Genomic DNA, 288358 nt, shown 5'->3' on the forward strand with positions numbered 1-288358 from the left:
ATATGACTGTGTCGAAAAACATAATGCAAAAAACTGGTTGTATCATGTTAAAAAATTTTTATGCAATCTGGGTATGTTTGAATTGTGGGAAAAACAAAAAATAACAGCTGCAGATCTCATTGTTGTTAAGCAACGTATTTTTGACCAAGCTACACAGTATATTTTTTCTCAACTAGATATTTCTAGTAAATGCTCTTTTTTCAAATACCTAATTGCAACCCATAATTTACAATTTTATTTTACAAATATCAAAAGTGTATTTCCAGATTCAGGTTGTCTTCACATCAATTGTCGATAGAAACAGGTCGATTTTATAATATTGAAAGACACAATAGAAACTGTTTTTTATGTTCAAATTCTATTGAAGATGAATTTCATTTTATTTTAATATGTCCCATATACGAAGGCTATCGCAAAAAATACATTAAGCCTTATTACTGGAAAAAACCTTCAATGTGTAAACTTCTGCAACTTTTTAATGTTGAAAATGTAAAGGAACTATGTAATCTGGGTAAATTTATTCACTTTGGTTTGAAATTAAGAAAAGATTTACTTAATGCAAATTAGATGTTGATATCATAGTATGTACACTTCTGCCACATTCTCCTGTTAACTTACCTGTACGTGTATATTGTTTATATTTATTGTACTGATGAGCTGTATAGCTTAAAGTTAATAAACAACTGAACTGAATTATTGTATAAACAAAAGTCCATGCCAAAGATGTATAAATTCTATTTATCATTATAAGACATCTTTTTTATATTTTAAACTTGGGAAAAAAGTAATTGATATGTAATTGAAAAGTATTTGAAAATACACAATATTTTTGGAATGTATTCAAATACATTCAATTACTTGTAATTGAAGACAGACTCAATTACAAATTACTTTGAAAAATGTAATTAATTACACCCAATTACAAATACTTTTTTAATTACCCCATCCCTGTACTACTGTTTATACATGTACACTCAACTTTATATCAAAGTTTGGGTGTAAAAAAAAAGAAGAAACTGGTTGTTTGACTTTGAAATGTGACCTACTGTCATTTTTTTCACAGCAGAAAAAAACGAAGAAAAAACTATTAAATTTTTTTCAACATTTTGCTTATGAACCTGACTACAGAAATTTAAATTTTCATAGATGAAACAATGGCTTCCAAAACACAGTGAATATTAAATGGAGATGAATAAAATAGTCTTTTATGTTTGTAGAAAACAATAAAGTTATGGAATTAAAGCATTGAGTATTTAAAAATAGGTGAAAATACATCAGAATAATTTGTAAATTGTAAAAAAAAAATATGAAAAAAGCTATATTTTATCTAAATGAGCTTTATACTAACAATAAATAAGTATATGTACAATTAATATTTCTGAAAAGATTGAAGATAATTAAAAAGAAAACCAGGAAAAGACTTTCAGTTTGTAAGTTTCTGAATTCTGACGTCCTTTTTGTTCTGATAGTGAACTACATCCTGGTCCCTGAGACTGCCCTACCACCCAAGGCCTTCGTCATTGAGCCGGAACACAACCACTACAAGTGTACGTATGAGAACTGTAACAAGGCCTTCCGTAAGGAGAGCCTGCTGGAATCCCACATCAAGTTCTACCACTCGGTGGAGGGCAAACATCCTCAAAACCCGCCTCGAAAACGACGCAAGACCTCCAGCATCTGTAAGTTGGGCTTATTTCCATTCAAATACTTTAAAAAGTATTCCCCTTCTGTCAGCATTACTATCTAATAGTATACTAACAGTATTTTTTGTAACTTATTAGTAAATATCTATATCCTTCAAGCATGAAAAGACAGATTTGTGCCATATGATTCTTATTTTGTCTTCACTGAGGCAAGATAGGAAACATGTATACATTTAGTTTTCCCTTTGCCGGAATATTACAAGAATATCAGTATTTAATCTTCATGACATTGTAGTAAAAAATAAATGATTTTTTGTAGAAACAACAAAGTTCTGTAACTTAATTTGATAACAGCTTAGTTTTGATTTCAAGTGAATATAATTTTTCAGCATGATTTAAATTTGTTCAAAACTGCAGCTTTTTAGTTTCTATTCCAGTTGTTGGGTTTAACAGACAAGCTATATCTGTTATTGTTTTTGTTATCATAATTATTTCTGACAGGTTCTACAGACTCTGACATCTCTGTCACCACCAGACAGCGGTACCCCTCCACCAGCTCCCTGGGTCGGCCGGCAACCACTGTAGAGGGCACCACTGAGGTTGCCATCACTGACCTGATAGAGCAGGAGGAACAGGGCCTGACCGATGGTAAGCACCGCCAACATAGGATGTCTGATCCTACACCCCCAACATAGGATGTCTGATCCTACACCCCCAACATAGGATGTCTGATCGTACACCCCCAACATAGGATGTCTGATCGTACACCCCCAACATAGGATGTCTGATCTTACACCCCCAACATAGGATGTCTGATCTTACACCCCTAACATAGGATGTCTGATCTTACACCCCTAACATAGGATGTCTGATCTTACACCCCCAACATAGGATGTCTGATCTTACACCCCTAACATAGGATGTCTGATCTTACACCCCTAACATAGGATGTCTGATCTTACACCCCCAACATAGGATGTCAGATCCTACACCCCCAACATAAGATGTCTGATCTTACACCCCTAACATACGATGTCTGATCTTACACCCCTAACATAGGATGGCTGATCTTACACTCCCAACATAGAATGTCTGATCTTACACCCCTAACATAGGATGTCTGATCTTACACCCCTAACATAGGATGTCTGATCTTACACCCCAACATAGGATGTCAGATCCTACACCCCCAACATAAGATGTCTGATCTTACACCCCCAACATACGATGTCTGATCTTACACCCCCAACATAGGATGTCTGATCTTACACCCCCAACATAGGATGTCTGATCTTACACCCCTAACATAGGATGTCTGATCTTACACCCCCAACATAGGATGTCTGATCTTACACCCCCAACATAGGATGTCTGATCTTACACCCCCAACATAGGATGTCAGATCCTACACCCCCAACATAAGATGTCTGATCTTACACCCTTAACATAGGATGTCTGATCTTACACCCCCAACATAGGATGTCTGATCTTACACCCCTAACATAGGATGTCTGATCGTACATCCCCAACATAAGATGTCTGATCGTACACCCCCAACATAAGATGTCTGATCTTACACACCCAACATAGGATGTCTGATCTTACACCCCCAACATAGGATGTCTGATCTTACATCCCCAACATAGGATGTCTGATCGTACACCCCCAACATAGGATGTCTGATCTTACACCCCTAACATAGGATGGCTGATTTTACACCCCCAACATAGGATGTCTGATCTTACACCCCCAACATAGGATGTCTGATCTTACACCCCTAACATAGGATGTCTGATCTTACACCCCTAACATAGGATGGCTGATCTTACACCCCCAACATAGGATGTCTGATCTTACACCCCCAACATAGGATGTCTGATCTTACACCCCCAATATAGGATGTCTGATCTTACACCCCAAAAATAGGATGTCTGATCTTACACCCCCAATATAGGATGTCTGATCTTACACCCCCAACATAGGCTGTCTGATCTTACACCCCCAACATATGATGTCTGATCTTACACCCCCAACATAGGATGTCTGATCTTACACCCCCAACTTTCAATGTCTGATCTTACACCCCTAACATAGGATGGCTGATCTTACACCCCCAACATAGGATGTCTGATCTTACACCCCCAACATAGGATGTCTAATTTAATACCCCCAACATAGGATGTCTGATCTTACACCCACAACATAGGATGTCTGATCTTACACCCCTAACATAGGATGTCTGATCTTACACCCCCAACATAGGATGTCTGATCTTACACCCCCAATATAGGATGTCTGATCTTACACCCCCAAAATAGGATGTCTGATCTTACACCCCCAACATAGGATGTCTGATCTTACACCCCCAACATAGGATGTCTGATCTTACACCCCCAAAATAGGATGTCTGATCTTACACCCCCAATATTTTTCTTTAAACAGCTGCTGCCTATAAATTGAGTGACAAGTCTCACACCTTTGGTCAGGAGGTCACGATTGCCGAGGAATCGATGGAGATGGAGTTTGAGGACACGCTCAGTAAGGACGAGGTCGTCAACTGTATCTGTCGATTTAATGAAGAAAATGGACTTATGATCCAGGTTAGCCACACATATCCTTACTGAGATATTCAGCCATTTCACCAACTCACTCACTCAGTTTTATGATGCACTTTATAACCGATCATAAAATTACAGATAGTCTTTTCTCATATTTATTTGAGGGGAAGAGAATTAAATAGTAAAACGATTCTTGTATATTTCTAATGTAATGTCTGCCTATGTTGGCAACATGCAACCTGTCAATATTTGCGGGATAAAGAATCATATACAGTACTATTTAAGAATTATAAAACAGTTCTTGTTTATTTCAGTGTGATGTCTGTCTGTGCTGGCAACATGCAGCCTGCTTTGAAATCACAGAGGACACGTTGCCCAAAAAGTACATCTGCTTTGTCTGTGAAAATCCCCCAGGTAACTAATGTTTTGTCTGTGAAAATCCCCCAGGTAACTAATGTTTTGTCTGTGAAAAACCCCCAGGTAACTAATGTTTTGTCTGTGAGAATCCCCCAGGTAACTAATGCTTTGTCTGTGAAAATCCCCCAGGTAACTAATGTTTTGTCTGTGAAAATCCCCCAGGTAACTAATGTTTTGTCTATAGTGTTAAAAAGAGTCCAGGAATACTAAATCATATGGTAATGATTCTTTATTATTTGACTTTTTACCGATCAAGTTTACCAACTTCACACCATATTAATTTTTCTGTAAACTGAGAAGAAAATATGGAGTTCACCTGTAATCAGAACTCTGTCTTTATCGACTTGTTTGACCACTCAGGTATCCGAGACAGCCGCCGGTTCATGCATGACCAGGATTGGCTGAAACTGGGTCACATGGCCCATTTTGGGTTTTTACCCAATCAGGAGGAGGACGAGGGTTGCTGCCGGACGGTCCAGGCCACACACGGTCTAGTCGGGGATGTCCACAATGTGTCAGCAGTGCTCCACGGCCTCAAACAACAGCTACAGACTGCCAGGTATTCCTGCTACTCATATAAGGCTCTCAAGCTGTCTGCTTGTGTAAACTAAGCAATTATGATTTTTTTTGTTCCCTTTCTTGAAGTACATGTATTTATGCCCTATACACATGTGAATATCTGATAAATATGTCAAAGGACACCCATTCTTCAGAACTGATTGCTTGATCATTTTTAAACTTAAGTGAACAGAAATTTTTTAGGCTTAAATGAACAAAATTTCTACACCTGGTTCATGTGGTGAAAAGGTCAGGTCATATATTCCCATGTCTATATTATACAACCAATATGTATATTTCACAACTTTGCCTGTTTATAAATGTTAATGTTTTAGAAAAAATGAACTTATATACCGGTAATTATGTGATCTGTTTGCTATTAAGCATATGTGTTTTATTTTTGACCAGGCGGAAGGACCAGAAAGACCCAATGCTTCAGATGTGGCTACAGGACTTGGATAATGTGAACTTTGACCCCATAGAGCATGAGGATGAGAGTGAAGGTGAAGAGATGGCCATTGATAGGTCCAATTCTGTTGAAAATTCCAAACAACAGGATAATTCTGACTCGGAGAAAAAACCTGAGATCGAAACAGAAACTGAAGAAAACAAAACTGAGATTGATGTGGGTGATAGTACAGATAACAACACTATAACAAAGTCAGAGGAGGAGCAGGGAACCAGCACAAAGATTGTGAAGGAAGGCGAACCAGAAAAGCAAGAGGCTGAAGTGGGGAATGTGAAAGAAATTACTGACAACTCTGAAAAATCGACTGATGTTCCAAATCAAGAAAATAAATCTGATCAAGAGCACTCAGATGAAAGTGTTAAGAATTCCGAACAGCTGACTGTTTCAAGAGATAATAATTTACCTAGTGAACAAACAGAACAAAATACTTCAAACACTGTGACCCCAAAGGAAGGTCCTGAGAATGATGGAGTGAACCGTGCTACGTCCAGTGGTGACAGTGGAGGACGGGCCAGATGTCCTGAGGATGATGGAGACCACACAGTGAACAATCAAACAGGAAAACCAGGTGACCAGAAAGACTCCATGGAAACAGAGGGACTGATTGGGCCAGACATAGATCTACCCCTGGAGGCAGCTCTGAGTTCAGAGGTCAGAGTGGAGGACATGTCTGACCTTCTGGACAGTGTAGAAGTCGTTAAGGAGGATCCATTCAAACACTGCGAGAGAAACTTACTGGAGCACATTCTACGCGTCCAAACAGAGATAGAGCAGCGACTGGACCACATCGAGGAGCAGGTCTCGGGTATGTACTGTAACTCTTTATAGTACATAACATACATATTGAGGAGCAGGTCTCAGGTATGTACTGTAACTCTTAATAGTATTAAACATACATATTGAGGGGCAGGTCCCAGGTATGTACTGTAACTCTTTATAGTATATAACATACATATTGAGGAGCAGGTCTCAGGTATGTACTGTAACTCTTTATAGTATATAACATACATATTGAGGGGCAGGTCCCAGGTATGTACTGTAACTCTTTATAGCATATTACATACATATTGAGGAGCAGGTCTCAGGTATGCACTGTAACTCTTTATAGTATATAACATACATATTGTGGAGCAGGTCTCAGGTATGTACTGTAACTCTTAATCGTATATAACATACATATTGAGGAGCAGGTCTCAGGTGTGTTACTCATCATTATAGAATATCACAAAGATAAAGGAGCAGGATTCAGGTGTATATTTCATTATTATACATGTAGTATATTCTCATTATTGTGGTATATTGCATACATATAGAAGAGAATGTCTCAGGTGTGTAACTCTTTATAGTATATTACATACACATAGAGGAGCAGGTCTATGCTGTGTAACTTATTACCAAAGTATAAGTCTCTTAAGATGTACTTACTGAAGTTAGATACTGACCTAATAAGATGTACTATTCAAGTCTCTGATAAAAAGAAAATTACATGTTTGGTAGACAATTATAGTTGATGTAAGCTATGATTGATAAAGGTGTTTGAAGTGACGATAATGAATTCAGAGAAGGTATTGCATCAAAGCTTGAAAATCCACAGTTAAATTTTAGTCCCTGTTTGCCAAAAATAAGTTTAAGTAGGTCCAGGAATTTTTAAAGGAACTAGACTTTGACCCGTGCATGCACGGGTTGACATTGCATATGATATCGGACATTTACGAAATAGATACATCAACACACCGTATTTATGACATTTACATAACCAAGCTTTAAGCATACAATAAAGCTATTAATTTCACTACACTCTGCTTAGTTTGAATAATCTAACCGTGTCTCGAGACGGGCCATCGCCACAGTTAAAATGCCTACCATATACCCGTAAATGGCCGTAATGTAGCAAAAAATTGCAGAATCGCTCTGAAATTGCATTGAAAATAACAGTTAAATTATATATAACAAACCATTTTGAGGCTAAATATCTTTCATCTTAAAATTTAATTCATATTAACGAAGAATTCAACACTTTTTCACCAAAGTTTTTACTCGCTTCGAATTTACACACCATGTTGACTTTCAAAACTGAGTTAAGAGTTATCTCCCGTATTTTCTTTGATGAACAGAATATATGACAAATTTTCAATGTAAATTTACATGTATTTGTAATATCATTTCTAAGTTTATCCATGCAAATCTGATATTGTGGAAACATAAATTAAAGAGCCTCCCGTGATTTAGCGTGAATGTAATGCGCATGCGCAAGATTGTAAAATCCAAAAAATCCAGATGATTTCCGGATTTTTTAAAGGAATTTTCATTGATTATTAATTAGCGAAGCTTGATTGAGAAAAAATAAAAACAAATTGGGACGATCTCTCGGTATTAAAGCCCAAAAATTCGAGTCTATTATTTTAATATAGTAGTATAGATGGTAAAACATGTATATAATTAATTGCCATCTCCCTCTTTCTGTTTACAATAAGAATAAATGTTCTAATTTTGTTTTATAGCTCTGGAGTCTGCCGATACCAACTTCTCCCCCTCGGGATCATCCGATCGGGATCTGTTGTCCGATGTCCCTAACCTGAAGAAGACGTTATATCTACTGCAGCACGACTTGGTCAGGGTCCAGAGAATGGCCGCCTACCACAGATAGTTGTACAGGCACTCCAGTGGTCATCCAACCGATTGTGAAAGAGCCACCAGAATGTTAATGTTAAAGTACAGAAACATAAAGTGATGGGGCCACCAGAATGTTTAAATTAAGATACAGACCACAGAGTGGGCCACTGTTAAAGCAAAGTAGAGTACTACTTGGAGAAATACCGGTACATCATTATTTAGTAATGGTATTCAAATATCAACAGTTTTTGTGCTAAATAAAGAAGTGATCAAATATTGGAGTTGGACTCCCACAGTAATGGTCAGTCACGGTCAATGGAGGGGTCACAGGATCCAGTCAGTGGAGGGGTCACAGGATCCCGTCACGGTCAGTGGAGGGGTTAGAGGATCAACTGTTGACCATTACCATAGCTCATTGCAATAGTCCTGCTAAAGGTCAAGATCCCACAAAAAGGTGCACAACAGTCGAAATCCATGTACTACCTGTACTAGTCAATAAAATGAGAAATGCCATGTATTCATTCACAAAACACTGAAGACAAATGATTTGCTGTACATGTATTAATAAGTGTATTTAATATGAAAACTCAACCAGGTTGTCAAAAAGCATTTCCTAATGAATAAACTAAGCAAATGAAGTATATCTTTTTTATTTTGATTACCTGTATATTTTTATGCCACAAAATGTCTCATTGGGAAATGTTGTGAATTTGAAATCAGCAAATGTATTCAGTATATGCCAGGTTTTCTCAGTTGATCTCAGATGCGTGGATCTTATCACAAATGTTGTTGTCATTGGACACAAGTGATGCATCCTTGATGCAGAATTAAAAAAGAAGACATTTGATCATGTTTCTTAAAAATTATTCTTGTTAATGGTAGGATACCATGACTTTAAAGGACGAACTAAAGAGTAGTCAAAGATATACAAGGGATATTTCACTCGCCTTTACTCGTGGGACTTTTGATTTCAGTTGCTTAAACTGATACACTGACCAAAGACTGCTGCAAATGTCCAGAGGAAAGTTACACTCTGTAAACGGGCCAAATTTGAGTTTGAAACACGTAATGATTTACATGTATTTTTATTCTTTATTGGATTTGTTTATAAAGAAAATTTATCAGTCCCTAATCGGGACAAACTTATTGAGTTGTAAGCAATAGGTGATTAGTGTATTCAATGGAAATTCTTGCACAAATCGACAAAAAATTGTTTTACATTTCTTTGGATAGTCTTGTAGTATTCAATCATTTATAAAATCATCAGTCCAAAAACTAGTACTATGAATGTGATATTCTTATTCCGGGGTGTGCAAACTATAACACACATCAAAAAGGAAACAAAACTTATATTGAAATAGTTTAATAAGAACCACATGACACGGTTCACTGATAGATGTTTTGGTCCGCCGGTCAGATGTTGGATTTCATCCGCCGGTTAGATGTTGGGGTAGGCGGTGGCCACTTGGAGCCCGGACTTGTGTGCTACATCATAGGTCTGGATGGTGAGGGAGGTTCCAGCCATAGTAAAGGAACAGCTGGAGTTGGGCCGGGTCAATGCGCATGCGGTGTAGATAGCGATGTCGAACTCTGGACTGACCCCAACAAAGAATGACCCCTTTGCCTTAGAGAGTCCATTCCAGGTAAATCTGGCAGCCACGATGTTTAAAGGCTGGAAGAGTAAAAGAAAATTTTGATTAAATGATGATGAAAGCTGCACTACTAGCTGCCCCTTTAAAGTACATGAGGCCTATACATATAATAATCGTACCTGGCTCCTCGAAACCCAGCCCTGATAGTTGATGGTCCCTTTCTTCTCCTCCAAGTAAAACTGAATCCAGTTGTGGAAGCCAGAGACCTTGGAAGAAGTTTCTCCGACTAGCACGTGCTCAAATCCGCTGCTGTTGATTGGTCCACTGCTGGAGCGTGCGTACAGGTTGAACCAGAGCTCCTTAATGACCTCTCTGTAGGAAGTGGCGTCAGTCACGTGACCTGAAGTCAATCGACTCATGATATTAAAAATTAAAAATTAATGAATATTTATAAATAATTTAATTCTGGTTGTTACGCGGCATTTGATTGGATAGAAAAATTTAGTTAAATTTGTATAACCAGAGGCGTGTTCAGCAGAGAGAGCGCCCGCGAGCGCTCGCCAAAATTTGTGTTGCAGGTATAGGGAATTTTGGCGAGCGCTCGCGAGCACCCGCTCTGTTGAACAGGCCTCTGGTTTGCACGTCACAAGACACGTCACAATGCACCAACGTACTAATTCACTTGACGTTACGTTTAAATTTTGAACAGATTTATATCATTTTTAAAAGTAAAACGGACTCAATTTGTACAGCAAATTCCAGAAAATTAAATTATAAGGAATGAACTCAATATCTACCCAAGTTATACTCGTATAACCTGGGTTGGAGCAATTTACGCTTTTTTATAATCCGCTTCGCGGATTATAAAGCGTAAATTGCCCCAACCCAGGTTATACGAGTATAACTTGGGTAGACATTGAGTTCATTTCTTAAATAATCCAGACTTTTTTTTTATTGCTGGCCTTGATACCACCGTTGTTAGAAAATCTATGTAAGTTACATAAGTTCGGTGTGTTACCTGCAGCATTTTCTAAAATTCACAAAATTGACAAATAAGACAAACACTTTCCAGCTCGTGGTGATAAGTGCCTGAAAGTGGTATATGTAGTAATCACCGTGTTCGACCAGGAAGTTGTACAGGTGGTTCATGACGTCAGTGGCTAAGATGGCGTCCAGGAAGGCGTCGATTTCTATCCACTCCGCGGCATCCTGGCTCTCGGTGACTGAGGTACTGGGCGTGTAGTTGTCAAGCAGGGCCAGGAACGTGCTGTAGGTCGGCTTCAGGAATACGTTTTCCTCCTGCAGGTACGTGAACAGGCTGAAAAACAGGTACGTGAACATACAAAAAAGAGTTCGTGAACAGGCTGAAAAACAGGTAAGTGAACATACAAAAAAAGGGTGTATGAACATGCTGAAAAAGAAATACGTGAACAGACTGAAAATAAGTACATGAACAGGCTGAAAGACAGGTAAACAGGTACATGTACGCGAACAGACTGAAGAATAGGAACGCAAACTGGCTGAAAATTAGGTACGTGAACAGCTAGGCTGATAATAAGTAAACAGGTACGTGAACAGGCTCAAAAACAGGGAGACATGGCCACGAACAGGCTGAAACAGAATCACCTGTAGAGGACATTCAATAAGCGAGTTTCTTTAAAGTTTTGAAAAAATGATTAAAACATTATAACACATATAAAGAAATTGTTACATAAATTAACAGATAGAATAAAATGATGAACTTTTTATCTTTGAGCGACCTGACTTTTTAACTTTGAGCGGCCTGACTGTACAATGTGCCTTTGAGCGACCTGATTTGTACCATTGAGCAGCCTGACTTTGTACGTTGTAGCGGTCTGAAGGTGTACATTTCATTGACCTGCAGCCTGACTTTGTTCCTTTGAGCACCTGATTTTTGATACATGTATTTACAATTGAGCAGCCTAATGTGTACTTTTGAGCGACCTGATTTGTACTATTGAGCAGGTTGACTTTGAAATTTTAGCGGCCTGAATGAGCGACCTTTACCACATGTAGGCTACTTACTAATGAGCAGTCTGAATGTGTACTTCTTGAGCGGTCTTTGTACATTTGAGCTGTCTGACTTTGTACATTTGAGCGGCCTGACTATGAACATTTGATCGACCTGACTATGAACATTTGAGCGGCCTGACTATGTGCCTTTGAGTGGCTTGTGTACCTTTGAGCGGCCTGGTCCGATGTACTGCTCGTGGTTGTCTGCCCCTGATGGTTGACCTCGTACTCCCAAACCTGAACTCTATTGATGTCATTGTCCCACAGCTGGTTGGCAAGGCAACTGATGTCACATGTGACGTCAGGTGTTCCACCGCCACCACCTTTAATTATTTTACTTTTATTAATCAATAAAATATGACTGTGTTCAAACACTTATATATATATATATATATATATATATATATATATATATATATATATATATATATATATATATATATATATATATATATATATATATATATATATATTTATATATATATATATATATATATATATATATATATATATAAAATATGAAGATCACGCTTTAATCTTTATTTATAGAATAGATTTATTGTCTCTTGAGATTGTTTTTCCATTGCCGGGCTTTGCACGTAATACACGTAGTTGAAACTACTCACCCACACAGAGACTTTGATAATCCGGGCAACAGTCGCCGAAATTGACGCATGCGCTATTACACTGACAAGGTTTGGTATTGTCTAGCGCAGCGTTGCACCTTCCACTGCAAGTCTCTGAAATCACAAAGGAGTGACTTTTCTATGGAGACGGGTTTACTGTCATGAATTTGATTTAAGCAATACTTACGTTGCGTACAGAGGGCGTAGTAGTCGCTGCAGCAGTCCCCGTAGGTGGCGCAATTGGTATTACACTGGCAAGTCATGCTGGAGTCCAACCCCGCCCCACACCGGCCCGCGCAGGAATCTGAGGGGACGGAGAAAAACCGGCAGGGGTAAGTATTCAAAATATCTAACAGCCCCAACCACCACAAAGCAACACACGAAACCACAGATTGCGCAAAAATAACATACCGTACTTACCTTTTTTACTCTTTATTGTCTATTTTCAGAATAGGTATATTGGTTATATATGGACTCAATTTAATGTATCAATTGGCAATAAGTAAGAAAATTCTTTGAATTAATATCCTTATTTTTTGAACTGAGTTAAGTGCGTATGGTCGAAAAATTGTTTTAACATTGACATGTTTATTTATCTTTATATTACTGAATGCGATTTATGCAGTTCACAGGAAGAAAGTTGGATAATTGCAAAACAGAAAAAAGCTTTCACCTAGATAGTATCCTTTCACCCTATTTTATTTTTTTCTAGTTTCTAAAAGAATTCCATGTGCTCTGAATTCTTTATCACACGTGGCGTGATTGTATGGTTGTGTTTTTGTTTTTGTTTTTTTTTTTTTTAGAAAAAGCGGCGTTAAATTAAATTAAAAAAAATTCATAAATGTAAACCTATGGGGTTTGATACAATTATTTTAATCTAATAATATTAAACATATTTATCATTTTTGCAATGTATTTACAATAGAATATATTGGCCTTTTACAATGTACTTACGATTATTATAAGTACATTGACCTTTAATCTGATCGGGATGTGAAAGAGGAAGACTTTTCCGAAGTAGTAAACAACCTGTTAATTGGGTTAAGGACAGTGTAAACAAAGCTAGGATGTTCATCTATTTAGGGGAGCCGATAAAGGAACAATAATTGAACATTGCTAAAGAAGATGGTGGGATAAGATAGCGCAAATACCCATTCGGTTCAGTCTTGAAATACACTTTCAATTAATTTTTTCCCAATTACATGTAAATCCATTTCAATATATTATAATACAAGTTTGCAAAATCACAATTTCTAACTATATTCAGTTTATAAAATATTTAACAAACGATAAGGAAAACAAAATATTGCCTCAAATGTTGGTGGTATCGAACCCATAACATAAAAACCATAGATATACAAGGTTAGTTTATGTCAGATGCTCTAACCACTGAGCCATATCAGACACATCGAAGTACGCTGTGTGTGACTTTGGCCACGAGTTTACGGACTTGAATTATTTTTTCAAAATGTTCAATTGTTGGGACACAAAATGATATTTTTAATGTATAGTGGGTCATCCCACATGTTTGCTTACTCAGGAAATCGGCTTGTTTTTCCTTAGACCTTATTTAGATTTTGAGAAAAATATGGAGCACAGACCCACTCCATGAAAGAAAATGCCTTGAAGTTCTAAGAAATGACACTTTTGCAGGTTTGATGCGTATATACATGTCTGTTTGAGTCAACATATTCCAAGTTTTGAACATATTTATAGGCTACAAATCAATGATATGTTAAATACATATTGTTTTAAATGTTTTTTTTAAAAAAAAATCAGATTTATTGATATTTTATTTTTTTCAGTAGCTTGTCCGACATCTTTTTATGTTGACATTATATTAACTTTTAAATAAGACTGTGACGTCAAATTAAAAACTGTAGAAATTTATATTATATTATAAATTATTTTGTGATTTTCCAGGATTTTATCACGATTTATTATAAAACTTATTATCACAATTTATTATGGAATTTGTTTACTTGAATATAAATTTGTTTGTTTTGTACGTAAATTAGTGTTATGTAATATGTTATCATATAAAATATACTCGGCAGCACTTTTGAGGGAGAGCCACTATACGATCCTTCATAAGATCTGTGGTCCTTTACCAAATAAACTTTTGGAAAAGACGTTTTATTTCTCTTATTGGCTTACAATAAAGCACAAGACAGGTCTGTCGGTTTTTTTTAAATTATCTTTCCCGATCTCTTTTCATTTGGTTGTAAAACAATATCTTCACTTGTAAAAGAAACTCCATTATTCTCTGAATTACGTAATAATCAAAATCAACTTTCAAGACATTTATTCTTGTGATATTTCTAAATTGATGATAGGCATGCCTAAAACATAATTGATATAAATCAAGACGCAGTATATATCGCATATCTTTCTTAAATTGTCATATAAATTATAAAGTTTTGAATTGATTATTCTAATAAATTAATTCAAGTTTACCTGCCCACGTGGTCCCGGTCGCTAGATACAGAAGGAAGGCTGTTGTCCACATGGTGAGAAGCAGAGAGACTAAGGATCGGGCACCGGCTCCCGAGCTATATGTAGGACCGATGGGAGATAACTCCAGAGGTGTACCGATAGGACACCTACTTATTTTTCGTAACACCAAAACAAAGCAATTAACAAAGAGAAGTTCAATTTTTTATTAATTTAAATTTTAAGGAAGTTTGGTTGCATGGAAAAAACTTTTGATTGATTTTTTAAAAATTTAAGTGTTGCCGATTTTTATTTTAGTAGAAGTGTGATGAAGCCATATGTTATGGTCTCAAATAGAAGGGCTCTCCAAATACCCTCGACTCTTTACCGTTCTCCTTATAAATCGCCACTTATTGTCAGATATGCGACATGTTTGAATAGGCGAGTTATTTCAAAACGTGAATACGGTTTAAAGTTAAGGTAGAGAGACTTTAATTGTCACTGCGTACATCGGTAACCTCTACCCCCACTCTCACCACAAATCATCAGGGCGTGGTTTGTTAATTGCTTCTTCGGTTGAAGTTTATTTCCATAAAGAACAAGATGTGTATACTTACCAAAATAATGATCTAAAGTGAGTGTTAATAACAGGGGCCTATTAATACAAACTGTTGTCGAATCTCTTTAGGGAATGGAAGTTAAAAAGGGCATTATAGTAACGACAGGTAAACAAATTGTTATTGAATACAGAAATCATATCATAGTTAGAAAATTATCGTATGTGATGAGGAAAATAAAAACTCAAAAACTCAAACTCTTGCATTTAATATTTTGAAGACATTGATTGAGTTTACTTTTGTAGTATGTACATATGGGGCATTATTCAACATTTCGTTAACTGGCTTTGAAGGTATATAAATTTAACAATAATTTCTGTGTATACAGTAAGTGTGACAAAGTAAGAATTACTTACTGTTGGTGTGTCAAGGTCAGAATGAGTTATTACTGTTGTCATGGCGACTAAATTAATGAAATGACAAGATTAAGTCATGATTGTTGTTACCATGACTAAAGCCAATTGTAACCCTGGGGATTGCAAGGTCATATATCACAGCCACTCTTCCAGGGTTAAGCTTGTTTGAATCCAGGGTAAAGAAAAAATCCACCCGAGGACTCTGAGGACTGCATGTTGATTAGGTATAGGCAGATAGGACCAGCAGAATGATACGTAACACAGGCCGGTGTGTGGTTAACTGGTACTGACATAGTTCCTGTAAATCTACTGTTGTATGTTGTTTGTTAGACATGGTTGTAGGGTTAGGGTTAGGGATGCCCGCTAGCCATGCACAGTCTAGTTGTGTTTACTTGTTTGTGTCAGTTGTGTTTACTCTAATAACTTCCTTAAACAAATGACCCTGTTATATAATAACTGACGGAAATGCATACGTGATAAAAGGCGAATGCAATGTTGAATCTACTAGTCTACTCTGTCCTAGGTTACCGTTTCTATCACTTTTCGTTGTTTTTCATAAGAAATGCACATACCTGTCAGGGGAAACAAGTGTGAAAATAAAATGCAACCGAGGCGTGATATTTATGTTATTTTTCGACTTGAGACATATATAATGGGCTGATAATGATAACAAATTTAAAAAATTAATCATAGGAAAAAAAAAGGAAAGGGATGATGGGTATAGTGCATAGTCCTTTGCTTTTTTCCATTCGGAAGTCACTCGAAACACCAACATTATCACTTGAGTACTTTTTATATCGTTTGCAGTGCAAAACGCCCGTATACTTTTTATTAAAACCTCTGGCGTTTGAGGGAGCGTTTCAAGCTTTTTTCATTCTAGTGTATGAATGTAGCTTGGGCCCAAAGGTACTAATAATGATTATCGAAATTTTAAGAAAACAGTGTTGGAAGCAAAATTTCGGGACACATTACAATATAACTATACATTAATAAGATATACGAGATGTACTTTGCCTGCATACATGAGATTTAAAGGGGTATATTACATGCACATTTCAGAGTTTCCTCGTACAGTTAATTTCTTAATATGAGAAAACGAACATATAATGACTTTGAACATTTGTCATTACAGATATAATCTTGTTTCTCTGCCATGTTTTACCGGTATTTTCTTTGTTGGGCGAGTGATCTCATTTTCTTTCTAAGAGTCCAAGTTATCACAGAAGACGATGGTTTAATGTTTCGGGTCTTTAGGACGGGACATGCCCCGTCAACGCGAACTTGTTCAGTTTGATAGCCTCCACAGAAGACATTCCAAATTCAGTCTTTAAATCCTGGCGGGACAATTCCTTCAGCAGAACTCCATCGATGCCCTGCTCGGCGAATACACTCACGTACTTATCTAGCTTTAGCTCCTTCATCCATTCCCCTAACTCGTGGATCTTCAGCTCCTCCACGTTTGGCACGCGTGATACTCTGTTGTCAAGACGGTTGACTTCCGGTGCGCTCCCAGCCTGCTCGGTGTCCGGAAACACCGCCGGCCTCTCGGGAATACACGGCGGGGGCGGAGTCATGGGTTTCACCGGTTGAGCTTTCTTGTCCTTTGCTGGTTTAGGCGCCTTAGGCGGAGGTTTTTTGCTCACAGCATCCATGGGGATGAATTCGTACGTATCCGCCGACTGGTCAATGTAGTGGAGGAGCTTGGAGGGTCGGTTGGCGATCTTGTGACGTAGTATGTCGTCCATGTTGTAGTACTCCGCGGGGGCGCGGTACGTGAAGTCTGAGTACTCGTTGTGTGTGGTAGATTCGTGGGAGTAAACAGCGACATCTACAGAAAATAGTCCATAGAATCAATTTACATATACAGAAAATAAACCATATAGACCACTAAATTGCTCAGTTTATTTCATTTCAGTGTAAAAGAATATATATGTCATGGAAATACCAATATTTTATACATATTTAATATATCGGTCAAAACGGTTTCATTGTTTACTAATCGTTTTGTATTTAATCTAATATCACTGAAAATTGGGAAAGTTCATAACCATAAAAAAGTAAGGTACTCAAAATTGATTTGACATGTTTCTCTACATCCTAAGAACGATGGAGGAACTTGCTGAGCTATAAACAGGTGTTATTTAATATCTTACTGGGGTTTCCAAAATCGGTGTTAAACTTGACATTCTGCATGACTTTGAGTTCCATGTTCTGGAGGCTGGTCGCCGACTGGGCCTCGGAGAAGCCCTCAATCCCCACGGCTATAGACAGCCTCAGGTCAGGCAGGTAGACGGGCACGGCGGTTACCTGGGCGTACAGCATACCTACAGGCATACGACATACCTTTATTATAATAATTCTGTATCTGCTTGTTACGCGTTGTTTCATTGGCTATATAAAACGTTAACTCGTATATAAACCTTCTTGCTGAGCTTTCGCCGAAATAAATGTATCAATCCACATCATGTTACGTCTACATTTTGTAACAGTTTCATTGATGGCGATTAATTAGGACTTGATGTCTGTATACTTGACAACAGAGAAATGAATTATATAAATTCAAATATCGACTCTGTGGTTGGCGAAAGCGGAACTACATAGAAGATTCTCGTTTGAGATACACTTCCAGAAAAGTGCTTCGTTTTTTTTTTAAATTGTTAAAGTCAATTACATTTAAATGAATGTGTCATTAATACTGAATGTACACTTTAGTGCCTATTCCTCCTATATCTAAGGAATAAGGAATAACAGATTTGATCACGCCTCGACCGTAATGATATCCTCATAATCTGTAAACTGTTAATATAAAACTTTGATAACAACAGCACGTGCTGTATATATATGTAAAGCAGAAACTCGTGGACACTGTGCAATATTAATGCCTTTGGCCAACAGAGCTCGCTACAACCAATATTACATTTAAATCTGGGACCAACTTTCATAAGATTCTTTACTTTCCAGTATATTGTGCATGAGCCATTTTAATAGTTGGGTACACAAGTACTGCTGTTAATCTTAACTGCTCATTTGTATTACGTTACGTTATAGTTATGGAGTTATATATTGTGAAGGTTGCATAATAATGTACGGATGCAAGTAAATAAAGTTTCCAGTTGACCATTCCACGTAAAGTACTTGCCGTCCGACACCGCGTTGCCAAGGAGATACCTGTCCTCGTATGAGTGGACCAGGTTGAGGTGACACGATTTCCCGGTCTCCCGGTCCTGACCCTGAATATTCATCAGCTGATGCGAGTCAGACGGGGTCACTTCTACCGGAAGTGAATGCTTCTCAAGGATTTCATGGAGAGAGGATTCTTTTCCTCCTGTTTGTCAAAGTAAATAAGATATAAACTTGAATTAATTGTTTTTCTATGTGACAAAATGTACAAATTGATTTTAATTTTTTTCCTTGTAACTTATCTTACAGGGATATGATTAAGTATTACATACAGTATAATATTGTTTGTCACTGTATATAAGACAAAAATTATAAAGATATTGATTTATTCAAATATTTTAAAAGTCAGACAAGACCTAGAAAAAGTAAATTAGAACAAAATGACTCAAAGATACAGAGCACAAGATCGTCAGATCCGCCAATTGTGCACTGTGCACAATAAATCATACTTGTACTCTTAAACACTCATCTTCTTAAATAGCTCAACACTCATCATCTCCTGAAACCGCCCAACACACATCATTTATTAAACTGCTCAATACTCATCTTCTTAAATAGCTCAACACTCATCATCCCCTGAAACCGCTCAACACTCACCTTCTTACACCGCTAATCACTCATCATCTCCTTCATCTGCTGAATATTCATCATCTCCCTAAACCGCCCAACACTCATCATTTTTTAAACTGCTCAACACCCATCTTCTTACATCGAACATCACTCATCATCTCCCTAAACCGCTGAACACTCATCATTTTCTAAAACCGCTCAACACTCATCTTCTTAAACCGCTCATCACTCATCATCTCCTTAAACCGCTCAACACTCATCATATTCTTAAACCGCACAACAATCATCATATTCTTAAACCGCTCAACACTCATTATTTTTTTAGACCGCTCAATGCTCATCTTCTGAAACCGCTCAACAATCGTCTTCTTAAACCGCCAAACACTTATCATATGCTTAAACCGCTCAACACTCATATTTTTATTCCACTCAACTCTTATCTTCTTAAACCCCCAAAATTATTTTCTTATTGCGCTCAACACTCAACCTTTGAAACCGCGAAAAACTCATCTTCCTAAAACGCGAAACACTTATTTTTATTGCAGCTCGACAATAATTTTTTTTTGCCTATCAACTCTCTTTCTTTCCGCTTAATAACATCCACTTCTTCGCTCTTAACACAATTAGCTTTTTTTTACTTTCAGCTCGAAACTCACCTTTCTTGTTTCTTTTACTCAATTGCCGCTCTACACCAATCATTTTTTCCAACTTCATACATATTCTCACTTGCCGCTCAGAATGCAGCAACTCAACACTCAACTTTCTCGCCGCCCAAGTCTCGCTTTTCTCACCGCCCAAGTTTAACCTTTCTCGCCGCCCGAATCTCACTTTTAACGCCGCCCGAGTCTCATCTTTCTCGCCGCTTGAGTCTCACCTTTCTTGCCACCCAAATCTCACTTTTCTCGCCGCCCGAATCTCACCTTTATTGCGACCGGCCGAGTCTCACCTTTTTCGCCGCCCGAATCTCACCTTTCTTGCCGTAAGAGCCTCACCTTTCTTGCCGCCCTTCAGGATAAAGAACTTCATGTCGTAGTCCACGGGGATGCTGATTTCGCGCCCCTCCAGCACGGACAGGCCTTTCTCCACCTTGGCCACCACCCGTCTCTGTGCGGACGATGTGTGAATCCGAATTACCTATTAAATATTATTAATAACATCAGATCAGGTCATAAGGTTTCAGTAGAATCTGTAATAAGAGATTTTAACGGAATGCTAGGGTATTTTCTATAAACACTTATTTTCTTTCCAAAGAGTTTGAATATCATTAAAAAACTTTCTTGGCAAAAAAATTCCCTTAACATGCTTACATTAATTTTTCTTTTTGTGCAATCTCTTTCAGACACACACGGCTCCCTCCATCCCACCCTACCCCATCCTGCAAAAACACCAACCTGGCCAATGCTGAACTCCTCCAGCCCGATGTCCCCGCAGTATCCCTGGGTGACCACGATGAGCTGGGGGAGGCTGGAGTGGTACTTGTCGTAAAACTCCTTCACCGTCAGGTTATCATTGTTGTGTTTGAAGGTCACCCCCGCCGCCAACATGTCTCTACAACATAGCAGAATGGTGCTTTGGGAGGAGTCAGACCTCTTCATTTTATTCACAGTATCACTGTATCATCTCAGGCCAGGTTAATACACGCTGCTGTCTAAGTCCAATGTTTGCATGAATACATAAGCGATGATGAATTAATCTTTTAAAAAGATATTTTATCACCTATGACAGGTATAAACGCAATACCTTTACCTGTAAGAATGTGGGGCTCAGGGTCGGTGCTCCTGATTTTTCTTGTTTTTATGTGTTTATAAAGCATGCGCAAATCCATAAAATTTATCGGGGGGGGGGATTAATGAGATAATTATGTTTGCCAGGGGAGGGGGCGAGCCTATGTTCGGTTATTATACTATGGAAATTTAATAAATTTGAATTTTCCAGGCGGATCCGACCCCTTTCCCTTTTCCTAGATCCGCGCATGTGAAGTGTAATCTTACATGCAGCACTCCCCAAGGAAAATATCATATTGGGGTCATATTAAGCCAGGAATTCAGTAACTATATAGAGGTCCCTCCTCTCTCTCTCTCCTCCTGTAAATCTGCTCCCCGCGGTAATGGTCAGACCCTGATTACGTTTATTTCGTTTCAATTCAGGCATTACCTCCATAACATAAACACAACATAAATGTCATGAATCTGGGACGCTTTTATTTTCACCTGAGTGAGCGTTAATTAATTATACAAGCTATGTTAATAATTAGAAGAATCCTCACCTGATTGTTACCTGAAGTAAATCCTTACATAAACCTGTGAATTAGCTGCCCAAAGTAAGAAAGCATAACCAGGAAGTGAATTCACTGTCCACAGGTAAAAACATACCTTGATTGCTCATTGTGCATTCCACTCCCTGTATTTAAATGTCTCGTTCAAAACTTGAAGATTGCAGAGTTTACGTCTTATGCAAATGGAGACTGTGGGAATACAGATCCATTCTCTCATTTTATCTCAGATCCATTCATTTTGCGATCAGATCTTGTTTTGTACACGTAAAAGCATTACAAAATTAGTAATGATGTAAGCACCGCCAATTGCTTACCACAATTTTATCCAATGTTAGTAATTAGAAATAGCAATGTCCGATCCATTTCTCTTTGTAGACAGGTTTTTAGAAGTTATTTTTATATTCCATTGATGAGAAGTCGATATCTTACAAAGACGAGCATACTTAGTTCTGAATCAGGGATGCCACTCCCAAGATTTCCAAGTCCAAGTTGTGCTTACGACCCACTCCCATATATTTCCCCAAGTCTCCTTGTGCTTACGAGCCAGGGATAACCCCGCTCTCAAAGTTTACGTGTACTTACGAACCTGCCGTACGTATACCCCTTTCTCTAAGTCTCCGTGTACCTACAAATCAGGAGCACTTCCTCTTTTCCAAGTCTTCGGGGACCTTCGAACAATAAACATTTCCCTTTCTTCAAGCCCTGTACTTACGAACCTGGGATATTTTCGGTCACCAATTCTTCTTTACTTACGACCAAGGACATTCTCCGGTATCCATGTCTTCGTATAACGGTCCGTCCATCGGTGGAATCAATGGCCGGAAATGCCGGGGAGGGTGGTGGAGGTTTACGCTTGGGGAGATTCAGAGATCTGTCACAGACTGGGTAGGCGCTGGTAGCTGTATATACAGTGAACGGTTGGGGAAATGTGTACAGACACAAGTCACATAATGGGTAGGGATCGCTAACAATAAAGAAAACGAGGTCTTTTGTCCTGACAACCGGGAAATCTTTTATTTTTATTTTTTGTGTACTTGTTACATTTAAAACATATGTTAATGTGTCGTACTGCTAAAAAAAGCTACACCCAGAAATAAGACTGCGGCCAATTTGACTACAGTATATAAATAGTGCCTGTTTGGGAGGGTAACAGTTGAAATTGACACCCCGAGAAAACCATTGTCAACCGACGCGAAGCGGAGGTTGACAATGGTTTTCGAGGGGTGTCAATTTCAACTGTTATCCTCCCAAACAGGCACTATTTATTTTGTTATACTGAATGTCTTTTTTTAAATTTTTAAGAAAATTTTACTGCCTTTATATAGGAATAACGTGAATTCTACAGCGAACCGTACGCGCATAACTTTCGCGCATGTAACATTTTTTAATGTTACCCATTGCCAAGTGCGTTGCTAACGCTGAGGGTAATAGTAAATATTATTAACTGCGTCTTAACCAATCAGATTTCAGTATTTAACATGAAAGTATAACAATAATATTTGGGACATACATAAACTGTGCAATCGGGTAAATATTACGTAATCAAAAACAAACACGTGTGTTTTTAATTTTTACACATAATTTATTTTTATGTTGTAAATCAGTCGGTCGTGATCCAAGTAATTACGTGGCGTTCCTGGCATGGAGCATGCCATCTCCAGTGTCTGTCATCATTGTCGGGAATTATCTAATTCTTACATTTCCACCATATTGATCTGTGTTTACGCCATGTTTTGTTTCAGGGTTATTTCCACTATTTCTATGTTTCCACTATGCTGATTTTCACACTAAGCCATAGTTTTACTTTATCCACAGTTTGTTCCAATGTGTCATGTATGGAAACATTGAATGTGCAAGCATTCGCTGCCATTCAGCTTTTCAAATGTTTCAAATACATGTAATAAATGATTTTTACAATATTATTTTCTATGTTGATGTATGAACAGTTTCTTTTATGCCAATGTTTCCACTATGTCACAGTTTCCACTACATCAATGTTTTCACTATACCATAGTTTTGACTACGTCTGTGCCAGCTGGATTTTTCTGTGATCTGTTTTTTCAAGGGTAACTAATCTGTTCATCACTAAGGAACATAAATATTTCTGTATCAACATCATCAATGTCACACAACTCATTAAAGCTTTAATTGCTCGCCATCATCTGGTCTGAAACACAGATAGGGTTATATTACATAAACATAAACTACACAGTGAAACACACAGACAATGGAATTGAGTCACCATGTACAAACACTGCATGTAATCCACCCAGCTTACACGCAGCCCCCGCCTCCAAACAAACACACACCAATGGGATCAATTGTACATTATTAATTATACATTATTCTTCCCAAAACTACTTGACTTTTGACTATTAAAAAGATCAGTTGTAAATTAAAAAAAAAATCTGGACAGTTTCCTGTTAACAACTTTAAAAACTTTTTTGCATATTTTGTACTTTTCCAACAATTTAGTGGCAAAATAACAACCCCATTCAGAATGCCAAGAAATGTTGTTGAATTCCACATGATTGTGCTTCTGAAACTCAATCAGCCTGTCCAAGGTCAACACCCACCAATAATGCAAAAGGCCTCCGGTTTCTTACAGATTTTAAAAACATTATCATTTTAAAATTTTACATGAAATCCTGTTGCAGCAAACCCTTTAAATTCAAAGGGATATTAAATTGCTTTCTTGAACTAAAACCATGTTTTAAAATTTCAGTGATAATACCCACAAAATACAGGGGCTTGTTTCTGTAATAAAAGTTCACCCTGTGGTATAATAATAACACTAGTAAAGGATGAACTCTTATTACAAATACAAACCTCTGTGCTACACAACCTGACATTTAATCCAACTCCACCCCCAAATACAAAATAAAAGTCTATCACAAGAGTTTTTTGTTTGAGGTCAGAGAAAAGGATACGGTTTGAGCTGCTCAGCAAAGTTCTTCATGTCATCTCCGACTGCTTCCTGTCCGGACGAGGTCACCACACTCAGCTCCACGAGGTACGACGGACACACTGTCTCTATCGTGTCATTGGTTGTGTTTCCTGGCTGATTCATCTACAGTCAAGGGGAGAAAACTCATTCATGTATATTGCAGCTCTTTTACTCTTATTAACAGCTTCAAAAAGCAAATTTATTTTACTGAACTCAAAAAAAAGTTTTGAAAGAAATTGACAACTTTAAGACACTGCCAATGCTTTCAAAGCTTTCTTTTTGTTAATGAGGTCTTATATTTGTTCCACGTAATTCTTTTTTCAATATCTTTAAAACTTTTCATACATGAACATATCCTGTATGAGAAAACAAGAGGCTTGTAACTCACTTGAGTAGCATATAACCCATACACAAACTTGTCGAGGAGTCTCAAATATGCATTTAATTAGGTTTCATTCTGGAGTAGAAAATTTATAAATTTGTAATGACGACCACCTCCCTGCCTGAAATCTTTCAATAAGAACTATGAAACCTATAATTTCGGCGAAAAACTTAAAGATCTGGTCTACAGATTCACAAATTTAGTTTTCCTTTCAGGTGTGGGAGTAAACAACTGAAAATAATTTTTAAACATCATATGCATTAACACCTATACATCCATTTTGGCCCTGCCCTAGAGTCAAAACCCATACTCCAGGGGATATGAAATTTAAAATTTTAGTAGAGGACTTCCTGGTAAACATAATTATGAAGTCAATTTCTCATAAAGATGTGTGAGATTAGAGAAGAAGATTTTTAATCATTACAGGTATATGCCTTAACACTATATCGCCCCCCCCCCCCCCCCCCCCCCCCCCGCCCCACCCCCCCAAGTCCTGAACCCCTGACCCAGGGGCCATGAATTTCAGAAGGAGTTAGTGGACATCATAACCATGTATTCAGTTTTTTGCCCACATGTGTGGGAGTAAAGAAAAGATTTTTTAAAGATTTAATACATTTTTACTATATGGCAATATTGGTCCCACCCTAATTTCTAGAGCCTGAACCCCTGACCCAGGGGTCATAAATTTCACAAGTTTGGTAGAGGGCTTCATGGACATCATAATCATGCATTTTGTTTTTAACAAATATGTATGGGAGTAGATGAGAAGATTTTCTAAGATTTAATACATTTTAACTATATGGCCATATTGGCCCCACCCTAGAGCCAGAACCCATGACCCAGGGGCCATGAATTTCACAATTTTGGGGTAGAAAGCTTCATGGACATCATAACCATGCAACCAGTTTTTTCCTCACATGTATGGGAGTAGAGAAGAAGATTTTTGAAAACTTGGCTTTTTTTTTTTGCATATTTGGCCTGTGGTGCCCCAGGGGTGGTAGAGCCATGAATTTCACAATTTAGATTCCTCTTACCATAGAGATGCCTCACACCAAAAATGGAAACAATTAGCCTTGTAGTTTTTAAGAAGTTTAAAATGTTAAATTGTTAACGCACGATGGACGACGCACGACGACAGACGAAAACGGATAGCAATAGGTCACCTGAGTTTACTCAGGTGACCTAAAAATGTAGGTCTACTGACCATGTCGACAGTAAGTAAGCAGTTTGTACGTGAATTTGGAGTAGTGCTGGCTGATGTTAAGTCACATTGTGGAAGAAATGAACTGAATTACTATCTAGTCAATAAGTTATGTGGAGAAGGTTGGAAACTATATAATGTAAGTATAATGTACATAATCTTTTAATTCTAATAATAAAACATTATACATGTAATAAATAATGTTTCCATATTTACCAAAGATAAACTCATTCATGCCGATTTTTTTCTTGTTTTGAAATAACTCCCATGCAGTTAATATTAGTTCAGAGCGAGAAATATTCGCACCGAAGAGGATCTCACGAATGGTGTGAATATTTCTCGCACGCAAATAAAAGTTGGTTTACACTTTTCCTTTTGACCAATGAACATTAGATTTTCATCACAGGCAGGATAATGCCTTCTATCTAACAGCTAGGTGTACCTTGTAGAACTTGGAAACAGTTATCTTCATTCTCCCTTTGTGGAAATAAAACCCCTTCACAACAAACTCGTGGTCCATTCTGATCAAATAAAACATCAAATATTGGTGTGAAAATAGACATGTACCACACTAGGGAAAGGTTTGGTTTTGTGGACAAACTCTATTACTATAACAAAACTATAAAAAGAATTCAAGAAGTTCTCCAGGACATTGAGAGAGTTCAGATGGACAAATAGACAATACTCAGGTAAAAAAAAAACCATATCTACTAAAATAATGTACAGGTATACAGCTTTGCATGAGAATTTCATGGTCTGTAATAACAAAACTGGATCAGAGACCTATTTGTTTGAATAATGTTATCATAATAACAATAAACTCATAAAACACTTGAATTGTGTACAGTGATATTGAGACAAAAAGGTGTTAAATCTCACAAAAGAGGACAAGACGCTGTTGAAGAAGAGAACAAGACTTTAATCACCTGAAGCCAAGCTCCCCAATAAACTGGGCAACGTTCTCTGAGGTAGGACAGTCAATATAACTCCTCACCAAAGTTGGTCGGTTCTTATCTCCAACTTCTGCATGACCTAAATATCTCAGGGACCTGTCATAAAACAACTGACAACATTTAATGACTTATTTTTGAACAAATTGTTTCCTGTAAGAATATCAAATACAAATGTTAAAGATTATCATATTTACCAAGGAGAGAGAGAGAAAGAGAGAGAAAGAAAAAGAGAGACTGAGAATAAATGATGGATGAAAAATATAATCAAAAAGAGAAAGAATACTAGCATGGGATAACTTACCAACATTCCGTCTGAACTAGAGAATGCCGAACTCTAAACACTAGAGGGGTCGGCACTGATGTGTTCTCTGTAGAAAATTCAAACAGTAGAGATATGCGTATATGAATGAAATGTTGGAGAAGCAGTACAAAGTCAAATAAGTTCTTGTGATTAAGTTGACATACTTATGTGAAAGACCATTTCATGATCCTGAAAGGATTCCTGCTGATAGTCGGCATTGTCACAAAGGCCTTTAAGGCGGTTCACCAGTGTTTCTAGAGAGTTCTCCATTACGCTGCCTTGTAGAAAGAACTCTGTCGTGAGAGGGGCTGCCTTGAAGGTTTGCTGCACAATTGAGGGATCCATTGAAAATACTTGTGAGTGGAGTTGATCGTTGATACTTTGAAAAAGGATCAGTTAAATGCTAAAAAAATCAGAAAGATTACATTCTGAGTTACATTCAAATATTCAGCTATCTTCATCAGTTCAATTACTTAAAGCATGTGCAGTTGTGCACCCTATATATACGCATGTACATGTATCAAACATATCAATATCGATATAAATATGAAATTATTCTGGCAGCTTTCTCTGCTATAAAGTTTAAACATTAAATATTTGATTTTTAAACCATGCTTAAAGGTTAACTTTGTGAATCAGCGGTTAATGTGCTAAATGCTAAGTTACCAATATTGATACAGAATAAAACCCAGTTATACGTCGTACACGCCCATTAAAACAACCGACACAACAAGCAAAATACTAGAACTATAAATCTTTATCAGCAAAAATAACTTAATTCGATCTGTACAGACTTTGCTTCATTTATTGTTTCTCCACAGGCACCTGATTTTTTATCAATCAGCATGATCAGTCGCTTATTAAGTCATAAATCGAAAATTTTACCCCTACTATATATAAATACACATAGTGTATTTATATATAGTACGCAGGGGTAGAATTTTTCGATACATGACTTATTAAGCAACTGATTAATAAAAATTCAGGTGCCTGTGGTTTCTCTTACCCGCTACAAACAGTTTTTGCCTAAACCGAAAGTAAACCATTGAACATCGAGCCCGAGTACAATTACAAGTAAATAAGGGAAGTACAGGAGATAATATCAATAATTCTTTATTCATCATTTATGGACCAAGTTAACATTAAAAAGTTAATTTTTATAATTTATTAAATGGTTTGAAATACAATTAGATATTCACAATCTTCAGTTAAATGTTGTTTAGCCGAAAAACAACAGAACATACCGTAGGCATAATGAAAATCTTAAAGTTACCTTACAGGCACGTAGCATCAGGGGGGGCCAGGGGGGGCCTGGCCCCCCCACTTTTTCTTGAAGCAACAAATTTTTTAAAATTTACATATAAAAAAATGATTTATAATGGAGTTGGCCCCCCCCCCCCACTTTTTTGGAAGCAAGTAAAAAATTGATATGAAAATAAGGAAATGAGGAGTCAAATTGAAGTTCCCCCCCCCCCCCCCCCCCCCCCCCACGGATTAGGTATTTCATGATTTGGAAGGAAAAAAATTTTGGAAGTATAGTTTAACACCCCCCCCCCCCCCCCCCCCCCACGGATTAGGATTTTGAAGATTTTTGGAAAGATTTTTTGGATGGGTCTGGCCCCCCCACTTTCAAAAACGATGCTACGTGCCTGCCTTATAATGCGTGGAAGACACCATAAAAAATATATGATATGGTAATAAAAGGAAAACATAGTTATGGACTAATGTACAATGTATAACAGAATCAGTAGTGGAGCTCCAGTAGAGTGGACCTCGTAATTGTTGGATGCAAATACCATAACATATAGGTAAGTGTCCGATTCATATGAACTCACCCTAATGCGTTTCCACTATATACATTTGAGGCAGTCTGTTTTATTATATGGTCGGATGTTATTAATCCGACTAATACGAACAGTATAGCAGTCTAATTAGTAAAAAGATAAACTCAAAGAAAATGTACCGTTGCATTATTTGCAATGACAACGAACAACTAATAAAAATTAATAATTTAATTTTTGCAACTTTCCAGTTATTGATCTCTCTAATACAATGTATCTTGTTCAATATGACTAAAGGCACTTTTTATTTTAGAGTTCTGTATATGGTTGTCAGTATGACAGTTTATCAACCATTATTTGTCTCGACAGGCAGCGTACTAACTGAAATCATGATCTATAAAAAAGTAATTCAAATTTTCAATAAATATTCCAAAAAGTACAATCAATCCAATCCGGTTCAAGACAAAGTGAATGTGTTTTACTCAGTGCTATGCATTTTCTGTCGTATATATATATATATATATATATATATATATATATATATATATATATATATATATATATATATATATATATATATATATATATATATATATATATATATATATATATATAAACTAGAACAATTATAGGTTTTTAATCAGTGTTGAGAGTTGTTTTTTTTTTACAAAATTTTCAGTCGTTTTATATTGGAGTTGATTTGAAAGTTTACTCACCAAAACCAAATGTAATAAATCTAATTGAGATCTTTGTTTAAGATAGCATTTTAATGTTTACGTACATGTATACCCAGACTACAAAAATCATAATAAGAAAAAGTCTAGCATGAATTAACATCTCACATCCTCCATCACTGTGATAACGTCAACCAGCATAATTTCCAATGGCTACTGTAACATATTTTGCAGTTGTACGGTATAACATTAAGCTCAATGCTTTGTTGCCTTAAATGGCAGGCCAGGCACGTAGCACCGTTCTCGTTTTTAAAAGTGGGGGGGGGGGGGGGGTGGTGGCAGACTCATCCAAAAAATCTTGACCAAAAAAATAAAGGTACTTTCCAAAATCCTGAAAATCCGGGAGAGAGAGAGAGAGAGAGAGAGAGAGAGAGAGAGAGAGAGAGAGAGAGAGAGAGAGAGAGAGAGAGAGAGAGAGAGAGAGAGAGAGAGAATTATACCTTTAACTTCAGTTTCACTGTTTATTTCCTTATTATCAATTCAATTTTTACATGGTCCCTTAAACGGGGGGGGGGGGGGGGGGAATTTAAGTTAAGAAAAATCTTTGTTGCACAAAAAGGGGGGGGGGGGGTAGGCCCACCTGCTTCCTCCTGATGCTACGTGCCTGAATGGTGCCATGTGGGAGTGTGTGTGTGTGTGTGTGTGGGGGGGGGGTTGTATTAGTGGTTATAGGAATAGAGCACACACCTGATGAGAGGGGACACATCTAAAAGTGACTTCATCAATACAGACTTTAAAATTTATTTGTAAATATAGAACAAGTCAACAATAGAAACATGATGTAGAAAGGAAAATAAAAAAAAATCGTATACAACGTCTTGGGTCACCGCTCTAGATATGGCTTTGTTTTATTTATCACAGACAACAGCTGAAAGTTCCTTAAACTTTTATCACGTCAGCCAAAGGTTAAACAGTAGCACAGCGACAGCAATGAACACAAAGGGGGAGCCGAACACACGGGGGGCGGAATCGGTGCAGGTGTCACAGCAATGGGGGCGAAAGTTCCTACACCATCGCTCTGTTACATTCACCTGTCTGGAACAAAACGTCGGGAGTCTGTCACCGTACGGGCAGTCTGAAAGTAAAAAACAAATCTTCGGCTTATTCAAAAGTAGATTAGTGAAATAATTAATTTAATGCCTACTGAAAAAGAAAATCAGCATAGACTATGCTTTGAACTATGCTTTGTTTCTGTAAAAGTAGAAAAAATAAGGCAAGTGGGAATTTTTCTATAAAACGAAATTCATTAATTTGATTTCAATTTATAGCTTATTAGAATTGTATAAACTGTTAATATTGACCTGGAATTTGGACACTGAGCACTGCCCTACATGACTGGCAGCAGTAGGCCGACAGCCTGGTATTGTAACACGAGTGACGTCCCTGCTCTGCGATGTATCGCTGACAGCTTTGGCCGTTAATATCGGCGGAATCCACACAGGTAGCCGGTCTGTGCCGTGTCGGTTCCTCCGTGGTAAAAGGGCGCACGGAGAAGTCGAGAGACGGCGTGGTCGGGATGAGGGTCCCGTAGGAACAGGTGTTACAGCAGTCGGTCAGGACGCTGGGATCGTTCACCATGTTACAGTGAAACTCCTTACAGCCCAGCACTCTGTCTCCGTACTCACAACCTACAACGTCACAAACAACAGTCGTCATAAACCACACGTAACGGCAAAGGAAGAGGACAATGTTAACAAACTATACACTGTACTTTGTACTCAAGTGATGACATTTCTTCCGTTTGCAAATTAATATAATGATTAAAAAATAAAAAGTTAACAAGATGAACAGAAAATTCAACCTACCCGCTACCCAAGAGTAGTGTTTGGAACAAGATGAACAGCAGCGGGCTCGAACCTTCTCCTTGTAGCAGTACTGTGGAAGTTCATTAATCAGCTCATCACAAGTTTTGTTAATGAACGCGATTCCTGGCTGATCACCTAACGCACATGATTCTGAAACAACAAAAATGTAGAAGCATATGATACTGAGTACATGGTTCGTCTTGTATTCAAGTTGCATACAATCTTTACAGAAATAAAATGCAGAATGGAAATAACTAAATTTTGTATCTTGCGAAAATATCGAAAGACAGACAAAAATCCTACCGTCAATTTCCGGTGCTTTTTCTGAAAATGTACATACTCCATCTTCACACCACTAAATTAAAAATTGCAAAGATTACTTATTTTCACAATAAAACATTTTTGTAATGTTACAAATATTGTAAAGTCATCAGTAAGATAATGTTTTGATCTGAAATGTTAATAGTACCTTTTTGTTTCCGCACGAAGTCCCCCTGGCGGCGGTGTGAAGAACACAGTCATTTCCACTACTTGGATCGCGGCAGTACATGGCGGTACAAATGGACCCGACATTTCCAAACTCACTTCCCTGGAGACCAAACACGATTAACTCGTTACTAACGTATTAAACACTAAGTTAATAATTTATCCAAGTTATCAAAGAAAGAATACCAGATGCATTTAAATGGTCTTACCCTACAGAGGTAGGACTTGGGGCCCCAGATGAGTTTACACTGGTCATCAGGCGAGTAAAGCTGGCCCGGGGGCACCAATGACTGCGAGGGGACCTGGAGACTGCTAGTTAGGCACGTCATACCGTTTCTGAAAAAAAATATCAAACATGAGAAACATTTTTATAAGAGCAGAGATACTGATGCAAAATTAGAGTGATACCAACTACATGTAATGTTAGACAGACCTGATGCTGTTTGTAAGGAATTCCCGGAAGTAGTTGATGGAGCACGTGGAGAAGTGCCACTGATTGGTCCGTTTTTCCGGCGCCATGTTGTTTGTATTTTCTGAGGAAGACATGATGAACCGATCGTTGGGGTTACACGCGTTGTTCTCTCCGTCGTGTAGTGAGCCCAGACTGTAAACAAACAGACAGACTGTAAACAAATACTGTAACCAAACATACCGACTGTAAACAAATACTGAAAACAACAGACAGACTGTAAACAAACAGACAGACAGTAAACACATACTGTAAACAAACAGTATGTAAACAAATATACAGACTCTAAACAAACAGATAGACAGTTAAAATACTGTAAACAAGGAGAGACAATACATGTAAATAAAAAGAACTGTAAACAGAGACTGGCTAATTATTAAAGTGACATTGTAAGGCTATTCTCAGACATGGTAACAAAAAATAAAGATATACTGTAAACTGAATTTATAACAAAGGACAAGTTTATTCAACTGAACAAAACTGTTGGTATATATTACTTACCTGTGACCTATTTCGTGAGCTGCCGTTGCGATGTTCTGGAACCCCCCGTGGTCCTCCACCACCGATACGCTGTCTCCCCCTCCCCTACACATGGAGCCAATGAACGCCAGACCTACAGAACAAACACACCCGGATAATGTATCCAATCTCATCACAACATTATCGGTAATAAAACCAAACGTGTGTGTCATAGACAGGTGATATAATTATGTTATTTAAAAACAAAGTCAAATATGATCTATTCTACGTATTGGATTGATATGTAATTCATTTCTTGTTCGTTTTATATTTAAACTCATGGTTAGAGAATTCATCGATCGATCAATATGATACTCAATGTTTTCGGTAGATGAAAAAAATCTTCTCGTGTTAATAAATGTATTATATAACAAAAAGGCAAACGCACCTGCTGTATGCAGCTTCTTTTGAAATCCGTCAGAGGTGTACAGATTATATCTTAAAAAAACAACCCCAAACACAATGAAAAAAAACACCCCACACCCATTTTCAAACTATCTTATTCATAAATGTATCGATTGACAACATAAATTCAATTCAAATTTAAAAACAAAATTTACCCAGTGAACAGTATGGCATGATCATGGGACGGCAAGTCGTTACTGTTATTAATCCAAGACCGGAAGTCCTTCAACGCCTCGTCAGCGTTGAGTAATTCCCGAGGTGTTCCGGGCTCCTTTTTTACCTCTGTCCATACGTACGAATCACTTCTCTGTTTATAAATAATACGTACACCTTTTTACATCCAGCGATGATTAATTCAATTGTATATGTTTATTTTTAAAGCAGAACATCCATTCAAATATCTAATATGAGACAAAGAGGTAATATTTAAAGTTAACAGTACTCGTAATTTAGATTTGATTTACTTACGTCCGCGAGCAATATGGCGGCCACATTCACGCGGAAATTCAGGTCCGTCGCTCTCATTCCTTGGTACCTTAGATCAACCTTAAATCAAAAGTAAAAAACGTAAAAAAGCAATTTCAATGCACAATTAGGCTTGTAAATTTCAATATTTTTTCTTGTGATGTCATTTATTCAGCGTTTATTCTTTCAAAATAGTCTTTATAATAAACAAAACGAATAAATTATTTTTAAAATGATAATTTGTTTTTATTCCTATAATTCATGATTATCTAAATTTTATGATTCCTTATCGAGAATCTAAGTGGTTGTAAAAATTAAAATGACACGAAAAATGAAAATGATGTTATTACACGTGACACATCTCTACAGGTTTATTTTTATGTTCTAAATCCTCTTTTCCGAGAAAAGGCATGCAAACACAAAATAACACAAAAATAACACATGTTTACTGACAGAAGACGTACCTCGTTAAGGAAGTGTGAGTAATACGTCTGAATGTTGGATTTCGCTGATTGTTCCCGGACAAACTGGGAGCTTCCGACGCTCCTATTATACCAACTGGTGTAATAAATCAAATAAAATATGTTACACATAATTCTGTTAATTTTCACTGTCATTGAAAACAAAATACTTGTTAATCAAGTTTGAAACATTGTCTATTTTTTTGACGTACAACTTACTCGGTATATATTCCGTGATCTATAACAACCAACATGTCTATGACGTGTGTTCCGGTAATTTGGCGCCGTGACCGGGATTTCATTTTTTGTAGATTGAAAGACTCTTTGATTCTTTTAATACTGTTATCACCGGCTGTAGAGTATACAAATTCACTGATTTAACCCTTATATTTTTCAAAACTTTTTGATCTCAAGATGGAATGATTTGGACTACTAAGAATTAAATTTGATTTTTTTGCAAAGACTACATTTAAGGAGTTTGCTATAAATGTACCTCAAAATAAAATCAATTCGTAAATAAATATGACTAGATAAAATTTACATAGCGAAAGTATATATTTTTAACTTTATATATTACTTGTAATCTCAACTTATGCTAGATTTAAACGTGAATACAAATTACAGAAGATACAATAGAGATAGATCTGTGATTAAATAAAATAAAGATAGGGTCGTCTTACGGAGCATCCTGTAGTCATGCTGACGACCCGGGGGTCGGGGAACCAGCGTCATGGTGTGTGAACCTCCTGACCCCAGAAGTAAGCTGTATCGTGTAGAATTCCGGGAAAACATCCCATTCTATCCATTAAAATTAGAAAATGATACAATTGGATCAGGCCGTGTTATCTGTTTAACAAGACATATTGCGAGTCATGTATTCATGACAATAAGCAAGTAAACAATATTTGATTATAATTTTTGAAATGTTATGAAAAGGTTTAGGATATATTAATTGAGATAATGTGATTTTTTTCTTTTAATAAAATTAATTAGAACTAATCAGCACATGTTTGCGACTTACAAACGAGTACAAGGCCTCTCCCCCTCCTTGTAGACAATGAACTTCTATCGGCAGCTCCGCTTCAAGGGAACTGGTGTACATTGCGGATTTCTAAAGATAACAAAATTTCATTTACTCTAAAAACGACTATTCATTGTATTCACTGTTATTTTAATTTGTTCCAAATAAAGTTAAAGTTAGCAGACTTTAAGGTTTTAGCTTATCTCCATTTACTTTTCGATTTATTTTGTGTTGATGTTGCTTTTTTTATTTGTAAAAAATAATTTTCATTTAGCTTTTCTTATTATTCTAGGATGTCTCCCTGCAGGGTATCATTATCAACTCGGAGGTTAAGTTGTGTCATGTCATTTATGCTAGATTTCATTTGTGAGATAAAGAACATTTCAGAGATAAAAAAGCTGGACAGCTAACTGATTAATCAGGTGGAAAACGGAAGAGCACAAAACTTTGACGTTTTATAAAATCAAGCCATGGATGTGATCACGTTTCCTGTGTAGAACACGCGGTAAATCGTGTAGGAGTACAACAGAGAGGTCAGCTATTCCCGGTGTTGTTCATATCTTAATGGATTCTGTCAGCTCATCATCATTCTACGGCAAACAGCTGATAAGGGGCTTGTGAACTATGACACAGACGTGAAGTCATTCTCCAAATTTTGACAAAGATGTTAAACTTAGACACAAGAGAGCTACACCTTGAACCGAATGTAAAGATAAACTGAAATAGCCTATTGTAGATCAAAGTCCCTGCTGTCTCTGTGCTTATTTACATGATGTACTGCGATCATAACAATAAAACACGATCTGATTTCGGTGTCTGGAACCAAATGTCTTGTTTGTTGCTGTATCGGTAATTTGAACCACACGTATATGATTGTGTACGCTGTATTTAGGACTCATTGCTCCCTTGTTTATATGCATGTTCGCCATGTTGTAGTAGAAACCCACTAAATATGGCATTAATCCGGCATAAAAAGTCCATTTTACGCTTGAGTGACCACGTCACTTAGCTTGTTACAACTGACAGCTTATCTAACGACGTAGCGTGTAGCGGTGTCAAACGTGTTTGTTTTCGTTAGTCACCTCCAAGAATCGAACAAACCAGGGCTCAGGACAATGAAAGATATTGGATTAGAGCAAGATTTTCTTTTATTTATCAAATACTTATTTTATTGTTAGAAATAGACGGCTATATGTCTATCAGTAAAGCTGTAAACAATCCTAAATTGCATTTTAAATTTTGAAGGTATGTTCTATCATGGAACTTGAATTCGTGCTATGAAAAATCACATACCTGATAAGCAATAGTCTCTCGTACAAGAAAGGGCCGCATTGCTGCCGATCTCCTGATGCTATACACCGATTTATTGCCCTCAGGCTCCTGGTCTCTTTTTTGTAGTTCGAGGTTGTAGAATATTGTTCCATTAGTGAGTACTACACTAACGGTTAATACTTTTGGCATACTGCAGGGAGGGTCTCTTTCTCCAACTGCGTTTATTGTTTTCATATACACACGAGTAGGTTCATCTGTTGAAAAAAATGGTTCTTTCTTCAAGATATAAAAATTAGCAATTCTTCATTGTTGACATTGTCTCATGAACACTAATCTAGATATTATGAATTCGTTTTCTAAAAAGAAAGAATGACTGCTTCTCTGATCAATAGCATGTTGGTTGTATTAGTCTTTGATAAAGGATTGAAAAGGGCTTTAATAAAAAAATATTTGTTATTGACCAAGGGGCAATGATAAACATAAGGTCAGTTTTGGTCTCTACCGCAAATTAACGCACGTGCATGGACCGATCCCCCTGCATTGTGTTTAACCACAAGTGTGGGCACCTGCAAAGTGAATCATAAGAGGGTCTCTTACAATCCCACAGAATCCATTACACACAAAGTCTGGTGTGACCAGAAAACACCTTTCTGATGAAAAAGGTCTATTTACGTACATTTTCGTGACCTAATGTGTTGATTCTGTACCAAATATTGTGTTGTTTTAATCATGTTACACGCAATGCACATCATCATGCAGAACCAAGGAACATTACGTTCAATGGTCAATGCGCATTAAAGTCGACCAGAGAAAGTTGGTTATATCTCAACAAAATTTTTGGAAAAAATTCACTAAACAGAATTGCAAGCTCAGTTAGTAACAACAATGTTTTGTATTGTATTATGATCTAAATAATGATTGTAGTACATAAGGAGAGGTTTTTACATGAGTTTTGACAAATACAGGTGTAAAATGTACAGAGGCTGAGACGCAGAGTTCCGTTAGATTTTGCCGGGTAGTTTGGGACCCGCCCGCGGACAGTCTCAATACATGAATCACTGATTGACTGTGTATCAAAACATGTTTTATAGCTGTACATACGATCGAGACTTTGTCAATGTGTAAACATGGGGTGAAATAAGAAAGTAAGCGAGACCTCAAAGAGAAAAAAAAACGTCTTGAGGAATTCAGGAGTATCTTTGGTTCAATATATATAACAAATGACCCAACCCCCAACCCCTCACATCCATCTTGTGTGAAACAACTTCATACATCTCTAAAAATTAAAAATTCATGTTTTCTTGATAATTATTGTTTTTCTTAAAATTTATGAAGTTTTCCAAATTTTCATATTAAGTTGTTCAATTCTTTTTTCCCAAGTTAAACTTTGTAGTTTTCATTGATGGTATTCCAACAATACGATCATCAATATCCTAGTACATCGCAATTATCTTTAAGTTTTTTTTTTACACATCGTTAAGCCATGTAATAAATCTAATGTACATCTTGTATTTGCACCGACTCTATAAGGAGTCCAAAGAACCTACCTTTTTGAGCTAACACATAAATAATATCCAACAAAACAGAGAGTTTTAGGATCAGGGCGAGAGTCGGCATTACGGGAGCGTGTCTTCTCCCTCACTGAAAAAATCTGGGCAGTCATTGAAGTGTGATCGTTCGTTCCTGGTTGTACAGAGGACACGGGGCGCAGTCAGGCGTGACATTTCTCAGGTAACTTAGATACCACAGATAAAAACAAAATATACATTGGATGATCCCGATCGAGAGATGGATTACAAAGCTTAGAGACCTCTTACACTGTAAAGTTATGTCACTCATCTTTGTGAGTATCCGTGTTGGGGGTTTTCTCCCTCTCAATATCTCTTTGATCAATAAACACCTGAGTCATTTTTATTTTTTAAAGATCACGATTGAAATGAAAGGAAACAAAAACAGGATGATCACGCTTATGTTACTCATAGATTTCTCCCATTTTAAATAATATTATTGAAGTCAGCATTACTAGTAGTTCAAATCGTATCTTAATTTTACCTAAATAGTATTTAAACCATGATGATGAGTATTACACGTATTAAAACGCATGTACACTAACTAGTCAGGTGGGAAATCAAAAGGCTGACGTATGATTAGAAAAAACAAATAAAGTTTCGTAGATGTTTCAGGGTCGAAAGGGGTACCAGGGGTCCTAAAAAAATTTTCACAGTATGTGACAATATTTTCTATTTAAATACATATTCTAACCAAAAATCACATAATTGGAAATCAATATATGTTGTTGATTTAACAAGAAATTGAAATGTATAAAAATAATTGATAATGGAATATGAATCAATATTCATCTTGTGATATTTTAAGAGAAACTTGTACATGCATGTGGAAATTCTTGAAAAAAGTAGATGAAAGCCCTTTATTTTCATAAAACCGAAATTCCCCCTCATTCAGTAATAATTGGAGTGTAACGTAACGAGAAACCCTTCTTCACACCCCATTTATATAAATCTTCCGGGTGTGTATAGCATTGATGCAGAACCTTGCAGTTTAGTTCACCTTACCAAAATACACTAGGTGCGGCAATCTGTGTCTGTAACATAAAAAACACATTCATGCAAATATTGGAGGAAAAAAATCTGATACCTCAACAAAAATATTATTGGCACCATTTTGGGAAAACTAGATCTAAATGATATATCCAGTATGTATATATATTGTCGCACAAGGAATCAGCTCGGAGTCCTACACAGTTGAAGATTTTCAAAAATGGGCTAAATACACATATCTATTAAAGCGGATTTAAAATGTACCACATACACGTACATAACAAACGAAAACAACGACAGTTAACAAATTATACTTTACAAGTAGGGAACAAATTCGATAGCTCTCGTAATTATGTGAATTAGGAACAAATAACGATTTTCATTACCCGTGTGAATATTCGTAACATCAGTAGGTATGGCACAAATAATTTATACCTTGAAGTTTTATTTAGCACAATATATAAATTCTGAAATTAAGACGAACTGTATTCTTAAATAAAGAAAATAAAGTATTCTTAAATAAGGAAAATAAAGAAAGAAGGAATAGACAAATCAATCTATGATTGTGACGAAAAGAAAGAATCAAACAGCTCAATCTTTCACGAAATATTTACATTCTACTGTGTTTTTCCATTAAATTCCGTGATGTTTAAATGCCTCTAAATGCAACACCTTTTCACTGCGTATTAATTTACAAATAATTTACATAAGTAGTTCTCAAACAGTGATTTCTATGTTATCGGTTAAAAAATGTATTTCATAAATGTTGTCAAAACATCATGTTTTATAATTATTTAACAAAACAGTTGACTTTATTGTTAAAAGCAACATTTTAATAGTTATTTTTCATGGATTATATTTTCATGCTCGTCGATCTCATCTTAACAGTCTCTGTGATAACCAGTTTAAACCGGTTTTACAAATCAGATGTTCTTGCTGTTACTAATTTACTCCCTCCGTGATCTGCACTTTATATCGATTTATTTAAGTAAACAATTGATTTCTTCAGTAAGGAACGTAAATATAAGCATTAAATGATTTATTTTTTACGTCGTGGTGTCAATAACTGCCGTCAGGTGAACAGACAAATTGAATAACGCGCTCACCTGACGGCAGTTATTGACACGACGACGTCAAAAATAAATCATTCAATGCTATAATGGGTTTCACGTTTTTTTTTCTTTCAAAACTGTTAATACCCTTTCGCAGAAGATATCAGAATTCTCCGTAGCGTTGACGTATTTGAATGCATGCCACAGTATAAAAATAAATCGGTTTATTCTTTACATGTTTTATAATATATCATGCACCATTTATTAAATAATTTATAATAATATAAAAGAAATGGTTAAATAAACAAAATATCACATTCCCGCATCATGTGTGTAACTGGGCCACGTGAGGCGTCTGGTCAGGGACAACAGTCGGGGTTTGATCTAGGTCACGTGACACAAACCCGGTGTCCTCCCGACCTAGCTCCGAGTTCGACCCCACACGACTCGAGTCCACAGATCTGTTTTCTGTATTACTCCGCTCAGAAATATTTCCGTTTTCGTCCTCCTTGGATGATGAAATATCTGCCGGTGTATCAGTTCCACTGTACACTTCGTTAATGAAGTCCTCCAGTTTTCCGTACATTTTATTCCTTTTTCCGTGAGACAAGTTAATTTTCCTCATTCTGCTCAGAGCAAACATCCGTCTCCTCGTAATGGCGTCCACCCAATTTTGAAACGTCTCCTTCCGCTGAACGATTTCTGCTCGTTTCTGTTCTAACATATAGTCAAAAGCCTTTTTTTCTTCCTCTGTAATGAACAGATCTGGGTCGTATTCATCAAGGTCATTTTCATCTATGGCTTTGGCCTCTTTTAAAACGTCACTAATTTGGTTTTCGTTTATATCCGCACTATTTCGAACATTGTCATTTTCTTTTGCGACATCAATTTCATTTTTGACTTCACTTCCGTCACCTACGCTACTTCCTGCTCGACTTGTAGACATACTTGATTTTTCTTTGTTGAGAGAAATTTTAGTATCAGTCAAGGTTCTCTCCTTTAGTCTGCTACTTTTCGTCGGTTTTAATAAGTCCGCCATGTTTGAGCTACAAATATCAAAGACAGCAAAACATTAATCTCTCCAAAAAGCATTTGATCTTATAGATACACATATGTCTACATCGATGGTTGATGAAATGTTGGGAACTCTGTATGGTGCCTTAATAAGTTATTTTCAGTTTATTAATGTGTGTGACAAACAAAATTGAAAAACAAAACTTCCTTCATGTTAAAAAACTTGACCCTGATTACAAAATACGAGTAGTGGTAGAACATGTTGTATGAGGTATCAGTGTAGGAAGAACAAATAGACAGACTGATGGCAACGTTAATAAATTATACAATTACACGTTAATGGATTATACAATTACACAGAAGACGGACATCTACCTACCTCCATGCTTCCGTTATTTCATTCGGATGGAATCTAAGATTTATAAATGATGTCGTGCATGCATTGACAAATTCTGATAAAGAATATTAAAGTCCCTTAGACCAGTTATTAAACTTGATTTTAATTGGTATTTAGGTTTCTATTGCCGTCTATCGCTATTCGTCGTCTTTCTACACAAAGAGGGCTGAAATCTAAAACTATTTAAAATCTTACGCTACACGGAATAGGTAAAAACATCCTACAAATATAGTCGATCGATAAACCATTTTTGCAAATTGAATATGAAAATTGAATTTAAATGACATTAGGACCCAGGAGAGAGAGAGAGAGAGAGAGAGAGAGAGAGAGAGAGAGAGAGAGAGAGAGAGAGAGAGAGAGAGAGAGAACATCATTAGAGATAGCTTATCTTGAGAATGTGTGGTATGCATTATTTCCCTCTCTGTTGAGTAATTGTATACTTATATATGCTAGTATTACACGAGATTATGGTTGGCCTATTTACAGATTAAACTTGCTATAACAATTCTAATTTTAATCGGATAATGCAGCTAAAATGGCGCTTTTTTCTACTAACCCAGATTGTCGATGGTCAATCAACTAATTAAAAGATTTAAGTGAACTTAATTAAAAGTGAAGGTTCATAAGTTAACGTTAGTGTTGTATGTTTCGTCCCAAGTGTGTTAATCTAGTAACATTTGAACGTTATAACACCTATTTTTGACTATTATTAGAAACAGACACACCAAGCAAGAAAAAACAAACCTAAGGCATTAAGACCTAAACCAAACAAAAAGTATAGGTGGATAATACACCAATTTTTATGGTTCGTTAAAGTACCATTTCTAAAACATGATGTCATCGTTCAAAGAAGGATATATGCTCTAAATTATTTAATTATTTTAATATGATTATTTGTGTTTTTTATAAAACGGTGGCAAAACTGTTTTGGTTGTAAGTAACAAACTGTAGAGCTCCAAATTTAGTGTGTATAAATGTAGTATCTAATAAATCATGTCAAGTTATGTCAACAGGCATTGTATATTTTTTATATCAAAACATTACTTCTAAAAATTTAAAAAAAATCTTTTGTTCATATATTTCAAACCTATGAATAAAATATTTTAAGGAGACGTGTCTTATATAGAAGAATGTAAGGCAGTTATTTTATGAAAAAAAGAATCAAAATGGCGAAATTTTAGATTTATAGTTACACGGTACAAAACAATGAAGAATTAGACAGAAAGATAAAAGCAACCACAGTTTCTTCAACGGAAGAAAGAGAAGACAACAGCTTACTAAACGACTTATATACTCAATACACAATACAACACAAAACAGCAACTGATAAAGTCAACACCGTAAAAAAATTTGTAATTTCATACGAAAGAGCAAAATTCTCGTTAAATACGGATAACCTAAAAGAAACTAACACCATCATTGTTATCGTCCCTGGGTTAACAGGAACCACACAAATGTTGTCCGACAAAACGATGAAGAAACTTACAAACACAGTTCCTGCATGTGTAACTATACGTTTAACACATTTAAACATTTTGTGTATAAATTTACACGAGCTCATATTGACTTCATTTTAAAGAAATTTATGATACAGAAAGGGCGGAACAAGTTTTAATGACACACTGAGTGTCGACTAACCTCTAACCTGTTTGACTGACAAAAGAAACGTCGTACAAATCTCAATTAGCTTCCTGTTTTAACAAACAAACAACGGAAACAAATAAGCAAACGAACATGTTGTAAACAAAACAAAATTAAAATATTGTCATACCTGTATATGGAGACTTCCGAGCTAGGTAAATTCTGTGTCACTGGTATTAACTCAAAAGTTTTTTTTAAGTGTGCCGCATTTTAAGTACCCTCGTACAAGTTTAAATCCCGTTATTATTGCTTTCCATTTTTACTTATAGAAATATGCCTACCTTTAATATTAGATTTATGAATTCCCCAAACAGCCGAGTAACAACACCCCAAAGCTGCACGGAGAGTGAGTAACTTTAATCTGACTAAGCTAAGAACACAAGGTGTGAATGCAAATGAGCAGGACACTTGCACACTCACGAACTCAGAGATACATAATTAGATACATCTATTGAATATTAAGGAACTTCAGAATGACGATAAAGTGGATTCTTTTTTGCTTTCACAACAAAATTACCAATGTAATAAACAAACAATTAAATAAACGAACAAAAAGGCATGTGCTAGACGTGTAAAATAAAGTTACCTGAAAGAAAAACAACTTTCGGGGAAAAAAATCTGGTAACCATTTATACAAGGTCACGTGGAGGGGAGGAAAGATTAAATTTCAAGAGATCGAAATAGTCTATAAAAAGTTTAAATATATATGTTTTGCTTTCAAGAATAAATTAAATCCTTGTGGTGATTGACTGAAGGCAAACTCTATCACTTTACAAAAAAACCCTGAGGTTTAAACGCACAAAATCTAACGTCGATCACTTTAATGACTAAGAAAATGCATTTTGCCATCAAGCAGCGGCCACTGTTAAAGTTTTTCTCCGAATATTTTTAAAGGAAGAAAAATGTTGGAGAATTTGATTGTTTTGCATTTCCATTTGATGTGGCATCTAGTTCTAATCTTTCATTGAAACCCCATCTGTCACGTATTCCCTTAAAAAAAGACATCTAGATTGGATTGTCAACATAATGTATCATAGAAATGGCCGATCTGATGTAAAATTACATTCGGTAGAATATGTCGTCTTGACAATCTTAATGTTGAGAGTTCACTTGTAGCTTTTTCAAAATAATGAAACAATATTAGAATTTTAAAAAGCACATCGGTTTAACTTTTGTTGTTAAACATTTCCCAACTAAAAGACAACTATTATATTTTCTCTTAGTCAGAAAATAAATAACTTACTTGTAAAAACCATAGTCCATTAAATGATAAAATGCGTAATGCTAGTGACAGAAGCTTTAAGCACATTATAATACAGATATTCCCGGCCATGATCAAGGTTTGAAGAAACCTTGCGGATTCCGTGAGCGGAGTCTGATTAATTACCCCATTCTTGATCTTCTGATTCAATCATCCGCCCACTGAGCATCAAGGTCCCGCCATTTGTTGACTTGATCCCTGAGACTCTTTGTTGACTTGATCACCCAGACTCTTTATTAGCCGTCCATTGTACTACAAGAACCAGACACACAGTCTCATCATGGCGAGCGCCTTTGGTTTCATCGCCTGCTCTCATTGTGGGTGTGAGCTTAAGATTCTCTGGGGAGATGTATTCATTAAGCAGTGTTGATTAGATACACAACAGTCAGAGGAGATAATTGAGGATCGATTTTGTTTTAATGCTGGGGTCATTTGCTCAAACACGCATTAGAGTATAGTATATGTATATATATTTGATACGACACGGAGAGGAGAATCATACTCATCAGGCCAGCAATACCGACAACAGTACTGACGACAGGAAAACCAAAAGCGCCTTAACCAAGACAGGAACAAACCAAGAAGAGGATCACAAAATAAAGCAACACCGACAGTGGGAACATAAAGAGGAGCAAATGACATCATAAGAGAAAAGACCTCGGAAGACATACATGTATCGTGGAGTCAAAGTTTAATAAACTTGATTTCAAAACATTTTTTATGAAACTTCAAAATTACATTTGTTCTATTTTGTATATTCCGCTTTCAGTTATGGATATGTATTCTAACAGATCCTACTGATGAGTTTAATACACTGGTCTCACTTAAAACTAAAGATTAACAATATGTACATGCCATCTGCCTTTGCTGCCAATAGTGTTAATTTCTATTGTTTACAATTACTATGTATATCGTTCGGTACATCACTGTCATCAGTCAGGTTATTAGACTTCGGACTACACGGTGTAAATAGATTTCCAGAATTTCTCCTACCGAAATCAAGTTTGATTAAGTTATTATCTGTTTGATTCCAATCTGAATGTCGTCGGATATCTACAGAACATTTTCCCCGCTGATAGTTACGTGTACCAAAGGAAGGAGTTGTGATTAGAAACAATGAAGTTAAAATGCAAATCGACTTTTTAAATCCTTTTTTAATTTCATAAATACCAACCATTTTAGTTTAAAAATTCAAAGTAAACATATCTGTTTTGGTATACAACTCGGTCTGACTTAGTGTTTCTATGAACAACATAAAATTCTTAATAAAATCATTATAAATTATATGATGTTACTAATTAACTTTATCCATTAATCGTTGTGTATTCGATTGATTTGGTTCCGATAAAAAGAGAGAAAATATGTAACTTACCTGGACTTGATGGACACAGGGCACTAAATATTATTCTGGAATTTTTATGACCATCAAGAACGAATTTATTCTGTTATCAGACTTTGCATCGATTGCAATATATATCATCAAGTCAGAGAGGTCGTTTTTAAGTAAAACTTCATTTATATCTATCTAATAATAAAATAATATAACCTTATAATATGTAGTTAGAAAAGAAAAATAAAGATAACGGGTATTTTTATTGTATGACCCAAACCCCTTCTAACGATGGCTACTGTCCTAAATGTTTGGTCTCCTAACTCTCGTTAATATGTTCCCGGGTTTGGTTACCTGTAAATTTGATATATTGTATCTACCTGTTGACAGTGAACGGAACTTCAATATGGACAAAGGAATTTAGTCTCATGACATAAAAAGGTGTTTGAGTTAGCTATTAGGTCCCAGTGTCTGTGGAGTGGCCCGGATTTATTAAGCTTCTGAAACGATTTAAATACCCAACATAAATTAATTCTGCAATAAAGTCCCCGGGTTGACAAGCACACGTGCCCACCTTAGCAGGTAAATATCACAGGTGTACATATCTATACCTGTATTACAGGTACATATTCATAAGCCTGAATTTTGAGCGAAATAATGTTAGACGAATTTTTTTTCCGATGTAGTCTATTGCAGTGCAATGAAAATAAATGATCCTGTAGTTACAACAAAAATGTAAGAGATAGATTCGATACATACAAGACACCAGCACAATTAATTGAAAATATATATATAAATTTTAGCAGTTTTAAAATGAAAGTCTTAACATATTAAAAATTTAATATACAGAGGCCGTTTTGATGAGTTTTAATTGATATCTGACTGATTAGATAGACCTTGTAGACAAATTACGGGCATGGATCAAAAGAGCCTGTTCCATCGGGACTCTTTGGTAAGATTAACGGGGACCAATAATCGATAATCAATCAGAGGCCGTTGTCCGCCTGATTGAATCTTCTTACCAATGGAAGGACCAGCACAATCACCGACAAAATAGCCTTGTGTTTTTTACCTACAGTGGGATTTAAATATACGTGTTTTTAACAGAACTAAATATCACAAGAGGAGACTTAAACCTGACGTTGTTGACATTTTCAGCCATTTGGTGGAATTTCAATGAACATTGTAACGAGAACAGAGGCAAGGGGATCTTGAAATGATCATAAAACAGGTGAGTTCCTACACAGAGAGAGAGAGAGAGAGAGAGAGAGAGAGAGAGAGAGAGAGAGAGAGAGAGAGAGAGAGAGAGAGAGAGAGGGTAATTTAGAAAAACCCAAAGGTGAAATATGGTTTCGTTGTTATAATATTTTATGAATTCATTCTATCTTGGACGGATATCCAGCTGTAGATCAGGCTCCGGGGTCATAATTATAGTTAGACGAGCTCACTTTAGATCTCAGTCTCACATTTACAATAGGAATATATAGTGGGAGTACGACCAAAGGTAAGCTCGTCTAACTTTTATAACAAGGAAGGAAGGGATAATCTATGTTTCCCTCCACCCGCAGATGTTACACACCAAATATGGTCGAAAACACTGGAGTAGTTTCTGAGAAACAATTGTTCAAATATTAACAGATGACGGTCACCAATTGACAATGACCACAGTAAGCTGACCGGAAGTGCATATTGATTAGTAACGAGTACAAAATGAATAGTGATCCATTGATTTATTTGCGCTGTATACATCTTTAATGAGTAATGAGCAGAAAGGTTAATCAGGACATACGGTACCCTAATGGATGTGATGACCAAGTGTTGAAAGTTGTCAAAGGCAGACACATAGCATCAGTGGGGGCCGGGGATGGGAGGGGGGGGGGGGGGGGGCTCAGCAACTTGTCGTTGCAAATAATGTTTCTTAAATCTACATATAAAAAAGTGAATTATCAAACAGTTGGGCCCTTTTTTGAGACCGAGAGAAAAATTAAAGTAAATACAAGAAAATGAACAGGAAAATCAAAGTTATAGGTGTAATACATCTCCCCTTCCGGATTAGGATTTCTATTATTTTTGGCAGTTCCCCTCCCCCTACCCCCCCCCCCCATTTGTTTTGTTCAAGATTTTTTTTATGAGTCTGCCTCCCCATCACCTCACACACATTTTTAAAAACGATGCAACGTGCCTGAAAGGGCATTTAAATTCGTGAACCATGGGTTGGCTGCATGACATTTACAATGAAAGAAATCCTGAAAGCATATACATGTAATTCATCGTTAGTTTATAAAGCTTGTTACAATATTGTATTGTCTCAAAACCCTAAACAGATAGGTCCGCATCAGCTTCGAGATCAAAGGGGAAAGAGTCAGGTCAGATGGATGTGTCACAGATGATACAGGATTATAAAAATGCTAGTTCTCGAAAAACCAGCGCAAAAAAGGCGCCAAACTCCGGATAGATCGATCATACTACCCCAAAGACTCACAGTAGCAATACCAATGATACCTCTTGTTTGTTTGCCTAATTATGTTTCTTTTATTACCATATATATGCAATATTATGTGAACTAATCAAAATGTGTGCACTAAAAATAATTTCGGTTAACGCTCGAGGTTTAAATTTAAAAGAAAAAAGAGAAAAACTTTATAGCTGGATATCAGACACAAATATAGACATATGTTTTTTACAAGAAACACACTACATTGAAAAAAACGAATTCCAGTACAATTGTAATTGGTCAGGAAAATCAATTCATGCATTTTCAGATTCCAATTTTAGCAGAGGAGTTTCAATTTTATTTAAAAAAAACACACATGTAGAAATTATAGATATTCATAGATCAGTAGATGGTAGAAAACTACTTGTCAATGTCAAGATTAATGAACAAAACATTACTTTGGTTAATGTTTATGCTCCAAACAAAGAATCGAGTAGAATAGATTTTTTTAAAAGATTGAAGACCTATATCAACATTCATAAATTATATGAGTCTCATGTTATCCTTTGTGGAGACTTTAACTGCAACATGAATAACATGAATGATAACAGTACTAAAATTCTCAAAGAATGTTTACAAATTTTAGACATTACCGATTTATGGTTTGACAAACACAAAGATTTAAATGGATTTACATGGTGCGATGCATCTGATACACCAAGAAGTAGAATAGATTTTGTTTTTGTAAATAATGACCTGCTAAATCAATTTAGAAACATCTTAATTAGAAAAATCCCTGGTACCCATAGCAACGGTACAAGGATGTCAGATCACAGAGCGCTTAAATTTGAACTTAATATTTATAATAACCAACGAGGAAAAGGATACTGGAAAATGAATGTTTCAATTTTAAATGAAGATGATTTTAAAAAGAATATTATTCAAATAATAAGAGATACAGAAAAATTACAAAAATCATGTGTTGAAAAATGGGAAACGCTTAAAGAAAGGGTCAAAGATTTTTCAATAAATTATTCGAAAAACCGTCAGAAAACACTGAAACAAAGTATTTTGAATATTGAAAAAGAAATATCAGAAATCGAACTTCTACCTCATCACCTAATAAATATGAATAGAAAACGAGAATTGGAAACTCAATTAAGTTACCTTATCGATAAAAAAGCAAACGGTGCAAAAATTCGATCTCGTGCTAAATGGATCCAAGAGGGTGAAAAAAACACCATTTTTTTTAGGACTAGAAAAAAAACATCAATCAAACAATGTGATAAATGAAATCGAAACAGAAAAAAAAGAAATTTGCTCTTTCACCAGTGATATTTTAGGAGAAATGTGCAGATTTTATGAAAAGTTATACAATTCTAACTCAATACCCGATAACGAAATAAATTCATATCTAGATGATTGTGAAATAAAACACTTAACAGAAAACGATAAAAAAAATTGTGATAGTTTTCCAACACTTGAAGAATGTAAAGATGCAGTGATGAATCTAAAATCAAATAAATCCCCGGGCCTAGACGGAATACCAAATGAATTTTATCAAAGTTTTTGGAAAGATTTATCTACCATATTCTATGGTATGATGAAAGAAACATACATAAATGACGTAATGAGCTACACACAAAAACTCTCAGTTATTTCACTTATACATAAAAAGGGAAGTAAACGTTTGTTAAAAAATTACAGGCCAATCAGCTTAACAAATATGGACTATAAGATAATCGCTTTTATCTTCGCTCGACGCTTAAAAAATATCATAGACAAATACATCAGCAATGAACAAACAGCGTATATTCAAGGTAGATTTATAGGTATAAATGCAAGATTGATTTTAGACATTTTTGAATATTGCGAAAATAACAATCAGGAAGGGATACTCTTATTTCTAGATTTTGAAAAAGCCTTTGATTCGGTTGAATGGAATTTTCTGTTTAAAACCCTAGAAAAATTCAATTTTGGGAAATGCTTCATAAACTGGATAAAAATATTGTATAAAAACCCACTCTTTCGATTAAAAAATAATGGTTGGATGTCAAAAACATGCCAGATGAAAAGAGGAATCAGGCAAGGGTGTCCAATATCCGCGATTCTATATCTTTTTGTAGCGGAAATCCTATCGGCAAAAATTAAGAATAATGTAAATATTCAGGGGTTTAAACACAGAAATTCAGATAAAGAAATTAAAAATATACAACATGCAGATGACATGACGCTAACACTTAAAAATATTGAATCTTTGGCACATGCAATTGATACAATCGAGGTCTTCGGTAAACATGCTGGGTCAAAAATTAATTTAAACAAAACGGAATGTATACTTTTGGGTACTTTAAAAGATCAATACGAAACCATAAGCGGAATTAATGTCTCAAAGCACGTAAAATGCCTAGACATATACCTAGGCCACGACAAAACAGAATGTTATACACAAAATTGAATGAAAGTCTATCATGACATAGAAAAACTATTTGAATCTTGGAAGAAAAGAAAATTAACACTTTTTGGTAAATGCTCTATAATAAATACTCTAGCAGTCCCGAAATTAATATATTTATCCACAATACTAGAATTACCGGAAGAAAACTATATAAAAAATATAAATAGATTAATTTTTAAATTTCTATGGAACAACCATGATAGAATAAAGAGAAATACTGTGATAGGGGATATAAAAGACGGAGGAATAGGTTTAATAGATATTGAATCAAAATTAAAAGCTTTAAAAGCTGCATGGGTACCAAGATTATTAGAAACTAAACATGCTATAAACGACTTTGTAAACAGCTTTTTCAAAGAACTAAACATAGACATTCGCTTTATCTCTATCACATCAGAAATATCAATTAAGAAATTCGATATTGTTCAAAAAATGCCCCAATTCTACAAAGAAATTTTTTCGTGTTTTAATATTTGCAAAACGAGACCTGAATTTAAAACTACAGAATCATTTTTGAAGCAACCTATTTGGTCTAATAGCTCTTTTACTTACAAGGGCAAAACTGTTTGTTTTAAAAATTGGATAAAAAGTGGAATTTTATTTACAAAACACCTTTTCAATACAAATGGAGAACTAAAATCCTTAGATGATTTTGCAACTGTTATACATAACAAAAGTAATTGGCTTTGTGAATATACCATACTACAAAAAGTATTTAGGAAATATGAAAAAAACTTTGATTTTTCAAAGAAAAATTACATTCATCTAGAGATTGATAAATTGATTCCAGAAAAACAGAACACCAATTTTTTTTATTCCATACTAAAAAATAAGAAATTTCAAATCTCATGTTCACAGCAAAAATTAAGTAACGAGTTCCAAATTAGCTCGAAGTCAGATTGGGAACGTATCTATTTCAATAAAATAAAATCAATGGAAGATAAAAAAATAGCAGAATTTAATTATAAACTTCTTAATAACATTTTATGTAATAACTTGTATTTAAGCAAATGGAATAGTCAAGTAAATAAAAAATGTAAAGTGTGTCAAAATGACACAGAGAATATAAGACATCTAATTTTTGATTGTAAAAATGTTCAGAAAATATGGAATGCAATCAGTGATTTTGTAACTTTTCAAGTTCAGTGGAAACATGTGATTATAGGTTTTTACTCATCACAAAACAACACAATCAAAGTGTACAACCTACTTTTCTCTTTTATTTCATATAAAATATATAAACATAAAATGTACTGTCGACTTGAGAACACTGAAGAAACAGAACAATCTTTGTTTTATGCGGTAAAAGATTCTGTTTTGATCTACTCAAATGTTTTAAAATATATGCGTAAGACCTGTGATGGAATCTTCTTTAAAAAATTATATTTAAAGCTATAATTGTACAAAACTCACTACATGGTAGATCAGCCACCATGTAGGTAATTCAGTCCGGGGGTAGCTTTATAGAGACTCTGGAGATGTGTTGGGATGCTACCTCCGGTTGAAAGAGAGTGGCTCATGTATTAATACATTATATTTTGCTACTTTGCACTTGCTTTGTTATACCTTACTATACTGCATATTTATATTTTGAACTATATAACATAATTATATATCAGAATATTTATATAACTACGCATACGTATGCTTAAAAAGGCATTATATGCATATATTTATAGACACGTACAGTGTATATTCTTATTTCTCAGTTTTATCTACTTTTGACTCAGATACCAATATAAGAATGTAAACTTTATCAATTTATGATTACATATAAAAAATGTTTTGTATATAACAAAATTCCGTTCCAGGGGGCCCCTGGCACCCCAGGTGAGGAATAGTTATAGGGCCTCTGTGGAGTTTTGCCTCAAAATCTCTTTTGTATGTTATGTCTCATATATCAATATAAGAATGTAAACTTTTTCAATTTATGATTATATTTAAAAATGTTTTGTATATAACAAACTTCCGATCCAGGGGGCCCCTGGCACCCCAGGTGAGGAATAGTTAGAGGGCCTCTGTGGAGGTTTTGCCTCAAAATCTCTTTTGCATGTTATGAAATAAATATATACATAAAAAAAAAAAAAAACAAAAAAAAAAAAAAAACAAAAAAAAAAACAGATAGTGCATACATGTGTGTAAACAAAATATTACAACTAATTTTGATATCTGCTATACTTAAAATATTACAGATCAAATAAAAGACACAAAAGTACACCACTACAGTCATAACATATTTATTGAGATTTGTCTTATAAATCACTCAGGAGACTGGATCGTCAACAAGCTACACATTAAATCTACATTATTTTTGAAATGTGATATATTAAGCTATAAACTATTTCTTTTCAATTTAAGTATTTTCATATATTTTTATACAGAGCTCTTCTTCCAAAGGAGACCAATACAGTCTAACAATGGCCATGACGAACCTAAAAATTAGATCATTTTAAAAGTTCTAACTCAAGATAGCACGTCTTAAACGCTGATATAATAAAATACTTTTACACAAACATTTAAAGCACAATTTAAAAAAAAAATTATAATTATATATTTGTTTGCTCGAAAATGAACTTTCATACTATTCATATTTAGACAATGTTTGAAAAATCTACGGGCTCCACCAATGCTTCTGAATTTATATCAACGACAATAATTACAACACAACGGATACAATAGAAATGACATGAATGGAGCCACATTGCTAACATTTTGTTCTAGTAATATGTATTTTAGACTTTAATAAAACACAATTCCAATAACAATTATATTAAAAAAAAATCTTTTAGCTCAGTAGTCATTCTAAAAGTCTGCAAATTTTACATGTAGTAAAATACCGTTTTAACAAACACAAATAAATATAAATCAAAGTACTGAAGTACTGACTGGAGTTGATTTTATCGATTATTATTTATCTTAAAATCAACGATATGTTATTTTGCTTGGCAAGTAGATTATAATCTTTATTTGAATTACGCACATTTTTATAATATGGATTCTCGGACTTTTCTGATAAGAATTTCGAGAAAACCTCTTATGAATCATGTTGTGTTATATATAAAAATTGAATTGATTTCATCAAACTATGTATCGGTATTCGAAATATTTCAAAAAGTGTATGGGATCCAACCAATAATGAACTCTAGTCTCGTTCAGCCAGATGCTCGGATGTCTCCGTTAAGAGATACCAGGTCACGTGGTAGCTTGATGATGCAACCTCTAAATATAGACTGACCTTCTGCTTGTCGGAGATGTACAGCCGATGGTTGAACGAGACTATATTGAACTCTGGCGTAGGAATACATAAGACTGCAAACAACTTCAAAATTGTTCGTACTATTTAAGATCTGACAATTTATTAGGTATTTATAAATAAGTTTCCTTTTTAAAAAATGTTTCAGCGTACATTACATCGAATTTATCGATTATTTTCAAGAACTAACTCTTGTCAGCGGTGATGACTTGTGCTTAGGTCCAAACACTGTTTCAGTTTCGGTTTGCCAGAGTAACTGCATAGGAGAGGACTCCCAAAAATCGAAACAATTTGCTCAAAATGTACTAATGAGATATGATTAACATGTCATATTTTTAAAATTAGTTTGTAAGAATTGCGATGAATGATTATGTTAGATAATATACAATAGGAAGTGGTTTAAAAGATTTAAATAATTTTTAATTATTAAGGTGGTATGTATATTGAATATATATCAACGGATTCCTAGTATATTTAGGTTTATCCAAAAAAATTCAAGGAAACATGCTTATCAATAATCTATTCTCCGTTTCAGCCATTCTGAAGGTATGGCCCGAGTTCCTAATATTCTTGTTGAAGATGAAGATCTCCTCTCTCCGAAGGAGCAACAAGAGGAGCAACTAGATACGATCTCGTTACGAGTAACGAGTAGGTCTTCCGTTCAATTTTTTAAACGATTCGATTAAAATATTAATGAAATTTCAGAATTCTCCCTCAACCACCTCCTTTTAGATAATGTATACGATTGTCTATATCCTTTAAAATGCTTAACAAAGAGTTTTGCTTTTTAACATACAGCACATTAAAGATTTAAGATTTTAGTCCCCTAAAATCTATAATTACGCCATCAATGGGTTTGGAAATGAGTTTTACAAACAGATATTGCTGCTATCAACAACTTTGCTTCTATAATGCATTACAAAATCTTGATCATTTTTAAGGTATGCGTAATAGAGTTTAGGAGTCTATTGGCCCCTAATTTAAGGGGCCAGCCCCTTTTTCTTGATTTATTACGAAAGGTCTCATGAATACTAACATTTTTTTTCTTACACCCATCTAAAATTGTTGATCACTTTTGAGATACAAATGATTGAATATTTTAGGGGCCAGCCCTCTAGATCCTTAATGGGGATAGAAATTCGGTTTTGATAAGTGGAATCAATTTAAATCATTTTTTCAAACATTTTCTCTTCTATGATGTCTAACAAAATATGTATACTTATCTAGTTATTTTTCGTCAAAGTTTAAGTACTTTGGCCCCTAAAAATCCCTAATTACGTAATAAATGGGCGTGGCAATGATTTTTTCAAATAGATATTGGTACGATCAACAACTTTGCTTCTATAAAGCATTACAAAATCTTTATCGTTTTTAAGTTATTTGTAATAGAGTTTAAGAGTGCCCTGGCCCCTGATTAAAGGGGCCAGCCCCTTTTTCTTGATTTCTTTGAAAAGGTCTTAAAAATACTAACAATTTTTGTTCTTACACGTATTTAAAATTGTTGATCATTTTTGAGATACAAATGTTTGAATATTTTAAGGGCCAGCCCTCTAGATCCTTAATGGGGACAGAAATTCGTGTTTTGATAAGTGGAATCAATTTAAATTATTAATTCAAACATTTTTTATTCTATGATGTCTAACAAAATATTTCTACTTCTCTAGTTATGTTGCGTCGAAGTTTAAGTATTTTGGCCCCTAAAAATCCCTAATTACGTAATAAATGGGCGTGGTAATAATTTTTCCTAATAGATATTGGTACGATCAACAACTTTGCTTCTATAATACATTACAAAATCTTTATCGTTTTTAAGTTATTTGTAATAGAGTTTACGAGTGTTTTGGCCCCTTAATAAAGGGGCCAGCCCCTTATTTTTGATTTTGTTGGAAAGAACTTTTGATTTTTTACCTCTTTTGTTATATATGTCTTAACATAATATCAACTGATAAAAAAATATAAATCAAAACGTGTGAAAATTTTGAATGAAAATTCGTACCCAATTTTCGTGCCCAGGCGAGCTCCAAGAAATGGCACCACAGGCATTAAACAACTACATGCTGCACAACTCCAAACTATCGTCTACCTATCCTGAAAATTTGATATTCATATCTCTTATGGTTTCCGAGTTTATAGCTGCACAAAATGGGTCGTCAAAAAATACAAAATGGCCGACAATTCGGTACCGGAAGTGACTACGCAAAAATTAAGAAAAATGTATTAAGGTTAGATCACGCCCTAACATCTGTGAAAAAATGGTTGAGATCGGTCGGATAGATTCCGAGAAATCGCGTGCACAAAATTTGGAAAAAAATAATAATAACTAGATACGATCTCGTTACGAGTAACGAGTAGGTCTTCCGTTCAATTTTTTAAACGATTTGATTAAAATATCAATGAAATTTCAGAATTCTCCCTCAACCACCTCCTTTTAGATAATGTATACGATTGTCAATATCCTTTAAAATGCTTAACAAAGAGGTTTGCTTCTTAACATACAGCACATTAAAGATTTAAGATTTTAGTCCCCTAAAATCTCTAATTACGTCATCAATGGGTTTGGAAATGAGTTTTACAAACAGATATTGCTGCTATCAACAACTTTGCTTCTATAATGCATTACAAAATCTTGATCATTTTTAAGGTATGAGTAATAGAGTTTAGGAGTCTATTAGCCCCTAATTTAAGGGGCCAGCCCCTTTTTCTTGATTTTATACGAAAGGTCTCATGAATACTAACATTTTTTGTTCTTACATCCATCAAAAATTGTTGATCACTTTTGAGATACAAATGATTGAATATTTTAGGGGCCAGCCCTCTAAATCCTTAACGGGGACAGAAATTCATGTTTCGATAAGTGGAATCAATTTAAATCATTTTTTCAAACAATTTCTCTTCTATGATGTTTAACAAAATATGTATACTTCTCTAGTTATTTTTCGTCAAAGTACTTTGGCCCCTAAAAATCCCTAATTACGTAATAAATGGGCGTGGCAATGATTTCTTCAAATACATATTGGTACGATCAACAACTTTGCTTCTATAATGCATTACAAAATCTTTATCGTTTTTAAGTTACTTGTAATAGAGTTTACGAGTGCCTTGGCCCCTAAATAAAGGGGCCAGCCCCTTTTTCTTGATTTGTTTGAAAAGGTCTTAAGAATACAAATATTTTTGGTTCTTACACCCATGTAAAATTGTTGATCATTTTTTAGATACAAATGATTGAATATTTTAGGGGCCAGCCCTCAAGATCCTTAATGGGGACAGAAATTCGTGTTTTGATAAATGGAGTTAATTTAAATCATTTATTCAAACATTTTCTCTTCTATGATGTCTAACAAAACATGTTTACTTCTCTAGTTATTTTTCGTCAAAGTTTAAGTACTTTGGCCCCTAAAAATCCCTAATTACGTAATAAATGGGCGTGGCAAGGATTTTTTCTAATAGATATTGGTACGATCAACAACTTTGCTTCTATAATGCATTACAAAATCTTTATCGTTTTTAGGTTATTTGTAATAGAGTTTATGAGTGTCTTGGCCCCTAATTTAAGGGGCCAGCCCCTATTTCATGATTTTGTTGGAAAGAACTTTTGATTCTCTACCACTTTTGTTATATATGTCTTAACAAAATATCAACTCATTAAAAGATACAGTTCAAAACATATGAAAAATTTGATTCGAAATTCGTACCCAATTTTCGAGCCTAGGCGAGCTCATAGAAATGGCGCCACTGGCGCCAAAAAACTACATTGTGCACAATTTCAACCTATGGTCTACCTATCCTGAAAATTTCATATTCCTATCTCTGATAGTCTCTGAGTTTATGTCTGCACAAAATTAGTCGTAAAATCCGACAAAATCGGCCGTAAATCGGAACCGAAAGTGCCGATTTCAAAATTTAAAAAAGCTTCTAGAATTATGACCACAAGCAATCATCTGAGAAAAAATGGTCGAAATCAGCCGAATAGTTCTCGAGAAATCGCGTGCACAAAATTCGTGGAAAAAAATAATAATAATAATAATAACTAGATACGATCTCGTTACGAGTAACGAGTAGGTCTTCCTACCGATTTCTGTTTTTAATCATACCATGAATAATCGATATAATTTTAGAATAACCCCCCCCCCACACACACACACACACACTTTCAGATAATGTATACAAATCCCTAATTACGTAATAAATGGGTGTTGCAATGAGTTTTCCAGATAGATATTGGTACAATTAACAACTTTGCTTTTATAATGCATTACGAAATCTTAATCGTTTTTATGTAATTTGTAATATACTTTACGAGTTTCTTGCCCCCCCCCCCAAAAAAAAGGGGGGCCAGCCCCTTTTTCTTGATTTCTTTGAAAAGGTCTTAAGAATACTAACAATTTTTGTTCTTACACCCATCTAAAATTGTTGATCATTTTTGAGATACAAATGTATGAATATTTTAGGGGCCAGCCCTCTAGATCCTTAATGGGGACAGGAATTCGTGTTTTGATAAGTGGAATCAATTTAAATCATAAATTTAAACATTTTCTCTTCTATCATGTCTAACAAAAAATGTCTACTTCTCTAGTTATATTGCGTCAAAGTTTAAGTACTTTGGCCCCTAAAAATCCCTAATTACGTAATAAATGGGCGTGGCAATAATTTTTTCTAATAGATATTGGTACGATCAACAACTTTGCTTCTATATTGCATTTCAAAATCTTTATCGTTTTTAAGTTATTTGTAATAGAGTTTAAGAGTGCCTTGGCCCCTGAATAAAGGGGCCAGCCCCTTTTTATTGATTTTGTTGGAAAGAACTTTTGATTCTCTACCACTTTTGTTATATATGTCTAAACAAAATATCAACTGATAAAAAGATATAAATCAAAACGTGTGAAAATTTTGAATGAAAATTCGTGCCCAATTTTCGTGCCCAGGCGAGCTCCAAGAAATGGCGCAACAGGCATTAAACAACTACATGCTGCACAACTTCAAACTATAGTCTACCTATCCTGAAAATTTCATATTCATATCTCTTATGGTTTCCGAGTTTATAGCTGCACAAAATGGGTCGTCAAAAATTACAAAATGGCCGACAATTCGGAACCGGAAGTGACTACGAAAAAATTAAGAAAAATGTATGAAGTTTAGATCACGCCCAACAATCTGTGAAAAAATGGTTGAGATCGGTCGAATAGATTTCGAGAACTCTCGTGCACAAAATTTGGAAAAAAAAAATAATAATAATAATAAGAAACAGTACGAAAACAATAAGGTCTTCCGCTGGAAACGGAAGACCTTAATAATAAGAAACAGTACGAAAACAATAAGGTCTTCCGTTGGAAACGGAAGACCTTAAAAATGGAGCGAATTTTTCCAGAAAAAGAAATCGGAAACACAGATACGGGAAGTGACGTCACGGGATCGGAGGTCAGACCACGATGTTGATATATTTATCATAAACATAAATAGCTGTGTTGTTCTCTCGTGTCAATACGGAATAACAGAAATACCAGGAATCATTGACTTATGAAACTGTGCATTAATCAATACAGCATATCTTGCTACCGATTATGAAGATGAATACAATTGAGCTCATAATGATTATGCCGATTATTAATTCATTTTATAAACCGTTCAATTGAGATATATTTTATACAATATTAATAGATCGTCGATGGTTTGAATTAAACCTGGCGACATTTAATAACATAATATCAATTATCTGTCAATAATGTAAAATTTAGCCTGATGGCATCTAATAACATAATCAATTATATCACTTGTACCAGATAGTAGTTGGAACTTTACCTGTAAATGAGATACATAATTTCTGAATTATTTAAACCCTCTTTTTCAGATTAAAGTCGGCCAAGAAAATGAGAGAGCTTAATCAAAGATGGCGAAATCTAGAAAGTCGAAGATTGGAGAGGAGTAGAACAGATCTGGAACGGTTATCATCGACTCTCTCCTCTACAGAACCGTCTAATGACGTCACACCAGAAGACGATGACGTGTAGAGTGCAGAGAGACTGTTGCTTTAGCCGGATGCGATATTATTGTGTTCCATTTGTGATACATCGAGGTTATCTATGAGATTTAACTTTAACAGTGGCTTAGCCAGCGTGCTTATGTATATTTTTAATGTGTGTGTGCTTTCAAAAGAAATTTTAGGGAGAGGTCGAAGAAGTTTTAAGAATTTGTGCTTCCTAATCCCATTGTATAAAAAATTTGCAATAAAAACGCTCAAATCAAAAACAAATATGAATAGCTGTGTTTATGACTGCTCAAATATTCTGTTATGTTATTTTTATCAATGACGAAATGTAATTCATGTAGCTGAAAAAATCGTACCAGAGATATACTCGTATATCATACATGTTTTAAAATGTAATAAATCAATTAAAGAATAATCTAACCAAAAAAAGATCATTTCACGTAATCAACAATACATATGTTGTTATAGAAAAAACAAATAAAAAAAACTTTAAAAAAAAATAAGCTTCAGTGCCTGTTCCACTTCGTAAGGTGTTCCACGGTACGCAAAGTCACGCTTTACGGGGCGCTCTTCTTCGTCTTCTTGCCCGGCACGTGAGAAGATCACTACAGACGATGGCGCCAATAACGAAGGTTATCACCCCTACCCCCAGAGTCATCCCTATTCCGGTAGAGGAGGCACGTCCGTCATAGCTTGATATCTTCTTCCTCTTATAGGCAGATAACTCAGATCTATTCACCGCCAGGAATTTTTTGATTTCCTCAATTCTCTGTTGAAGGACAATTGGATCTTTGATGAAATTCTGTGATGCTAATCTTTTACAAGAGCATTTGCATCCTAAATTAAATACAAATTATGTATTAAATATTACATATATAATATCTGACCCATGAAAATATCAAGATCAATTTTTAGTAAGTTGTAATCTTTTAGAATGGAAGTGTTTAGCTAATAAAACTATTTCCTGAATGGTTCATATGGATATGAAGCGAGTATTGCAGAAACAAGAGGCCCATGGGGCCACATCGCTCATCTTGGCAACAATGACTTTATATAGGCGTTCAAAGGATATTGTACCATATGGCCCCTCGGTAGAATAACAAGAAATGAATATTGTAAAGTATTCGAATTTTACACATATTTTTGCATACACTTAATATTTTACCTTTATGGAATACCATTTTTACCAAAAATAAGAAAATCCTATCCAAGATATAAAACTAAACTTTTAAAAGGGGTACACTGTTAACTTCCAATTCCCTATATTTTCATTCTTCTATTTATTTTAATATTTATTGTTCGATATAACACCAGTTAGTGGAATGATCTTTATGGGAAAAAGATTTATGCGCTCAATTCCTCAAATTAAAAAAATTAATTGGTCTTCCCCATTATAAACGACTGTTGTTTACCTGGCGTAAACTCCCGTGACTTTTTAACCTTACTCACTTGATTGATGAATACACTCGAATGAAAAATGTTGTCACGTGACATGTAAAAGAGTTATTATACTTAATGTATTGTAAGCATTTCATTATTTTACTAAGACCCACCAATTATTTTCATTTTTATTAAAAACAACAAATGGCTACAAACCAGGATGATTTTTCGCTGTAATATTTTCTTCGGAATAGCTATAATGCCTTTATCCCCGTAACAAAATGTGTCAGAACTATGGAAACTATTTTAACGGTGTCGGTTTTTATCTAATCGTGTCTGAAAAACTATCAAAACTAGAGGTACTGTGAGCAAGCTCACAATTGATACCTCCCGCTTAGAAAAAAATCATAACGCATGTATTTTTGCTATTATAGAAAATATTGGATTAATCTATTTCACTGTCCATTTTCTATAAATAATAACTGCTCTATCTTTTAAAACTGTTAATGCTAATAAGAGTAAACAAACCAATTTCTATCCTATAATTCCATTTTATTTTACTTAACAAGTTTACTGTTAATGCACGAGGACATTTGCATCCCTCCGCTAACAACCATGACTGGAATCAAACGAAATCCACATGTCAAGCAGCCATTTAATATTTAAACATTTTGAATTATTGGTATACTGAGCCCGATTTTTTCCGAATTTTTTTTCCAGACATTTTTTTTCTTAAAAAAATTTCATCGGGGCAGGCCATTTTCAGAGAGACGGGGAGGAGAATCTAAAAATTATTTTATGTGGCCTGAGACAAGCAAGCTTTGTGTCAAATTTAAGCTTCTTATATTTCCATAAATACAAGACATGACACAGACAGAATTAAGCATTTTTAAAATAATGACCTTGAACTTCCTCAATTGACCTTTGGTCAAGGTCATGACACACACTTAGGTTAAAAGCAATCTTTGTGTGAAGTAAGAACTTCAAATGTTTCTCTATAAGAAAGATAGGGACCGGACACGATTGCACAGACAGACGGACAGACGGACAGACGGAGTGATTCTTATTTACCCCCCCCCCCCCCCAACTTTGTTTGCGTGGGGTATAATTAATGTGGAATTCATATAATTCATCGTATGGGGTGGGCCCCAGAAAGTAGCAGCATATCATATTTCAAATTTTTTGTACAAGTATTTAAATTTTAGCGAGACATTTCTAATGATGAACCAAAATTTCAGCGTCAATCGTAAAATTATAAGCAAGATACAAAGCTCACAATTTTGCTAGATTTCTCACTTGGTATTTCCTATTCAGCATTAAAATGTAAACAAAAAATGGCCTCATATCTTTGTACACAGCTTTGTATATTGGTTATAATTTGAAGCTTAACACTCAAATGTGGTTTGTAAATAGAAATTGTAAACAATTAAACAGAAGAGACATGCACTAAAACAAAGAGCACAATTTATTTTTCAATAAGAATCATATATATATACCTAGTACGTATTTCCCTCAGCGATATCAAACTCTGTTTAAACTGAATAAACTCGAGAAAATGCTGAGCAACAAATTAAAACACATTGCATTACTACATTACGCAAAAGAGCATACGTACGAATGACCACTAGAATGAATTGTATTTTAGTACTTTGTTAATACACCAGATTTTGTTTAATTTGCACAGTCAACTGTCTGATTTAGCGAAGCTAATGTTTGATTTGATACGTAAAAATTACAAAATACAGGCGATAGTTCCCCAGGTAACAAAGCATTAATAATATAAAATGAACGAAACCGTCAAATGTGAAAACTGTCAATGCATTGAAATATTCAACCTCAATTTACTTCACAAAATCGGCACCACATTTAACCCTGTGAGTATGATAAGAAGTATCAATTTAAACTGGCAATTCAATAATTAGTATGTTCCTATTTTCTATCTTTAGCAACACTTAAAAATATTAAATGATTACTTTTGCAATACGGTTCTTCTCCTGTCCATGAACCGTTTTCCTGGCAAAATCTGGTGAGATTTCCAGCAGCAAGTCTATGGCCTCTTTTGCAGGTGTATGTGACATTACCTCCAACGTTCAGTGTGTCGTTTGGTTGAAAATAATGTGCGTCTGTAGTGCTAGCATTGAATGTGGCCACCGTACAAGCTTGAATATAACCAAATTGCCAAAATAAATGATTTGATGATTAATAGTTATTAATGAAAGTACATACATAGTTTCCTATCTCTTCCCCACAAAACTACAACCAGCTAAATGATTCTATATTAAATAATTATAAATATTACGAGCACAGTAAATATTATATTCCATATCACGAAAAAATATTTACAAAAATACATTGATATTTCAGTAGATCATAATCAATAATTACGTTTGCAAACCGGTTCTTCTCCACTCCATGAACCGTTTTCCTGACAAATTCTGGTGAGATTTCCAGCGGCAAGTCTATAGCCTGTTTTACAGGTGTATGTGACGTTATCTCCAACGTTCAATGTGTCGTTTGGTTGAAAATACTCTGCGTGTGTAGTGTTAGCATTAAACGTGGCCACTGTACAAGCTTAAAAATAACCAAATTAGCATAAAGAATAATTTGATGATTAATACTTCATAAATAAAAGTACAAAGTTTCGTATCATTTTCCCCACAAGACTAGAACACGCTCAATCATCCTTATTTTTTTATTTTGCAAATAATATTAATTATTACGTTTACAGTAAATATAATATTCCAAATCATAAAACAAGAGGCCCATGGGGCCACATCGCTCACCTGAACAACAATGGCTTTTTATGGGTGTTCAAAGGATATTGTGCCATATGACCCCTCGGTAGAAAAACAAAAAAAAAGAATACCATAAAATAAACTGTATTTTACACTTATTTTCCTACACTTAATCTATGACATTATACCCTTATGAAATACTATTTTTACCAAAAATAAGATCCTATGCAAGATAGAAAACAAAATTTTGGTAGGGATACACACTCAACTTCCAATTCTCTCTTTTTTTAGTTCTGCCCCCCCCCCCTCACTTTATAAAACGATCAAATTATATATGAGAATATGCACATAGGTACATATTCATCTTCAAATACATTGTACTAGCTAGTTATTGTATTTTATTAAAAAAGATTCCTATATGTGAAAGAGGACAAGTGAAAAGCTGTCAACGTGACAACAAACCGGGTTTTCTTTTATGTGAACTGTATCCATTATCCAGTGAAATGGAGTACCATATATGCAATATTTTGCCAAAAGATGACTAAGTTCAAAAGCTGGTACATGTATTTTTTTTCATAAATAATCAGAAATATAAATCCTAGCAATATGCACACCTCTGATATATGTACAATTAATCTGCAAAAGAACAACTTCCTATCTTGAAACCTGAAGGAGGAATTATCCGTACGTTGAGGGTACCCTATTTGCATTATTTTGCCAAAAAGTGATTAGTTTCAAAAGCTGGTATTTTTTCATAAATTATCGGAAATCTAAATTCAAGCAACATGCACACCTCTGATATATATACAATTAATCTGCAAAAGAACAACTTCCTATCTTGAAAACTGACGGAGGAATTATCCATACATTGAGGGTACCCTATTTGCATTATTTTGCCAAAAATGATTAGTTTCAAAAGCTGGTATTTTTTCATAAATTATCGGAAATCTAAATTCAAGCAATATGTACACTTCTGTTATATGTACAATTAATCTGCAAAAGAACAACTTTCTATCTTGAAAACTGTAGAAGGAGTTATCCGTACAATGAGGGTACCCTTTTGGCAGCCGCCCGCCCGCCCGCCCGCCCGCCATTTTCACCCTTTTAATAACCGGATTTTTCCGTTGGAAAACCCGGTTAAAAATTTTACTTCAAGGTGCTGGGATTATAGACATTCAAATATTTAATTGGTCTTCCACATTATAACCGATTGTTGTTTAATAGGCGGGAACTCGTGCTACGTTTTATAACCTTACTCATTTGACCGATGAATACACTCGAATGAAAAATGTTGTCATGTAATACGTTAAAGAGCTATTACATGTATAATCAATGCATAGGCGTCGGAACTGGGTGGAGGGGTAGGGGTCCCCCCCCCCCACTTTTATTTTTCAGAGTTAGACATAGCCATACTCAAAATCTTTTTTTTGCTTGTCAAGATTTCTGATAAGGTCTACCCCCCCCCTCCCCCCATGAGCCTCAAACTGTTCACAGGCATATCGCTCTATTTTAATAAGGCCCACACTTTATTTTCATCTTTATTCAAGATCAACGTTAAAAAATGGCTACAAATCAAGATGATTCTCCGCTGTATTTTTTTCTTAAGATGCGATAATAGATTTATCCCCGTAACAGTAATGTTTTAAACTGTTTTAAAGAGGTCGTTTTAATTTAATTGTGTCTGGAAAACCATCAAAGTTGGTGTAGATTCATCGTATAAGAAGGGGGCCCCAAAAAGTTGTTATAGCAAATCATCCTTTTAATTTTTCTGTACAAGTATTTAACGTTTAGTGAAACATTTCTAATGATAAATCAAAATTTCAGCGTCAATCGCAGAATTATAAGCAATATACAGAACTCACAATTTTTCTTGGTTTGAGTCAATATTTGTTCACAAGAGTAAATTACATTCAACTTAAGATTTTTAAACTTGGTATTTCCTATTCAGAATGAACAAAAGCATGGCCAGAGTTCTGGGAGCAAAGCTCTGTGTCTTGCTTATAATTCGAAACTTGACTCAGCTGAAAATGATTAGTAAAGAGAAAATTGGAAATAAACAATTAAAACAGAAGAAACATGCACTAAAACAAAGAAAGAGCACAATTTATTTTTCATTATATAAATATAACTATATATTTCTAGCAGCAAAAACAATCTCCGTTTAGGCTAAATATGCTGAGCATCTTAACAAAACACGTTGCATTATAATCAACCATAACGTAGAGATCGTACCGAATTACCAATAAAATGTATCATATAATAGTATTTATAATATGATATGCTGTTAGTGCATCACATTATGCTAATTTTTCGCAGGTAAAATATTAACTGTCTGATTTACCGAAGTCTATATTTGATTGGATCATTAAAAATCCCAAAATACAGGCAATATTTCCTCTCAAGTTAAAAAGCATAAACGAAATTCAAAACAACGTAAAACCACGATTATGAGTGAAAAGGTCAACGCATGGAAATATTGAATCTCAATTGACTTCACGAAATTGGCACACATATATTTAGCACGTTTCAAGTATCCCTTCGCATGTAAACTTTTGCACAACAAGCAAATACATCTTTGTCAGTTTGACCTGTTTGCCATGCGTCAACATTCAAACTTGGCTGCTTTACATAATGAACTTTCGTTTTCGATATGGAATACCGAACCCGAAGTTATTTTCTGATTGACAGCGATTATCTCTTTATTTTTATTTTCGTTAATTACTCAAAATTGAAACAGAGTTCGCCAATAATTTTTGCAATTTATGTTTTCCTTTCCATAAGGAATATTTTTGCAAAATTACGTTAAATTTGACTCAATAATTCTTGAGAAGAAGATTTTTTAGAATGCACCCCCCTTTTTCTACATTTTCGAGGTTTTCTCCGTTTTAAATAAAGATCGGTCTTTCAATTCTGCAATTTAAAATCACCTTTTTGTAGGGATGCTTTGTGCCAAATTTGGTTGAAATTGGCGAAGTGGTTTTAGAGAAGAAGTTTAAAATGTGAAAAGTTTACAGACGGACAGACAGACAGACGGACAGACGGACGACGGACAAAAGGTGATCAGAAAAGCTCACTTGAGCTTCCAGCTCAGGTGAGCTAAAAATATTTACAAAGATACACTGATATTTCATTAGATCATAACGAATGATTACGTTTGCAAATCGGTTCTTCTCCACTCCATGAACCGTTTTCCTGACAAATTCTGGTAAGATTTCCAGCTACAAGTCTATGTCCTGTTTTACAGGTGTATGTGACGTTATCTCCAACGTTCAGTGTGTAGAAAGGTCGGGGGTTTCGCTCATAAACCGTATCTCCGTTGTAAGCGACCTCTTTGCAAGCTTCGTAAAACCCCATTGTAAAATAAAAACATGTTTAAATCAAAAGCTTGTTTTTAAAGGATAAGAAAGTTTTTTTCTAGTGAGTTAACGAGTTATGAAATGATGTAACATTTATTTCAGGTTATCTTTCAATCAGGATAACCTGTCCAGTAATGTTATTCAAAGTACATAATGTGCAAAGTTTAATTAAGTATAGTCTAAACTATTTACTGAAATATTAATGTTGTTAAATCTACCATTTTCTTGAAATTGATGAAATATTCGATACCTGACATTTATCACATTCATAATAGAACATTTTTTATTCAATATTTTTGACAGAAAATGTAAATACTGGTATTTCTATGGTTAAAAAAAGAAAAAGAAAAAAAGGAAATAATCAGCTATTTGGATAATAATGACCTTGATATCCCATGTAATAAATTGCTTGAAAGGAAGAACATTGACGGTTGAATGGAGTCATTGATATCATTCTGTATTATTTTACAATCAGAGAATGGACTTAGATAGGTACTGTTAATTAAAAGCAGCGCTTGATATGATTTACGAATTTTCAATAAATGCAAATGATTCCAATATCGTTAAACGTATACTAGTACTCACCAGAACAAAAGAATAGGATGGATTGGTTCCGGTATTCTAAAACACACTTTGGCTTGAATTCACATTGGTCTTTATAATTTTGCAAAACTACATTACCCTTGTGACATTTCAAAGTTAAGTTATTGGGAAAGTGTGGCCAGGCAACTACCGATGTAAGCATTTCTAGAAAAAATTCAAATTCAAATAGTCATTATTTTTGGAAAAGAAATTCAACAAACAGTAGCTGTGAGACAGACTGACTTACAGATAATTGGATGATAAACAGCTAACTTAACTTAAGATAACCAGATAAAATTGTATTGAATTGATTAATCATTTCCAGTACAGTAACACAAACAATAATAATGAATGAACACACTAAATGTAAAAAAATATGCTCTTAACTCTATTGAGGCTTTATTGAGTTTTAACTTTCTTTAAACAATATTTATAGATATATATACTTTACATTTCTTTTTAGAATCACGTGACTAACCTTGTGGAACAAAGGTTTCATTTTCATCTTTAGAACATGTGCAGTTTTTCTCGTTGGAGTGATTTAAACAACCTTTTATAAAAACGAAAAATTTAAATTTGTTATGAACATTAACAAAATGTTAAAAGTAAACATCACAATAAAAGCTTAACTAAGATACATAATTCAGGAAATTTAACATGTTTCTTCTGTCCATTGTTAGAGTTATCTTTCTTTAATTATTGATTTTTCTTTTTAGAACTCTCTGTTTTTCGGTAAAATTGTCATACGAAACCTGCCATTTGTTTATGCGGTTGAACACCGCGCTCTGTATTTTTTGCTAAGTTTAGCCTACCACAGATTATGTAATGATTTAAAACTTGTTTATTATTCTGTTAAAAGATGATTTCAACATGTTTATAGCTTTTACAGTAGCCATAATCAGTTTTATGTGTAATAATTGAAGCTTATACGCTTCCTTATTGGAGTGCTGTCGTCTGCAACAAATGTAAACATAGGCTTGTTTTGATTTGAACAACTTTCTGTGAATTATTTGCAAAACTTTATATTAATAGTTTTACAAGTAATCTTGAATGTTTTCTGATAGATTTGAGCTAATATTTGTTGTTAACTATATTTTAAAGTGTTAAGCTGCAAAGTTTTATTTCTGTGGAAGCCCATAAGTGTCATAAGCTTTATGTATAGTGTTATTATTGATAACTATATATTGGCAACACTTAAAAACGGTGTGTAAATTTATTTTTTTATGAAATTCAAAGTGTTTCAATGTATCATTTGTTTATATTTCAGTCTTTTACAAAATTCACATACACATTGACAATCTTCCTGGGAGTTGTTGTTAATGTAAGAGGTTAAACATCTGTGCAAGACCGAACCAGGGCGTCTTTACGCGACAGAACAATGTTGTAGAGTAGATACACTTAAGAAAGACCATAAATTACAATTGTTTAATCATTAAAACAAACTTTTGCTCTGTCTGAAATTTCACGAAATTAATAGTGTCTGATCACAATTCCTCCAGAAACTTCTAATGCTATTCAAGTTTTGTTTATAAAAGAAATTAGCTATTTATTGGCATTACTTGATATGTTTTAATAGATATTACAATCATGTATCCATTGAAAGCAAATTTTGAACTCTTAAATACGTAACCTAATATAGATTTAAAAAAATTAATTTTCTTAAAATTCTAAAAATAAATAAATAAAAGCATATCTTTCTTTGAAGATACAACTTTGATCAAGAAATGAAACCTTAACGATCCACAAAGTTATCTTTTAATTCTAGAATTAGAGAATTCTAACAAAAAAGAAACAAACGGTAGGTGATCGTTTGGTGGACGTTTGCGTCACTTTCTAATTAGAATTCTTTAACCTTCTATTAATTTCTTTCTATTTCGTCCGAAGCTCGAACAGCCACAACGTTGAAAAAGCTACAATTTTCACTTGGCCACCATTCTTACCGTAAAAATGGTTGCAAACAGAACACCTCAGTTGTTATATCTGTCTAAAAATACACATTGAACAAAAGAAAAAAAGATGTTGGAAAAATAATAAATTCATATTCTACTGTTAATTACTTATTTCCCCCGTACTTAAAGAGTGCCTGGAGCCAAGCCCATGAGAAAAGTATGTCATAGAATTTGTTAACCAGAAGTTAATGTAAATAAAAACCGCATCAAAATCCGTATACATTTTGTTACAGTCAGATTTCTTTTTAAAGGATTTTAAAATATGATATTCTCTTCGCCTTTTTGCTTATGATTACAATATCTTTAAACACTTGTGTGGGCAGATTTAGGTTCATTATTCAGTTATTGATTATATAATATCACGTTTTACATGAAAAATAGGAGACAGCACCACAGGTGAACTAACGAGGCTACTGCCCTAGAACCTGTATAACATGTATATGTATATTCCTGTGGTACATTTCATGGACTTGTATATCCGATTACAACAAAACTTTTAAAGACGTGAAGACTTATGCTTTGCTTTTCATTAATTTATTTTAGATCTAATACCGGTAAGATATTACTCATTATATTCAGGATATCACGGTATATATATATATATATATATATATATATATATATATATATATATATATATATATATATATATATATATATATATATATTCCTCAAATACATACCCCATATCTCGACCTCACATATGTCCAAAATATTATCTTTCGTTTTAATGGCATCTCTTTTGTATATCATCATGTTTTTGCCTATAATACCAACAGGAAAGATCATTATAAACTGGGAACTCGGTTCCTGATCCTCATCGTGGTACACGGGGGTCATCCCTTTCTGATTCCTAATTGTTATATCCTTTATGTCGATGAAGACCTTGTATTTATTATGACGTGTTACTGCAAATAAATAAGTTTGAGTTATTCATATGCAGCTCATTTGTTAACTAGAATAAATGTACATTTATAACTTTTTATAATCTGATCAAAGTAAGTCAATATGTTTAAACTTACAATTCTCTCTGAACATCAGATTTATTTTATAAATGTTAGACAATTCCGGTAGAGAAATCGTCCACCACACTTCCTCAGTTTTTTTAATTTTTGTTCCTGCACATTCACCTAATGTATGATTAAGGAATCTTCCATCTACTGCTTTTTCTGCTGTCAAACGTACTTTAGGCTTAAAATGTTCGTATATGTACGTTGATGATTGACTTGAATTTGTTTTGAGCCAACTTAAATTACAGAAACCCAAACAAGAGGTAACGATTGTAACTGAAAAAAAGTATGTATCAGTAAATAAAGACACACGATAGATATTCACTTATGAAAATATTTTCTTTTAATTGTTTAAATACATGCACTTCGAATTAAAAAAGCACAATCATGATAATTAGTTTAAATGCTTATCACATAGTTAATATATTAGAGAACATCCTTCACTAAACCACATATTTTTGAAGTCAAACCATATCATTTTGCAATTGCATATTACATAGCACATAGATTAAAGAGCATGCTCCACTAAACCAAGTATTCTTGAAATCAAACCATATTATTTTGCATTTGCATACACTTGACTTACTTTTTTCCTAAATGAAAATATCTAACTTTTCCTTTAATTCTAAAATGGCAAATATTAGGATAACAATATCAGCATTAGGGAACATTATCTAACATTAAATATAAGATAAAAAATACTAATCATACCTGTATCTTGCTAAATTTTTAAAATCTGTATAAAATCATACAAACAATAAAAAAAAGACCAAAATAAAATTTCAGAAAAGCATTTCTCAAGTATTTCCAGACACGAACATGTAAAATAATCAAGTGCATTCACGAAATCAAGAAGATATACAGCGATAGTATCTAAACTGACGTCCGAGTGGAAAAGAACATATGGTTAGCATAAATATATTAATTATTAATTCTAGATAACAATTACAACATTCTTCTAAATGATGTTTCGATTTGTGATAAGGAACGATATTAACTGGAAATAAAAAAAAAATGGATGAAAATCCACCATAATATCGAAAACCTTTCTAAATCCTAAAAAAAAAACCAACAAATTACATAATGTTTATAGTAAAAGTCCTTATTACTTAATATCTAGATAAGTATCTTTATAAAAATCTGTTATGTTTGTATTTGTTTTTGTCTGACAATATTTACATAAGAACAGTCTAAGAAGTCAAAATTCTGAGAGGCTTTGCGAATCATTGCTTAAACTATGCCTATCATTGCTGATTCAGTGTCAGCTGTTACAGCTTATCTGAAGGGGAAGGTTCTGGAGAAGACTCATAAGAATTTACATTCTATTTTACCTGTTGCTCTTTAAGCAAATTTTTAAAACCCATAAAGAGCGTTTATTAAAAAAACACACACACAAACACAAACACAAATCCCACGAAAAACAAAAGCAAAACAAAACCAAAACCTATGAAATTGCAAAGATATTTAGTTATTAAATATGTAATCTGCTTGACTAAACTGTTGACATTCACACAGGTATATTGGCTTCATTAAGGTAAACCCTCTCAACCCCATCCCATCCCTGTTCCGAGACATGTATCTACATTGGTTAACTAAGCCTCTATGCAAACAATTATGTATGATGCATGTGTTATTACTCCTGTTGTGTCAATAGTTTTCAAGGTTTTTTTATTCTCAAAAACTGATGATCTTTGTTGTGAACTATAAAGGCAGTAAATACTTTCTTTTTAAAAATCTTACGTAGCATTTTTGATTTTAGCAACGTATTTGAATACATGCCAATACATAAGAGTAACAATCTTATATTTTTTTTTTAAAAATCGCTGTTGTGTTTCAATCCCACTAATCCCCATCCCAGCCAAATTCACACGTTCTTTGTATGTAGTTAATTCTATAAAGATGTAAACATGCACTGCAAAGATATGTGCACTTATACTACTACATATAATACTACATAACACATGACTGTACATGTATAGATTCAATCAGGGATAAAGCTACATGGATATAGTGGTGCAAATTATCACTTTGTCGCCATATACACAAATAACACAGAATAAAGTAACTCTATGTAATTTGGGGAACGATGGACGTTGGCCACAAATATTAACTTCAAACGTTTTGATTGTCAATTTGATCCCATTTTAACATTTAAGTTGTACCATTTTGTATTAAGTGTTTTGTTAACATGTGTTCATTATCTCACAATATTCATCGTTGATTTGCGCAACCTTGCCTAATTTTTACTAAAATCCCCTCCATCACCCCCGAAAATCAATAAACATATTTTAATTGTTTTTTTTCTTGTTAGACTACATTTTTGCAACTCTGCATGGTACAATCAATTAGCTTTTTTAAAGACACCTTTCTGTTTGTGTTTAGGTGTTATGGCATATGATTGCGTCGAACGATTTGGTAGCCCCGGGTTCGAGTCCGGTATGTCGCTTTCGCGGTTACATTGTAACATTAGGCAAGTTACTTTACTTGTGCAATATCTCCACCCTGGGGTTAGTACCTGAGTACCTGGCATATGAGACGAGCTATCTATATATGTGAATGAAAAAAGCATTAGCGCCGTAATTAAGCAGCTCTTGTATGCCCACCCGGGTGTTGAGAATGATATGAATTGTACGGGAATCGCCAGGGGGTAATGTTTAGAAGTCGTGCCAGGCAATTTATCTAATAAGACTATAAACCCCTACCTTTTTGTCTGTCCATCCAACCCCCCCCCTCTCTCTCTCTCTCTCTCTCTCTCTCTCTCTCTATCTATCTCTCTCTCTTAGAAAGGGCGTAGACACGTTTTATTTGAACTTGTAAAAATTATGTAAAAACATAACTTTCTTACGTCACTGTCCGACGCGTGTACAATTTAATTTGATTTGTTTTGACGTTATAACTTGGCTTCGGGAAATAAACATCCTATTGGGGAACCGGAACCTTTCTGACTCCCTTAATGGAATACTTTTTGAACACTAATGCCCAATGTATGAAAATTTAAGTCCAATCATTGCATTTAGGAAACCATGAGGGAAGAAATGAGCACATTTTGTATTTTTGATTAATTGTCAAACACTCTTTTGTTTAGATTTACATTTCACATACGAGAAACACTTCATTAAATAGTAAGAATTGGAAGAGTTTGTAGGTCTCGTTGGACTATTTCATTCTTTAACTAATCAAGAAAGGGTTGACGTCATCCATGTATTCCTGAACACACAACAAGAAGCAGATATACGCGAATAGTAATAATTTTATCTCTGCTGGTTTGATATCTGGAGCTAACCAAATTATTAATTATATTTTGATATCTTTAATTTATCAGGATTGATTGATTTTACATTTTTTTTCCTGCAAATCAAAAATTTTGAGCCGTGGTAAAAGAAGGGGTATATCAACTGTAAGTGCTTTGAGTCACGAGTAATTGGTTCAATGTTCCCGTTCATAGTATGTCCGAATCGCTGGGTCCTTTCATATCTTGAACACGCTTTAATAGGTTGTTGCTTATCATTTTTCGATGCTTATATGTTACACAGTTGAACGGAAACATTTAAAAAATCCAATCTCATGTGGGGTTTTTTGTGATTAAGATTCAAGTAATTAGCTTTGAGGTTTGGTCACTCAAAAAAGCTAAAAAAAGAAATATATCTGGCTCAAATGCAACTACGAGAATCAATATTTACTCAGCATATTTATCTTTACAAGCTTCAAACATATGTTTAACACATTGATACCAACACTGAATGACTCAAAGTATCAGTGGATTGAAACTTTACAGATACGTGAAAGGACATGTGGCATCAATTTTCATTATTTTCTACAAAAATAATGATTTTGATGCGAAGGCAAATCAATATGTTTTAAACTGTGTATATTAAGAGGAATAAACCTTTTAATTACAAGTATGTGCTAATTATGTTTACGGTTCTCTTTTTTTACTGATAAACCAGCTATACACTTATCGTAAAGAAACTTGTATGATAAGTGTCTAAATTATCAATAAAGATAATCAGTTTAATTTTACGTTATAAAGGTCAATTTTTATACGGATATACATGTTTGCTTTTAGACTTACCATTCCGAATGAATGCCTGCCTGTTTAAAACCGTGGTCTACATACCATTGGAAAAACGTCATCAATGCAAAAAAAGCAACAATTGTATTGGTATTTTTGACATCTTTTCATACCAACCACTAAATATTAAAAACAAATGTTTAAATATAACACGGGACAATTTAACATATTCGAGTCAGTTTTCACAATATCGATTCATTAAATGCCATATTTAACGCTTATAATGTTTTGTTCTTAAAATGCTTTTTTTCAAAAATTATATATCATTACAATTTGTGCTTTACCGTTTTTGTTTATTTTCTTTATATTCGATGACAATATTTAAATTAAACAAAATAAAATTAATTCTAGAAAAAAAACTTTGAACATTGGACATTTATGTTCAACCTTTTTGCTAAGAATCAAAATATACAGGTAACGAAACGAAGTGAATGCAAATCATATTATAGCAAAAGTTCCTTCTCTGAGAAAAATTGCTTCGTGACTATGCTTCAATAATTTTAATAGAGCAAGTTATCCTTCTCGATTAAAAAACAAAACATTTTAAACATTTTTATAGAATAAATTATTTTCATATGTGGCTGTTAATAAAATCCGCCAAAAAATGTTGGTGGGAGAGGAGTGTAAAAGCTCAGTTTATATTTTGCTTTACAAACACAGTTTAAAACTTACGCGGGTTTAACATGTTTGGACCCGCAATGTTGGTCCACATTGAAAATTTTAAGATATAAGACACTTCGTATATAATGCTCATTTGTAAAGAAAGCTTGTCGACTCAGGTGCAATATTCTTACCGTCTTTAGCAAACCGTATTACACGCTAGAAGCGAAATTATGTAGCACCCTACCCAGCCCTATCATAAAATTCTAAGCCATCGACTACGGCACAAGAACGAAATATCAATCAATACAAAACGTGTTTGTAAACCTTATTGGAATCTTCATAATCAAAAATCTGATTAAAGACGATGCAAATTTTATTTTATTTGCAAAATTTCAAGAAATGTTTTATATTCATATAAAGTTTTTTTTCATTTACAATGGTATCATATCATCACTTGAAACGAAAGCGTTGCATTAAAAGAACCCATAAAAGAAATTTGTGATAACAAATTTGTTTTTAAAAAGCCAAAGGTATCAACAAATTTTACACTTAATATTATTGTCGGTCGCCAATACCCAATGAATGTAAAACATATATTTATAGAAATTGATGAAAACGAATAGTATAAGATTTTAATAAATCTCATAATAAAAACAAACATTGTAAATTTTCAGTTCCAAATTTTGCGTAGATAACTGCGCGCAAGTGTTCGACTTTTTATATTAAACATATAAGATATAAACTACATTCATGTTGGCATGAAACTAAAGAGCCAAAAGGTCATCTATTATTCAAATGTCTGCATACACGAGACATATGAATCAAAAAACATCATGATGCACAATCTAAGACAAACATACCACAAATGCAATCGAAAACGATATTTAGACCATACTAAAACTTTGAATATTTACAGATATCAGACAAAAAACAGAAAGATTTTTTTTAGCCGGGAGGCCTCCAAAAGGGGTGACATTAACGGTCTAAAATAGTCATTGTCTGATCACTTATGAAAACTCAGTTGTCTATATGTTTATTTCTTTACAATAGAATGAATGGTTATTGGTATTGTTAATATTTATTCTTTCGTAAAGAAAAAAAAACAACAATTAATGTTATTCAAAGTCGAATTTTTTTTTCACTATTTGGTAAACAGACAACTTTCCTATATGTATTTTCCCTTAGGCTTTCTTCGTTGTTACTTTTCCTGCAAATATGCGCAGATATGCACAGACGTAAATCGTTTATAAATGTGCATTAAACATTTTCTCCATACATAAAATACCCACTGTATTACATTAATTTAAAGCGGCATGGTCACGATTTTGCTCAATTTTTTTTTCTGTTTTTATTATATGCAATGCTTTAGGAATGCATTTCTAATGATCAAATAAAATTTGGGTGCCAGTCGTTGAGTTTTAAGCAAGATACAGGGCTTACCATTCTTCGTTATGTAAACAAGGCTCGTGCCCTGTTTTTGTTTACACGTGTACATAGGGTTAATATACCAGTAAAAATTCTTTTTAAAGCTGGTTTGTCTATCTAATTATTCATTTTAAGCATAAATAGACAGTTCCTAAAGATTAACACATTCATTTTAGGTCTAAAACTGGAATTTTCACTTCAGCATTCAAAATGTAAACAAATGCTTTGTTTACATAGCGAAGAATTGTAAGTTCTGTAACTCGCTTATGACTCATCAAATGGCACTCAAATTTTGGTTGCCTATTAAACATGCCTTACAGAAGCATTGTAAACATCAAAATCGAAAATTAAAAAAAATGACCAAAATTGTGACCATGTCCCTTCAAATGAATAACCAATGTATTTGTCACGATGTTTTCTTTCTACAAATCAATGTCTGGTTTCCAACATAGAAAACACAACATTAAATACGGTATATATAACTTTATGTTTTTCCATTTTGATAATACTCATGTTGACAAAATAAGAGCGAGAAACATACCAAGGAGGATTGAAAGTTCCGGATCTCGCTAAAAACTTGATCACCCGCAATCAAAGTTTCGTTGACCATTTAAAACAGCTATGTAAAACAGAAATCACATCTAATTTTTTAATGTGAAAATGTCAAAGATATATGGTTGAAACTATCTACGATTATGCAATTAGATATTGTGTGGAAACGCATAACTATAGATTTAAATTATAAAAATAAATCTTCATAAATATTATATATTATGTTGCTTATAGAATTTACAAATTTTATAATTAGATGTTATGAAGATTTTAGAAGAAAATTAAGACCTCGCATAGTGTTAGACATTATGTAGAGAATTTTTTAATTAATAGATATGAATATATTACAATGCTCCTAAAATCATCGAAATGTACATCACAACTTAGACATCTAATAAATATATTGTGATTACTGACATATACTCTAAACATTCAAGGTATGCCTATGTGTATATAAGCTACACACGGGGACCATGTGATGGACTGGATTGTATGCATATGTGTTTGTCTCAATGGTTAGCCAGAGTATTTCACGTACATATACTAAATATATTTCTTTCTATTGCTTATATCGCTTAAGAAAAGAGTTAACATTTTAAAACAAAACTTTTCATGTATTTATTTCCAAGCGCCGCACACAAATAGAAAGTAAATAGTCTAAATAAAGTAAGAAAAAAGCAAACTTTGGAAGTACTTTAGGAAATTTTTAAAGATATAATTTAGTACATGAATAATACTTACAATAAAGAACTCCAAAAAATGCCACATTGGAAAACATCTCCTGAAAAATTCTTGGCATAATCACCAGTGAATCCTTAAACTGTGGAGATATTATTGGTTAGCATCTCATCAGATTGATTAAAAAGAACATATGGTTATATTGATATGGTTACATTCGTTTTTTAATAATTAATTCTGAATTGTTATTGCAGCATAAATATCGTGTTGAACTGTATTCAAATGCATATCGATTTTTGGTCTAATCAGTTTATGGATTCACAGCCAGTATCGTACGTTTTTCATTAATGTTTTAACTTTATAAAAAAAACAACAACAATGCCGTATATATATTAAACGTTTGAGCTTCAGAAATTGATTACATGCAGTATCATTCTGCAAAGTTCCCGTCTAAGAATATTAATAGAAGTGTAATCGTTTAGAGTTTATCTGCAAAAGTTATTTTTTTAACAAGCACTATGTTGGCAGAAGAGATAATAATCTGTACATTTACGCTGACGTGCTTTAATACACCCTTTGACGGCTTTAAAATCAGAAAATAAGGAAATGAAAATGAAAGAAGATTTTTTTTCCCTTTTTCACCGATATGTTCTGATTCTTTTTTTATTTATCACAATTATTCAACAAATAATTGCTTGCTTTTTATGATTTGAAAGTAAATATGATAATAAGATGTACTTGTAAACGTGATATTTTTTTCTAGAAGGAAGTTTGCCAAAAAATAAAATAAAATATGTATAAGTGCTGCTTTAGATTGTTTAAGAAGTCATGTTGCTAAATCATATTTTGTTTTTATACTCGCCTTCTCAGTTGAAAGCAACTGATAACACAAAATGACCAACATATTTCAAATACATAGTTTGGTTATTTTGATTGCGACATGATTCTGATAGGGATGAAAAATAATTTTGGATTTTTTTTCCGTTTTGTCAATAATGATAATGTTTGGTACTGACACCACAATAGTTTTAAATCCTTTGTACACTTATAGATAAACAAAATATCCCAATTGTAACATTTCATTTGACTCTCAGATTTTGGTCAAACAGTTGAGAAGCCCTTGTTAATTATTATAATCATCAAAATTTTAAACTTGAGCTAAAATCGTGTATAAGAACTTTAAACACAATTAGTGATTATTTTCATGCATGCAGAATAGATATGAAAAGTGCATTAAAAGGTATCGGACGTTATATTTAATTAATCAAAACAACGACTTAAACTGTTTCTTTTTGGTATATTTGTAAAATGCGGCGGTTGATCCAAAGGTAATGTCACAGATGCGATAAAATCGTGAAAAATCCGCGTAAATTGACAAAAACTCTTGCTTGAAGATTTCTACTTATTTTAATTCAGATCTGAAAACTTTAATGCATTTTTATAAAGATTTCTGAAAATTATATATTTGTAGAGCGTGAGGTGAGGATAGTCGCCGCACGCTAGCGACGTCATTTGTAGAATTTTGGCGTTCTGGTATTTTGTAATTTAATACTCTATATAAATTTTGCCACGATGCTCTATTTTACATTTTTAAATCATTTTTTCATTCAGTAACTCATAAATCTTTTTGTAATCGATGGATTATTTAATGCGTGATCAGTTTGTCGAGGTCTATTTGAGAAGTCATGAACGTAGCTTTATATTATACCCATAGACGTAAGGACCCAACTTTAACTTTCCTTCAGAACGTATGTCTTCTATTTACCTAAATTATATATCAACATGACATATGCTTTTAATAGGTATTGGAACCACGTTAAGGGTACCCTGCTCACTCGCTCTCAATTTTAGGCTGATATATATCAATTCCAGTACATTTTCTAGTGATTTCTATCTATCGAAGCAAAAGAATCATAGATTCATTATTCGCATGTCCAGCCTTTTTATACGATGATCTAAAGACAAAACGCATTGTGTAGATATCCGAAATGAACGTAACGGTCCCCAATTTTTCGAAACAGCTAGAAAAAGTTTATAATATATCTCTTTTAAAATATTGTGTTGTTTGGGACTTTTTTCAAATTTTGAAGCATGTGGATAATTCATAAATACAGACCTTAAAAACGCGATGATGTCACATTTATATCATGCTATAAACATCAATATCTTGTTAAGTGATCAACGAAATTTGATTAAAATTTTAATTCGAATTTGAGTTTTGATGAATCATTTTAATCGATACAGCACCAGTGTGAAACGCAGTGCATAGTGTGATATTACTTTCAATTCAACCCTTGTACGTGGATTGGAAATACTCAGTAGACAAGACTGAGCGGAATATTGTGAACTTCAAAATAACTCCAGTTGTAGATTGCTTCAAATGGAAAATATTAACATAAACATAAACAATGCGGTATGTGTCAATAATCCATTTAGAAAAGAATCAATTTTCTTCGGTTGTTCTTTTAACGCTTGCATCAAACAGTTTCGTTAAATACTTTTGTGTGATATCGTTAAAGTTTCTTTATTATGTAATAACAACCAGGAGTTCGACTATCTAAACCTTTGTTGTACAATCCACTACCACAAATACGATTTTCTATTAATGATTCCGAAACCATGCATCGTTTTTCTTCAAAAAAGAATTTCTTAGAAATATTTTGTTTAGTATCAAATAAATGAGACAATAATCCTGGTTATATACTGTTCTTTAAACAGGTCATTAGTGATCACCCTTGCTATTGCGTATGCTAATATTGATGAAATAAAACGACCAGCACAAAGTTGACACCAGCGCAAATTTCAAATCAGGAAATCGTTAAAGTTTGAGATGGTAACATTAAACAATTATTTTTTTTTTTATTATTTTTGTCCTCCTGATTACATTACGTACAAGTGGATGATCTGACTTTGCAAAAGATTCTTCTGAATATAAATACTTTTAATTACATATTATTTCAGCAGAAATTCTTCACTGTGTGTATTCGATTATTCGATTCGATTAAATCTTGACATAACTGAACGTAACGCTGACTATATTATATAAAATTAAAGAAACTACTGATGCCGTCTTTTGTCTTCAGTTTTGGGGCATGCTATTGTTTTTCTTTCCAATTAAAAGTACATTGTATTGACAAGTAGTTACCAGGAGAGTTAAAAATAAACCTTTTATAACAGGTCCATATATTGCTTAAGAATTTAGTTTAATGGAAAACTAATTAATATACATGACGTAATAGATAAGATATATAATTATGATAGGGGTATAAGAGAAGCTTTTTTAATAAAATAAACATTTCATTCGCTATTGTTGTCCGATGTGTGTGAGATTAAAACATACCAATAAACCGGAAAAAACTATTAAAAACATAATTATGTTAACAGAAAATATGGTCAAAGAGTTATTAGTTAGAAATCTTATCATTGAATCTCCTAAGCTTTATTTGGAGTGACAAATCTAGAATCAATACTCTTAAGTGCTAAAAGTTCATTTTGTTAATTAATTTTTTCTTGATGATTAACAATATGTAATTTCGCATTGCAAGTAGTTTCTAAGCTGTATTGTTTTAATGTGAATTCTCGGGCTTTACCTACAAGAAATTTGGGCTATAGAGGAAAACCCCATATAAATCATGTTGTGTAATAATTAATGATAATGATATAACCAGTGTCATTAAACTCAACGATATATTGTGTATCAGAAATCGCAATATTTCTGAAAACTTGTATCAGAAAGCAATTTTTAATGATTAGTTTAGTCTACTCCAGTACTGGTTCTGTATTTAAATTGGATAGTCTGCCCTTTATATGAAGCTTTGCAAATCAAACTATGGCGTAGGAATACACACGACAACAAAAATATCTAAATTTTTCGTTTAAAATCTGGCTATCAGCAAGGTGAAATGGTACAATAATGAAGTGTTCAAATAAATCAAAAGTCCAAAGGAAAAATTGCAAAACAAAACCAGAGCAACCATGGGCCTCTACAAAAATTAGAGGCAATATTAGGTGCCTTGGAAGAGTGACCTCTACTGACCAGGGACATATATAGCCTAACATTAAGTATGAAAAACGTCAGTCAGCATACGACCTAGCTTAAGATTGTACTTGCTGACAAGGTTGCTGTATCGACCATTGAACTCACAAATGATGACTTTAATCGATGCTGTGGATAATATTGTTTTATCAACCTGTTTTTTTTTCAGTAGCTTACTTAGTTTCAAAAAATGTTAATATACAGAGCATGCCCTTGCGTATCGAATCAACTGCTGAACAAACACAACAGGGGCAGGTGATGAAGATATATTTGCTACACCAGTAAGGATGTTGACAATAGAAAAAATGGATTTAAACAAATATATATTCATATGACTGGAATATTAAACGGAGGAAATAAATTGCCGAAGCGGGATGTGACCGATTTTCGATCAGTTTGGACGATTGCATTTATCTTGAAAAGGGTACATAACTCGCGTGTCTTTATAAATGTACATCACTAAATTAAACAATTACTAGTCAAGTGTGTGTGTTAGTTCAATAATTTCTTCCAAAACATTCGATCCAAAGTATTACATATGTATTTGTTACAAAACAAATGTCAACAAATTCATTTGACCCCCTCACCATGGATTTATACCAACGAATGAGTTTATTCAAATCATCGGATCGAGATCTCAGCCGTTGCGTGAAAAGTGAAGCAGGACTTTGCGCCATAAAACTCATTCATAGTTTTTCACGCGGATTTCGACAAGTCCAAAATGGGATCATGAGAATACTTCAGAGCACACTATGTGTACAGATTACGGGCACGCAGCATCAGTGTGGGGAAGGAGGCTGCCTCCACCAAATTGTTTTTGCAGAAGGCACTTTTCTGAACATATGTAACAAATGTACATTCCTTAAATAATTTGAATCAATAAAATAATTTAATTTCAAGTGATAGACATGTACATGTACTAGAAAAGATTGAAATTTTTTTTTCACGTTTCTTTTATAAATTTATGATCAGCAGTGAAAATAAAACTTAAAATATAAGCCTAACATGTAAAAAACATTACATACAGAAGCCGTGTAGATGGGTTTTAATTGATGGATTGGATAGACCATGTAGACAAAATACGGACATTAATCAAAGAAAAGTTTTATTGGGAGGAGAATTATAACCTGACTTTGTTGTATATTTTAGCTAGTTGTTGGAATTTCAAAGTACATTGTAACGAGCGAATAGACAAGAGGATCATGAAATGAGAGAATTAAACAGATTAGTATTACAGAGAGAGAGAGAGAGAGAGAGAGAGAGAGAGAGAGAGAGAGAGAGAGAGAGAGAGAAGGGGTCATTTGTTAGTTCAATATTGAAAAACTTTGCGTTCACAATAGTTTTTGTAATAGCATCGAAATCATATAAAACTGTTGCACGGCGATTGTGAAGTCTCTGTGTGATCAAGCCAAAACTATCACACATATGACGGTAATCAATGAAATCAAGGCGATGTAAATACCCTGTCAATTTTGTTGCCTTTTGTTACATTTGTAACTTTATGTATAAGACCCATTCACTTGCATTTGCAAGGTTTCTAAAAGGATTTTAAACATTTTAATTCTAAATAAACTATCTCACTGTTTGCCCTCCTCAGAACTGGAAAGTTATACATGACACTTATGTCTTGACAACATTTGTTTTTAATTATGGTATTCATAAAATCTTTAAACAAAATAAAAAGAATTTTCGAGGCGCTTTGTTTAATTTGACAGAAGGAAATGGGTTCAGTGAGTTCTAATAATTAATACCTCACTTGGTAAAAAAACCGGCTCAATTAAAAAAGTCTACTGACTTAAAAAACCCAGAGGTGAAATATGGTTTCGTTGTTTTAATATTTAATGAATTCATTCTATATTGGACGGATATCCAGCTGTAGATCAGGCTCTGGGGTCATAATAGTTAGACGAGCTCACTTTAGATTTCGGTCTCACATTTACAATAGGAATATATAGTGGGAGTACGACCCAAGGTAAGCTCGTCTAATTATAATGACAAGGAAGGGTTAATCTATGTTTCCCTCCACCTGCAGATGTTACACACCTAATATAGTAGAAAAAACATGAGTAGTTTCTGAGAAACAGTCGTTCAAATATAAACAGATGACGGTCACCAATTCACAATGATCGCAGCAAGCTGACCGGAAGTGCATATTGATTTGTAAAGAGTACAAAATAAACAGTGATGCATTGATTTATTTGCGCTGTATACATCTTTAATGAGCAATGTGCAGAAAGGTTAATCAGGACCACATACGGTACCCTAATGGATGTGATGACCAAGTGTTGAAAGTTGTCAAAGGCAGACACATAGCATCAGTGGGGGCCGGGGATGGGAGTGGGGGGGGGGGGGGCTCAGCAACTTGTCGTTGCAAATAATGTTTCTTAAATCTACATATTAAAAAGTGAATTATCAAACAGTTGGGCCCTTTTTTGAGACCGAGAGAAAAATTAAAGTAAATACAAGAAAAAGAACAGGAAAATCAAAGTTATAGGTGTAATACATCTCCCCTTCCGGATTAGGATTTCTATTATTTTTGGCAGTTCCCCTTCCCCCATTTATTTTGTTCAAGATTTTTTTTATGAGTCTGCCTCCCCACCACCTCACACACATTTTTAAAAACGATGCTACGTGCCTGAAAGGGCATTTAAATTCGTGAACCATGGGTTGGCTGCATGACATTTACAATGAAAGAAATCCTGAAAGCATATACATGTAATTCATCGCTAGTTTATAAAACTTGTAACAATATTGTATTGTCTCAAAACCCTAAACAGATAGTGCATACATGTGTGTAAACAAAATATTACAACTAATTTTGATATCTGCTATACTTAAAATATTACAGATCAAATAAAAGACACAAAAGTACACCACTACAGTCATAACATATTTATTGAGATTTGTCTTATAAATCACTCAGGAGACTGGATCGTCAACAAGCTACACATTCAATCTACATTATTTTTGAAATGTGATATATTAAGCTATAGACTATTTCTTTTCAATTTAAGTATTTTCATATATTTTTATACAGAGCTCTTCTTCCAAAGGAGACCAATACAGTCTAACAATGGCCATGACGAATCAGCCCTCGAGTACTTAAAGAGACAGTACAGCTGAAAACACATGTGTGAATAACTTCAGATTTACCTATTGTAAAGTTATGAAATAAGAAATAACTTATTATTGTAATAGTTGAAATACACGAAAATCCCTTTCACATACTTAATTACCGTAATTATGAGATTCCGGAAATTCAAGGGTCGTACAAACCTGAATAATCTTATATCGTTTATTTGTACAACGTGGACTTCGAATGACAGTAATTGACACATGCTGAAAACTATAAGATCTTCGCCCGACTACGGTCATCATGGAAAACGAGGTTTAAGCGATTCTCTAAATGAAACATATCCTTACTTACTCGATAATTCACAAATGGTTTACTAATTTAGGTTCATTTTAAAGTGAATAGACATAAATATGTCAAATAACCCCTCAAGGGGCCTCATTTATAAAAATAGATTTAGGTTGTAGCAACTCCTATGATAAACACGAAAAATACATGCTTACAAAATAATAATTGTGGTTATTTTAAAAACTTTGAACAGTTATTACCTATGAGAAGTAGAAAAGACATATTTTTATCAACAAACCTGTCCAGGAGATTCTTCGCGAGCCCTGCATGTGTTTTGTTTACATTAAATACGCATGCGTAATAGTATAGAAGGCTGAACTCCGAACACGTTGCGATGTATTTATGTGATAGGTTATACATAATTATTAATTTTAATGAAATAATTAGATTTATTGCATGGAGAACTTTGTAATTTTCTGAAAGTTTATACATTCATGAGTAGTACAAAAATACCGAACCCGATCGGAAAATTTTTTCAAGTCGGTTTTTTGATAAGATGCGCTGTACTGTCTCTTTAAGACCTAAAAATTAGATCATTTTAAAAGTTCTAACTCGAGATAGCACGTCTTAAAAGCTGATATAATAAAATACTTTTACATCAACATTTAAAGCACATTTAAAAAAAAAGAAGTATAAGTATATATTTGTTTGCTCGAAAATGAACTTTCATACTATTCATATTTAGACATTGTTTAAAAAATCTACGGGCTCCACCAATGCTTCTGAATTTATGTCAACTTCAATAATTCCAACACAACGGATACAATAGAAATGACATGAATGGGGCCAAATTGCTAATATTTTGTTCTAGTAATATGTATTTTAGACTATAATAAAAAAAATCACATACAAAATATATTTAAAAAAAGCTTTTAGCTCAGTAGTCATTCTAAAAGTGTGCATTTTACATGTAATAAAATACCGTTTTAACAAACACAAATAAATTAAAAAAAAATCGAAACAATTGGCTCAAAAATGTACTAATGAGATATGATTGACATGACATGTTCTTAAAATTAGTTTGTTAAAATTGCATTAAATGATAACGTTAGATAATACAGTGGTTTGAAAGATTAAAATAATTAAGGTGGTATGTATACTGAATATATGTCAACGGATTCCTAGTATATTAAGGTTTATCCAAAAAATTTTTTTCAAGGAAACATGCTTAATCTATTGTCTGTTTCAGCCATTCTGAAGGTATGGCCCGAGTTCCACATATTCTGGTTGAGGATGAAGATCTCCTCTCTCCGAAGGAGCAACAAGAGGAGCAAAAATGGAGCGAATTTTTCCAAAAAAAGAAGTCGGAAACAAAGATACGGGAAGTGACGTCACGGGATCGGAGGTCAGACCACGATGTTGAAATCTTTATCATAAACATAACTAGCTGTGTTGTTCTCTCGTGTCAATACGGAATAACAGAAATACCAGGAATCATTGACTTATGAAACAGTGCATTAATCAATAAAGCATATCTTGCTACCGATCATGAAGATGAATACAACTGAGCTCTTAATGATAATGCCGATTATTAATTCATTTTATAAACCGCTCAATTGAGATATTCTATACAATATTAATAGATCGTCGATGATTTGAATTAAACCCGACGACATCTTATAACACCATATCAATTATCTGTCAATAATGTAAAAATGAGCCTGATGGCATCTAATAACAGAATCAATTATATCACTTGTACCAGATAGTAGTTGGAACTTTACCTGTAAATGAGATACATAATTTCTGAATTATTTAAACCCTCTTTTTCAGATTAAAGTCGGCCAAGAAAATGAGAGAGCTTAATCAAAGATGGCGAAATCTAGAAAGTCGAAGATTAGAGAGGTGTAGAACAGATCTCGAACGGTTATCATCGACTCTTTCCTCTACACGACCGTCTAATGACGTCACATCAGCAGACGATGACGTGTAGAGTGCTTTAGCCGGATGCGATATTATTTTGTTCCATTTGTGATACATCGAGGTTATCTATGAGATTTAACTTTAGCAGTGGCTTAGCCAGAGTTCTTATGTTTATTTTTAATGTGTGTGCTTCCAAAAGAAATTTTAGAGAGAGGTCGAAGAAGTTTTAAGAATTTGTGCTTCCTAATCCCATTGTATAAAATATTTGCAATAAAAACGCTCAAATCAAAAATAAATATGAATAGCTGTGTTTATGACTGCTCAAATATTCTGTTATGTTATTTTTATCAATGACGAAATGTAATTCATGTAGCTGAAAATATCGTACCAGAGATATACTCGTATATCATACATGTTTTAAAATGTAAAAGATCAATTAAACAATAATCTAACCAAAGAAAGATTATTTCACGTAATCAACAATACATATTTTGATATAGAAAAAAAATTAAAAAAAACTTTGAAAAAATAAGCTTCAGTGCCTGTTCCACTTCGTAAGGTGTTCCACGGTACGCAAAGTCACGCTTTACGGGGCGCTCTTCTTCCTCTTCTTGCCCGGCACGTGAGAAGATCACTACATACAATGGCGCCAATAACAAAAGTTATCACCCCTACCCCCAGAGCCATCCCTATTCCTGTAGAGGAGGCACGTCCGTCATAGCTTGATATCTTCTTCCTCTTAAAGGCAGACAACTCCGATCTATTCACCGCCAGGAATTTTTTGATTTTCTCAATTCTCTGTTGGAGGACAATTGGATCTTTGATGAAATTCTGTGACGCTAATCTTTTACAAGAGCATTTGCACCCTAAAATAAATGTATTAAATATTACATATATCATATCTGACCCATGAAAATGTCAAGATCAATTTTTAGTAAGTTGTTATCTTTTAGAATGGAAGTGTGTAGCTAATAAGACTATTTCTTGAATGGTTCATACGGATACGAAGCGAGTATTGCAGAAACAAAAGGCCCATGGAGCCACATCGCTCACCTGGGCAACAATGACTTTATATGGGCGTTCAAAGGATATTGTACCATATGGCCCCTCGGTAGAATAACAAGAAATGAATATTGTAAAGTATTCGAATTTTAAACATATTTTTGCATACACTTAATATTTTACCTTTATGAAATACCATTTTTACCAAAAATAAGAAAATCCTATCCAAGACATAAAACTAAACTTTTAATAGGGGTACACTGTTAACTTCAAATTCCTTATATTTTCGTTCACTTCTATTTATTATAATATTTATTGTTTGATATTATACCAGTTAGTGGAATGAACTATATGGGAAAAAGATTTATACAATCAATTCCTCAAATTTAAAAAATTAATTGGTCTTCCCCATTATGAACGACTGTTGTTTACCTGGCGTAAACTCCCGTGACTTTTTAACCTTACTCGATTGCATGATGAATACACTCGAATGAAAAATATCCCGTGACATGCAAAAGAGTTATTATAGTTAATGTATTGTAAGCATTTCACTATTTTACTACGACCCACCCATTATTTTCATTTTTATTAAAAAACAACAAATGGCTACAAACCAGGATGATTTTACGCTGTAATATTTTCTTAGGAATAGCTATAATGCCTTTATCCCCGTAACAAAATGTGTCAGAACTATGGAAACTGTTTTAACGGTGTCGGTTTTATTTAATCGTGTCTGAAAAACTATCAAAATTAATGTGGAATTCATAAAATTCACCGTATAAAGAGGGGGCCCCAGAAAGTAACAGTATATCATCTTTTAAATTTTTTGTACAAGTATTTAAATTTTAGTGAGACATTTCTAATGATCAACCAAAATTTCAGCGTCAGTCGTAAAATTGTAAGCAAGATTCAGAGCTCACAATTTTGCTAGATTTTTCACTTGGTATTTCCTATTCAACATTAAAATGTAAACAAAAAATGGCTTCATATCTTTGTACACAGCTCTGTATCTTGCTTATAATTTGAAGCCTAACACTCAAATATGGTTTGTAAAAAGAAATTGTATACGATTAAACAGAAGAGACATGCACTTAAACAAAGAACACAATTTATTTTTCAAAAAGAATCATATATATATATATATATATATATATATATATATATATATATATATATATATATATATATATATATATATATATATATATATATCAGCGATATTAAACTCTGTTTAAACTGAATAAACTCGAGAAAATGCTGAGCATCTCAACAAATTAAAACCTATTGCATTAATCCATTACGCAAAAGGGCATACGTACGAATTACCAAGTGAATGAATTGTATTTTAGTACTTTGTTAATACACCAGATTTTGCTTACAGACCCTGAAACGTACTACTACACCAAAAAAGCGTGCGACTTTCGTGCGAGAAACGTTTCGTGTAAACCGTTTAGCGTTTCGTGTAAACCGTTTAGCGTTTCGTGTGAATCGTGAAGCGTTTCGTGTAAACCGTTTAGCGTTTCGGGCAAAGCGTGCAGCGTTTCGGGCAAAGCGTGTAAATCGTTTCGGGCAAAGCGTGCGAGAACCGTGTGAAACGTTCATCAGATTTCATTCGGAACTCTCTGAAAATTTAATTGTTTTAAAATAGCGCTCGTGTTAAACATTACTTTAAACTGATTGGCAAAACTCCTTTGAGATATTCTCGTGAAAAAAATCTATAAGAAATGATATACTTATCTTTTTACAAAATTGAAATAATTTTTAACAAACAAAAGAAAAGTACGCGTATTGAAAGAAGACTAGTCACTGAGACTATTCGGCTGTGTACAACCAGTACACATAACCTCGGACATCGGGTAAGACCTGCACCTGGCTGAACCTGTCAATCAAACTCTGTGTATTCGTTTTCATTGGATGGTCACGCGTCTCTTTTTTTTGTCAATAGCCAATAGAAATTTAATGACTTCAAGGTAGTCGGAATCAGTATTTGTTGATGCACACAATGTCAATGATCGATTATTTACATGTAACATTAATTTGAACAAAATTAAATGTAAACATAGAAAGAAAATATACCGTTCATTTCTATGAAATGCGGGAAGTAAATTCTTTTGAATCCCGATTAAAAATATTTCTACAAGTTATTATTTTAATTATTTAAACACTGATAACGGAAAACAACAAGTAATTAACACACTGAAATTTTCCTAAAATGTACACATGCAATTAATTATTATGGGAATCTATATGCATGGTACTAAATTCAAATAGATTATGATAGATATATTCTACGCCGTTATGCGGGGTGCCGGTTATGTATACGAATATTAAGACAAAAATCTAAATCATTTTTTATTTTTTGTTCTTTTCGAAATCCGAAATAGAAATGACAACTTTCTTTAGTGTTTAATCTATTGCTTTTTCTCTGTGATATTATTTACGGAACATTTATTTACGCGAATGATTCGACATAAAAAAAAATTAGTCGGTTGTTTTATAGCATTTTTCTAACTTATGTGACAAATTAGATTTTACACAACTTTCAAAATTATCAATGTAAATAATTACAGGTTTATTTACAGTAAGTATTTTTACATCGTATTCTCTGAAACCAATAAAAATATTAATGTGAGAAGAAAAAACAAATCCCGCCGAATACTGGAAAACCAAATTATCAATGTAAATAATCACAGGTTTATTTACAGTTAGTATTTTTACATTGTATTCTCTGAAACCAATAAAAATATTAATGCGAGAAGAAAAAACAAGTCCCGTTGAATACTGAAAAAACCGATATCAGTTTGTAATCATACAGATTTTATTTTTGGTATTGAATATTGTGTTACGGTAACGTTTTTCTCTGAAATATTTATTATTTACGGTACTAACAAGAATCATCGATATTTCTTTTGAGCAATAAATATATTTATAGAAGTAATAATTTTGGCTAATTCTGTGAATAAATAATTTTTTGCTTTAAATATAAGTACCAAATTAATTAAATCAATCAATTCAATACTTATGTACATATATGTTTCTAATATCAGTATTTCTATTATTTCGTGTTTTCTTAAAATTAATTCTTACTAACAGAGTCAGGGTAAAAATCCGAGAGGACCCGAATCGATCAGGATAAAAGCGTGTCCAAAGCGTGTGAAAAGCGAGCAAATCGTTTCGTGCGAGAATCGTTTCGTGTAAACCGTTCAGCGTTTCGTGTAAATCGTTTAGCGTTTCGGGCAAAGCGTGCAGCGTTTCGTGTAAACCGTTCAGCGTTTCGTGTGAACCGTTTAGCGAGCGTGTAGCGAGCGTGCAGCGAGCGTGTGGTGTAGTAGTACGTTTCAGGGTCTGTAATTTGCACAGTCAACTGTCTGATTTACCGAAGTTAATGTTTGAATTGATACGTAAAAATTATAAAATACAGGCGATAGTTTCCTAGGTAACAAAGCATAAATAATATAAAATGAACGAAACCGTCAAATGTGAAAACTGTCAACGTATTGAAATATTCAACCTCAATTTACTTCACAAAATCGGCACCAATGTATCTTGCATGTTTCAAAAATTTCCTTTGCACGCGAACTGTTGGACAACATTTGTGAGATCGACCCGTTGATTCAACATGGCTGCTTAAACAAAGAACCTACTTTTACACCGTCCCGTTTTCGAGGTATGGAATATCGAACCCGAAGTTATAATCTGATCGAAACTCGCATTTCCTTTATTATTATATTCGTAATAACTCAAATTTGAGTAAAAATTATCTCATGATTTTTCCTTTCCATAGGGATCATTTATGCTAAATTACGTTTAAAATGATTCCGCAGTTCTTGAGAAGAAGATTTTAAAAATGCATCCCCCTTTTTCTACATTTTCGAAGACTTTCTCCGCTTTGAATAAAGATTGGTCTTTCATTTCTGCAATTTATATCTACCTTTCTATAAGAAAGATTTGTGCCAAATTTAGTTGAAATTGTCCAGGCCGTTTAAGAGAAGAAGTTCAAAATGTAAAAAGTTTACAGACGGACACAGGATGAGCCGCTGTCATTCAGTCAACTAAAATGTGACTGAAATGAAACTGAAAGGCGACTTAATGGCCTTTCAGTCAACATTCAGTTAACTGAATGGTAGAGGTTCATCCTGTGGGACGGACAGACGGACGACGGACGACGGACAAAATGTGATCAGAATAACTCACTTGAGCTTTCAGCTCAGGTGAGCTAAAATATGACCCTCTCGTTTGTTTTTAATCTTTAATCTTTAATTATGCACAAATGCATATTCGTATTGCAAAAATGCTCTTGATAATGCACTTTATCTCAATCATTAGAACTGAGATAGGTATTCGTTTTATATTTTTTTTAGTATTTTTTGTCCTTTCCGCTGCTTACATATAATTAGGTTTATCAAATATGGATAAACCCTATTATTTCATGCAGTTAAGCATATTGTTTGGGGCAAGAACTATAACTCTAGTAATGTTAATTCAAGGGCAATAACTCCACACTTCCTGGTCTTGGAGCTTGCGTGTTAAGCTCTTCCTTTTATATTCAACTGTTCCCTGAGTCGGTCACAAAAAATCTGTATATACATCAGGGTAAATATCTGAATCATAATTGTCTGTTGTTTTGATATTGGTATTAGCTAGAAACATGAAAAGCATATTTATTTGGGCAAAGGTCATGAAATAACTCTGTGAGCATGATGACAAGTATTAATTTAAACTGGCAGTTCAATAATTAGTATGTTTCTATTTTCTAACTTTAGCATCACTTAAAAACTATCTAAAACAATATTAAATGATTACTTTTGCAATACGGTTCTTCTCCCGTCCATGAACCGTTTTCCTGGCAAATTCTGGTGAGATTTCCAGCAGCAAGTCTATGTCCTCTTTTACACGTGTATGTGACATTATCACCGACGTTCAATGTGTCGTTTGGTTGAAAATACTCTGCGTCTGTAGTGCTAGCATTGAATGTGGCCACCGTACAAGCTTAAAAAAAACCAAATTGACATAATAAATAATTTGATGGTCAATACTTCATTAGTAAAAGTACACAGTTTTCTTTCTTTTTCCAGAAATAAGAGCATCTTAAAAAGATGCTTTATTTTTATATTTGCAAATAGCAATAAGTATTACGTTTACAAATCGGTTCTTCACCACTCCATGAACCGTTTTCCTGGCAAATTCTGGTAAGATTTCCAGCGGCAAGTCTATGGCCTCTTTTACACGTGTATGTGACATTATCACCAACGTCCAATGTACCGTTTGGTTGAAAATACTGTGCATCTGTAGTTCTAGCATTAAACGTGGCCACTGTACAAGCTTAAAAATAACCAAATTGACATAATAAATAATTTGATGGTCAATACTTCATTAATAAAAGTACACAGTTTTCTTTCTTTTTCCAGAAATAAGAGCATCATAAAAAGATGCTTTATTTTTATATTTGCAAATAGTAATAAGTATTACGTTTACAAATCGGTTCTTCACCACTCCATGAACCGTTTTCCTGGCAAATTCTGGTGAGATTTCCAGCGGCAAGTCTATGTCCTCTTTTACACGTGTATGTGACATTATCACCAACGTCCAATGTACCGTTTGGTTGAAAATACTGTGCATCTGTAGTGCTAGCATTAAACGTGGCCACCGTACAAGCTTCAAAATTTGCATATTGTGTTCAAAATTGATGTTTAATTCTTTTTCCACAAAATTAGAGCATTGTAAAAGATTTTTTTTATATTTGCAAATAATAAAAATAATTACGTTTACAAATCGGTTCTACTCCACTCCATGAACCGTTTTCCTGACAAATTCTGGTAAGATTTCCCGCTACAAGTCTATGGCCTTTTTTACAGACGTAGGTAACATTATCACCAACACTCAGTGTATATATTGGTCGGGGTTGTTGCAGTTCAGTAGTTGTTGTATTGTGGATGGGCTCAGTGCAGTCTTTCAAAGAATTCTTAGTACATATACTAAACGTGTGACATAAATATTACTGTGGTTTCATCAATATTCGTTGAATACCAATTTTCGTGGAATTCGTTGTTAAGTTGATCCACGAAATTAAATGTTCATTGAAACGCAATTTCTATGAACATTTTGTATTGAAAGGGTCATTGGCCACGAATTTACGTATCCTTGAAATTGTGATTTTCACTTTATCCACGAAAATTGATACCCTTGAATATTAATGAAACCACAGTACCTTATTTTATACTGATATAGAATATCTTTTAGTTATAAATGCAAGCATAAAAAAATCCTAACGAATGATTTCACACGCAAACATATTCTCACGAATAATGATGCTTTAATATATTCAAATATATCTACAAGCTTTACAAAGCTTTATTCTTTAAAAAAGAGAAACAAGTACCATACTGAGTACATGTTTCTGTTAGAATGAATCCTTTGTATAAATCTACTTTTGTTATATTCCACAATACATAGGGAAGTATCGTGCATCTTTTATATTTCAAGATTGTCCTGTTAAAAAACAAGACGGTAGAATTTAGTATTTTTTTCATGTATGTGTAAGGTAGAATATGATACAACACATTACATATCAATATTCAAGAATATTACTATTTTAGCATTTTAATTATCTGCTTCAAAGTGAAGTTCGAAATTTGTTGCCGATTTTTTGTGTATTTCTCTAGTAAATGTATCTGCATATTCAGACGTCCCATGTGTAACATACACATGATTTAAAAAACCCAGTTTTTATAAATATGAATTTTAATATTTTATTAAAATTGTGTAAAATGCATCTACTCAAGATCTTGTGGACCTGCTAAGTTTCATGCAAGAAAAACCAAGTCAGCCTTCGAAAGTCAAAACGGAAAAAAAAATTCCTCGAAGAAGAAAAATAAGAGTAATACGAAAGTGTCATTCTTTAGGCTTGCTGAAACTCAATATATATAAACTGATATTCAATACATTTCTGTATACAAGAGGCCAATGAATCACATCGCTCACCTGAACAACAGTTCCTTGTATCATTCAATGTCGTATTTTTTTAAAATATGAAACTCTTTAAAATAATTGTAATATACATGTGATTACATTATAAAATTTGACGACAGATTAAGGGGACAAGGTCATGATTTTGGTAAATCCCCCCACCCCTTTTTTTACTTCTATGTTTAGCCTTAAACCAATCTTGGGCCCAAGTATTGGTTGGTTTGGGGGGGGGGTCACAGTTTTAACAATTAAAAATATACACTATCTTACAATTCTTGCATAGTAATCTCGCACATAATATTGTAACATTGTAGTTTAAAAAAAAAATCCTACACATGAATATTTGAATTTTGATTTTGAACCCCTCCAGGAGCACCAGAAAAGTCCGGGGGTCACGGTTTTGATTGTATAGAATCTTCAATATCTTAGAGTGGTTGCATAGTAATCTTACAAATTGTAGCATTTTATTTATTGAGAAGATTTTTATGCTAAACTTTGAATACCTTCTTGAGCCGAAGTTATGGTTTAACAAATTCGAATCTACACATCTTAGGATGCTTGGATATTAATTTTACAAATTGTAGCATTGTAATTCTTGAAAAAAAATATTTTAAAAACATTTTTCCTATATATTTCTTTACTTAACTTTAAAAAAAAGTTTACGCAATTTTGAATTCCATTCCCACAAGAATGCTTTGAACCAATTTTGATTAAATTTGGCCGAGAGGTTCTAGAGAAGAAGACAAAAATGTGAAAAATTACGGACGGACAGACGGACGGACGACGAACAACAGGTGATAAGAAAAGCTCACTTGAACCTTCGGTTCAGGTGTGCAAAAAGTAGGGACTTTTATTCATAACATTGAGATTGTCAGAGGCACAGGCAATAGGAAATGCATGTCTTTTAACAAACGAATTGTATCCGTATAAGTGCATGCTTGAAAAGTAAGTCACCTAATTAATGTATGGATATCTTAATGCATTGTTTTATTAACTTACTTGAGCAGAAAAACAGAACAGATTTGTTTGTGTATCTCAAAACACACTTTGGTTTAAAATCACATTGATGTTTAGACTGTTGCAAAATAACACTGCCTTGATCACACTTTAAAGTCAATGGATTATTGATGGATGTCCATGCAACGACAGATGTTAATGTTTCTGAAAAAGGAAAATAACCGTTAGTTTTTAAGTTAACAAGAAACACAAGTCATCTAAACACGAACAAAAACACAACAATTATTAATGTCTAGTATAATAATGTTTCGAAAAGTTGCAACAACAGTTTTAGCCTAGTATACAGAAAATAAACTTTCATTTGTGCTTTATTTCTTGATGTACAAATTAATTACTTACCTAAGTAATCTAGATATAGACTATGTAAACAACACCTATATTACACTGCAAAAAACTAGTTCAAGTGACTATAAAGACACATAACATACTGCTGAAAACTAACATGACCACGTGACAATCAAGACAACATTTGCTACGATATTGGACCTAATTGCCTAGCTACTGACTTTTCCGTTTTTTTTCCAATTACAACAAAGAGCACACAGCGGGTGTGACCGGTCAGTAGAGGATGCCCACTCCTCCTAGGCACCTGTTCCTACCTCTATCTATTTGGAGGTCCGCATTGCTCTGCTTTGAATTTGTATTTCGTTTTATCTATTTTTGAGATGGTTCGCCGTTTGTTATTGTCATTTTTTTCATTTTCACCCACCTTGCGGGAGGACGGTAAAATTTTCATTTTGAGAACATGAACAATTCATCTCATTACCATTTTGGTCCAAGCAACCTTCAAGAAAAAAAAACTACTTATTAAGAATTAGTTATCATATCATTTAGGTATGAACCAGGGAAACAATTTCTCGCCGTTTTAATTGTATTTTGTTATATGCGATATGTCTACGATACATTTTATCACTTGATAGAATCTATAATAAAAGTGATTAGCACATAAGCACTTGAAAAGGAATCACATAGTGTCAATCAGATGCATAAGTCATTGTTTGTTCAGGGCACGTTGACATATACAACAAGCATTCTGAGAGTATTGCATAAGCAATACACGTCCCCTACCGGTTTGTGGAAATTGTGAAAACAATGCACTGATATGCAGAATAGCGAACCCGAACATTAAAAAATTGGAATATAACAAATTAATTTTCTCAAGAATATGTCAACCAGACGCTACAAAAGTGAAGACTTGATCTGTAGTTTGACATTTTGAAGCTGTTCAGCAAATTTCATATTATTCCTCAAACGCATAAAGAAAAAAATTGTGGAAAAATGAAGTGGGACAGACAGACTGGCGGACAGACAGAAAGACAGACGGACAGACAGACAGGCGGACGGACGGACGGACGGACAGACGGACGGACGGAAGGACGGACGGACGGACGGACGGATAGACAAACGGACAGACTGACGGACGCAGAGGAAAGCTATAGTCACCTCCGGTGAAAACCGGTAGGGGACTAATAATTGAACTTTAAACTAATATTTGTTAACAGGACTTTGTTAGTCAACAGTTTTATTCAAAAATCGGTGCAGTAAAAGTTTGTGTTTTAAAACTAGAAAATTAACGTCCTTTTTAGCAAGTATATTTCAAAAATTAGGAACTGTTCTGGAAGAAAATGACGAAACTTTCATCCCTTGCGCATTTTAGGGCTATAGTTTATAGTTTAACAATATTTATAAAGAACTATATATGATATGAGCTGAAATTGGCCCCCATAATTTGCCATTTTTTAAAGTGTTTCTGGAACAAGAAAATGTTATGTTATTTTTTATAAGAGTTGATAAAAAATATACTTTTCACCTATTTATTTAATTTATTTGCACTCACTTACAGTATATGACGTCAGAAGTGACGCTATTTTTATATTTCAATCAAAATCAGTCAAAGATTGACATTTTTCTTATCTTTAAACGAATGGGAAAAATAGAGCGCATGCTTGAACAGGACAATTTTTTTGTCAGTTATTAGTCTTCGCAAGTTACATCTCTGATTAAAATATTTTGTTTGCTTAAGCATGCGCTTTATGTTTTCTGAGAGAAAAACTGCTTGAAAACAAGCTGTTTTATGCTAAAAATGCAAAAATGGCGGGAAAAGGTTGTCTTTATTATATCATATTTCTAAATAGTGGGCACTTGAATAAAAATGAACATAATGTAAAAACATTACATATATATCTGTACAAAGAAAACAAAGAATTACAATAAAATGATGATGTTCATTTTAGGGGGCTATTTTAGGCCCATATCATATAAAGTCCTTTTCATATATCATAATATTTCAAAGACAATCTCTCATTAATATTTCAAAGACAATCTCTCAAAGCTTAAAAAAAATGCCCGAGAAAAATCATTCAGGTTATGAATTTTGAAGTAAGTCTGTTAATTGTAAGTTGTTGATGTCACAATGACCTTCTAAATAAAAAAAAAAGATATCACATACAGGACAAGAAAAAGAATTTCAAAATTTGTGTTTCTAAGGAAAAATGGCTTGAACGATTCTAATATTTTAAAGATCAACTTGGTTTAAATAAATTAGCAATAAGAATTTGGGATATAAGTCTATAGTCATAGCGGTTGGCTTTAACATTTAAAAAAATCGAGAGTAGTTAATTAGAAATCAAAATACCCCATATTTCCACTTCACAGATATCTAACACGTTGTTTTTCAGATCGTGTATATCATTTATGGGGTTGGATTTGTTCTGATAGATGTACATTTGTTTCCCTTGGATACCACCAGGAAACATGATGATGTTCTGGACACCCGGATGCTCTTCATTCTCCTCATGGTACACGGGAGTCAGGGAGGTCAGACCTTCAATGTCAATCTCTTGGTTGTTGATGAAGACGTAGTAACCGTAATGGCGGGTAGCTTAAAAAAGTTCATAATATTGAAAAGTCAATTGACCGCTCAGAGACAAGAAAAAAAATATTCGATCAGCGGATAACTTTTATATTGGTTGGATCAGCTAATAAAGGGTGGTTTATGTTCTAAGTAAAGTATATATTTTTTCTTCGCTTCCACTGGCCTACTTAGTCGCTAGAATTTTTATCTTAAATTAATGATTTAGATAAATTCAAATTGCAAAAATATTTTAAACCAAAATGACATATCTAACGATTGCTATATTTTAAATCTTAAGATTGTATTAAATAATATGATTGAGTCTGTAAGGAAAGGATGCGTATGACTAATTATGCATATTTTGAGATTTTATACAGAGGTGAATTAAACCCATCTCAAAGTTGTCAAATGTTATTTTTTTGGCTATAAACCAATTCTAGGTTTATTTTTTCTCTATGTTTAGTGAAGCATTTTAACAGGAAAAAATGTGACTTCGTGTTATGCACATGCAACGTCAAAACAATGATAATGTAAAAGTGAACGTGACTTTATGGTCACGATTTTGGTCAAATTCTATTTTCTGTTTTTATTATTTACAATGCTTTAGGGATACATATGTAATGATTACCCAGCATTTAGAGTCAGTCGTACAGTTATAAGCAAGATGCAGTACCAACAAGTCTTTGTCATGTAAACAAGGATCGTGCCCTTTTTTTGTTTACATTGGCTCAATATACCCCTAAAAATCCTTTTCATCCTGATATATCTACCTTTTCATTCATTTTAAGCATAAATAAACAGATACTAATGTTGAAACGTTGATTTTAGGTCTAAAACTGGAATACTCACTTCAACGTTAAAAATGTAAACAAAAGCTTTGTTTACATAGCAAAGAATTGTAAGCTCTGTAACGTGCTTATGACTCAACAAATGACAGTCAAATTTTAGTTCCTTATTAAGAATGCCTTACTGAAGCATTGTTAACAATAAAATCGGAAAAATAATTTTTGACCAAAATCGTGACCATGCCCCTTTAAACCGTGATTTTTTGAAGACAGAAAGTGATATAGATTGAGCTTGCGACGTCGATATCACCTTTCTGTGTCTTCGGCCGATATCCCTATGGGTACAAATTGTGCGCCATTGTTAGTAGACCTATTTTTGTATTCTTATGAAGCAGAATGTATTCAAAAACTTGTACGTGAAAATATAATTCACTCGCCGGGCTTTCAACTCAACATTCACGTTTATCGCCAAAGTATCATCAATTAACAATTGTTATTTCCGTACTTACGTCAACTCGATATACCCCAGTGAACTTGAACTAAAAGATACCATAGAGCCTGCGTCATCTGTTTCATATTTGGATAATTTACTGGAAATGGACATTGATGGAAACCTAACAGCAAAACTTTACAATATTCGTGATTACTTCAATAATTTCCTTACTTATATGTATTTATTAAAGGTTCGAAAATTCGTGTTCGTGTTTATTTACACCTGTAATATATTGGTTAGTTGTTGGTCACCTTGTCAGATGACATTTAAATATTCATTGCACGGGTTTTAACTGACCGATGTTAGCGCGGAAAGTTATATAGCCATTCGAAGGCTCTTTTCAGTGCAGATAACTTAATTCCCACCCTCCCGCCCTTGCTTTTGATGTTTATCGGAATATTATGTTAAAATATTGTTTTATTTTGTAGAAATGAAGATAAAGAAGAAAACAATGCATTTAGATTTGTGTATTTTCATGAATAAGTAAAATGCACTTCAGAGCGCTTCGCATCCTAACAAAGGTGCTTGTGTTATATTTTATAAATTATTTATGTTCGTTTGAGTGGAACGAATAAGAACATAAGTAGCAGTATACATTCATCACCAGTATTTAGCGTTTTTGTCTTTTAGTTAAATCGATACGCAAGGACATGCTCTTTTAACGAACAGTTTTTAAGGCGAGGCAAGCAACTGACAAACAAGTTGATTAGGACTACCATCAGTCTCGATTAAAGTAACCTTTTCATAAGTTCTGTGGTCGATAAAACGACCTAGTCAGCAAGTACAATCATCCACTGGGTCGCATGCTGACTGGCGTGTTTCATTGTAGTTGTTAAACCATAATTTTTCCCGATTACGACAAAGAGCACACGGCGGGTATGACCGGTCAGCAGAGGATGCTCACTCCTCTTAGGCACCTGGGGCTCCTAACATAAAAGGTACTTAAGTCTAAGACAGTGCTTAAGTAGGACATATGTACATTCTTAGACTTAAGTCCGTAACTAGAAGAGTGCTTAGCTAGGAAAATTTACCCAAAACTTAGGTGGCCGATAGACGTGGCTTAAGTTTATCTTAATTTTGTTTTACACAAATTTTAAAGTTTATTTGATAATTATTTCAATTCAGCATGTAAATACAGTGTTTTTATAACATAATTAAACAAACAATATTATGATATTCACCAATATGAATGTTTTGGTTTAATTGATATAAACATTTATTTAGCAATGGTCGTAATGAGCTGTAACATTTTCCATATAGTATGCAAATGGGCTGCTGAATAGGTTAGGTTGGAAACACGTAATGGTAAGTTTACAAGAAGTACTTGTGACTATATATGTAAACTAGCAAAACCTGAGAAATTATAAAAAGGGCGTTTGAAGACAACAACAACAACAAATACTTGAGTGGTTATAAAGACAACGATTGCCTTAATCCAATATATTGACTTAATAAAGAAATTATATTCAGAGAAGTGAATTGCCTTATTGGTGAGGGAAGATGTTCAACAAACGACACAAAGAAATCCACTATATTATTCTTTCAACTTCCAACAGCATCGCAAAATTACGCCACAGGCAGTCTTCGAGAACAACTAGTTAATATTCATCAAAACAAAGAACTAACAAAAATAGACTGAATGCATTGCCTGAGATCCATTGCCTCGAGCTTTTTAAAAATTTTAGGAACATATATTTACACTCATGCCACTTAAACTTTTGTGTCTGTACATTTACATCGATCCCCATCTTATCAAAGATGTCATGCACGTGTACACTGTATCTATAAATAAAAAATAAATTAACCTTAAACTGATTTTATTACCAGTACATTTAAATTCGTCAAAAGAAATGAATAATACGTTTTTAACTTTTAAGAAAAGTAAGACTTAGCTAAGACGTTGCTAAGTTTGCTTTATGTTACGGTATAAGACATACATATAAGTAGGACTTATGTAGGTCTTAAGATTGCGCCTAAGTCCTACTTATGACCCTTCTTAGGTCAAAATCTTAGCATGCTTTATGTTACGAGCCCCTGATCCTACCTCTATCTTTTAGAGATCCGTGTTGCTCTGCTTTGAATTTGTTTTTCGTTTGATGTATTTTTGAGATGGTTGAAAGTTTGATATTGTCATTTTTCATAAATTGAAATTGGAAAATAATGAAGATCAGATTCATTACACCAAAATAAGGGATTGTTGTACTTAACATCTATTGTTTTTCTATTTTTATTGTTTAATAATGTATTTCTAATGATCAAGTTAATTTGAGTGTCAGTTGTAGAGATATAAGCAAGACACAGAACTTATAATTCTTTGTTATATATTTCCATTTGCAAATATGTTTCATTATGTGAATCTATAGAATAGCAAAAACGTTCAGCCTGTGTGAACTTTTTCTGATGTTACAATGATCATAGCACGCGCTTATCCCTTGTCGGTTTCATCAAAATAGACTGAAGCGTTTTTTGAGAAAACGTTACCGAATTAAAAAAAAAATTATAGTAAGGAAAAGAAATTAAGCAAAAAGAAAAAGGAAGACCTTAACAAAATGATTTAAAGAGTTAACTCAAATTAACGTGTTAAATTAATAAAATATCAGGTAAAAAACCTATGAAAATAGCGTACATTATGCCTTCCAGTTTTCGGACGACGATATGAAGTAACGTCATATGTCCTTGACGTTATTTCTCCGTTTTGTCAAAATGCCATAAAATCCCTCTTCTCATTGTCGCAATCATATCTAAGATATCAATTGCAGAAGATAAAAAACCCTCCTTTATTTGTTTTCTTGTCAAATGTAAACACATTAACCTTTCCTTAAACGCATATAGTATTTGATTAATTTTAGAGATAAAATATACATGTAATAAATTAACTTACTTTTTTCTCTGAACATAAGATTGATTTTATAAATGTTAGCCAGATCCGGTAGGGTAATCTTCCACCATGCTTCATTATATGTTTCATCGACTCCTGTTCCTGCGCAATTTCTCCAATGATTCTGGAATTTTCCGTCTATCGCTTGTCTTGATGTAAACGTTTTATTGCGTATTAATAAAATGTAGGATGATGATTGACTTGTTATTACATTTTCGAGACGGCATAAATTACATAGACCCAAACAGGCAGAAATGGTTGTAACTGTGAACAAGAATGCAAAATGGAATGTTATGCACAGTAAATTGGAAGCAATCAAGTAAAACATTTACATACAAGTATTTTAAGAATGATGAGGTTAAAAATCAAAATTATAAGAAAAATATTAACGATATGATTAGCAATCGTGACACCTAAATCGCAAAAAAGTAGACATGCTTTTGCATATTCACAGATTCGATAGTTGCAGATCCGCTTTCTTACCAAACTTGTAGATCCACGGAATAAGAGAATAGTATTGACCGCAAAGAAATAAGATATACTTTCCACAAAATTACAAAAATAGAAAATTATACATAGAAGTTTTCGAGATAAAACAGTCTATTATTTATTGCAAAATTAGGTTAATTGTTAATGAACCAAAACAATCCTAGAACCTCTTTGAAAGAAATATTTTCTGCCAAATACGATTAAAATTACATTTTAAATGGCTTTAAAATAAAACGCCTCAGTAATGGAATACACACAATTTCTTTTTACATCCACTCGTTTAATTATTTCATGCGCATTTCCTTATTAGATGAATTTGAGGACAATTTAATGTAAAACACATACTTTGCTATTTGTTTTCATTTTTACGTTTAGATGAATCTACAAATTTTCGCAAAAAGCTTCACAAAGAAGTAAACAATACAAAGTGCTATAAAATTCATCAAATTGAGTTCAATATCAATGCATCAGTAGTATATATGTCTAGAATGGAAGGTAGTGTTTTATCCTTCTTTTATCTCTTGCAATTGATTTTGCATTAAAACTATTTTAGAATAATATAAACTCTTAAGGTTTTAGTGCCTTAAACAGCAAATTGATCAAATAGAATTCCTCTTACATTGTAAACCTTATAAGTTTGCTAATTTGTCGTCTTAAAAGTGGGTGCTTGAATCAAATAAACATTTTGAATCAAAGTACCATTGGCAATTATTATTTTGAGGCGTTCTCTTAAAAGTTTCTAAATATTGAAAATTAAATTTTAAACTTTAAAACATATTTGTTGAAATTTTTTTTCCAAAATTAAATAATCATTATTTGCAACTACATAAGTGAATAAACTTACAGTAAATTACTCCCAAGAGTGAAACCCAGTAAAACATCATTCAAACAATTATTGAAGTGACTATATGCATAAAACAAATGCATTCGAGAAATTATTGATGCGTTACCCTGCAATCGGAGAGAAAAAGACCATATGGATGGCATATACGTTTTAATTATTTATCATGTGTTACAATAATAAATAACATATCAATATATTTTGCTGGTAGAATTTTAGAAAAGAAGAAAACACTACTTTGTAAATTATTCATAGTAAATGACAATGTTACATATGAATATAAACAACATTGTTGCTTAAAAAACAATATCAGCAATTTCATTTCAATAGCAAAACACTGCTTATATATCGTTCAAAACTGAGTATTCAAAGTTTATACCTCTTAATTATTATTTTTAGTTTGTTCAACGTGTATGTCAGGTTTCACTTTATACAAGTCCTGTTAAACAGGATAATTAATCTCATTAATTTCCAAACAATCATCGTATCACTCAAATATAGAGTTAGAAAGAGAGAGAAATATAGAGAGAAAGCAGGGCCCGGACGAGGATTTAACATCATTGTCCGTTATGATCTCAACATTTGACCCAGCATCTTGGTGAAAGGTCACTGCTTACCTTTTAAGCTGAATATGACTCGTAAAAGACATTTTTTGCCATTATTCTCATATATTACCAATATTTCTACAACCAATATATAATCGTTGATGCATAGGCCTCATCTGTGTTGACGTATATGTAATACCGCTATTATGACTAAGTCGCTAGAAAATTATGAAATGAATGCACTTATTTCAAGCCAGGAGAAAAGTGACATCAAACACATTCTCCCTTACTACTTCTACTTTTACTGCGAATGTTTTAAAGTTTTTGTTTTTAATTGCATCCGTTATTTTTCATTCCAGGTTTCAAGGTTGCATTGTATTCTTTGCTATTAGCCTTGAGTGAATCTTTCGTACATGTATCGCCAAGTTTATATTCATTGTGAATTTTCTTTGCCAGTTGGAATTTTCTTCTTGCCGTTTTAAAGGATTTATTGAACCACGGTTTATCTTTTCTATAATTTCTTAGGTGTGTTAATTTTTCTAGTTCCGAAAAATTTGTTTGCGGCGGTATGAAAAACATCACATATCTTTTTCATAACAAAATCAATGTCCTCTTATTTAACCTCGTGTAGAGCCTGGTTTATTGTTTTTAGCAGTTCACATTGTTCCATGTTCTTTTAAAATTCGTTGGCTTTGTTAGCTGACCACAAATTTACATATGACTGAGTTTCACTGGGAACATAAATATATATAGTACAATAGTTAAAGGACTAACACATCCATAGTGGGTTATGCACATCTAATAATTCAAAGTCAAAATTAAATCTAAAATAATATAATGATGCACTTCATAAGAAAAAATTCATTTTTACTCGTTAAACGACCTTAAGTTTGTCTCTACCCATTCGTCAAGTCACAATAAAAATATAATTGTTGGTACAAAATCAATTAAACAATACCAAAATTCATCGGTCGCTGTATCTGTAACTAACCTAAAAAAAGAATTTATAAGCTCTTAAAGGTAGGAATATTTTCTTTATTTAAAGGGGCATGGTCACAATTTTGGTCAAATTCTATTTTTCTGTTTTTACTATTAATAATGCTTTAGGAATGCATATTTAATGATATCATGATATTTGACAGTCAGTCGTAGAGTTATAAGCAAGATACAGAGCTAACAATTCTTTGTCGTGTAAACAAGGCGCAAGTCCTGTTTTTGTTTACATAAGTTCAATATACCAATTAAAATCTTTTCCAAGCTAATTTGTCTATCTTCTTATTCATTTTAAGCGCAAAAAACAGATCCTTACGTTTAACTCATCCAATGTAGGTTTAAACTGGAATTTTCATTTCAATATTCAAATTGTAAATAAAGGCGTTGTTTACATTGCAAAGATTTGCAAGCTCAATAACTCGCTTTTAACTCAACGAATGTCAGTTTTGAATATTAGCAATAAAATCGCCAGGAGTTTCATAATCACTTAAATTAACAGTTTCTGCATATAGTTTCCCATAAAAGATGAATTTTACAAATGTTTCAAACAGTTAAAAGATCTTGTTCAGTTTCTGAGAAAACAATCTGGTAAGGAGTATTTGCTTTTTTATGAGGGTTATATAAACAATACCAAAAAGAACATCATCTACCTTCTCATCAGGTATAATTTTAATTGGAACCACAATACATATACAAATTTACAGCCAGTGTTGACAAATGTCAGGGGCGTATCTTTAACAAACACGGTTATGCCTCCTGAGCGCACTTTTGATCGTTCATAGTTTTAATGACTGTGAAACCAGGCAAAAGAATGAGTCTGTCTTGATTTAGGTATTATATGATGTCATTCTTCCTGATAAATTCGGTGAATTCCGGATAATGTACGCGATTGTTGATCCCGCACACATTTATGGAGAGGCTTTTATAAGATTGTCATTGGTCTGCTCTCCAGCGAATCCTTATGCTGTATGGACAGAAGTCGCACTAGAGCTGCGGCGGATCCGCTTAAGTGATTGTTGGACTTTCATTGATCTATTTCCCCAGGCGAATCTAGAATTTGCCTGAGTGGTTGGCCTGCTGCGTCTGTGGCGGATGGTCCTCTGGTACATGTTCATCGATCAATGCATAGGGAGTCATGTGCCAGTAAAACTCATTGCTGGTTGGCTCTAGTCTGCTTCAGAATTGCGTACATTTTTTTGTGTCACTCTTATACTTCAGTTTGGAAACTGATCATTTACTTATATGCAAGACCCTTTCAGTGTGCGTGGGCCCCTAAGTCTAATTTTCTTTTTAAAACCCCCCCAGAATTTCACTATAATTTTTCGGGGTTTTCGCTGTGCTTTCGATAATATCCTATTATGTGCATGTTTTCAAAAAAATTAAATGTGAAGTTTTCCTCTCAAGATATCTCGTTTCATCTCATCACAATCCTTATGACTTTCCCCTGGTATCCCAGTAAAAGTAAAATTTTCTCGCATAGATCTGCTTTAAAAATCTGATAAAGAGTTTTCATTTGCTTTTTTTCCCTTTAGGATGTCAATTAAACTTAACGTGAGTTTGTAATCGAGTTGTATATTTTTCTTTTTAACGTTTTGCAGGTCTTGTTATACACCTCATGTAACACTACTGAACATATAGCTCATTGCAGTAAAAAAAAGTTTCTACATATTTTACCCTTTTTTTGGCTTATCTGTATCAAATGTATTTACTTTTGTATCTAGTTTTCATGAATATACAGTACGGATCCGACCCAACCTAACACCAGAGTAAACCCCAACTAAACCCTGGGTGTACTTTTTGGGTTTACTTGGGGTTTACTGTGGGTTTACTTTTTGAAAATGTGGGTCCACTCGGGGTTTACTTTGGGTTTACTTTGGGTTTAGTTTGGGTTTACTTTTAAATTGCTTTTGAGGTCAACTGTATGCACTGAAGTGTGCAGCAGACTAGTATTTTATCTTTCCATCCTACTGCCTGTAATTCCTACCCTTTGTATATGTATACACAGTTAGCGTCTGCTTTCAGGGGCATACGTCTGACTGGGTTTACTTTCTGTGTCCACTCTGGGTTCACTTTGGGTTTACTCTGGGTCCACTCTAGTTAACCCAAAGTAAACCCAGAGTAAACTCAGAAAGTAAACCCAGGGTTTAGTTGGGGTTTACTTTCTGTAAGGTTGGGTCTGATCGGTACTGTAGTTCACTTATTACTGGCTAAGTATTAATATAGAAAAAACATACAAAAATCAATGGTTCCCCTTTTTTTAAATTTCTTTATTCTATCAAGAATGTTTTGGCGACAGTTTAAAACATTGAAAAGATTTGGAAATATGAACTAACAGATAACTAAGCATATGTTAGCGGGACCATAAAACTAGGACGAGCTCACTTTTTATCTCAATTTCACTTTTGCACTGTAAATTCCTTTTGTAGAATAAAAAATTGTCAATAACAAACTGTTAACCATCTCAAAAATCCATAAAACGAAATACAAATTCAAAGCAGGGCAACACGGACGTCCAAAAAGATAAAGGTAGGATCAGGTGCCCAGGAGGAGTGAGCATCTTCTGCTCACCGGTCACATCCACCGTGTGCTCTTTGTCGTAATCGGGAAAAAAACTGGAAAAGTCCGTATATAATTAGGTGATTAGTTATGGTCTAACAATTAGTATGAAAAACGCAAGTCAGCATGCGACCCAGTGGAAGATTGTATTTGCTGACAAGGTCGTTGTATCGACCATAGAACTTACGAAAAGATGACTTCAAACGAGACTGTTGATAGTCCTGTTTTATCAACTTGTTTCTGAATAGCTTGCCTTGCCTTAGAAACTGTTCACAAGAAGAGCATGCCCTTGCACATCGTATTAAATGAGAGACAAAAAAACACCATATGTAGGTAATTAAGGTATATTGCCACATAAGTAAGAAAAGTTGACTTTAGAAAAATTGAAGTCATCGCGTTTATCACAAATTTTTGTTTTTAGGTTACCATCAATGTCCACTTCAAGTAAAATATACAAATATGAAACAGATGACGCATGCTCTGTGGTATCTTTTATTCAAGTTCACTGGGATATATCAAGTCGACGTAAGAATGGAAAAAACAATTGTTACTAGTAATTGATATTAGATCGTCGATACACCTAAATGTTGAGTTAAAGACCGCAGTGAGTGATTTTTTTTTTCACGTACACGTTTTATTCAATAAATTCTGCTTCATGAGAAAGCAAAAAAAATTGGGGCACAATTGGTACCCATGGGTATTCAAACAGATTGTTCGAAGACTTGATTTGAGACTTAGATCAAAATTAAGCGCCTCTAAGTTTTACGGACCCGGGGCTGATCTATGGCTGGACATTTAAACAGATAACTAAGCCAATGTTAGCAGACCTGGTCTTGCACACGCCCGTCCATTTCCCCTGACGTTACAATTACCCTCAGAATGCTTGTTTATAATCATCATGGCGCAGATGCAACAAAAGAAAATGTTTTTATTCTTAAACTTTTTCCTGTCTTTTGTACAAGCGCCAAACACAAATTCAAATTAAATAGTGTAGATAAAGTAAAAAAAAAACTAAACTAAAATTTGAAAAGCAATTTAAGATAAATATTTTAACATATAAATATATGATTTGGTAATATATAAAACTCACAATAAAGAAATCCAAAGAGGGCCACATTGAAAAGGATCTCCTAAATATTTCTGAGAATGCTCAACATGAATCGTCCAACTGGTTGAGATATAATGGTCTAGTATCTGATCAATTTGATTAACCATATGGTTACCATCGTTTCAGCACTTATTAACTCTGAATTGTAATATCAGAATAATTACTTGTTACATTGTATTCAAATATATCACAAATTTAAATCTAATCAATAAATGGATTTACGGCCTTAATTTCAATTTTGAAATGTTTCAACGTTATCTAAAAACAACAATATAGTGTAAACATTATAAACATTATAAAAATTCGATTACATATAGTCTCATCCTGTAAAGCCCCCGTCTTAGAACAGAACTCTAATTTTGTCAAGGTTTCGTCTGCAAAGGTAATTTCATTTTAACAAACACCATAATGGCAAACGATACACAATACGTACTATCACGCTTACGTACATTTATATACCCGCTTACTTCAAACATTGGATTAACTTGAAATCAGAAAAAAAAAACAAAAATGAAAATTAGAAGAGGGTTTATTTCCTTTTGTCATAGTTCTTTTTTTTTATCTATGTTTAACAGCCATTTAAAAAAAAAACATTATTTATATAATTTAATTGTAATTGTAAAATATATAACTATTAAGGTAAAACTTATTTCCCAGTTGAAAACTGTCAATATTTTGCAAACAAAAAACATAGAGAAGATAAGCTTAAGTGCAACTATTAACCAATTTTCATTATAATTATCATGATTCAAATTTCAATTTTCCTTCATCAGTTGCTTTCTCAGCTAAAAGCAACTGTTAACACAATTTCGAAAGTTAACATACAATTGTAATCAGAAACTATCGCTGTATAGAAAATGACCAATATTTTATTATGGAATACTGTTTTGGTAATTTTGATTGTAACATGATTCAGAGGAAGATTAGAAATTTTTTTGGGTTTCTTTTTTATCTTATTACGTCAATTTTGCATTTTTTTTTTAACTTTTCACATTTTGGAACACACAAGAGTTAAATTCATAGTTGACATATTTACAAAACTGTATTTACTGAAACTATCCTTAAATCTTTGGATAGAATATACATGTTAATCACCTAATTGTCTACGGACTTTTCCGTTTTTTCCCCGATTATGACAAAGAGCACACAACGTCGGGTGTGACCGGTCAGAAGAGGATGCTCACTCCTCCTAGGCACCTGATAATACCTCCAATATAAAGTACGCCCGTGTTGGCTCAAGGTTTGTATTTTGACCATTACAAACATACCAAAACATTAACGTTTCGTTTTTCCCTATTACTACATTTTCCCGATTTTGACATTAACTTCGATTATGACATGCCAAATTGTGACAAGGAGCACATGGCGGGTGCGACCGGTCAGCAGAGGATGCTCACTCCTCCATGGCACATGACCCTACCTCTATATTTTTAGAGGTCCGTGTTGCTCTGCTTTGAATTTGTATTTCGTTTTATGGATTTTTGAAAGTTGGTTGACAGTTTGTTATTGTCATTTTTTCAAATAAGTGTTTTTGTGACATAGGAAAAATGAATGAAATGAAAATTGCAATTTTTCTGAGGCACATATTTTTCTATTAACAGTGTTGTGGTTATTGCTGTCATACTGACATTTGCATCAAAGTTTTGATATTTTAGTTTTAATTAGTAAGATACATTGTTTAGTAAATAAAAGGAGTAAATTCTATGGACTGTAGAAACACCAAAATTTTTACTTTCCGGAATGACTGTATATTTATGAAAGGTTTAACTGTAAATCAAAAAACCTCTTTCATCCAAATTTTTTTTTACCGAATAGCAGTCAGCAAAAATATGGTCCTTTATCCCAGGGGTATGGCAGACGTTATATGTTGAATAATCTTTCTTGTCAATATTATAATATTTGGTAATAAAACCACAGTATTTTAAAATCCTGTCCACATAAAAATAACAATAGGTCTCAATTGATACATGTCATTTGACTTTTAAGTTTTGGTCAAACAATCGAGATGCCCAAGTTAATCACATTTACATGCAACATCAAAAATGTTCAAAAATGAAATTTTAAAATTTGAGCTAAGATCGTGTAAAAGAACATTTGACACATTAATGAAAAATTTTCATTTAAAGTTCAAATGATAAATACGCTAAAAGGTATCTTACTTAGTATTTAATTGATTTTAATTTCATCTCTTATGAACAAATTGACACATTGACACAGGAGTCAAAACAAAGGCCTAAACTATTACTTTCTAGTAATAGAAGCATTTCTAAAATATTGGATTTAAAATAACTCTAGTTGTACATTGCTTTAAATGGAAGATATTCACATAGACATAAACAATGCAATGTTACTCAATATTCTAGAATAAGAATAGAATTTAGATAAGTTTATCTAAGACAAATATACCACAAATGCAATCGAAAACGATATTTAGACCATTTTCAACTTTTGCATATTTAAAGATATCAGACAAAAAAAAAAATTATCCGGGAGGCCTCCGAAAGGGATGACATCCGTCTTAAACATTTATTGTCTGATCACTTATGAAAACTCGGTTGTCTATATGTTCACTGTTTATTTCTTTACGATTGAATGAATGGTTATTGAAAATGTTCTTAGTAATATTCATTCTCTCATAAAAAAAAAATAAAATACATGTAATAATCATTGTTATTCAAACCCAAACATTTATTTTCACTTTTTGGTAAAAAAAAAAACCCAACTTTTCTTTATGCCTTTTCTGTTATGCTTTTTTTTCTTTGTTACTTTTCCTGCAAATATGCGCAGATATGCACAGACGTAAATCGTTTATAAATGTGCATTAAAACATTTTCTCCATATATAAAATACCCATTGTATTAGATGAATTTAAATAAATAACCAAGGCTTTTGTCACGATATTTTCTTTTTACATATCAATGTCTGGTTTCCTACATCGAATATATAGCTTTAGGCTTTTCCATTTGGATAATTCTCATGTTGACGAAATATGAGCGCAAAACATGCCACGGAGAATTGAAAGTTGCGAATCTCGCTTAACTCACATTCAAATTTTCGTTGACCATTTAAAGCTTTGTAAAACATAAAACACATCAAATTTTTTGAATTAGACAATGTCAAAGAAATATGGTTGAAACTATCTACGATTATGCAATTAGATATTGTGTGGAAACGCATATTTTTATATTTATATTATAAAAATAAATCTAAAAAATAATTAATTTTAAGTTGCTTATAGAATTTACAAATTTCATAATTAGATGGTGTGAAGATCTTAGAAGAAAATTAAAACCTATCATAGTCTGAGACTTTATGTAGAGAGATTTTTAAATAATAGATATCAATTATATTACAATGTTCCTAAAATCATCGAAATGTAAAACAAAACTTAGAAATTTAATAAATATATTGAGAAAACTGTCATATACTCTAAACATTCAAGGTCTGGTTATATGTATATATCGCTTAAGAAAGAGTTAACATTTTAAAACAAAAACCTTTTATATAATTATTTCCAAGCAATGCACACAAATAGAGAGTAAATAGTCTAAATAAAGTTAGAAAAAAAACAAACTTTGGAAGTACTTTATGAGAAATTTTTAAAGATAAAATTTAGTACATGAATAATACTCACAATAAAGAACTCCAAAGAAGGCCAAATTGGAAAACATCTCCTGAAAAATTCTTGGCATGATCACCAGTGAATCCTTAAACTGGTTAATATACTATTCGTTAGTATCTCATCAGATTGATTAAAAAACACATGGTTACATTCGTTTCTTTAATAATTAATTTTGAATTGTAATTACAGCATATATATCGTGTTGCACTGTATTCAAATGTATAACGAATTTGGGTCTAATCAGTGTATGGATTCACGTTATCGTACTTTTTTTTTTTTACTAATGATTCAACTTTATCAAGAAAACAACAATACCGTATAGATATTAAATATTTGAGCTTCAGAAATTGATTACATACACTATCATCCTGCAAAGTTCCCGTCCAAGAACAGAACTGTAATCGTTTAGAGTTTTATCTGCAAATTATTTTTTTAACAAGCACAATATTGGCAGAAAAGATAGTAATCTGTAAATTCACACTGACGTACATTATAATCATAAAATAAAGAAATGATAGAAGGTTTATATTTTCCATTTTCATCGATATGTTCTGGGTTTTTTTTATTTCTGTATCACAATCATTTAACAAATAATTGCTTGCTTTTTATGAATTAAATGTAAATGTGAAAATAAGATGACCTGTAAACGTGATTCTTATTCCTAGAGGGAAACTGACAATATTTTACAAAATAATAACATGAAGAAAAATGTTTAAGTGCTGCTTTAGATTCTTTAAGAAGTCATGTTTATAAATTCATGTCTTATTCGATTACTCGCCTTCTCAGGTGAAAGCTACTGATAACACAAAATGACCAACATTTTTCAAATATTTAGCTTGGTTATTTTGATTGCGACTTGATTCTGAGACAGTTGAAAAACAATTTGGATTTTTTCCTTTTTGTCAATAATGATAATGTTTGGTACTGACACCACAGTAGTTTTAAATCACTTGTACACTTACAGATAAACAATAGATCCCAATTGTTACATGTCATTTGACTTTCAGATTTTGGTCGAACATTTGAGAAGCCCTTGTTAATTATTTCAAACATCAACAATTGAAAAATAAAATTTTAAACTTGAGCTAAAATCGTGTAAAAGAACTTTTAACACAATTAGTGATAATTTTCATACAGATTAGGGATAAACATTGCATTCAAAGTCATATTTCTTCATATTTGTTTGATCAAAACAATGACTTAAACTGTATCTTTTTGGTATATTTTTAAAATGCGAGGGTTGATCCAAAAGTAATGTCACAGATTCGATAAAATCGTTAAAAATCCGCGCAAAACGAAAAAAACTCTTGCTTTAAGATATCTACCTATTTCAGTTCAGATATGAAAATTTAAATGCATTGTTGTAAATATTTCTGAAGATTATAGATGTATATTTTGTAGAGCATGAGGTAAGGATAGTCGCTGCACGCTAGCGACGTCATTTTTAGAATTTTGGCGTTCTGGTATTTTGTAATTTAGTACTCTATATAAATTCGCCACGATGCTCTATTTTACATTTTTTAAAATCATTTATTTCATCAAGTAAAAAATTAATCTTTTTGTAATCGATGAAGTACTATATTGGATTATATAATGCGCGATCAGTTTGTCGAGGGCTCTTTAAGAAGTCATGAACGTATCTTTATATTATAGCCATTGACGTAAGAACCCAGCTTTAACTTTCCTTTAGAGCGTATGCCTTTTATTTACCTAAATTATATAACAACGTGACATATGCCTTTAATAGGTATTGGAACCACGTTAAGGGTACCCTGCTCACTCGCTCTCAATTTAAGGCTGATATATCAATTCCAGTACATTTTCTAGTGATTTCTATCTATCGAAGCAAAAAAATCATCGATTTATCATTCGCATGTCCAGCCTTTTTATACGATGATCTAAAGACAAAAGGCATTGTGTTGATATCCGAAATGGACGTAACGGTCCCCAATTTTTCGAAACAGCTAGAAAAAGTTTATAATATATCTCTTTTAAAATATCGTGTTGTTTGGGACTTTTTTCAAATTTTGAAGCATGTGGATAATTCATAAATACAAACCTTAAAAACGCGATGATGTCACATTTATATCATGCTATAAACATCAATATCTTGTTTAGTGATCAACAAAATTTGATTAAAAATTTTAATTCGAATTTGAGTTTTGATGAATCATTTTAATCAATACAGTGCCAGTGTAAAACGCAGTGCATAGTGTGATATTACTTTCAATTCAACCCTTGTACGTTGATTTGAAATATTCAGTAGACAAGACTGAGCGGAATATTGTGAACTTCAAAATAACTCCAGTTGTAGATTGCTTTTAATGGAAAAAAATTAACATAAACATAAGCAATGCGGTATGTGTCAATAATCCATTTAGAAAAGAATCAATTTTCTTCGGTTGTTCTTTTAACGCTTGCATCAAACAGTTTCGTTAAATACTTTTGTATGATATCGTTAAAGTTTCTTTATTATGTAATAACAACCAGGAGTTCGACTATCTAAACCTTTGTTGTACAATCCACTACCACAAATACGATTTTCTATTAATGATTCCTAAAGCATGCATCGTTTTTCTTCAAAAAAGAATTTCTTAGAAATATTTTGTTTAGTATCAAATAAATGAGACAATAATCCTGGTTATATACTGTTCTTTAACAGGTCATTAGTGATCACCTTTGCTATTGCGTATGCTAATATTGATGAAATAAAACGACCAGCACAAAGTTGACACCATCGCAAATTTCAAATCAGGAAATCGTTAAAGTTTGAGATGGTAACATTAAACAATTATTTTTTTTTTTATTATTTTTGTCCTCCTGATTACATTACGTACAAGTGGATGATCTGACTTTGCAAAAGATTCTTCTGAATATAAATGACTGCCGTCATGAGAAAAGGGACCTTAAGGTCAAAATATCACAAACTCACTTTTTTGTCAATTCTGATTAGTCAACTCCTTCTGAATACAAATTTACAAAGATATTCAAGATCTTGTGTGTTTTAAGCATTTTATGACAATTTTAGTAAGATATGTTAATACAACTTTGACGTAGCTCGTTGAAAACGTCACGACGTCACGAACGTCAAATTTTTTTTGGCATTAATTTTTTTCTTCAATACTTCCTTTCATATCGTCTTTAATTGTTTGAAGTAGAATTAATTAATAAATTTCTACAATTCTAGATTTCTTACAATTTTAACAAAAGAGAAAAAAACATTTTGAATATTCAGATATAGTTTAAGTTCTGCAAACTTCTGATGACTCCACATGCAATAACACCCCCCCCCCCCGAACATGCATGTAAGATGGATACATAAAGGATATCTAAAGAAAACAAATACTTCTCCCCAACCATTAAATACATCAAAATTTTTTAGTAAGCAAACATATAACAAACAAAAAGATGGTCAAATTCGATGCCTACATGTATGTTTCCACAACGTCGGGGCATAGTCAAATTGCATACACGAATTTATTTTCAAAAAGAGAAATATTTATTCTTTATAATTAACCTTTGGACGGAAAATTTATCGCATATTTACTGATATTGCTTTTTAAGTATCTTCATAGTTCTGAAGCAAGTTTAAAATCAATTATATCTGTTTTTGAAACTCGAGTGTTATTGTGTTAAATTATTGTCATGATTGCTCTTCTCTTTTATACGTTATCAACACTTAATTTTTATAAAATTACCAATGGAAAAAAATCGTCTTCGACTCTCTCACTGAAAAGTAATTACAACAACAAGAATGTGGACAGTTGATTTGAGAGAAAAGATTTTAACAAAAATGGCATCTTATATTTATAGATTAAAATTTAAATCCATTAAGTATGATTCCCTCTATTTCTTACGAAAATGTATTGTAATTCACAGCTGTAGAGAAACAGACAGGACTGAAATCAACTCGGTCCAATTCTAACCATGCAGTTTACCGATCGTTCGAAATCTTCAGCAACCTAAGAAAAATCAAGAATTGCACGAACTATTTAATCATGATGATGCCAAACTCAAATCCCATATAAGACGCTTTGGCTATAGCTTTCATCTATCGTTCCGGTGTACATTAACAATAATTTAATGACCTTCACTTACTTTTTACGATCAATTCAATTCTTTAATTTATTAAATGAAAGATGTAAATATAAACAATAAAATGCTTTCTTCGGTGATACATTGTACATGAGGGCTATAAAGATAGCGACATTACAGAACGCGGGTTACGTTAATGTTTTCGGTATTGATCGCTACCTTTTGTTTATGTATGTTTATTGTTTAAAAATACTCGTATACACCTTATTAAGTGTATCAAATACGACAGACCAACAATGTACAAAAGCCACCCCACGTGCTGAATATACACTTCTATTCCATCTCTTTGTAAGTTTACGCATACCGTTGTGTTTTTGTGATGCGATTTTTATAAACCATAATCGTTGAAATAATTAATTATATATAAGCATTATTCCCTGTTTTTTCAAAATGCAAGATTGCAGGTAAATTTCAATAAGACTTCTGCAATTGTTATGTTTATCTTTTGCACTAATTGGTAGTACAGTGCCGATAAACGTAGCTTATACTCAGTGAGAAGTAACATTTTTACTTGTTGGCTAAATTTAATTTTCTTATTATCGATGTTACACGATGAATCTCTCTCTCTCTCTCTCTCTCTCTCTCTCTCTCTCTCTCTCATTGAAAACAAATATCGGCCAAGTGATTATCACTTTTAAATAAAATGACAAATTAAATAATAAACGTTTATAGAGTGCATAAAGTTGCATACGGTATTCCGAAGTTTTAAGAAATATCGCGATTCTTGGATTTTTTTTATTGCTGTACATTGTTACAAACACACATAAACATTGACTTCAGTATCATCGAAAGTTGTTTCTTGTATAAAAAAGAAAAGATGAGAAACCATCATCTATGAAGCCGAATTGTATTGCTAGGCATGTGATTAATTGTAAATGTCGCACATGTAGTGTTTATACATGTATTTATCGATAAACATGAATTGATTTATAAAACGGCAATTTTATCGACTTGATATCAAACATATAGTAGTATAATGATTGCATTAACAAACCTGTTCAATTCAAGGAATTTTGAATCGATCATGTACGTAAATGATTGGAGATGAACATAATCATATAAAATGCTGTAAATCCATGTTATAACTGATTCTTTATGTAAGTTAGCTCAAAAAGTACACACACGTGGATTTGGGTTGTTAAACTGCACAAGAAAAAAAATATGTTGCGCTTAAATGATAAACAAGTTTTTTTTTCATTTGTACAGGTATAATTATTTACTTTTATGTTGTTTCATTTTAAAATGGCACTTTACATGAAAATGTCACTAAGAATCAGATTTTTCCATGAAATCAAATGCGACATATCAGAGTAGATTTTTATTCTGTCAAAATATTTCTCAAACTCTTCTATCCGTTAGTTATAGCTTTTTAATTCGTTAAATAATTTCAAAATTTGATCGCAAATTCTTAAATTGTAATACATGTAGAATATGCGTGAATTTATTTTGTATGTTGGTGGTAGCACTATAATTGAGACATAGCCGCTTCTCTCGTGTTCCTTCCGACTAATTTAAAAAGTGTAGAATCGTCTCCCGCGAGGGAACTTCCAAACGTATGATTTGAAATATTTGACTTTTATTGTTTCACAGTAATTACTGCACAGATAACTGTTAGATTTGAACTATACTGCTCTGCATCGATTCGGTAGGGCTCGGTAGGTCTCAGCCTTCAACCCCTCTTATCAACAAAGAGTGTGCAGTGTAGTTTTTTTGTTTGTTTTTTTACTTTATTAAATCATACATGTATTGCTCATGCAAACTAAAGTTGTATAATTTTACTCAGATTACTTTATAACTCATCATCAGAAATCCACGACCATTGAATTATGCGAGACGGGTCTTTGGTTTCTTACAATGATTTATGAAAAAGTGATTTCCCAATAAGAACATTTTTTCATCACACACTAGAATGTAAATTGTGGTGTTTAAGTTTCATAGCGGATGCAAAAGCAGCAATTTTATGACGTCTCAGCATCAACTTGTGTGCAATATTACACGTTCAAAATGTGTAGATATTGACGTTACATGTGTATATTTCATTTATCAAATGTTTATTTTTTTAATCAACATGTAATATTGGACTGAAAAAAATATCAATCGCGGTATTAAAACAAGGCCAGACTCTAATTATTCAGAAAACACAACACAGACGCAGAAAAAATAGAAACACAAAATTAAAAAAAAATTGCGTTTACAATGCCGCAACTTTGACGTCGTTTTCTGAGCATTGTGACGTCAAAAGATAAGGGCCCTTTTCTCATGACGGCAGTCAAATACTTTTAATTACATATTATTTCAGCAGAAATTCTTCACTGTGTGTATTCGATTATTCGATTCGATTAAATCTTGACATAACTGTACGTAACGCTGACTATATTATATAAAATTAAAGAAACTACTGATGCCGTCTTTTGTCTTCAGTTTTGGGGCATGCTATTGTTTTTCTTTCCAATTAAAAGTACATTGTGTTGACAAGTAGTTACCAGGAGAGTTAAAAATAAACCTTTCATAACAGGTCCATATATTGCTGAAGAATTCAGTTTATGAAAAAACTAATATACATGACGTAATATATATGATATACATGTGTAATTATGATAGGGGTTTTAGAGAATTTTTTAATCTAATAAACATTTCATTCACTATTGTTGTCCGATGCATGTGAGAATAAAACATACCAATAAAAAGGAAAAAAATATTAAAAACAGAATTATGTTAACCAAAAAATATGGTCAAAGAGTTATTAGTTAGAAATCTAGTGCACTTATCTTTGACTCTCTTAAGATTTATTCGGAGTGACAAATCTATAATCAATACTCTGAAGTACTAAAAGTTCATTTTGTTAATTACTATTTTCTTGATGATTAACGATATGTAATTTTGCATTGCAAGAAGTTTCTAAGCTGTATTGTTTTAATATGAATTCCCGGGCTTTACCTACAAGAAATTGGGGCTATAGAGGAAAACCACATATGAATCATGTTGTGTAATAATTAATGATATAACCAGTGCCATTAAACTCAACGATACATGGTGTATCAGAAATCGCAATATTTCTGAAAACTTGTTTCACAAAGCAATTTTTTATGATTAGTTTAGTTTACTCCAGTACTGGTTCTGTATTTAAATTGGATAGTCTGCCCTTTATATCAAGCTTTGGAAATCAAACTATGGCGTAGGAATACACACGACAACAAAAATATCATTCTAAATTTTTTGTTTAAAATCTGACTACTATCAAGGTGAAATGTGACAATAACGAACAGTGTTCAAATAAATCAAAAGTCAAAAGGAAAATTGCAAAACAAAAGCAGAGCAAACATGGGCCTCTACAAAAATTAGAGGCAATATTAGGTGCCTTGGAGGAGTGAGCATCCTCTACTGACCAGGGACATATATAGCCTAACATTAAGTATGAAAAACGTCAGTCAGCATACGACCTAGCTTAAGATTGTACTTGCTGACAAGGTTGCTGCATCGACCATAGACGTCACAAAATGATGACTTTAATCGATGCTGTTGATAATATTGTTTTATCAACCTGTTTTTTTTTTCAGTAGCTTACTTAGTTTAAAAAAAGTTTCATATACAAAGCATGCCCTTGCGTATCGAATCAACTGCTTAACAAAAACAACAGGGGCAGGTGATGAAGATATATTTGCTAAATCAGTAAGGATGTTGACAATAGAAAAATGGATTTAAACAAATATATATTCATATGGCTGGAATATTAAACGGAGGAAAAAAATTGCCGAAGCGGGATGTGACCGACTTTCGATCAATTTGGACGATTGCATTTATCTTAAAAAGGGTACATAACTCGCGTGTATTTATAAATGTACATTACTAAATTAAACAGTTCAATAATTTCTTCCACAACATTCGATCCAAAGTATTACATATGTATTTGTTACAAAACAAATGTCAAAAAATTCATTTGACCCCCTCCTCATAGATTTATACCAATGAATGGGTTCATTCAAATCATCGGATCGAGATCTCAGCCGGTGCATGAAAAGTAAGGCAGGGCTTTGTGCCATAAAACTCATTCATAGTTTTTCACGCGGATTTCGACAAGTCCAAATTGGAATCATAAGAATACTCCATACCACACCATGTGTATAGATCACAGGCACGCAGCATCGGGGTGGGGGTGGAGGCTGCCTCCACCAAATTGTTTTTGCAGAAGGCACTTTTCTTAACTTTACATATCTAATAAATGTACATTCCTTAAATAATTTGAATCAATGAAATAATTTAATTTCAAGTGATATACATGTACATGCACTAGAAAAGATTGAAATTGTTTTGCACGTTTCTTTTATAAATTTATGATCAGCAGTGAAAATAAAACTTAAAATATAAGCCCTAACATGTAGAAAAACATTACATACAGAAGCCGTTTAGATGTGTTTTAATTGATTGATTAGATAGACCATGTACACAAAATACGGACATTAATCAAAGACAAGTTCTATTGGGAGGAGAATTATAACCTGACTTTGTTGTCAATTTTCGCTATTTGTTGGCATTTCAGTACATTGAAACGAGAACATAGACAAGAGGACCATGAAATGACAGAATTAAACAGATTAGTATGAGAGAGAGAGAGAGAGAGAGAGAGAGAGAGAGAGAGAGAGAGAGAGAGAGAGAGAGGGGTCATTTGTTAGTTCAACATTGAAAAACTTTTGGGTTCACAATAGTTTTTGTAATAGTATCGAAATCATATAGAACTGTTGCACGGCGATTGTGAAGTCTCTGTGTGACCAAGACAAAACTATCACACATACGCCTCGAAAACCATTGTCAACATCCGCTTCGCGTCGGTTTACAATGGTTTTCTCGGGGTGTCAATTTCAACAGTTACCCTCCCAAAAAGGTACTTTTTATATGCTGTTGCACGGCGATTGTGAAGTCTCTGTGTGATCAAGCCAAAACTATTACACATAAGACGGTTATCAATGAAATCAAGGCGATTTAAATAACCTGTCAATTTTGTCGCTTTTTGTTACATTTGTAACTTTATGTATAAGAACCCATTCACTTGCATTTGCAAGGCTTCTAAAAGGATTTTATACATTTTAATTCTAAATAAACTATCTAACTGGTTGCCCTTCTCAGAACTGGAAAGTTATAAATGACGCTTATGTCTTGACACCATTTGTTTTAAAGAATTGCATCAAATTATCAAATCTAAACAAATATTAAGGATAGTTTTAATACGCTTTGTTTCATTGGACAGGAGAGGTTCAGTTAATTATAAAAACAAATACCTATTTTGTGGAATAAACCTTTGATAAAAAATGAAATATTTTTGACACAGAAAGACCAAAAGGTGAAATATGGTTTCGCCGTTTTAATATCTTAATGAGTTCATTCTATTATATACGGATGTCAAGCTGTGAATCAGGCCCAGGGGTCATGAATGTTTGATGAGCACACCTTTGATGTCAGTCTCACTTTTACAATAGGAATATATAGTGCAAAAGTGGGATTGAGACCAACAGTAAGCTCGTCTAACTTTTATGGCCTCTGGGCCTGGTTACAAGGAAGGAAGTGACAATGTATGTTCCCATCCACCTGCAGTTGTTACACACCTAATATGGTTGAAAACACTTGAGTAATTTTTGAGAAACAGTTGTTCATATATTAACAGATGACGGTCATCAATTGACAATGATCGCAGCAAGTCGCATGAGTGACTCAGCGGACTGGAAGTGCATATTGATTAGTAATGAGGACAAAATGAATAGGGACACATTGCTTTGTTTGCGCTGTATACATCTTTAATAATTCATAAGCATACACATTAATCAAAACATAGAATGTACGTAGTCTGATGGCTGCGATTTACAAAGTGTTAAAAGTCGTCAAAGGTTATTGAACCATGGATTAGCTGCATATAACTTACAACAAAACAAGCCCCGAAAAGCATATAATTATGCAGTATTTAAAAAAACTGTTAATGATATCGAAATATTAAAGAATCATTATCAGACACTTAAAATGTAACACATCAAGTAAATGACACAAAAGTATACCTTTGCAGTGATATCTATTTAAATTTTGCTAATAAATCAATTAAGGAGGCTGGATAGTCAACACATTACACAACACATCGACGTTAAGGTAGAATAACACATCATCACAAAATGGCTGACTGCTGATCGAAACGACATTTCGTTTTTTTTAGAAAGATTTTATGGACTGACATATGAAACTTACTCCATAGCCGTGTGTCGAACTTGTGATCCGTACATCCCGAGTTCGAATCCCGCAGTGGCTTTTGTTGTTACTTTCTGGAATAATTAATTTGGATATTCATTATTCATCCATAAACTGCAAATTTTTCGCTTATTTGACATTTGTGCAGTTTATTCATCATTATATCTTTCATTATCAAAACATTTCCTGTTAATTTGAGCGTCTTTTTCCAGTGTGTTATTCCACCAACAAAGTCTAGAAATGGCCATGACCTCCTAGCCCTCTTGAGTGTATTAAGACTAAAAATCAGAAAATTTTAAAAGTTTTAACTCGATATAGCACAGCCTAAACGCAGATTTGATAAAATACTTTTACAAAAACATTTAAAGCCTATTTAAAGGTATACACATTTGTACGGTCAATAATAAACTTGATATTTAGACAATGTGAAAAACAAATCTACAGGTACCACTAATGCGTCTGAGTTTATATCGACAATAATTACCACACAAGGAACACTTACAGAAATGACTTTGCTGCAACCAAAAAAAATCCTTTTTATTTGAAATATAATTATTAAAGAAAAAATCCCATAGAAAATGTATTTATACAAAAAAAAACCCCAACAATATGGCTAAGTAGTCATTCTTAAAGTGTGCAAAGAATGGTTTAAAAGCTGTATTAAAAATTAAAAACATAAATAGATATGAAAAATCAAGATAATTGGCTGAAAGGTTAATGAAATATGATACACACGGATTGATATGACATGATCTTTAAACTAGTTTAAAATTACATAACATGAAGATGATAAATATTATATACTAGGAAGCGATTTGAAAGATTTAGATAACTATAATTGGTTCTAAGGAAATAAGTATAATGAATGTAAACGGATCCCTAGTATGTTGTTATCCTAAAAGAATTCAAGGAAGCATGTTTAATCATTTTTATTTTTCAGCCATCCTAAAGGTATGACCCGAGTTCTATATTTTCCTTTTAAAAATAAAGATCTCATATCTCCAAAGGAGCAACAGCAAGAACAAAAATGGAGCGAATTTTTCCAGAAAAAAATCAGAAACACAGAAACAGGAAATGACGTCAAAGGATTGGAGATCAGACCACAATGTTGACTTCAATTTAATAAAAATAACTAGCTCTTTTGTTGTGTCAATACAGTGTAACAGAAATACCAGGAATCAATTGACCATTGAAACATATTAATAATGCATAAAGCGGTTCTAGATACCGATTATGAAGATGAATACAACTGAGCTTATAATTACAATGAATAATTTATTATACAAACCGTTCAATTGAGATATTATATACAATATTAATAGCTTCTCGAAAATTTAAAGTAAACCTGATCAATCGTAGCAGATAACATTTTTAACAACTTCAATGAGACATAATTTATAAATTATTGAAAACCCTCCATTTCAGATTAAAGTCGGCCAAAAAAATGAGAGAGCCTAATTAAAGATGGCAAAATCTAGAAAGTCGACGATGTCGTGTAGAGTATAGAGGGACTGTTGCGTTAGCCGGATGTGATATTCTTGTGTTCTATGTATGATACATCGAGGTTACCAATAAGATTTAACTTTAACAGTGACTTAGCCACTATTCTTATGTTTATTTTTATAGTGTGTGTACTTTCAAAGTAACGGTAATCCCATTGTATAAAACATTTGCAATAACAACACTTAATTCAAAGATAAATATGAATAGATGTGTTTATGACAGTTCAAAAGATCTGTTTAGCTATTTTTAACAATGACGAAATGTAATTAACGTCGCTGTAATAATCTAACAACAAATATGCTCGTATATCAAGCTTTTTTCAAAGATATTTCAAAGATATAGTAGGACAATAATCCCCAAAAAGTCCAACCATAATAATGTTCATTTCACGTGGTCAATGATCTTGTTACAAAAAATGAGAAAATACAAGCTACAGTGCGTGTTTAATTTTGTAAGGTTTTCCACCGCGTACGCAAAGTCACTCTCTTTGGAACATTCTTCTTCCTTTTCTTTGCCTTGCACGTGAGTAGATCACAACAGATGATTGTGCCAATAACAAAGGTTATCACCCCTACCCCCAGAGTCATCCCTATTCCTGTAGAGGAAGCACGTCCGTCATAGCTGGATATCTTCTTTCTCTTAAAGGCAGACAACTCCGATCTATTCACCGCGAGGAATTGTTTGGTTTCCTCAATTCTCTGTTGAAGGACAATTGGATCTTTGATGAAATTCTGTGACGCTAATCGTTCACAAGGGCATTTGCATCCTAAATGACAAATCAAATCATGTATCAAATAGTACATATCATACACTTCTTTAACGTTTGACTCCTGAAAAAATTCAGATCGATATATACTAAGGTGTATTCATTTTAAATGAAAGGGTTTTAGTTAATACATTATTATAGCTTATACGGGTATGAAGATTGCGAGTTTTGTCAATTGAAAAATTACCCGTGTGGTTTGTTTTGTTTTAATTTAATGAACTAATGCATTCTTGTATTAGAGAAATTGCTGTTGAGTATGCATTTTGTCTTCTTCCTTACATTTTAAATATGTACAGTACCGATCAGACCCAACCTAACAGAAAGTAAACCCCAACTAAACCCTGGGTTTACTTTCTGTGTTTACTCCTGGTTCACTTCTGATTTACTTGAGTGGACCCAGATTAAACCCAGAGTAAGCCCAAAGTAAACCCAGAGTGGACACAGAGAGTAAACCCAGTCAGAAGTGTACCCCTGAAAGCAGACGCTAACTGTGTATTCGGAATATACAAAGGGTAAGAATTACAGTCAGTAGGTTGGTAAAATAAATACTAGTCTGACTCACACTTAAGTTCATACAGTTGATCCAAAAGCAATTTCAAAGTAAACCCAAATTAAACCCCAAGTAAACCCAAAAAGTAAACCCGTGGTTTAGTTGGGGTTTACTCTGGTGTTAGGTTGGGTCTGATCGGTAATGTATTTGTTTCATTTTTTCGGTATTTTTTTACGGCGGCGTGGAAGGGCCAGATGAAAAAATAAAAAATTCTTATTTGTTCGGACAAATAAGTTATTTGTTCGGACGAATTACGATTTGTTCGGACGAATAAGTTATTTGTTCGGACGAATTACGATTTGTTTGGACGAATTACATATTTGTCGTACAATTAAGTTATTTGTTCGGACGAATAAGTTATTTGTTCGGACGAATTAGGATTTGTTCGGACGAATTACGATTTGTTCGGAGGAATAAGTTATTTGTTCGGACGAATTAGGATTTGCTCGGACGAATTAGGATTTGTTCGGACGAATTAGGATTTGTTCGGACGAATTAGGATTTGTTCGGACAAATAAGTTATTTGTTCGGACGAATTGATTTACTTGAGTGGACCCAGAGTAAACCCAGAGTAAGCCCAAAGTAAACCCAGAGTGGACACAGAGAGTAAACCCAGTCAGAAGTGTACCCCTGAAAGCAGACGCTAACTGTGAATTCGGAATATACAAAGGGTAGGAATTACAGTCAGTAGGATGGTAAAATAAAATACTAGTCTGACTCACCCTTAAGTTTATACAGTTGATCCAAAAGCAATTTCAAAGTAAACCCAAAGTAAACCCCAAGTAAACCCAAAAAGTAAACCCGTGGTTTAGTTGGGGTTTACTCTGGTGTTAGGTTGGGTCTGATCGGTAATGTATTTGTTTCATTTTTTCGGTATTTTTTTACGGCGGCGTGGAAGGGCCAGATGAAAAAATAAAAAATTCTTATTTGTTCGGACAAATAAGTTATTTGTTCGGACGAATTACGATTTGTTCGGACGAATAAGTTATTTGTTCGGACGAATTACGATTTGTTCGGACGAATTAGGATTTGTTCGGACGAATAAGTTATTTGTTCGGTCGAATTAGGATTTGTTTGGACGAATTACATATTTGTTCGGACAATTAAGTTATTTGTTCGGACGAATAAGTTATTTGTTCGGACGAATTAGGATTTGTTCGGACGAATTACGATTTGTTCGGAGGAATAAGTTATTTGTTCGGACGAATTAGGATTTGCTCGGACGAATTAGTATTTGTTCGGACGAATTAGGATTTGTTCGGACGAATTAGGATTTGTTCGGACAAATAAGTTATTTGTTCGGACGAATTAGGATTTGTTCGGACGAATTACGATTTGTTCAAACGAATAAGTTATTTGTTCGGACAAATTAGATATTTGTTCGGACGAATTAGGATTTGTTCGGACGAATTAGGATTTGTTCGGACAAATAAGTTATTTGTTCGGACCATTTATGATTTGTTCGGACGAATTAGATATTTGTTCGGACAAATAGCTTATTTGCTCGGACAAATAACGAAATGTAATTAACGTCGCTGTAATAATCTAACAACAAATATGCTCGTATATCAAGCGTTTTTCAAAGATATTTCAAAGATATAGTAGGACAATAATCCCCAAAAAGTCCAACCATAATAATGTTCATTTCACGTGGTCAATGATCTTGTTACAAAAAATGAGAAAATACAAGCTACAGTGCGTGTTTAATTTTGTAAGGTTTTCCACCGCGTACGCAAAGTCACTCTCTTTGGAACATTCTTCTTCCTTTTCTTTGCCTTGCACGTGAGTAGATCACAACAGATGATTGTGCCAATAACAAAGGTTATCACCCCTACCCCCAGAGTCATCCCTATTCCTGTAGAGGAAGCACGTCCGTCATAGCTGGATATCTTCTTTCTCTTAAAGGCAGACAACTCCGATCTATTCACCGCGAGGAATTGTTTGGTTTCCTCAATTCTCTGTTGAAGGACAATTGGATCTTTGATGAAATTCTGTGACGCTAATCGTTCACAAGGGCATTTGCATCCTAAATGACAAATCAAATCATGTATCAAATAGTACATATCATACACTTCTTTAACGTTTGACTCCTGAAAAAATTCAGATCGATATATACTAAGGTGTATTCATTTTAAATGAAAGGGTTTTAGTTAATACATTATTATAGCTTATACGGGTATGAAGATTGCGAGTTTTGTCAATTGAAAAATTACCCGTGTGGTTTGTTTTGTTTTAATTTAATGAACTAATGCATTCTTGTATTAGAGAAATTGCTGTTGAGTATGCATTTTGTCTTCTTCCTTACATTTTTCGGTATTTTTTTACGGCGGCGTGGAAGGGCCAGATGAAAAAATAAAAAATTCTTATTTGTTCGGACAAATAAGTTATTTGTTCGGACGAATTACGATTTGTTCGGACGAATAAGTTATTTGTTCGGACGAATTACGATTTGTTCGGACGAATAAGGATTTGTTCGGACGAATAAGTTATTTGTTCGGTCGAATTAGGATTTGTTTGGACGAATTACATATTTGTTCGGACAATTAAGTTATTTGTTCGGACGAATAAGTTATTTGTTCGGACGAATTAGGATTTGTTCGGACGAATTAGGATTTGTTCGGAGGAATAAGTTATTTGTTCGGACGAATTAGGATTTGCTCGGACGAATTAGTATTTGTTCGGACGAATTAGGATTTGTTCGGACGAATTAGGATTTGTTCGGACAAATAAGTTATTTGTTCGGACGAATTAGGATTTGTTCGGACGAATTACGATTTGTTCAAACGAATAAGTTATTTGTTCGGACGAATTAGATATTTGTTCGGACGAATTAGGATTTGTTCGGACGAATTAGGATTTGTTCGGACAAATAAGTTATTTGTTCGGACCATTTATGATTTGTTCGGACGAATTAGATATTTGTTCGGACAAATAGCTTATTTGCTCGGACAAATAACCTATTTGTTCGGACAATAAAATTAGGATTTGTTCGGACGAATAAGTTATTAAAAGTGGTACATGTATGAGAGAGAGAGAGAGAGAGAGAGAGAGATGTCATAATCATGGATACATAAATGTGAAAAGTCTAATCAGTTTACATGATCATGCGCGGATCCAGAAAAATTTACGTGGGGGGGGGGGGGTATGATAGATAGTTTTGTTTGCGGGGTGGGGGTGCAAGGCCCCCCAACCACCCCGGCTCTAGATCCGCGTATAGATGTATGCCAACTCTAGGCAGCGCAGGTTTTTTCTTTGCTAACTATAAGTTTTATTTCGCGCAATGCCAGAAGAAATGATTCCAATAGTCATTATTATATGATTCCGCAGGTGGATTTCGATTGTCGATGTTTATATTGAAAATGTAGTCATTCTCCTGTTTACTTGGGACACTGGACATACGAAATTATCTTTCGCCTTAACTTTATTCATATACATGTATGCGATCAAAGTTAACTGATATGCTTCGTGGAATTTTAATAATCGCACAATTACTTAAGTGACTTATAAAACAAACTAGTTTTCACTTATACTTTGTAATATAAAAACTACATGTATATTTAGACTACATGTATCTGCTCTGGTAATGATGTAGATGAAAGGGGGGGGGGGGTCAAGCCACCCCTTTCCTTCAAATGATAAATTGCTAATAATATATAGACATAGGTGTTACATGTATACTATCTGACATGTATGCAATATCTGACATATTGGAGTTATATTATCATGGTGCCATGGGTTTTCGATAGTCTAAAACTAATGTTAACCTTAATGGTTGTCTCATTAGTCAACTTTGAATCTATTTCATTTTTAAAATCAGACATAGCATCAAAAATCGTCGATACAAAATCAAAGTTAGTCGTCATCATATGCAGTTTTTATCTATAAATAACCTGGATGCCGCATTCGACCGATAAAAATAGGCGTCAGGGGCCAGTTTCTCAAAAAGGCGTAAATTTGGGCCTAGGTTAGTCCGACCAACAAAGTTACGCCAATATTAAGTCGGGTCTAAGTTGCGTTTCTGAAAGAGGCGTAAGTTAAGGTTTAAATGTCGAAGAACTAAGACATCTCCGCTGAGTACTAAGCATGCGCACATCGTATTTTGTTTTGCTTTGAGGCTATGATTTTATATGGTGGATCAATTTTCCGATTCATAGTACATTCACTCGAAAGTACACAAGCTATACTATACCACAGAATGTTCAAGTTAAAATTGCTCATAACATTTATGTTAATAAAAAAGAATAAACGCCTATACGCTTCTTGACATAATAATATTTTAGAGAAAATACAGGTGATATGAAAGGGGCAGACATAAGATGTTGCAGAAACCAAATATATGACAATTGAATTCATCGCAAACGATATTAAAGCACAATTGCACTTAATTGATCATGTACAAAACAATGCATAGAAATTAAGTCCAATATTCGTGTAAAATTGAAAATATTATTAGAATGCAGGGGCAGAGTACAGTGGAAATGCCTGCAAACGTCTGCAGAATGATCAGTCATGCTTCATATAGATAGTTAGACACTTTCGGCTGCTGGGATAAGGCTTTATACATGTTTTAATTAAATCACTGAATTGCCGGTATCTATAGACAATAATATCACTATGATTTAAACAGCAACCTACTGAAATAAAAAAAAAAACATGTACATGAACCTTGTCCATGTCAACAGAAAGAAAGAAAAATTCCATCCTCTGTTCCAATATCGTAGGAATTTAGACAGAATGTAGACGATGGCATAGAAACGATTCTTGATTTTCTGCGATTCAAGTGATAAAAGTATTGAAAGATATCTTTTACACTTAACAACACGATAAATAACAACATTTTAGACCAGAGTCTCCTGTACCCTCTTTCCTGTTTTTGTTTAACTAATTGCTTGTTTTGTTTTGGGGTTTTTTTTGGGGGGGGGAGGTGGGGGGGGGGTTGTTGAAGTACTATATACTGTATACAAGGAATTAATTGCCCCCCTTAATTTTAAACCATTTTACCCTCGTGTCAGCAGGCGATTTTAAGAATTGAAGAATTCCAATGCCAAAAACTATTATAAGTAACTTGAAACACAACTGTGACTCGGAGAATTCTTGACGGGGCGAAACTGTTTGCAGGTGTAGAATGGTGAAGATTATACAGGACGAAAGTACTCCAGTATACAGTATCTTTATTAAAATATAGATATAAAAGCAATAATCAAGAACCCCCTCCCTATTTAAAGAAAGTTTTATGAGCGAATGGTTTCTTAAAGTTTAATGGAAAACAGATCTTAAAAATCCCCTATCCCCCTCCCCCGGATAAGAGGCGGTTTTAGATCTAACAAGTACGTTTGACTCCTACTTTTTTTTCTTAACTGGTTTGAGTTATTGGGGGTATACATTTGTATATACATTGTATAATAAGTATAATTTGTAAATAATGCAAACGTGTTGTAAAATTTTTCGTAATATAGGCAAGAAACATACAAATACACACAAGCACAAATAACAACTGTAAACGTTTTGAGATGCTCCCATTAAAGAAGTATTCTCAACTTTTTGAAATCAGTTTCGTTTTATGGGTTCAAATTTTATTAGAAACACTAAAATGGTCTCAGACATTGCTTACTGAGTATTGATTTAAAAATCAATTATCTATCCCTGCTTGTATACATCTATACGATGCATGAACTCGGAGTTATTGTTGTAGAATACATGTATTATTAAGAATTATAACATCTTTTTAATTATTGTGTTTATATCAGTTATCGGGGTTTACCGAGTAGTAATGTATATTACATACGTTTAGTGAATTGAGCCCATTATTTATCAAATGTATTTAATCTTAATATATTTAGAAAAAAGTTATCGAACAAAATGTTTTTTTTATATATATAAAAAAGTTAGATGTACATGTGCAAATATCTCAATAAATGTGAATGTTTCCTTAATAACATGTAAAACAATACCAAAATTAAAAATCTCTGTTTATTTTGTCTTAGAAACAAAACGCTCCCCATTTTTGTGTACAGACTAAGGACTTACGCCTGCCCATTAGCAGGCGTAGATTTAAACCCAAATTTAGTTCTGACTAAGTTTCCGCCTTTTTGTGAAACGCAGCTTAGTCTAGTTTTGGGGTTTAGTCCCTGATTTAGTCCGGACTAAGCCTAGTCCTGGACGTAGGCCTTTTTGAGAAACGGGCCCCAGATGTTTACGATAGTATGATTCATAAACAATATTTTTCAATAACAGTTAAGAAAAATGAGATACAACCTTTTGAAAATATTGTATAAAATTGTCAATTGTTTTGTAAGCGTTTATTTCACCTTAAATCGTCCAATTATTTTAATTTTCCCCATAACTTGATTTAATCAGTTATGATTATTGATAACGTTTTTATTTGCGCTCCTAAGATTCCAAACATAGGAAAACTTTACAAAGCCATATGATACTTTTAACATGCAAATACGTCATCAGAGGTCTATTTGACGGACAATAAGTATTTTTATCATTAAATTCTATTTTTATTACTTTTTTGCATTATAGTTAGGATGTTGGGTTATTTTGTGACTTTATATTATAAAGTATAAGTAAAAATTAGTTTGTTTTATAAGTCACTTAAGTAACTGTGCGATTATTACAATTCCACGAAGTATATCAGTTAACTTTGATCGTATACATGTATAAAGTTAAGGCGAAAGATAATGTCGTATGTCCAGTGTCCCAAGTAAAGAGGAGAATGACTATATTTTCAATATAAACATCGACAATCGATATCCACCTGCGGAATCATATGATTATGACTATTGGAATCATTTCTTCTGGCATTGCGCGAAATAAAACTTATAGTTAGTTAAGAAAAAACCTGCGCTGCTTGGAGTTGGCATACATCTATACGCGGATCTAGAGCAGGGGTGGTCGGGGAGCCTTGCACCCCCACCCCGCAAACAAAACTATCTATCATACCCCCCCCAACCACCACCATCCCGGTAAATTTTTCTGGATCCGCGAATGATCATGTAAACTGATTAGACTTTTCACATTTATGTATCCATGATTATGACATCTCTCTCTCTCTCTCTCTCTCTCTCTCTCTCTCTCTCTCTCTCTCTCTCTCTCATACATGTACCACTATTAATAACTTATTCGTCCGAACAAATCCTAATTCGTCCGAACAAATCCTAATTCGTCCGAACAAAAAAGTTATTTGTCCGAACAAATAGCTAATTCGTCCGAACAAATCCTAATTCGTCCAAACAAATAAGTTATTTGTCCGAACAAATAGCTAATTCGTCCGAACAAATAACTTATTTGTCCGAACAAATCATAATTCGTCCGAACAAATAACTTATTTGTCCGAACAAATCCTAGTTCGTCCGAACAAATGCTAGTACGTCCGAACAAATAACTTATTTGTCCGAACAAATAACTTATTTGTCCGAACAAATAGCTAATTCGTCCGAACAAATCTTAATTCGTCCGAAAAACTAATTTATTTGTCCGAACGAATCCTAATTCGTCCGAACAAATCCTAATTCGTCCGAATAAATAACTTATTCGTCCGAACAAATAGCTAATTCGTCCGAACGAATAAGATTAATTTTTTTTCTCATCTGGCCCTTCCACGCCGCCGTAATTTTTTACTTTCTGACGTTAATATATTATTCTGTATGATAAGAAGTATCAATTTAAACGGGCAGTTAAATACTGTAAATGTTTCTATTCTCCAACTCAAAGGTTCTTTGGTATCTTTTTATCAAAAAGAAAATAACTTTTGCAATTTTAAATAATTTTTCCCCATTCCAAAACCGTTTTACTGGCAAATTCTGATTAGATTTCCAGCAGCATGTCTATGTCCATTTTTACAAGTGTTGTGACGTTATCTCCGATACTCTAAGTGATGATTGGTCGGTTTTAAAACCCGTTTGCAGTTCTACCATTGTAAGTTGGTTTTATACAAGATTAAACAAAGATTATTACACAATAGACTGTGAGGAGAAAATGTTTAATTTCAGTAAAATGATCGTACGGCAATATGTACCTTTTTGTCAGAAAGAAACGGAAAGTTATACATTATACATTATGCATCTAATTATTCTAAAATATAAGGGAATTGTTATTATTATTAAGAATTGCATTAAATCATTATTTGGTTGATATTTATACAAACATAATCAAATCCCAATTACGTTTACAAATAGGTTCTTCTCCACTCCAAGAACCATTTTCCTGGCAAATTCTGATGAGATTTCCCGACTCAAATCGGTGCCCGATTTTACAGGTATAATTGAAATAATCTTCAACACTCAACCTCATAAATTGCCCGGAGTTTTCCACGTCAGTAGTGATGGCGTTGTAAGCATCCTTATGGCAAGCTTAAAAATGAAATCATATTTTTGACAAAACGAAAATTAGCATTTTGTTCTCCATGAGAAGGCATATATTTTATGAAATGTTAAAATTTTGATTTTGTATGAAAATTACCAAAAAAAAAGAGAAAAAAATCTAAGAACTAATATCCATAATTTTTTTTTAAATGTTTACAATGCTTTAGAAATTCAATTAAAACTGGACAAATAAAAGAAAAAGTGAGCAAGCTATCCCATTTTTGTTAACATTGATAAACATTATAAATGGCAAGTTAAGGTAAGCATTAAATATACAAAAATATTTTAAACTTGGTGCATTAGTCGCATACTACTCTCAGCTAAAAGCTTCCTGCAAATCTGCACATCTATTTCATTGTCTTTAACAATAAAAAAAAAACGAAGTAATGAAGAGCAAAAAAAGGGAGGGAACAGAATCATAATTTCGTTGTAAAATACACATCTGCACATTGTGTCCTAAATGCTTACAAAGTTTTAGTTAATTCAGTGCAGCGTATAAAGAGGAGTAGCACTTACAACTGTTCATTACTTATTTCAAAATAGGACCAAAATACTCAGGAAAATACTTGAGTCAGAATCTTTTGGTAATGCGCATATCTTCACATTGTATCCTAAAAAACTACAAAGTTTTACAATACTCCACGCAGCAGTTTAAGAGGAGTTATGCTTAAAAACAAGCAGGACTGACTGACTGACAGTCTGAAGGACGGGCTGGTAAAAGACATAACAGCATTTGCAACTTTGTTGTGTGGGGTTCAAATGTTCCTTATAATGTGATAGATAAATTAAGTGCGATTGTTTTGCGTACGCAATATTTTAAAGCTTTAACTTTGTTTTTGTGTAAAAAGCGCGTCACTAACATCAAACAAAATAAACAGAACAATTCAAAAATCTATTCTGTTTAAAGATCGCACGAAAGCTTGAAATTGTATTAAGTAGGTAAGAAGAAGCAAAAATAATGTTTTTGTTTCTAACAACTGACTAAAGTTTGAAATTAAGAAAGTATTCAATACCTACCATCTAGACAAGTGAATGAAATATTTTGATAGTTGTGAGTTAAATCTAACTTCGGTTTGAATTTATCTTGGAATTTTACATTCCCCTGGTGACAAATCAAAGTCAGGTTATTATTAGGCCAGGCAACGATCGATGATAGCATTGCTGAAAAAAAAAATGTGATTTTATGTGTATGATAAAGATATAATAAATATCATACGAAAGGAACATCCATGAGATAACTGTCATTCTGATAAACAATTACAAATAAGAGTTTTTTTGCGCAACCCTTATTTAAGTTTCTGAAGAATAATAGTATGCATGAAACAAAATAAGGTAAGTGTTTAATTCATTACTCCATGCAGTGACCCACCTTTAGGGAGGAGGTTGTCACTTTCATTTCGTGAACATGTGCAATTAACGTTCTCAGTGTAGTTTAAGCAACCTTTGTAAAAAGAGAATTGAAAATTAAAAAAAAGAACATTATTCAAAATTTAAATTTCATCAATAGACATTAAATACAAAAAAAATAATAATATTATTCTTGTAATGTCATTGAATTGGAAACGTTTATGGATTTCGCTTTAAAAATCATCCCTAAAGTAGGAGAATATCTAATACTTATACCCCAGATTTCCACCTCACAGATGTCCAACACGTTTTTGTTATTCTCACCCTCACCAGATTTGTTATGATAAATGTACATTTGTTTCCCTTGGATACCACCAGGAAACATGATAATATTCTGGACACCGGGATGCTTTTCATTCTCCTCATGGTACACGGGAGTCAGGGAGGTCAAACCTTCAATGTTAATATCCTCTTTGTTGATAAAGACGTAGTAACCGTAATGGCGGATATCTGCGAGAAAAATTAATATAAACAAAAACAAACAAAAAACATGTTATATACATGTATTATACTCTTAGTAATGACAAAAAACTACAATGATTTTGTTTCAATTTGATTTGACGCGTCATTTCTTTGCACACTTTAAAGGTCAAAGTTAATTATTTTTCGAATGTTACTCTGGTTACAATAAAATGGGGAAAAATAAGAACAGAGTTAAACGATAACTTCTTTAATATCCTAAATTATGTGTGAAGCGCAAGCAAAACCAGACAGCTAAAAATTATTGATATGAACAATAACTTCAAAATTGATTTTATTTTACTTTTTCACTAATTAGTTTTTTATGCAATCCTGCATTCATGGAATTCTGGATTTACAAACTCACACTTTTCTCTGAACATTAAGTTGATTTTGTAAATGTTTGCCTGATCCGGTAGAGATATGTTCCACCATGCCTGTTTGTGTTTTCCATTAACGTTTGTACCTGCACAGTCGCCATTTGTAAAATTCTGAAACTTTCCATCTATTGCTCGATCTGCTGTCAATTTTATATCAGTTTTAGTAAATATGTACATTGATGACTGGTCCGTCGTTACATTTACTCGTCTGCATAAATTACACAGACTCCAACAAACATTGATGTTTGTAACTGAAAAACAAAAATGTACCTTGCAAATTTAGGAAACAAATTTCAAAAAAGGGACGTAGGGGGCAAATCGCTTACTTTAGCAATGCTAGCCGAATGACTTAATGAAATCAATTACAAGCAAGGGGTCCAATAGCCCAGTCAATTTATTAATAACATTTACAAAATTGCAACAGATTTAGTTGAACTGGATTCCAAAGCTTCACAAAAGTCCTTACAAACAGATATAGCTGGTTTCAGTAAATGTTCTACCAAATCTCTCTCTTTACTCCTCACTAAAATTCTTACTGTAGCAAAGGAAGAGTACTGTACAAAATTATACCCCAAAAGGGTTGTGAATCAGATGTGGATACTGAAAAACTCTAAAGAATTATTAGAAACTCTGAGGTCACAAAATCTTATCAAAATCAAAAGCATCAAAACGTACGATTTTTCAACGCTTTATAAAACTATACCCAACGAAATCAAAATCTAGGCTTTTTGATATCATCGACTGTTGTTCTTCAATGAAAATGGAAGTCGTAAATGCTTACCTTGTAATTGGAAATCAAAAAATACACTCACTACATATTACAATTACATTTTTTTAATTATTACACTTCGATGTTTCTTGGTTTCAGAAAAGCCGAAGGTGAAAAGATTTATTCATAGATAGTTATACTCTTTTACAGCTTCTAATGTTTCACCCTTATACATAAAAGTACTTTTGGGGACTGATCCAATTTTTCTTTTTTTCACCCATTTTCTACCGATCTTATGAAATTCATCAAGGGCTTGCTGTAAATTTGAAGCTGACTCAGATTACAAGTGTGGTCCACGTAGAATAAAATATAAAGTTTACAATAAAGAATCAGGTTGTCATTTGTTACATTTGTTATACTAGTTAACCTACTGACATTAATATCAATCATAAAACTTTCATTGTCATTAATATATTTGGGAAATAAGACAAGTGACAAGACTTTATTCCATTGAACATTTTTTAAAGTCAGGCATTTGTCAGATATATCACTTTTATAAAATTTATACTATAAAGCGTTGTGCCATACAGTACCAAGAGCTTGTTTAAAATCAATAAAGGCGCAGAACAATTTCTTTTTGGGATACATTTACATTCATGATTGTAGTAAACATTTTAACAACATTATGTTGTCGAATGTAAAATAGTCTTTTCTAAAACCGGGCCCGCCGTCATCAAATTTTCAAATCTCTCAACTCAGTCCTGAACTCAAATCCTTAAAAAAAGTGTATGTATTTGAAATCAAAATTAAGATTCGAGGATGAGTATTACCCTGAAGAAAGTTGATAAGGGTGGGACCGGACTGATATCCTTATTGAATTTTGGGTGGCTCGACACTCCAATGCATTATTTGATGGATCGACGAAGAAATGTTTTTGAGAAATAATGATACAAAAATGACACCAATATCGGCCTCTAATTTTTTACATGGTTTATTTTGTACTTTTGTTTATAGTAAACGGAAACATTGTTCTATTAGGTTATCTTAGTGTGAAAGTTGGTTTTCTTAAAAATAAACAAGTCCACTTAAGGGTTCTTTAGTCTTTAGTATCATTTAGTCAGATGATACAGGGATTAAGAGAATAAACCCTGTAATATAATATATAGATATCAGCATAAAAATGATCAATGTCTACAATGAGTTTCGGCATAAAAGATACAATCATATTCAAATATATACTCATGAAATACATTACTGCTCAGAGTTTAATAATCAAACCATTTGTAAAGAAGTATCACTCTGGTTATAATGCATTACACTTTGAGGGTCAATAAGAGTTACTGCCCTTGAACATAATTTACAAAAATATAGAAATGTGCCCTATGTCATTATCAATATCGATATTTAATTAAAGAGACAGTACAGCTGAAAACACAGTTATGTTTAACTTCGGATTTACCCAATGTATTGTACGAAAAAACGTTGAGTGTGACAGTTGAAGTACATACAAATCCCTTTCACGAACCTAATGGATATAATTAGGAGCCTTTTAAAATTTAAGGGTCGTACAAATCGGAATAATATATGTCGTTTATTTGTACCACGTGGATTTTGATTGACAGCAATTGACACGTTCTGAAAACTAAGATCTTCGCTTAATCATGGTCGGCAACGAATACGAGGGAAACGGACTCCCTAAACGGGAACACATCATCACTTTCTCGATAATTTATAAATGATTCACCAATTTCAGTTTATTTTAAAATGAACAGACATAAGTATGTCAAATAACCCCTGAATGGGGTCTTACTTACAATGTAAAATCAGCTTGTAGCAACTCCTCTGATAAACACGCAAAATGCATGCTCACAAAATAATATTTCTGGGTATTTCAAAAACTTTGAACATTATTACCTAGGAGAAGTAGAAAAGACATATTTCTGTTATCAAACTTGTCCAGGAGAATCTTTGCGAGGCATGCATGTGTTTTGTTTATAGTAAATACGCATGCGTAATAGTATAGAAGGCTGAACGCGGTAACACGTTGCAATGTAAATATGTATGGGTTATTAGCAATCATTAATTCTAATGAACTAATTAGATTAAGCTCATGTAGAAATTTGTAATTTTCTGAAAGTTTATTTATATATAAGTAGTACCAAAATACCGAACCCAATCGGAATTTTTTTCAAGTCGGTTTTTCGATAAGATGCACCGTACTGTCTCTTTAAATAAAACATAAACTTTCGATGAAGCTCCTTTATAGATCACATTATTTCAAGATACATATAATAAAAATAAAAATATAATTTTGCAACGATCACCTGTTCATGGAACAAGGTTTCACAATCACATGCTTAGCTGTTGAATAATCGAAACATGGTACTCTCTAACTACAAGTATCAAATATGGTAACAATAACTAACCTTTCGCATATAATGGAAATAAAATAATAAAACTTAGATATCAAAACTATGAATTACTAGGATCTTTATAAAATACATTATTTCATGAATAAGATATTTAAACCTCAAAACGTAGAACTGGCCAATTAGAACAATTAATAATTAATTGATAGCTGCATAAAAGAGAGGGAGTTATAGGCATAGTAGTATGTTCCTAAATATATACATGTAAAATATAGATAAAATGTAGGATGATGATGATTTTAAAGAAAGATGAACAATGTATGAATAAAATTATCATAAAAATGCATCTTGTTACATTAAAGCTAAATAATATATCAAATAATGCAAAAAACAATAATCTATACCTATCAAAGACGGCCATATAAACTTTATAATATTTTTATGAAAACGACAATTTATGAAAACGAAAAACAAGAAGTGTAGATATTTTCTAAAATCTTTTGATTAAAAACTGTAAATAAACTGTTACTCGTAATACGCATTTGTTGTAAAATCATATTTCAACATGTATCTATTCATCATTATATTACACATTGACACCATATCTTATGCTCTAAAATATCCCGTTTGTTCTCAAAACAAGTTTTCTCATTTCACTGAAAAAAAATAAAACTCATTTAAAGTAACTAAAAGCCGACATTGATCTCTGTTTTGTGGAATCATATTTCATTACAAATTCCCTATCGATTCATCAAATTATATTTTGGTGTGTCGAGAGTCTTTAAATTATCAGAAAAAAATTGAAAACTATTGCATAAAATGCCTGTGAAGAACTTGCAGAGGCAACTTAAGAAAGTAATTAGTCTGTAATTTTTGGGTTGTGTTTGGGTGACCTTTATTTTTATAAAAAAGGTTTTACTATGCCTATTAACCATTCATCTGGTACAACTCCTGTATCATATATATGCAATAAAACAATAAAACTGTAAAACTCGTTTGGTGCTAATACAGATAAAGCGTACATACGCAGATACGAATTTTGCTATAGCAGATACAATACGCTTATTCAAAACTTGATCACAATCGGAAGATACTATTCTTGATTATTATAATAGTAGAAAGGATTTCTAAGTCAGATATAGAAGATTCACAAAAACCAAAAGAGTCTTCTTCACACCTTAAACTTGGCTGCTTGACATCATCTTCTGTATGATCTTATTTATTCATTTTCCATAACAATCATATATATCATTTATACTTACAGCACATTTTATAAATTTATCCCATTGATTTAGAACTTTCCATTCGTCTATACTACTTCTACTGCAAATGTTTTAATTTTTTTTGTTTTTAATTGCATCTGTTATTTTTCATGCAACGGTCCAAGGTTGCATTGTATTCTTTGCTATTACCCTTGAGTGAATCTTTCGTACATGTATCGCCAAATTTATATTTATTGTGAATTTTCTTTGCCAAGCAGAATTTTTTTCTTGCTGTTTTAAAGGATTTATTGAACCACGGTTTATCTTTTTTTGTTTCTTAGGCGTGTTAATTTTTCTAGTACCGAAAGATTTTTTGCTGCGTTATGAAAAACATATTTTTTTCATAACAAAATCAATGTTCTCTTTTTTAACCTCGTCTAGAGCCTAGTTTATTGCATTTAGCAGTTCACTTTGTTCTATGTTCTTTTAAAAATCGTAGGCATTGTTAGCCGACAACAAATTTACATATGACTGAGTTTCATATGGAACATAAATATTTGTAGTACAATAGTTAAAGGACAAACACATCGAAAGTGGGCTATCCACATCTGATTACAAAAATCTATAAATTCTAATTCAAAATTCAATCTAAAATAATATAATGATGCACTTCATAAGAAATAATTCATTTTTACTCGTTAAACGACCTTAAGATTGTCTCAACCCATTCGTCAATTCACAATAAAATTACAAATGTTGGTACAAAAATCAATTGAATAATACCAAAATTCATTGGTTGCTGTATCTGTAACTAACCTAACAAAAAGAATTTATAAGCTCTTAAAGGTATCAATATTCTCTTAATTTAAAGGGTCATGGTCACAATTTTGGTCAAATTCTATTTTTCGGTTTTTACTATTAATAATGCTTTAAGAATTCATATTTAATGATATCATGATATTTGACTGTCAGTCGTAGATTATATGCAATATACAGAGCAAACAATTCTTTGTCGTGTAAACAAGGCTCGTGTCCTGTTTCTGTTTACATAGGTTCAATATACCAGTCAAAATCTTTTTCAAGCTGATCTGTCTATCTTATTCATTTTAAGCGCAAAAAACAGTTCCTAACGTTTAACCGATCCAATGAAGGTCTATAAATAAAGGCGTTGTTTACATAGAAAAGAATTGCAAGCTTAGTAACTCGCTTTTAACTCAGCAAATGACAATGTCACAGCTTTGAATATAAGCAATAAAATCGCCAGGAGTTTCATAATCACTTAAATTGACAGTTTCTGCAGAATAGTTTCCCATAGTAGATATATTTTACAAATGTCTCAAACAGTTAAAAGTTCCTGTTCAATGTTTGAAAAAACAATCTGGTAAGGAATGTTTGCTTTTTTAAAAGGGTTATATAAACTACGAAAAAGAACATCATCTACCTTCTCATCACGTACAATTTTCAATTGGAACCACAATATATATTAAAATTTACAGCCAGTGTTTACAAATGTCATGGGCGTATCTTTAACGAACAGCGCACTTTTGATAGTTCATAGTTTAATGACTGTGAAACCAGGCAAAAGAATGAGTCTGTCTTGATTTAGGTATGTCTATGATGTCATTCTTCCTGATAAATTTGGTGAATTCCTGATAATGTATTTTCCCATTATGTTTACTTTTTTAAAAAAAATTGTTTGAATCGAATATGAAGTTTTCGTCTCAAGATATCTCGTTTCATCTATTCACAATCCTAAAATCTTTCTTCTTGTATCCCTGTGAAATTAAATTGTCTCGCATAGATTTGCTTGTAATATCCGATAAAGAATTTTCATATTTTTTTCTTTAAGAAATCACTAATACCTAACTTGAGCTTGTTATCTATTTGAATATTTCTTTCTCTAACGTTTTGCAGGTCTTCATACAATTTCACTCATTGTGGTAAAACTGCTTTCTACATATTTAACAGGTTTTTTTTCATGGTCAGCATTTCTTTATCAAACGTTTACACTTTTGTATCTAGTTTTTATGAATAAAGCTCACTAATTACAGGGCAAGTTTTGATATAGAGAAACATACAAATAATCGATGGTTTAACACATTGGAAATATGAATAAACATATAACTAAGCAACTGTTAGTGGGACCATAAAAATTAGACGAACTCACTTTTGATCTCAGTCTAACTGTTTTACTAGAATTTTTTTTGTAAAAGTGAGACTTAGCTCAGGAGTCAGCTCACCTAAGTTTTATGGCCCCGGGGCTTGATTTGTGGCTAGACATCTTAACTGATAACTAAGCAAATGTTAGCAGTCCTGCTCTTGCACACGTCCGTTCGTTTCCCCTGAGGGTAATTATGACAATTACCCATATAATTCTTGTTTATAATTATCATGGTGCTGATACCATAGAAGAAATATATTTAGTCTAAAACTTTTCCTGTCTTTTGTCCAAGGGCCGAACACAAATTCAAATTAGATAGTCTTACTAAATTAAATACCTCTAAACTAAATATTTAAGATAAATATCTTAAAGGAGCATGGTCTTGAATTTGGTCAAAAATCATTGTTCCAATTTTTATATTTATAATGCTTTAGAAAGGCATTAAGCAACCGAAATTTGAGTGTTATTTTCTTAGTTATGAGCGAGTTACAGAGCTTTAATCTTTTGGCTAAGTAAAACAAATTGTTTACATTTTGAACGTTGAAGTAAAAATTTCAGTTTCAAACCTAATCAAATGTGTGAAACGTTAGGAACTGTTAATCTATGCTTAGAACAAATAAAAAGATAGACACCTTAGCTGGATTTTTTACTGGTATATTGAACCTTTGTAAACCAAAAACAGGGCACGAGCCTTGTTTACATGACAAAGAAGTGTAAGCCCTGTATATTGCTCCACGAATGACTCTCAAATTGTATTTGATCATTAGAAATGCATATCAGAAGCATTGTAAATAATAAAAAAAAATAGAATTTGATCAAAATTATGACCAGCCCCTTTAACAAATAGATTTATAATTTTGTAATAGATCAAACTCACAATAAAGAAATCCAAAGAGGGCCAGGTTGGAAAACATCTCCTAACAATTTCTGAGGATGCTCAACAATGAATCGTCCAACTGATTGAGATGTAATGGGTTAGTATCTGATCAATTTGATTAACAATATGGTTCCCATTGTTTCATCACTTATTAACTCTGAGTTTTAATTTCAGATAAAATATCGTGTTACATTGTATTCAAATGTATTACAAATTTAAATCTAATCAATGAATGGATTTAAGTACCGAATTTCGTTCTAAAAAACAATATCGGGTAGAGATAATAAGCTTGATCTTCGGAATTCGAATGCATACAGTCCTATCCTGCAAAGCTTCCGTCCTAGATCAGAACTCTAATTTTGTCAACGTTTCATCTGCAAACGTAATTTCATTTAAACGAGCACAAGATTGGCAAAAAAGACAAAACATGAACTTTCACACTGACGCACATTTATACACCCTCTGACTCCAAACATTGCATGATTTGAAATCAGAACTTATAAAAAATACAAAATAAAAAGAGGGTTTCTTCTTTTTATCATAGTTAGTTTTTTTTAATTATGTTTACAAACAATTTGTCAAATAATTACATGCTTTATATGAATTAAGTGTAAATTAAGAATGTATATTACAATAAATGTTAAAATTATTTCCTAGTGGGAAACTGCCAACATTTTGCCAACAAATAGCATAGATAAAATGAGTACGGGTTAGCTTTTCATTATTAATCATCAATTTTATCACTTTTCAAATTTTATGTTTCGTTTTATCATTTGCTTTCTCAGCTGTAAATAATTGTTAACACACTCTCGAAAGTTAACATAGAACCAGGCAATGTTAATCACAAGCTATCGCTGTATACAAAATGACCAATATTTTTTATAAAGGAATACTGTTTTGGTAATTTTGATTGCGATATGATTCAGAGAGGGATCAACATTTTTTTTAAATTTCTTTTTTATCGTAAAACGACAGTTTTGCACTTTTGTTGAACTTTTCACATATTGGAACAATGCACAAGTGTTAAATTTACAGTTGAAGCATTGACAGTATTGTGTTAAAACTATTCTTAAACTTTTAGATATTATATAGAACGCTTAAAGGTGTTGATATTGTTTTTGTGACATAGAGAAAATGTAAAACATGCCAGGAGGAGTTATTTCAGAAGAGACATTAATTGGTAAAGACTATAGCAACTAACTAACTAGTTGTTCAAAACATTGACTATCAACATTCAGTCTTTTACACGCATTAAATGATTAGGACTTGAGCATTCAGACTTTGTAAGCTTATAGCCCTATAGTTGTAAATGAAATTATAATTATTTTGCATTTAATTTATTTCATATTGAATTTAGGTATATGTTATAATCCTTACATATGTCATCTATTCGATGTTATATAAACCAAAAATTGTACTTCCGGTGAAATATATCAGTATAGTGAATTCATTTATTACATTAATTGCGCTCCATGCATGCGAGCTAGAATTATCTTCTTTTTTTGATGCACCACGTGCCAGCACACTGAACAAGAAACGTTCCATTTTTGAAGCTTATGGACCACTACAATATATATTTTTGTTGTTTTATATGTGCTACTCAGTTGTTTAAGCTCATGAAAACCTTACATGATAGTTTTTGTCTTTGTAAATTTTACTTATTAAGAAATTAACGGTCAGCAATGATGTCTATATATTATTTGGATATAGTCTTTCCTTGTGCAGTTTTGAGTATTGTTCCCATATATTTCATATTAGACTGTCAGAATGTTTAGAATTACAAATATGTCAAAGTTAATGTAGGATTTGTCAATTTTCCTAGTCCAAGTATTTTCCATTTTTTTTATGTATGGAACGCCATTCTTGTCATCAATAGTACATGTGTGAATTTATAAGACAACTGTTTAAATGTGATTTTTGTTATTTTGTAGCTTTTGATCTGCTTTATTCAATAAATCATGAAACTAATAAACTGGTTGAAAACTTTCTGTAACGGAGACAGAAGAGTAAAAAGATTGTAACGACTTGGACAAGGAGATTCACATTTTGGCGTCTACGACGAAACGGCGTTCATCGATAATTTGACCCGATGTCTTATACAAGTTTAACGCTGTACAAGGGTTGGAACTAAAGACCCTCAGTAACGAATAAGGACTCTGACCGAAAAGGGAGCAGAGGGATTCTCAAAGCGTAGCGAGGATTATACTACTCACCTAAACGCTCAATGGGCAGTTGTTGAGAACCTAATTTCAACATACAGCTCTACCATCACAAACTTAGAATATTTAGACAAATTTGAAGGTGACCTTTCAAACGCTTATGCAGGTTTTTGTTCAACATCTGCTGATTTTGCAGCATTCCTTACAAGGACAAGAACGGAAGATAGCATTGTGCCGTCTCGTAGCCGGAAATTTTTTATCCGATACGGCTTGGTTTTTTCTTTTATTGTTTACTTTCTATTTCCTAATTTGTATATTGCACGGGTTTTTTGGATCACTCGTCGTCCTACCTCAGGTCTGCACAGTCATGCACTGTTTTTCTAGTCTGCCAACAATGTAAGTATCTGAAAGTCATTATCTTTGAGTCTTTTTGTTGTTAGGTTATATTTTTTACTCTCGGCTATGTATTTGATAAATTACAGTAGTTTTTTCATACATATTTCTATGGTTTAGGTTAGGGGAGTTTGTTACATTTTCATATATACATTTAGACTAGGTATATGTGAACTTCTCAGTCATGTAATGTTAATATACTGATAAAATTTAAGTTTCATTATACGTATTTACACATTTTCATGACATTATCTATTTTTTGGCTCTGTACATCACATTTATTGTTTTTTCTTTTCTTGTAGTTTTTCACCATGTTTTTGAATAAATATAATCATCAAACGACATGCGTTAGCTAGCTGTATTCAGGAGACAGCATAGTGAAAAAATTGCAGAATACAGAAATCAACCATGGCTCAGAAGGGAGAAACTTCTACTCCAGAAAATACATCAAGAAGAGTAAGAACACTCACACCTAAAGCACAAGAAGTTTATCTGGATAAAGTGAACAGATATGAATTCATAATTTCACATTGCATTGATGAAATAAAGAATATTTTAATGGATATAGCATCCTGCAGTAAAGAAATAAAGGTCTTAACATCATCAAAAACCGACCTTGAAAATAGCCATAAACGCTATCAAGACATTTATCAAGAATTTAGTGAATTCCTGTCTAATACATACACTAAAGAAAGTATTGAAAAGTTGGCTTTTGTTGAGAGAGACTTTCAAAACATAGATAAGAAAGTTCAAAACGCCTTAGTGAAATTACAAGATGACATTGATTTTGTGCAATTGGAAACTTATTCGAGTACATCCCACAATACTTCCAAATCTACATCACTTAGCCGACGCTCAGTGCGTTCCCTACAAAAAGCAAAAGAAGCAGAAACTCGTCTGAAAATTGCTGAGCAATCTGCTCACCTTAAAAAACAGAAATCAAAAATCGCCGTAGAAGAGAAAATTCACTTAGCACAAAGTCAACAACAACGGGAAGATCTGGATACAGAATTAGATCTACTTCAAAAACAAGCAGAACTCGAACTGGCAAATATGCAGCTGGAATTCGAACTTGGACGGGATCTTCCAGAAGCCCATCACGTCATTGATCAGCGATTAGGACCATCACGATTTCCCTTTGCCCAACAATCTCCCTTAGGATGGACTATAATTGGAGACATTTGTTTGGCTGGAAAACACATTCCACCATTACAGGTCAACAGAACCTACGTAGACAGAAGTGGTCGACCTACAATGTTGGAACCATGTACACAGATGTTAAACATTAAAAACACTGTTATCACCTCGAATAAGACCGTAATTGAGAAAACAGACGTCTTCACGAAAACATCAGATGACAACAAAGTTGGTCTCTCGATTGAAGACCACACTTTTCTGAATATTATGGACAACAAGTTTCATCTTGATCCTACTGAGGGTAAATGGACTGCGCCATTGCCCTTCCGGCAAAATCGTGAACAACTTCCAGACAACTACTCACAAGCGTTATTCCGGGCCAAATGTCTTGATGCTTCTCTAAGAAAAAACAACACAAAAAAAGAACATTTCATTGCGTTCATGCAGAAAATATTCGATTGTGATCATGCAGAACTAGCTCCGATAATACCACCTGACAAAGAACATTGGTATCTTCCCCTGTTTGGAGTCTACCATCCTCGTAAACCAGATCAAATTCGCGGAGTTTTCGACTCCTCAGCTGAATTCAAGGGTGTGTCATTAAATGGACAATTGTTACAGGGACCTGACTTCATAAACAACCTCTTAGGAATTCTCATTCGATTTAGGAAGGAAAATGTAGCTGTAGTTGCCGACATCCAAAGCATGTTTCATTCATTCCTGGTTGATGAAGACCATCGGGATTATTTACGTTTTATGTGGCACAGAGATAATGACATTGAGAGACCACTTATTACTTATCGAATGAAAGTTCATGTATTTGGCAATCGTTCTTCCCCATCTGTTGCAATGTATGGATTACGTCGTATTGGTGATTTGGCTGCTGAAAGTCATGGACAGGAAGTGAAAGACTTTATCGTGAATGACTTCTACGTTGATGACGGATTGAAATCTTGTGCAACTACATGTACTCGTGAAGCGATTAACATTCTACAGAAGACTAAAGATGCCATGAAAGAGTATGGTGGATTGCGACTTCATAAATTCGCTTCAAATGAAAAAGAAGTAATGGAAGCTTTTGACTCGAATGATTTGTCAAAGAATAATGTGGACCTTAACTTTGAGAAGGATGTCTTAACTCAAAGCAGTCTTGGCCTTCTATGGGATTTACAAACAGATACCATACGATTCAAAATTTCTAGTGAAGACAAACCATCTACAAGGAGAGGTGTACTTTCAGTTGTGAATCGTCTCTATGATCCACTTGGATTCATTGCTCCTGTCATCATACAAGGCAAGATTATTCTGCGTAAAGTTGTGTCAAACACCTCCAGCTGGGATGAAGCCTTTGCTCAAAGAATGGGAAAAATGGAAAAATAACTTACCTGATTTGGAAAACTTACGTATTCCTCGTGTGATTGTTCCCAAATTGTGTGAAGCGTTTAGAAGGGAGTTGCTAGTTTACTGTGATGCGTCTGAACTAGCCATAGCTGCTGTTTGTTATTTAAAGGCAAAGTATTCAGATGGTTCTTCATCTCAAGGATTTGTTCTAGGAAAAGCAAAAGTGGTACCTGTTAGTGGACATACAATTCCTAGACTGGAACTATGTGCCGCAGTGCTTGCTACCGATATAGCACAAATAGCCAAGGAACAGTTAAAAGTGAAAATAGATGACATCAAGTTCTTCAGTGATAGTCGTATTGTATTAGGATATATTAACAACACGAAAAAACGTTTCCTTGTGTATGTGGCTAACCGCATTGCTCATATCCACAGTCTCAGCAGTCCGACCCAATGGTACTATATTCGCAGTGAAATGAATCCAGCAGATGTAAGCACAAGAGGAATTCTTCCAAATGAAATGGAAAAGTGTGCATGGCTTTCAAACATAGAAAACCTGGAGATTGTGCCCTCTATTGAACAATTTCCTTTAGTGAGCCCCGAAGAGGATAAAGAAATCCGCTGTAATAAAACTGACATTGAAACAAAAACAGCTGTGGGTCTGGACAATGAACTCCTTACAAAATTCTCAAAGTGGAACAAACTGGTTGCTGTAGTTGCTAAAGTTTATGGTTTCATTCAGAATTGTCGTAACCCAAAGAGCAAATTGAGTGATGTTCAACTTCTTCACAACGCTGAAACAGTTATAATTAGAGACATTCAGAAGAAATTCTATTTAGAGGAAATTGAAAATATTAGAGACTCTAAGCCTGTGTCGAGAAATAGTTCCATTCAGAAACTTGACCCCTACATCGACAGTGAAAGGATTTTGCGTGTTGGTGGTCGCTTGAAGAAATACAATGATGATCCTTTATTCAAGAATCCAATCATTTTGCCTGCAAAACATCATGTTACCACTCTTATTGTCAGAAAACTTCATGAAGATGTCAGACACCAAGGACGTCATATAACAGAGGGTCATATTCGTTCTTCTGGATTTTGGATTGTCGGAGGTAAAAGACTCATTTCATCTGTTCTTCATAAGTGCGTCACTTGCAGAAAACTTCGGAAAAAACCTGAACATCAGAAAATGTCCGACTTGCCCGAGGATCGTCTCATACCTGGACAACCACCATTCTCTTCTGTTGGAGTTGATATATTTGGACCATGGAACATCATTACACGACGTACCAGAGGTGGTGTAGCAAATAGTAAAAGATGGGCCGCTCTATTCACTTGCCTCACTACCAGGGCCGTGCATATTGAAGTTGTGGAAGAAATGACATCCTCCTCATTTATTAATGCGCTTCGTCGGTTTATCGCCATACGTGGACCTGTTCAAGTCCTTCGTTCAGACAGGGGAACAAATTTTATTGGTGCTGCGAAGGAGCTGAAAGTCAATGTCATCAATGTGGAAGAAGAACACCTTCATACCTTTCTCAACGAACAGAGAACGACCTGGATCTTCAATCCTCCCCACTCCTCTCACATGGGAGGAGTGTGGGAACGCATGATAGGGACAACAAGACGCATATTGGATGCGATCCTTTTTGATTATGGATCTAGGAGTTTAACTCATGAGGTTCTCACTACATTTTTAGCAGAAGCCTCTTCCATTATCAACTCAAGACCTCTAGTGCCAGTGTCTACAGATCCTGAAAATCCCCTTGTGTTATCCCCTTCAACTCTTCTTACTCAGAAAACAGGCAATAAGGATTTGATATTCGCTGATCATGAAAACAAAAACGAGCTATTACAGACGCAGTGGAGGAGAGTTCAACATCTTGCATCAATTTTCTGGAAACGGTGGAAGACTGAATATTTGAACACTCTACAGATGCGCCGTAAATGGAATTCACATCAAAGAAACCTATCGCCTGGTGATGTAGTTTTAATCTGCGACAAAGAACTTTCCCGCAATTCTTGGCCAATGGGTATAGTTACTAAGGCTTTACCAAGTGATGACGAACTTGTGCGTAAAGTGACGGTTCGTGTAATCGTGAATGGTGAACCTAAAAACTATGTGCGACCAATTACTGAACTTATCGTAATTCTTGAACAGTGATCGTTTAGTGAATCTTACTTATAATTGACTGAAAATGGACTGTGTTTCAATTTGAAAATGGACTGTGTTTCAGTTTATATTACATGTAACTTAACAATTTGTCATATGTTAGGGTACTTAAAAGTTTATTATAGAGTGATATTTTCTATATCAGGCGAGGAGTGTGCCGTCTCGTAGCCGGAAATTTTTTATCCGATACGGCTTGGTTTTTTCTTTTATTGTTTACTTTCTATTTCCTAATTTGTATATTGCACGGGTTTTTTGGATCACTCGTCGTCCTACCTCAGGTCTGCACAGTCATGCACTGTTTTTCTAGTCTGCCAACAATGTAAGTATCTGAAAGTCATTATCTTTGAGTCTTTTTGTTGTTAGGTTATATTTTTTACTCTCGGCTATGTATTTGATAAATTACAGTAGTTTTTTCATACATATTTCTATGGTTTAGGTTAGGGGAGTTTGTTACATTTTCATATATACATTTAGACTAGGTATATGTGAACTTCTCAGTCATGTAATGTTAATATACTGATAAAATTTAAGTTTCATTATACGTATTTACACATTTTCATGACATTATCTATTTTTTGGCTCTGTACATCACATTTATTGTTTTTTCTTTTCTTGTAGTTTTTCACCATGTTTTTGAATAAATATAATCATCAAACGACATGCGTTAGCTAGCTGTATTCAGGAGACAGCATAAGCATTCAAGAGATTAAAAAACATTCAGCATTTATGTAAAACTGCAAAGAACTTGTGAATTCAGTGATCAATGGAATATCTGTCTCCCCCTCACCCTTCTTTTGCTTTGTGGAGTTCATGCAAGACATCAGCAAAATGAAAAATTATCCGGGGCTCATGTACAACAGTGAAACTGCATATTCAAGCACAACAAAGGAGAAAGCTGGTCCAAGATCCAATCTGGGGAAGCAATGGATAGCAACAAAGAAAAATGAAGTAAGACAGAATTCAAAAAACATGATGTCCACTTACGTGTGTCCTCTCCACAAGGCCAATCATAGTCTGAATGATTGTCGTGGCTTCAAAGACAAATCATATTAGGAGCGGAAACGATTTCTCCGAGAGAACAAACTTTGCTTTAAATGTTGCAATTCTGATCAACACAACTCTCGGGAATGCACAGAGCTTATTCACTGCAATCAGTGCGGAAGCAGTTCGCATCCGTCAGCACTTCATATTGGAACACCTGTGAGCCGTCATGGTGGGGAGAAGACTGGCACAAATTCCGCAACATCCGCATGTATCCAGATATTTAAAGATGGATTCTCAGGGAAGTCATGTGCTAAAGTGATTTTGGTAAACCTACACCAAACCAGAAATCCAAGCAAGTCGCTGAAAGCATACGCAATCATAGACGACCAAAGCAATAGATCCTTGGTGAAGTCTGAAGTCTTTGATCGTCTCAATATGGATAGTGTAATGACAGACTACCAGTTAACTTCCTGTGCAGGAGTCACTGACATACTTGGCAGACAAGCTCAAGACCTTATCGTTTCATCGCTGGATGGATCAACATCTATTAATATACCCAATGTCATAGAATGTTACCAGATCCCCGATATCCGAAATGAGATACCTACACCAGATGTAGCGAGATCATACACTCATCTTTAAGACATCGCGGACAACATACCTGAAGTTGACGAAAACATTCCGATTCTCCTCTTGATTGGTCGTGATACACCAGAAGCACATCACGTAGAATAGCAGCGCACAGGTGCGAGGAACTCACCATTCGGACAGAAAATTACCTTATGTTGGGAGATCGACGGCGAATCCTGTCTGAACAAGGTACATAGTCCTAACTCTGTCGTGGTAAACAAAACTTACCTTTCACCAATGGGAGGTCATCAATATTCCAACCATGTCTAAACGACATACACATAGAAGTTCAGAATAAAGATATCAGTTTCTTGTCTCAGGATCTGGATACGTCTATATTCATGAGACAGAAGGATGACGACACAATCGGTCTCTCAGTTGATGACAAAGATTTCATCAGGACCATGGATGAAGACGTTCATCTCACCGCGGAAGGAAATCGGGAAGCTCCTTTGCCACTTAGAGAAAATCGACAACGACTTCCAAACAACAGATCGTATGCACTGAAGCGAGCGCACAATCTGGATAATAGTCTTCGAAAGGATCAAACGAAACAAGGCCATTTAGAGAAAATCGACGACTTCCAAACAACAGATCGTATGCACTGAAGCGAGCGCACAATCTGTATAATAGTCTTCGAAAGGATCAAACGAAACGAGAACATTTTATGACATTCATGAAAAATATATTTGACTGCAACCATGCGGATACTGCACCACCACTCATGAAAGAAGAAGAATGTTGGTACTTACCAATATTTGGGGTGTACCATCCTAAAAAGTCATCCCAAATAATAGCTGTGTACGACTCATCTGCCAAATATCAGAGTATTTCTCTGAGTGACGTTCTTCTTTCTGGTCCGGACCTGAAGAACAACCTGTTAGGTATACTGTTGCGCTTTCGAAAAGAACCAATAGCTGTTACAGCTGATATAGAATCTATGTTTTACTGTTTCCTAGTTGATAAGAAGGACAGGAATTTCCTTCGCTTCTTCTGGTACAAAGAGAACGACATTAACAATGAGTTGATAGTGTACTGCATGCTAGTAAATGTTTTTGGGAACTCACCTTCATCGGCTGTAGCTGTATGCTGTCTTCGCAAGGCCGCTTGTGCCAAGGAAGACCACTATAGATATGATGACGTAGATTTCGTCAGACGAAACTTCTACGTGGATGACGGATTAATTTCTCTATCGACTCCTGACGAAGCGATCAGTTTGCTCAAAAGAACTCAAGCTGCTCTTAGAGAGGGTGGTAATCTACGTTTGCATAAAGTTGCATCTAACGACAAACATGTGATGGATGCCTTTCCGTTTGAAGATAGAGCAAATGACTTCAAAGATATCGATCTGAGCGTTGACAAATTTCCTATGCAGAGAAGTGTAGGGTTGAACTGGGAGCTTGAGTCTGACTCATTCACATATCGTTTGTCAAAGGAAGAAAAACCTATCAGTAAGCGGGGACTATTGTCGACTATTAATGGCATCTTTGATCCCATTTGATTAGTTCCAGCAGTAGTGGTCTCCGGGAAAATCTTGATGAGAGAGACTTTGAGAGGTTCTTGCAACTGGGATGATCCCCTTCCTGTTCATCTCTTGGACATGTGGTCGAACTGGAAGAACTCTCTGAGATTCCTTGAAGTGTACATATACCAAGGACATACACACCCTCTTCCCTATCAAAGACCCTCTGCAAAGAGCTCCATATTTTCTCAGATGCTTCGGAGGCTGCCATTGCCTCATTAGCATACTTTCGCACAGTCGACGACACGAACAACATCCACGTGGGATTCATTTTAGGAAAATGTAAACTTGCGCCAACAAATGGCCATTCTGTACCGCGCTTGGAGCTCTGTGCAGCAGTACTGTCCGTCCAGTTATATGATCCTGTTTGAGGATTTCTGTCCGACCGAAAGGTAACTTGGATTTTCAACCCTCCACATTCTTCCCACATGGGTGGAGTGTGGGAGCGGATTATTGGCATTGCGAGGAATATACTCGACTCTATGAACTTACATTCAAGACATCTCACTCATGAGGTATTGACTATTCTACTGGCTGAAGTATGTGCCATCGTGAATTCTAGGCCATTGCACCTGTATGTTCTGACCCTGAATCTCCAGTGATCCTCAGCCCAAACATGTTACTTATACAAAAGTCGGGATAAATTTCAACAAACTTTGATTTGTACAAAGCACAATGGCGGCGCTTTCAACACTTGGCAAATATTTTCTGGGACCGTTGGAAGAAGGAATACTTACAAACGCTCCAATCGAGGACAGAATGGCAGTCTGTGGTTTCAGATCTATGTGTAAGTCAAGGAATCAAGAGATGGGAAACCAATTGTATACACGAGGCCCATATCAGACATTATTCTCTTAATGCATGACGAGTGACATTTTCATGTTGTACTGCAATCCACTGCGTTGCCAAATGTGTTCATTGTAATCGTTTGTTTGAATATGATATTATAATATATTTCAAGAAGAAATATGTCACTATACGGTTTAATGTTTTATCATTGTTTAAATGTATAAGATAAAAGTGATATTTATAATATCAGATGGGGAGTGTAGTGTAGTGGAATTCATTTATTACATTAATTGCGCTCCATACAAGCAAGCTAGAATTATCTCCCCCTTTTTTATGCACCACGTGGCAGCAAACTGAACAAGAAAGTTCCATTCCTTGTTCTCTGTTCGTTTTGAAGCCTGTGGACCACTACAATGTATGTTGTTGGTTATCTATATCTGCTACTCAGTTGTTTAAGCTTATAAATACCTTACATAATAGTTTTTGTCTTTGTAAAATATACTTATCAAGAAATTAACGGTTAGCAATGATGTCAAAATATTATTTAGATATAGTCTTTCCTTGTGCAGTTTTGAGTATTGTTCCCATATATTTTACCATATTAGACCGTCCGAATGTTTAGAATTACAAATATGTCAAAGTTAATTTAGGATTTGTCAGTTTTCCTAGTCCAAGTACTTTCCATTTTTTTTATGTATGGAACACCATTCTTGTCATCAACAGTACATGTGTGAATTTATAAGACAATTGTTTAAATGTGATTTTTGTTATTTTGTAGCTTTTGATCTGCTTTATTCAATAAATCTTGAAACAATTAAACTTGTTGAAAACTTTCTGTAACGGAGACAGAAGAATCAGATAGCCTTTTTTGATAAAAGAAAACTGTGATGTACACAAGACAAATGTACAAGATAAACCATCTTTTATTTTCATTAATCATTTTCGTTCGTCCATTTTCGGTCTTTAGACAAAAAACCTAGTTTCAACAGGATCTCAGATTTGGCAGAGAGTATCGATATTTCATTGTATCATATAAAACAGATCTGACGTAAAACTGAATTTTAGGTTTACTATATATTGTTTCGTAAATAAACGGAGTAAATTTATAGACTGTGAATACGCCAATGTTTTTACTTTCTGAAAGGACTGTATATCTATTAAAGGTTTCAATGTATACAAAAAAAATTTGGTCCAAATTTCTTTCGCTGAATAGCAATCAGCAAAAGTGTAGTCTTTTATCTCAGAGGTATGGAAAAATTTGTTTGTTGAATAATCTAGAATTCTTTCTTGTCAATAATGATAAAACCACAGTATTTTTAAATCCTGTGTCCACATAAAATTAAACCATGGATCTCAATTGTTGCATGTCATTTGTTAATGAACACCAAAAAGGTTGAAAAAAAAATAAAACTTTGAGTCAAGATCGTGTAAAAGAACGTTTAACACATCCGCAGCACAGTTAAGGATGTCAATTAACTCCGTTCAGACAAAAAGTACGGGAAATGTGCATTATGACATCACAGTATATTACAAACCTCGAAAGTACTTATTAATCTATTTATTTGTAAAATTAACTTATACTAATCTTTTAATTAAAAACAACAAATGCTATTACTTACAATTTTGATGTCCGTTATATCGTACACACTGAAAAATAAGCGAGATGTCGTTCTCGCTGTACTACAAAATATGACGTCATATGCTTCAAAATGACGCATTAAGTTAAATCATTGAAGGCTATCGTGCAGTTTTATAGAGAAGAAAAATAAATGTCATACATTAACGGAAAAGTATAAATGAATATTTTGTTTAAAATTATTATTAGTAGAATGCTACCTATATAGTCTTATTTTCATTTTGTTAAAAGTATGCATCGTATAAAGAAGCCACATCGGTTTTGTATAAAATATCGTATATCTAAAATATGAGTACCTAAATAAATCACTTCATTGCAAGGGCATACACTTACCTGATCCCGACAAACTTTTACATGTGAATTTGAAATATGCTATGTAACTTCAAAACTTCTACGATCCTTGTAAAATCTTACAAATTAATTATTTTTAATGAAATTAACCCTGTGACCTTCAAAATTATTCAACATATGCATTATAAATTACGGTTTCTACTAACAAATATTCTTATCTTAAAAGTTCGCACCGTTTTTCAAAATCTACGATATAACATCAAGTTATTTCATAATTCAGTTGTGAATTTTGACATGATTATGCCCTTGCAATATTGAATTTTTTAAATGACCTCAAAACCACAAATAAATCTACTTGTACCATGCGACTGCCATATCACGTGACCACTATGAACATAAAATATTGTACTGTTATATATATATTTTAGAAATAAATTGCATTTGAGTGACTGTGATTGATTTTAAAAAGGACATGCCAGTTTAACTAAAGTATACGTGTTTTCATCACAAAAAATTGCCCATATTTTCATTGACCGCCTTAACTGTACTGCGTCAGTGAATACTTTTTATATAAATTTCAAATGAGAAGTTAGATTAAGGGTATCTTACTCAGTATTTGATTGATTTAAATTTCATCTCTTATGAATGAATTGACACAGGAGTCAAAACAACGACCAAAACCATCACTTTCTAGTAACAGAGGTATTTCCAAAATAGTGGATTTGAAAAAAAGGGATAATGACATTAAAACAACGCGATATCAATCAATATTCAACGAAGAAAATGATTAATTGTCTGCGGCTGTTCTTTTAACGCTTGCATTAAACTATTTTTCGCATCATATAGTAAAACATCTGTATAATGAAGTAACAAACGTTATCGATTATGCAAACCTTTGCTAAGCAATCTACTGTCACAAATACGATTTTTAATTAATGATTCTGAAAACAAACAGCTTTATTTTTCATATAAAAGTTGAATGAATTCTCAGAAATCTTGGGTTGTGAATCAAATAAAGAGGACATTAAATAATGATAAATCACTGATCATTAAATCAGGTCATTAGTGATCACCCTTGCTATTGTGTATGAATATATTGTAGAAATACACAACTGTCACTGTAAGTCTTTTTAATCTCCTTGATGCATCCCAAACGTAGAAACCACTATGTCCAATAGTTGTTTCACAAGCAGTTTATTAAAAAGCATGATCGTATAGTTTTGCCGAAGTTGCAACATTAATAAGAAGCAGCAAATATTAAAGACCTCTAATTCAAAATCTAAATCAAAATCTCTAATATCACACCAAATAAAAATCCCGTTTAACATCATTTTACAGGGGATTATGTAACATGTTATTTAAGAATGACAGTTCCGACGAGGTCAGCACATCTACAATGATCATGAGTTAACATTTAGTGTTCAATTTATATTTTACTTATCTTTGTTGATAACATCCACCGAAAAATGACAATCATATACACGGAGGGGGGGGGGGTGTAAAATTTCTTCATATAGTCCTTTTTTGCAAAACTGTTTATTGCTTACGCAGGTTAAAAATGCTGCACCTACAATGTTGGTTCTCTTGGATATCTCTAATAAGATATAAGAATATTCACAAATAAGGCTAATTCGTTATGAAAAACTGGTCGACTGTTATGTAAAGTTTTAATCGACTTTGGCAAAGCATATTGCAATCAGAAATCCTACGCAAGCTACCACGGCACAATGACGTAACATCAATTAATTAAAAAACGTGTCTGTTAACCTTGTTGGATGTAAAAGGCAGTCTACTCTTGAATTGATTACATCAAAGGTGGATTTTTTTTTATTTGAAAACTTTCAAGAAAAGTTTGATAATCATACAAACGTTTTAATCAGCACATGGAAAACGTTGTATTAAAAGAACCCATTAAATAAACATGCAATAAAAATTTCGAATTAGAAAAAAAAACACCACAAAAGCTTTTTACACTTAAGTTTTTTGTCTGTCGCCACTACCCTATGAATGTAAAACATATGTTTATGGAAATCGATGAAAACGGATGTGTATCATTTTACGATTTCACATAATATCATGATGAAAACAAACATCCAAATTTGCAAAGATATCGTGCAAAACTTTTCGACTTTTTACTTTTTTTTTAAATATTAGATAATGAACTAAATACACGTTGCCATTAAACTAAAGAGTCAAAAGTCATCAATTATTTGAATGTCTGCATACACGAAACATATGAATTAAAATACATCCTGATGACAAAGTATATTAATAATTTATCTAATGAAAAAAGATAATAACAAAGAGTCAACCATCTCCAAAATCCATTAAACGAAATACAAATTCAAAGCAATGCAACACAGACCTCTAAAAAGATAGAGGTAGGATCAGGTGCTTTGGAGGAGTGAGCCGTGTGCTCTTTGTCGTAATCAGGGAAAAAAAACGGAAAAGTCCGTAGACAATTAGGTGATTTATTATGTTCTAACAATTTGTATGAAAAACGTCAGTCAGCATGCGACCCATTGGAAGATTGTATTTGCTGACAAGGTCGTTGTATCGACCATAGGACCTACAAAAAGATGACTTCGAACGAGACCGTTGATAGTCCTGTTTTATCAACTTGTTTTTCAGTAGCTTACCTCGCCTTAGAAACTGTTCATGCGAAGAGCATGCCCATGCGTATCGAATTAACTGAGAGACAAAATCACCATTGATGATGAAGGTATATTGCTACTTAAGTAAGAAAATTGACTATAGAAAAATTGAAGTCATCGCGTTTATCATAAAGTTTTGTTGTTAAATTACCATCATTGTCATTTCCAGTAAAGTATTCAAATTTGAAACAGATGACGCAGACTCAGTGGTATCTTTTGTTTCAAGTTCCCTTGGTTATATCGAGTCGACGGTAGTATGGGAATAACAATTGACTGCCGTCATGAGAAAAGGGCCCTTATCTTTTGATGTCACAATACTCAGAAAACGGCATCGTAAACACAGTATTTTTTTTATTTTATGTTTCTATTTTTTTCTGCGTCTGTTTTGTGTTTTTTGAATAACTAGAGTCTGGGCTTGTTTTCATACCGCGATTAATATTTTTTTAGTCAAATATTACTTGTTGATTTAAAAAATAAATATTATATAAATGAAACATACACATCAACGTCAATATTTCCACATTTTGAACGCGTAATTTTGCACACAAGTTAATGTTGAGTTATAATAAAATTGCTGCTTTTGTATCCGGTATGAAACTTAAACACCACATTTTCCATTCTATTGTGTGAGGAAATATGCTCTAATTGGGAAATCCCCCCTTTTTTAAATTATAAATCATCGTTAGAAACCAAAGACCCGTCTCGCATACGCTTACTTATTGCATTGCTTTTAACTGAATGCGAGACTCGTCGTAGATTTCCGATGATGATTTATAAAAAAATTCTGAGTAAAATTGTACAACTTTAGTTTGCATGAGCAATACATGTATAATTTATTATAGTAAAAAAAAACTACATTTCACACTCAATGTTGATGAGAGGGGTTGAAGGCTGAGACCTACCGAATCGATGCAAGCAGTATTTTTCAAATCTAACAGTTATCTGCGCAGTAACTACTGTGAAACAATACAAGTCAAATATTTCAGATCATTAGTTTGGAAGTTGACCTCACGGGATTTAATGACATTTTCATATAAAGTACCTTTTATGAAACAACAAAAAAGTATATACCTGTACGAATGAAAAACTTGTTTATTATTTGAGCGCAACATATTTTGTTTCCATGTGCAATTTAACAACCCAGAGAGAGAGAGAGAGAGAGAGAGAGAGAGAGAGAGAGATTCGTTCATCGTTTATCATCGATAATAAGACAATTAAATTTAGTCAACATGTAAACATGCTAGTTCTCGCTGAGTATAAGCTACGTCTGTCGGCACTGTAGTATCGATTAGTGCAAAAAATGAACGTAATGCAGAAGTCTTATTGACATTTACTTGCAATCTTGTATTTTGGAAAAAAAAAAAGCGATTGAATAGAAGAGTAGATTCAGCACGTGGGATGGCTTTTGTATTTAGTTGGTCTGTCGTATTTGATACACTTAATTAGGTATGTACGAGTATATTTAAACAATTAACATAAAAATGTAGCAATCAATACCAAAAAAAATTAACGTAACCCGTGTTCTGTAATGTGGCTATTTTTATAGCCCGCATGTTTCACCGAAGAAAGCATTTTATTGGACGGAGGCTCTATGAGCCTCCTTTATTGCTACCGGTCAGCTCACATGTGACGTCGATAGTGGATTTTACGGACACCACCTAGCGGCAAAATTTGCAATATTCGTTTGGGATTCATATTTCAATATATTATTGAAATAAATATCTTATTTGCAATTACATATTGCGATCAATAAACATAATTTCTCTCGAAAATTGTAGTCCATCTGTCAAATTCCAAGTAACTATGAATATGCACGAGTTTAAAAATAGCAATGGTGTGTAATTGTTTAGTGGCTATTTATACTTTTTATACAGCTTCCTGTCCGTGACGTCAAATAATGAGGATTCCTCAATAGCCATCTTGTGTTGACCGAAATATTGAATAATTAGGAGATTCAATGGATAAACACGGCGTGGTTCTTAGTCTGTATGGTATATTACTTGCGCATTATCAATTAATCTCCTACGGAGATATATCTTTCTATGTATAGCTACACTCCCGCCCCCAGCATCGATCCAATAAAATGATTATTCAACAAGTTGAACCACTGCTATGTGAACTTGAGCATTCCCCCAATTAAGTACAGACAACCGTGATCGTAGCATGACACATTTTAATTTAGTTTTACTTGGCATCCATACTAAACCTACAATAAGGATAGTGAAACAAATAAATTAAACATCCAGATTACATCCTTTAACGCACCCCCCCCCCCCCCCCCCACACACACACACATTCAGTGTGTGCATAGATAGAGTACCAAGGCCACGTGCTGTGAAGCTTGATTAATCCAGCATTGTCTGGCCAGCGCTGTCGATTTCAAAGTAAGCTGGGAAGTCAGTGTGTTTTTGTAAACTGATAAGAGAATTTAGCTTGAAAAAAGTGTAAAACAGACAGAAAGAACATATTTTATTTTTAAAGTGAAGTACGGGGTATTACAAGATCTACCGCGGTATATTGTTTTAAATTTAGCTTTAAAGAGATATTACAGCGAATTCTCTTCATCTTTGATATTTCCTTTTTAAAACATAGTTAAATAAAAGAATAGAAGTCGTGCATCTACTGAAAGATTGAATCTTTTTACAGCCAAAAAACCTCGCACTTGCGTGTTAAATATTATTCCGAAATTCTACATTTATATCTCTAAAATTTTGTTTACACCACAAGTAAAATCTGTATAAATTCGTAACATTTTCATCCCTTGCAGAAAGTCACGATGAAATGTTTACAGTTGATGCGCTAAGCTGTTGATCAAACGGCTGAGCTAGCAATATTTACTTTTTGGACCGCCTGAAATGATTAAATCAACAGTAATTTTGAGCAAAATTGAGCAAAATGAGTTGTAGAGTCTCTTGTATATAGATATTTTATCTCCATAACTTTTTGAAACGCTTAGAAATATATTTGATCACTCTCTACAATCGAATCGTACATTCTGCAAAAGAAAAAGAACAACAACTATGCGAGATTTAGATCATGCATGTATTACCTACGTGTAACATTAGGGGTTTTTTAAGCATGAACGATTTTTTCATATGAAAAAAGTTCATTGTTCAAAATTTTTTATTGATTATATATCAAAAATTTAGTATATATTGTGAATCATTAGGTATAGTACTAACTAACAAAATATTTTTTGATTGTAATTTGTTTTTGCATATTCCATAAAAGAACATGAATATGTTAGTAAAGTAGTTTCTGTCCTGTAGTATTTAGTATTGCAAACTCTTAATTGATACTCTAAACCTTCTATACCTATAAACCTATAAAACATTAATATTTTTTGGAGTTGATTTTTATCAACTCTCCTATGCAGTTACTCTGGCAAACCGGAAGTGAAACTGTGTTTGGACCTAACCACAGATCATCACCGCTGACAAGACCTTGTTCTCGAAAATAATCGATAAATTCGATGTAATGCATTCCGAAGCATTAAATATATTGCTTGGATCCATATAATTTTCCAGAAATATTTACATTACTTATGCATTCTTTGAAAATATTACGCAACAGGATTCATATGATGTTTTCCTTGAATTCTTAAAATAGTCGGAAAAACCCGAAAATTCATATTATGAAAATATGCGTTATTCAATTACGATAAGATAAGAAACTTCCTGGCATGCAAAATTACATATCGTTGATTTTAAGATAAATATCAATCGATGAAATCAACTCCGTCGGTACTTCAATACTTGGAATTATTAGATTAATCTCCTCCTCAATGATGCCTCCGTCTCTCAGTACTTTCAGTACTTGTTTATACAAGTATATTAATTTTACATCTTTCTTTTAATAAATTATTGAATTGAATTTAACGTAAAAAGTAAGTAAAAGTCACTAAATTATTGTTAATGTACATCAGCACGATAGATGAAAGCTGTGGCCAAAGTGAATTATATTGGAATTTGAGTTTGGCATCATCATGATTAGTTCGTCCAAACTGTGATTTTTGTTAGGTTTCTAAAGATTTCGACCGATCGATAAACTGTATGGTTAGAACTGGACCGAATAGATTTCAGTCCTTTCTGTTTCTATACAGCTGTGAAATACAATCAATTTTCGTAAGAAATAGCGGGAATCATACTTAGTGTATGAAAAATTAAATCTATAAATATAAGAAGCCATTTTGTTAAAATCTTTTCTCTCAAATCAACTGTCCTCATTTTTGTAGTTGTAACTTTTCAGTGAGACAGTCAAAGCCGATTTTACCGTAAGGGTCCTTTTCTCATGACGGCAGTCAATTGTTAATTTATAACACGTCGTCAATATACCTGAATGTTGAGTTGAAGGCCACAGCGAGTGATTTATTTTTTTCACGTACAAGTTTTTTAATAAATTCTGCTTGTATAGAAGCGAGCGATTTATTTTGTTCACGTACACGTTTTTGAATAAATTCTGCTTCATAAGAATAGAAAAATAGGTCTGCTTACAATGGGGCACAATCGGTACCCATGGATATTCCAACAGATTGTTGGAAGACTTGATTTTCAAAAACTACATACAGCTTACTTCATTTATATCGAAATCGCTTATTTTGAAATTCCGCTTATTTTGAAATAGAAAAAAATTCCCAGTTTTAGCCGTTCATATTCTTTGAATTAAATAAGCGGTTTATTATGAAATCGGATATTTTGAAATATCGCTTATATTGAATTCACTGATCGGTCCCCAGAGGTGATGTTGAGTTGTTTTCATAACGGTTATATTGAAGTACTACCTTACGGCTATCATCACGGTTGGTGACAGTAATTATGCCTGACTGACCCATTGATATACAAAGGTGTGAATTTATAAGATCTTGCCTTATGTGTTTTTTTTTAATTCTTTTTTTTATAAAAATAATGGTTGAACGGCCATATTGAGGCTAGGCGTAATCTGGAAACCCTACAGAAAAGAAAAACCGTATATTTGGACACTATAATTACGAACAAGTAACTAAAGGCTATTGAAAAAGGGACAAAGCATAAATCGAAATCGCTAAGGATTTTGAGATTAACCCGAGTACACTTTTGATGATAAACAAGCAGTGTTCAGCCGTATTTGAAACGTTTGTGTCTAATGATTTCTCTTTAAAACGTAGAACAAAATGAGATTAATCATTTGATGAGGCTAAAGATTGTAACAAAATGAAACCAAAAAAACTTACTGATATTTAATTTAAACTTTTAAGGACTAATATTCCATGTTATCTGTTCAAAGTACCCGGTAATAGATAATCGATGACCAAATAATTTGTTCGAATTTGTTCTTCTTTATTTTAGATTGGAATTGAACTCTTAAAAATGGCGGTTTCACGTCAGTCGATTTCGCTTATATTGAATTACGGATATCTTGAAATAATTTGCATGGTCCTCTGAATTTCATGGTCTAGAGTAGGATGTAGATGATGTCTATCATAAACTCAAACATCTTTTTAATGTCAACTTCAGAGTGCTTGCGTATGCAATCAGAATCGTTTTAACAAAATTACTTTTTACATTTCTAATGACAAGGTAAGCATTTTTACGGCATCCATTTTTATTGAAGAAACAATTGTCGATGATTTAAAAAAGCGTAGATTTTAATTCGTCGTGAGGAATTGTTGTATAAAGTGTTAAAAAATCGTACGTTTTGATGCTATTAATTTTTGTAAGATTTTGTGACCTCAAAGTTTCTAATAATATTTTAGAAAATTGTTAGAACATAATTAATCGCCTATTTGTCTACGGACTTTCCCGATTTTCCCCTGATTACGACAAAGAGCACACGGCGGGTGTGACCGGTCAGCAGAGGATGCTCACTCCTCCTAGGCACCTGATCCTACCTCTATCTATTTGGAGGGCCGTGTTGATCTGCTTTGAATTTGTGTTACGTTTAATGGATTTTTGATATTGTTCGCTGTTTGTTATTGTCATTTCTTCATCACTAAAACGCTTAGAAAATATGTCAGTTTTGTTCGTGCGTTTAGCTATTAACTAACATTGATTATCAGCTGTTTTGTACGGAAAACATGAAATCTAAATGACCTGACAGCGTTACAATAGACCCCATTTTTAAAGGGCGATAACTCTAATATACAGTACAATTGTGCAAAATCAGCCACCTACGTCAGATATCATTTTCCTTCCTTCATTTTAGAAAAGGATTTGAGAATTTCATTAATGTATTGATGACCAGTGACAAGGAGATCAAGGCTGTGAATGTTTTAGTGCATTTTAAGCACATATTTTATAGTAGTTTTTTTTTCGTATTTACAAAAAAACCACAAATCTAATATCTGCATCACAATGTTATATTTATTTTTTGCGACGTTTAACATTAAGGGTTAGCATTGGTTTAATAAATATTCATGTAGTGTTATATGTTATCTACAATCTGTACAAATCCCATCGTTCTTTGATGTGTTGATTTCTGTTGCTGAATTTTACAAATCATTTAGCATAGGATTACCAACCTAAAAGATCAAAATTCTTTTATAACAGTAAAGATACAGATTAATTTATCAATAATCAATTAATTATGACTCATAAAAATCCATTGAATATTGGAGACATTTATGCATGTTTCACATTTTTCTAATAACATTGAAGTGGTAAAATTTAATAGACAGTTGTGAAGTTAGGGTTATCTCCTTTTTCTCATAGTCTGTTTCAAATTGTTATTTCAGATTGTTGATACATGTATTGATTTTGTTCACTATTGTAACATGGTACAGCATTAGATTTGATCACAGTATTTACGATAAATAGTTCTATCTCGATATAATATCTGTAGACTTTAATTTTAACTTGACATAACACTGTTACTTGTGTAAATTTACTTATGTCAGCTGGTTAACAGGTCATTGACTGATAGTCAAATTATCGAGTCTTGATTCCTCGGTAGTTACAGTTCTGGCACTGTAAACCAGAGACACTGGGTTCAAGTGCCTGTTGACAAGCCAATTTTCACGTACCTTTTTAATAAAAATCTTTTTCAGACATCCGAGATCCTTGTTTATCCTTTGACATTTTCTTTCATTTGCATCTGAACATATAAACAGTTGTACTAAAGATATTAAGGTAAGTACATGTACTATTCAAATGGACTATGTCACGTTTCTTTATATGTTATATGTATGTGTTTTGTGCTATGTGAGTGTTTTGTGCTATGTGTGTCATGTCTTATTGTCTCACTAACATGTGTTCGATCAAAAATTCTGTCAAAACAGCCAACATATACGTGGCAAATATGGTTTCATTATACTGTTGAAATGTTAACCCACAAGTTCGTATTTAAAAGTTTTGAGAAGAGTGGAGGGAATATTAATGACATACGCAATGACATATCTCAAGTCGTGAAAATGAACACGAAATTAGTGAATAAAAAGTCCTTGTTTATAAAGATTAAAAAAGGATTATCAAAATTGAAAAGAAATGAAAGACAAAAAACCCAAGCGAATATAAAAAAAATTCGAAAACCCTGAATTCAAAATTAGTATTCAACAATTACCCGACTTAAAAATAAAGACATCAATAGTGCATTCAACAGGCATTAACATCATTAACCAAAAAAATTGTTTCGTTGAAAGAATAGATATCTGAAATAAAAATGATAATAAAAACAACGACTTAATCAAAACATAAAAAGAAAAGATGGTATCATCAAAAACTGAAGAAACATGAGAAAAACATTAACAGAAAGAGGAATGAGACGTAGAGGGAGATAAAAATTAAAAAAAACAACAACAAAATATAGTATTTTTCGATGAAGGTGCACAGTATAATAACTTCAAAAATGCATTGAAAGATTTGGGGAGTAGCTGGATGTTTTATACCGTGAGAAAAAAGTTGGAGAAAAAGAAAAAGAGGGTGTGAAAGTTTTGAATTCTAGAGAAAGTACTCGAGAAAAATCGTATGATTTTAAATTAAGAGGAGTTGTATACACTTTAAAGGTCACATAATGTGGGAATTAATAACATTAAACCTGTTAATAATGCCGTTCTATCTCTTGTCAATTTTAACATTTTATGCATTCCTTGTAAAAGTCCAAATTCTATTTTAATATTAGATATTATGAGTCTTTTAGGTCATCATCAATTAAAAGGGCAGTTATTGAATTCTGAAAATATTACCATGTTGCGTAATGCCACAACAAAAAAGGGCATGCATATTTATGGAGTAAACTTTAGTACAGAAGTCAATATTTTTACTGCTGGATTAAGAGAAGTGGGTGACGGCAAGGCGTGTTTCACTACAAAAGATATTCTTAATGAAATACCGTGGATTCACCATATTTTGTAGGGAGCAATATTCGTGGCTTTCGTGGGTAACCCTTGTTAACGAATTTACATCTTAACATGCCTTTACACACCGTTTGTTTAACAATTATTAAAGTAATCCTAATTACATTACCTTCGAAATAACGTCCCCTCGAACCAGGGAAATTTTGGCTGCCCTCAAACATTTACCCCTACGAATACAAATGATTCCACAGTAAGTGAAGGACATTCAAGTGAAATTTTAAATAATGTATCTATTTATGACACATATACAAAAAATGAACAAAGTTTTAATGGATGTCGACCAGCATTTGCCTTAAAACCTTTTTTCATATTTTAGTTCCTTATTTATGTGGAAACCGATAAAAATCATTCAAGCTTAATTCATGATTATTTTTTCGTTGCAAACTTAATAACGTTAAACTTCAAACATAATTTAAAGCAGAAGTGTTTGCAACTGTAAAGTCTAGAACAAAAGGACATTTTAATTTTTTTCTAGAAATTAGAGTAGTGTACTTTGTTGTTGAATACTAGGCTTACAATAAATACAAACGCATGCAACTTAAATCTCCTACAGTTACTTGGTGTAAATATTCATCTGAACATTTATCCTTTTGTAAAAAATAAAATAAAGTAATACCTATTGTAATTATATGCCAAACAATTATTTTCAGTCCATTATGAATGTGCATAAAAATATTTCTCCTTACATAACATAACCATATTGTTCGAATAATACTAATGAATTGTCTTGCGCACTTGTCAGAATGCTTTCTCTTCTACAGCTCAGGGTCTGGTTTCCAACATAGCCAAACATGTTTTGCCATACACCAAATCCTAAGAAAGAATTAACTCAACTAATTTTGTCCTTTAGATAAGGATGCGTATGGCAATATATACACATTTTGAGGTTATTATGTATTAAATGTTAGAATTTTTTCTATATTCCCATACACATGTATATCTGAAAAAAACCCTAAATGCATGGTTATATTATCAATCAAGCTCTTTACTTAAATTGTGAAATACATGGCCCCTGGGACTAGAGCTTAAGCCCCATGGCTGGCCAATATAACCATATAGTGAACATGTACGAGAATTAGATTTTGGAAATTCTGCTTCTTTACTCCCATATACACTACGGCCAACGCGGTTTACATATTTACCGCGAGTCCTCGTGGTGTGAAATTGATCGCGGTTTAGCACAGGTAACTCAGGTAAAACCGCGCATCCTCGCGGTACAGCTTCTCACCTTGGCCACACCGTCGCGTACTGTGAAACCAGTCCCAGGTGAAAACTATTCTTGGTTTTTTAACGCGAGTTACCTCCCCCAATTTCTTCTCATACGGGAAATATGATTGAGAGAATTAATGAATATTAATTCATATTCCTTTTTTTTTTTTATAAAAAGGACTTGATTGTCACAATTTATTATTATTTAATAAAAAGTGGGAGAAATAAAAGGAAGGTGTAATTATACTAATACAGAATTTTGTATACTATTTTGTATATTCGATGGCGTTACATATAAATTAATCTTGGCACATTCATCATTTAATGAATAACAAAATACATGTAGATATAAAATGTTTTAAAGTGCACTCGCTGATCACCGCTGCGACCCGAGTCTTCCCCCGTGATCTACATTAGTTGAATAGATATGCTGGTTGCCCGCTTGAACACGTGGGTTTTCTCTGGGCACTTCGGCTTTCTCCCTTATCGATGACCCCCTCTTGCTAACATCCATGCCAACGAAAGATATTGATATAAGTTGTATAACTTGTTTATCAAACGTTTTAAAATAAAAAAAAAAGGGTTCAATCAATTTACGAAAATGCTAATGTTAAAATCGTGTCTATTTAAAAATTGACTTTCCTTTCAGATCTAGCAAAACTATGATGTTCAGTGGGTCGCCCAATATTTATGCTTGTCGTTCAAAACTTGGGATTTAAAAATATGAATGATCATTTATTCTGGGGTATCCATCACATGTTAAAATTTCGCAGTGTCAGTTGACCAACAGAGGGAGGTGAATTGCGTAACATTACGTATAAAGTTTGTGTATATAAAATTTGGGTGGTTGCCGTCAGGGTGGGTGACCTGCAGCAATTAGTGTGACTTGGGGTCCGCTAAATAGAAGTATATAGTCCGTTCTTTCAAACAGTAAAATTTTCTTGATACAATAATTTAATTTTAAACTAATGAAAATTTGTTTTTCAATTTAAATTTAAGGAAATTATTCTGCGTATTCATAACACAGTGTTTACAAAATACATCCATAAAATTACCTTTTAATGATATACTCGATTGAAATACAATTAACGAACAGACTATAATCAGGGTTAATCAGGAACAGAGAGAGTAATTGAGAACACAGCTAAAGTAAATTTTATATACACATCTAGTATTTGTACTTTTTAAAATGGTAAGAATGTGATTGTTTGAATGAATCAATTGGGAATCATATGAACAAAGATTTGTGTTAGTGTGCATAAGTAAAAAAAACTTCTTTATCCGATATGTGGTATATTATTTATTTCTCTAGCCATGTTAAAATCAAGAAAGTTTTAAAATTCAATTTTCTTAGAACTTTATATATTTTGATTTTGGGGAGAGAGAGAAAGAGAGAGTTGTCTCAACATTAGATAACATTTTTCACGGCACGTGGTCAGAGCACGGGTGCTCTCACAGACAGGAAGTGTTATGTAATAGTTATACACACCCGTAAACACAGGGATAGCTTTTCTATAAATTGTGCCGTACTTGTGATTTTCTATATACCTGTCTGAATCAGGCATTATTTTATCTTTATGCAGTAAAGATAGAAGGCACGTATGATCAGGGACTTTTATGTATACGTCCCTGGTATGATATTTCTTAAAACGCCCGTTACGAAAACATGTGCTATTATGTGCATTTCAATCAGAATGCCGTTAGGGCTACATGTACTACTTTAGCAGTTCACATAAAATATTAGTTATTTGAAATGAGAGTGAAAGAGAGAGGGGGGAGAGAGTCTCAGCATTCAATAAAATTCTTCACGGCACGTGGTCAGAGCACGGGTGCTGCCATGGTCAGGAAGTGTTATGTAATAGTTACACACCCGTAAACACAGGGATGACTGATTGTCTATGTACCTGTCTGAATTATGCATTAACTTGCTCGAAGTGAGTCTCCGGTCCATATCCTCCATCCCCCAATATTACCAATTAAATCTAATCTCTTGATCTCTCAAAACCCTTGATCCCTCGAAGTCAAACTGCAGTCCCGTTATTCATAGTCTGTTGTTCTTTTACTCTCGATACTCCGAAGTGGCCGGTATATGCAAGCGTTACATAATTTTAACACTTTGTCATTTAAATGGCTCAAGGCATTAGACACGGGACCCGTGTTACGGGATTTTCTTCAGGTGACACTTGTCCTGCAAGGTGATAATTGTTCCATGATTGACCATACCGTTGCCTTGACTATAATTAATACCGATCGTCCTAAATGTACATATAATCCGGTTTTTTTAAAATCGAGAGAGAGAGAGAGAGAGAGAGAGAGAGAGAGAGAGAGAGAGGCCGGAAAGTATTTAATGAGTTAAATAAGAGTAAAATTGAGGGGAAAACATACAAGTTGAGTTGATGTCTACGGTAGCGACCTTATAATAGTACATCGCGGAATATTTGTCTTCTTTAAATCTGTGGCATATTTTCAACTCATCATATGCAAAAAATAATTCTTTAAAATATTACTAATTTTCAAGTACACGTATATGCATGATTTGCGTAATACATTGCTATGTTTGGGACTCTTGAACAACATTAACAAAATACATGCAGCAATAGTTTTATAGAAGTTTTTGTTAAAAAAACAATTCAAAGAAAATGAATTTTTCTTCTAATAATATTTATTTCTAAATTCGAACAATAATTAAATCAGCTCTTGTTTTTTCCTTCTTGGTTTAATCCCTAATACAGATAACACGCCTATTACGGTGTCTTACACCATCGAGGTAAAATCGTGGCCCCGCGATCACCGCGATGACAATACCGCGACGGTGTATCGCGGAAAGGATTAAAGCACCATCACGGTGTCGCGGGAAAATACGGGATCCGCGTTGGCTGTAGTGTATGTTTGTGAAAAACTAAAAAAGCACAATTTTGATGTTTACGAAGTTTTCCACATAAATTGTTAAATTCATGGATTCTTAGACAGGCGTTTAGGACCAAGGGTGGGGCCAATATGGCCATATAATGAAATTAAATTAAATGTTTAAAAAAATTCTTCTCTATTCCAATATGTACTAGAGAAAAACTGAATGCACGGTTATGATTTCCATGAACTCCTCTAACTAAATTGTGATATTTATGGTTCCTTGGTCAAAGGTTCAGGTCTTAGGGGTCAATATGGCCACATACTTAAAATATATTGATTTGATATTCTTTTGTACTAACACAGTCGTGGGAGATCAAGTCATGCATTGTCATTATGTTCATAATATCTTGATATTGGAGTGTAAAATTAACTGCTAAGAGTTATAAAGTTGATAAATACAACGTGTTTGTTACAAAATTTTAGCGTAATTCATTCCATGGTATTTGTATACTTTGCGATTTCAGAGGGTTATATACATAAAAACTGCGAGTACAAGAAAGAATGTTTAATCCTGCTAACACATTACACAGTACAGAAAGTCGTATAGAGATAAGTGAGTTAATAGTAAGCATTTATCAAATTCTTTTAATATTTTAATCAGGTTAATCTGTATCACACAAGTGCATAACATTTTCAGTTTGTGTAGAAATATATACATAAACACTATTCCTAAAGAATTCGATCATTCGAATGTTAATGAGACACTGCAGACCAGTTTGCACAAATTCCATACAATAACAGTTTTCCCGTAACTTGAAAAAAAATTTCTTGAAAAGCTAAAACTTTGTAAAATATCACGCTTTGTAAATTCTTAGAATTCTCAATTTATTGCTAAATTTCAAAATTTTAGACGGCCTATGCCGTGACAAAATGTCAATAACAAACTGTCAATCATCTAAAAAATACAGTGAACAGTAAATATTGCTAGCCCAGCATTTAGTTCAGCACTATATGCACATGGATTTTAGACATATCAGCGTGGCTTTCAGCAAGAGCATGGAATGACCACGAATTTCTGTAAATTTGGCTAGAAATCGATCAAATAAGACGGTGCGAACTATATATCTTGAACAGATAAAATAAAAGTTGATATTTCTTTGCCATCAATGCATCGTTTTATTTAAAGAGTATTTTAACATCTTAAGTTCCACCAAACATTTCTATTTCCTTTTGTGGCTCATTTCATAAAATGCTCTTAGATCACAACAAGAGTGAACATTTCCTAACATTCAGAGCTAAGACGGACGCATTATTTGTCAGTTGTATGATTCTGTACATAAAGTATGTTCACTACCTATTTATTTCTATAAAACTATCTTAAATATTCATTAACAACTTAAGTCATTCAAATTCGCTTGATCCAAAAATAAAATTCAAATTTCGAGTCGATATGGTATGATTTCTGACACATCTTGAACACACAAGCTCCAGTAAAAAGAATCGAACTTTCGGTGCATGCACAACTTCTATGCTTTTACTGAAATGTTTTAGAAATGAAAGAAAAAAAAACAGACGAGGAAAATTAGCTTCAGCATTCAATTCTCAAGTCAAATGGTTTTCTTATGTTGAATTCCAACCCATCGCATTTGTTGGTTTAAACGATTACCTATTTTATGTCGCCGTAAATTTGAAATAATGATTTCTTTTCATAACCTAATGCACTCGTTATATACACGTATCATAACCAACAATAGATTGTAATATACGTTCCGTTTTATTAAAACATGAGATAATTAGATGAAGCATAATTTTCACATTGATAATAAAGGTTATCATAGCAACCTTTGTCTACTGTTTTGACAGAGCTGACCCTTCCCTCTTTAAATCAAGAGAAACAGTGTATTCTGTAGAAAATGTGATGCAGTTTGACATTATTTATTTGACCTTTTTAAAGAAATCCCAAACAAAATGTTACGTTTGTTAGTGTAAATATACTTTGAATATACTTTGACCTTCAATTTATGAGAGTTTCAAATACACAATAATTAACTTCGATAATTCCCCAAGCCCAAAGTCAAGGTATGTCTAAATACATATCTAAACTTGGTATATTTACTATGTGAGAAAATTGCAAGACCAATAAAGTTGACAATGGTTTTCTCGGGGTGTCAATTTCAACTCTTACCCTCCCAAACAGGCACTATTTTTTTATTATACTTAATGTCTTAATTTTAAAGAAAACTTAACTGCTTTTTTATAGGAATGACGTGAATTATATGGCGGACCGTACGCGCATAAATTATGCGCATATAACAATTCATTGTGTTACCCGTTGCCAAGAGTGTTGGTAACGCTGAGAGTAATAGAAAAGATTATCAACTGCGTCAAATCATAAAATTTCAGTATTTAACATGAAAGTATAATTATAATATATAAATAGTGCCTGTTTGGGATGGTAACTGTTGGAATTGACACACCGAGAAAACCATTGTCAACCAACGCGAACGTGAATGTCTTATTTTTCAAGAAAATGTTCCTCCTTTTTATAAAAATTAAGTGAATTCTACGGCGAACCGTACGCGCATAATTTACGCGCGTGTAACAGTTCGTTGTGTTACCCGTTGCCAAGTGTGTTTCTAACGCTGATGGTAATAAAACGCATTACCAACTGCATTTAAACAGTATTTAAATATCAGTATTTAACATGAATGTATAATAAAAAACAATGTTGCCTATCATGCATTTTTCTTATGATGTTTTCTTTGGTATTTTATTCTCAAAATTTTTGTAATACATTGTGATACCTTTGATTTACCGTTACTTAAAAAAAATACTTTTGTTATACATGTAACAGTGCTGTTTTTGAGAACATTTAAAGCATATGTAGCAAGTTCATCCTTTAAATATGTTTATAGCCGGATAGTTTCTCTTTTATCTTCGCCTTAACATCATAGATGTTTTCTTAATCATATCTCCTGTTAACGGTTTCCAAGGATATAACCAAGATGATGACGCATAGGGGCCATTCAGGAAAACAAAAGAACAGCTATTGAACCACCAGCCGCCCTTCCATGCTGAAGCACAATTCGTATTAGGGTTCCTGTCATTATCTCTGTCTAGTGTAGTGAATACCATGCCCTTATTTGTGCGGTGTATATCAGATGATAGGACCATCATATTACCTGGTAAAAAGCAACAGAACCATCTGAATATTTCAAAGTATTTTTATGATATCTAACATAATAGTAATAACAATTTGAAATTTTTTTTATTAAAAATAAAACAATTCAAACTTGTATGTCAAAGAACATTTTTATGATTTTTGTGGAATGTTTTAAAATATATTTTTATGGGACTGGTCAAACTCTTTAAAAGAAATGAGGGACTTAAATATATATATATATATATATATATATATATATATATATATATATATATATATATATATATATATATATATATATATATATATATATATATATATATATATAACTACAAAATATGAGTCAAAGAGAACTTCCTTTCAAATTAGATATTACATACCAAGGGTGCCACTCGCCTGTCCTTCAACAAATAACCTATAATTGTCATTTTCGCTGGAAACTGAGAAGGTCTCATACAGTTCAAACAAGGTGGTATCGTTTGTAAGGGTTATTGATACATACAATGAGCTGGTATTAGTTTTTGTCAACTCATGAATGACATCATTTCCTACAAAATATAAGACATCAATGAATTACAAGTATGAATGTACCGATGAACTGGGTGTTGACATCAGAAAACTGTTAATATATTATTAAGCCCAGCAGAAAAAGCTAATAAACCTTTGCTTTATCAAACGGGTGATGCGTAATCAAATACTTTAGCCCTTAGCTTCAACGCATCGAAGATTTTCTAGCATTTTCCACGTAACTGTACTACCAAAAATTGATTAAAAATTGTTTTGGGAATATTTAAATTACAAATATAACCTCGACGCCATATTTTGTTCTTACAATCGGCAATGGCTAGCCTGCAACGCGCAATGCAGCGATAGACGACGAAGGCAACACCAGTAAATCTGACAATGCCAGTTTAATAGAAAGCCCCAAGGTTTATAAATAGTAAAAACAGGTAGCATAATTCATACAGGGGCATAATATCACCGGATGATGTTTATGAAATGGTCTAAGTGCAATATTAAACTCGTTATGTCTATGCTGACAAAATAGCGGAGATTTGTTTAAACATATCTTATGTTCTACTTTTAGTTGTTTATTGAAAAAAAATTCTGGCAATATTGATTATATTATTCCTATTAGAAAGAATAAATAGTATCATCTACTTTGCGTCAGCCAAAACTTCTTCAACCAAAGGCTAACCCTAGTCAATATATGTATGATATATATAGAATATCACACTGTTGTTTTGATCTCGGCTCTGGTATCAGCCCGAGCGGAAGGGCTTGGGCCGATACCATCTGCTCGGGCTGATACCAGGGCCGAGATCAAAACAACAATGTAATGTTGTTTATATCATATATCTAAAATCTAAAAAGACTTTTATTCAAATTCCAAATAAGGAATATAATTTATCATGAAAAAGCTATAGATTTTTTTCGGATTTACAAAACTTGTTCGTTTTTATTTCCTTTTATATGTGTTAAAAATTGTAAGAGTTTCCGGACTTTGTTGACAAACAATCGTTATTTGAAATACAGTAGAAGGGATTTAGTCGTCTAGAATGAATCATTGTCTTCTAGAATTCAAATTATCGAGAGAGAAACTTCAATCCTACGCAGCTTCGTAATGATTTAATTCTTTCATTGGGATTTCGTTAGTTTCCTGTCAGATTCCATGTATAAAAATACATAAGTTGGTATAGCAAGTTGTTTGAGAACGTTCATAAGAACGTCCATTACTTGAACCACAAAATTTTTACAGTCTTTACTCTGGTTTTTTAAGTTTAAGTCTCGTTCCATCCTTCTCTATATCCTTCATAATTTAAATGTTGATTGATATTAAATAAAACGTGCTTTTGTTCTAAATACACAACCGTTGTGTAGGTTACCTCCCCTTACTAAGATACATATAAGTCTTTGGCGCTATTTTTGAAATATTATTTTTCAATTTTCGGCAATAAATAAAAATATTCAGACGTGTAAGGTGATGCTTCGTATTATTTATTCGTTATTCTATCGTTATTTCACAAACTAATTTTCATCTAAAGCAGAGATATAAGGGAATTATCGATTTCAAATTTGAGGGCAATACACACCCCTAACGACGGGTTGAGACAGAGAAATATCAGCCATGAGGGCGATACAGCCCTAGCTTCCGGTTGCTGTCTCACCTAGTCCAAAACACGTGTATCAGGGCTGATACACTACTAGGTATATGATATACATGTCATTCAACAAGGCCTTTATTTTAAAAAAATTGTGAAAAAGTTCAACTTCATTTCTAAAATTGTGAAGTCGTTCAATTTTTAATATATTGAACTGTTCCTTCTTGTTAGAGGTTCTTCGTGAATCAAAGTATCAACTCAGTATGTATGAGTGATTGTGTGAGTGAGAAGCTACCCTATCAAAGTAATAGTAAGTTAAAGTAAATCACCTAAAACGAAAGATAAGTACATTATTTTTGTTAGAACATGACCAATAAGAAATAATTATTTATGTGCATATGTTTCTTTTTTGTTTCAAAACTTGCTCATTAAACTTCTATACTAATATGTGATGAACAATTGATTGAATTGTTTAAATCAGACTCCATAAATGAAAATGTTGAATTTATTCATAAAATCCTATTTGACTTCACAGATTTTAGAATCTATTGTAACGAAGTAATAACATGTTTTTTCAACAACCTGAAACGTTTTGATATATCTTCCATATAAGTAAGTAAGAAAATCATGAAAAGATAACAATAACAAACCGTGAACCATCTCAAAGATCCATAAAACGAAATACAAATTCAAAGAAGAGCAACACGGACCTAAAAAAAAGATAGAGGTAGGATCAGGTGCCTAGAAGTAGTGAGCATCCCCTGCTGAACGGTCACACCTGTCGTGTGCTCTTTGAAGTAATGGGGGGGGGGGATAGGAAAAGTGCGTATACAATTAGGTATTAAATTATGGTCTAACAATAAGTATGAAAAACGTCAGTCAGCGTGCGACCCAGTGGAAGATTGTATTTGCTGAGAAAGTCGTACCATAAATCAACCATAGAACTTACAAAAAGATGACTTCAAGCGAGACTGTTGATAGTCCTGTTTTATCAACTTGTTTGTCAGTAGCTTGCCTCGTCTTAGAAACTGTTCATACGAAGAGCATGCCTTTGCGTATCGAATCAACTGAGAGACAAAAACACTATATGCAGGTGATTGAAGTTATATTGCTACATACGTAAGGAAAGTTTACTATAGAAAATATGAAGTCATCGGATGACGCCGACTCTGTAGTATATTTTATTTCAAGTTCACTGGGATATATCGAGTCGACGTAAGTATGGAAAGAACAATTGTCAATTGATGATACGTCGTCGATATACATGAATGTTGAGTTGAAGGCCACAGCGAGTGATTTGCGTTTTCACGTTCAAGTTTTTTTAATAAATTCTGCTTCATAAGAATACAAAAATAGATCTGCTTACAATGGGTGACAATTATGATAGTGACATGTGTTTCAATTGAACATACACACATTGAAATATAACATTTTATTTTCACACCCGGCCCATCGGAACTATATGTCACTGTTTTAAAATTTTATATAAAAATTAAAGTCAGTGTGAATGTTCAGTTCGTTTATCCTGAAAGTTTTAAATGTGAATTGAGCACATTGTCAGGGAAAGTTACAGAGAAATGTTTTAAAGAAATCTGTGTCATTAAAAATACGCAGCCTAAAGTGGCTTCTAAAAAGCTTGCGTAAGTCGTTATATAATAACCATTTTGAAATATAATAATAATGATGAAGATAATAATAATAATAATAATAATAATAATAATAACTAGAGCAAAGCTCGTTGCAAAGCAACGAGTGGGTCTTCCGTTAATGTCGGAAGTAAAGCCGGAAGTTCCTGTAAGAAGCAGAGCTCTTAAACCAACAACAAGAGTAACTAAAATAAAAAGATGAAAAAATCGAATTATTCCTGGTACGACTTAACAAAATCCGAATGATTTTAAGTACGAATTAACAAAAACCTTTCTGATAACAAGAACGACTTGACAAAAAAAATCCGAATGTGTTCAAGCACGACTTAACAATTATTTTTTGTACGAATTAATTTTACTTTGAACATTACGCTATTTTTTTAAACCAAGGACGCAGAATCAAAATTTCTGGAAAAATCAATTTTTAAACCCCGATATCTCTGTAATGCATCGTCCGATTTTCAAACGGATTTCAGATTTGAATTCACCATGTTAAGTTCTATAAGACTGTAGTATTGTCTTATTTTGTTAAAAAAAATGAAAATTTCCAAAAATTGGAACTGCTTTCGGTTTTGAGCAAAATTGATGAACACAATTTTAAACCCCCAGTACATTAAAGAATTGATACATCTTTCATCTGTAAAAATTTCAAAGCGATATCTTTAAAGTTAACAGAGATTTCCTCCGGACAAAATCAGTTTTTTATAATTTAAAAATGGCCGCCAAATTTGAACAGAGGTGATGTAAATGCTGAAACTTCAACATCTTTGAGGCACGGTAACTTTACAAAAGCTCTGAAAATTTCATTGAAATCGGATGAAAACTTTTTGAGATATAAAGCCGAGAAGGAGTCAAAAAAAAATAAAAAATAAAATAACTAGAGCAAAGCTCGTTGCAAAGCATTGAGTGGGTCTTCCGTTAATGTCGGATGTAAAGCTGGAAGTTCCTGTAAGAAGCAGAGCTTCTAAACCAATAACAAGAGTAACTAAAATAAAAAGATGAAAAGAATCGAATTATTCCTGGTACGACTTAACAATATCCGAATCATTTTAAGTACGACTTAACAAAAACCTTTCTGATTTCAAGAACGACTTAACAAAAAAAATCCGAATGTGTTTAAGTAAGACTGAGCAATTATTTTTGGTACGAGTTAATTTCACTTTAAACAAAACGCTATTTTTTAAACCAAGGACCAAAATTTCCGGAAAAATCAATTTTTAAACCCCGATATCTCTGTAATGCATCGTCCGATTTTAAAACGGATTTCAGTTTTAAACTCAGCATGAAAATTACTGTAAGATACGTACGTACGTAAAATTTTTAAAATTGAAAAACATGAAAATTCAAAAAAATTGGTTTTGCTTCCGGTTTCGACCGGAAGTGTCAGAATTGAGTTTCCAGCCTTATGTCATAAGTAAAACAATAGTTCTACCTTCTCTGTAAATCTCATAGCTTTATCTTAAATCAAAAATGAGAAAAGCTCCGGACAAAATCACTTTTTAAAACGTGAAAAACGTCAATATCTGACGAAATTGATGACGTCATCAAATATTTTTTTCATATCATAGAGATCTTTTAGATACACATTACACCTGTAAATTTCAAAACAATCGATGCAAGCGTTTTTGAAATATTTGAGTTGGAAAAAAAATAAAAAGAATAATAATAATAAGAACTAGAGCAAAGCTCGTTGCAAAGCAACGAGTGGGTCTTCCGTTAATGTCGGAAGTAAAGCTGGAAGTTCCTGTAAGAAGCAGAGCTCTTAAACCAATAACAATAGTAACTAAAATAAAAAAAGATGAAAAAAGTCGAATTATTCCTGGTACGACTTAATAAAAAACGAATAATTTTAAGTACGACTTAACAAAAACCTTTCCGATTTCAAGAACGACTTAACAAAAAAAAAATCCGAATGTGTTCAAGTACGACTTAGCAATTATTTTTGGAACGAGTTAATTTTACTTTGAACATTACAGTATTTTTTAAACCAAGGACGCGGAAACAAAATTTCCGGAAAAATCAATTTTTAAACCCCTATATCTCTGTAATGCATCGTCTGATTTTCAAAAGGATTTCAGTTTTGAACTCAGCATACAAATTACTGTAAGATACGTACGTAAAATTTTTAAAATTGAAAAACATAAAAATTCACAAAAATTGGTTTTGCTTCCGGTTTCGACCGGAAGTGTCCGAATTGAGTTTCCAGCCTTATGTCATAAGTAAAACGGTAGTTCTACCTTCTCTGTAAATCTCATAGCTTTATCTTAAATAAAAAATGAGAAAAGCTCCGGACAAAATCACTTTTTAAAACGTGAAAAACGTCAATATCTGACGAATTTGATGACGTCATCAAATTATTTTTTCATATCATAGAGATCTTTTAAAAACACATAAAACCTGTAAATTTCAAAACAATCAATGCAAGCGTTTTTGAAATATTTGAGTTGGAAAAAAAATAAAAAGAATAATAATAATAAGAATAAGAAAAAAAAGAAACCGTAGAAAAACAAAAGGGTCTTCCGTTGGAAACGGAAGACCCTAATAAGAAAAAAAAGAAACCGTAGAAAAACAAAAGGGTCTTCCGTTGAAAACGGAAGACCCTAATTATAAAAAGAAACCGAAGAAAAACAAGAGGGTCTTCCGTTGGACCCTAATAATAATAATAACGCTTACCAATCCAGTATTCACCAGTAGCCAAACCAAATCCATTTTTGTAATCGTTCCAGTTCCTATTGAAATTTACAGATCCATCGAATCGATTCTGAATATTCTGAAGAAAAATATAACCATATTTTATAAAGCTGGTAATGGTTCGATAAAAACCCAAGTGATCAATTATCATGTCATTAGTGACATGAGAAATTTTGGCAATATATTTTGACAATTTCAAGTGTCTATAATAAAATTTTATGTCGTAACGTTTAGTCCGAAACGTTCCATCAATTTACGACATCAATACGAAATGAATAAATGTATGTCAAAAATAAAAGATATTTTTGTCCGAATGTTGCAAATTATATTAATATAAGTAATAGAAAATAGTTAAAAAGTTGTAATTACATTCAAAATGTGTCTTTAATATTATACTGTCAACCACATCATTAGATTAGATCACAACATGAAACTTAACATCCCATACCCATAGAATGATTCAATATTCCTTGAATAATATGTCAATCAGAAGGAGTTGCTCTACATATCAACTAGATATAACAAATCATATTATTTTGATTTGAAAAAGTCTACCTAAACGGACTACCATATTTATATCACCAAATTCTTAAGTGTCATATGTTGATCGCATCTAACATTGAGCATGTTTGTGATTGACACATTGTGATTGTTTTAACTTACTGTCCATCCTCCTTCCATTGTTTCCATGTCGCAGACGACGTCCGTGCTAGCGCCCCCTGCTGGGTAAATTTTATAAACACCAGAACGTCTGTGTCCAGCCTGATACACCGCCTGGCAGTCTTTAGCTAAGTATAAAACAGACACATTGCACATTTAAACTTAGTTACAGCCATGATTTGGAGATTTTGAAATTATTTTAGCTCTATCCGTAAACCATCTACATAACGAATCAATATAACTAAACATACATGTTATTGATCTATTGTCTATTAACTACGTATCTTTGAAAATTCCAGTTAATGTAATGAATTTGTAATTTAGTTAATAACAAAGAAATTGCAAGACGCTTTATTCACATTTTCGACCATAAGTTTTCTTTTTCATCTAGCAAATTGTTTTATATATAGCACGTTTGAGCGATGATCAATAACAGATTTACCTTAAATTTAGAACAACATTTTCTAAAGTAATGCATATATATATATATATATATATATATATATATATATATATATATATATATATATATATATATATATATATATATATATATATTCAGTGCTTTATATATATATAAAGCACTGAATAGAATCAACAACACTAGGCATCTTTAAAGTGTCGGATCAAATATATAGATAATAAACCAGTAAACTGAATATATAAAGCGCTAAAAATGGCTAACGACACGAACAATAGAAATTGTCAAATTTTCGGGACAACCAGTCCCTTCTTCAGGACAAAAAAATAAATTACATGAGAGTACAAAACAAAGAAAACAAAATCTAAAGCTACTACTAAACTACTTAAGAAACTATAAAAAAGAACCTTTAAAGGACTTTAGAGCGATCGGCGATAGTAGCAACACCTTCTTTAAGAAATGTTTATAATGTAGCTGTTCTTTTTTATAGTTTCTTAAGTAGTTTAGTAGTAGCTTTAGATTTTGCTTTCTTCATCTACTGAAGAGCCCGGTACGGCGAAAGCGCTATAGAGAAAAGTTGTTTAAGCATTGGACTTATTTTTGTGTTTATTCATCCCCGGTACCAAGAACAAAGGATTTATTGAATAAATATATATATATATATATATATATATATATATATATATATATATATATATATATATATATATATATATAAATCACCAGTACCATTGTGAATCTCACAATTATATTGACCGTCTTCAGAAAGTACAAAGCATTTAATTTAATACCTACCACATAAAATATCCATCTTACTGTTTTTAACCTCTTTCATACCATTGATTAAAGACAACAGGATATAAGCAACATTCATGCATTCAATTTAGCTTTTAAACGTAACAGCAACATTGATGTTTGAATAATATTTAGATCATTTTACGTTTACAATCCGAGTCATTAGACAAATAGTATCTCCAGCCTTCCTCCTCCTTGGAATTGACCAGTGTAGAACAAGTGTGAACTCTACATTTCTTCGTCTCAAAGTTGAATCCATAATATCTGCAATTTGGCCCACACATAGAGGCGCAGTAAAGGACAGACCTAGAAGGACTCTCCAAAACTAGGGAATCATTAAACAGTTTGTCATCGTGAAGAGAGTTTGCTTTGAAATCCTTACTCATAATGGCCAACGACGATGTACAGACAAAAAACAGAAGCACAACAACGCCTGCCATAATTCTCGTCTCTACACTGCTTACCACTGCGTGGTTTTCATAAATATACAGGCTTAGCGTAAATTAAAGAAAATCATCAATTTAGTTGGTTGATGTAAAGTGACAAATTCTACTGGTTGAAATTTTTATCGATCAAGTTAATTCCAACAGTGTAACTTAATCAATAAAACATGAAGCATAAATTATGACCATCTTGTGGAAATCGAATGTTTTAGTATCAAATAACATAACCTGAGTATACTTTGCGTAAGTATTGTGAAAGTTTCTTAGAAGAAACAAAAATGACGCAGGAAGTAAATATATGTATAACTTTAATACTAAACCTTTATGAAACAATTAAAGATAAAATATGAAACCCCTTTGACCATATTTCTTCATAACATAAGAAAGTTCATCTTTGCTTCATGATTAACCATAACAAAACTACATTGAACTACGCAGATGCTTAAAGAAGTTCGCTCCTCTCTTTTTGGTAACTATTTTATGTCATCTCTCATCTAAAAAATTTGCATTATATATTGATTCGATTAATTAATCTATATTTTACAATGCCATATATATCATATCAAAAAAATTGTTAACATAATATTAGGTATATACAGAGTTTAGTAGAGATTATATTTTGTGGTGGAAGGTTTTTAAGAAGAAAATGAACAATTTTAATAATTCAGTAGTTTTATAGTACTGTTTCTTTAGCCTCCTAATTTTCAGCGCAAACTAAACTTCCTTCCAGTTTGTGTATTACGATACACTGTATTTATGTTGTTCTAAAAATCATTTTCAACAATATTTTGATGTAGACTGATATAGACTGAACTTGCGAGGTTGATATCATTTCTCTGTGTCTTTGATCGATATCGCTGGGCAGGGGTCCATATAGTCACATATTTATTGTATAATGATGTCTATATTAGTTATGTTATATGATTACCCGATTAGACAGTCCTATTTCAAATACCTAGTTATTGTGGTGCACTAGCTAAACTCAGTCAGCCTGATTTCTTAAGATATATGCGAAATTATCCAAAGCAGACGATCAAGATCAGTTCGCGGGGGTGTTAAGGAAGCATATGGAATCTGAGTTGCCTGTAATTCCGTGAAATCACAAATCTTAGTTATTATGTACATATTCAAATATCTAAGCAACGAAACGTAGATCTAAAACAAATAAAAAATACTTCCAGAAATTAGTTTGTGTTACGTAGATTTACACATTGATGACGTCATGACTGAAAGTTGAATGTCGTGTGAATTTGATCGGAAAGCATTGTAAACATATTCAAAATATAACTAATCTAAGAACTCTAATAAAGTATTGTGGTGTGATTTATTGAGGACTGAACATAAGAATACTGGGGGAGATGTTAGTTTTATCAATCATTCGCTAAAAGGTATGTAAATTTGCTTTTATTTCTCGGCCAGGCTTTCCTCTGTCGTTGTTTACGATGTGAAAATCCGACTAGAACAACACTACCCCGTATATATTGAACTTGAAATTTTATTAGTATCGTTAGTTTGATCAATGCCTAACTTGAAAAGTGCTGCTAGAATCCCATGTTGTGTGGTGATTTGATGCAATTTGCCGTTTTCCGTGCAAACTATATAAAAGTTGGGAAGGTTTTACTAGAACCGGATAAATAACTTTTTAATAAGGACAAACATAGGATTCTAGCAGCGGTTTTGATTAAACTGAGATGTTTTGCTTTCTCTTGGTACGCTTATTTTATTTTGGAAACCACGGGGTAGTGTTGTTCTATCTCATTTTATGTTAAGGAATATACGTAAGCTATTTATAGTTGTCACGTGATAATGCACCAATGTGGCACTGATGTACTACCCGATTTGATTGCACTGACATCTACTGTAAAGGATAATTCTAAGTTTTTGATCTTATTCAAAATAATTATTTAATTTCACGATTTTGAATATAACAGTCAAAATAAGACGCTAAATTGCCCATATGCTTCCTTAACACCCCCGCGTTGACGGTAAAGACTCATTGTGAAGGGACAATTCTTAAGAATCTGAATTTTACCTGGTTTTCTTAAAACCAATGAAAATTAGAAATATAATTTATTTGTATATAAGGTAGTTACCCACAAATCGGTCTTAATAGAATGTGCAATACAAAGCCCTCGTGACTTGATCAAAGCCATAACAAAAGCTTACTCATATGGTACTGTATAGTATAGAGAACATACATAATTATAGAATATTCATTTATTTATTAAACACATTTGTGAATAAATGATACTTTGTTTGCTAATAATGTATAATATTATAACTTGAGAGGAAAAGGTGATTGAAGGAGGCAAATATTTTAACATCGTCAAATTTGGAATAGATAGTTGGTTGACGGTTTGTTATTGTCATTTTTTTACATAGTGATATATACTGGTCCAGTCCATTACCAGCTTCGCTGGGGTCTTGATTACTGGTGCAATTTTCTCTGTTATGATGATACATTTTTACAAATGTTGAGTGATTAAAAGTAAAGGTTACATTTTGTGTTTTAACATTTTCTTTGAGATTAACGCAAATTTTAATATTGCAAATGTTATAGATATGTATTCGGAAATGTATTGTATTTTCTTGGAACCTAACGTAACATTAAAATTAATAAAATTTCAAATGAAAATTGTTAGATCTATGTTTGTTATCATTTTTTTCCTGTTCATCTCCTGATACGTCTTGGTTGATGGGTTTAAATTAAATGTTGATAAAACTCAAGTCATGATGACAGGATAAGCCTGTGTTATCCACCCAACTGATATCTGAAATGTCGGACAATGTTAGAGATGACTAAATAGCACAGGTACGTTTGATTGAACGTACAAAGGGCTCTTAAACGTTGATATGAAATATCAATTTTAAAAAAGTACCAGTCTGTAACAATTTATACAAAATAAACACAAATAATGTAGGGTAATGGATTTCAAAGAAAGAAGTCTTTTAAAATATTTACTTCATAATGTGTCATTCCCTGTTCATCAATATATAATTTTAAAATGCACCGGAGCATCAATCCATACATTTATAAAAATATAATGAACCATTCAGTGAATCAATCAAAACGGTGCAGGGAATTGCAATAAAAGAACTTTCTGAATTTTTAATGGGCATGGTCACGATTTTGGCATTCAAAATTTGAGTGTCATTCGTAGGGTTTTTAGCGAGCTACAGGGCTTGCAATTCTTTTCAATTCTACAAAGCTTTTTGTTTACATTTTGAATGTTGAAGTGAAAAAATCCCAGTTTTAGACCTAAAATGAAAGTTTTAAACGTTAAGAACTGTTTATTTATGCTTAAAATGAATAACAATTTAAACAAAGCAGGTTGAAAACGATTTTTACTGGTATATGGAACCAATGTTAACAAAAATAGGGCACGAGCCTTGATTACATGACAAAGAATTGTGGGCCATGTATCTTGCTTGTAACTCTACGACTGACTCTCAAATTTCATTTGATCATTAGAAATGTATTCATAAAACATTGTAGATAATAATCAAAGTACTGAAGTACTGAAAGCCGGGCTCTTTTGGTGTGTCTTTATGTATATAGTGTGTGGTAAGGACTGAACATCTCTCTCGACCAAGTTCTGTAAGCGGCTATAAACAAAAATTTGTCTGTATAGTAGAAAAAAGTTTAACAGTTGCTGCCTTGAATTTTGCAACAAGCGTTATATATTCAATCCCCATTTCTTCAACGCGCAGCAAATGAGTTCATGAAATTTCATGTTCATTGTATGTATCCAAAATGCATAGTCTTGTTTTTAAAACAAGTTATTAATAAGAACACTAAAAAAGATAGACAATTCTCTCGAAATTAAAATAAAAGAAACAAAATGCCAACACTTTTGACAAAACGTGGCTCTTTGTGTAACTATTTGGTATAGCGGAAGCTTTTACGTTGACGCTGTTTGGTTTTTTGTTTACTTTTGAAGTTGTGTTATTTATAGTAACATTGGCGACTTGCCTGCCTACAACCAGGACTCTGCTTTCAGCAGAGCCCGGCTTAAAACAGAGAAAAATAATTTGATTAGAATCGTGACCATACCCCTTTAAGTAAAACGCAGTGTGGTTTGCTGTACACAACATTCATTTTAAAATGTACCATTCCGTGTAAATCAACTAAAATGGAAATAGGGATTTGCAATAAAAAAAACTTCAAGTGAGAAAAAAGTGTGTTTCTTTTTAAAATATTCCTTTTAAAATGCACCAGTCCGTGTAAATCAATCAAAATAAATCATAAATGATGCAGATGAATTCAATGAAATAATTCTAGGAATTTGAAATTAAAAACCCACAGTTTTCTGTATACTGGAAGACTGCGATTTAGAATTAAAAAAAATACAAAAGTTGATCATTAATCACATTTTCTTGAGATATTGTGATTCTCTACATAATAATAAAAGCTATATATTAAAGCAATTTAAAAGCAGTCTTTGCTGCTGCATTGTAATCAAGCACAGTATTAACTATTTGAACAAAGTCAAATTCAATACAGTCAAGTTAAAATGTTCAAAATTTTACTGGTAACCAAAAAAGAATTATTTGCCAAGGAAATTGAATATATAAATACAAATCTTGTAATAGTACTGATATTGATAACGTTAAATATTCATATAATTCGGTTTAAATGCAACAGTACATGATCAATTGATCTATGATTGTTTTAGGGGGTGCTCAAATGTTAACACGATATTAACACAATGTCGACTCGGTGTTGGCCAATAATGCGATGTAGACAATATCAATAAAATATCGTGCATTAAGTACACCATTTTTTTTTGTTATCAAGTATGAATTTTAGCATCTACATTTCTAAAATTAAAAACGTTAAAATTATCTCAACTTACATATTTTCAATTAGGAAATTTTACAACTAATCAGTATATGTCAGCCTATAAAAATGAACATAAAACTTTTATTAAAGATTCTAAAAATACTGTCATGCAATTAACAAAAGTCGCCTGATCAATGTCCTCCCTCCCTTTAAACCTGGATCAAAATACTGAACACTAGATTTTGACATAATTATCAAAATCAATTATTCATGAAATGACGTTTACTGTTTAAGTTGCTTAACGCTAATAAAAATAACTATTTATATCACCTTTGTGACTTTGTCGCAATAGACTTATAAATTCATGCACTAATTCCAAAACAGGAGAATTGTACCATCAAAAACAGGTGTCATGGCAATACAGACAAACAGAAAATGGACGTAAAAAAAGCAGAGGATAAGACGGCGTATAGAATATTATACATCGACCATGGTATTTTGGTGTGCAATCAGGTGTAACAAATGCGATAAGATTACATATCTGCTGCTAATATCGTTTCCATTGGTTTCTACAAAGACGCTCCATTTTTCCATCGGTTTGTAGTAGTTACCCCATATAATATTGTTGGTTATGTGCAGATACCAGATGGGCGTGGTCATAATGACACGAGGGAGCGTAGCTCCCGAGTGTCGATATGACCCCGCCCATCGGGTATCTACACATAATCGACAATATTGAATGGGGTAAGTTACTTGTACCATAGTTTACGATTATTCATTATATCTTATAATTATAGTAATATCGGGAGTGGACTTGCCTCTAAACAATACGGTGCCAATGCGTTGTTCTTCATATCTGTTCATTGTACTTCGTGAATTTCCAAATTGACTTAAAGTTTCTATCTCCGACAAAGATTAATTATTCTTCATTTTTTTAAATAATTCATAGCCCTAATGAAAAGATCGACCTCTCATTGTTATATTTGTATTTCATATTCATTCATTTTCCGACTTATAGTATCGATATTTGCTTCAAAGAATTAAACTTATTAACGCAATTTCATATGTACGAACCCTAAATTGCACAATGCTTCAGTCTGTTTAAGCAATTGAAATTAAATTTAAATTGATGAAGGTAATAAGTTTTTTTTAAAATCTTATTTGATACTCTGTATCAATGTATGTTTTTTAAAAGTGGCTGAAAAAACATGTACATATATATTTTGAAAAAAAAAATAATCAATAAGCAAAAAAAAAATAGTATTTGAGAAATGCATGTCGCGGAACTGTGAATGGTTAATGTCAAATTCGATTGGCTACCACTATTCACTCTGTCCACAAAACAAGTTTTCTATTCAAACGATTTCCTATCACGTGATTGACTTTCTATAAAACCTTGAAACAGGATACCCCTATTTCATTTAAAACGCGTTTCTCTACAGGTCCGAACACATAGAAAGAAATATTAAAATGGAGTCTTTCTGACAAAGCCATTGCCGATATTGTTTTGTCTCGAGCTAAAAATGAGATTTATTCGATAAACTAAGTTAGTCGAGTAATTTATCCGTGTTGAGTTTTGGCAATTTTGATCTGGAAGAAGTTCTTACTGTGGAGTATTATGGACGCGCTAAAAACAATTTTGTTGGTGTCGTTTTTACTCGAGATAGTGGGCGGAGTTTTAAAAAAGTGTGGGGTATGTACATATAACCCACACTTTTAACAATAGAAAACTCTCCAAGCTATGGTACAACTACAATAACCGCTCTGTTTTTCAAAATCCATTCGATCATTGACATTGCTCGATATATCTGCCAAAGTGTGTGGTTTGCACATGTGCAATTTTATAACACAAACAAGAAAACGGTTTACAATTATCGAGTACCTGTGCCTTTTTTTCAGTCTGTCTTGTTCCGTCGTTCATAGGGTATTCCTTGCCAGTGCAGTGGTTGTCATATTCTTTTGTCCAAAACGTGTTTCTACAGATCTTTTCCGTGATGAGCAGAACAATAGAAATCAACAACTCACCAGAATACTCTTATGATTAAATGAATAGACACATCATATCTTGGTAAATGATAGGGACTGTTCTATAGATGTGAAATATGAATGGGGTGCCTTATAGCTGCACAATAATGTTGCACAAATGTTATTTTCATCCGGGGACAATGAGATTCTAAAAGATAACTTTTGTCCCTAAAAAAGCATTGTTCTAAAAATTTTCAATAAAACAAATTATCTCTTGAAACATGAATGGGGTTGTCCTGTATATGCCCAATCAAATTTCTGAAATCTAATTTTCAAGGTAGGGGTCAATTACCTAAATGAATAGATGCTAAAATGACTGTATCCTAAATGAAATAACCTAGTACTATAGTTTTTCATGCATTTTAAAACAATACCCAAACTAGATATGATTCGGGTATTCAGGAGAAGCGTATCAAGGCTTCCTATCTTATTAAACTTTATTGTGATCTAAAACATTCTATAAATTGACAAATGACCTTTTGAGATAAGATAAGAAATTTCATTTTTTTTCCTGGGGATCATCGATTAATATTCAAGGTTAAACTAATTGAAATAAAAAATATCAAACATTGCACAATCTTCTAGATTCAGATTTTTACAGTAGTAAAATCATTTCTTGAATGGTATATTTCCCTAGATGTACACAAGGACTTTTTTTGAAATTGCATTATGATCTTTAAGATAAAAAAATGTTATATTTAATTGGGGCAATTATAAAGTCCTCAACAAAGCAGGGTCATCATTTGGCTAGGAATTAACCACATGGGTCAAACACTACATATGAGTGTTATAAAATAATTGATATTTTAAGATCTTGAAAGTCAGAGTGTCTCAAAGGGAGAAAACATTTATATTATTTAATGTTCAGCGACACCCTGGGGATCATGTACAGTACCGATCAGATCCTACCTAATAGAAAGTAAACCTCAGCTAGACACTGGGTTTACTCTCTGGGTTTCCGCTGGGTTTACTTCGATTTTACCTGTTTGAAGTCAGAGTCAAAGTAAACCTAGAGTGGACACTGAGCGGAGAGTAAACCAAGATCAGAAGTAAACCCCTAAAAGCAGACACCACATGTGTATTTGAAATATACAAGGGGCAGGCATTACAGGCAGTAAGATGATAAGATAAATAAAACCTGGTCTGCTTCACACTTCAGTGCGTACAGTTGACCCCAAAAGAAATTCCCAAATAAATCCAAAGTAAACTATATATGGCATCTGCAGAGTACGGACCCTAATTAAGTTGTTAACAGATAATGCGATTTCTCCGATATAGCAAAGTTGTTTTTTTACTTCTCGGTAAAGTTTTTAACAAATCTTTGCAAATTGTACGGTTATAACGAATTAGGATGTAACGAATTTACGGATATAGCAAACTGATTTTGAGTGCCGTAGGGGTGAATGATAACGAAATTAAACACTTTATATCTTTACAGTTTAAAGAATTTTGCGATACCATTTAACATAATAGTTTGAATTAATTTATTTTCATATAGATTTTTCAAATCAAAATCCGATTATTTAAAGGTATCAGAGTAATGTATTTCAATTCTAAGTCTTAATTAGCAAAAATCTTAGTTTGGCGAAAGAAAACTTGTATACAATGAATTCACTATAGTTATATTTACGAATTCGTTACACGGATATTACGAATTACGAATATAACAAAGTAAATCCATTGGTCCCTAAAACTTCGCTATAACCAAGTTTTACTGTATATATATATATATATAGAGAGAGAGAGAGAGAGAGAGAGAGAGAGAGAGAGAGAGAGAGAGAGAGAGAGAGAGAGAGAGAGAGTTATCCATGTACATTGTTCTAAATCGGGATTAAAATGCACAAATGTTTGCATCGTCGGAAACCCACGACCGTGGGTTTCCGACGATGAAATGTTTGGGTCCTGATCAATTTGTATCCATATAAATAGCAAAATTCTCTTGACAAAATGAAAATGCAAAATAAAAGAGTGTAACACTCATTAATGTTTTTTTTTCTATAACCGTGATGATGGTAATGATGGGGTATGGGGTTTGATAAAAAAAAAAGAAGCTGCCATATTTCACTTGCAATGTATCTAATCCACAGATTGTTGAGACGATGAAGAATAAAAATCCCTTACCCATAAATTTGATTAACTTGATAAGCATTTACACAAATTAAATACAAAATGCTACAGGGTCAATATGGGGTCAACGCAATAGTGTAAATCTCACAAATGAAAAAAATACTTTTGCATTTAAAAACTGTAAAAATACAATAGACATGTCAAAATGGTTTATTTCAATACAAATGATGCTATAGTATGATGACAAAGAGAGATCACTCTTTAGAAAATGAGAGTAGACTTACGTAAACATGTGCTCTTCTAAATGTATTTTATTTACTCAAATGTCATAATGATAATCCAATTTCGGCACAGTATGAATTACGTCAGCTGATCGCCGCAAAAGAAACGTTAATGTATGTTACATAAGTTACATAATCCTATTCTGCATAGAGCAGGGTAATACCCGCAACCTGAAGATTTGTGTTGTGTACGTAACTCTAGGCAAAGATCATTTTCTTTAAACATCCATGTATTTTCAAATTTTTATTGTTTAAAACCCCTCGCACTATTTTATTTAGTTATTGATTAACCATGTAAAGCACAATTTTAGCTAAAGATATCATTGGACACCTGCATATTGTGACGTACTCCTTATCAAAATAAACAATAAAGTCTAAATATAAAATTTACCCCGAATATAATGTTACCATACAGCGTATTACAATAGGTTGGAGCGTGAACTACATATCTATCAGATGAGAGCTCGAATCTAGGGCCTTTTCCTATTTTCCCCTGAGATTCCAAAAATTTCAAAAACATATTTTTTGGCCAAATGTTGTAAAGTTTTAAAATTCTATAAATGTATCATAATCATGATTTTATTCTCATTAATATCGACACGTGTTCCAAACCACCTTAAATATTTATTACATTCTCTCCTGGCAGACCTGCTGTGAAAACCGTAACGGAATATGTCATTTCAAATTTGCACTGTTTACAATCTTCTTTGCTGCAACTACATGTTATTAATGTATACTGATGTTTATCTATCTACTTGACAGTAGCAGCACATGCACGGATTAAAAGTGTTTCATTTTCTCGAAGTAATAATTCATTTTGTAGGGTTGGAGGAGGTTTATTTTTTGCTAATTTTACTATAAAAATACTATAAAAATACATTTTTTAACAGAGGGGGACGTGGTCCCTTCACACCACGTCGTCTCTAAATCCATTGATGATGTTGATTTACAAAAGCAAATCCAACGCCGGCGACCGCCGGGGGGATGTTGATTTAATAAACGGGATGGGATTTCATCTTTAATGAAAATGATAATTTTTTTATCGGAAATTGCATGTGGCCCTCTTTATGACTAAAACTGGTATGTAAGAGTTTTTAGGAACAGACACAGATAATACTATCTAAGTATAAAACAGCATCTAGACATCTAATCTGGAAAAGAAGTTTTGATCTTAAGCTTTGACCTAACACATCACGACTTTTCTGATTATTCCGAAAGACACTGTGTGGTTTACCTATGCGTCAGAGGGTCTAAGGGGGTGACATATTGGTGCGGACAGATGATGTAAGACGGACACGCAGGTCATATTGCTGATCAAATTACCACTGATCCCTCTGGCTTATGGTGCAGCATAACCATAATATTTATATTCTTTTATAGTCACGTTACAAAACATGAGTAGATTAAAAGTATCCTTGGTAGACCAAATTCATCTCTCTTTCTCTCTCTCTCTCTCTCTCTCTCTCTCTCTCTCTCTCTCTGAAAACGTAAATGTACAATCAAATTAGAAAACAAAACAACAGTACAATATACCAGTATCATGAGCACTTCTTTATCTTAAATGATAACACAAATTTTGGTTCAAAACGAGATTCTAAAGGTATAATGTTTAAATTCAACATCCAATTAATCAATCAATGAACTGTAATGAAGCGTAAAGATAAATTAATGAAAAAATGAAAGTTAATTAATGTAAACTAAAAGGCCTCATTTACATTGGGTGTATCAGAGAAAGTTTTTTGTCCATAGATTTAAGCAATGCATTATTTTGTGATTCATGCGGGTGAAAAGGTACTAGTTATCATTGTAGAAAAATATGTTTGAAGAAATTTAAGTAAATGTATATTTTTTTCCGCAATGCTTGCTATCTTCATAGTCCATGTTTATAACCAGCAAAAGCATATTTTGTTTACATTTACATCTATTTTTGAATCCCTTTTTATGCATTAAAAATGAGTTAAGTGTGTAAATTATTGTCTATCAGATCGTTACACAAGAGGTCCGTGCAAGTCCTTGCAGGTTCGTTGGGTCCGTGCTCTTAATGTCACTTGATATAAAGACGATTTTAAATTAGCTTAATGAATTTAAATATTTTTTTTTTAAAGAATGCGTAAAATAATACGCCGAAATCGTTTCACTGGATCGCTTAGATTTCAGTCTTATGAGCTTATAGTTGTATGAATTACAATCAATTTTCCTAAGAAATAGATTGAAAATACATTGTGGATGTTAATAAACCGGTAAATATATATAATAACAAACATTTTCGCCAGTTGTACATTATGCAAATCAATGGTAGAAACAATATGCGTTTATGCATTTGTAAAATATCAAAGATATTTATACAGCAATCTAAGAATGAAGATTGTTCACGAAAAGTTTAAAACTAATATTATTTTTCCCTATACAGTTAGAAGTTAGACGTTATGTTGCGGTGGTGCTATTTGGGTTTTCCGACACATTGGTTAGAAACGATTGTTTTCAGTAAAGAAAAAAAAATATTTCTCATTTTTTAAACCCAAACACTATTTTTGACAACATAATAAATGAATTAAGATATTCTTTATTGCAACAGAAATTACATTACAATATGTTGATATTTCTACATCACTGACATTAAAAAGTAAATCACCTCAGCCAGTACTAAAATACTTGATTACTTTTAAAAATGTCGAGTTCACGGCCACAGCGTATGACGTCAGGCATATCTAAGGTTTGAAAGTTGCCTTCTCCAAAACAATGCAGACAATGGGAGCAAGCAATCTCACGATTAACGGCACATTACATTCACAATTGATGAAAATATTATATGGGATGTAATAAGCAACAGTAAGCAAGAGTTTCAAGTAAAATGGTTGTTCATCATGCATGTGTGTAATCCTGATTTAAAAATAGATTAGCCATATTTGAAGGATAAAAAAGGTCGAGGGTCATCGCAACAAGTTGTTACATATTGCCTATTGTACAATGTAAGTAATAATTGGTGTTGGATTATCAACATTACCAAAGAATCATCAGTTTGGATTTAAACAAATATATATTCATATGACTGGAATATTTAAAGGAGGAAATAAATCGCCGAAGCGGGATGTGACCGACTTTTAATCAATTTGGACGATTTCATTTATCTTGAAATGGGTACATAACTCGCGTGTCTTTATAAATGTACATTACTAAATTAAACAATTACTTGTCAAGTGTGTGTGTTAATTCAATAATTTCTTCCAAAACATTCGATCCAAAGTATTATATTTGTTAGAAAACAAATGTCCAAAAATTCATTTGACCCCCTCCCCATGATTTATACAAATGAATGAGTTCATTCAAATCATCGGATCGAGATATCGGCCGTTGCGTGAAAAGTGAAGCAGGACTTTGCGCCATAATATCTCATTCATAGTTTTTCACGCGGATTTGGACAGGTATAAATTGGGATCATGAGAATACTCCACAGCACAACATGTGTACAGATCACAGGCATGCAGCATCGGGGTGGGGGTGGAGGCTGCCTTCACTGACTTGTTTTTGCAGAGGGCACTTTTCCTAACTTTACATATGTAATAAATGTACATTCCTTAAATAATTTGAATCAATGAAATAATTTAATTTCAAGTGATATACATATACATGCACTAGACAAGATTGAAATTTCTTTGCACTTTTCGTTTATAAATTTATGATCCGCAGCGAAAATTAAATTTAAAATATTAAAGGGGCATGGTCACGATTTTGGTCAAAAATTATTTTCCCGATTTTAATGTTTACAATGCATCAGTAAGGCATTTTTAATATGCAACCGAAATTTAAGTGTCATTCGTTGAGATATAAGCGAGTTACAGAGCTTGCAATTCTTTGCTATGTAAACAAAGCTTTTATTTACATTTTGAGAATGAACTCTGCAGTTTTAGACCAAAAATGATTGTGGTAAACGTTAAGATTTGTTTATTAATGCTTAAAATGAATAAGAAGATGGGAAAATCAGCTTGAATAAAAACTTCAACAGTATATTAAACTAATGTAAACAAAAACAGGGCACGAGCCTTGTTTACATGAAAAAGAATTGTGAGCCCTGTATTTTGCATATATCTTCACTACTGACTCTCCATTTCATTTTGTCATCGGAAATCCATTTCAAAAGCATTGTAAATAATTAAAACAAAAATATAGAATTTGACCAAAATCGTGACCATGCCCCTTTAAGCCTTAATATCATGTTAAAAACATTATATACAGAAGCCGTTTAGATGTGTTTTAATTGATGGATTGGATAGACCATGTACACAAAATACGGTCATTAATCAAAGAAAAGTTCTATTGGGAGGAGAATTATAACCTGACTCTGTTGTCAATTTTAGATATTTTTTTGGAATTTTAAAGTACATTGTAACGAGAACATAGACAAGGGGACCATGAAATGACAGAATTAAACAGATTAGAGAGAGAGAGAGAGAGAGAGAGAGAGAGAGAGAGAGAGAGAGAGAGAGAGAGAGAGAGAGAGAGAGAGAGAGAGAGAGAGAGAGAGAGAGAGAAGGGGTCATTTGTTAGTTCAACATTGAAAAACTTTGAGTTCACAATAGTTTTTGTAATAGTATCGAAATCATATAGAACTGTTGCACGGCGATTGTGAAGTCTCTGTGTGATCAAGCCAAAACTATCACACATAAGACGATAATCAATGAAATCAGGGCGATGTAAATAACCTGTCAGTTTTGTCGCTTTTTGTTACATTTGTAACTTTATGTATAAGAACCCATTCACTTGCATTTGCAAGGTTTCTAAAAGGATTTGAAACATTTGGTTCTAAATAAACTATCTCACTGTTCCCTCCTCAGAACTGGAAACTTAAACATGACGCTTATGCCTTGACAATATTTGTTTTAAAGAATTGGATTAAATTATCAGATCTAAACAAATATTAAGGATAGTTTTAATACGTTTTGTTCGATTGGACAGGAGAGGTTCAGTTAATTATAAAAACAAATACCTATTTTGTGGAATAAACCTTTGATAAAAAATGAAATATTTTTGACACAGAAAGACCAAAAGGTGAAATATGGTTTCGCCGTTTTAATATCTCAATGAATTCATTCTATTATAGACGGATGTCAAGCTGTGAATCAGGCCCAGGGGTCATGAATGTTTGATGAGCACACCTCTGATGTCAGTCTCACTTTTACAATAGGAATATATAGTGCAAAAGTGGGATTGAGACCAAAAGTAAGCTCGTCTAACTTTTATGGCATCTGGGCCTGGTTACAAGGAAGAAAGTGACAATGTATGTTCCCATCCACCTGCAGTTGTTACACACCTAATATGGTTGAAAACATTTGAGTAGTTTCTGAGAAACAGTTGTTCATATATTAACAGATGACGGTCATCAATTGACAATGATCGCAGCAAGTCGCGTGAGTGACTCAGCTGACTGGAAGTGCATATTGATAAGTAATGAGGACAAAATGAATAGCGACACATTGCTTTATTTGCGCTGTATATATCTTTAATAATTGATAAGCATAAACATGAATCAAAACATAGAATGTACGTAGTCTGATGGCTGCCATTTACAAAGTGTTAAAAGTCGTCAAAGGTTATTGAACCATGGATTAGCTGCAATTAACTTACAACAAAACAAGCCCCGAAAAGCATATAATTATTCAGTATTTAATAAAACTGTTAATGATATCGAAATATTAAAGAATCATTATCAGACACTTAAAATGTAACACATCAAGTAAATGACACAAAAATATACCTTGGCAGTGATATCTATTTAAATTTTGCTTTTTTTGAAGGAGGCTGGGTAGTCAGCACATTACACAACACATCGACGTTAAGGTAGAATAACACATCATCACAAAATGGCTGACTGCTGATCGAAACGACATTTCGTTTTTTAAAAAAGATTTTATGGACAGACATATGAAACTTACTCCATAGCTGTGTGTCGGACTGGTGATCCGTACATCCTGAGTTCGAATCCCGCAGTGGCTTTTGTTGTTACTTTCTGGAATAATTAATTTAGATATTCATTATTCATCCATAAACTGCAAATTTTTCGCTTATTTGACATTTGTACAGTTTATTTATCATTATATCTTTCATTATCAAAACATTTCCTGTTAATTTGAGCGTCTTTTTCCAGTGTGTTATTCCACCAACAAAGTCTAGAAATGGCCATGACCTCCCAGCCCTCTTAAGTGTATTAAGACTAAAAATCACAAAGTTTTAACTCGAGATAGCACATCCTAAACGCATATTTGATAAAATACTTTTACACGAACATTTAAAGCCTATTTAAAGGTATACACATTTGTACGCTCAATAATAAACTTGAAATTAAGACAATGTGAAAAACAAATCTACAGGTACCACTAATGCGTCTGAGTTTATATCGACAATAATTACCACACAAGGAACACTTACAGAAATGACTTTGCTGCAACAAAAAAAATAATCCTTTTTATTTGTATTATTATTATTAAAGAAAAAATCCCATAGAAAATGTATTTATACAAAAAAAAACCCAACAATATGACTAAGTAGTCATTCTTAAAGTGTGCAAAGAATGGTTTAAAAGCCGTATTCAAAATTAAAAACATAAATAGATATGAAAAATCAAGATAATTGGCTGAAAGGTTAATGAAATATGATACATATGGATTGATATGACATGATCTTTAAACTAATTTAAAATTGCATTACATGAAGATGTTAAATAATATATATTAGGAAGCGATTTGAAAGATTAAGATTATAACTATATTATTATGAACTATAATTGGTTCTAAGGAAATAAGTATAATGAATGTAAACGGATCTCTAGTATGTTGTTATCCTAAAAGAATTCAAGGAAGCTTGTTTAATCATTTCTATTTTTCAGCCATCCTAAAGGTATGACCCGAGTTCCATATTTTCCTGTTGAAAATAAAGATCTCATATCTCCAAATGAGCAACAACAAGAACAAAAATGGAGCCAATTTTTCTAGAAAAAAAATCAGAAACACAGAAACAGGAAGTGACGTCAAAGGATTGGAGATCAGACTACAATGTTGACTTCAATCTAATAAAAATAACTAGCTCTTTTGTTGTGTCAATACAGAGTAACAGAAATACCAGGAATCAATTGACCATTGAAACATATTATTAATGCATAAAGCGGTTCTAGATACCGATTATGAAGATGAATACAACTGAGCTTATAATTACAATGAATAATTTATTATACAAACCGTTCAATTGAAATATTATACACAATATTAATAGCTTCTCGAAAATTTAAAATAAACCTGATCAATCGTAGCAGATAACATTTTTAACATATTCAATGAGACATAATTTATAAATTATTGAAATCCCTCCATTTCAGATTAAAGTCGGCCGAGAAAATGAGAGAGCTTAATTAAAGATGGCAAAATCTAGAAAGTCGACGATGTCGTGTAGAGTGTAGAGGGACTGTTGCGTTAGCCGGATGTGATATTCTTGTGCTCTATGTATGATACATCGAGGTTACCAATAAGATTTAACTTTAACAGTGACTTAGTCACCATTCTTCTGTTTATTTTTATAGTGTGTGTACTTTCAAAGTAACGGAGAGGTCGAATTAGGTTTCCAGAATTTGTGCTGCCTAATTCCATCGTATAAAACATTTGCAATAACAACGCTTAATTCAAAGATAAATATGAATAGATGTCTTTATGACAGTTCAAATAATCTGTTTTGCTATTTTTAACAATGACAAAATGTAATCCACGTCGCTGTAATAATCTAACAACAAATATGCTCGTATATCATGCGTATTTCAAAGATATTTCAAAGATATAATAGGACAATAATCCCCAAAAAGTCCAGCCATAAAAATGTTCATTTCACGTGGTCAATGATCTTGTTACAAAAAATGAGAGAATATAAGCTACAGTGCGTGTTTAATTTTGTAAGGTATTCCACCGCGTACGCAAAGTTACTGTCTTTGGAACATTCTTCTTCCTTTTCTTTGCCTTGCACGTGAGTAGATCACAACAGATGATTGTGCCAATAACAAAGGTTATCATCCCTACCCCCAGAGTCATCCCTATTCCTGTAGAGGAAGCACGTCCGTCATAGCTGGATATCGTCTTTCTCTTAAAGGCAGACAACTCCGATCTATTCACCGCGAGGAATTTTTTGGTTTCCTCAATTCTCTGTTGAAGGACAATTGGATCTTTGATGAAATTCTGTGACGCTAATCGTTCACAAGGGCATTTGCATCCTAAATGACAAATCAAATTATGTATCAAATAGTACATATCATACACTTGTTTAACGTTTGACCCCTGAAAAAATTCAGATCGATATATACTAAGTTGTATTCATTTTAAATGAAAGGTTTTTAGTTAATAAATTATTATAGCTTATACGGGTATGAAGATTGCGAGTTTTGTCAGTTGAAAAAATTACCCGTGTGGTTTGTTTTGTTTTAATTTAATGAACTAATGCATTCTTGTATTAGAAAAATTGCTGTTAAGTATGCAGTTTGTCTTCTTCCTTACAATTTAAATATGTACAGTACCGATCAGACCCAACCTAACAGAAAGTAAACCTCAAATAAACCCTGGGTTTACTTTCTGGGTTTACTCCTGGTTCACTTTAGATTTACTTGAGTGGACCCAGAGTAAACCCAGAGTATGCCCAAAGTATCCCAGAGTGGACACAGAGAGTAAACCCAGTCAGAAGTATACCCATGAAAGCAGACGCTAACTGTGTATTAGGAATATACAAAGGGTAGGCATTACAGTCACTAGGATGGTAAAATAAAATACAAGTCTGTCTCACACTTCAGTGCATACAGTTGACCTCAAAAGCAATTTCAAAGTGAACCCAAAATAAACCCAAAGTAAACCCCTTGTGGACCCAAATTTTCAAAAAGTAAACCCCAAGTAAACCCAAAAAGTAAACACGGGTTTTAGTTGGGGTTTACTCTGGTGTTAGGTTGGGTCTGATCGGTACCGTATTTGCTTCATTTTTTCGGTAGTTTTCCCTTTCTGACGTTAATATATTATTCTGTATGATAGGAAGTATCAATTTAAACGGGCAGTTAAATACTGTAAATGTTTCTATTCTCCAACTCAAAGGTTCTTTGGTATCTTTTTATCATAAAGAAAATAACTTTTGCAATTTTAAATAATTTTTTCCCCATTCCAAAACCGTTTTACTGGCAAATTCTGATTAGATTTCCAGCAGCATGTCTATGTTCATTTTTACAGGTGTTGTGGCGTTATCTCCGATACTCTAAGTGATGATTGGTCGGTTTTAAAACCCGTGTGCAGTTCTACCACTGTAAGTTGGTTTTATACAAGCTTAAACAATGATTATAACACAATAGACTGTGAGGAGAAACTGTTCAGTTTCAGTAAAAATGATCGTACGGCAATATGTACCTTTTTGTCAGAAAGAAACGGAAAGTTATACATTATATAAAATTCGTCTAATTATGCTAAAATATAAGGGAATTGTTATTATCATTAAGAATTGCATTAAATCAGTAATGAGTTGATATTTATAAAACATAATCAAATCCCAATTACGTTTACAAATAGGTTCTTCTCCACTCCAAGAACCATTTTCCTGGCAAATTCTGATGAGATTTCCCGACTCAAATCGGTGACCGGTTTTACAGGTATAATTGAAATAATCGTCAACACTCAACCTCATAAATTGCACGGAGTTTTCCACGTCAGTAGTGGTGGCGTTGTAAGCGTCCTTAGGGCAAGCTTAAAAATGAAATATATATTTTTTGAAGCGAAAATTAGCGTTTTGTTCTCCATGAGAAGGCATATATCCTATGAAATGATAATTTTGATTTTGTATGAAAATTACAAGGAAAACAATCTAAGAGTTAATATCCATAAATTGTTTTTAAAATGTTGACAATGCTTTAGAATTTGAAACTGGACAAATAAAAGAAAAAGTGAGCAAGCTCACTTCTCCAACGCTATTCCATTTTTTTTTACATTGATACACATAATGAATGGCAAGTTATAAGCATTGAATATACAAAAATATTTTAAATTTGGTGCATTTGTCGCAAAATACCATCGAATAAAAGCTTCATGCAAATCTGCACATCTATTTCATTGTCTTTAACAATAAAAAAGAACTAAGTTAAGAAAGACCAAAAAAAGGTGGGGGGGGGGGGGGGGGGTAACAGAATTATAATCTCGTAGTAAAATACACATCTGCACATTGTGTCCTAAATGCTTACAAAGTTTCACTTAATTCAGTGCAGCGTATAAAGAGGAGTTGCACTTACAAACTGTTCATTACTTATATCAAAATAAGACCAAAGTTCTCAGAAAAATAATGGGCTCAGAATCTCTCGGTAATACGCATATCTTCACACTGTTTCCTAAAAAACTACAAAGTTTTACAAAACTCCACGCAGCAGTTTAAGAGGAGTTGTGCTTTCAAAAAACAGGACTGACTGACTGACAGTCTGAAGGACGGGCGGTAAAACACATGACACCCTTTGCAACTTTGTTGTGTGGGGTTTAAATGTTCCTTTTTATGTGATAGATAAATTAAGTGCGATTGTTTTGCGTACGTAATATTTTAAAGCTTTAACTTTGCCTTCGTGTAAAAAGCGCGTCACTAACATCAAACAAAATAGATAGAACAATTCAAAAATCTATTCTGTTTAAAGATCGCACGAAAGCTTGAAATTGTATTAAGTAGGTAAGAAGAAGCAAATATAATGTTTTTGTTTCTAACAACTAACTAAAGTTTGAAATTAAGAAAGTATACAATACCTACCATCAAGACAAGTGAATGAAATATTATTTTGAAAGTTGTGAGTTAAATCTAACTTCGGTTTGAATTTATCCTGAAATTTTACATTCCCCTGGTGACATATCAAAGTCAGGTTATTGTTAGGCCAGGCACCGATCGATGATAGCATTGCTAAAAAAATGTGATTTTATGTGTGTAATAAACATATAATAAATATCATACGAAAAGAACATCCATGAGATAACTGTTATTCTGATAAACAATTACAAATAAGAGTTTTTTGCGCAACCCTTATTTAAGTTTCTGAAGAATAATATTATGCATAAAACAAAATAAGGTTAGTGTTTAATTCATTACTCCATGCAGTGACCCACCTTTAGGGAGGAGGTTGTCACTTTCATTTCGTGAACATGTGCAATTAACGTTCTCAGTGTAGTTAAAGCAACCTTTGTAAAATGAAAATTGAAAATAAAAAAAAAGAACATTATTCAAAATTTAAATTTCATCAATAAACATTAAATACAAAAAAACTGTTAATATTGTTCTTGTAATATCATTGAATTTGAAACGTTTATAGATTTCGCTTTAAAAATCATCCCTAAAGTAGGAGGATATCTAATACTTATACCCCAGATTTCCACCTCACAGATGTCCAACACGTTTTTGTTATTCTCACCCTCACCAGATTTGTTATGATAAATGTACATTTGTTTCCCTTGGATACCACCAGGAAACATGATGATATTCTGGACACCGGGATGCTTTTCATTCTCCTCATGGTACACGGGAGTCAGGGAGGCTAAACCTTCAATGTCAATATCCTGGTTGTTGATGAAGATGTAGTAACCGTAATGGCGGGTATCTGCGGGAAAAATTAATATAAACAAAAACAAACAAAAAACATGTTATATACATGTATTATACTCTTCGTAATGACAAAAAACTACAATCATTTTGTTTCAATTTGATTTGAAGCGCCATTTCTTTCCACACTTTAAAGGTCGAAGTTAATTATTTTCGAATGTTACTCTGGTTACAATAAAATGGGGAAAAATAAGAACAATAGTTAAACGATAACTTCTTTAATATCCTTAATTATGTGTGAAGCACAAGCAAAACAAGACAGCTAAAAATTATTGATATGAACGATAACTCCCAAATGAATTTTATTGTACTTTTTTATGCAATCCTGCATTCATCGAATTTTGGATTTACAAACTCACACTTTTCTCTGAACATTAAGTTGATTTTGTAAATGTTTGCCAGATCCGGTAGAGATATGTTCCACCATGCCTGTTTGTGTTTTCTATCAACGTTTGTACCTGCACAGTCGCCATTTGTAAAATTCTGAAACTTTCCATCTATTGCTCGATCTGCTGTCAACTTTATTTTGAATTCAGTAAATATGTACATTGATGACTGGTCCGTCGTTACATTTACTCGTCTGCATAAATTACACAGACTCCAACAGACATTGATGTTTGTAACTGAAAAACAAAAATGTACTTTGCAAATTGAGGAAACAAATTTTAAAAAGAGACGTAGGGGGCAAATCGCTTACTTTAGCAATGCGAGCCGAATGACTTAATGAAATCAATTACAAGCAAGGGGTCCAATAGCCCAGTCAATTTATTAATAACATTTACAAAATTGTAACAGATTTATTTGAACTGGATTCCAAAGCTTCACAAAAGTCCTTACAAACAGATATATAGCAGGTTCCAGTAAATGTTCTACCAAATCTCTCTCTTTACTCCTCACTAAAATTCTTACAGTAGCAAAGGAAGAGTACTCTACAACAAACTACCCAAAAAGTGGTGTTAATCAGATGTGGATGCTGAAAAACTCTAAAGAATTATTAGAAACTCTGAGGTCACAAAATCTTATCAAAATCAATAGCATCAAAACGTACGATTTTTCAACGCTTTATACAACCATTCCCAATGACAAATTAAAATCTAGGCTTTTGATATCATCGACTGCTGTTCTTCAATGAAAAGGGAAGTCGTAAATGCTTCCTTTGTAAATGGAAATCAAAAAATACACTCACTACATATTTCAATTACATTTCTTAAATTATTACACTTCGATGTTTCTTGGTTTCAGAAAAGCCGAAGGTGAAAAGAACTATTCATAGATAGTTATACTCTTTTACAGCTTCTAATGTTTCACCCTTATACATAAAAGTACATTTGGGGACTGATCCAATTTTTCTTTTTTCACCCATTTTCTACCGATCTTATGAAATTCATCAAGGGCTTGCTGTAAATTTGAAGCTGACTCAGATTACAAGTGTGGTCCACGTAGAATAAAATATAAAAAGTTTACAATAGAGAATCAGGTTGTCATTTGTTACATTTGTTATACTAGTAAACCTACTGACATTAATATCAATCATAAAACTTTCATTGTAATTAATATATTTGGGAAAGTGACAGTGAAAGAGACAAGTGACAAGACTTTATACCATTGAACATTTTTTTTAAAGCCAGGCGTTTGTCAGATATATCACTTTTATAAAATTTATACTATAAACCGTTGCGCTATACAGTACCAAGAGCTTGTTTAAATTCAATAAAGGCGCAGAACAATTTCTTTTTGGGATACATTTACATTCACGATTGTAGTAAAAATTTTAACAATATTATGTTGTCAAATGTAAAATATTCTTTTCTAAAACCGGGCCCGCCGTCATCAAGTTTTCAAATCTCTCAACTCAGTCCTCAACTCAAATCTATAAAAAGGTACATGTATTTGAGATCAAACTTAAGATTCGAGGTTGAGTATTAACCTGAAGGAAGTTGATAAGGGTGGGACGGGACTGACATTCTTATTGAATTTTGGGTGGCTTGACACTCCAATGCATTATTTGGTGGATTGACGAAGAATTGTTTTTGATAAATGATGATAAATAATAGCACCAATATCGGCCTCTATTTTTTTTATATGATTTATTTTGTACTTTTTTATAGTGTAGTAAACGGAAACATAGTTCTATTAGGTTTTCTTAGTGTGATAGTGGGTTGTCTAAAAGATAAACAAGTCCACTTAAGGGTTCTTCATTTAGTCAGATGATACAGGGATTTAAAAGAATAAACCCTGTAATATAATATATAGATATCAGCATAAAAATGATCAATGTTTACAATAAGTTTCAGCATAAAAGATACAATCCCCTTCGAATATGTATTCATGAAAGCTGCTTGGTCCGATTTTATATCAAATTTTATGCACGCTTTTAAACGATGGTTATGCTAAGTATATGTATAATGATAGACATTGCAGTAGTTTTCCCAGCCAAATTTCAATAAAGAAAACTACGTACAAAATTTGCTTACAAAACAAATGACATTAAAGGGTACCGCGTTATTTCGCCTCATGTAAAAGTTCACCCCTGACGACGAGACGGGTATGGTTGTATTACGAATTTGACATCGCTTTAAATAAAGGTCGAAATGATCAGACAAATTACAAATAAACATGTATACGTTTTACTCGCTAATGTTTCCGAAGTTTGTTTTCTTTACAATCGATGCATAGCATGCGGGCTGAATAACCCCAATTATTCGGGGGACGAAACCAAACGGCGTCCTTTTCTACACAATCCCGTGATGCATTTTGGTTTGTTTTTTCGTTTGCCCAAAAAGAAATTTTTTTTATTTAGTTTGAATATTTCTAACTTTGAAAGGAGACTGATTCTGCTGGTGTAAATAGGAGAAAGTCCATAACTTTCTAAGATAATGGTTTGTATAGAAAAAAAAAATTGATACTGTAATAATAAAAAAATCGGACCAAGCAGCTTGAAATACATTACTGCTCAGAGTTTAATAATCAAACCATTTGTAAAGAAGGATAACTCTGGTTATAATGCATCACACTTTCAGGGCCAATAAGAGTTACTGCCCTTGAACACAATTTACAAAAATATAGAAATGAGCTCTATATCATTATCAATATCGATATTTAATTAAAGAGACAGTACAGCTGAAACAGTTATGTTTAACTTCCGATCTACCCATTGTATTGTAAGAAATAACGTTGAGTGTGACAGTTGAAGTACATAAAAATCACTTTCACAAACCCAATGAATGTAGGTATGAGCCTCCGGCAATTTAAGGGTCGTACTAACCGGAATAATATTTGTCGTTTATTTGTACCACGTGGATTTTGATTGACAGCAATTGACACGTTCTGAAAACTGCAAGATCTTCGCCCAATCACGGTCTGCAACGAATACGAGGGAACGGGACTCCCTAAACGGAACCATATCAACACTTTTTCAATAATTTATAAATGATTTACTGATTTCAGTTCATTTTAAAATGCACCGACATAAGTATGTCAAATAACCCCACAAGGCGTCTTACTTACAATGTAAATTTAGCTTGTAGCAACTCCTCTGATAAACACGCAAAATGCATGCACACAAAATGATATTTCTGGCTATTTCAAAAACTTTGAACAATTAATACCTAGGAGAAGTAGAAAAGACATATTTCTATTAACAAACTTGTCCATCAGAATTTTTGCGAGCCTTGCATGTGTTTTTTTTTTTAGTAAATACGCATGCGTAATAGTATAGAAGGCTGAACCCGGTAATACGTTGCGATGTAAATATGTATGGGTTATTCGCAATCATTAATTCTAATGAACTAATTAGATTGAGCTCATGTAGAAATTTGTAATTTTCTGAAAGTTTATTTATATATAAATAGTACCAAAATACCGAACCCAATCGGAATTTTTTTCAAGTCGGTTTTTCGATAAGATGCGCCGTACTGTCTCTTTAAATAAAACGTAAACTTTCAATGTAGCTCCTTTAAAAATCACATTATTTCAAGATACATATAATAAAAATAAAGATATAACTTTGCAACGATCACCTGTTTATAGAACAAGGATTCACAATCACATGCTTAGCTGTTGAATAATTGAAACATGGTACTCTCTAACTACAAGTATTAAATATGGTAACAATAACTTACCTTTCGCATATAATAGATATAAAATAATAAAACTTAGATATCAAAACTATGAATTACTAGGATCTTTATAAAATACATTATTTCATAAATAAGATATATAAACCTCAAAACGTAGAATTGGCCAATTGTAACAATTAATAATTAATTGATAGCTTCGTAAAAGAGAGGGAGTTATAGGGATAGTAGTCTGTTCCTAAATATATACATGTAAAATATAGATGAAAAGTAGGATGATGGTGATTTTGAAGAAAGATGAACAATGTATGAATATATTTATCATAAAAATGCATCCTGTTACATTAAAGCTAAATATTATATATAATGTAAAATACAATTATCTATACATATCAAGGACGGCCATATAAACTTCATAATATTTTTATGAAAACGATAATTTATGAAAACGAAAAACAAGAAGTGTAGATATTTTCTAAAATCTGTTGATTAAAAACTGTTAATAAACTGTTACTCGTAATAAGCATTTGCTGTAAAATCATATTTCGACATGTATCTATTCATTATTATATTACACATTGACACCATATCTTAAGCTCTAAATTACCCCGTTTGTCCTCAAAACAGTTTTTCTCATTTCACTGAAAAAAATAAAACTCATTTAAAGTAACTAAAAGCCGACATTGATCGCTGTTTTCAATAAAAATTCTCTATCGATTCATCAAATTATATTTTGGTGTGTCGAGAGTCTCTAAATTATAAGAAAAAAATTCAAGACTGTTGCATAAAATGCCTGTGAAGAACTTGCAGAGGCAACTTGAGAAAGTAATTAGTCTGTAATTTTTGGGTTGTGTTGGGTGACCTTTATTTTTATAAAAGGGGTTTTACTATGCCTATTAACCATTCATCTGGTACAACTACTGTATCATATATATGAAATAAAACAATAAAACTGTAAAACTCGTTTGGTGCTAATACAGATAAAGCGTACATACGCAGATAAGAATTTTACTATAGTAGATACAATACGCTTATTCAAAACTTGACCACAATCGGAAGATACTATTCTTGATTATTATAATAGTAGAGAGGATTTTTAAGTCGGATATAGAAGATTCACAAAAACCAAAAGGGTCTTCTTCACACCTTAAACTTGGCTGCTCGACATCATCTGTATGATCTTATTTATTCATTTTCCATAACAATCATATATATCATTTATACTTACAGCACATTTTATAAATTTATCTTATTGATTTAGAACTTTCCATTCATCTATACTACTTCTACTGCGAATGTTTTAAAGTTTTTGTTTTTAATCGCATCTGTTATTTTTCATGCAACGGTCCAAGGTTGCATTGTATTCTTTGTTATTAGCCTTGAGTGAATCTTTCGTACATTTATCGCCAAATTTATATTTATTGTGAATTTTCTTTACCAAGTGGAATTTTTGTTCTTGCTGTTTTAAAGATTTATTGAACCACGGTTTATCTTTTTTTTTGTTTCTTAGGCGTGTTAATTTTTCTAGTACCGAAAGATATTTCCCTGCGTTATGAAAAACATCACATATCTTTTTCATAACAAAATCAATGTCCTCTTATTTAACCTCGTGTAGAGCCTGGTTTATTGTATTTAGCAGTTCACAATGTTCTATGTTCTTTTAAAAATCGTAGGCATTGTTAGCCGACAACAAATTTACATATGACTGAGTTTCATATGGAACATAAATATTTGTAGTACAATAATTAAAGGACAAACACATCGAAAGTGGGCTATGAACATCTGATTACAAAAATCTTATAACTCAAATTCAAAATTCAATCTAAAATAAAATAATTATGCACTTCATTTTTAATCGTTAAACGGCCTTAAGTTTGTCTCTACCCATTCGTCAATTCACAATAAAAACATAATTGTTGGTACAAAAATCAATTTAATAATACCAAAATTCCTTGGTTGCTGTATCTGTAACTAACATAACAAAAAGAATGTAGAAGCTCTTCAAGGTATCAACATTTTCTTAATTTAAACGGACATGGTCACAGTTTTGGTCAAATTCTATTTTTCTGTTTTTACTATAAATAATGCTTTAGGAATGCATATTAAATGATATCATGATATTTGACAGTCAGTCGTAGAGGTATAAGCAAGATACAGAACTGACAATTCTTTGTCGTGTAAACAAGGCTCGTGTCCTGTTTTTGTTTCCATAGGTTCAATATACCAGTAAAAATCTTTTTCAAGCTGATTTGTCTATCTTCTTATTCGTTTTAAGCAAAAAAAAAAAAACGTTGCTAACGTTTAACCTATCCAACCTGTCTAAACTGGAATTTTCATTTCAATTTTCAAATTGTAAATAGAGGCGTTGTTAACATTGCAAAGAATTGAAAGCTCAGTAACTCGCTTTTAACTCAACGAATGACATTGTCACAGTTTTGAATATTAGCAATAAAATCGTCAGAAGTTTCATAATCACTTAAATTAACAGTTTCTGCATTACAGTTTCTTATAAAAGATATAGTTCACAAATGTTTCAAACAGTTAAAAGTTCCTGTTCAGTTTCTAAGAAAACAACTCTGGTAAGGAATATTTGCTTTTTTATCAGGGTTATATAAACAATACCAAAAAGAACATCATCTACCTTCCCATCACTTACAATTTCAATTGGAACCACAATACATATTAACATTTACAGCCGGTGTTTACAAATATTAGGGGCGTATCTTTAACGAACAGCGCACTTTTAATAGTTCATAGACTTAAGGACTGTCAGAACAAGCAAACGAAGGAGTCTGTCTTGATTTAGGTATGTCTATGATGTCATTCTTCCTGATAAATTCGGTGAATTACGGATCATGTATTTTCCGAATAAGTGCATTTTTTCCCAAAAAAATTATTTGAATCAAATATGAAGTTTTCCTCTCAAGATATCTTGTTTCATCTCTTCACAATCCTAAAATCTTTCTTCTTGTATCCCAGTGAAATTAAATTGTCTCATGGTTAGCATTTCTGTATCAAACGTTTTCACTTTTGTATCTAGTTTTCATGAATACAGCTCACTAATTACAGGCCAAGTTTTGATATAGAGAAACATACAAATAATAAATGGATTCACTTTTTTGAATTTCTTTATTCTCTTAAAAATATTTTGGCGATAGTTTAACACATTGAAAATATGAATAAACAGATAACTAAGCAACTGTTAGTGGGACCATAAAAATTAAACGAACTCACTTTTGATCTCAGTCTTATTGCTTTACTTTAAATTTTTTTTGTAAAAGGGAGACTTAGCTCATGAGTCACCTAAGTTTTGTGGCCCCAGGGCTTGATTTACGGCTTGACATCTTAACAGATAACTAAGCAAATGTTAGCAGACCTGGCCTTGCACACCTCCGTTCGTTTTCCCTGACGTCATAATTACCCTAATAATGCTTGTTTATAATTATCGTGAAGCTAATACCACAGAAGAAATAATTTTAATTCTAAAACTTTTCCTGTCTTATGTCCAACCGCCGAACACAGATTGAAATTAAAAAGTCTTCATAAATTAAATATTACTAAACTCAACATTCTAGATAAAAATCTTAAAGGAGCATTGTCACGATTTTGGTCAAACATTATTTTTCCGATTTTAATATTTACAATGCTTAAGAAAGGCATTTTTAATAAGCAACCAAAATTTGAGTGTCATTTTCTTAGTTATGGGCGAGCTACAGGGCTTGCAATTCTTGCTATGTAAACAATTCTTTTGTTTACATTTTAAACGTTGAAGGAAAAATTTCAGTTTTAAACCTAAATCGAATGTGTTAAACGTTAGGAACTGTTTATCTATGCTTAGAAAAAAAAGAAGATAAGACACATAAGCTGGAATTTTTTACTGGTATATTGAACCTATGTAAACAAAAACAGGGCACGAGCCTTGTTTACATGACAAAGAATTGTGAGCCCTGTATCCTGCTTATAACTCTACGAATGACTCTCAAATTTAATGTTATCATTAGAAATGCATATCTAAAGCATTGTAAATAATAAAAACATAAAAATAGAATTTGAACAAAATTGTGACCAGCCCCTTTAACATACAGACTTATAATTTTGTAATAGATCAAACTTACAGTAAAGAAGTGCAAAGAGGACCACGTTGGAAAGCATCTCCTAACTATTTCTGAGGATGATCAACAATGAATCGTCCAACTGATTGAGATTTAATGGGTTAGTATCTGATCAATTTGATTAACCATATGGTTACCATCCTTTCATTACTTATTCACTCTGAATTTTAATTTCAAATAAGATATCGTTTTACATTGTATTCAAATTTATTACGAATTTAGATCTAATCAATGAATTGATTTACGGACCGAATTTTGTTCTAAAAAACAATATCGGGTACAGATAATAAGCTTGATCTTTGGAATTCGAATGCATACAGTCTCATCCTCCAAAGTTCCGTCTTAGATCAGAACTCTAATTTTGTGAACGTTTCATCTGCAAACGTAATTTCATTTAAACAAGCACCAGATTGGCAAAAAAGACAAAACATGAACTTTCACACTGACGTACATTTATATACCCTCTGACTCAATACATTGCATGATTTGAAATCAGAAACTACAAAAAATATTTTTCTAGTAAGTTCTTTTTTATTCATGTTTACAAACCATTTGTCAAATAATTACATGCTTGATATGAATGAAGTGTATATTAAGAATATATATTACAATAAATGTTAAAATTATTTCCTAGTGGGAAATTGCCAATATTTTGCCAAAAAATAACATAGATAAAATGAGTTTAGGTTCTGCTTTTAATTATTAATCATCATTTTTATTAGTTTTTAAATTTCATGTTTCGTTTTATCATTTGCTTCTCAGCTGTAAATAATTGTTAACACACTCTCGAAAGTTAACATAGAACCAGGCAATGTTAATCACAAATTATCGCTATATACAAAATGACCAATATTTTTTAAAGGAATACTGTTTCTGTAATTTTGATTGCAACATGATTCAGAGAAAGATCAACATTTTTTTTTTCTTTTTTATCGTATAACGACAGGTTTGCACTATTGTTGAACTTTTCACATATTAAAACAACGCACAAGTGTTAAATTTACAGTTGAAACATTGACAGTATTGTGTTAAAACTATTCTTAAACTTTCGGATTCAATATAGACGCTTAAAGGTGTTGATATTGTTTTTGTGACATAGAGAAAATGTAAAACATGCCAGGAGGAGTTATTTCAGAAGAGACATTAGTTGATAAAAAACTATAGCAACTAACTAACAAGTTGTTCAAAACATTCACTATCAACATTCAGTCTTTTACACGCATTAAATGATTAGGACTTGGGCATTCAGACATTGTAAGCTTATAGGCCTATAGTTGTAAATGAAATTATAATTATTTTGCATTTAATTTATTTCATATAGAATTAAAGTATATGTTATAATCCTTTCATATGTTATATATTCGATGTTATATAAACCAAAAATTGTACTTCCGGTGAGATATCTCAAATATATCAGTATAGTGGAATACATTTATTACATTAATTAGCTCCATACATGCGAGCTAGAATTATCTCCCTTTTTTGATGCACGTGCCAGCACACTGAACAAGAAACGTTCCATTTTTGAAGATTGTGGACCACTATAATGTATGTTATTTTATATGTGCTACTCAGTTGTTTAAGCTTATGAATACCTTACATGATAGTTTTTTTTTGGTAAATTTTACTTATTTAAAAGAAATTAACGGTCAGCAATGATGTCTATATATTATTTGGATATAGTATTTCCTTGTGCAGTTTTGAGTATTGTTCCATATATTTCACCATATTAGACTGTCAGAATGTTTAGAATTACATACATGTCAAAGTTAATGTAGGATTTGTCAGTTTTCCTAGTCCAAGTATTTTCAAATTATTTTATGTATGGAACGCCATTCTTGTCATCAACAGTACATGTGTGAATTTATAAGACAACTGTTAAAATGTGATCTTTGTTATTTTGTAGCTTTTTACCTGCTTTATTCAATAAATCATGAAACAAATAAATAAAAAAGCAATAAATAAACTGGTTGAAAACTTCCTGTAACGGAGACAGAACAATCGGAATAATCAGAACAATCAGCCTTTTTTAATAAAAGAAAACTGTAATGGACACTAGACAAATGTACAAGAAATACCAGCTTTTATTTTCATTAATCATTTTCGTTCGTCCGTTTTCGGTCTTTAGACAAAAAACCTAGTTTCAACAGGATCTAAGATTTGGCAGAGAGTATCGATATTTCATTGTATCATATAAAACAAATCGGACGTAAGACTGAATTTTAGGTTTACTATATATTGTTTCGTAAATAAAAGGAGTAAATTTGTAGACTGTGAATACGCCAATGTTTTTACTTTCTGAAAGGACTGTATATTTATCAAAGGTTTCAATGTATACAAGAAAAATTTGGTCTAAATTTCTTTCGCTGAAAGCAATCAGCAAAAGTGTAGTTTTTTATCTCAGAGGTATGGAAAAATTTATTTGTTGAATAATCTATATATTTTTTTGGTCAATAATGATAAAACCACAGTATTTTCAAATCCTGTGTCCACATTAAATTAAACCATAAATCTCAATTGTTGCATGTCATTTGTTAATGCAACGCCAAAAGGGTTGAAAAAAATATAAAACTTTGAGTTAATATCGTGTAAAAGAACGTTTAACACATCAGTGGATACTTTGTATATAAATTACAAATGAGAGGTAAGATAAAGGGTATCTTACTTAGTATTTAATTGATTTAAATGTCATCTCTTATGAATGAATTGACACAGGAGTCAACACAACGACCAAAACCATTACTTTCTAGGAACAGAGGTATTTCCAAAATGGTGGATTTGAAAAAAAAACCAAAAATAGTAACATTAAAACAACGCAATAACAATCAATATTCAAGGAAGAAAATGATTAATTGTCTGCGGCTGTTTGTTTAACGCTTGCATTAAACTATTTTTCGCATCATATAGTAAAACATCTGTATAGAGAAGTAACAAACGTTATCGATTATGCAAACCTTTGCTCTGCAATCTACTGTCACACATTCGATTTTTAATTAATGATTATGAAAACAAACAGCTTTATTTTTCATATAAAAGTTCAATGAATTCTCAGATATTTTGGGTTTAGAATCAAATAAAAAGGACATTAAATAATGATAAATCACTGTTCATTAAATCAGGTCATTAGTGATCACCCTTGCTATTGCGTATGAAGATATTGTAGAAATACACAACAGTCACTGTAAGACTTTTTAATCTCCTTGAGATGCAACCCAAATGTAGAAACCACTTTGTCCAATAGTTGTTTCACAAGCAGTTTATTAAAAAGTATGATCGTATAGTTTTGCCGAAGTTGCAACATTAATAAGAAACAGCCAATATTAAAGATCTCTAATTCATAATCTAAATCAAAATCTCTAATACCACACCAAATAAATATCCTATCTAACATCATTTTACAGGGGATTATGTAACATGTTATTTATGAATGACAGTTCCGACTAGGTCAGCACATCTACGATGATCATGAGTTAGCATTTAGTGTTCAATTTATATTTTACTTATCTTTGTTGATAAAATCCACCGAAAAATGACAATCATATACAGGGAGGGGGGATGTAAAATTTCTTCATATAGTCCTTTTTTGCAAAAATGTTTAATGCTTACGCAGGTTAAAAATGCTGCACCTACAATGTTGGTTCTCTTGGATATCTCTAATGAGATATAAGAATATTCACAAATAAGGCTAATTCGTTAAGAAAAACTGGTCGACTGCTATGCAAAGTTTTAATCGACATTAACAAAGCATACTGCAATCAGAAATCCTACGCAAGCTACCACGGCACAATGACTAAACATCCATTATTAAAAAAAACATGTCTGTTAACCTTGTTGGATTTAAACGGCAATCTACTTTTGAAATGATTACATCAAAGTCGATGAATTTTTTTTATTTCAAAATTTCAAGAACAGTTTGATAATCATACAAACGTTTAAATCAGCACTTGGAAAACGTTGTATTAAAAGAACCCATTAAATAAACATGCAATAAAAATTTTGAATTAAAAAACAACAACCACAAAAGCTTTTTACATTTAAGTTTATTGTCTGTCGCCACTACCCTATGAATGTAAAACATATGTTTATGGGAATCGATCAAAATGAATGGGTAACATATTATATGATTTCACATAATATCATGATGAAGACAAAAATCCAAAGCAACGATTCCCGTGCAATTTTCGACTTTTTGCATTCATAATATCAGATAATGAACAGAATTCATGATGCCATTAAATTAAGAGTCAAAAGTCATCTATTATTTGAATGTCTGCATACACGAAACACATGAAGTAAAGTACATCCTGATGACAAAGTATATAAATAATTTATCTAATGATCCTCTGCTGACCAGTCACACCCGTCATGTGCTCTTTGTCGTAATCGGGGAAACACCCTGGAAACGTCCGTAGACAATATGGTGATTAATAATGGTCTACCAATTTGTATGACAAAGTCAGTCAGCATGCGACCCAGTGGAAGATTGTTTTTGCTGACAAGGTCGTTGTATCGACCATAGAACCTACGAAAAGATGACTTCAAACGAGACTGTTTTATCAACTTGTTTGTCAGTAGCTTGCTTAGTCTTAGAAACTGTTCATACAAAGAGCATGCCCTTGTGAATCGAATTACCCGAGAGACTAAAACACGATATGCAGGTGATGAAGGTATATTGCTACATAAGCAAGGAAAGTTGACTATGGAAAAATTGAACTCATCACGTTTATCATATAGTTATGTTGTAAGATTACAACCAGTTTCCATTTTCAGTAAAATATCCGAGTATTAAACAGATGACGCAGAATCAGTGGTATATTTTATTTCAAGTTCACTGGAATATATCGAGTCGACGTAAGTATGGAAATAACAATTGTTAATTGATCATTCGTCGTCAATATACCTGAATGTCGAGTAGAAGGCCACAGCGAGTGATTTATTTATTTCACGTGCAAGTTTTTGAATAAATTCTGCTTCATAAGAATACAACAATAGGTCTGCTAACAATGGGGCACAATTGGTACTCATGGGAATTCCATCAGATTGTTGGAAGACTTGATTTCCAAAAACTACATACAGCTTACTTTATTTATATTAAAATCGCTTATTTTGAAATTCCCCTTATTTTGAAATAGAAATAAATCCCCAGTTTCTTTGCATTAAATTAACGGTTATAATGAAATCGGCTATTTTGAAATATTCCTTTTTTGAATTCACTAATCGGTCCCCAGAGGTGATGATGAGTTGTTTTCATAACGGTTATATTGAAGTACTTTCTCGGTGCCGGACATCTCATCGAGAGACATCTCTCCGAATGCGACAATTCATCGAAAGTAAAACTCACCGACGCGACATGTCAACGAAAGACAACTCGTGGATGACGACAACTCGTCGATATAAATTGAAATAAGAATATAAATGTTTGAACACTTTTCAGGTTACTGTCTTCATTTTATTCTCAGTCACGATATGGCTGAATGAGGAAGCGATTTTACATTAATTCCTTCGCAAAGGAATAAAAACAAATTATCTTACAATGGTTTTACTTACATTTGTGATCGGAAGAAAAAAATGTGACTTGTCGTAAGAATAACGTTCTTAGTAAGTAAATGGATTTATACCGTTTTCAATTTAAACTTAGGTGCAATTGGCAACTACCCGTATTTACTTGATCGTTTCAACATTCGGCGAACGAGTCGCGATTGGCAATTATTTACCATACAGGCACGTAACATCGTTTTTGAAAGTGTGGGGGGGGGGGGGGGCAGACTCGTTCGAAAATTATTGAAAAGCATAAAAAAGAAATAAAATTCCAAAATCCTAAAAATCCTAATCCGTGGGGGGGGGGGGGGGTCTACTTTTTCACTTTTATTTTAACTTTCGATAAGTTTCGATGAGTTTCGATGAGTATCGATGTATTGTTGTATCCATGAGATGTCTATTCCATGACTTGTCGTATCGATGAGCTGTTCCATCGGTGAGTTGTTGCATAAATGAATTTCCACATATGAGGCAATAAAGCCTAAAATATTTTGAGCCGAGGAGCCTCTGAAAGGGGTGATATTAACATTATATCTAATATGTTAATGTTTATTTCAATGTGGTTTTTTTTTATTTCTGAACAAAAGAGTCGATGTTAATTGATATTGCTAAGGTTGATTACTATATCGTCTCGAAATATCTGACATCCGTTTAAAACGCCGTTTTGTTCCGGATAAGTAACAATCTGTCATGGCAATAAATACTTTTATACCATGTAATACACTCTTCTGACGAGGGAGATGAGGGAAGAAAGAAATCACTAAAACGCTTAGAAAATATGTCAGTTTTGTTCGTGCATATAGCTTTCAACTAACATTGATTATCAGCTGTTTTGTACGGAAAACATGAAATATAAATGACATTCCAGCGTTACAATAGATCCCATTTTTTCAAAGGGCGATAACTCTAATTTACAGTGCAATTGTGCAAAATCGGCCATCTTGTCCACATCGGATGACTACGTCAGATACATTTTCCTTCTTTCATTTTAGAAAAGGATTTGATAATGTCATTAATGTACTGATGAGCGGTGACAAGGAGATGAACGCTTTCAATGTTTTAGTGCATTTTAATCACATATTTCACAGTAGTTTTTTCGTATTTACAAAAAGAACAAAACTAACTAATATCTGCTTCACAATGTTATATTTATTTTTTGTGACGTTTAACATTTAAGGTACGCATTGGTTTAATCAATTGTAGTGTTATATGTTATCTACAGTCTGTACAGATCCCATCGTTCTTTGATGTGTTGATTTCTGTTGCTGAATTTTACAAAATTATTTAGCATAGGATTACCAACCTAAAAGATCGAAATTCTCTTATAACAGTAAAGATACATGTTAATTTATATCAATAATCAATTAATTATGACTCATAAAAATGCAATGAATATTGAAGACATGTGTGCATGTTTCACATTTTTCTAATAACATTGAAGTGGTAAAATTTGATAGACAGTTGTGAAATTAGGGTTATCTCCCTTTTCTCATAGTTTGTTTCAAATTGTTATTTCAGATTGTTGATATTAATTTAGTTACAGTTCTGGCACTGTTAACCAGAGACACTGGGTTCAAGTGCCTGTTAACAAGTCACTTTTCACTTACCATGATTTTTTTAATAACATCATTTTCAGACATCCGACATTCTTTGACTTTTTTTTATTTGCATCTTTAAAACATCTATATAATTGTACAAAAGGTATTAAGGTAAGTACATGTACTATTCAAATGTACTATGTCACGTTTCTTTACATGTTATGTGTATGTGTTATGTGTGTGTTTTGTGCTGTGTGTGTCTTGTCTTTTTGTCTCACTACTAGTACTATGTGTTCGATCAAGAATTCTGTCAAAACAGCCAATATAAACATGGTAAATGTAGTTATATTATATTTATAAAATATTAACCCACAAGTTCGTGTTTGAAATTTTCAAGAGGAGAGGAGGGAATATAAATGACAATCAAAACAGGATAATTCAGATTATAAAAATTGAAATAAAAAAAACCCAAGCGAATATAATGAATTCGAAAACTCTCACTGGATAAAAAAGAAGTTTCAGCAAAACTGAAACTATATGAAAACCTTGCTGAAAATTGAAGTTGAAGTTTCATGTATAATTTCCGCAATGCGGAAACCATTTTATCGATTTAGCAAGTAACAGTCAGCTGAAACTTTAAATTAATCTAAGATTCCTTATTGAAATGTATGAAAGTTTGTGTAAGTTATTATGGGGATATCAACCAGTTTCAGCATATTCCCGATAGGTTTCAGTATGCGAACACTTAAAGTTGAGGTTCCAAATGGTTTACGCATCGGTGAAAATTACATTGTACTAAACATTTATCTAATTTGAATAGTAATATATCATTTATGTTCAGCAGGCTTAAGTTCAGTAAGCATCATGATCTTAAATGCGTACATAATTATATGTACAGTAAGTGCCAGCGTGACTGAAAATATATGTATACATTAACCTTTTTTAAATGTGGAAAATAAAACTATTCACAAGTGTACTTTCTTTGTGACAAGTTTAGCATTTATTCTATATGAAAAATGAACTTCTCTTTCTTTTGTTAATATTTTTTTTATAAATTATCAAATCCTTAATCTTATGTAATGAGCCATGTATATACATGCTGATATATCTTTAAAATTTGTCCAGGTGACCTCGTCTTTATGATTTACCTTTATATTCTGTGTTGATTGCAGGGTAGGTTTCAGTAAGTTTTAGTTGCGGAAGCCAGTTGTAAACAATATGTATCTCATCGGTTTATGAAGGTTAAACTGTGCAGAAACTTCAAGTTTCAGTAAGGTTCAGTTGAGGTTTACGCAAAGTTCCCGAAAGGTTTCCGCAGCGCTGAAACCAGATTTTTCATCCAGTGTCTGACTTCAAAATTCCTATTCAATAATTCACAAAAGACATTCTTAATGAAATACCGTGGATTCATTATTTTTCGTAGGGAGCAATATTCGTGGCTTTCGTGGGTAACCCTTGTCAACGAATTTACATCATTACGAGCCTATGATTATTTTTTTTTTCATTGCAAAATTTAATAAAGTTTAACTTTAAAAAAAAGTAGTGTACTTTGTTATTGAATACTAGGGCTTACAATAATAACAAATGCATGCAACTATTATCTTCTACAGTTACTTGGTGTAAAGATCCACCTAAACATTTATTCTTTTGTAAAAAAAAATAAAATAAAGTAATACCTATTGTAATCATATGCTTATGCTTTAATCGCTTTTGAATGTGCATAAAAATATTTCTCCTTACATTGTACATAACATAACCATATTGTTCGAATAACACTAATGAATAACATGGCGCACTTGTCAGAATGCTTTCTCTTCTACAGCTCAGGGTCTGGTTTCCAACATAGCCAAATATTTTTGCCATACGTCAAATTTTAAGAAAGTATTAAATCATATAAATTTGTCCTTTAGATAGGGATGCGTATGGCAATATAAATACATTTTGAGATTATTGGGTCACCTGAGCTAAGTCACTCAGGTGGCCTATTGCAATTGGTCTTCGGCCATCATTGTTCGTCGTGCGTCGTTAACAATTTTATATTTTTAACTAAAAACTACAAGGCCAATTGTTATTATTTGTGTGCGTAGCATCTCTATTGTAAAAGGAATCTAAATTGTGAAAATAATGCCTCTACCACTCTTGGGGCGCCATAATCGCGGCTAAAAATGCAAAAAGTCAAATCTTCAAAACTCTACTTCTCTTTACCACACATGTGGGGAAAAAGATTAATGCATGGTTATGATGTCCATGATACCTTATACTAAAATATTGAAATTCATGGCCCGAGGGTCAGGGCCAATATGGCCATAAAGGAAAATTGTATTAAATGTTAATATTTTTTTCTGTATTCCCATACACTTCTATATCTGAAATAAACTAAATGCGTGGTTATAATATCAATCAAGCTCTCGACTTAAAATTGTGAAATATATACCTGTCCCCTGGGACTGGAGCTTAAACCCTAGGGCTGGCCAATATAGAGATATAGTGAACATGTACTAGTATAAGATTTGGGAAATTCTGCTTCTTTACTCCCATATATGTTTGTGAAAAACTAAAAGCAAAATTTTGATGTTTACGAAGTTTTCCACATGAATTGTTAAATTCATGGATACTTAGACAGGTGTTTAGGACCTAGGGTGGGGCCAATATGGCCATATAATGAAATTATATTAAATGTTTAAAAAAAAATTCTTCTCTACTCCCATATGTATTAGAGAAAAACTGAATGCATGGTTATGATTTCCATGAACTCCTCAAACTAAATTGTGATAGTTATGGTTCCTTGGTCAAAGGTTCAGGTCCTAGGGGTCAATATGGCCCCATACTGAAAATATATTGATTTGATATGCTTTTGTACTACCACTGTCGTTGGAGATCCAGTCATGCATTGTAATTATGTTCATAATATCTTGTTATATATTAGAGTGTAAAATTAACTGCTCAGAGTTATAAGTTGATAAATACAACGTGTTTGTTACAAAATTTAAGCGTAATTGATTCCGTGGTATTTGTAAACTTTGCGAATTCAGAGGGTCATATACATAAAAAATGCGAGTACAAGAAAGAACGTTTAATCTGCTAACACATTACACAGTACAGAAAGTCGTATAGAGATAAGTGAGTTAATAGTAAGCATTTATTCAATTCTTTTAACATTTTTATCAGGTTAATATGTATCACACAAGTGCATAACATTTTCAGTTTGTGTAGAAATATATACATAAACAATATTCCTAAAGAATTCGAACAATGATAATGAGACACTACAGACCAGGTTGCGCAAATTCCATAAAATAACAGTTTTCCCATAACTTGAAAGAATTTTCTTGTAAAGCTAAAACTTTGAACTTTGTAAAAATCACGTTTTGTAAATTCTTAGAATTCTCAATTTTATCGCTAAATTGCAAAAGTTAAGACGGCCTATGCCGTGAAAAAATGACAATAACAAACTGTCAATCATCTAAAAAATACAGTAAACAGTAAATATTGCTAGCCCAGCATTTAGTTCAGCACTATATGCACATGGCTTGTAGACATATCGGCGTGGCTTTCAGCAGGAGTATATAATGACCACGAATTTCTGTAAATTTGGCTAGAAATCGATCAAGTAAGACGGAGACAAAACACAGGTGCGAACTATATATCTTGAACAGATAAAATAATAATTGATATTTCTGTATCATCCATGCATCGTTTTATTTAAAGAGTATTTTAACATCTTAAGATCCGCCAAACATTTCTATTTCCTTTGGTAGGTCATTTCAAATAATGCTCTAAGATCACAACAAGAGTGACCATTTCCTAACATTCAGAGCTAAGCCGGACGCATTATTTGTCATTTGCACGATTCTTTACATGAAGTATGTTCACTACCTATTTATTTTGAAAGAAAAAAAAACAGACGAGGAAAATTAGCTTCAGCGTTCAATTCTCAAGTCAAATGGTTTTCTCATGTTGAATTCCAACCCATTGCATTTGTTGGTTTAAACGTTTACCTCTTTTATGTCGCCGTAAATTTGAAATAATGATTTCTTTTCATAATCTAATGCACTCGTTATATACACGTATCATAACCAACAATAGATTGTAATATACGTTCCGTTTTATTAAAACATGAGATAATTAGATGAAGCATAATTTTCAAATTGATAATAAAGGTTACCTTAGCAATCTTAGTCTACTGGTTTGACAGAGCTGACCCTTCCCTCTTTAAATTAAGAGAAACAGTGTATTCTGTAGCGAGTGTGATGCAGTTTGACATTATTTACTTGACCTTTTTAAAGAAATCCCAAACAAAATGTTAAGTTTGTTAGTGTCATTATATACTTTAAATATACTTTGACCTTCAATTTATGAGAGTTTCAAATATGCATTAACTTCTATTATTCCCCTAAAAGCAAGCTCAAAGTCAAGGTATGTCTAAATACATATCTAAACTTGGTATATTTACTATGTGAGAAAATAGCAGGACCATTAAAGTTGACAATGGTTTCCTCGGGGTGTCAATTTCAACTCTTACCCTCCCAAACAGGCGCTATTTTTCTATTATATTTAATGTCTAAATTTTAAAGAAAACTTAACTGTTTTTATATAGGAATGACGTGAATTCTATGGCGAACCGTACACGCATAATTTATGCGCATATAAAAATTCGTTCTGTTACCCGTTGCTAATGCTGAAAGTAATAGAACGGATTATCAACTGCGTCAAACCATCAGTATTTAACATGAAAGTATAATTATAATAAACAATGTTGCCTATCATGCATTCTTTCTTGTAATGTTTTCTTCGGTATTTTATTCTCAAAATTTTTGTAACATACTGTGATAGCTTTGATTTTCCGTTATTTAAAAAAAACACTCTAGTTATACATTTAACAGTGCTGTTTTTGAGAACATTTTAAATCATATGTAGCAAGTTCATCCTTTAAATATGTTTATAGCTGGATAGTTTCTCCTTTATCTTTGCCTTAACATCATAGATGTTTTCTTAATCATATCTCCTTTTAACGGTTTCCAAGGATGTTCCCAAGATGATGACGCATAGGGGCCGTTCAAGAAAATTAAGGAACAATGATTAAACCACCAGCCGCCCTTCCATGATGAAGCACAATTCGTATTAGGGCTGTTGTCATTATCTCTGTCTAGTGTACTGAATACCATGCCCTTATTTGTGTAGTGTGGATAAGATGATAGGACCATCATGTTACCTGGTAAAAAGCAACAGAACCATCTGAATATTTCAAAGTATTTTAATGATATCTAACATAAAAGTAATAACAATTTGAGATCTTTTTTAAAAAAAAAAAAAACAATTCAAATATATATATATATATATATATATATATATATATATATATATATATATATATATATAAAAAATATGAGTCAAAGAGAATTTCTTTTCAAATAAGATATTACATACCAAGGGTTCCACTCGCCTGTCCTTCAACAAATAGCCTGTAATTGTCATTTTCGCTGGAAACTGAGAATGTCTCATACAGTTCAAACAAGGTGGTATTGTTTGTAAGAGTTATTGATACATACAATGAGCTGGTATTAGTTTTTGTCAACTCATGAATGACATCATTTCCTACAAAATATAAGACATCAATGAATTACAAGTATGAAAGTACCAATGTACTGGGAGTTGACATCAGAAAAATGTTAATACATTATTGAGCCCAGCAGAATAAGCTAATAAACCTTTGCTTTATCAAACGGGTGATGCGTCATCAAATACTTCAACCCTTAGCTTCAACGCTTCGAAGATTTTTTAGCATTTTCCACGTAACTGTACTACCAAAAATTTATTCAATTTTTTTTGGAATATTTAAATTACAAATATAAACAATGAGTGTAGTTTATAAAGCTGCAAATCACGTTTGCTATCAAAGAATTCATCCGGACGACATGATAAAAACCACAACACTTTGGTTGTATTTCTATGCAAGGACGTACCGAAATAATGCCCCCAATACTTTTAATTCAACACCAGTAAGCATCCTTATTCAATATTTTCAATAACGATCATTAGGCTAGTTTTTTATAACACAAACAACTGTTCCTAGTTCTAGTCAATTTAAACTGGAGTTTTCTTAATGTTGTGCATGTCAACAAACTTAATCATTCAAGTCTTCTGATCAATATTTCAATTTAATTAAGTGATTAAGCTTTAAGAAATATTATTTAGAGATAAAACATTATTTCAAGGTTATTTCAGTAAAACGTTACATTAAACCAATTAAGATTTATCTCTGAAATTACGAACTTGACGAAATTGTAATGCGGAAGGTCACAATAACTGCATAACACAACGTTGCATCATCAATTCGGGTCATAAAGGTGTTATTTAAAAAGCCTCATAATATAGATCAAATTTTATGAGATTAATTAAACATCTATACTTGTGTGATTTTATTTATATCCAACTCTTTTACATAAGTTATTTTTGTTTGGCAAGCCTCGCAGGTATACACACACACCTTATCAACTCATTGTATAAAGCAAATATTAAATCACACAATATAAATATCCTCTCTCTCTCTCTCTCTCTCTCTCTCTCGACATATATACATATGGTAACGTCATATTTTATTCTTACAATCGGCAATGGCTAGCCTGCAACGCGCAATGCAGCGATAGACGACGAAGGCAACACCAGTAAATCTGACAATGCGAGTTTAATAGAAAGTCCCAAGGTTTATAAATAGTAAAAACAGGTAGCATAATTCATACAGGGGGTATAATATCACCGGAGGATGTTTGGGAAATGGTCCAAGTGCAATATTAAACTCGTAATGTCTATGCTGACAAAATAACGGAGATTTGTTTAAACATTTCTTATTTTCACTTTTTAGTTGTTTATTTTTATGTAAACATCGAAAAAAGGTTTTTTTTCTGGCAACATTGATTATATTATTCCTATTAGAAAGAATAAATAGTGCCATCTACTTTGTGTCAGCCAAAATTTCATCAACCGAAGGCTAACCCTAGTAAATATATGTATGATAAATATAGAATATCACACTGTTGTTTTGATCTCGGCCCTGGAATCTGCCCAAGCGGTTGGTATCAGCCCAAGCCCGAAGGGCGCGGGCCGATACCATCCGAGGGCTGATACCAGGTACCAGATCAAAACAACAAATCAAAGACTTTTATTCAAATTCCAAATAAGGAATATAATTTATCATGAAAAAGCTATAGATTTTTTTCGGATTTACAAACTTTTTTGTTTTCATTCCTTTCTATATGTGTTAAAAATTGTAAGAGTTGCCGGACTTTGTTGACAAACAATCGTTATTTGAAATACAGTAGAGGGAGTCTGTCGTCAGAAATGAAGCACTATCTTCTAGAATTCAAATTATCGAGAGAGAATCTTCAATCCTACGCAGCTTCGTAATGAGTTAAATTCTTTCACTGGGATTTTGTTACTTTCCTGTCAAATTCAATTCATAAAAATTCATAAGTTGGTATAGCAAGTTGTTTGAGAACATTCATAAGAACGTCCATTACGTACTTCAACCACTTAAATTTTACAGCCTGATCTCTGGTTTTTTTAAGATTAAGTCTCGTTCCATCCTTCTCTATATCCTTCATAATTTAAATGTTGATTGATATTAAATAAAGCGTGCCTTTGTTCTAAATACACTACCGTTGTGTAGGTTACCTCTCCTTACTTAGATACATATCGCTCTTTGGCGCTATTTTTGAATTATTTTTCAATTTTCGGCAATAAAAAAAAATATTCAGACGTGTAAGGTGATGTTTCGTATTATTCATCGTTATTCTATCGTTATTTCACAAACTAGTCTTCATCTAAAGCGGAGATATGTGGGAATTATCGATTTCAAATTTGAGGGCAATACACACCCTTAACGACGGGCTGAGACAGATAAATATCAGCCCCGAGGGCGATACAGCCCTAGCTTCCGGTTGCTGTCTCACCTAGTCCAAAACACGTGTATCGGGGCTGATACACTACTAGGTATATGATATACATGTAATTCAACAAGGCCTTTATTTAAAAAAAAATGTGAAAAAGTTCAACTTCATTTCAAAAATTGTGAAGTCGTTTAATTTTTTATATGTTGAACTGTTCCTTCTCGCTAGAGGTTCTTCGTGAATCAAAGTATCAACTCAGTATGTATGAGTGATTGAGTGAGAAACTAGCCTATCAAAGTAATGGTAAGTTAAAGTTAATCACCTAAAACGAAAGATAAATACATTATTTTTGTAAGGACATGACGAATTAGAAAAAATTATTAATGTGCTTATGTTTCTTTTTTGTTTTAAAACTTGTTCATAAAACGTCTTTACTAATATGTGATGAACAATTGTTTTAATTGTTTAAATCAGACTCCATAATGAAAATGTTGAATTTATTCATAAAATCTTATTTGACTTCACAGATTTTAGAATCTATTGTAACGAAGTAATAACATGTTTTTTCAACAACCTAAAACGTTTTGATATATCTTCCATATAAGTAAGTAAGTAAATCATGAAAAAATTACAATAACAAACCGTGGACCATCTCAAAGATCCATAAAACGAAATACAAATTCAAAGCAGAGCAACACGGACCTCCAAAAAGATAGAGGTAGGATCAGGTGCCTAGAAGGAGTGAGCATCCTCTGCTAAACGGTCTCACCCGCCGTGTGCTCTTTGTCGTAATGGGGGGGGGGGTCGGAAAAGTCCGTATACAATTAGGTATTTAATTATGGTCTAACAATTACAGTAGTATGAAAAACGTCAGTCAGCGTGCGACCCAGTGGAAGATTGTATTTGCTGACAAGGTTATTTATCGACCATAGAACTTACGAAAAGATGACTTCAAGCGAGACTGTTTTATCAACTTGTTTGTCAGTAGCTTGCCTCGTCTTAGAAACTGTTTATACGAAGAACATGCCTTTGCATATCGAATCAACTGAGAGACAAAAACACCATATGCAGGTGATGAAGTTATATTGCTACAGTTCACTATAGAAATCAAAGTACTAAAGTACCGACGGGAGTTGATTTTATCAATTATCATTTATTTTAAAATCAGCGATATATGTGATTATGCATGGTAAGAAGTATCAGTATTCGAAATATTTCTGAGAAATTGTATGGATCCAGGCAAGATTGAACTCTAGTTTTGTTCAACCAAACGCTCGACTGTCTCCGTTTATCTCCGACAAGCAAGAGAGACTCTCTGTTTTGTCGGATATTAACGGAGACAGCCGAGCGTCTGGTTGAACGAGACAAGTACATTGAGGTCTAGCGTATGAATACATGATACGACTTCAAAAAATATCTAAACTGTTTGTACCATTTAAAATCTTACTATTTTCATGGTATTAATAAATAGGTTTTCTTGAAAAACATTGCTTCAGACTACATTGCATCGAATTTATCGATTATTTTCAGGAACTAAGTGTTGTCAGCGGTATTGATTTGTGCTTAGGTCTAAACACTGTTTCACTTTCGGTTTGCCCGAGTAAGTGCAAAGGAGAGTTGATTAAAATCAACTCCAAAAAATGAAGTCATCGGATGACGCAGAATCTGTAGTATCTTTTATTTCAAGTTCAATGGGATATATCGAGTCGACGTAAGTATGGAAATAACAGTTGTTAATTGATGATACGTCGTCGATATACCTGAATGTTGAGTTGAAGGCCACAGCGAGTGATTTATGTTTTCACGTTCAAGTTTTTGAATAAGAATACAAAAATAGATCTGCTAACAATGGGTGACAATTATGATAGTGACATGTGTTTCAATTGAACATATTCACATTGCAATATAACATATTATTGTCACGACCGGCCCAACGGAACTATATGTCACTGTTTTAAATTTTAATACAAATATAAAAGTCAGCGTGAAAGTTCAGTTTGTTTATCCTGAAAGCTTTAAATATAAATTGAGCACATTGTAAGGGAAATTTCAAAGAAATGTTTTAAAGAAATCTGTGTCATTAAAAATACGCAGCCCAAAATGGCTTCTAAAGAGACTTGCGTAAGTCGTTACATAATTACCATTTTAAAATATATTAATAATGATGATAATAATGATAATAATAATAATAATAATAATAATAATAATAATAATAATAATAATAATGATAGTATGAACGCTTACCAATCCAGTATTCACCAGTAGCCGAACCAAATCCATTTTTGTAATCGTTCCATGTCCTATTGAAATTTACAGATCCATCAAATCGATTCTGAATATTCTGAAGAAAAATATGACCATATTTCATAAAGCTGGTAATAGTTCGATAAAAATCCAAGTGATCAACCTATCAATTATCATGTCATTGGTGACATGAGACTTTTTGGCAATATATTTTGACAATTTCAAGTGTCTATAATAAAACGAAGAGTTTATTTGGTAACGTTTAGTCCAAAACGTTTCATCAATTTACAAATCAATATGAAATGAATAAATGTATGTCAAAAATAAAAGATTTTTGTCCGAATGTTGCAAATCATATTAATATAAGTAATGGAAAATAGTTAAAAAGTTGTAATTACATTCAAAATGTGTTTTCAATATCATACTGTCAATTACCTCATTAGGTTATATCACACCATGAAACTAAACATCCCATACCCATAGAATGATTCAATATTCCTTGAATAATATGTCAATCAGAAGGAGTTGCTCTACATGTCAACTAGATATAACAAATCTTATTATTTCTTAAGTGTCATATGTTGATCGCATTTAACGTTGAGCATGTTTGTGAATGACATATTGTGATTGTTATAACTTACTGTCCATCCTCCTCCTATTGTTTCCATGTCGCAGATGACGTCCGTGCTAGCGCCCCCTGATGGGTAAATTCTATAAACACCAGAACGTCTGTGTCCAGCCTGATACACCGCCTGGCAGTCTTTAGCTAAGTATAAAACAGACAAATTGCACATTTGAATTTAGTCACAGCCATGATTTGGAGATTTTGAAATTATTTTAGCTCTATCCGTAAACCATCTACATAACGAATCAATATAATTAAACATGCATGTTATTGACCTATTGTCTATTAACTACATATCTTTGAAAATTCTAGTTAATGTAATGATTTTGTAACCATTGTCAATCTCACAATTTTATTGACAGTCTTCAGAGAGTACAAAGCATTTAATTTAATACCTACCACATAAAATATCCATCTTACTGTTTTTTACCTCTTTCACACCATTGATTAAAGACAACAGGATATAAGCAACATTCATGCATACAATTTAGCTTCTAAAACGTAACTGCAACATTGATGTTTGAATAAATTTTTAGATCAGCTTACGTTTACAATCCAAGTCATTAGAAGAATAGTATCTCCAGCCTTTCTCCTCCACGGAATTGACCAGTGTAAAACAAGTGTGAGCTCTACATTTCTTCGTCTTGAAGTTGAATCCATAATAGCTGCAATTTGGCCCACACATAGAGGCGCAGTAAAGGACAGACATAGAAGGACTCTCCGAAACTAGGGAATCATTAAACAGTTTGTCATCGTGAAAAGAGTTTGCTTTGAAATTTTTACTCACAATGGCCAAAGACGATAGACAGACAAAAAACAGAAGCACAACAACGCCTGTCATAATTCTCGTCTCTACACTGCTTACCACTGCGTGGTTTTCATAAATATATAGGCTAAGCGTAAATTAAAGAAAATTATCATTTTGGTTGGTGGATGTAAAATGAAAAACAAATTCTATTGGTTGAAATATTTTATCGATCAACTTAATTCCAACAGTGTAACTGAATCAATAAAACATGAAGCATAAATTATGACCATCTTGTGGAAATCGAATGTTTTAGTATCAAATAACATAACCTGAGTATACTTTGTGTAAGTATTGTGAAAGTTTCTTAGAAGAAACAAAAATGATGCAGGGAGTAAATATAAGTATAACTTTAATACTAAACCTTTATGAGACAATTAAAAATAAAATATGAAACCCCTTTGACCATGTTTCTTAATAACATAATGAAGTTCATCTTTGCTTCATGATTAACCATAAAAACTACATTGAACTACGCAGATGCTTAAAGAAGTTCGCTCCTCTCTTTTTGATAACTATTTTATGTCATCTCTCATGTAAAAATTTTGCATTATATATTGATTCGATTTATTGATTTATATTTTATAATGCCATATATATCATATCAAAAAAATTGTTAACATGATATAATTTATATACAGAGTTTAGTAAGAGATTACACTTTGTGGCGGAAGGTTTTTAAGAAGAAAATGAACAATTTTAATATTTCAGTAGTTTTACAGTACTGTTACTTTAGCCTCCTAATTTTCAGCGCAAACTAAACTTCCAGACAGTTTGTTTATTACGATACACTGTATTTATGTTGTTCTGAAAAACATTTTCAACAATATTTTGATGTTTACTGATATAGACTGAACTTGCGAGGTCGATACCATCTTTCTGCATTTGTCTTTGGCCGATATTGCTGGACAGGGGTCCATATAGTCACATATTTATTGTATAATGATGTCCATATTAGTTATGTTATATAATTACCCGATTAGACAGTCGTATTTCAAATACCTAGTAATTGTGGTGCACTAGCTAAACTCAGACAGCCTGATTTCTTAAGATATTTGCGTAATTATCCAAAGCAGACGATCAAGATCAGTTGACAGTAAAGACTCATTGTGAAGGGACAATTCTTAAGAATCTGAATTTTACCTGGTTTTCTTAAAACCAATGAAAATTAAAAATATGATTTATTTGCATATAAGGTAGTTACCCACAAATGGGTCTTAATAGAATGTGCAATACAAAGCCCTGGTGACTTGATCAAAGCCATAACAAAAGCTTACTCATATGGTACTGTATAGAGAACATAAATAATTATAGAATATTAATTTATTTTAAAAACACATTTGTGAATGAATGACGCTTTGTTTGCTAATAATGTATAATATTATAACATGAGAGGAAAAGGTGATTGAAGGAGGCAAATATTTTAGCATCGTCAAATTTGGAATAGATAGTTGTTTGACGGTCTGTTATTGTCATTTTTTTACATAGCGAAATATACTGGTCCAGTCCATTACCAGTATCGGTAAGGTTTTGATTACTGGTGTATCTTTCGCTGTTATGATGATAAATTTTTACAAATTTTGAGTGATTATAAGTAATGATTACATTTTGAGTTTTTACAATTTCTTTGCGATTAACGCAAATTGTAATATTGCAAATGTTATAAATATGTATTGAGAAATGTATTCTAATTTCTTGGAACCTAACGCACATACATTTAAATTAATAAAATTTCAAATGAAAATTGTTAGATCTGTGTTATTATTTTTTTCCTGTTCCTCCCCTGGTACGTCTTGGTTGATGTGTTTAAATTAAATGTTAATTAAAGTCAAGTCATGATGACAGGATGAGCCTGTGTTATCCATTCAACTGATAACTGAAATGTCGGATAATGTTAGAGATGCATGAAAAGCACAAATACGTTTGATTGCACGAACAAAGTGCTTGTAAACATCTTTATAAAATATTAATTTTAAAAAAGTAATTACGAATAATGAAGGGCGAGGATTTCAAAGGAAGAAGTCTTTAAAAATATCCCTTTTATGATGTGCCATTCCCTGTTCATCAAGCAAAACCAATCTCAAATTAGTTTCTTTATAAAATGATAATTTCAAAATGCACCGAAGCATCATTCCATGCATTAATAAAACATAACGTACCATTCCGTGAAATTCATTTCAAAAACACTGCAGGTAATTACAATTAAAAAAAAACGTTCTGAATTTGAAGTAAAACACAATGTGGTTTTCTGTATACAACGCTCATTTTATAATGTACCATTCTGTGTGAATCAATTAAAATGGGAACAGGGAATTGCAGTAAAAGAATTGTCTAAATTTTACGTAAGACGAATATGTCTATTTCTTTATAAAGTTTTCTTTATATATTGCACCAGTCTGTGTAAATCAATCAAAATAAACCATAAATAATGCAGATGAATGCAATGAAACAGTTCTAGGAATTAAACTAAAATGCCCAATATTTTTAGTACATAGGAAGACTGCGATTAAGGATAAAAATATTTCAAGAAATTGACCATTTTACACATTTTCATAAGATTTTGTGATTCTCTATATAATAATAAAAGCTATATATTTAAGCAATTCAAAAGCAGTCTTTGCTGCTGCGTTTTAATCAAGCACAGTATTAACTGTTTGAACAATGCAAATTCAATACAGTCAAGTTAAAACGTACATAATCTCACTGGTAACCAATAAAGAAGTATTTACTCAGGAAATTAAATATATGAATAAAAATCTTGTATTAGTTCTGTTATCGATATATTTTCATATAATTCGGTTGATTTAATTTACGGGATGGTATTTCATCCTTAATGAAAATGATAATTTTAAAAAGTATCGGAAATTGCATGCGGCCTTCTTTTTGACTAAAACTGGTATAAAAGAGTTTTTAGGCACAGACACTTGGTGCAGATATTGCTGTCTAATGATAGCATCTAGTCTGGAAAAGAAGTTTTGACCTTAACCTTTGACCTAATATTGAAACCACTATTCTGTTTATTCCGAAAGACACTCTGTGGGATTTCTATGCATCAAAGGGGATAAAGGATGATATATTAGTGCGGACAGATGATGTAAGACGGACACGTACGTCATATTGCCGATCAAATTACCACTGATCCCTCTGGCTGATCGTGCAGCATAACCATAATATTTATATTCTTTTATAGTCACATTACAAAACATGAGTAGATTAAAAGTATGCTGGGTAGACCAAAAGCATGTAAATTGATAAATATGAAGAATGTATTACTTTTATGATGGTTCAAAAGGGTAGAGATGATTTCTATCGTAGTATCTCCCTCAAATCTCAACAAAGTTGCAACAAAAGACACTGAAGTTAATTTATGAAATAAAAAAATCATTGAGAACTCTTTATGTGCTATTACATTTTGTTGAAATTTAGAGTAAAACAATCAAAATTTAAAATGCTGATTTTAGCAGTATTTTAATAAAAGAATGATATTGCTATGTAAAAAAGCCAGTGTTTGAATCAATTTTAAAATCTGTTTTCGTCCTTAAAAATAAATATAATTTGCAAATAAATTACATCAAATAAAATACGAGGGTCAATCAAAAAATACGAAGACAATGTGGCTGTCTATCATATATTTTTCATGAAAGTCATACTTAACAGATTAATCTGTGCACCAACACTTATGTTATTGATATGCCAAGTTTTAGTCCATTTGATGAGACGGTATTTTTGTTACCCCTTTTTAAAAACAACATGTTTTGTCACCACGGCGCACGACAACGTTCAAAACATGACGTCAAGATAAAACACGCACAGTTTATAGATATACCCCATCTTTATATCATGCTTAGTCTCTTGTGCCTTTCTCCTTACAATTTAAAATGGCACTGAACCACTAAACATCTTATTTGCACACATTTGTACGAGAATCATACGTTAGTTCTTCAAAGTTTTCATTTTCTAACCGTGTATCTCTTAGTTTACAGTAAGGATAACCCTGAACGTCGCTTGACGTTACTTCTTTTTTGACCAAATATTTACAGATATTCTACTCTCTTTCTGACTGTTTTATATTCAAAATACAATGACCACCACCCCCACAAAATTTATTACAGTTAAACACAAACTTGCAAATAATTGTTGACTTATTTTTTGCACCATTGAGCATTTTCACAGCTTGTATCGGCTTTTTCCTGAGTTAAATCCATTTTATTTGTACTTCTCGTTGCGCCGTGACGTCCGGCGACGTCGATGTTTTTAGTCAATTCTAAAGAGGACTATCTGACTTTAGTTACTAATATCTGTTCGACAAAACAATTTATTCCGTCATTATTTGGTACATAGAATACCATGAACTTTACTAAATTTGAAGTTTCAATATTATTTGGTTTTAAGCCCAATTTATGGAGATATTACTTTCAACATAATATGGTTTATTGTTGACATAACACACATTTTGACCGTGCGCCGTGACCTCATTTTTGCAGGATTAAATTCTAAGTAATTCTTAGAAATTAAGAAATTTATTAACTTTTTTTTCTTGCAAATTGTTGAAAACTATTGCTAAATGATGTCTACCAAATTTAGTAATGATATGACGTTAAGTAACATAGATATGACAAAAGTCTTCGTATTTTTTGATTGACCCTCGTATTATTATAAAAATTTTAAAGTGTTAAAAAATTAATGATGCCAGACAAAGGGGATAATTTCCATCAAAATGTCTCCATTGAATGGTAAGAAAGTAGTCATGAAAAATATACTGTATATTGAAAAAGACATTTTAATGTAATTTCTTTTAAGTTTTAAATTTATTGACAAAAATTTTTACGCCGCAACGCCCTGCCCCCCCCCCCCCCCTGAATTCTAGTTATTCACTATATTACATTATTTAAGATAAGTATTTTATTTCTGTTTCATTTAATGGATTGAAATGTTAACAGTATGGTATTGTTAAATATTATGTATACAACTAATAGAAGACCATCTGTGCTTTTTAGAATTTAAGAATTTTTTCGATCCTTGTGATGTCTGCAGACGATGACATGTAGAACGAATGTTGATATAACTAGACGACATACTATTGTGGTTTAAGAGTGCGTTTCATTTATGATAATACCATGAACATTACTCTCATACGTACGATGTAGAAAATTACGTCCGTTGTTTTTTTTTCTTCTGTGAAATTTTACTCATTTACGTACGGTGTTTTTACTTCTGTGAAAATTTACGCGTTTAATTTTTACGGATTTATAAAACTCGTAAAAATTAGTAATAATTAGCAGCACGTAAAAAATACCTCTTATACGGTATATACATAAAATAATAATAACTAGACACGATCTAGCAACGAGCGAGCAACGAGTGGTTCTTCCGTCCGATTTTTGAATAGATTAGATCAAACTTATCGATTCAAAGATAGAACCGTAGATCTAAACGAAAAATAGTAAAAAAAAAAAATTGGCGGCACTCGGGGCTTGAACCCGGGTCGCCTGGGCCATGTCCACGACTCTATCGACTGAGCTACTCGGACTCTCGCTTCAGAACTTTGACGCTTAATTTCTCGAGAATGCCTTGATCGATTTTAAAACAAATTACATATTCTCAATCAGTAAAAGGGTCACTATAAGGTGTAAAAATATCAAAAAATAATATTATAAAAAAAAAGTCGAAAAATTCAATTTTTCCAATTTCCTTCCGGTGGCGACAGGAAGTGACGGCGGACATTCATTTGACCGAGATGCACCAGAAAAACAGTAGATCTATCATTTCTGAAAATTTCAGCCTTTTATCTTTACTAGTTTTTGAGAAACCTGACAGACAAAATTGACTTTTTATAATCGTAAACGGACGATAACTTCTGACCGGAAGTGTATTTTTAAAAATAAAAAAAAATCAGCTTTAGATAAAAACACCTTAATATTGATAATTTGAGCGAAATCGACTCAGCCATCTCCAAAAAATCGTCTGCATAAAATCGGTAAGAATAATAAAGAAAAGTGAAATAGAAACAATAGAATAATATAAGGGTCTTCCGCTGAAGACGGAAGACCCTAATAATAATAATAGCAAGAACGCTAAAAATGCTTTCAGAATTTTTGCAACCGAATTCCATTGTACATGTAGAAAGAAATTGTAAAAGTAATATGCTCAAATAAAAAAAGTTATATTCAAGGATGTGTAAATGATTGATCAAATAATCTGCGATGTTGCCATTATTAAAGGCATAACCAACGCTATGACTTTAGTCTTAATAATGATTAAAGAAATTATAAAAAAAAAAATAAACAAAAATGCGATTTAAATATGTTCATGTTTCTAAAAAAAACATCCATAAAACAAATAGGAAATTTTTTGAAAACATATTAAGTATTTATTTAGTATATATAAGCTGTGCTACAGTACTAGTGCATGTTCAGCTTCGACAGGTGTTCCACGGTGCGCAAAGTCACAAAGTCGTACGGAACACTTTTCTTTGGCTTCTTGTCTTACAAGTGAAAAGATCACTACAGACGATGGCGCCAATTACAAAGGTAATCACCCCTACCCCCAGAGTCATCCCTACTCCAGTAGAAGAGGTACGTCCGTCATTGCTTGATGTCTTCTTCCTCCTAAAAGAAGACAACTCCGATCTATTCACTGCTAGGAATTTTTTGGTTTCCTCAATTCTTTTTTGGAGGACAATTCTATCTTTGATGAAATTCTGTGAAGCTAATCTTTTACAAGGGCATTTGCATCCTGAAAATTATATTCCATTAACATGAAAACCGTAAGCGTTGGAATTGAAGATATATAATATGCATTCAGACATCTTATTACTATAGTAGAAGAAATGTTTGATTATAAAAATAGTTGGAAAAAAATATCTTTTATTTAATCAAGTAACACCTGACTTGATAATTACAAAGAGGAAACAAAATGATTAGGCCTTGCTATTCAGATGCAATCGTACATATTTAAAAACTAATCTTAATTGAGCACAACGTGATACGTGTACAAGTTTTTTTTTTAAAAGAACAGAAAACTGAATATTCATCTACCTAGCTTTAAATGATGATAATATGTGTTTACATGCCATTGTGTTTAAGACAGCTAAACCTGAGTACTAAACACCGTATTTCTTACATAATAATCATAGGCGTCGGAACCGGGGGAGCTAGCTATAGGGGGGGGGGGGGGCTTAGCCACCCCCCACCTTTTTTGCTAAATTAGACCTAACCATTATGCACATAGCAGAATAGACGGTTCAGCCCCCCCCCTCCACGCAGAAAACATAATTGTTCTGTTATGTACGTTTGAAAAATTGAGATGTTGGAGTCAAAGGCATACTAGCCCCCCCCCCCCCCCCCCCCCCCGGATTAGGAATTTCGTTACAATGTATATCTGAAAAAAAGAAAATTTGGTAGGTAAGATTTGTTTTTAAATTGGAACTGTAGGTATCATCCCCCCCCCCCCCCCCAGATTACGGGTTTCATGATTTGGGGAAAAATTTTATGGTCGGAAAGATGTTTTGTTTTGAAAGTATAGGATAACCCCCCCCCCCACCCCCACCCCCCCACCCCACCCCCACCCCCCCCCCACCCCCGGATTAACATTTTCATGATTTTGGGGGATTAGGTTTTTTTCTCTCAATATTTCTGAGGATCAGTCTAGCCCCCCCCCCCCCCCACTTTCAATTTGCTTCCGACGCCAGTGATAATATAAAAATAAACCGTATTTTATGGAAATAAGTTTTATTCTGTTTTGTTGCTTGGCGCTGATATAAATATCTCCTTAAACTACATTCTAAAACACAATATAGCGCAAAACAAATTAATATGCACGGTGCTGCAGTATTTATCCCAACCCCAATTATGAAATGAAGAAAACTTTTTTAGTACTTAAACTAACAGAAAAATAGTTACGTTTACAAATCGGTTCTTTTCCACTCCATAATCCGTTATCCTAACAGAGTCTGGCAAGATTTCCTGCTACAAGTCTATGGTCTTTTTTACATGTGTAAGTGACATTATCACCAATGTTCAATGTGTCGTTTGGCTGAAAACACTGTGCATATGTGGTGTAAGCATTGAATGTGGCCACAGTACAAGCTTCAAAACAAAAATTGGGATACAAGTAATTTGATGGTTTATACGTCATTGATTATGATATAAAAATTTCATTTTCATTTTTAGACAAAGCTAGAGAACGTTGAATGATCATTTGATTTAATGTTTGCAAATATTAATAATTGTTACGTTTGCAAATTGGTTTTCTCCACTCCATGAACCGTTTTCCTGGCAAACTCTGATAAGATTTCCTGCAACAAGTCTATGACCATGTTTACAGACAAGGCTTAAATTATCACCAAATCTCAATGTGATTGGTCCAATGTGCTGTGCGTATGTAGTTTCAGGATTATAGGGGGCCTCCACACAAGCTGTACAACAAATTGCAAAGCAAACGTTTTATACACGGTAATAAAAATATAAAAATATAAAAATAAAAATATACACGGGAAAAATCCTAATAAACTGTTTCATTGTATTTTTTGGAACAATTTGATTTTGAATTGAGCGATTTTATTAAGTTTTATGTTTATGTCACATAATTACAAAAAAGGACCTTGTATGACATTGACCTAAGTGATTGCATAAAATGTATTGTGTTACTAGATACGTTTCCAATTAATCAAGCAAGCAAGTAAGCAAATATTTCTATTAACCTTAAGACCATTGCAAAGACGATTACTTTATGAATTTATCATATTTTATTTAAATTCACTTGAAATAAATATATACATATGACGAGCATGATTACTTGCGAGCGGTCGGCCATATGGTTTAATGTTAACTCTTACTTGTAGAAACGAAATACAAGCCGAAGGTCTAGTATCAAGTTTAAACTAATGAAAGAGACTCAATGCTTGTGTATTGGAGGAGTTTTTGACGTCACCATGAATTTGACATTAAAAGATACTTAGAAATGCAGATAATCATTCTCATAAATTACCTACCATTTAAACAATCAAACGAAACATTGTTGCTGGGATCTTTTAAAAGAAACCTTGATTTCTTGATTTCTTGGTTTTGGTCTTTATATTTAACAAAGCCCCGATGGCATGTCAAAGTCACATTATCCTCTATGCTATGCCAGGCAACCTCCGATGACAATATTTCTTTAAGAAAAAAACATTTTTTTTCAAAATATAATAAAAATAAACGTTGTTTCGTAGAAAATAAACATTCAAAAAATTCTAGTGCATTTAATGTCCTTAAAATTTAATTTATTTGTTAATACCATCTAAATAAATCAAACTCTATTACGGATAATAATGCAAAAAAGTGTTTTATATTATTTATAAGAGGAGAAATAAATCAACAAGTAACCAACCTGATGGAAGAGCAGAATTCTGATGACCACGTGAACACTTGCATTTTTGATCCTCACTGTGGTTTAGACAACCTTTAAGAAAAAAAAGTTAAAATATTTTGTTGCTTTTAACAATTGCTTGTATTTATACTACCTTAATTAATGATAAGTCATTATTATAGTGTCAATCAGTCACCTTAGGTTTGAAAGAAATAAAAAATTTCACATCAAATGTAAATTCATCAAAATGTATTCAAATCTCACTGTAAAAACAAAATTACAAATCTAATTAATGTTCGCGTAAAATTCATTGTGATTACAAGTTTCATTAAGAAAGGTTATAGATGTTGACAAAAGCCATCGAAATGTATGATCATATAGTCACAAAGTAATTAATACTTAATAAAACCATACAGTTTAAATTCATCAACTATGATAAAATGATAATTTCATTGTTTTTCGTTACAATAAAAAATCTTTTTAAAAAACTCGACAAAATATCAAAATATAATGATAAAAAATATAATTATACACGCTTAGGTATTTTGATACCGACGTTTGTTTATCATTTGAAATCGATCCCTAAATGTCTGTCATACAGAGGGTAAACAGTAATAGTCAACATATTTGGTTATCTTAAAGTAATGATATACATGTACATCCGTTAAATAATAACAAGTGCAAGTGTTCCTATTCTTACAGTCTTTCGAAGAGTGTGTTCAGTGTATGGGATAATAAATAGTGGACGGAAGAGATATGGAAAGATAATTCTCAAGAAATTTAAACTATTCTTAGGAATTATTTTTTTAATATAACGCACATTAAATTTGTGAATGATATCCCTACCTTATCATTGTTGTGCAGTTAAATATAGTTATTATATTTATTTAAAAAAATAAACAGCAATTTAAAAAGTTCATCGGGGTATGAAGCTGGTTGGTTACGTGATCAAATCTTGAGAAGCCAAAACGTCTGGTCTTCTCAGTAATTTAACTACGTACCAACTAACTTTATACCACTTAAGACTTTTTAACTCTGCTGTTCATTACTTATATTTCGTTTAAGAAAGACAAATCGTTCATAACTGTGAAAGATACCGAGATTTTATGTTTACAATAATCAAATCGACAATTGATGAGCGTGCTATGATCATTGTGACGGCACAAAAACGTTCACACAGAATTAAACGTTTTATTTACTCTATAGGTTCATAGAAGGGAACATATTTGCAAATGTAAATATTGTGATAACAAATCATCATTTATGTCCAATGCATATTTCTTTCTTGACATCGTCAACATCGCGATGTATACAATATTCATACCAGGGATGGGGTAATTGAAAAAAGTATTTGTAATTGAGTGTAATTAATTACATTTTTCAAAGTAATTGATAGTAATTTGTAATTGAGTCTGTCTTTAATTACAAGTAATTGAATGTATTTAAATACATTCCAAAAATATTGTGTATTTTCAATTACTTTTCAATTACATCTCAATTACTTTTTTTCCAAGTTGGAAATATAAAATAGGTGTCTTAGGCCAGCATTTTTTAAAATTTCGATTTACAAACCCGCCGACCCTATTTTTTAAAAATTCAAATAAAAATAAAAGGACCTGAACTAGCTATTTATTTTATTTTTTCCTCCGACCCGAAGTTTTCTTTCTGGTAAAAATAAAAATAAATGTTGATGCAATCACGTATGTGTAGTCTGAATTATTGTTGTTCATGCATTGATTTAATAAAAAGACCAAGTTCTTTCCGATCAAGTCACAGGCACTAGAAGTCACAAAAAACCACCAAAGGGCCTACTCCTGTTTGCTTTCGTCCAACCCTACAATTTACGACCCTATTAAGTTTTGTGATCGGCAACTTAGCCAGAATTTCCTCAATAAAGAGAAGTTGAAGTCTTTTTCTATCACAATTCTGTAAATTAAAAAAAACACCTCATTGACAAGAAAATGATAAGTTACTTTAAAAAAAAAACATTTTTGCAAAATAAATTCTAGAATAATCATAATTTAACCGTTTGGAAATAGATCCTCACATAACGGTTGCAAGTGGGTCATAGGGTTGGACTAATAACCCTAAACACACTGAACACAGGTCTTATGACTGAAGGAAAGAGAATAATTTTATTTGTCATTAAGGTTAAAGCTAACAAAATAACGAAACATTTCCTTTATTAAAGGTATAGTTACATAAATAAATAAAATTTTAAGTTATTTAGTCTTTTTTAAATAAAAAAACTTGTTTGATTTTTTACTGACATTTATGGACATGCTTCTAATCCAATTTATTTTCAGTAAAAATATTTTAAATTTTGAATTTGTGAATAGCATTGTTAATCTAATCAAATAAATTATTTCTCAAACTTCTTCCTATTTTTCTGCAAGGAAGAAGTGAAAACTCCCTTATTTTTTTTTTTTTGGTCTTAATGTATATGTACAGTATGTACTTGTATTTATAAAAAAAAAAAACCTTCGTTTTTATACATGCATGTACAATATATCAACACAAATTTTCAGTGCCCATGGATAAAATATGCTATGATAAGAACATCACCAACAACCAAAATTACTTAGATATTTTTAAAAAATGGCAGCTCCTAGACACATGTTCTTATTTTAAAAATAAAAAAAATATTGTTGAAAAATTGTTTTATTTTCATTTTTTTTCTTGACGGACAAATTTTTCAATTTTATTTTTATTTTTTTCCCTCCTCCTCACCAAATAATTTGAAAAATATTTCGTAAATCTAAAAATAAAAAAATGTTGGCCTAAAGGGAGTCAAAATATCTCTTTCTTGTGAATTATAGCAATTATTATTTGTATACTGATATGCTGTACTGCCGGAAGTTGTACTTTCTGAATAAACATAGTTTTAATATGTGAATAAAAATTAATTCACTATAGAGAAAATATTATTCAGAACCAAAAATGAACTCAATGGTACTGAATGAATTTAATGTTAAAGAAAATTTTTCTAGAAATTTGTAAGAAATCTGATCTGAACTGAACTGTACAACCTTTAAAAACATAACCGTACATAAAGCTCTGTATATCTTAATTAATGCTGTTAATATATGTATATGTTCTCAATTAGATTTGAAAAAATAAAACTAAAGTATTTGAAATGTAATTAATTACATCTATCAAAGTAATTGAGAGTAATTAATTACATTTTAAAAAATCAATGTAATTGTAATTGCAAGTAATTGATAGAATTGTCAATGTATTTGAAAGTAATTAATTACTTTTCAAAGTAATTGACCCCAACTCTGATTCATACAATATCAAAACAACATCGTAAATAAATCGATATCGATTTTACATTGTCAACCGATATTTCTTTGTCGTCTACGATGTTGAAACGATATCGAGATTATATTATTGACTTTGTCGATATTTCTTTCACGTTAACATTGTCGACGTTGTCGACATCGCACTGTATATGATGTTGAACCGATAATGAGTTTACATTGTTTACATGTACATTGCAAATATTTCTTTAACGTATACATCGAAGACGATAATAAAGATACGGTGTAGATATGATGTTTGCTCGATGTCAATCAACAATACAATGTCGACGATGTAAACAAGAAGGCATACAATATAGACACAATTTCGCCTCGTTGTTGATCAACATTGCAATCTCGACAATGACGATGATGTAAACAGTACGATGTAGACACTATGTCGACTTGGTGTCTATCAACAGTACGATGTCAACGAGGTAAACAAGAAAGAATGCGCACGATGTAGCCACAATTTCTACACGATATTGGTCAACACTGAGAAGTTGACAATGCCAACGATATAAACTGTATATAAGAGGTACGCTGCAAATGTTAAAACAACGTCGACTCGATGTTTGCCAACACTATGATGTCGACAATATTAATAAAACATTGCATTGGACATACCTTTGAATAATGAGAAATTTACGATTTAAAAATAATAAATTACATAAGGTCAGACGACACGTCCCTCAATTTTATATAACTTTTTCCAGGAATTTGTTAATGGTTAACTACTACTTTGACAAGCTTTCTTGCAAAAAATTAGGGTACCTTACCAGGCATTTCTGCAAAACACTAGAGTGTGCAATTTCCTATATAATCTTCTTGAAAATACACTTGAATTGCTGATATAAAAAAAAAATACAGCACATCACAAATCACTATATTTGAACTCCATCTCGGCCGGGCCAGGGCTTTGAACTCACAACCTTTAGAACCTATACGCTTCGAGTAGAGTGCGGCCACGGTTCTAACCACTCGGCCATCTAGACATATTACCAAATACAAGTAAATTTTAATCATTATAAAATTAATATTTTTTATTGGAACTCTTTATTACGAGGAGATACAAAAAAGATGCTCGAGGAACGTGTCGTCTGACCATAATTTATAACAATGGTATAATTCAGATTTAACTGCGATAATAATGATAAACAGTCTTAATAATTTCGTTTACTTCCTCTAAGTACTGTTTCTTATCAATCCCCACCATAATAAAAAAAAATCCACGTGTTGTGCTATTCAAGCTTTATGAAATTTGATCACGCGACCAACCCTTATTTATATCCCGATATACATCCATAAATGATACCTTATTTCTTCACAAAAACATGCATATATGATATGCCGTAACGATAGCATTATATATGCCCCATATCTCGATCTCACATATATAATATGCCGTAACGATAGCATTATAAATACCCCATATCTCGATCCCACATATGTCCAAAATACTATTATTATTTTGTGAAGGCCCAGACGTGTTTTTATAGATGTACAGTTGTTTTCCAGAAATACCACCGGGAAGCATGATAATATTCTGGGCACTAGGATAACTATCGTTCTCCTAGTACACAGGGGACAAAGAAGTCAGCTCGTTCATGTCTACTACCACTTTGTTGATGAAGACGTAGTAGCTGTTATGGCGAACATCTGTGGAAAAAAGATATTTAGTATAGAAACTTACCTACTGTTTATTTGTTCTGTTTTTTAACATGCCAATCGTATATACACTTTTAATGGAAATCTTTTACCTTTAAATATCGATTGTTACTAAGTAAAAGGACTTTATCATATAAAAACAATGGTACTAAGACAGTTGTTACTTATAACATAGCGTGGGAAGCCAAACTCAAGGGGTAGGATGTCAACGAGAACTCGACTCAAGACGATTATCGAATAAAATTTTCTTCGGCGATTACTCGTTATAAAGTAAACAAAAATGAAAACATGTTATTTGTTAAATTATAATAGTTTTTATTACAAATTAAATTTACACCCTATTTTCTTTGACTTATGATTCATAACTACTTGGCATTTCTTAACATGTATCTCTGCTAATCTGCTAACGATATTTAGATAATATTCGTATCAAATTCAAGTAAATGAAATAGGTTAAGTACATATAGTTATGTTTATGTTATCATATTTTAGTGTAACCGACAGTTACATTATTATTTTGGAAAAGACATAAATCAAGGAGTACTCCACTACTGCTTGACGAGAGAGAGAGAGAGAGAGAGAGAGAGAGAGAGAGAGAACATTAGCTCCGTAACGGATATTGCTTTAGTTTTTATTGATATATGTTTTTACATTATTGCTAACGTCAAATGTGTATTTATGTATTGCTTTCTGGAATTACAAACTTACATCCTCCTCTGAACATTAGGTTGATCTTGTAAATATCTGCCAGATCCGGTAGAGATATGTTCCACCATGCCGGCTTGTTTGTATCATCGATGTTTGTTCCTGCACAGTCGCCTGCCTCGTGTAATAGAAACCTTCCATTGACTGCTCGATCTGCTGTCAAATCGATATTTGTGGCTATATATCTGTAATATGATGACTGGCCCGTACTCACATTTACTCCTCTGAATAAATTACATAAACACCAACACATAGCAAAATTCGTAACTGAAAAACAAAAATTTACATAGTAAATTAAGAAAATCAAAACAAATTATAAAATACCCGGGGGCCACATCGCTCACCTTAGCAATAATAGCAAAAACTATCATGAATTAGAATTCAATAGAGCAAGAGGTCAATGGGTAATTTAGTCACTTCTGCTGTCCTTCGCAGCAATATTTTTTGTGGCAAATATACAATAAAATGCCATGTTAAAAGGTTAAATATTCTAAATCAAACATTTTACTTTTTTCTGATTAAAAAGTTTTACATAAACAAATAAAAAACATGGACATCTAACACAACAGAGGTTGTCATTGATAATAAAAGTAAATTAATCATAATAATTTAAATAATATATATGGACCAAAACAGGGAGCGTAACTTAATTATCTATAGAGAACATTGTCAAAATAAGACACAAAATTTACAAAGTAAAATCTATTTTTACTGACGAACATCTTTTTATAATGTAAGCTTCTGTATAAAATCATACTTACAAAAAATAACTCCTAAAAAAGAAATCCAGAAAGTCATCTCTCAAGCAACTCCAAACATGACCAAGTAAAATAATCAAGTGCATTTATAGAATAAGCAAGAAAGAGTGCGTTAGCAGCTAAACTGACATCTGAGGAGAAAAGACCATATGGTTAGTAGAGCTATTTCAATTATTCATTTTATATATATATTATACTGTGCGTATCAAGTTTGCTACCAAATTTGTATAGGAACAATATATAGGCAATAAAAATTAATGAAAATCCACTGTGATGTCAAAAACCTATTGAAATCCTGGAAAAGAAGAATATTAACATGTTTGTACATCATGCATAATAAAAAGCCTTTGTTCTAGCTAAATCAATTTATGTTGCCTCAAGACTTGATTTTTCTTACAATATTTACATAAGAATAATCAAAGTAGTTAAACAACTGAGAGGCGTTGGGTTTTGTAGGATCATTGTTTAAACACAGTCTGACTTTGCTGAAGAAGATGTCTCTGGAACAAACCCATAAGATATTACTGACTATTTAAGTGTTTCGCCTTTGAAGAAAAATAATCCAAAACATTAATATTTTTGAAGAACACAAAAAATTGCAAATAGATTTAATTATTGTATATTTACATTCAGTGTATATTTCCCCTTACGTTTGCATTGGAAACCTACGACCTTCATTTCCCAATGAAAACACTTTACTAATGCATGCGTCATGAGCACAGATATAAACGTCAACACGTGTTTTTAGTATAATTATTTTTGGAAGACTAAATAAAGCTTTCAATCTTACATAACCAATTTAATTTGTACTTTTGAAAAATAATCAATAAATTATATCTAATCCTTAATTAAAAAGATTTTTTCTACAAAAGCGGAAGCGTTCTAAATAACATGTTAATTTGGCTGTTCCATGTATGTTTCATATCCCTGACTGAGAGCAGTATGAATATATATATATAATCATTGAATGCATATTTTTGAATGCCATCGGTCATATTTCACACCAATGCTCTGCAAACTAATTACCATACCGCGCTAACGCGCGGTATTCAATTTCACTGCACTGCATTGGTGCGTCATAGGATCGTAGACATCCAAAAATAAGCATTTAATGCTTAAATAAATAATCTGCCGGAAGGAATTATTGTCAAACAAACAGATATATTGGTCTTATTTAGGTAAACTCTTGCCACCACATCCTACTTCCGTTCCGAGACATATATTTAAATTGGTTAACTGAAGTTGTATGCAAACATATACGATGCCTGTGTCATTACTCCTGTTGTGACATTCTTTTTAAAGTTTGTTTTTAATAATTGTTAAAGTGTGATAAGTCATGCGTTTGGTTTTAGGTAGCAAGGGACAGTTTCGAATAAAGTATCCGTCAAAATTTTTGTAAAATTGAGAGTTGCTGTACTTGAAGGCTTATGAGTGTTGCTAAAATTCATAAAATGCTTTTTAATGATTATCATTAGTTAGAGGGGTGTCTGTTGTTGAAATTGATATGAAATATGTAGGCCCCTTATGTTAGGTACACGAGAATCAGAAGTAAAATGCGAAACCTGCGGCTATCACTGCTGTGCCTGACTTTACACAGTGAAATTGCAAGTTACAGACGGGAGGTAAAATAACACGAAAAGTAGGTGGATGGGACATTGTAAACTATACATCGGTAAGTTTCTGACATGTGATAGTGCAACATGCACGCGGTACGGAAGGTCAACCCTCTGCAGGGAATTAGCTGGGGGGGGGGGGGGGTCTAAAAAGCTGAAAAATCATGAAAAATTAGCACAATATGAAAGGGTCAAAATCTCATAAAAACCAGTATGTAGAGAATTTTACAGGTTTTGACTAATAATTTTCTTCAAAAATTGGTGATTGGCCTTATAAAGAGTGAATTAAAGGTATTTGTGCTGAATGGGAACCGAGGAAATTCTACTTACAGAGTTCCGAAGACATGCATCCCTTGGCTACAATGAATTGTATCAAAAAAACTGTCCCCTGCCACCTTAAAGTCTGTTCATATTTCATTTTTTGTAGAGTAGAGTAGAGTTGTATGTTTGATTTTTAGCATATAATTGTAATACATGTCAATAAATAAGACTAAAACTCTTTTCAATTTTTAAGGATCTATTTCATGCTTTGGATTCATTAATCTAATCTGTGCACATGTCCACACCACTTTCGATGCAGGGATTGCATACAGTAGTTGAATAACACCCAAAAATCAGTTCTTTTACAGTTTCAATCATAAATAACTCAGATTAGTTCAATCATTTTTTCGTTAATGGTGGTATTTGCAAAAGTGTATAATTAACATTTTACAGTGAATTTCTCTTTGATCCCTTGTTTATAAGTACAGTTTCCTTACATAGTTTTGATGGGGACATGGACCTGATGCCTTAATTTTGTATATTTTGAATTTAGCTCAACGCCTGACACTAAAAAATAGGTTGACTATTGAATTTACCTTAAGGATTGTTTACTCAGGGTCTGAGTTTTCAAATTCGGATTGTTATAAAGTTAAATGTCATGAGTAAAATTTGTTCTAAGCACAACAAATATTTATGAAATGAATTATTATTGACGTAACATTCGATATTTCTACTATACTTAGGAATTGCAGATTTTGTTTTCCGATAAAATATTTTTGGCAGTACTTTAATATTAAACATTTCAAAATCTCTAAGATCTATTCTGGCACAATTCAGATGTGGGATACTCCCAATTAGAATTGAACCGGGCGATATAAGGGGGGAACGCCTCGATGAAAGAATATGTAATTTTGTGTATTAAATAAAACAGAAGACGAATGTCATTTACTGTTGAATTGTGCAATGTATTCTGATCTAAGAAGGGAATTATTTAATAATATAGGGTATAATCCAACACTAGTAATGTCAAATTTAGACTGTATTATTTTTCTACTGTCAAATTTTCCGAGACAAACCTTTAAATATTTACTTGAATCATACCTTTACAGACAATCCTTACTGTATAAAAAAGCAATGCGTTATATGTGCATATATGTTATAATTGTATTTGCAGTGACATATAAGCCCAAAAGGCCGGGTGTTTCATTATCTATTTTGTATAACATTTTGTAATTTGTTATAACACATGTCACAATAATGAATTATTTACTTACTCACTATTAAAAGTTAAGATTTTATATGTTAGTCTATGTATTTTTGCATCTATTCTGTTAATTGATTTTACTTAACTTATTTATCATTCTACTTGACTTATGGCACGAACTGCAAAAATATTGAAAATGCTTAAAAACGATAAAAGATATCATATCCCCAAAATTTGATCATTGACCTCATATAAATTTTATGCCAACAGAATAAGGTCAGTATAAGTTGCTTAATACTATTGATGTTTCTGTATTATCATCATTCAATTTTTTGTAAAATTGGATCATAAATGGGGAGGGATTTGAAAACTGATGGAGGAAATTTGGACTAGAATATTTTAAAAATTGTCGCTGAAATTTTAATGCTATGTATCTATTTAGTGTCACTACCATTCATAAACTGTTATTCATTTTTTAAAGTGCTTAATTATTTGTAATATATTTACAATTAATAAAATCTCAATTATAGTGTAAAGTTTTATGGGATTTTTCTTCTTTTTCAAAATATATTCAATGGCCATTAACTCAAAAAGTAAGTTATTGACCTACTTTTTTGAAAGAGAAATATTACACTACAGTCTAAGGTCTATATCTTACAGTAGATGGCTTTTCATAATCATCAGTGGAATTTTTTTCATTCTGAGTAAACGTCATCCTTAATGTAGCATTTCTAACATCAAAAATGGAGAGAAACAATCAACATTTCAATTTTGTGTAAAGCTGATAAATATCCAGTTTTATAAAAGATAATATTCAACAAATAAAAAATCAATGCAATCCGTCGTAACAAACCTAATCAAACAACCCCAAAGATACAAACTAAATGAAAACAATACAAATTAGAATTATACAAAAATGGAGAATTATTCAATGCAATTTGAGATTTAAAAATAACGAATAAAATTATGGAATGCATATTAAAATTACAGAATATATTCAAATGTAAATTATACATTATAAATAATACACTATACATATGGAAATCATCAAAATTAATATTACGACGTTGGACATGCCGGAAATTATAATAAGGCCCCTTGCTGTTTGCATTTGGGTTTCATCCTGATTATAAGTATTGTCAAATAGTTATCTAATAGCTATCCAAAACCACGAAAACGAGCGTGTGTCGACTTATTGTTCAAATATTTGATATTTGAATAATTAAATAACTGATCTAGTTGCCGTGATATCAATAATTTTAATTAATTTCAATATCAGGAATAGAAAATAGATTTTTGATACCAGATATGTCAAATTGAAATCAAGGAAATTGATCGAAAACGTGTATGGTCAAAAAGTTATAAACATATAGAACACGAGCAATAGTCCTCTAATCCACTTGTCAGCTTTGACTTCTAATATTTATTTCCATTACATGTTATTTCCATACTTACGTTGACTCGATGTATCCCAGTGAACTTGAAATAAAAGATACCACAGAGTCTGCGCCATCTGTTTCATATTTGGGATATTTTACTGGAAATGGAAATTGATGGTAACCTTACAGCAAAACTTTATGATAAACGCGATGACTTTAATTTTTCTATAGTCAACTTTCCTTTCTTATAGCAATATACCTTCATCACCTGCATATGGTGTTTTTGTCCCTCAGTTAATTCGATACGCAAGGTCATGCTCTTCGTATGAACAATTTCAAAGGCGAGGCAAGCTACTGACAAACAGGTTGATAAAACAGGACTATCAACAGTCTCGTTTGAAGTCATCTTTTCGTAAGTTCTATCGTCGATACAACGACTTTGTCAGCAAATGCAATCTTCCACTGGGTCGCATGCTGACTGACGTTTTTCATTCTAATTGTTAGACCATTATTAATCACCTAATTGTCTACGGACTTTTCCGGGGTTTTTTTTCGATTACGACAAAGAGCACACGGCGGGTGTGACCGGTCAGCAGAGGATGCTTACTACACCTAGGCAACTGAGCCTACCTCTATCTATTTAGAGGTCCGTGTTGCTCTGCTTTGAATTTGTATTTCGTTTTATCGCTTTTGAGATGGTTGACAGTTTGTTATTGTCATTTTTTTCTTTTACTCTCGATTACATTGAAAATAGAAAGCTATTTCAGTGCTTAAATTTTTGTTTGATCCGATCTATCAATGATGCTGTCTGACTTAAGGTTATGATGATCATAAAAACTGATTAAAACTGCGTAAACGAATAAACCGTTTCAAAAAGACTTCTTTCCTTAAATACGAGCGATTTCACATCGGATGCCAAAAAAGTGTGTGAATTTTAAAGAGTTTTTTCATTTCAACACTTTTCACTGGATTTGACTTAGAGTTATATATTTTTCTTGTAAAACAACCGCTGCACCAATTTATTTATATGCCAAAATATGTACATATCATTGGCATAAAACATACTCATTTTTAAAAAAAATCTGTACGTAAAATATCTAGCAGCAACTTAATTTTTAACGACATCACATGCCCATTTTTTAGTTGCATATCTGCAATTCCCCCCAAATAATCAAGATATTGGGTCAGTAGATTAAAATAAATGATAAAACTGCTTTATTAGCATATTTCGACTATATTGCATATGACAATTCATTTATAAACTAAGTTTTAAAATTATTCGCTTAATAGTTTTAATATGGCCTGGACGTAAATTCACGAGACAATGTCTATTTTTAGTAACTGCCCGAACAAAATGAGGCCCGGTTGACCTAAAAATTACACTTATATTGAAACGACATATAATCAGTTTTAGTTATGTGAAGTTTGATAGAAATCTGTAGGCTGCATATTTTCAGAGGGTGGTATGGACCATTACCTTAACACTTTAAAGTTATGGCATTTCAAAAAGGGTTCGGTTTATTGGAATGTATCATACGTATTTATTTAAAATAGACTTTATCTCGTAATATGTAAAATTTTAATTCATAAAATTATCAGTTTATAACTATTTAATAAATAAGCACAGTGAGGCCTCTCATTAGTAAATGAAAACAATCAAAAACATTAATTTGTAGGGACCAGGAGGGACGTAAATGTAACACCATGGACAAGAGGGCAACGCAAAGGACAGTCATGATTTGATTGATTCTTAAACATGTAAAATCAACAGTTTAGAGTATACATGTACTATGTGTCTCATCGTCATCAATTCAATCAAAGTACTGAAGATGACGAACGAATAGTGTTTTGTTTTTTTTTTGGGGGGGGGGGGGGGTTGGCATTCTTTTCTTATTTTCTAAGTAATATGAAAGTCTCTAATCTACATAAAAAGTTTTCAGCATTCAAAAGACACTTTTTCTTTCGATTATAATCATGTCTTGGGTGTCGATTTTAGAATCTTTATCTATTATATCGGATTTCAAGTTCACTACTCACTAGCAGTGTTTCCTGAGTAACACGACGGAGATTTTTATTTACTAGACCAGTACACTTCACACATCCAGCTTTCACATACTATTAAATCTACAAATGTTAGTATCATCACTTGATTCAGTAATGCCGTTTATATATATATATATATATATATATATATATATATATATATATATATATATATATATATATATATATATATATATAATATTTCGACATGTTATCGCGATTGTTTATTAAAGTGTTGTTTGTCCATTATGTTATCCTCAAAAGTCTCTAATATTACTTAACAAGGGCATCGTCCTATTAATCAACCGTGTCTTTCAAAAAATGAATTACTCAAAGATGCGAGGAGTATTCGAGCTCACCTTTATTAAAGTTGTTATAGCAAGGTTTGATATTTTTTCAAAAATTATCTTTAAAAACACGTCGTGTTTCTTGTGGTATATATAATTTGAAAATAGTAAAAAAAAATGTTGACCTATATTGTATGGCAGCTTTACCCCCATAGCAGCCCCCTCAATGGAAAACTGCATATATAGAGTAGTTTTTCCCTCCGGGGGTAAGACTACTGTAAAGTTGACTTTCTCCAATGGTAGGCATCTCCCCCTTAGCTTATGCAAGAAAATGTTCTGGATATGTAAACTCAATGTCATCAAATTTCCAGATATTTTTAATTCAGTTAATCCGTCGTACGTTTTTCCGTTTCGCTGTTTTTGCAATTCTGTTCGGGTCATATCTGTTCTCGAGAATAAATGGAAGTTTCTACGTCAAATTACATTTCCTGCTTTTATGATTGGTATAATTGTCACACAATTTACATAATATACATACAGTCATGTATATTGTTCCTTGTCTACCTCACAAAGTACGTCGCTGACACCCGTATTAAATCCTTTGATATAAGATACATATTAATGTTATACGACTCAATATTATTAAAGGTTTATGTCATTTTAAAAAGAAAATGTTTCCGTATTTTTTTAAGAAGAGAAAATTTCATTAAGAAAGAAAGGAAACATGCATATTCGCATTAATCGCGCATATATGTAAGTTTCTAACAAACCTCACAAAAATCCATAAAATGACATCACAGGAGACAACATTCTCATTTAATTAAGAAATGAACGACTTACAAACAAAAATAACACAACACCACTTGAAATGAAATTTGCGGAAATCAATTTCTATTTCTACTATACGTTATAGTTTATTACCCCCTCCCTTTTAAATATAATTGTGGTTTTCGTCTAATGAAAATAAGATTAACATTAGTAATAGACTTCACCAAATATTAACTTTACTAATTTAAGAGTAAACTCTTCATCAAACTGCCATAAAATTTGCCAAGTTTATACAGAAACACGTTAATATATTTAGACATTTAGCCATTAAGTTACATTATTATGATAACAGCCAGATGGCATTGTGACCATGCGTCGCAAAATTTTAAATTTCAAGTTTAATTTTCAAAAATGTTTAAAAATTCTAAAAATTTTACACTATGCAAATCGTATTTAAAATGTTTTTTATATCACAATTTCAGCGGAATAAAGCTTAAAATAGCCTAAAGTGAATTATGACAAACATAAGATTGAATGAAGCTGCATTTCACGTTTTAAAGATTTTCTACTCATGACTGACTAACCATGCGTATTTACAACAAAGAAACCAACTGTGAATGTAAAAGCCACTTGATTTGCTCACACATTGTTTACATTCTATAACACTGTGTTTCATATATGATTTTCTTGCAATCATATCAATGCGCTTATTGCTATCTCTAAATACCAGTATGTCAATATATGAAAACTTAGTTTTAAATTCGTGTTAATTAAATCATCGATAGTACTTTCTACCTTCGCTTAGATACCCCACCTATCGAAACCAAAAGTTCTGCAGTTTCTTATCGTATTATGGCGCCTAGTCGAAATATATCCAGAAGTAGAGCTAAGTTTTGAAAATCATCAATTTGCAGAGTTAATACAATTAATGAAATACTTTCGTTTTTGCATTTACGGAATATCGCCACTTACTGGCGAATCCTAGGGAAGTCGTACTAGTCAGTATTATTAATTGATGTATTCTAGTGTAACTAAGGCATATATTTCATTTCTGATTTCTGAGTAAGTGCATATTAACAAGACCCCATTCAAATATAATTCTTTACATATATTTTCATAGCATGCTTCATCACTGTGCACAAAAAAAACTTCAGCTGTTTTCCACATCACATTTTGTTTCTGTCCAGCAACCAAATAATAGGGCACGAGCCTTGTATAGCAAAGTATTGAAAGTTCCGTATCTCGCTTAACATCTGACATTCAAATTTTAGCTTCGTTAAGCACAATACACATTAAAAATGGAAAAACAAAATCTAAAAAAATAAATAAAATCGTGACCATGTCCGTTTTATACGTTTACATGTTTGCATCATTACTTATTCCAAGAATTAAAAACAAAAATTGTAACTTGTAAAATGTTCATGTCTCATATTCAATAATACGTATGTTTTTATAAAAAAAATATCGGGGAACCCCCCCCCCCCCATACTATCAGATTTCATTAAACTAAGCAATTGCTTTTGACTTCAGAGGGTGTTCCACGGTATAAAAAGTCACAAAGTCTTACGAAACATTCTTCTTTGATTCCTGTTTTTGCACGTGAGAAGATCACTACAGACGATGGCGCCAATAACGAAGGTTATCACCCCTACCCCCAGAGTCATCCCTATTCCTGTAGAGGAAGCACGTCCGTCATAGCTGGATATCTTCTTCCTCTTAAAGGCAGACAACTCCGATCTATTCACCGCCAGGAATTGTTTGGTTTCCTCAATTCTCTGTTGAAGGACAATTGGATCTTTGATGAAATTCTGTGACTCTAATCGTTTACAAGGGCATTTGCATCCTAAAAATACAGATCAAATATTTTTTTTTTCCTTTCCGCCACCCATAGGTAGCAAGAAACAGTTGAAGATAACGTACAATGTTTTTTTCCGCTGCCCATTTATTACTCTGTGAGTATCATAAGTAGTACTAATTTAAACTGGCAGTTATATACTGTGTATGCTCCCATTCTCAAAGTTAAGCTATAGTTAAAATCATCTTATAAATCAAAATAAAATGATTACGTGTACACTTTGGTTCTTCTCCACTCCATGAACCGTTTCCCTGACAAACTCTGGTAAGATTTCCCGGCTCAAATCGGTGTCCGTTTTTACAGGTCAAAGTGACATCATCGACAACACTCAGCATAGTGTTAGCGTTGTCAGCATCCTTGGGGCAAGCTTAAAAAGAAATTTGAAAAAGGCGAGAATTAGCGTTTTGATCCTATCAGAAGGTATATTTGTGATGAAAAATTTTCAAACTTTGCTTTAGTGTGAAAATTACAAGGAACATATTTTAAAGAACTAATATCTATAATGTCTTAAATTATTGATGTCAATGCTTTAGAGATGGAAACGAGACAAATGAAAGAAAACAGGAGTAAGCTTACATAGTCCATACTCCTCTTTAACTTGACAATGATACTCACAATGAATGGCAAGGTATGCATCAAATACACAAAATAATTTGACTTAACTTTGTCTTTTACAACTGAAGAAAAAATCTAAGTTAAAAAGGGCAGAAATTTTCAGAAAAATAATGGAAACGGAATCTCTTGGTAATATGCAAGTATGATATTGTGTCCTAATTGCCTACAAAGTTTCACTAAATTCCATGCAGCGGTTTAAACTGACATGCGCTTACAATATTCTGTAATATATTCAACATATAGGTCCAACATTCTCAGCAAAGTAAGAGAATCGGAATATCCTGGTAATACGTACATCTACACATCGTATCCTAAATACCTACAACGTTTAACGAAAGTCTGTGCAGCGGTTAAAGAGGAGTTGCACTTTCAAAAAACAGGACTGACGGATTGACTAACAGACTGAATGACTGATGGACTGATTAAAATCCGTATGCTTCTCGCAACTTTGTTGCGTAGGATATAAATATCATTTATAATTTGAAAAAAAATTAAGTGGGATTGTTTGGCGTACTGAATATCCAAAGTTGCCTTCATGTAAAAAGCGCGTTACTCACGTCGTACAAAACGGAACAATTCAAAAATCTACTGTGAACCAACTTTTAATCGCTACGACTTATCTTCGCGACCAAGCTCTATCCAGACCTGTGTTGTTATAACATCATACGACAAAGACTGGTTTGCGGCGAGAAAAATTCGCGACGATGAAGCTCTCACGAACTTTGCGAAAAAATTTCAGACGCGAAAAAAAGTTGGTTTAAAGTATTTTGTGTATTAAAGGTTGCATAAAAGCTTGAAATTGTATTAAGTAGGCAAGAGCAAGCAAATAATAATGTTTTCTTTTTTCTAAAAACTGTGTAAATTTTGAAAGAAAGAAATCAAAGTATACATTACTTACCATCAAAGCAAGTGAATGAAATTGTTTTAACGTTGTTGTTGTGAGTTAAAACTAACTTTGGTCCGAATGTTACATCCCCCTGGTGACATATCAACGTTAGGTTATTTTTAGGCCAGGCAACGATCGATGATAGCATTGCTGGAAAAAATGTAATTGAAATATAATAAATATCATACGAAAGAAATATCCATGGGATTACTGTAATTCTAGTAAACAATTATGAATTAGAATATGTTTGTGCACCACGTATTTTAAGATTCTTAACAATAACGTAATGCAGAAAACTAAACTTGGTGAGTGTGTATTACTCTATGCAGTGACCCACCTTTTGGGAGGGGGGTGTCACTCTCATTTTGCGAACATGTGCAATTAACGTCCTCAGTGTAGTTGAAGCAACCTTTGTGGAAAGAAAATTAGAAATAAAAACATTCATTCAAAATCTTAATTACATCATGGACATTGAATACAAAAGTAGTAAAATATCGTTTTTGTAATCTCATTGAAATGGAAATGTTTATGAATTTTGCTTTCAATTCTTTTAGCCGAAAAATTATCATAAAGTAGAAGAATACTCTGAAATCATTAGATTTCGTGGTGGCTAAATTTTCGTGGAATTCGTGGATACCTCTCCTCAACGAATTACCACCCTCAACGAATTCATAAAATAGAGTAATAAAGTCATATTTCCTTTTATAAATATGAAAATACACGAAATTACGTCCCCATGTACATGTAAAATTTAAGCAATCCACGAAAATTGACCCCCACGAATTTTAATGATTCCACAGTATCAAAAACATATACCCCACATTTCCACCTCACAGATATCCAACACGTTGTTTTTCAGATCGGCATCATCATTTTTGGGATTTGATTTATTCTGATAGATGTACATTTGTTTCCCCTGGATACCACCAGGGAATATAATGATATTCTGGACACCGGGATGCTCTTCATCCTCTTCGTGGTACACGGGAGTCAGGGAGGTCAGACCTTCAATGTCCATATCCTCTTTGTTGATAAAGACATAGTAACCGTAATGGCGGATATCTGCGAAAAAAATAAATATACCCTTAGTAAAGTTTTGTTTTAAAGAAAGATACTTCACTTCTTTGTACACTTTTAAATTCAATTTTTTTGTGTTTTTCGAATGTTACTATGGGTACAAACCAATTATTTGGATATTTATGAACAGTATTTAAACGACATTTACTAATATTTTCAATTGTGTGAGAAGCCCAGTCAAACTCGGAAATATATATAATTATTATTAATAGAAACATTTATCCTAATGAATTAATAAAACTTTTTATTGTTATTTTCACATTTCACAATATGAAATATAATATTTATAATAGTATAATATACACCTATATGTATCGTATTCTGGATTTACAAACTTACTATTTTCTCTGAACATTAAGTTGATTTTGTAAATGATTGCCGGGTCGGGTAGAGAAATGTTCCACCATGACAGGTTGTATACTCCATAGACGTCTGTTCCTGCACAGTCGCCTCCAGAATGATTCAGAAACCTTCCATTGACTGCTCGATCTGCTGTCAATTTGGTATAATTGTATTTTTCCGTATAGGTGTAAGTTGATGATTGGTCCGTCGTTACATTTCCTAATCTGCCTAAATTACACAAACCCCGACAGACAGTAATGGTCGTCACTGAAAAAAAATATATATTTTGTAAATTGAGAGGTTCATATTAGAATTAAAACAAGAGACTCGGTGTTCACTTCAGCAATAAAAGCCAACTGACTTCATGAAATCAAATTCAATACACGCGCCATATACCAACTTATGCTGAGCTGCGCAACCATGTCTTATTTTTGCAAATAAATTGCCCCACGTAACTGATGGCTCATCTTTTATAAATAAAATAAAATGGCATGTCAACAGGACATGGTCAGCTATTTTTAATCAATCATTTTAAGTCTAGGCTTTATTTTTACTATTACTTTTTCTTTGATTTCATACAATCTAATCTTAAAAATGCACATCTGAACAACAGGGGCGGGCATTTTAATAATATATAGATAAAAAAAGTGAACATAAGTATATCATAAGGTAGTATATCTAAAATACAGCATAAAAGATAAAGTATATAAACCATGCTTACTGATGTACATCTTTTTTAAATGTAAGCTTCTGTATAAAATTATACTTACAAAAAGTAGCTACCCAAAAAGACATCCAGCAAGACATCTTAAGCAATTCTAGACATGACCATAAGATTTGGTTATGGAAATAGAAAGATATTACGCGTTATGAAGTAGCTAAACTGATATCCGATAAGAGAGAGCACATGGTTAGCATATATGCATTTTAATAATTCATTCTAGATATACAATCGCCCAACTTTACACAATAAAATTCTTCAAAATTGTCATTCTTATCTATAAATTATAACTTGCATAACAAGGTTGCTACTAATTATTGTGTATATGAACACTAAATAGAGAATAAAAAATGAACGAAAATCCACCATGATGTCAAAAACCTTTCTGAATCGTGAAAAAGAAGATTAACTTGTTTGTACATCATGCATCATAAAAGCCCTTACTTCACCGAAGTCAAACTAAATGTATGTTGCTTCAATACTTTATTTTTGTTTTTAGGACAATATTTACACAAGAATAATCGAAGTAGTGAAACTACTGAGAGGCGCTGAGTTCTGTATGATGATGCTTCAAGCAAAAATATCACTTCAACACCTAGAGTCATTTCTAAAATTCTTAATAAAATGGAAGATGTAAGGTGTGCAGCTGTGTCAGATCTCCTATAGGAAATATCTGCTTTTTAAGATGCATAAATTTCCCGCGTTTAGTATACTATTACAAAATTGGGTCATAGTTATATTATCAATATTTCTAATGGGGAGACAGGACTATCATTGCTTGAAATTGCCTACTTCCAATCTTTTTTTTTCGGTTTCATAAATCTCTTTTGATGGAATATTGGGTCTTTTATGAAACTTTGTGATGTTAATCTGATGTTGATTCTAATATTTTTTTGGTGATTGGTTTCATTTCAGGGATAGTCAGACTTTTGATGAACATGCTGCGCTAGAAAATCGATGATATGTCGAGACTGGTTATAACTAAATATTAACTGTAAAGTTAAAACTAGATGTACTGTGAGCAAGCTCACAATTGATACCCCCCGCTAAGAAAAAAATCATAACGCGTGTATTTTTGCTATTATAGAAAATATTGGATGAATCTATTTCACTGTCCATTTTCTATAAATAACAACTGCTTTATTTTTGAAAACTGTTAATTTTTAGCTTCTAATATTTCCATTAATACAAGACATGACACAGACAGAATTAAGCTTTTTTGAAACAATGACCTTGAACTTTGTCAATCGACCTTGGGTCAAGGTCATGACACACCCTTTAATCATAAGCAATCTTTGTGTGAAGTAAGAACTTCCAATCAATGTTTCCCCATAAGAAAGATCTGGACTGGACACGAATTTTGCATTTTTTCTGCCAGTGACCTTGACCTTGCCCAAATGACCTTGGGGCAAGGTTATGACACACCCTTAGGTCATAAGCAATCTTTGTGTGAAGTAAGAACTTCCAATGTTTCCCCATAAGAGAAATATGGACCGAACACGAATTTTGCACTTTTTCTGCCAGTGACCTTGACCTTGCCCGAATGTCCTTGGGTCAAGGTTATGACACACCCTTAGGTCATAAGCAATTTTTGTGTGAAGTAAGAACTTCCAATGTTTCCCCATAAGAAAGATATGGACCGGACACGAATTTTGCACTTTTTCTGCCAGTGACCTTGACCTTGCCCGAATGACCTTGGGTCAAGGTCATGACACACCCTTAGGTCATAAGCAATCTTTGTGTGAAGTAAGAACTTCCAATGTTTCCCCATAAGAAAGATATGGACCGGACACGAATTTTGCATTTTTTCTGCCAGTGACCTTGACCTTGCCCGAATGACCTTGGGTCAAGGTCATGACACACCCTTAGGTCATAAGCAATCTTTGTGTGAAGTAAGAACTTCCAATGTTTCCCCATAAGAAAGATATGGACCGGATACGAATTTTGCACCTTTTCTGCCAGTGACCTTGACCTTGCCCGAATGACTTTGGGTCAAGGTCATGACACACCCTTAGGTCATAAGCAATCTTTGTGTGAAGTAAGAACTTCCAATGTTTCTCCATAAGAAAGATATAGACCGGACATGATTGCACAGACAGACGGACAGACAGACAGACGGACGGACGGACAAGGTGATTCCTATATAACCCCCCAAACTTTGTTTGCGGGGGGTATAAAAATGATTTTGGTAATTAAAGGTGTTTGAATGAACTTTGATTACACTAGGAAACACGCCTCTAAAACAGGTTAAACATACACTGGCGGGAGTTTATTTTTCTCGAAGGTGATTCGATTGTTCATACGCAGGCAAATTGCATATGAAAAATTTAAAATCGTCATTCTGATCAAACTAATTTTTCCCTATAACCTCTGTTGAATAGCTTGAAAAGGTGATGCCGATTTCGATTTTTCATTTATTTCATTTTATATTTTTTTTTGTGAAATGTTTGAGGACGGTTATTTCGTTATGTAGATAAGCTGAATAATGAATAGACAAGGTTGACGAATTTGTTTTTAATAAAAAACCAGAAACATGCATTCAGAAAAAAATGTTTATTTTTCTGCTTTGATATGTAAGTAACACAAAATATTGCAGTCACTAACGCCACGGAATGAACACAGATCATTAATCAACACTATCAACACACGCCTCTAATTAAGACACACAATGTCAGATTCACTCAATACCTGGTTTTAACGGAGTAAGGTATACTATATAAACACGTTTAGCACTTCTCCACTTATGTCATGTCATTTTTTATGTAACTTACAAGGAATATTTCGAAGAAAAAAAAGAAATACGTCATTGCTTCATAATATCTTTAAAAAAATGTTTTTTTGTACAAAAATTACAAATAACGATTGACAAAAACGTAACCCAATTGAAATAACCTTTCCCTTTTGTATTTAATAAACTGTTTGATAGAAATTGTTTGTTTCTATGGACAAAAACGCCAATTTTATAACAGTTTCCTATGGGTAATAATATCAAAAAAAGTTACCCACTTCCCAACTTTACAGAACATAACTATCGGATCAAATGCCATATTTTTATCTGCTAAATAAAAAGCTTAATAATATATTTCCTATTCCTAAATCCCTGCATAGAAAATTGCAGCGCCTGGTGTTTAGACTAGATATTCACGGAGTATCCTCAGTTACCTGTAAACATTCAAGCATTACATGAAATGCGCTCCCTCTGACAGGCAGGGATAAGGTGTGGCAGTTATAATCCAAACTTTTTATTCCAGACAGTTGATTTAAAAATAAGGTTATTTAAAACTAACCCCTAACGTACAGCATGATTACCAAAAACAAAAAAGAAAACAGAAAAAACAAGAGCTATTTGTAAAACACAATATGCCCCCTCCCCTGGAAGCATCTGCAAATAACTTACACATTTGCAAAGAAAATGAACGGAAAAACTGCAAATAATTGAAATTTTTCTAAGTCCAAGGCACATAACTCTGTCAAAAAATGCTTGATTGTAAAATTAAACTTGACCTAATTATTATTTTGAATAATCTGTTTACCAAATTCCATTTCAATTGTGCATCCTCTGCGAAGAAAATAAACGGAAACTGCAAATAATTGGAAGTTTTCTACATCCAAGGGGCATAACTCTGATGAAAATTGCTTGACCGTACCCAAAATCAAACTTTACTTGGATATTATCATGATCGACCTGTATACTAAATTTCATTTCAATATGTGCATCCTCTGCAAAGAAAATGAACGGAAATTGTTGTGAACAAACCGACAGACAGCAGCAAAGCAATATGCCCTCCCTTCTTCGAAGAGGGGCATAAATAAAAAACAAATGTTGATCAATTGAAGTAATGTACTCAAAGTTAGGAAACCAACATACAATATAACATTGTAAAGATGACAAAAATAATGCACATTTTTGGTGATGAACATGTAAAAATACTCAAGGTACTACCATTAACAAGCAATGCTTATTGAGCCTATATATATCAGGGAGTTAACACTCAAGATGTGAGCCTATTATCTGAAAGTAATACTTAGGCGAGTCTATATGATTGTACAGTTGATCATACTCTGACTACTTCATATTTAATTAATAATAAAACAACATAATAGATTTTACATGTATATCTAAACATTTTACATTTCAGTTGAGCCTCTAATTCCACTACTCTCTGAGAGGTTGACCCAGTCTGTGTTGTATGTCCAAGAGAAGTACTGAGCAATAATTGTTATGGATCAGTTAGTAGTCTCAGAAATAATTTTTTTTTGTTGTTTCGTAAAGAGTAGATTTGAGAAAACCACTGAAATGTTGATTTAGTGTTGATATCCAGACTATTTATGTGAAAAAAAAACTCCATAGAGAGCCTATTACTGTGTGAAAAGTAATCAGTAAGGTAGAGCCAAATGCCACATAAAAATGGGCCTACAAAAAGTTGCTATATGGATCTACATGTATATCCATCTTGGACAATATTTTGACATTCTGACAATGTGGGCAAGTTATCCAACCTGTTACCTGTAAGTACTAAATATTAGTCTAGGTCATCTTTAATTAGAACTATTAATATTTATGTGGTAAAAATGTTTTCAAATAAACCTGTAGGTTTATAACAAATTCTTCATACACTTAATATGAGTTCCATTGTTGTTCAGATATAAGCTTGATACGAGGTAAATGGCCGATTTTGATCAAAGCTTTGGTTGATAATCACATATTTACTTGTAAAGCATTTGATTGAAGCCTTTAAAAACAAAACAAAATATACACATTTCAATATCAGAAGCTGTACTGTTTGATTTGGAGGACAAAAAAACATGTTGCAACCAAGGGAACCAAGCACAGAATAAAATGACACATGCTTTTTGAAAAGAAGAAACCAAAATTCTGGGTTTAAATGTTTTCCACAAATTTTAAATTTGTAAGCTCTATCATTATACATGCAAGTTTCATGAACCCAGTTATCCTGAGAGCATTCAATATATCTATTAATAAAGTATAGTTTTCCTTTGAAGATAAGTCCATCAAATAACTCATTACATCATATCATCAAAATAATTGTTTGTACGTTCACAACTTACAAATAAATACACCCAAACCTACCAAGATTTTCAGGACATTTGAACTGGATAGACTTTCTTCCCTGAGTTTGATTATATTCCATGACATTTTATCTTAGTCTTCTCTAATTCTACCATCAATAAGAACCCAGTCATTCCACCTTTGGACATTTCTAGCATAAAAAAACTGCTGTAAAAAAAACTCCTTTTCTCTCTTGGAACGAAAAACTCCAGAACAGCTTTCTGTTCTTTGACATAAGTAAACAACTCAACATCAAAAATACAACTAATACTAGACAAAACAGTCAAACTCACATTCACATCAACTCATAAACAACCAATTAATAACTAATTATGACAAGTTTCTCATCAGAACTGTACGGGTCACACACAGTGATACAGTTCAGCATTCACAACCTCTCACATCAGGAACTAACTACTGCGACTTCTCCGTTCTCTCCTTCGTGTCCGATTTCTTTTTTGGATGTAGATATGTAAAGTAAACAATCACACCTATTGCACTCAGGTGAATCCAGAAAAAGAGAGACCTGAAATATAGACATATATATCATAAATTACTCTACTCTTACAAAACCTGACAAAAATTACTTATGGTGCTGTATTTCTAAAAATCTGGGCTATTATGTTACCTTTTCTCTTTAATAAACAGTTTTAGCTATCTCCACACTCACTGATAAAGTCTATCAATTGAAGCCTTACCAAAACTTTTGTTTTAACTGTGTTATTCATTTATATAAAGTAAATGCAAAGAGCCTAACTAATATTTTCAAAAGTCAGAACTAATTTTAGTGTTTTTTATGATTGCAGATCCCTAGTTATTAAAATTTTGGAAAAAACTTCCAATTTAACAAATATCACGGCTTAAAAATAAAGTATTATTTCTATGACATTCACTAGACTTAAAATTTAGTCAACATATAAAACTAAGGAAACCTATTAGCAGTATAAATAGGGTCACCATACTTTGTTCCACTTTTCTTACCATAATAAAGTTAAACATGGAACTAATTCAAGCAGGCAGAAATTGGAGGCCAGGTAGACATTGGTGAATCTCGTATAGAAGAAGGTGCCGGCATCATACACGGCCTTCTTGTCCGGGGAATCCAGGAAATATGGCCGGACGTTTCTCCTCATCTGAAAGAGTCCACAGAGTTTTACTGAATATGGATACAAGGTCTGTTTTGGCAGAGACAGGATAATTCTAATTTTGGACAAAACCAAAATTTAGAGGACTGCATTGTCATGGCCAATTTTAGACTGTATTAATCTCATTTAGAAGTAGACCTCTATAAAGATATAGGAAAATACTCAAATTTAAAAGCTGAAATATTTGGATCATTATTTTCTTTACTAAATAATACATCATAGCAAGACAAACCATATTTAAAGTTTAAGGTGGATATGTGGGTATTTCATTGACCAACTAGCCTCATTTATCAACAAATTACCATAAATTTGTACATGTACATGTGAATGTAAGTTCATCGTTATGAATCTAAAACAAAGCTACAAAGAATGAACTCAAGCATGGAAGAGTTTAACACGCAAATGTAAAATGGGGGTCTATCTGCAGTGAGCAATTGGTCTGTATTCCCATATTGAGGAAGAATGTCAGTTAATAACAATATTATTACCTACATAGAGTGTAAACAAATTTCTTAAATAAATGCACAGAATTACATCAGAATTTGTATATACCGGTACTTACCAGGCGGGCTGCCACGGTGCATAGTGCAGCCCCTGTGAAACATATATAGTACCCTGGGTAGAACCCATGCCACAGGGCACTGACCATAAAGGTTGACACAGTGCGGTACTTGGGGGGCACCCGGTCATAGATCACCCGCCGCAACCAGACCAAGGTCGTGATGTTCCAACAGTCTATATTCACTTTGAGGCTATTTGATACCTACAGGTAACAAAAAATGCAAATAGAAAATGAGAATCGTAAAGTTTGAATAAACTGGTTTTTTTTATTGCATATCTCAATAAAAAATCACTTTCTAACCGTCAACAACAGTTCTTCAACATATTTCCTACATATTCAACACCCCAAAATTTAAATATAAAGCTTAACAAATAAATGGCTATAATTTAAGGTATACTTTACTCACCCAAAATGGCAGATCTAAACGATCAATACTGCATTATGTACAAGTTTAATTTTTATCATTTAGGTACTGGAAAACTATGCCATTTTTTAAAAATTTCTAACAATACATACCTCTAGCTCATAAATTTTGACATTATTTAGAAGATCCCACTTGGCATTCCCTTTGTCATCATAACCATTAAACCCAAGACCAGCGGCGTTATTCACTGCTTCACCTGTGATAAAATTATTGTATACACAATTATCTTACAACAAACCGTCAATCACATGGTTAAACTGAACATTTGACTTTATTTAGGTATCTTTTCACCTGCGACAAAAAATATTGAATGTATATTACGCAATTATGATACAGCAAACCTTGAATCAGGTAAGTTAAATTTAACATGTGACCTTTTTTAGCTGTTTTGATTGGACGGAACTGACCTAGTTTCCAAGCACAGTAATACTTCCCACGAACTAGAGAGACACAGATCAACACGTACATGTTCCGATACACCCAGTTTGTTCCGTACAGGAATTCCTCATCTACAAGTCAACAGAGACAAAGTTTATAGTCAGAAAATAGGCTATTGGTGTAGACTTTACTTTGTGGGTATATAACCAGTGTAATATGAAAAACAGTTTCTGAGAATACAAAAGCCAAAACCAAGTTCATGAGGATGAGAATTAGTGGATAAGGGTCATCAATACAATCCACAAACATCGAACCATCATGAACAACAATGACTCATCGAACACTGAACCATCATAAACAACGACTCCACTGTATGAGACCAGCTCCCACCTGTCATATAGTTCACAGGAATGAAGAGGGGAGACAGCACCATCACCGCTCCTGATATCGCGGCTACCACCAGCTTCTCTCTGACCGCTGCCTGTAATAACAAGAGACCTTCTTCCATGATAGGAACCTATTGAGACTACTGCTGTCTGTTTTATATGTACCTGTACTGGATATCAACGTTTAACCAATCTTCAACAGGTTTACCTTCTATTATCAAATGTACCTTGAGAAGTAAGTGCAGAATCTAATTAAAAGTCATTCTTCCATTTACCAGGTAATTTTTTTTACTTGATTATTGATTATTTGTCACAAAAATCTCAAAATGCAGTGACATTTGTACTCTAGATTTGTGATGTAACATTCATACAACATCTAAACAATGTTATAATGATTATCCATTACTGTGAAAGATCAGAAGTCATGACCATCTTTTAATCAATTTTCAGACAGTTTTAATTTTAAACTGATGAGTTAACCATTACAGGCTATTAGTTATAGCAGCCTTGATTTACACAAGGACAAACCTCTGGGTTTGGCTCTGTTGGAGTTTTATCCTGGAAGGAAAAATAAGAAAAATTATAAATACTCATTCTTTCCAAGTCTATGTGTACAAAATTCTTTTGTCAATCAAGATTATTCCAAAATATGCACACAGGGAAGGCAAGAGTTTGTTAAATGTCATAATGTCACATTTTACATTTACAGAATAAAAGTACACATACTGGAGATTGGTAGGATCCGTCGCTGCCCTCGATAAACTTGATGTAGTCGTTGAAGAACACAGTGGGTCCAACCATGACGTTGTGGAAACTGAAGAGGTAGCTGAAGTACTCCAGGACCGTGGGAGTCGTTCTGAAGTCAGCAAAATTAAGCTTATTTAACTAAAAACTAAAGATACTTAAAAGAAGATCTCTATATAAAAATATAGGAAAAAAACAAATTTCGAATTTATCAATATTTTTTCTTTACTAAACAATACTTCATAGCTGAACAAATCATATTTTAAAAAATTGTGAAGTAGATTTGATGGGTAATTTGTTGACCATCTGGCCAACTAAAACCATAGTACTGCGTTCTCTCAAAATTGATTAGAGGCATTTGGAGCCAAAGCAAACTTTGAGATATCTGACAATTCATGATATCAAGGATAAGAAACCATGCTTGGGACTTCTGACCCACTTCAATACATCAAAGACTTTTTATGGCAATTGAAAAATTAATGTACTATGTTAATATCGATGCATTTTTTAAGTGATACATGTACAAGTACGGTAGTACATATATAAAGGTTTTCCAAAGATTAATACACTTTTATAAGAAGCAACTAATACCAATTCTTATGATTTCAGTTTTCATGATGAGAAATGTAATAATCAACTATAAATTACTTTATTTTCATTATCTTCTGATCTGGATTCAAGTCCTGGTCTTTTTTCTGCATCCCATCATGCATTGCAAAAGCAATGCTGGTCACCTTCTGAGTCAAAATCATCAAAGGACTGAAAGAAGAAAAAGCGAAAGATAAATGCAAACTAAAAACTCAATTACCACAAGGAAAACTTTTAACAAAGTATCTTTTCTTTCTATTTGCCTTAATCAAATATCTGTAATTAAAATTTGACTCATTAGAATGGCCAATATCTGGGAAATGTTGACAAAATATCAGAGGAGAAGACAGTTTATTCTACATTTATACTGATATAATATAATCTATACAAATTAGCAGTGCATAAAAATAAACACTTTATGCTAATCTTTTAAATGAGGAAAACAAGAGAATCATCTTCAAGTTGGTTCGAAGGAAAGCTATTTTTAGATTTTAAAAAACATCTATTATATAATAAATCTCAATGCATAGAAACAGTTTGAGCTATGGAAAGATCAGATAACTGCCCTTGATAAACAGGATGAATGAAGAAAGCAAGAGAATGACAAGGTCTTACTTATGTTATTCCTTGTTATTGGTTATAAATATTGTATTGAAGTAGACCTAATACAAACCCTGTAATATCCAGTGAATATCCTCCATAGTCGTAGTACTGGCGATATATATGCATGATACAGAGGTAGCCCATTCCAAAGATAAAGACCAGGACGTGGAACTTGTCGCGCGGAGCATGGAGAATCAGAGCGTAACACAGCCACCCCATCAGCACCACATGGATCACCTGACTGGAACAGACCAACAGGAAATGTGGAGCACACATTATCTAATGTATAAATTGAGATTTCACATAGGCATTTCAATAGTGTGTATGATATATCAGACCGCTAATTGATAAATATCAGAATGACACTAAAAACAAACCTGCCTAAAACCTGATTGATATAGATGTCTGACAGTATTAGATATCCAAACAGACACTGCTAGACATATACTGCTAGATATCCAGACTGACACTGTTAGATATCCAGACTGACACTGTTAGATATCCAGACTGACACTGGTAAATATCCATACATATACTGCTAGATATCCAGACTGACACAGTAAGATATCCAGACATATATTATTAGATATCGAGACTGACACTACTAGATATCTAGAATGACACTGCTAGATATCCAAACTGACACTACTTGATATCCAGATTGACACCACTAGATATCCAGACATATACTACTAGATATCCAGACATATACTGCTAGATATCCAGACAAACAGGCTAGATCAATATATCAGACTTTCAATGCTAGATATCCAGACTGATACTGCTAGATAGCTAGACATAGAAATATTAAACTGACAGATATCTGACTGACATTGCTAGATATCACTTTCAATGATAGATATCCAGACTGATGCATAAACATCACAGAATATCAGAGCTACATAACTATATCTCAAGATTATTACTTTAAGATTTCAGATCATACTAGCAACATATGACAGATAGAAGCAGGTATCAAACTTTCAGAGCATATACATAAGACATTCAAACAAATCTTTAGTTATACCTACATAGCTAGATGTCTGAGAAGGATAAGTTGACATCAGACTTTATGACCAGACATTATTTTTGAACCAGGAGATTTCAGATTTCCACAGCTACTCAGATATAAAATATATTAGAAGCAGAAAACAGATGTTACAGCTGGATATTTAAGACAAATGCAATTTGTTAAGATATGCATAAATCAGACTATAGTGTAAAGCCAGATATCAAATAAATACTTGAATTATTATATTAGTTAACAGTAAAATCATGAGATAGCATGACATTGATGATGCCCATACCAAATTCTTCTGATGCTATTGTGAAATAAACCATCCTGAACTTTGGTTCCATCACATGCACTTAATATTCTGTTAAATCCACATTAGTACTTCTACAAAATAAATGGGTGGCTGGTTGAGGTAACCAGCACAGATATAATTTATCAATGGCTAAATGCACTTTAAGTTGAGGTAACCACAGGTATCATTTATCAATGGCTGAATGCAATTTGTGGTGAGGTAACCACATATACAATTTATCAATGGCTGAATGCACTTTTAGGTGAGGTAACCACATATATAATTTATCAATGGCTGAATGCACTTTTAGGTGAGGTAACCACAGGTATCATTTATCAATGGCTGAATGCAATTTGTGGTGAGGTAACCACATATACAATTTATCAATGGCTGAATGCACTTTTAGGTGAGGTAACCACATTTACAATTTATCAATGGCTGAATGCACTTTTAGGTGAGGTATCCACATATATATAATTTATCAATGGCTGAATGCACTTTGTGGTGAGGTAACCACAGATATCATTTATCAATGGCTGAATGCACTTTCAGTTGAGGTAACCACATATATAATTTATCAATGGCTGAATGCACTTTCAGTTGAGGTAACCACATATATAATTTATCAATGGCTGAATGCACTTTTAGGTGAGGTAACCACATTTATAATTTATCAATGGCTGAATGCACTTTTAGGTGAGGTAACCACATATATAATTTATCAATGGCTGAATGCACTTTTAGGTGAGGTAACCACATATATAATTTATCAATGGTTGAATGCACTTTGTGGTGAGGTAACCACATATATAATTTATCAATGGCTGAATGCACTTTAAGTTGAGGTAACCACATATATAATTTATCAATGGTTGAATGCACTTTGTGGTGAGGTAACCACATATATAATTTATCAATGGCTGAATGCACTTTAAGTTGAGGTAACCACAGATATCATTAATTTTATCAATGGCTGATTACACACTGAGAGTACACTTTAGTACTTCTAAAAACAAACTGTACTTTGGAGTTGTTAGACAGTTAGTAGATGAAGTAAAAGAGATGTGTTCCAACCATTAATACACACAGTGGCACAGTACGTATATCTCGATTACTGACAACAAAGGCTAAGTCATTGTAATCTATACACTGGTCAGCCATGAAATATATAACAACATGTACTAATGCCAAAGATTTTCCAAATTTCTAATGAAATTAACTGTACGATGTTACATATAGGTACACACGCATGATAAACTAGCAGCCAAACTGAGTTAAACTTACTTCTATCTGGTGTTATTTGAAGATATGACAGCTACTGGAGGTAAACTGATTTACTATTCTGTGTTATGTGTACAAAGTAAAGATATTAGACTAGTCACTATTTTGTTGTGTATATTTCTAGGACCAATTTTGCTATCTTATGTAATAGTTGTGTTTAAGATAGCTTAATCTACTATAGAACTGGGTACATAGGCCGGTAACTTACTATCCAAAGCAGAAAAAGGTCAGGAGGAAGCCGACGGCCATCTCCAGGGCGTGGCGATGCACCACGCTGATCTTCTGGGGCGACCAGTTCTTCCTGAAGTAGAAACCCAGGAACAGGGCGGTCAGCTGACATACCAGGAAGTTGATCTAAAGAAAACAGATAGTAACGTTATAAGAAGTTGACATTCCAGAGAGAAATGATCTAAAACAAGAAACATAGTCAATCATATTTCCTGAAAAAATATGCAAATAAATCATGTAAATCAAAACTAAAAGTGAAACTTTGGTGAATTAGAAATCAACTACATTGCAACAAAATCTTTTCATTTAATATAATGATATAAATAAGATTTCCCATTGAAATCAAATAATTCAATACAGTGTTTCACATGAAATGAATAATCAAATAAGATGAAACAGGACCCACAGCAGTACTGTAGGAAATGTATATATATTTATATATTTACATCTACTAAATATTATTTTGACTATTTCTTACGGAAACAAATAGTTAATTCATAGCTATATAGAAACAGCCAGATTGAAATCTACACGCCCCATTTATCGATTGGTCGAAATCTACAACGGCTGAAACTGACAAGAAATGGACACGCCCTGTTTATCGATTGGTTGAAGCTACCAGCAAGAAAAATCACGGGCTGCAAAAAATAATCATGATGATGTCAGACTCAAAGTCTCACGGAGACGATTTGACTGTTTCTTTTAGCTAACGTACATGTACTTATGTACATTAACAGTAATTTAGTGAATTTTACTAACTTTTCATAATCAATTTATTAATTAGTTAAAAGAAAGATGTTAATATAAATAATAAAATGCTTTCTTTGATGATTCATGCGGGTTATGAAGGTAGCGATCATTGCAGAAAAAAATTACATAACCCGCGTTAGCGGGTTATGTATTTTTTCTGCAATGTCGCTACCTTCATATCCTGAATGAATCCCCAAAGAAAGCATTTTATTGTTTAAATATTAATAATGCACTATCAATTAGATCACCGGCCATCTGTTGTATAGAAATGGATTAATTCCAATCAGATTGCAGATTAAAATTCATAGGATTTTTTGTCATATAATTCCGGAATATTTAGTTCCACTTTGTTTAATATAATTCCGGAATATCTAGTTCTACATTAATGTGTCGTAATTATGTTTCGTTTCTTATTTCCGGTGTTGTAACTCATGGCTCAGCTGTAAACAAAAATGTATGTTATATGTGTCAATGGATTATTTCATTTTACCATTTACACAGGGAAATTTTGAAGGTAAAGTTTTTATTATGAAACAAAGCTCCATTTATGCAGAATCAAGACTATGACTGTATTACAATATATTCTAATGTTAACGTATTTTTTTATAGAGACTATAATTATATGTATGAAACATAAGAGATAGGGCTCTACCTCTTGAATTTCTCAGAACCGCATCCATATATTTTTCATTAAAGAATACAATGATATTTAGTATTTTTGAAAACATTTTTCTGGTGCCCCCCCCCCCCACCCTCCCCCTACCCTACTAGTATGATTTCATTACATATGACATCATGCGTTTCACATACTTTTGTTTATCCGACTTTTTGTATATACGTTTATGCACCTTCCTTCTCTATCAAAACAATGTCTGCACAATTATGTTGGAGCACAATGTCCACCGTGTATGAATTTGATAATGGATAGTTCCTTTCAATTAAAAGTACTTACTGTCAATTGTCAAGGCCTTGGGGACCCAAATAAAAGAAGAGATGTTTTTAAGATATTAAAAACTAAAAATTATAATATTTACTTTATTCAAGATACTCACTTTATTCAAGAAGATGAAAACCTAATACAAACACAATGGGGATACACAGCTTTTTTTAGCTCGTACAAATCTAATTCAAGAGGGGTTGCTATTCTTTTTAACAACAATTGTGAGATAACAATTCATGAACAATACAGAGATGATAGCGGAAACTACTTGATTTTAAATGTTATTGTAGAGAATTTACAATTTCTGCTTATAAATATATATGGTCCAAACTCTGACAAACCAGAATTTTATTCTCAACTACTGAATACCCTCCAAGATATTTACTCTTCTCAATACATTATTTTAGGTGGTGATTTTAATTTGATTTTAAACAAAGAATTAGATTCAGTGAATTACCTACATCATAATAACCCTAAATCTATACAAGAAGTTAATAATCTAATGAATACATTAAACTTAAAAGATGTCTTTAGGGAGAATTACCCAGATTCTAGAATGTTTACTTGGAGAAGAAGAAACCCCATTAAACAAGCTAGGCTTGATTTTTTTTTAATATCAGAATCATTGCTACCCAAGATATTATCAGTCAAGTCAGAAAACAGTTACCGGTCTGACCATTCACCTGTCATATTATCTTGTAAAACTAGTGATTTTAAAAAAGGCAAAGGTTTTTGGAAATTTAATAATTCTTTATTAACAGATAAGGAATATGTTACTTTAATTAAGGAAGAAATTAACAAAGTGAAGCTTCAGTATGCATGCCCAATATATGAGAGAGAAAGCGTTACAAATATAGACAATGAGCTTTTCCAATTTACAATTAATGACCAAACCTTCCTTGATATCCTGCTCACAGAAATTAGATGTAAATCAATATCTTTTGCAGCATTTAAGAAAAAACAAATAAATAAAAAAAAAAAACAATTGGAAAAGGACATACTTAACTTAGAGCTTAATTTAACAGATCAGAATATAAATGAGTATAGTATTAAAAAGAAAGAGCTAGAAAATATAAGAAAAAAAAAGTTTCAAGGCCAATGTGTACGATCAAAAGTAAAGTGGATTGATGAAGGAGAAAAACCTAGTAAATATTTCCTTACACTAAAATCTAGGAATTATATCAATAAGCAAATACCAAAACTTGTTAAAAATGATGGATCTATTCTATATGATCAATTTGATATATTAAATGAAACAAAATGCTTTTATCAGAATTTATACCAAAAAAGAGAGCAATATGTAGATTTAAGTGAAATTAACGACAAACTGAATGCTTGTAACGTGCCAAAATTAAGTGAAAATGAGTCAATTAGTCTTGAACGGCCAATAACAAAAAATGAAGTTTTATCCTTTCTCAAAAATATGAAAAATGAAAAAAGGCCAGGTCCTGATGGTTTTACTTGTGAATTCTTCAAATTCTTCTGGCATGACCTGGGGTCATTTATTACACGAGCTATTAACTTTTCTAAACAATTTAAGCATTTTTCAGAGCCTAATATAACAAATTGGGTATAATAACCTGCATTCCGAAAAGTGGTAAATCTAAACAGTATCTAAAAAATTGGAGACCAATATGCCTTTTAAATGTTATTTATAAAATTGCATCAGGCTGTATTGCAAATAGGTTAAAGTTATACATGGACAAATTAATTAGCAGAGATCAAACTGGATTCCTGAAAGGTAGATTCATAGGTGAAAATATCAGATTAGTATATGATCTAATGAACTATACTGAAAGAAACAATATTCCAGGTTTACTTATGTTAATTGACTTTGAAAAAGCCTTCGATTCTATATCATGGGAATTTGTTTTTCATACACTTGACCTATTTAATTTTGGAAATTCAATAAAAGATTGGATACAAACCTTTTATCATGGCATAAAAACATGTATTATTCAAAACGGAATAATATCAGAATATTTTTACCCTCAAAGAGGGTGCAGACAGGGTGACCCAATATCACCCTACTTATTCTTGCTCTGTGCAGAAATATTAGGAGCAATATTTAGAAATAATAAAGACATTAAAGGTATAAAAATAGGTGATACTGAATACAAAATTTCACAATATGCAGATGACACCTCTTTATTTACAAATGGATCACCAGAAACATTAGACGGTATTCTTAGAGAACTAGATTTTTTTGCGGATATATCAGGACTAAATATAAACTTTTCTAAGACAAAGATGGTGTGGATAGGAAGTAAAAAATTCTCAAAAGAAACTTTTCATCATTCGAGATGGAAACTGGATTGGAACAATAAAAACTTTGACTTGCTAGGGATAAAATTTTCGATAAACTTAGATATGATAAACTTAAATTACAATGTAAAACTAGACAATATAAAAAAACTAATAAAGCAGTGGAACCTACGTAAATTAACAATATTAGGAAGATTAACTGTCATAAAATCCCTTATAATTCCAAAAATGAATCATTTGATACTTACATTACCAAATCCAAGTAAAGACTTCTTAGAAAACTTTGAGAGAGAATTATACCTTTATCTTTGGGGAAGCAAAATACACAAAGTAAATAAACAAACTATTATACAAGACTATAGATCTGGCGGTCTTAAAATGGTAGATTATAATGACTTTACTCTGGCCTTGAAGTCAAGCTGGATAAGGAGACTAACTCACTCAAAATCTGTATGGGTTAATTTGTTAGAGACAAGTCTAAATACAACAGTGAACAATTTATGGCTAAGAGGAACAGACTTTCTGTCCAGACTTGGTAATATAATGCATAACTGTTTTTGAATAGAAGTATTTTATAGCTGGCAGAAAATAATAGACATTTCAGCCCTTAAAAATGAAAACATTCACAGTGAACACATATGGTATAACCCACATATTAGAATTGGTAGTAATTCAGCTTTCCTAAAAAGCTATTTTAATGCAGGCTTCATATTTATAACCGATCTTTTTGATCCAGAAGGCAATTTCATAAGGTTGTAAAGATATGTATAATATTTTAATAAGTAAAAAGAAAGAAACAATCAAAGCAGTTTATAAATGGCATGAAGAAGGTTATATATTTAGTGACTCGGATTGGGGTAAAATTTTCGAGCTTCCTTTTAAAACTACAAAGAAATCTAAATATCACTGGTTACAATTTCAAATATTACACAGAATAATTGCAACAAACTACTTTTTAACGAAATTAAAACTAAAGGACAATGAGCTTTGTACATTTTGTAAGGTAGAAGTCGAAACCATTGAGCACCTTTTTTATGATTGTCCTAATGTTAAAGAGATATGGTGTGCAGTTGAAGAAATGTTTTTATCAAAGTTTAATTTTCCAATAGTTTTTGATAAGATAGGTGTATTATTCGGTAAATTTAACAACAATAATATTTACAAAGTTCATAACTTATTGACACTTTTTGTGAAACAGTTTATTTTTGCCTGTAAATACAAAATGGTACCCAAACTGGATATGAGTGCATTGTTTACCATAATAACCAATAGATTACTTATTGAAAAATATTTACTTTTAAAAAATTGTAATTTCACTCAGTATGAAAAACACTTGAAACAGATTTGTGATCTACTCTGACTGATGAAATTTTCAATGAAAAATCGACTTTGATAAATTTATGTATGTCAATAGATTGACAATTTTACTTATCTAAGTGCTCCAATACAATGTTTCTGTACATAATACTATCAGTCTTTCTTTCTGAACTTTCTCCCCTATAACTTTCACTAATTGTATATTTATATGCATATATATTGCTATATATATATATAAGACACTAGCTAATGAGAATTTTTTTTTTTGAAACTGTAATTTCACTTGCTATTATACCAATGACATGTTTATATGCAATTGTGAATTGAAAATGTCAAAATAAAAAAAAAAAATAAAAAAAATAAAAAAAAAAAAATCATAGGATAATTTGTTTTATGTAAATTTTTTTTATTGGTTTTAATAATTTGAAAATTGTTGCATTAAATATTATCTAACCAAAGCCACATGACTTTTTGTGAAGGTCAACTGCAAACAAATATTTGCATCTTCTTCATGTGCAAAAAAAGTAACATTGCTGATATCATGGATATAAATAGATGATTTTATATAATATACAGAATAATAGGAATGGTGAATAAACATGATAAAGTTACACTCATTAATAGGGCTGGGACGATACTGTACTGAGCCGATTCGGTACATATCACGATACATGAGATGCAATACGATACATATCACGATACATTGCAACTAAATGAAAACATGAATAAGGGTTAAAAATTTATTCAATCTGTCGATGTATTACCGCATGTCCAAAGTTATTTTGATATATTTAAAATGAGCGTTGCACAATTTACAAATTACTTAAGTGTCATATACACTACTTTTTCATAAACAAGTAATCCAAAAGTTGTCCACACTCCAGATTTAGCTTCCTAACAGTTTTGACAACTTTACGAGGTTTTCTGCCATCTTTGTACTTTCCTATTAGGCGCGCAGACAAAAAATAGCCGATATATGAAGCTCGGATATTTTTGGAAAATAAAAAAAAGTTCGCTTGGTATCGTTGTATTAATGGTAAATGTATCGATCCAAATATCGTCTAAATAAATACCATGATGCACCGGTGCATCGGTGGATCGTCCCATCCCTACTCATTAAAAGAGTGGCACCTGATTTGGTACTTCAAACTGATTTACATTTAGTGTGTTCATAACATAACCTCAGTTATATTAAATATTACAATGTTACTCTACTTGAACTGAATCTAATTTCCCATTAAACCTCTGACCTACAGTAACACAGTCAGTCAATACATCTACTTGAAAGAAATCTGATTTCTTATTGAATCTCTGACCCAAAGTAACATGAGTTGAATTCTCCTTGATCTCTCATCCTTGTACTCAGGGTTACAGTAAAGGTCCCGAGGACAATAGCCCCGAACTTGTTCATTAATTCACAAGTATCCAGTGTACGACAAACGAGAGAACTGATCCTGGTGTCAAAACCTCATTTCTCATTGACATGCACTTCATTAAAACGGCATACTACTGCATGTGATCTATCAAAAGGGCACATGATATATTTAGTGCCATATTTAAAGGTTTTATGCTTCATCCACACATCATAAAGCTTCACTCCAATGTGCATTACATACAAGTCAACAGAAAGCGGTGCCACTTTTAAAACATTGATCAGGACTTCAGCTAATTCAGGACAGCATGTAATACAATCTACCTCAGTAAAAAAGTAGGTCAACTTACTACTGATGAATTCAGGTGACTATTGATTCCATTGTGAAGATGTTTAATTTTCCATGTATATATATGTATATATGTATTTGTCAGAAAATATACTTGGGTTCCTTAAAAACAATGCATTATAACTACTGCACTGTGGTGACGATGACGATGACGATGACGATGATGATGATGATGATTATGATGATGTGGTAGTTGTAATTAAATAATCCAATGTTACTTTTAACTTAATGTCTAACTTCTAAATATGCTACAAGTTTGCCTCTAAAATTCTGGAAATGGATCCAAATGTTACTTAATTCTAATATTTGTTCAGTGGGGGGGGGGGGGGGACCAAAAAATATTTGGACAATGATTACACTTTGAAAGATATTGAAAAAACTTCAAGAGATTGAATTTTGAGCTATCAAGTGTGACATATAGCTTCTGAAACATTTTGGATGGATGACCTTGGAGTAACATTTTCGTATGTGTTAAAAAGTTGCATTTAACGGCGTGCAATAAAAAGGCGCTACGTTTGAACTGGTTAATCCTATCTTTGAAGTGTAAGAAGTATTTGATTCCAAAAAATTTCTTGGATATTTTACATGTTTTACTACAGATATTGTCACTTTACTTTACTTGCCTCTAATGTTCTATTAATCATCATCACAAGCCCCCTAAACTGAAGTGTTACTGTTCTAAACTGAAATGTTAAAATGGTGACTCTCGATATTGACATGAATTTAGTATCATTTTCCAAGGTCGGTTAGCACGTGTAAGAGAAAGTCTGGGGCAGGTCAAGTGATGATATCAGTAGTAGCTTGAAGAATTTAATGGCACTAATGATTTTCATAAAATTTGTGTTCAAAAAAGGTTTATCAGCCAAAATCTAACAAATTTTTGTACACAGTAAATTGCAACTTTAAACATGCACAGTTCTAACTGTAGCTACCAAGTTGTTCATCCGAATTTATTTACACCGGGAGCTACACACCTACAGCTGAAACAAAAAACCAGGGGGCTCATATCATATTTAGTTATGTGCTTGTACACATTAATGACTGTCCTCAATCTAATGGTAGCAACGTCATCCTGGTAATTATGGTAAACAGCAATTATACCGAGCGCAGCGAGAGGCGGGCGAAGCCCGCCTCGCGAAGCGAGGATTAATGGTAACACGTATATATAAGAAAATCAGTGAAAAATGAAAGTTGAATCAGGGGTACTAAGGGCTAAAAAAATTTCTTCCAGCCCTGGGCGCCGCCATATTGGCCGCCATTTTGTTTTTAAAAAGTTAGGTTGATCATTGATTGACTTGCACTTATCGATGTTTATTGCTCCTAAACTCGATTAAAAACTTTCCAATGTTTCAATAGAAGGTAATTTAAATTTTAAAAAATTAAAGTAAAAAACAGATAAGTTTAAATAGTGCTTCAATCAAAAAATACGACTAGTTCTACGTATATCTTATCAAATTATCAGATGGAATATAAAAACATAAACATCAAGGAACTGATCTTTTATATAGACACTGAATAAAGTATTCAATTTTTATTACCTGTAGTCGTGATGAATTAAATGAAAGAAGAAATAAAATTTTGTCGGAATCACGTAACTCTCTTCGGCTGTTTCCGAAGACAAAACTTGTACGTTTTACATACGAGACATGACGTCATAATGTAGACTGAACACGCGACGCTTAGTTTAACTTTTGCTAATGATTCTAAAAGTAGGTGCGGATCCAATGTGTGCATTTCAAATAAATTGTTGTACAAATATCAAACTGTACTGTGTTAAATCTGCGCTCGGTCCAACGGTCACACCGTTTACATATTAGAACATAACTACGTCAGCTCGATGCATGCTTGCATCATTGAGGACATTGGACTTGCATGCACTGCATTCATGCACAGGCCTCTGAATTTCTATCAATAAGCTGATAATGTAGGGAAAGGAGAAATATATATATATACCCTACCCATATGGATAGGGTATATATCTCTCTTTTCCTCTACCTTTAACAGCTCAGAGGCCTGTGATTCCTGCATGTTTATCCACATGATAAAACGAATGTTGCTTAAAATAACATCTAGTAGACTATAATTTTTAAAAACTGTCGCTGAGCAGCAATGGTAAAAGAAGGTTATTTTTTCTGTAACAAACTGAGTGACATTCAACTGACATTAAATCTCACCTGATCTAGCGGTAATCCAATGACAGTCAGAGGCTGTAACAGCCCGGAGCCCATGTAGAACTCTCCTCGGTGCACCATGTCGCCTAGAGTAACGATATCAACTACAGGATATGATCTGGTCAAAGTACACCACAAACAAACTCGTCGTCACTCACACCACACGCCTAATTATTTATTTCCCGGCATTCCAATACTAAGATGGCCATGTAAACAAAGATACGGAATAATGTGAATAACGACCCCGATTGTATATTTTGACAGCTGCTTTTTTAGCTCACCTGGCCACACTCCCGCGTCCCAGCAAACAAAATTATCCCCCAGATCTCTGTGAAAAAAATCTGGATCCGCGCAAGACTTTTGACCTCAGTCTCACTTTTCTCCAGATATGCCATTTCATTCTGTAAAAATGAAACAGACCCTGGCCTGTCTAAGTTTGATGGCCCCTGGGCCTGAATTAGAGTTAAATTTGGCCCCCATAATTCGCCATTTTTTTGAGTGTAAATTGTTAGCTAATTTTTTAGAGGAGTTGATATAAAATATATTTTTCATCTATTTATTTGAACTACGTTAAAAGTCTGGTTTTCTTCATTAAAACGTAACAAACACGTACTATACCCTACTTTTTTAACCGTGGAAAAATATTTTAATGCAGAAATATCTGTCTATCTAAAGATTAAAAAAAAACAACTACAAAACATTGGCTTGGATTGTTTCACCTGATTTTTTTTTTCAGAAAGGGAACGTAATTAATTTGTAATTTTGGATTCATTATGTAAATAAATTGTTGTGAATTTTATGAACCTTCATTTATTTACCGTGATCTCCAAATTTCATATTGTTTTCAATTCATGTGCCGGATCTAGAGCATGGGCGCTCCCCAGCTAATTTAGTAAGTGACGAACGATATCTATTTATATATGTCTACCCTCTACATTGATTGTATAGTATAGATGGTAGACATAAATATCGTTCGTCATTTAAAAATCATCTGGTAAGCGCCTATGATCTAGAGGGACCAAAGGTTCTGCGATCTTTTAGCTTCCCATAAAGGGTCCCTGTAATACATGTAGATATGCGATGCAGGTATTCACTTATTGGACAATTTATATATGTAATAGATTCATTGTTTAAAGTAACGTATTTAACTGTTAAATCATAATTTACATGTTGATTTAGTTCGGCGCTTGAGTTACTGTACAGTTTAGTAAGTTTAGGGCTAGTAAAATCACCCATAGGCCATTGCTTAGAAAGTATACTCTGGTTACAGCCAGCATCTAGATCTCAGTTCACTTAGAAGTGAACCATTCTACATGTAAAGAGGCTGTCTTCGGGCAGTCTAAATGAGCAGTATAGTAAAAGACAATATTCCAATAGGACACATTCTGCTGGATTTCTAAAAGTCATATCACTTTGGATTTAAACATCTAAGTACATGTATATAAATTCATAGAGGAATTTAATTCTAATTATCTTTAGTTTTGATAACAATTTTAAATTGAAATCAATTACATTACTTAAGTTCAAATTCTATAAGAATTAAATGCCCACATGAATTAAAGAATAGCATTTCCTACCATGATTATGACTACTTATTACTTACTTATACGGTAATATGTCGGTAAGACAAAGGTGCCATGTTTTTTCCCCCGGAGAAGGATGAAAACATAAAATAAAAACTTTTTTATGTATATCGTAATCTTAATCTTTTTTTACAGGACACCTATAACATGCAACAAAATAATAAGTGATTTTATTTTTATTTATTTTTTTTTTTGGGTGGGGGGGGGCTAAAAGGGGCTACAATTAACATCGGGCTTGGGGTTCACACACATTTTCGAAATCTCCAGTGAAAGGAGGTAGTGGAGTAGAAGAGGAACGAAATCGATAAATTTCATTCATCTTCTCTATGAAAAACAGACAAATGGCGGAATAAGGTAGGTAATCAAATGAAAAGTCTTCTTAACGTGTCAGGACATTCGATAGTCAATATTTAAGAGTGTAGTAACTTGTAATCGTTTAAAATGTAATGCTGTAGGTGCCTTTGCATTGAGCTGTTGAGTGATTACGCAAGGTGCACAGCTGCCATTAAATGTAGTAGTCAGTTAATGGCAGAGCATCAGTAACAGTGAATAAGAGGCAATAAAATCTTTTGTTGGCAACAGAAACCATACATTACCGTGACCTGGTTACATAATTCACAAGTGGTATTGATGAAGAAAGGTATATAGTGTATGCCATTCTTCATCAGTACCAATTATGAATTATGTGATAAGCTCACCTTTTTACAGAGCATCTCTTCAATCACTTTTTTTAAAGGATTTTTTTGTTTTACTTTTTGGTTTTTTTTTTCTAAATACACATACTTAACATTAAAGAACAACTGAAATTGATTCAAGTATTTAAAAAGTCCAAACTTCTGATCATTGACACTCTGAGGTGTTTATTATTCTGAGAAATTGAATGAAAATTGATGTATGATACAGTCTGTCCCAAGATATTCATGCCACACATTTTCTTGAATTATTCTACATTGTAAAATACATCTGGGTGCAAACGATGTTCATTCAATAGTATGAAAAAATCCCAAGATTTCCCCATTAAAACGTCTCCTCTAGCTTGTCAGGTTTCAATACACGGCTAAAAATTTAAAGTCTACTGGGATTTTGCATTGCAACAGACCTTGAAGATAATGTTGAAAATCTGTGCAACATGTTTTTAGTGACTTCCAATTGGATGATGTAAAGATGTTAACATTTCCCATTTTAAATCATGTAAGAAATCTGTTCTTGTTCCTTTAAATTTTTTTGAGTGAAAAATTGATAATGTGTCAATGAAGATATCTTGGATATCTTTCCTTTCATCGATTTCAATTGCACTTCTCTCCCAGGTTTTTGTATTTTTATTAATAATCGTCCATATGTGCTGCATAAATATCTTGGGACAGACTATACAGAGATGCAATTTGATCAATATCTTCAATCCAAATCTTCCGAAGGGTTGTAATGTTTCCAAGGAGAAATCTTGCAATTAATACAATGCCAAAACTATGATCATTCACCAGATTCTTTTACAATCTGGTGAATGATCCTAGTTTTGGCTTTAAGGTACCAATATCTATGAATATCATTAAATACAATAGCAAAATAAGAATCTAAAACATTATTGAACGAAGTATGATGTAAAATCTGACAACTCTAGTATGTCTTTGGGAATCAACAATGATCAAGGATTGAATATCAGAGAGGAGTCGAGATTTGTATGGTTGGACACATTTAATTATATTCAAGATAGTCAGGTTATTTCACAAGATTCTGTTTCCAGACTGTGATTCAAGACTTGTTATGCTCATGTATCCAAACATGGATTGAGTTTCAGTAAAGTGGTCTCTAGGTGCTCAATAAAGCATGCAGGGTTTACTGGTAAATAATGCTGGACACTTTTACTTCTTGGACTTCAATTTTTGTTATAAAAAAAATTGTGTATTATATTTAAAAATTTAAATTGCCGCCTCGATCACTAGATCCCAATCCAGGCTGGTCAATCAGTTGTCAGTGTAATCCAGTGATAAATTCATTATCAATGCATGCATTTTTTTTACAATGTGAAAATCCATGCATGTTTTAAATCTTTAATCCTTTCTACTACTTTGCATTGAATTGTTTTTTATCACTAAGACCAGTTTTAGGTTGACCTTTTTGAAGTAATTTGCCTGTAAAACATTACAAATAACTTTTTTATAGTCAGATAAATTTGTGTTTATATATGTAGTCAGAAACACAAAGAGGCTAAGAGAAGAAAAAGATTAACTGGCAACAGTATCGTGTATCTTTGACCAATCATTGAATCTGATATGGTGGGGTATATATATGAAGTATGATATTCCATATATCTAATTTCTTTGTCCTTTTATTTCACAAAAAAATAATTGATCTGTTACATATCTTTTCTTTGATTCCATTTAAAGAATTTGACAAAGCAAAAAATGTTTAACCTAAGATAGGAATAGAAATGCCACAGTCTTTTAACTAAACTGATATCACTGATAGACTTTAATTACTGCACTGAACACTTAATCCTCATTACATTCTACACACATTGACCCCATTTTACATGTAAAGGAAAGGCCTCTAACATGTCTAATGGAACACATATGTAAAGCAGTTGAGAACTGATCTATCTTATTTCTTATGTTTGGTGTATATATGGGCACAATATTGCTAATCTTAAAAATTTACTAATCAATTTCAAGTTGCACTAAGCTTCTATTTATCTACTTGCTAATCCAGTAGATAATTTGTTGAAATATCACTTACTGTAATTTTGAGAGGAGTTATTCCCCTTTAATTTTCCCTCTCTATTAATAGGAATGACTTCGATTGTTTTTTTTTTAAAGAGAAGCCGGCCTTTCAAGAGATTTTGATGTGTGATTCAAATATAATTTTTAAGTTTTAAAGTGATTGTATAGATTTATTTCACGGTTGCATTTACAGGCAAGTAATAGTTTGGGATTACTTTCAGCAAATTAAAGTATTATCTTGTTTGTTCATCTACTGATGTCACATGTATTGAGCTTATTGTTTGAAAGTTACTCTAAATTTGTGTATGGTTTACCTAT

General features: G+C 33.0%; 16 protein-coding genes and 1 pseudogene across 37 annotated transcripts in view; 5 read left to right on the forward strand and 12 right to left on the reverse strand.

Moving 5' to 3' along the window:
• Nucleotides 1–8899, forward strand: part of LOC128175095 (PHD finger protein 20-like protein 1) — a 16177-nt gene extending 7278 nt beyond the window's left edge. For all 4 annotated transcript variants that reach the window (XM_052840508.1, XM_052840516.1, XM_052840522.1 and 1 more), the window contains exons 13-19: nucleotides 1470–1679; nucleotides 2145–2291; nucleotides 4086–4243; nucleotides 4516–4615; nucleotides 4979–5177; nucleotides 5585–6450; nucleotides 8147–8899. In XM_052840508.1, coding sequence (XP_052696468.1) covers nucleotides 1470–1679; nucleotides 2145–2291; nucleotides 4086–4243; nucleotides 4516–4615; nucleotides 4979–5177; nucleotides 5585–6450; nucleotides 8147–8292 — 1826 coding nt within the window. In that variant the 3' untranslated portion in view covers nucleotides 8293–8899. The remainder of the gene's footprint in view (nucleotides 1–1469; nucleotides 1680–2144; nucleotides 2292–4085; nucleotides 4244–4515; nucleotides 4616–4978; nucleotides 5178–5584; nucleotides 6451–8146) is intronic.
• A 420-nt stretch (nucleotides 8900–9319) lies between these two features.
• On the reverse strand, nucleotides 9320–15404 carry LOC128175120 (uridylate-specific endoribonuclease D-like). Its single transcript, XM_052840541.1, has 7 exons — nucleotides 14968–15404; nucleotides 12698–12814; nucleotides 12511–12624; nucleotides 12051–12207; nucleotides 10966–11168; nucleotides 10030–10250; nucleotides 9320–9930 (listed from the first exon to the last, which is right to left on the reverse strand). The coding sequence occupies exons 1-7, from the start codon at nucleotides 15017–15019 to the stop codon at nucleotides 9697–9699; spliced, it is 1098 nt and encodes a 365-aa protein (XP_052696501.1). The 5' UTR covers nucleotides 15020–15404; the 3' UTR covers nucleotides 9320–9696.
• Nucleotides 15405–16395: 991 nt separating this feature from the next.
• On the reverse strand, nucleotides 16396–22815 carry LOC128175129 (uncharacterized). Of its 4 annotated transcripts, none has more exons than XM_052840552.1 (6): nucleotides 22695–22815; nucleotides 21058–21214; nucleotides 20659–20800; nucleotides 19056–19241; nucleotides 18070–18240; nucleotides 16396–17744 (listed from the first exon to the last, which is right to left on the reverse strand). In XM_052840552.1, the coding sequence occupies exons 1-6, from the start codon at nucleotides 22742–22744 to the stop codon at nucleotides 17167–17169; spliced, it is 1284 nt and encodes a 427-aa protein (XP_052696512.1). In that variant the 5' UTR covers nucleotides 22745–22815; the 3' UTR covers nucleotides 16396–17166. The 4 variants fall into 4 exon arrangements, with proteins under 4 accessions (XP_052696512.1, XP_052696520.1, XP_052696528.1 ...); XM_052840560.1 differs by lacking the exon at nucleotides 22695–22815 and adding an exon at nucleotides 22039–22618; XM_052840568.1 differs by lacking the exon at nucleotides 22695–22815 and adding an exon at nucleotides 21933–22069.
• Nucleotides 22816–24840: 2025 nt separating this feature from the next.
• LOC128162108 (uncharacterized) lies at nucleotides 24841–38845 on the reverse strand. Its single transcript, XM_052825310.1, has 22 exons — nucleotides 38691–38845; nucleotides 37165–37397; nucleotides 35872–35961; nucleotides 35531–35648; nucleotides 35070–35202; nucleotides 34854–34947; nucleotides 34393–34470; nucleotides 34080–34231; nucleotides 33908–33957; nucleotides 33502–33613; nucleotides 32965–33135; nucleotides 32741–32867; nucleotides 32515–32634; nucleotides 32349–32400; nucleotides 32046–32195; nucleotides 31542–31868; nucleotides 31153–31315; nucleotides 27890–28104; nucleotides 27726–27792; nucleotides 27398–27520; nucleotides 26914–26992; nucleotides 24841–25011 (listed from the first exon to the last, which is right to left on the reverse strand). The coding sequence occupies exons 1-22, from the start codon at nucleotides 38758–38760 to the stop codon at nucleotides 24856–24858; spliced, it is 2880 nt and encodes a 959-aa protein (XP_052681270.1). The 5' UTR covers nucleotides 38761–38845; the 3' UTR covers nucleotides 24841–24855.
• Nucleotides 38846–40960: 2115 nt separating this feature from the next.
• LOC128187464 (uncharacterized) lies at nucleotides 40961–46549 on the reverse strand. 7 transcript variants are annotated; one of them, XM_052857926.1, is made up of 2 exons: nucleotides 46439–46549; nucleotides 40961–41799 (listed from the first exon to the last, which is right to left on the reverse strand). In XM_052857926.1, exon 2 carries the CDS (start codon nucleotides 41790–41792, stop codon nucleotides 41079–41081), a length of 714 nt encoding a protein of 237 aa, XP_052713886.1. In that variant the 5' UTR covers nucleotides 41793–41799; nucleotides 46439–46549; the 3' UTR covers nucleotides 40961–41078. The 7 variants fall into 7 exon arrangements, with proteins under 7 accessions (XP_052713886.1, XP_052713864.1, XP_052713860.1 ...); XM_052857904.1 differs by lacking the exon at nucleotides 46439–46549 and adding an exon at nucleotides 45193–45327; XM_052857900.1 differs by lacking the exon at nucleotides 46439–46549 and adding an exon at nucleotides 45049–45186.
• An 836-nt stretch (nucleotides 46550–47385) lies between these two features.
• On the forward strand, nucleotides 47386–60794 carry LOC128173560 (uncharacterized). Its single transcript, XM_052839266.1, has 4 exons — nucleotides 47386–47627; nucleotides 55077–55159; nucleotides 59884–59956; nucleotides 60387–60794. The coding sequence occupies exons 2-4, from the start codon at nucleotides 55090–55092 to the stop codon at nucleotides 60544–60546; spliced, it is 303 nt and encodes a 100-aa protein (XP_052695226.1). The 5' UTR covers nucleotides 47386–47627; nucleotides 55077–55089; the 3' UTR covers nucleotides 60547–60794.
• LOC128173523 (uncharacterized) lies at nucleotides 50578–53379 on the forward strand. The gene is made up of 2 exons (XM_052839230.1): nucleotides 50578–53118; nucleotides 53285–53379. Exon 1 carries the CDS (start codon nucleotides 51289–51291, stop codon nucleotides 52684–52686), a length of 1398 nt encoding a protein of 465 aa, XP_052695190.1. The 5' UTR covers nucleotides 50578–51288; the 3' UTR covers nucleotides 52687–53118; nucleotides 53285–53379.
• A 141-nt stretch (nucleotides 60795–60935) lies between the features above and the next one.
• On the reverse strand, nucleotides 60936–79013 carry LOC128173510 (complement decay-accelerating factor-like). 2 transcript variants are annotated; one of them, XM_052839214.1, is made up of 9 exons: nucleotides 78930–79007; nucleotides 71549–71812; nucleotides 71210–71434; nucleotides 69056–69127; nucleotides 68581–68742; nucleotides 67792–67977; nucleotides 64290–64475; nucleotides 63878–64063; nucleotides 60936–61361 (listed from the first exon to the last, which is right to left on the reverse strand). In XM_052839214.1, the coding sequence occupies exons 1-9, from the start codon at nucleotides 78985–78987 to the stop codon at nucleotides 61075–61077; spliced, it is 1626 nt and encodes a 541-aa protein (XP_052695174.1). In that variant the 5' UTR covers nucleotides 78988–79007; the 3' UTR covers nucleotides 60936–61074. The 2 variants fall into 2 exon arrangements, with proteins under 2 accessions (XP_052695174.1, XP_052695178.1); XM_052839218.1 differs by lacking the exon at nucleotides 71549–71812 and having other exon boundaries at nucleotides 71210–71290; nucleotides 78930–79013.
• Nucleotides 79014–88185: 9172 nt separating this feature from the next.
• Nucleotides 88186–114445, reverse strand: LOC128173494 (uncharacterized). Of its 2 annotated transcripts, none has more exons than XM_052839196.1 (10): nucleotides 114348–114445; nucleotides 104185–104445; nucleotides 99807–100052; nucleotides 97881–97955; nucleotides 97154–97315; nucleotides 94952–95137; nucleotides 94658–94843; nucleotides 94325–94510; nucleotides 93992–94177; nucleotides 88186–89052 (listed from the first exon to the last, which is right to left on the reverse strand). In XM_052839196.1, the coding sequence occupies exons 1-10, from the start codon at nucleotides 114403–114405 to the stop codon at nucleotides 88766–88768; spliced, it is 1833 nt and encodes a 610-aa protein (XP_052695156.1). In that variant the 5' UTR covers nucleotides 114406–114445; the 3' UTR covers nucleotides 88186–88765. The 2 variants fall into 2 exon arrangements, with proteins under 2 accessions (XP_052695156.1, XP_052695163.1); XM_052839203.1 differs by lacking the exon at nucleotides 114348–114445 and adding an exon at nucleotides 105515–105554.
• A 14579-nt stretch (nucleotides 114446–129024) lies between these two features.
• On the reverse strand, nucleotides 129025–145462 carry LOC128173571 (uncharacterized). The gene is made up of 7 exons (XM_052839275.1): nucleotides 145408–145462; nucleotides 138077–138340; nucleotides 137467–137700; nucleotides 137213–137284; nucleotides 136861–137004; nucleotides 135646–135831; nucleotides 129025–129500 (listed from the first exon to the last, which is right to left on the reverse strand). The coding sequence occupies exons 1-7, from the start codon at nucleotides 145442–145444 to the stop codon at nucleotides 129178–129180; spliced, it is 1260 nt and encodes a 419-aa protein (XP_052695235.1). The 5' UTR covers nucleotides 145445–145462; the 3' UTR covers nucleotides 129025–129177.
• A 3550-nt stretch (nucleotides 145463–149012) lies between these two features.
• LOC128175973 (uncharacterized) lies at nucleotides 149013–153308 on the forward strand. Its single transcript, XM_052841917.1, has 3 exons — nucleotides 149013–150390; nucleotides 150431–152929; nucleotides 153229–153308. The coding sequence occupies exons 1-2, from the start codon at nucleotides 149013–149015 to the stop codon at nucleotides 152599–152601; spliced, it is 3549 nt and encodes a 1182-aa protein (XP_052697877.1). The 3' UTR covers nucleotides 152602–152929; nucleotides 153229–153308.
• A 22813-nt stretch (nucleotides 153309–176121) lies between these two features.
• Nucleotides 176122–185419, reverse strand: LOC128173549 (microfibril-associated glycoprotein 4-like). The gene is made up of 5 exons (XM_052839259.1): nucleotides 185125–185419; nucleotides 183767–183891; nucleotides 183086–183182; nucleotides 177045–177212; nucleotides 176122–176683 (listed from the first exon to the last, which is right to left on the reverse strand). Exons 1-5 carry the CDS (start codon nucleotides 185417–185419, stop codon nucleotides 176433–176435), a joined length of 936 nt encoding a protein of 311 aa, XP_052695219.1. The 3' UTR covers nucleotides 176122–176432.
• Nucleotides 185420–200132: 14713 nt separating this feature from the next.
• On the reverse strand, nucleotides 200133–214462 carry LOC128173534 (uncharacterized). Of its 2 annotated transcripts, XM_052839241.1 has the most exons (7): nucleotides 214395–214462; nucleotides 206563–206826; nucleotides 205968–206201; nucleotides 205714–205785; nucleotides 205364–205510; nucleotides 204139–204324; nucleotides 200133–202823 (listed from the first exon to the last, which is right to left on the reverse strand). In XM_052839241.1, exons 1-7 carry the CDS (start codon nucleotides 214429–214431, stop codon nucleotides 202501–202503), a joined length of 1263 nt encoding a protein of 420 aa, XP_052695201.1. In that variant the 5' UTR covers nucleotides 214432–214462; the 3' UTR covers nucleotides 200133–202500. The 2 variants fall into 2 exon arrangements, with proteins under 2 accessions (XP_052695201.1, XP_052695208.1); XM_052839248.1 differs by lacking the exon at nucleotides 205364–205510.
• A 10064-nt stretch (nucleotides 214463–224526) lies between these two features.
• On the reverse strand, nucleotides 224527–247461 carry LOC128173582 (fibroleukin-like; annotated as a pseudogene).
• Nucleotides 247462–256850: 9389 nt separating this feature from the next.
• LOC128175984 (uncharacterized) lies at nucleotides 256851–261984 on the reverse strand (the record flags this gene model as incomplete). Its single annotated transcript, XM_052841926.1, has 6 exons — nucleotides 256851–258206; nucleotides 259732–259869; nucleotides 260057–260128; nucleotides 260536–260781; nucleotides 261136–261405; nucleotides 261909–261984. Coding segments are annotated over 6 exons (1092 nt in total), but the record flags the coding sequence as incomplete, so codon positions are not given.
• Nucleotides 261985–264392: 2408 nt separating this feature from the next.
• LOC128162533 (lysophospholipid acyltransferase 2-like) lies at nucleotides 264393–284260 on the reverse strand. Of its 6 annotated transcripts, none has more exons than XM_052825783.1 (13): nucleotides 274557–274697; nucleotides 273068–273178; nucleotides 272792–272878; nucleotides 271831–272001; nucleotides 271218–271328; nucleotides 270552–270681; nucleotides 270354–270383; nucleotides 269830–269920; nucleotides 269469–269570; nucleotides 269154–269257; nucleotides 268638–268838; nucleotides 267912–268063; nucleotides 264393–267456 (listed from the first exon to the last, which is right to left on the reverse strand). In XM_052825783.1, exons 4-13 carry the CDS (start codon nucleotides 271977–271979, stop codon nucleotides 267345–267347), a joined length of 1182 nt encoding a protein of 393 aa, XP_052681743.1. In that variant the 5' UTR covers nucleotides 271980–272001; nucleotides 272792–272878; nucleotides 273068–273178; nucleotides 274557–274697; the 3' UTR covers nucleotides 264393–267344. The 6 variants fall into 6 exon arrangements, with proteins under 6 accessions (XP_052681743.1, XP_052681756.1, XP_052681726.1 ...); XM_052825796.1 differs by having other exon boundaries at nucleotides 273068–273159; nucleotides 274557–274696; XM_052825766.1 differs by lacking the exons at nucleotides 272792–272878; nucleotides 273068–273178 and adding an exon at nucleotides 283744–284260 and having other exon boundaries at nucleotides 274557–274702.
• Nucleotides 284261–285561: 1301 nt separating this feature from the next.
• Nucleotides 285562–288358, forward strand: part of LOC128162511 (protein PHTF1-like) — a 19100-nt gene continuing 16303 nt past the window's right edge. For both annotated transcript variants that reach the window (XM_052825743.1, XM_052825759.1), the window contains exon 1: nucleotides 285562–285677. The gene's annotated coding sequence lies outside the window, so the exon portion shown is untranslated. The remainder of the gene's footprint in view (nucleotides 285678–288358) is intronic.

Source organism: Crassostrea angulata, chromosome 1 (genome assembly GCF_025612915.1).
Source record: "Crassostrea angulata isolate pt1a10 chromosome 1, ASM2561291v2, whole genome shotgun sequence".
In the NCBI taxonomy this organism is placed as follows: Eukaryota; Metazoa; Mollusca; class Bivalvia; order Ostreida; family Ostreidae; genus Magallana; species Magallana angulata.

Coding starts and splice junctions, on each gene's coding strand:
- LOC128175120 (XM_052840541.1), bottom strand. CDS start 15,019: ATGTGGACAACAGCCTTCCTTCTGTATCTAGCGACCGGGACCACGTGG. Junction 12,815..14,967: donor GACCGGGACCACGTGGGCAG/GTAAACTTGAAT, acceptor CCGTCCCCTCAG/ATTCCTGCGCGGGCCGGTGT. Junction 10,251..10,965: donor CAACTTCCTGGTCGAACACG/GTGATTACTACA, acceptor GATTGACTTCAG/GTCACGTGACTGACGCCACT.
- LOC128175129 (XM_052840552.1), bottom strand. CDS start 22,744: ATGGACGGACCGTTATACGAAGACATGGATACCGGAGAATGTCCTTGG. Junction 20,801..21,057: donor AGGAGTTCAGCATTGGCCAG/GTTGGTGTTTTT, acceptor AATATTTAATAG/GTAATTCGGATTCACACATC. Junction 19,242..20,658: donor CCTGAAGGGCGGCAAGAAAG/GTGAGGCTCTTA, acceptor TTTGACAAACAG/GAGGAAAAGAATCCTCTCTC.
- LOC128162108 (XM_052825310.1), bottom strand. CDS start 38,760: ATGCCGACTCTCGCCCTGATCCTAAAACTCTCTGTTTTGTTGGATATT. Junction 37,398..38,690: donor TTATGTGTTAGCTCAAAAAG/GTAGGTTCTTTG, acceptor TTTTTTCAACAG/ATGAACCTACTCGTGTGTAT. Junction 31,316..31,541: donor GCTCAGTGTCCAAATTCCAG/GTCAATATTAAC, acceptor TTTTACTTTCAG/ACTGCCCGTACGGTGACAGA.
- LOC128187464 (XM_052857900.1), bottom strand. CDS start 45,068: ATGGACTATGGTTTTTACAA. Junction 41,800..45,048: donor ATGGACTATGGTTTTTACAA/GTAAGTTATTTA, acceptor TGATATTTGTAG/CTCAAACATGGCGGACTTAT.
- LOC128173523 (XM_052839230.1), top strand. CDS start 51,289: ATGAAAGTCTATCATGACATAGAAAAACTATTTGAATCTTGGAAGAAA.
- LOC128173560 (XM_052839266.1), top strand. CDS start 55,090: ATGGCCCGAGTTCCTAATATTCTTGTTGAAGATGAAGATCTCCTCTCT. Junction 55,160..59,883: donor GAAGGAGCAACAAGAGGAGC/AACTAGATACGA, acceptor ACGGAAGACCTT/AAAAATGGAGCGAATTTTTC. Junction 59,957..60,386: donor GTGACGTCACGGGATCGGAG/GTCAGACCACGA, acceptor CCTCTTTTTCAG/ATTAAAGTCGGCCAAGAAAA.
- LOC128173510 (XM_052839214.1), bottom strand. CDS start 78,987: ATGCCAAGAATTTTTCAGGAGATGTTTTCCAATGTGGCATTTTTTGGA. Junction 71,435..71,548: donor TCTGATGTTCAGAGAGAATT/GTAAGTTTAAAC, acceptor ATTTATTTGCAG/TAACACGTCATAATAAATAC. Junction 61,362..63,877: donor AGAAGAACCGTATTGCAAAA/GTAATCATTTAA, acceptor TATTTAATTTAG/GATGCAAATGCTCTTGTAAA.
- LOC128173494 (XM_052839196.1), bottom strand. CDS start 114,405: ATGCCAAGAATTTTTCAGGAGATGTTTTCCAATTTGGCCTTCTTTGGA. Junction 95,138..97,153: donor TGTTCTGTTTTTCTGCTCAA/GTAAGTTAATAA, acceptor ATTCTTTGAAAG/ACTGCACTGAGCCCATCCAC. Junction 89,053..93,991: donor AGAAGAACCGTATTGCAAAA/GTAATCATTTAA, acceptor CATTTATTTTAG/GGTGCAAATGCTCTTGTAAA.
- LOC128173571 (XM_052839275.1), bottom strand. CDS start 145,444: ATGTTTTCCAACCTGGCCCTCTTTGGATTTCTTTATT. Junction 137,701..138,076: donor CTTAATGTTCAGAGAAAAGT/GTGAGTTTGTAA, acceptor TTTTTCTCGCAG/ATATCCGCCATTACGGTTAC. Junction 137,005..137,212: donor TGACAACCTCCTCCCTAAAG/GTGGGTCACTGC, acceptor TTTTTTTTTCAG/CAATGCTATCATCGATCGTT.
- LOC128175973 (XM_052841917.1), top strand. CDS start 149,013: ATGCAGCTGGAATTCGAACTTGGACGGGATCTTCCAGAAGCCCATCAC. Junction 150,391..150,430: donor TGCTCCTGTCATCATACAAG/GCAAGATTATTC, acceptor AAACACCTCCAG/CTGGGATGAAGCCTTTGCTC.
- LOC128173549 (XM_052839259.1), bottom strand. CDS start 185,419: ATGGCAGGCGTTGTTGTGCTTCTGTTTTTTGTCTGTACATCGTCGTTG. Junction 183,892..185,124: donor TAATGACTCGGATTGTAAAC/GTAAAATGATCT, acceptor TTTTATACTTAG/CTAAAGACTGCCAGGCGGTG. Junction 176,684..177,044: donor ACAGGCGAGTGGCACCCTTG/GTATGTAATATC, acceptor GCTTTTTACCAG/GTAATATGATGGTCCTATCA.
- LOC128173534 (XM_052839241.1), bottom strand. CDS start 214,431: ATGCTTTCCAACGTGGTCCTCTTTGCACTTCTTTACT. Junction 205,786..205,967: donor CTGTGAGGTGGAAATCTGGG/GTATAAGTATTA, acceptor CATTTTACAAAG/GTTGCTTTAACTACACTGAG. Junction 204,325..205,363: donor TTCATTCACTTGTCTTGATG/GTAGGTATTGTA, acceptor TTCATTTTTAAG/CTTGCCCTAAGGACGCTTAC.
- LOC128162533 (XM_052825766.1), bottom strand. CDS start 283,821: ATGGTGCACCGAGGAGAGTTCTACATGGGCTCCGGGCTGTTACAGCCT. Junction 270,682..271,217: donor CAGAAGATAATGAAAATAAA/GTAATTTATAGT, acceptor TGCTGACTTCAG/AACGACTCCCACGGTCCTGG. Junction 269,258..269,468: donor TTACTGTGCTTGGAAACTAG/GTCAGTTCCGTC, acceptor ATTTTATCACAG/GTGAAGCAGTGAATAACGCC.